General features: G+C 45.5%; 3 protein-coding genes across 8 annotated transcripts; 2 read left to right on the top strand and 1 right to left on the bottom strand.

The window, feature by feature from the left end:
- The first annotated feature begins 3,634 nt into the window (after positions 1 to 3,634).
- Positions 3,635 to 73,249, top strand: ANKFY1 (ankyrin repeat and FYVE domain containing 1). 2 transcript variants are annotated; one of them, XR_011467919.1, is made up of 25 exons: positions 3,635 to 3,713; positions 19,962 to 20,154; positions 24,925 to 25,043; positions 34,811 to 34,946; positions 39,278 to 39,401; positions 40,483 to 40,632; positions 42,113 to 42,278; positions 47,337 to 47,541; positions 48,933 to 49,001; positions 49,210 to 49,409; positions 51,468 to 51,565; positions 54,755 to 54,986; positions 56,221 to 56,319; positions 56,559 to 56,712; positions 57,556 to 57,724; positions 58,569 to 58,687; positions 59,347 to 59,503; positions 60,416 to 60,616; positions 62,571 to 62,747; positions 64,466 to 64,613; positions 65,102 to 65,192; positions 65,496 to 65,620; positions 67,236 to 67,444; positions 68,430 to 68,520; positions 69,047 to 69,094. XR_011467919.1 is itself a non-coding variant. In XM_005906671.3 (25 exons), exons 1-25 carry the CDS (start codon positions 3,704 to 3,706, stop codon positions 69,177 to 69,179), a joined length of 3,513 nt encoding a protein of 1,170 aa, XP_005906733.2. In that variant the 5' UTR covers positions 3,636 to 3,703; the 3' UTR covers positions 69,180 to 73,249. The 2 variants fall into 2 exon arrangements, 1 of the variants encoding a protein (XP_005906733.2); XM_005906671.3 differs by having other exon boundaries at positions 3,636 to 3,713; positions 67,236 to 67,382; positions 69,047 to 73,249.
- A 329-nt stretch (positions 73,250 to 73,578) lies between these two features.
- CYB5D2 (cytochrome b5 domain containing 2) lies at positions 73,579 to 84,039 on the bottom strand. 4 transcript variants are annotated; one of them, XM_070389249.1, is made up of 5 exons: positions 83,745 to 84,039; positions 82,314 to 82,476; positions 79,944 to 80,084; positions 78,701 to 78,887; positions 73,579 to 78,198 (listed from the first exon to the last, which is right to left on the bottom strand). In XM_070389249.1, the coding sequence occupies exons 3-5, from the start codon at positions 79,996 to 79,998 to the stop codon at positions 77,985 to 77,987; spliced, it is 456 nt and encodes a 151-aa protein (XP_070245350.1). In that variant the 5' UTR covers positions 79,999 to 80,084; positions 82,314 to 82,476; positions 83,745 to 84,039; the 3' UTR covers positions 73,579 to 77,984. The 4 variants fall into 4 exon arrangements, with proteins under 4 accessions (XP_070245350.1, XP_014337281.1, XP_070245349.1 ...); XM_014481795.2 differs by lacking the exon at positions 82,314 to 82,476; XM_070389248.1 differs by lacking the exons at positions 82,314 to 82,476; positions 83,745 to 84,039 and adding an exon at positions 81,637 to 82,295.
- Positions 84,040 to 84,175: 136 nt separating this feature from the next.
- ZZEF1 (zinc finger ZZ-type and EF-hand domain containing 1) lies at positions 84,176 to 178,908 on the top strand. 2 transcript variants are annotated; one of them, XM_070389246.1, is made up of 55 exons: positions 84,176 to 84,652; positions 92,688 to 92,832; positions 96,298 to 96,492; positions 98,041 to 98,212; positions 99,683 to 99,882; positions 101,285 to 101,495; positions 105,300 to 105,416; positions 106,378 to 106,556; positions 108,555 to 108,653; positions 109,859 to 109,950; positions 110,326 to 110,474; positions 114,528 to 114,639; positions 116,130 to 116,345; positions 117,965 to 118,065; positions 118,601 to 118,770; positions 119,579 to 119,712; positions 123,073 to 123,140; positions 124,079 to 124,193; positions 126,654 to 126,813; positions 127,862 to 127,983; positions 128,090 to 128,212; positions 129,104 to 129,270; positions 129,355 to 129,436; positions 130,242 to 130,443; positions 132,088 to 132,236; positions 133,910 to 134,150; positions 136,990 to 137,069; positions 139,815 to 139,908; positions 140,892 to 141,360; positions 141,991 to 142,155; positions 142,603 to 142,722; positions 143,423 to 143,584; positions 145,424 to 145,553; positions 147,224 to 147,362; positions 149,236 to 149,401; positions 150,005 to 150,267; positions 151,373 to 151,542; positions 153,517 to 153,667; positions 155,075 to 155,214; positions 155,572 to 155,849; positions 156,649 to 156,823; positions 157,338 to 157,470; positions 159,453 to 159,652; positions 161,151 to 161,270; positions 162,973 to 163,164; positions 164,190 to 164,290; positions 165,552 to 165,687; positions 165,805 to 166,164; positions 167,046 to 167,189; positions 168,988 to 169,156; positions 169,319 to 169,417; positions 169,837 to 170,002; positions 173,865 to 174,018; positions 174,543 to 174,614; positions 176,355 to 178,908. In XM_070389246.1, exons 1-55 carry the CDS (start codon positions 84,299 to 84,301, stop codon positions 176,433 to 176,435), a joined length of 8,904 nt encoding a protein of 2,967 aa, XP_070245347.1. In that variant the 5' UTR covers positions 84,176 to 84,298; the 3' UTR covers positions 176,436 to 178,908. The 2 variants fall into 2 exon arrangements, with proteins under 2 accessions (XP_070245347.1, XP_070245346.1); XM_070389245.1 differs by having other exon boundaries at positions 123,070 to 123,140.
- Positions 178,909 to 201,897: the final 22,989 nt, after the last annotated feature.

The raw sequence follows: 201,897 nt of genomic DNA, 5'->3' as shown, positions 1-201,897 counted from the left end.
GCATTATTGGGGATTTTGTCTGTAGCCTAAACTGGCTGTACCATGAAGATAAGCTAAAAGGTAAAGAACCCAGACTCAGATGTGAGTGAACTAGAAGAGACCCAGAGGTCTCAGTCACCACCTTCCCTTCTCTAAACAGATGGGCGAACCTGACCCTGATACCTGCCCAGAATCAGTAAGTTAGTGGCAAATGAGGCAAGACCTGTGTACTTTTTTCCCCTTAATTTTTCCAAATTAAAATTTTTTTCTGAAGGATTGCAAACTCCAACAGGATTCAGGATTTGAATATTCAGCTTTTTACCCTGCATCCTTAAATATAGTTTGTATGGGTTTGGAGGTGTTGAAAGTTTGTCTCTCTTGATAGAAGTTGCCAGTGGTTTAAAGGCCTCTTCAGAAAAGAACAAGGAGCCAGATCTCTTAATCACAAGAAGAAAATCGTCCTTGAGGGAAGTTTGGGGAAAACGGTGGCTCATTTTTCAGTTTTAATTTTTCTGAAAAATATATTTGAAATAAAACTGTTATAGAAAGGTCTAGATGATGTTCCTAAACTTTAAATGTCAGTTTTAAGCATAATGATCTATTCAAGGTATATAGCAAGAGTTTTATTTGGATGCCATTTCCAATGCAGATGAACCGGTTCTTGACTATGCCTACTGTGTGCAAGTTTGAGGAAGGACTTGTTGATTTTCCATCTCTCTCTAGAGTTGGTAACACGTCACCAAATTAAAAAATTTAATTTTCTGGAGGACTGCAAACCTCAACAGGATTCAATTCTCACAGCTAAGTATTTCCAGGATAAGGAATTTTTGGTTGCTCAGTTTCAGATGGTGTAACCTGGCTGCCAAGGTAGGACAAGGCTTCTCGTTCCACTGAGTCTGCACACCCCACTGGGCTGCACTGAAACGATTAAGAAGGAGTTTGAAACCTATTCACATAAGTGAAATAAACTGAAGGTGAAGGGAAGGGCTTTCACAAAAGGCAGCCAGACACAGCTTGGACACAGGAGCTGCACAGGTCACAGACAGGTACTTGGTTTTCCCTTACCAGCAGTCTCCATTAGGAACAACTATAATAGTACTGTGTATGTAAGGAACTGTAGTAGCATGGTAACCTCTCCTTATTCCTAATGAGCACCAGAAGTCAAGTTCCTGTTCACTGAGCCTCCACTTTGTGGCAGGCTTGTGCTAGATATTCTTTTTGTAAAGGATCTAGTCAAATCCTTAGAAGGGTCCACAGGTATAAACAGGTTCAGAGTAATTTATCAAGACTGGAGCAAGTAAGTTTCATGGCCGGGATTCAGTTTCACGAACTCCCTTACTGGGTGCTTTATGTCTTAGCTCAGGAACAATTTTTCCAAGGTCAAACAGAGTTAATGTGTTGAGGCTAGTACTTGAACCCAATCCATGGGACTACCAGCCTCGTGATTGCCTCCCTCCCGTTCTACCATGAAATGACGCTGCCTCCCTAGAAAGAGTCTGTTCCCCTGTGCTCTTAAGGCAGGCAGCATTTAACTATTCCTGCACTTCATGCTCCCTGTCGGAGACAACTCCACACAGTGTTCTCTATATCAGACAACAAGATGTGAATTAGGTCCAAAATGAACCCTGTCTATATTTTAGATCACATCTAATGTAGCTCCATCCAAGCCTGTAGGGTGTAATTCGCTGAGTACTCCAGATGTTTAGTTTCACAGGTTGTTTTTATGCCAGTAAGTCTACTCAAAAGACAAGGGCCCAGACAGGGCTGTATTAATATTACAGACATCACTAAGAGTGCTTTCACTTCTGTTAGAGGGTTTCTTGAAGTTAGGCTGTGATAAGGTAGTAAAGCCCTCGAGTTGGTTAAATCCCTTAAGAAGAGTTCTTGTTTGACTGTGGGCATCTAGTCCAAGCAAAATTTGTTTACTCCTACATGTGTACTACTCTAAAGCAGAGGATCCCTGGTTTTCATCAGATTCTAAAAGGAGGTCACGATCCCCCTAGTCAAACTCCCTCTTGAAATCGATGGAGAATCTGATGAAACAGCCTACACCTTGCAGAGATTTGCCCATGATCAACACTACAAATCAGCAGCAAAGCCAAGTCTGAACCCAGTTCTCCTGACTCCTGGTATAGCTCACAGCAACAGCTCATCAAATATTTTGAGCACCTGCTGTATGCCAGACACTAGGCTAGTGCTGGTGAAGGGGCAAAAATAAATCGTATGATACAAACCCAGCCATCAGCTATGGCATTACTTCCTGACCACTTTTAGGTTATGACCTAGAATATATTTGTACGGCACTCATAGGATAACGGAGAAGGCAATGGCACCCGACTCCAGTACTCCTGCCTGGAAAATCCCATGGATGGAGGAGCCTGGTGGGCTGCAGTTCATGGGGTCGCTGAGGGTCAGACACGACTGAGCGACTTCACTTTCATGCACTGGAGAAGGAAATGGTAACCCACTCCAGTGTTCTTGCTTGGAGAATCCCAGGGACGGGGGAGCCTGGTGGGCTGCCGTCTATGGGGTCGCACAGAGTTGGACACGACTGAAGTGTCTTAGCAGCATAGGATAACAGATGGGGCTGCCTCTGCCTGGCTACCCTAATGGCCCCAAGGGCTCACCATTCTTGACATGGAAGCACTGAGCTATGGCACCTCTGTTGGGTCTGGCAAGTATTGCCCTGCCCTCCTTAGTCTAAGCGCTGCTTGCTCAATACAGCTCTACAAACCTCCCTGTCCATTCCTCCTCCCACATCTTCAGTCTCTTGTCACATCTTCAGTCTCTTGTCACAACGAGGACACCATTTCCCTGAGCACACCACTATTCTTACACATTTCAATACCCTCTCCCCTTTCATTGCCTTGGTATCTATCCCTCATCCAGAATTCCTCCCCCTTCCTCAAAAATTTAACCCCATGACTATTGTTTGCAAATTCCTTCTCCATTCCATCTCACACCCAGTAATGCTTAACCTAAGCAGCACCTAAAATTTATCTTCAAATCCTCCCCCTTTCCCCCTTATTCTCTGTTTCTGCAGACAGGTGTCTTGAGTTCTGAAAGGCCTGAAACCAGGCCTTCCAACTTCTTTTTCTTCACTCTTTTTTGGTTCTCTTGCCTAAGAATTTCAACCATAAAATTGATGGCATCAAGCAATCTCCTTATCTCTTCCCTCTTTCACATGTATCCGCAAGCACATTCTTGTATCCTGATGTCTTGGTAGAAAACAGTGACTTGCCTGAAATCTACAGTGCATCACTTCCCCTAAATTCCTGCAGGGCATCCTGCCTCCCCAAGGACCTTGAACTTCATTAGCCTTTCCGTCTCCTTTGGCTCTTTTCTCTCAGCCTCTCACATCTTTACAAACCTAAAACCAAAGAAAACCCCTTTCTCGACCCTCTCACTGCCATATTTTCCCAAAGGAACAGCAGTGCTCGCTGCGCTCATCCTTTTCAGTCCCCTCCCTAGGGCGTGGAATATGATAGAGCCTAGTCAGGATGTGATAGTCCAGAGCCTCGAAACCACTAGGAGCAGAGAGCCAGAATTTAAGTTCCTCGGGTATCCAACTACCCCCTCTACTTTCATTCACTGTTCTTACCTCGTCTCGACTCCTCCCTCTGTCTGGCCTCCATGACTCTCGCGAGACTTGAGGGCCTCCGTTATGCGCCGCTCCAGTTGAGCGGTGCACATCTCGCGAGGCTGAGGCAGGGCCGGGCCCGACATGGCGGAAGGTAGGATTTTTGTGGAGCCGCGCGGGAAGGCGCGGAGCTTTGGGGGCGCTGCTGGCTGGGCCAAGCAGCCCTGAGCGGGAACGACCGGGCATGGTCGCATGGGGCACAGCGGGTCTCGCGAGCCTTCCTGTCCAGCCTCTGCCGGGCGCCTGGGGCGGGGGTCTCGAGCGCTATTCCTATGGCAACGCCCCTCCCGGCGTCTCCGACCCCAGGGGACCGCTGCGGGGTCCAGAGCCGGTCACTAGGTCGCGTGCCGGGACTGAGTGCAGCTGCTGGGATCCCCAGGGCCGCCGGGGAGGCTCCTTTGATTACCAGCGGCGCTGGGACGGCTGGGGAAGTAACACTTCTCCTTAAGAAATCGAAACTGCTGTCCTGGCAGGTCCCACATCCGGAAGGGGTATATCCCTTGCCTGCGGAAGAGACTGGGACTCTTCCCGGGGTGAGGGTCGGGGTGAGCCAGGGCTGTCACTGGCCGACGCGCCAGACGGGCGGGCGCTGTAGGCTCTGGGCTTCCCAGCAGCTCCAAGAGATTCGGGTCGGCTGGGGTTCTTTCCCCAGGTTTAGAGATGTGGACAGGAGGAGGAGGTTTGCTAGTTAGAGTAGTTGGCCAAGGTCACACTGCTCCTAAAAGATGTGCTAAACCAGACCTCGGCTCCTTTGCCTCTCAGTCCTATCCTTACTGTTTGCTGCTTTCTGGCGCTTTCTTTATGACACTGCAGGTAAAGGCAGTTTGGCTTCTCCCATTCTGTCTGCCTTAACGTAGCAGTATTAGAATCCTTCATTGTCAAAGCCTTGTACAGGTTGGGGGAAAGAAGACCCAGAGATGGGAGTTACCTGCCAGGGACCCTAAAGTGATGCTGTCGGACCTGGCTAGTGTGCTTCTCGTGTTCACCCCATTATTGGAGGAAAACACTGCTTCTTCGACTAAATGATTGCGTTTGGATGCAATAGGCTGGTGCTCCCGCCTCGCCTATTGATTTTGAGCTAAGCTTTGTTTGAACCCATCTTTACTTGAATTTTCTCTTTGGGCAGCACCTGACAGTTTGCAGCTTTTCTCATTTGATTAGACTTGGCAACAGCCTTGTGAAGGAGGTCTGACATGGGTGTCATTTGCACTTTATAGATAAAGGAATTGAGGCCAGAGTTCTAGAGATACCCAGGACCAGTACCCACTGTTGGTCTGCTCTTTCTGCCAAGCTATACCCGCTGTGGGGGAAACATCAGATAAATATTGTATGAAAACAGAGGAGGATTAAGAGGAATAGAAAGAAAGCTAAGGTATCCCCTGAAGCTAGTTTTTTGCATAAATCAGAGTGTTGTTTAATATTGTTTTAACACAGCGGGCAGCCAGCACAATGGAGCTTGTTGCCCAGAGCAGTGAATTGGAGTGGAAAGGTTCAGGAAGGCTTTAGGTGGGGTGACATTGTCCAGCACCTTTACATCAGTTAGAGAAGTTGAATGTTTTGGGAGTACATTACTGAGATTGAAGTTGTAGAGAGCAGCTGGGTTTTCATTCAGCAGTTTTCCTGAGCACCTGCTGTGTCTGCCAGTCTGATTCCAGCTTGAGGAGCTCCTACTAGCAGAATATGCTGATCCATAATCCTGCAGGTGCCTTGAGATTTGTATTAGGGTAACCTTGAGAGACATCCAGCTCCTGGAGAACACACCTTAAACAAAGCATCCTTTCAGGGTTAAATTGGCAAGGGAGTACAGATAGGTAAGCATAGTCAGGAGGTTCTGACTTGACAGTTTTTATTGTCTTTTCTGTGTTCCAGTTTCCTCCTCTGTGTTCTGATTTAAGCTTTTTGGAAACAATGTCGCAAATTTTGGGAAGATTCTGAGTGGATCATTCTAATCCAGTTACCTCATTAAACTGAGGGTGCTTGTTATGTTCAGGAAGGAAAGATTAGCTGGACAGTGTTTTGCAGGGGTGTTAACTTGTTTAATGCTGCTTGTACTTCAATCAGAATTTATCCAGCTGGCTATGCTTGTTTAGAAACACTCATTTACATATAAGCAAATAGCAAAAAATCCGTGTCATGTAACAACTGGATGCTCTGTAAGCACACTCTGTGGGAACCTCCCTGATAATGGTTTTCCTTTGGTGATGCAAGTGTGTGAGCCTGTGGGAAATGGCACTTAGCAATAGTAAACACAACCTGCCTAGACTGACTTATACAGTAACTTCCTAGTGGGACTTGTGTGGAAACCAAGCTTCTTTCCTTCCATCCATCCATGGATATTGCTTTGACTGTATATATTTAAGTAAAGTCCTAAAATTAATTTCAATTTCCACTCTACTTCCCTGAAGCTATCCTGCTAATTGAAGTGTCCTTCATCACTTGGAAAAGTCCCTCCAACTTGGTCTTCCTGCTTTTACTTTTTCTCCCTCATTTTGCTTCCCCACAACCTATTTATACTGTTTCCAGGGTTCCCTTTAAAACATAAATCAGATGTCTGTCTCATTCTTTGCAGTACACCTACCTTCTCCATGCCCTCCCCACTTCTGTGGCTCTCAGCGATCTTATTCCAAAGCCTTCCAGTGACCTTCAGGTCCCAACAGAGTCTGACTGCTGGTTAACACTGTTACCTTATTTCTTTATTCACGAAGATTTTGCCACACTAATGTCCTCGCTAATCTTCGTACATTCCCAGCATGCTTCAACTGCAGTATCTTTGTCCTGCAGTTCCCTTGGCCACAAACAGTCTTCCTCAGTTTCTCCATATAGCCAGTCGACTTGTATTCACTCAGGTGTCTGTTCAGTTCTCACCTCTTTAGAGATAGTCCCTAGATTTTGTCTGTCTTTTAATTCCCTTGCTGGAATATGACCCCCCACAAGGGCAGAGACTTTTTCTATTTTGTTCACTGCTGTACTTCCCAACTTAGAATCATGCCTGTGGTTGAAGGAATGAATAAATTATTGAGTGTCATTTACCAGACATCAAGAAGAGTTACTGGGAATTCCCTGGTGGTCTGGTGGTTAGGACTGCTCACTTTCATTGCTGAGGGTCAGGGTTCAGTCCCTCGTTGAGGAACTGAGATCCTACAAGCTGTGTGCCTTGGCCAAAATGAATAAATACATAAAATCTAAAAAATGAAAAGTTGTCTGGATACATCCTTAGTCTCTTGTCCGGTAAGCTGCCTGGTCCAGGTATTAATGTGCTCTGAATAATATCAGGCTGCTGGGAGCTGCCTAACCTACTTTTCATCCAGCCCAGTTTAGTCTTAGCAGTCGTGCAGTATTTAAGAGCTCAATCTCTGCAGGTGGACATGGGTTTGAATCCTAGTTTTACCAAGCTGTGATCATAGGCAAGCCAATGAATTGCTCTCAGTCTCAGTTTCCTCAGCTTTGAAAGGGGGATCATCTCTATCTCAAAAGAAATAGTGTCTCAAGAACCCTTTTATCACAGTGCCAGACATTTTGACCTGCCACACAGTCTCTCTCTTGTTAAATCTTAGTAGGCCTGGGACTTACAGTATTTATTGAACTCCACCTGGTAAGTAAGACACTGTAGGGTGGAGGATGGGATGAGCTTGGAGTTGGGGTGGAGGGAGAGGTACAAAAGAAGAGCCAGACCTAGAGCCTTTTCATAGGGAATGCAGCAGTCCGGGAAAGGAGGTGAAGAGCATGTGTGTTAGAAATTGCATTGTAGGTTAGAGAGTGAAAAATACGATACTCAGGCTAGGAAGAGATGTTTTAGAAAAGTGGTGTGGGGAGTGTTTGGGGTGTTGGGAAGCCTGTACTGCAGGAGATAAACTGGGCTTCTCTGGGCTGGGCTTTGGAAAATAGGCCTCTTTTGGACATGAGTTGGGAAGAGGTCACAATTCTCAGTGGAAGGAATAGCAGGATCTGAGGTTGGAAAAGTATGTGACAGGCCAGATTATGAAGGGATTGGTTAAATAAGCATTTAGATTTTACTTTGTGGGCCATGGGGTAGGGCTACTAAAAGGTATCAGCCAAGATAGTGACATGACTAGAATTGTCTGAGGCAAGTGAAAAAGGCTATAATGTAGAGGATGGATTTGGGAGGGAGGGAGGTCGGAACAGAGACTGTAGTAACTGATGACGAGTCCTTTGGTAAGGGTCACTGGGCTTGGTGAGGACTGATATGAGAGACATTCACTATAGAGGGTGTAAAACAGGGCTGGTGAAACCTGTTTGCATGTTGACAAGAGGGTTAATATCAAAGATGACTCAAGGGTTCTTGTCTGGGTGACTCAGATAATGGCTGGGGTGTTGACAGGAAGAGAAGGAACAGATTTGAGAACAAATGTCTTTACCTCAGTTGTGGACAGATTTCACCATGCCCAGTATACCTTTAGAGGATTATGGCTTAGCAAGCAGTTGGAAGTATTTCCAGTCAGACTGGTGTTTGTGTGAAAATTAGCTAGTGAGCTAGTATTTGTTGAGTATTTCCTATGCAGCCAGCTCTACCTCTGATCAGTGCTACAGAGTGAGGTTTTGAAAAATGTGTAAGTCACACCACTGACTTGTAGACAAGTCTTATCAGTTGAATCACAATCAGGAAAAAAGTATTTTATGGAAAATTCCATGGACAGAGGACCCTGGTGGTCTACAGTCCATGGAGTTGCAAAGAATCAGACATGACTGAACACACAACACACACACACAGGCAACTATGCTGGGGGTGGCAAAGTGAGCAACACAGTCTCAGCCTTAGTGGAAGTGCAGCCAAGAGGGGAAGGCAGAGTTTCTCATGTTGTACCTTATAGTTTACTGAGTTTTCTCCTTTGCATCGATGATGAGTCGTACCACTGTCCAGCTGAATGCTGAAGGTCAGTAACCTAGTGGTCATCCCTGTTGTTCAGTCGCTCAGTCGTGTCCAACTCTTTGCAACTCCACGGACTGCAGCATGGCAGACTTTCTAGTCCCTCACCAACTCCCGGAGCTTGCTCAAACTCAAGTTGGTGATGCCATCCAACCATCTCATTCTCTGTCATCCCCTTCTCCTGCCCTCAGTCTTTCCGAGCATCAGGGTCTTTTCCAGTGAGTCAGTTCTTTGCATCAGGTGGCCAAAGTGTTACAGCTTCAGCTTCAGCATAAGTCCTTCCAGTGAATAATCAGTGTTGATTTCCTTTAGGATTGACTGGTTTGATCTTCCAGTCCAAGGGACTCTCAAGTCTTCTCCAACACCACAGTTCCAAAGCATCAATTCTTCAGCGCTCAGACTTCCTTATGGTCCAGCTCTCACATCCATACATGACTACTGGAAAAATCATTGCTTTGAAAGTAATGTCTCTACTTTTGACTTCGCCCAGCTCTGTGCATGTGTGTGTGTGTAGTAAGTTGCTTCAGTTGTATCTGACTCTTTGTGACACTATGGACCATAGCCTGCCAGGCTCCTCTGTCCATGGGATTCTCCAGGCAAGAATACTGGCGTGGGTTGCCGTGCCCTCCTCCAGGGGAATCTTCCCAACCCAGGGATCTAACCCACGTCTCTTTTCATCTCCTGCATTGACAGGCGGGTTCTTTACCACTCATACCACCTGGGAAGTCCCTCTAACTGTGTAGTCAGCACCAAATCCTGTGGGTCTTACAAAGCTCTCACATATGTTTTTTCCTTTCTGCCGTCATTCTGGTAGTTTGGGCTAGTGGTTCTCAACCTGGAGAACCCTGCATATTAGAATCACCTGGGAAGCTTCTAAAAACTCAAGATTTATGCATCAGTCAGCTTCAGTGAAAATCAGTATATCCCACAAAAAATTTTTTTTCAATCTGAATCAGTATAGAATAGAAGAGGATTTTACTAAATCATTTTTTAAAACAAATATAACTACGTGCATGTATATAATATTACACATATACATAAATAAACTTAGGTCATCTTTCCTAACTAAGAAGTCTTCAGTAGTAGGTGTTATTTGTAAATGAAGTAAAAGGATTTTTTTAAATCAACTTTTGTTAAATAATGGCTTTTCGACTTTGTTAAAGCATTTGAGTTGTAACAGGATTGCTAGCCTTTTTAAAGGGTGAAAAGTCAAAATATGAAATATCTTTTAGCACCACTCTTTTTATTATGTCCAAACTTCTTGTCTGTGTATGTGTGTGTGAACTGGGAGGGTACAGACTGGCAGAGGTATCTTGCTATTCCTTTGTACTCTCCTCCAGATGCTATTGCTGTCTAGCCCTTCCTCTTTTCTTTTTTCTTTTTTTTTTGCACGTGCCTTGTGGCTTACGGGCTCTCACTTCCCTGACCAGAGACTGAACCCCAGTACGGTAGTGAAAGGCTGGAATCCTAACCACTAGGCCACTAGGGAACTCCCTCCCTTCCTCTTTTCATTAGGGTATTTTGTGAACTTGAATTTCAACAGTAAATACATCCACTTATTTCTTTTTTGTTAAACATTTTTCCTAGAATTAAGCACTGTAGTTAGCGCTAGTAATCCTAGTGAAAGAAAAATTACATCTGTAATATGACATGTTTAGGCAAGTAGTGGTAGTAGTAATTCATTACCTGCGAGGATTTTATGTTTTCTGATGCCAGCAAGGAAGATAGTTTTCTCTGGGAATATGATATGTGCTTTAATGAAATATTGTTATGTAGAAGACTGAAACAAAATTATTTTTGTAGTTCTCAAAATGAGATGTTACCAGTTTTACAGTCATTTTTCTTTCATCTAATGGACATAGTTAAAGCATAGGGAGAAAGTCATTTAGTAATTACAGAATTATACAAAGAACACTAATTCAGGGTGAAAATTGGGGGCTGGAAAGAACTATAGACCTGTGGAGAGAAGGGAAATATCAGGGTTTTGTTCATCTAAAAGGATTTAATGAATACACTGTGGGTTAGAATTGGAGTAGGCAGGGAGTAGAAATCACATTTAAGGTAGGGAGTGGGAAGAGCATTTAATTTCTAAGTCAGTGAATTAATAATTAATAACTTTTTGTTTGATGTCCTGACGTTGAGACTGAAAATAGGTAGCATGGTACAGTGGGATGAGCATGAGCTTTGGCTTGAGATCTTAGATCATGATGTAGAACATTTTTATAATCTTAAAATAATTTCCTCGAACTCCCTTGCATTCATTCAGTCCCATTCCCCTGACCCCTGGCAACCACTGATGTGCTTTAACTATGAAGCCTGAAATATTTACTACCTGGCCCTTCACTGAAAAAGTTTGCCAACTCCCGACCTCGAAGGAAGAGTCTTTTAAGAAGCTTTGTTGGGTCCTTTTCTGTCCTGTGACTTGGTGATTAAATTATATATATATATATTGCAATTGATGTTGGTTTCTTTTTTTAGGGTATTCCTAGTGAATATAGATTTTCTTTTTGTCCCAGGCATCTTTGGTTAGGTGAGGAGTGATGAATTACCAGAGAACGCATCAAAATATCTGACCTCCAACTGCATTGGTGAAGAGTAAATGGGTATTATTTGGGAAAAAAACATGATGAAATTGTGATGCAAGTACTGATATTCTTCACTGATACTTAGTATAGCTCTTCTGGTGAAACTGTAGGTTTATCTATTATTTAAATTTCTAGGCTTATTTTTCAAAGGGAAAGTTGGAGAAAGAGAAAAAAGAAGCCACAGCTGAAAATTAGTCACTTGATAAAGAAGTGGTAGTAAACCTTTAAACTAGACACTGTTGTGAATAGTTTAATATATCTTAATTACTCCTCGACAGCACTCTCAGATACTATTATTATTCCTACTTTCTACCTGTGAAAACCAAAGCGCAGAAAGAAATGACTTGCCAAGGTCACACTGCTAGTAAATGTGGGCCTGGGTTCCAGTCCAGGCGAGTGAGGGTCCAGAGCACACTGTCTTAAGGGCAATATCATGTTGCCTTTCTTAGAACAATAGCGCACATGTACTGACCTCTTACTGCAGGGCAGGTGTGCTTCTAAGGTCCTTGTTTATGTTTACATACTTAACCTAGGTGGAGAAGGAGGCATTTGCCTGAGGAATGACCACTAGAAAGTGCTGGGGCTGGGATCTGACTCCAGAGCCTGCGCGCCCTCACCACTGCACTGAGCTGTAGGTTCTGCATTATTACTCAGAATGGTAATTGTATACTTCCTCCTGTAAGAACTTTACAGCTTGCTGGTACTTCAAGGACACGTTTGCTTGCTGTTTGCAAGCAGACGCGTTGCCCACAGAATACTGTCTCAGCCATGGCTGCTTTCTTTGTTATATCAGGAGACGGTGTGGCAGTTGCAGTGCCACTGGTTGGTGTGCTTGTGATCAGGGTTTTCTCCTGCAAAAGATGCAAGACGGGGAGCAGCTGTGATTTCATGAATGAGAGTCTGTATCCTAACACCCTCCTTTTATCTCACCTCTTCTCTGATCATAACCTTCGTAGTTTATGTCTCGGACTTCCCTGGTGGCTCAAACGGTAAAGTGTCTGCCTACAATGCGGGAGACCCGGGTTCAATCCCTGGGTCAGGAAGATCCCCTGGACAAGGAAATGGAAACCCACTCCAGTATTCTTGCCTGGAGAATCCCATGGTCAGAGGAGCCTGGTGGGCTGCAGTCCATGGGGTCACAGAATCAGACATGACTGAGCGACTTACACACACACACACACACACACATTGTTGTTAGGGAACTGTTGACTGAAACAAGTGTTAGGGTCAAGGCTGCAGGTGGAAATTTGTGTCAGTAATTCTGAGAGCTACTAGGGATATTGCTGTAGATTTTGGATTTACCTGTTTGTAACTGACCAACCTAGATAGCATATTCAAAAGCAGAGACCTTTGCCAACAAAGGTCCGTCTAGTCAAGGCTATGGTTTTTCCTGTGGTCATGTATGGATGTGAGAGTTGGACTGTGAAGAAGGCTGAGCGCCGAAGAATTGATGCTTTTGAACTGTGGTGTTGGAGAAGACTCTTGAGAGTCCCCTGGACTGCAAGGAGATCCAGCCAGTCCATCCTAAAGGAGATCAGTCCTGGGTGTTCTTTGGAAGGACTGATGCTAAAGCTGAAACTCCAGTACTTTGGCCACCTGATGCGAAGAGTTGACTCACTGGAAAAGACTCTAATGCTGGGAGGGATTGGGGGCAGGAGGAGAAGGGCATGACAGAGGATGAGATGGCTGGATGGCATCACCGAATCAATGGGTGAACTCCGGGAGTTGGTGATCGACAGGGAGGCCTGGCGTGCTGCGATTCATGGGGTCTCAAAGAGTCGGACACAACTGAGCAACTGAACTGAACTGGTATCCAAAGGAATTTACAAAGATTCCTTGAGAACATTTTTGAAATAGAACTTTTATGATCTTTAAGGGTTGGAGGAGTGCGTAACTTTCTACTCTCTGAGGCAAATGTCCTCATAGTTCCCCGCACATGAATCAGTATCCAGATTCTTTGTGACTGTTAGTTTCATTCTTGTCCCTCCTGTTTGTGAGTTCCTGTAGATACTACTTCTGTATTTTATATAGATTCCACATTTGGCACTGCTGCTGCTGCTAAGTCGCTTCAGCCATGTCCGACTCTGTGCGACCCCATAGACGGCAGCCCACCAGGCTCCCCGTCCCTGGGATTCTCCAGGCAAGAACACTGGAGTGGGTTGCCATTTTCTCCTCTAATGCATGAAAGTGAAAAGTGAAAGTGAAGTCGCTCAGTTGTGTCTGACTCTTAGCGACCCAGTGGACTGCAGCCTACCGGGCTCTTCTGTCCCTGGGATTCTCCAGGCAAGAACACTGGAGTGGGTTGCCATTTTCTCCTCTAATGCATGAAAGTGAAAAGTGAAAGTGAAGTCGCTCAGTTGTGTCCGACTCTTAGCGACCCAGTGGACTGCAGCCTACCGGGCTCTTCTGTCCATAGGATTTTCCAGGCAAGCGTACTGGAGTGGGGTGCCATTGCCTTCTCTGTTGGCACTACTTTGGTGCTGTATTATTTGAAAAATGTACAAATTAAACTGCCCTTTTAAAAAAATTCTAAGGGGCAACTGCTGATCTTCCATAAGAATGATAGTTTAAGTGAAATGAAAATGCAGAACATTTATGGATGCTATAGTGTTGGTGGATTTTGGGACTCTTGAGCAAAAGTTTGGCTAGAATAAGGTGTAATTGAAACCAAGGTTAATGGGTTCAGTGTGCTTCAGGGAAGAAAAATCTGCAATCCATAGCCACAGGCAACCCCTGTGAAAACTTAGCAGCTGTCTCTTGGGCAAGTAAGATGTGACTATAGCCACCTGTTTGAACTAGCAAGATAAGGTGTCCTCTTGTTATCCATTAAATTGACTTAGGCAGAGGCAGGAGACTTGCAGGCTTCTTGCCGGTGACTTTTATGGAGGGCAAGGGTAGGTTTTGCTTTCTAATGATTTGTTTTTCTCCTGGAGCCTACTGTTGTGCCTAGCCCACAAACCTGCTGACTGATACTAATTTAAAAGGAAAATCTGACGAAGAAGGTAAATCACTGAAGCCTTTCCCTTATATTTTCTGGACCTAGTAAGCTGCAAACACTGACAGGCTTTATTTAAATTTTTTGGAGTGAAACGCCACTTGTCTGAGATGTCTTTCCTTGCGCTGCCTTAAGGCCAGGTGGGCTTGCCCTGTGCTGTATTTATATGCCTTGTCAGAGTGCTTTCAGGTTTTCAGCTTGTCTTTTAATTGCCTGTCTTCTCCATTACCCAGCAACTTTGTGAAAAACGTGTGCCAAGATGGTTTTCTTTACTTTCACACTGGCACTTTATAAATTTTCAATGAACTGCTAGGTTATACAGTTGCTGTCTTAAGAGTTGCAAATCTCTGGATAAGCTAATGAATGAACAGAAAAAAAATTGCAGTACTGTTGATCTTCTGTCTAAACAGTAGTATTCCCAGAGCAGTCTAACTGTGTGTGACCTGGGGGCTGAGCTTTTTCTCCAGGCCAGTCATCCCCACACCTGATGTCATCTAAAAGCACATACATTTCCTGTGATCCTGCTCCAGATCTGCTGAATTTGGGTGCTGTCTCTTTAGTTCAGATTGCCTAAGTGATTCTTACGCAGCCAGTCTTGGGAGTAATGTCCTCAAGAGCAGTCTGAGGCCGGAAGTGGGTAGGAGTCATGGGCCTGTCCCCTTTGTGCTCCTCAGCTTATAGTCTGGGAATTGAGCCAGAAGTGATCTTTAGGTTCCTTCCTTTCCTAAAGTTTTGTGATGTGTAAAAACCCTTACACTTGGGTATTAGAAAATTATTTACTTTCCCTCATTCTTATAATTGTTTTCCATAATCTTTAAAATTTGTATAAAATAATATATTTGCTTTCTAAGTGCACATCGATTTAATACTCAAATAATATTACAAGACTTAAAAAATAAAGTTTTGCCACCCCTCAGAACCCACTTCCCAGACTACTTTCCCCTCTTCTCTGTTGACCTCTAAGTGATAATACTGCCATTTCTATATGGATCAATGGTAGACATTGACTGACTTTTTCCTCTGATAGGTTAAGAGTTGCCTCTTGGAGAGCATTTTTTTTTTTTTTTTTTTTTAAGATACAGCCTAACTAACTTGCACTTCTTCCAAATTAATAATAATGAAGGGTTTTTTTTTTTTTTTTGGCCTTGTTGTATGGCTTGCAGGATCTTGGTTCCCTGACCAGGGATTGAACCCAAGCCATGGCAGTGAAAGTACCGAGTCCTAACCACAGGACCACAAGGGAATTCCCTAATGACGATTTTTAAAAGCATGTTAGGCTTTACTCTTTGGTTTGGGAATTGTCAGTGCAGACTTGTTATATGAGGTGATGAAGCATTTAAAGCCTTGATAGCTCGTTCATTATTTAGCACTGTTTTTCCATTTCTGTTTTTCCTTTTGTTCATCACCTTATCTTTCTGATAATGTCCTATTGATTTGCTGTGATTTTAATTGATCAGTCTTAATTCCTCGGTCAATAAAAATTTGAAACTCATTGTTTTTCATGACTCAAAAAAATGTGTAAATAGTTACAATAGTTTAAATTATTTAACCAATAATTATGTAATTGTGGAAAGCATAAAAGGGGTGTGGAGGAAATGCTGACAATTTTGCATGCATGTGCCAGTTATAGTAATTTTAATTTTCACAGCAGCACCAAGTAGAAGATCCCCCTTCTTATTTTACATATAAAGAAACTGAAGCTCAGAGAGGTAAACTGCCCATGGTACCCAAAACTAGTTACTAAACGGGCTCATATTCCCATCACTTGAAACTCCAGAAGCTACTACAAGTGTATATATCAGTTTTTTTAAAACTTAATTGATGCATAAGATACATGCAAAGAACGGCAAAACATGAGCCCAATGAATTACCAAAATAAAACTTTTATAATTTATATAAAATTATTTATAATTTGAATGTGCATATTTAAAATGTAACCACCACTGAGTTAACAACAAAAAAATAATCTTACCACCCAGAGGGCACCCCTCCTGTGCCCTCCCAGTTACCACTCTCCTGCCATTCCTCCCAAGACAAGCATTATCATGACTCCATAGATTCATTTTGCTCTGAGTGACAGCAACTTTTGGACAAAATTTGATGTCACTCCTAAATTTATATGTCCTTTTACATTTTCTGTTAACCACATCTAGAAAATCAGTGCCAGTTTTTCTTTAAAGAGGCCACCAACTTCATATCTTTCTCTGTAGGAAAAATAAGTATACATTTTGTAAAATCACATGAACTTACTGCTTTGTGCATCTCCATTTCAGGTAAATAATTGCAATTTCTTGGCTCTTTAGTCCTAGTAACTATAAATAACTCTTCAAAACCAGTGACCTGTAAATTTGTCACACCAGAATAGAAGTGTAGATATGAGTCCTACCAAAGGAATTTTGTAGTTATAAATGCTAAGATTTGAAAAATATTACAGTAGAATCATTGTAAATACTATTTTCTTTTAGCCAGTGGGTTTTTTTTTTTTAAGCAATATTTGGCATAAAAATTAGTAGGCTAAATAAATTGCAGTATTTTGAAAAAAATTATAGAAATTCTCATCTGATACATAACTCATAAGCACAGTGATCAGCAGCTATAAGCAAATTTTCATCTTGTAGGTGCCTTCTACTTTGTTAGCCCAGGAATGCTGATTTACACCTGAGATAATATCTAGTTTATATTTAATGTAGATCTTCTACATAAGGAGAAAAAAGTTCCCTCTTGTATGTATGAAGATAAGACTATTAGTATTTAAGTATTTAAACAAGTTTCTCTCTAAATACTTTTTCATAACTATGAAAGCAGCTGCTGCTGCTGCTCTTGGTTCAGTCGTGTCCGACTCTGTGCGACCCCATAGACAGCAGCCCACTAGGTTCCCCCGTCCCTGGGATTCTCCAGGCAAGAACACGAGTGGGTTGCCATTTCCTTCTCCAATGCATGAAAGTGAAAAGTGAAAGTGAAGTCGCTCAGTCGTGTCCGGCTGTTCGCAACCCCATGGACTGCAGCCTACCAGGCTCCTCCGTCCATGGGATTTTCCAGGCAAGCGTACTGGAGTGGGGTGCCATTGCCTTCTCTGAACTATGAAAGCAGAACACGTTTGTTATAGAATACCTGAAATGTGCAAGAAAGTGCAAAGAAGAAAACAAATCTGATATTTTGTGGTATTTGTCGTTCTGTTCCTCATATATTTGAATGTTTATAATAAAATTGAAATTATAAAATATATTTAGCTTCACAGCCTCATTTTTTGTTACTATAATTTGAATGTGCGTATTTAGTATTACATATTTCTTTGAAAACAGTAATAGTTGCATAATAACTTCACTCTCATGTACCACTTATTCCTGTTTTTTGAATGGAAACATCTCTTTTTGAACTGGCATAGGGTTGGAGCCATACGAGTGAGTGGGAGACATCCAAGATGACTCCCACATCTCTTCTGCAGGTAACTGGGAGAGATGGTGTGTCATTTATTAATACAGGGACCATACGAAAAGCAATTTGCTTGAAGCTAAGAAGAGAGATCTGCATAGAGAGAAGGGTCTACGGATCACTGGCGCTAGATTTTGGTTTTAACCACAGACCAAGGATCTGATATAGCTGCCTTGGAAGATGGCACAGTTGAGAAGGCCAGGGGTAGACCTCCTGGGGAATATCAGTGGTGGAGGGTTTGGAGGGATGTGCAGAGAAGCATGTGGAAGTGACAGAGCACCAGAATTGGAGAGAAGGTGGCATGGTGGTGGCTGAAAGAAGAAAAAAGCAGGATGGACAGCAGTGTCCTGTGCTGAGAGGAGTACCACTGGCAAGTGTCTTAGATTTGGCAATTAGAAGGTCATCATTGAGAGGGGCTTCAAGGGGGTAGTGGGGACAGAGGGAGGGAATGGCAGGGTGATAGTGTGTGAGGAAATGTGTGTGGTAGCTAGAGATGGAAGGGCAGAGGTGGTCAGATGTGTGAAAGGAGAGTTTTATTTTACTGTTGATAGAGACCTAGGCCGGTGTTTGTGCTGATGAGAGGGTTCCAGCTGAAAGAGATTGAAGTTGCTGGAGCTGGGGCGGTTGATGATAAAGCAAAGGACCTGGGGAGAGTGAAGGGTTTGGAGCAGAGGTGGAGTGCGTAAGCTTGCGTAGGAGGGAGCTGCAGTCTCTGAGAAGGCAGGGGGTAGACGGGAGTAGCTTTTGGTACAGTGGGGATTGTTGGCAGTTGCTCAGTTTTCTCAAGACGTTGTCAGAGAAGGTAGGAGATGGCCCTGAGGGCTGTGTCCAGATTTGGGGTTTCTGTGGTGGGGAGTAGAGGAGTGAATGTTCTGTGGCCCAGAGGATGACCACAGCAGCACTGTAGTTCCATGGATGTGATATTCATGATTGCCTGAATCCCCACCAAGACTGCAGGTAAGAGAGAAGTTTCTGGACTTTGCTTCCTCAGAGAAGCCTTCCCTAATGTCCTAAGTTAAATTTCTCTGGTGCACTGGGATGACCCAGAGGGATGGTATGAGGAGGGAGGAGGGAGGAGGGTTCAGGATGGGGAACATATGTATACCTGTGGCAGATTCATTTCGATATTTGGCAAAACTAATACAATATTGTAAAGTTTAAAAATAAAATTAAAAAAAAAAGAAGAATGTATGTTTGTGAAAATAGGTTTTGAATGGGATTGGCAAAGACCAACAACAGGAAACTCACTTCTGAACACACACACACACACAAAAATTTCTTTATTATAGGTTCTCAAAGCTCTGTTCTTTCTAGTACTGATCTGAGTTGTAGCTTTTCATTTAGTTGTTGCAGTTGTTATAATTATAAACGTTTACTTCCCCAGTAACTAAAAGCTCGGAGGAAAGACATGTCTGATTTTGCTTAAGTACTGTACTATCAGGCCCCTCACAGATACTTGGTAAATTTTGAATGAGTCAAAAACAGTGGTTTTCAACCTTTAGAATCTGCCCCAGCACACCTGTGGGATATGACCTGCTTCCATCTGGTTATTGACTTCCCTGAGCCTTCCCGAGGGAGGGCAGGTATCAGGTAGTGTGGGATAGTGGCGGATAGGCACTGAATGCCTGGGCTGTTGTCCTAGCCCCACACGTCTCGCCAGCTTCGTGCCCTTGGACAAATTCTTAGCCTCTCTGTACCCCAGTGCCCTCCTCTGTAAAGTGGCTAGTCATAATAGTACCTGCCCCATGGGGTCCCTGTGAGATTCACAGAAAACTTGTAAAACAGCATGTGACATGTAGAATTTACTAATTCCTATTAGCGGTTTGAAAACTGATCTTCAGGGAAATGGAGAAGAAATCCCTGCAACGTGACGGCACCCTGAACAACACCATTCTTGGTCTTGTAGGAGTATCAGTAAGAAATAGTAGAAACATCATGTGACTACGGTTGACCCTTGAACAATATCAGTGGCTAGGAACTCTGCCTTACCTTCCGGCAGAGTGGAAAATCCGCGTGTAACTTAGAGCCCTCCGTGACCTTGATTCTTCCAGATCTTTGGAGTCAACCAACTGCAGATGGTGTTGCAGCCGTCCCCAACCTTTTTGGCACCAGGGACCAGTTTCAAGGAAAACAGCTTCTCCATGGACTGAGGGGTGGAGGAGGGTTTCCAGATGATTCAAGAGCATTACATTTATTGTGCACTTTATTCCTATTATTATTACATCAGCTCCACCTCAGATGGAGTTGCTTGGGGGCCCCTGCTGTATAGTATTTACTACTGGAAAATATCCGTGTGTAAGTAAACCCAGGCAGTTCAAACCCGTGTTGTTCAAGCATCAGCTGTGGTCGTTTTGGTAATCCCATCCTAGCTGTGGGATGAGGGATGAGTGATTGCTGTCTGTTTACACCTAGCGTGGTAAACTTGATTCTTTGTCTCCCTTGCAGAGGAGGTGGCCAAGTTGGAGAAGCACTTGATGCTTCTCCGACAAGAGTATGTCAAGCTGCAGAAGAAATTGGCAGAGACAGAGAAGAGATGCACTCTTTTAGCTGCACAAGCAAAGAAAGAAAGCAGCAGTGAGTCCTTCATCAGCCGCCTGCTGACGATCGTGGCCGACCTCTACGAGCAGGAGCAGTATAGGTGAGCTTCTGGCACGGGGCCAGTTTGGAGAAGCAGACCCTTTGGCTTTCTCTCTTGCTTTCTGCTGGTCTTCAGCACAGAGTATGGGTGTCCTGGTGATTGCATCCCTGGTACAGATTAGGAATTAGCTTGCAAGTTCAGGGATTCAGGGGAGGAATTCATTTTCTCTTGGGCTGGTCAAATAAGTCATCTTGGAGCTACTGGTTGGTGTAGCATGATGGTTGAGGGTGGACTTTGGGGTCACACAGTTCAGCTGGCCACTTACTGGCTATGTGACCTGGAACTGTATGATGTGCCTCAGGCTCCTCATCTGTAAAATGGGGATAATACTATTTACCTCAGGGTTATTGAGATTAGATGTTTGGATGGCATCACTGACCTCAAAGAACATGAGTAAACTCCAGGAGTTGCTGATGGTCAGGGAGGCCTGGTATGCTGCAGTCCGTCGGGTCACACAGTCAGACACGACTGAGCTTCTGAACTGAGCTAGAGTTATTGTGTGGATTAAATTAATAAATACTGTTTGAGCACTTAGAAAAACACTGTCTGGCATATAGTAAGTGCTCAGTTTTTAAGCTACTGTTTTGAGTGAGTTTTATGGTAAATGTTAAAGGCTGAGTACGATTTAGTAAAGACAGTAATGTCACTAGTAGAGGGACTGGCTGAGAACAGACTCACAGATGGGAATGTGTGGAGGATTTAGAGGAGGGGGCCCACTGTAGGGTACATACCCATGCAGAGGAGCACTGGAGTGGTGGGAAGGGTAGGGTGGGTTGCATTGGGATGCCAAGGTGAGGAAATTGGACTTGATCCTTTAGGAAGTGTGAAATAGGGTTTTCAAATTTACAGGAATGACATAAAGTGGTGTTTCAGGCAGATTAGCCTGGTAACATCATGTAGGCGAAATTATAAAGAGAACAAGAGCAGAATCAGGCCAGAAGTGATGAAGGACTGAACTGGGATGATGGCTGCAGTTGTGGAAAAGAAACATGGACATGAATGTGCCTAGCAGGATTTGCCTACTAGAGAGGCAAGATTGGAATAGATGATTTAGTAAAATTGGGAAATAAGACATTTAAAATCGATCAAAATCCAGAACTGCCATCTACCATCTTAATCATTTCTAAAAGAAAAGAAAAATTGAATACCGAGAAATGGGAATTACACACTCTGAGTAAAGGACCCTTTCTTTAAATCTAATGGATGCAGCTACTTGTAAAATATAGGTCACTCTCTCTCTCTCTCTTTTTTTCCTTCTCCTCTTTTTCCCATGGATAAGTGAAAACTTTGTTCTCACTGGCTCCAGGACGCCGACACAGCTCTCTCACTGTCCAGGACTCTTTCCCGTTAGAATTCCCACCGTTTACTTTCCTATTACGTAACAGTTGACTGCATTCTTACACTGTAGTCTTTCTAGGAGACAGTGGGAATGAGACTGGGCAGTTTCCTCTTCTGGCAACTTTTTACCTGGTCAGCTGTGGTGTGGTCCCAGGGTTCTGGTGGGTCTCTCTTCCGCTTCTAAAACCTGTCCTTTTATCAAAAGGCCAAATACCTTTGTTATCTACAACCAGTGATCAGATGGGGAATGGAGACTTTGAAGAGGACTGAGCTTTTGCATGGAATAACTGAAAGTAGAATATAAATTTCTAAAGCAGATTCTCTTTTACCAAGATAAGGGATAAAAAAAAAACCTTTTGTCCCATGAACGTGTGTTTTGTTGAAGAGTTTAAATAGTGTTTTTATGTACATTTTAGTAGAGTAATTGGAGAGTTAGTGTTAAATTTTTAAATTGAGCAATGTGGAAGAAATTGGTGCACTTCTTAGCTAAAGTTCAGGGGAAGGCTTTTGTCCCATAAGATACTTAAAAATGATGGTTGAAAGTGTTAGTTGCTTTGTAGTTGTTTACAACCAAACATAATTTTTCCTGTCTGAGTGCTTAAGACACTCTAGCAAGAAGCTCTTTCTTTATGCTTCCTCTTCAGTGACAACATCCTTGTATCCATATTTTAAAAGGAAATGCCTTTAAATGACTAGAATGAAAAACTTTAAAAAATTGCTAGCCTCCCAGTTGTTTATGTATAGTCTTCAAAGACTTGACCTGTCCCAAGTTTCCATTTTTGAATTATATTTTTAAAAATTATCACTATTAGAGATTATTAGTGAAATTCTTATATTTATTTCTCTTTGGGATTGTTTAGTGTCTGACTTTTGTGACCCCCATGGACTGTAGCTCACCAGTCTCCTCTCTGACCATGGGATTTCCCAGGCAGCAGTACTGGAGTGGGTTGCCATTTCCTTCTCCATCTCTTTGGGATCAGTTCAGTTCAGTCGCACAGTCATGTCCGACTCTTTGCGACCCCATGAATCGCAGCACGCCAGGCCTCCCTGTCCATCACCAACTCCTGGAGTTGACTCAGACTCACGTCCATCAAGTCAGTGATGCCATCTAGCCATCTCATCCTCTGTCATCCCCTTCTCCTCCTGCCCCCAATTCCTCCCAGCATCAGAGTCTTTTCCAATGAGTCAACTCTTCGCGTGAGGTGGCCAAAGTACTGGAGTTTCAGCTTTAACATCATTCCTTCCAAAGAAATCCCAGGGCTGATCTTCAGAATGGACTGGTTGGATCTCCTTGCAGTCCAAGGGACTCTCAAGAGTCTTCTCCAACACCACAGTTCAAAAGCATCAATTCTTCGGCGCTCAGCTTTCTTCACAGTCCAATTCTCACATCCATACATGGCTACTGGAAAAACCATGGCCTTGACTAGACGGACCTTTGTTAGCAAAGTAATGTCTCTGCTTTTCAATATGCTATCTAGGTTGGTCATATATTTTCTTCCAAGGAGTAAGCGTCTTTTAATTTCATGGCTGCAGTCACCATCTGCAGTGATTTTGGAGCCCCCCAAAATAAAGTCTGACACTGTTTCCACTGTTTCCCCATCTATTTCCCATGAAGTGATGGGGCCAGATGCCATGATCTTCATTTTCTGAATGTTGAGCTTTAAGCCAACTTTTTCACTCTCCTTTTTCACTTTCATCAAGAGGCTTTTTAGTTCCTCTTCACTTTTTGCTATAAGGGTGGTGTCATCTGCATATCTGAGGTTATTGATATTTTTCCCAGCAATCTTGATTCCAGCTTGTGCTTCTTCCAGCACAGCGTTTCTCGTGATGTACTCTGCATATAAGTTAAATAAGCAGGGTGACAATATACAGCCTTGACGTACTCCTTCTCCTATTTGGAACCAGTCTGTTGTTCCGTGTCCAGTTCTAACTGTTGCTTCCTGACCTGCATACAGGTTTCCCATATTAGACTATAAAAGAAAAAACTTTGACTTGACATTCATGAATAATAGTAGGAATTTTATAGAAACATTCATTTTTATAATTTTGTGGCTAAACTCAAGATGCGTAGTAGAAATAGTAAGCAGTGACTGTTCATTTATGTTCTTAGAATGTAATACTTTGTAAATACATTCAGAGTTTAAAAGTTATTCGTGCTTTGTTTTCATTATATTTTTTTAACTTTATCACAGGATATGATATGAGACAGTTTTATGTTCTGCTTTAAATAGAATGTCAGTTCTGTTCTTTGTGAATAATGTTCTGTGTTAACAGTATTAATAAATACCCTGTTCTTTTAATCTAAGATAATTCGTTGCAGCTTGGTTAGTTCTTTAATAGAACTGGAATTGTTGATATGCTCACATAATGTATGTTCTAGAGATTGCTTTTGTGGGGCGAAATGTGTCTGCATCAAGCATCGTATTGAAACCGTATTCTTGTTTGTCTCCTTTTAAGTGCATGAGTTAATTCGTGTAAAATTTTTTTTCTTCTTCCTTTTCTTGTACATAATAGTTTTTAAGTATTTAGTTTCTAAAGGCTTTCCGACCTAACAAGTTATTTTCAAGGGAAATATGCAAGTAAAAAGCCCCACAAATACAAGCAAGGAGATGACAATGGGTGACTGTGGGTTGCTGCCAGTTAGCCATATGGCACATGCTTCTGCCAGCCTAGTGGGTCATCCTTAGGTGTTTGTTAACTGCCCAGATGCTCTCCTACCTTGACATCTGACATTTCAGAGTTAAGTATGAATAACTATTTGGAAAGCTCTTTTCATATAATGGTATGTCATATATATGGAAACATGTTTGAAGAAAAGATACCTCACCCCTTTTCTTTATAAATGGTTGAGTTAAAAAATGGCCAATAGTAGGTCTGAGTGTTTCTGATGAGAACAGGAGTCCAGATATTGGGTTTCATATTTCATATTCTTGATTGTTTTATCAAAGTAATTTATTTATAGTTCTTGGATTAACCTTGCTTAAGCATTAATACGGTGTGGAGCATCATAGCATGGTAGGCTGAGAGCTCTTATCACAGTCTTTAGTCTTTCAGTCTATTTCTCCCTGATGATTTATCTTGATTTTTGCTACATAAAACCTCTTCTACTCTTTATATGAATATTAGTCATCCTTTGTAACTTGTAGGCTGCACCATCATGGGGGTGACGTTAGGGAATGTCTTTGAAAGCAGAGCATCCCATGTGAACTAAAAGCTAGAAGTTAGAAATAGGAAACATGTCTAGCAATGCATTATAAATATGACCCATCAGTGCTAGCATAGAGATATACTTTTGCTGTGATTTTTTTTTTTTCTTTCACAGATGTATGTTGGTCAGTCAGTACTCACATACTGATTGGCTGTGAATTCCAGCTATACCTAGTTATAATGATATTTTTTCTTTTTATACCTGTGGGTATTTTTCTTCCTCAGTGACTTGAAGATAAAGGTTGGGAGCAGGCACATCAATGCCCACAAGTTTGTCCTGGCGGCCCGCAGTGACAGCTGGAGTCTGGCCAGTTTGTCTTCCACCGAGGAGCTGGACCTGTCAGGTGAGCCTCTGACCGGCCGGGGACTCAAAACTCCCGGCACACGAGCACTTGGCAGAAGTTGTGATGTGTCACTTTGAAGTATTTGTGGCTTAGTGGAAGTAGAATGCTTCTCTTACGAATTGCTGGTGACCATAAACTAGTTAAATAGTGAGTCATTAGGTAGTACTTTGTGGACACTTCTGTTAAATATCTGGCTAAAAAATCATAAATATTTGAGGAACTACAGTATTCTTACTATAATTTATAAAATAAGAATATCTCTCCACATAACTTTTCATATAGTAGTATGTTATAAATATGAGAGCATATGTAGAAAAAAAATTTGTTTCCACTAAGAGAAAGTCCTGCTGCTGTTCAGCTGGTTAAAATTTAACTCTAGCTGCCAAAATACTTTTCCTGGTCTGTAAGAACTGAATTCAGAAGTAACAGTTACTGCAAAAAATAAGAATATTCATTCTTTAAAATCAAAGGATGACCAGCTGTCTTCAGAATTTAAGTGCTTTAACTGTTTAATGTTACTGTTTCTGTGGCACTTATATTTTGTAGAATTTGGGTAAATACGGTGGTTAAGTAAACTTAAAAACATCATTTTCAAAAGTTCACTTCAAAATTGCATTTTCACTTAGTATTTGCCTAACTGCTGTTACAAAAGAGCAAATTTAAAGTTTAATTCTGCTGTTAATAATCAAGAGAATTACAAGTCTCCTGTAAATGTGTTATGCTGCTGCTGCTGCTAAGTCACTTCAGTCATGTCCGACTCTGTGTGACCCCATAGGCGGCAGCCCACCAGGCACCCCCGTCCCTGGGATTCTCCAGGCAAGAACACTGGAGTGGGTTGCCATTTCCTTCTCCGATGCATGAAAGTGAAAAGTGAAAGTGAAGTCGCTCATTCATGTCTGACTCTTCGAGACCCCATGGACTGCAGCCTACCAGGCTCCTCTGTCTATGGGATTTTCCAGGCAAGAGTACTGGAGTGGGGTGCCATTGCCTTCTCTGAAATGTGTTATACTTTCATATTTTTAAAAAAATCAAAAGACTGATACCATATGGTAAGGAGCATACCCACGCATTAAGATATGAGTTACTTGCAGAAGTGATTGGCTGTATGAAAAGTCTGCTGAATTACGTCTTTGTTCAAAAAATTCGTCGCCGTGGTTTGATCCCTGCTGTAAGGTTTGCTTTGAGAAATGAGCAGCTGCAGAGTCAGAATTTTTGGTGGCTTTGGTAAATCAGGCACCTACTAAGATATCTGTGGTAGAACTTATGGCATCTTTACTTTCCTTTATAAAGTTTATCTTTGAAGGGTTCCAAGGCTTCCCTGATAGCTCAGTTGGTAAAGAATACACCTGCAGTGCAGGAGACCCTGGTTTGATTCCCAGGTCAGGAAGATCCCCTGGAGAAGGGATAGGCTACCCACTCCAGTATTCTTGGGCTTCCCTTGTGGCTCAGCTGGTAAAGAATCAGCCTGCAATGCAGGAGATTTGGGTTTGATCCCTGAGTTGGAAAGATCCCCTGGAGAAGGGAAAGGCTACCCACTCCAGTGTTCTGGCCTGGAGAATTCCATGGACTGTATAACCTATGGGGTCACAAAGAGTTGGGCATGGCTGAGTGCCTTCCACTTCACTTGAAGGGCTCCAAGGAGATGGTGGCGCCTGTGGACCTGTTCAGGTTTGTGTGTCTTGCCCAGAGTCCTGCTGAGTTGCCTGGATGGGCATAGGTGTGATTGCCTAAATTTGGGCTCACAGCAGCTGAAACTACCAAAAAAGCCTGTGTGTTACACGACACCTGGAAGCACTGCTGCCCATGGCTGCCCGCAGCTGAGGGAGGTTGGAAACAGGCTCTTGTAAACAAGTGTATAAATAGGGTAAAAGCTGTGTTTTAAATGTTGAACCGTCTCCCCACTTGTGGGGAAATCATCTTATGGATCTACTGGTGTTCTGTTTCTTCAAAATTATTCCATTAATATCACAAATGCTCAGTGGCAGGCACTTTGCAAGGTACTAGGGATATAGCAGTGAATAAAGTTAAATTCCTGTTTGTATGGTACTTACATTCTTAGATTGACATCCTAAGACTCACATTTTCGTTTGAAATTCTTTTGTAATTGGTATTTCTTAAAATTCAAAATAAGCACAACTTAATTTTTTAAATTGATTAATTTGTTTACCTTATTGTACCAGGTCTTAGTTACGGCCTACAGGATCTATAGTTGTATGTAGCATGTGGGATCTGGTTCCCTGACCGGGATCCAAACCATACCCCTTGCATTGGGAGCACAGAGTCTTAGCCACTGGACTACCAAGGAAGTCCCAGCACAACTTTAATTCTGTTAATTGTTTTAAGAATTTTAGCCCATGTTGAGAAATATAAAATAGGCATTATATACCAAGTATTTAAAAGGTATTTGGGAAAAAAAAAATAATAATAAAAGGTATTTGGACACAATGAAAATTTTCTTAAATCATACCTTGTTCAAAAAAGTAAAATGTGTGCTTGATCTGACCCAGTAACAAAGTCACAGTCACTTCTGTAAGATTCTTGCCAGAAATGCATGACCTCAATCTAATTGTGAGAAACCATCAGGTTAACCCAAGTTGAGGAACATTCCACAGAATTACTGGCAAGGTCATGAAAGATAAGACTTAGAAATTGTTTCATTTTGGAGGAGATTTAGGAGATATGATAATAAATAATAAAATTCAAGGTGGAACCCTCAATTGGATTCTGGACCATAAAAGGACATTATTGGGATAATTGGCAAAGTTTGTAAAGGTCTGTAATTGGTTAATAGTATTGTATCAGTCCTAACCACTTGGTTGTAATCATTGTGCCCTGGTTATGCAAGGTGCTGATATTAGGGGAGGATATTAGTGGAAGGTACATGGGAACTCTACACCTGTTCTATAAGTCTCACATTGTTTCAAAATGTAAAGCTTTAAAATGTATGAATTAGCGTTGTATTTCTTGATTATTTTATATATAAAGATACATTTATAAAATTATTGACTGATCAGCTGGGAAGAGAAAGGATATAAACGTTAGCGCGACATGGTACAGCAAATCTTGATGCACGATATTTACTTCTTTGGGAAGTAAAGCAGTCTGCTTCCGGCTCGGTGGTTTGTTTATAGCCTCTCTCTGTCACTTCAGCAGTAGCAGCTGACACTGAGCAGTTCCAGTGCCATAGAATAGCTGCTGTGAAGCTAAAGTTTCTTGCATGCCTCCTCCAGCAGAGATCTTATGGTTCCCTGGCATGAGTGTTTATGGTGAGTCATTCAGCTTTCCTGGAATGTGTTCTGGGTCCTGTCAAGCCGTTCCGAAACCAGAAAGCATCATCCTTCCTTTTCAGTCCAGTCAGGAAAACTGCACACTGAACACGGACCTGGGAGGTCGCCCTGTGTTGTGAAAGGAGCGTAGGGTCCCAGACTCTGTGCTCAGGCACACCCAGGTGCTCAAGCAAACTCACAGGACAGTGGTAGTTCACGTTTTCAAGAGAAATTCAGCAATATCTGTTAGATCGTGTGAGAACTCCTGGTTCTAGCTTGTTTGGTTTCAGTATTTTGTTGATATCCGTGGTAGTTTAAGATGTGTCCATGAATTATCTGATATTCCTCCCTTCCCGGGTGGATCCTGATTCCCCTCCTCTTAGGTACAGGCCGACTGAGCTTGTAAATAATAACGTGTTACTTCAGAGACTTCTTCCTTGCCCTGCCTTGTGGATTGCGCACTTTGGGACAGGTTAGCTGATGTGTCATGAGGACACTCAGATGGCCTTGTGGCCTCCTGCTAACAGCTGAGATCTGCCCCCGACCCTGAGATTATCTTAGAGCTTCAAGTGATCTGTTTTATCTGTGGTCATGTCCCCTTACTCCATCCTAACATGGCTTTTGTGTTTTTCCCTCTAATCTCTGGTTATGCTAAGATCCTGCTTTCTGTTCGAGTATACCACAACTGGAATTGCTGGGTCACATAGAATTTCTATTTTTGAGAAGCTGTTTTCCATAGGGTCTGCACCATTTTGCATGTTCCCCAGCAGTGCACTAGGGTTCCAGTTTCACCACATACTCACTCGTACTGGTTGTTTACTGTGGTTTGGTTTGTTTTGCTAGAGGTTTGAGGTGCTCTAATGTTGAATCTATAAAGATTTAGGTCTGTCACCATATTCAGAAAGCTGTTGACCATCATTTCTTAAATCCTTCTCTTCATTGGTCTCTTCTTTCCTTCCGAGACCCCAGTCACACACATACTGGACCCTTTGTTCTGATCCAGCAGGTCTGTTTGGGTGTGTCTGAGGCTTTTTTGTTTCTGTTTTTCCTCCTGACCTTTTTTTTTTTGGTCTCTTCTTCAGATAGGATAAATTCTATTAATCTATCTTCAAGTTTACTGACTTTTTGCACTTGAGCCTGCTCTTGAGCCCACTGAGTAAGTTTTTATTCCATATATTGTATTTTTCATTTCTATAATTTGTGTTTGTTCTTTGTTACAGTTTATATGCTGAGCATTTTTGTCTTTTAATTTCAGGTGTGTTTTCCTTTACCTTCTGGAGCATAGTTATATTCAATGTTTTCGGTTCTTTGATAAGTTCAATATCTGGGTCATCTTGAAGTTAGCATATTTTGGTTGTCCTTTCCCTTGAAAAATGGTCATATTTTCCAGATTTTTTCCGTAACAGATGATTTTAGATTGTGTCCTGGACATTGCCATTATGCTGAGTCGACTCTGGTCCTGTGTGCCATTCTCTGGAAAATGCTGAATCCCTTTAGGTGCAAATCACAGGTTCTGTTTCACCTTCTGTGGATAGTGGTTCAAATATCACTTCAGTTTTTTGGGTTTTTTTTTATGGCAGTTTTATTTATTTTTGGCTGTCCTGGGTCTTCGTTGCTGTGTGGGCTTTTCTCTAGCTGTGGTGAAAGGGGGCCAGTCTCTAGTCTTCTAGTCTCTAGAAGCCACTTCTCGTTGCAGAGCTCGGGCTCTAGGGCACACGGCCTCAGCAGTTTCAGCACATGGGCTCAGGAGTTGTGGCTCCCAGGCTCCAGAGCACAGGCTCAATAGTTGTGACACACAGGCTCAGTTGCTCCATGGTATGTGGGACCTTCTGGGACCAGGGATCGAACCTGTGTCTCCTGCATTGGCAGGCAGATTCTTTACCACTGAGCCACCAGGGAAGCCCCCTCACTTCGATTTTTAAAGCTGGGCTAGGACTGTTCCATCCATCAACGGTTCAGAGGCAAGGCTGAGGCCTGTGTGGCTTCGTACACAGAATTAGGAAATGTCCTTCTCTCTTTTCTCTGGAATTCTCCCCTTACCCTTCACTGCTGTTTAGGCCTCATCTTCTGGTTCATCTGGCCAGAAAGATGGTGTTCTTATTGGAATTTTAGGCATCCTTATGGTCAGGACAGCAGTGTTCCTCCTGGACAGATCTGCCCTCAGGGCAAAGCCATAAAGAGGAAAAAAATACTCGAGAATCTGATACAGTGCAATTGCTTCTTCAAGGGGTGCCTCCCAGAGCAATTCAGGTGCTTTTGTTGACTCTCGGAATCCTCTAGTAGTTGCTTTTGGCCCTCTGTTGACAGTTTTTAGTTGTAATCAGTTAAAATAGTTTGGGTTGTCACACTCCCATAACAGAACTAGACCCTCTGTTGTTTTTTGACACTGGGATTATTTAGAAGTACGATATGGGGTTTATTTTTATTTCTAAGAAGTTATATTTAAGGGTACATCCTTAAACCAACCGAAGAGGATGTTTTCACTGATGAAAGACGCAATCTGTGGGGATGGTCTAGTGGTTAGGCCTTGGTGCTTTCGCTGCTGGGGCCCTAGTTGGCGAACAAAGACCCCACAAGTCCTGAGGCACAGAACAACAACAAAAAGTATAGTCTCTAATGATTTTGAAATTTTACGAGTGAAAAACTTATGTAAGGTAGATAAAAAATAGTTGGAAACTAGAGGACAAACCAGAGTCATAGTAGGAGATTCAGAACACCTTTCTCAGGTTTGCTTTGTTTTACTATATTTATTTGCTATGTTGGCTCTTAGTTGTATGATGAAAAACGTGGCAATGGGCTTAGTTGCTCCTTGGCATATGGGGTCTTTGTTCCCCAACCAGGGATCGAACCTGTGTCCCCTACTTTGGCATGCGGATTCCTATCCAGTGTGCCACCAGAGAAGTCCTCTTTCTGAGTTTTCACAGATTGCGGATTTAAGTAACAAAGTTAATTTTCTCAGTATGCTTCATTTAATGGTTGGTTAATTGTAAAAGGATGAGTTTATTCCCATTCTTTCCAAATGTTTTGCAAAACCATTTATTTAAAGTCAGTCAAACACACAAACAAAAAAACTAGGTCACATAGAAAATTCCAAGTTATCCAAAGCATGACTACACGCATCTTGGACCACAGTGAAGTTGAAAGGTTGGGTGTGACTTTTCATCCTCACAGTCATGGATTTTTACCAGCTTGTGTCCTGGGCCTGGTGAAGGGGTGATGGCTTCTAGCAGCAGATACCACAGGCAGGATGAATGCCAGCTGGTTTCACTTCTCAGAGTCTACTCCTTTTAAAAGTAGTTTCTGGTTTATTGGGTCATCTGACTTTTATGGCCACTTGCTTAATAGATTGGGGGCAGGTAGACTGCCATCATTTGCCAGAAGATACACAGAAGCACAGATGGGCACAATAAAGGACAGGAAAGGTATGGACCTAACAGAAGCAGAAGATATTAAGAAGAGTTGGCAAGAATACACAGAAGAACTATACAACAGATATCCTCATGACCCAGATAACCACGATGGTGTGATCACTCACCTAGAGCCAGACATCCTGGAATGCAAAGTCAAGTGGGCCTGAGGAAGCATCACTACGAACAAAGCTAGTGGAGGTGATGTAATTCCAGTTGAGCTATTTCAAATCCTAAAAGATAATGCTGTGAAAGTGCTGCAGTCAATATGCCAGCAAATTTGGAAAACTCAGCAGTGGCCACAAGACTGGAAAAAAGGTCAGTTTTCATTCCAATCCCAAAGAAAGGCAACACCAAAGAATGTTCAAACTACTGCACAATTGCACTCTTCTTACACACTAGCAAAGTAATGCTCAAAATTCTCCAAGCCAGGCTTCAATAGTACGTGAACCGTGAACTTCCAGATGTTCAAGCTGGATTCAGAAGAGGCAGAGGAACCAGAGATCAAATTGCCAACATCCATTGGATCATGGAAAAAGCAAGAGAGTTCCAGAAAAACATTTACTTCTGCTTTATTGACTATGCTAAAGCCTTTGACTGTGTGGATCACAACAAACTGTGGAAAATTCTTCAAGAGATGGGAGCACCAGACCACCTGACCTGCCTCCTGAGAAATCTGTATGCAGGTCAGGAAGCAACAGTTAGAACTGGACATGAAACAACAGACTGGTTCTAATCGGGAAAGGGGTACGTCAAGGCTGCATATTGTCACCCTGCTTATTTAACTTATATGCAGAATACATCATACAAAATGCTGGGCTGGATGAAGTACAAGCTGAAATCAAGATTGCTGGGAGGAATATCAGTCACCTCAGATATGCAGATGACACCACCCTTATGGCAGAAAGTGAAGAAAAACTAAAGAGCCTCTTGATGAAATTGAAAGAGGAGAGTGAAAAAGTTGGCTTAAAACTCAACATTCAGAAAACTAGGATCATGGCATCCAGTCCCATCATTTCATGGCAAAGAGATGTGGAAACAATGAAAACAGGGACAGGCTTTATTTGGGGGCTCCAAAATCAATGCAGTTGATGACTGCAGCCATGAAATTAAAAGACGGTTGCTCCTTGGAAGGAAAGCTATGATCAACCTAGACAGCATATTAAAAATCAGAGACATTACTTTGCCAACAAAGGTCCATCTAGTCAAGGCTATGGTTTTTCCAATAGTCATGTATGGCTGTGAGAGTTGGACTATGAAGAAAGCTGAGCACCGAAGAACTGATGCTTTGGAACTGTGGTATTGGAGAAGACTCTTGAGAGTCCCTTGGACTGCAAGGAGATCCAACCAGTCCATCCTAAAGGAAATCAGTCCTGAATATTCATTGGAAGGACTGATGTTGATGCTGAAACTGCAATACTTTGGCCACCTAATGCGAAGAACTGACTCATTGGAAAAGACTCTGATGCTGGGAAAGATTGAAGGCGGGAGGAAAAGGGGATGACAGAGGATGAGATGGTTGGATGGCATCACTGACTCAATGGACACGAATTTGCGTAAGCTCTGGGAATTGGTGATGGACAGGGAGGCCTGGCGTGCTGCAGTCTCTGGGGTCACAGAGTCAGACACGACTGAGTGACTGAACTGACTGACACAGAAGCACCTAACCTCCTCCTGATGCATTGTTCTCTGCCCACTGCTTAGTATGAGACTCAGAGTGGATCACTTCTCAGTTTATTGTTTGGAGATTAAGGGATGAATCACGGCAGGAGTGGGAAAGTTTGGTAATCACTTGAATCTTATTTGAAGATTTTTATTCAAATCTTTATTTGAAATTTTGAGGGTTATAGGGCATCTCTGCTGATGTCATTTTTTAGAAACTGTTTTTAAAAACTGTTCAGATTTGGGTTTATTCATCATACGAGTTCGTTGGTTTGGACAATTTGGGTAGGGTTATTAAAGGAAACCAAGTGAAATTTTAAAATAAAATTAAAGAAACCACCACAGAGAAGATGTTTGACAGTGGTGGTGTTGTGATGCCCTCATTGTTAGGAATAAGTTATCTTCCCAACATAAGGCTGAATGAACCGAGTTGTGGTATATGGACAGACCTCGGAGAGATTTTGGGTTCAATTCCAGTCCACAGCTGTAAAGAGCAAAACTCGTAATAGTGTGACATGTGAATTTTTTGTTTTCCCAGTACATATGAATGTTATGTTTACACTATATTGCAGCCTATTAAGTGTGTATTTTGTAACACAGGGTTGCTCAGTTCAGTTCAGTTCAGTTGCTCAGTCGTGTCCGACTCTGCGATCCCATGAATCGCAGCACGCCAGGCCTCCCTGTCCATCACCAACTCCCGGAGTTGACTCAGACTCACGTCCGTCGAGTCAGTGATGCCATCCAGCCATCTCATCCTCTGTCGTCCCCTTCTCCTCCTGCCCCCAATCCCTCCCAGCATCAGAGTCTTTTCCAGTGAGTCAACTCTTTGCATGAGGTGGCCAAAGTACTGGAGTTTCAGCTTCAGCATCATTCCTTCCAAAGAAATCCCAGGGCTGATCTCCTCCAGAATGGACTGGTTGGATCTCCTTGCAGTCCAAGGGACTCTCAAGAGCCTTCTCCAACACCACAGTTCAAAAGCATCAATTCTTCGTCGCTCAGCCTTCTTCACAATCCAACTCTCACATCCATATAGGGTTGCTATAACCCTTCAATTTGTGGAGAAAAAACACAATACCTGTAAAGTGCAGTGAAGTGAAAGGTTTGCCTGGACAGATGTGGTACAGAGGCCCAGAAAAAGAATGTAAACTCTTTGTCATATATTTAAAATATTTTCCTCCAGCTTATTTGACTTACATCTTTAATAGGTTCATTTCCCCCATGTACTGCCCCTTGCAAAACTTTTAACACTTTTCTGGAATCAGATGGTACCCAGAATGCTTAATTACCCTTTTTAATGGCTGTGTGGTATTTCTTTGAGCTGGGTCTACCACAGTTTTCTCTGTAGCCTTAGCTTTTAGGGGTCCTCGGGAGGGCCTGACTATGTCATCTGTGTTTTGTCTTCAAAGTTTTTATGCTTTCTTTCTTTAACCAGATGCTAACCCTGAGGTGACAATGACAATGCTTCGCTGGATCTATACGGATGAGTTGGAGTTCAAAGAAGACGATGTGTTCCTGACTGAGCTGATGAAACTAGCTAATCGGTTTCAGCTACAGCTCCTTAGGGAGAGGCAAGTCACAGCAGATACAGTCAAGCACCTCAGATGGTGGTGGCTGAGCTTTAATTATGCCAAGCTCTGGGAAAACAGCTGCTTCTGCTAATGTAAATAACTTTTGCAAGGTGTTCTTTTAAAGGCAATAGTCGGGAGAGAATTTTGTCTCCCTTGCTTTTTGTTGTCTTGTAAGCTAAATTTTGCTGACGCTTTTGGGTCTTCTCTCTTCTTTCACTGATTTACTACCTGTGATTACATAGATGTGTGAACTGATGAAGCGAATGTGAAATAATATAATCCAGTGTTCAACCCCTCAACTTTCCCTCCTATATCATTTCCTTTCACTTCTACTTTCTGCCTGCTTGGAAGTTCTTCTGACCTTGGAAGAAGGTCATATTCTCTTGTTAGAAACACATTAATGACTAAATTAGTACATGAGAATCTGTCTCAGTAAATTTCATAGTGTTTCTGAGATCTCACTTCATTCGTTACTGCTTTTTAGGTTCCAAGGAGACAGCTTGCTGTGTTTTTTATATTGCACTTTCTCTGTTGCTCTCCTAACTTGGTCTTTATAAACTACAGAACACAGCGAGAACAGTGTTCACCAGGTGATAGCAGACAAAATGCTCTTATATTTTGTTGGTGATTTAGCCCTTGGAAGTCAGCTTGTTAGAAGGAGTGCTTTTTACATCACTTAGTGGTCTCTTGTTTCTGTGTGTGGAGGAATGGCGTTTCTCCTAGGAGGGTGGAGGGATAGCATTCCCTCTGTTGTGTTGCCCTCAGCATCAAGAGGGCTTCCCAGGTGGTTCAGTGGTAAAGAATCCACCTGCCAATCAGGAGACTCAGGTTTGATCCTTGGGTCTAGAAGATCCCCTGGAGAAGGAAATAGCAACCCACTCCAGTATTCTTGCCTGGGAAATCCCATGGACAGAGAAACTGGCGGGCTACAGTCCATGGGGTCGCAAAGAGTCAGACATGACGTAGCAACTAAATAGCCACAGCAGCAGAGTCAAGAGAGACCTGGCTACCTAGAGCCGCTTGTTCTGTTTTCATTGAGGCTGGCTGTTTCCCCTGAGATAGCCCACTGTGCCCCACATGAGTCAGTACACAGGATACTCCTAATTATCTGTGATTGATGTGGGCTTGAGGGCATATTAATACCTAAATCCAATAACCTAAAAACCAAACCAGGTCTAGGATTTGTAGATACGTATAGTCTTAGGTTAGCCAGGATAGCTTTACTGTAAAGGTCTTTCTTTGGGTGAGTTTTTGAATCATCTCAGAGTGAAATCAGAGCATGATTTTAATTAGATTGAATGTGATTGATATCTGCACTGCTCCCCCCGGCCCCGCCCCGATTTCCTGAGCTTTCTCAGATTGATTTTCTTGCTTATAAATTGAATCGCTTTGATAAAAGTGCCCTGCAGTTCAGAGTAGTTTAGATAGCTGTAATCTGTGTAATGGATTCTTTAATTAAAGTGTTTATTGTTTATTAACTGATTAGGCTTCATAACTATCAACATTACCAGATGCTCAGTGTTTTATTATTGGATGTGGGTTTATCTGTCAAGGCTTTGTTAAGAGACCCAGCCATGGAGTCAAATGTCGGCTTTTGAACGAGCACAGAGTGCCCACTGCTGTTGGCAGAAGGAATTACACATTTGAAATAGTAAGTGAAAGGGCTCTGACACATGGATGTGTGCAGTTAAATGTGAAGCAGGTGTTGCTGGTGTTTATATCATGTAGGGATCTTGGTTTGGGAATGCGGTCACCAGGTTGATGAAAAGGGAAAAGGAAGTTTTGGGTGTAAGCATTATCAGGAAAATACTCTTAAAAAAGAGATAATTAATAGTGTATGCTAACAACTGACAGTTTAAATAATTTTTTTTTTCTCCTGATTATTAGCTACATGTTCAGTGTGTGGTATTTAGGAAGTATAGAATTATACAAATAACAAAAGTAAATCATCTGTGATTTAACTACCGTTAACCTTTTATTGTTTATCCTTTCAGCAATTTTTCTGCCTTATATTCAGAGGCACAGATGACACAAAACTGGACAGGAGTTTGTGGGCCGCTTACTCATACACTCGACTTTAAGAATGAGGTGCACTGTGTTGTGCATCTGTATTTTTTTATACTCTAAAATGAAAACCATGTATTAACAGCAACAAAAATCCCTTTAGAGAAAAGTCAGTGTGCCTTGCTGCTTTTCAAAGAGAAGATGTGAACTGAGAATCTGAATTTTTAAATATGATTACATCTTCTTCAGTTGTTTAAGTCATGCCAGTGACTATTTATAGGCTATCCACATTGTGAATGGCACTCTGGGGATCCCAGAGTTTAGTGAAAATGAAGTGTTGCCAGTTGTAACAAAACATCTGTCCTCATGAAGCATCGAGTGTCTTGGTGCAGCGTCTCTTGGTGGTAGTAAGGAAGAGAATGGCATTTTCACACTCAGCATTTGTCTGTAAAAATGCTTTGTGAGGTGCTCTGCATATGAGTCAGTACTCCCTGAGATCATACCATGTTTTAGGACATTAGGATATTTGTCAGTGTAAAAGTGGTAGAAGTTTCACGTATCCGAAAAGAGGACATTTCTCCTGGAATGCTCTGATTTCACAGCCAGGATCAGAATGACTGCATCAGCCATTGCAGCCAGCATGCTAGAGTTTGGGGAGACTAGTGTGCAGACAGCAGAGGCCCCGAGAAGTAGAGCATCCTTGCTCATTATTGTAGTGACTTACTTAGATATGGTGCCAATTTGATTTAAAAGTGCCCTGGGGAGGTGCTTTACACCAAGCTATGTTGCTTAAAAACAGAGTACATAAGCACAGGTCTTGGAATTGAATGAGTGTGTGCATTTACTGCTAGGTGGAGAAATGGCTGCAAGGTTATTCTTGCTCCTGGCTGAAGTCTCATTTGTGAGGTTTAGAAAATTGTTCCTCCTCCTTCTCAGGTCTTTCTCGTGACTTTCCTCCTTTCTTCCCCCATCTTCCCCTGTCCTCTTGATATTCAAACCTCACCTGTTAAAGTTGGGAGTTATTTGTTAGCCAGTTATTCTTATTTATAGTAGGACTGAATCTCTTTTATATTAGTTATTAAATTATGCATCTTCCTTGAGGAAGACCTCAACTAGTAAGCGAGCATACCTCAGACTGTGCAAATTGTACATGGTTTTCCTTTATCTTGAAAAACACTCATAGATCCTCTGAACCTCTGAAAGAGAGCATTATCCTTATTTCACAGAGGAGAGGGGGGCACAGGAAGCCCGTGTAGTTGGGCCCCTCAAATGCAGTGGACCTCAGCTTTGGTCTTTCTTACTTACCTGATGATTCACTTTGTGTCCATCACTACCTTCCCTTGTGAAGAGAACTTGGTTTTGTGGGCACTGTGAGACAGAGGCAGCAGTGGGGTGTCGGGGTATTCCCTGAGACCACATGAGGCCTCTTGACTTGTAGGGAGATGTGCAGGCAAGGGAGGTGGGAGGACGACTATGTCACCGCCTCCTTCCTCCCAGGCCCGGTGCTGTGGAGGCTCACCAAGGTTTTTGGGAATCCTAGGGTAGTGGAAACTTGGGGCTTCCCTGTTCTGCATCTTGTAGTCTAGGATGTGTGCCTGCTTTGTGGTACTAGAGACCTATGTGCAGCCGTGTCTTCCCTGACCTAGTTGGGGCTCTCTTATTAATGATTCTCAGAATCTTGTTATTATTGTTACTGTTACCAGGCTCTGTGGGACACCATTGTCGCCAATTCTTCTCTATCTTGGTGTTCTGTAGTTTGTCTCTTAACTCAGTTGTTTCTGTACATGATAGATTTTTAAAGTGGGCTTTCTAAAGTCAGCTTTATTGAGTTATGATTCACATACCATATAGATCACCATATGGGAAGACTTTTAAGGAGGTTTTCATTTTGAGGCATGGAGCCTCATATTTGAAGCTATTTCTAAGCCACACTTGTGGCATGATAGAGTTGTGCTAGTGGGAACTGCAAGTGTGTCCCATACAATTAAATACTGAAGGACTGAATTTGATGCATTTCATGTTTGACATTCCTCGCCTGTGTGTATGATCAGTGAGTTTCATGTGGTTACTTTGAAGGCAGTTGGGGTGCTATGCTTAACATGTTTATTTAAAGATTATTTGGATTCTGACCAGAATGAGCAATACAGTAATGAAATTCTGGTACTTAGAGTAATTCAGCTACAGTTTATTCATAGCTGCATTGCTTAAACCTTACACTTTGTTGTTATTGGACATGGCCAGCCAGTACACGGATTGTTGCTTTGGTTTGTTCATTTATGAATGTGTTGATTCTAACAATCCTGTTGATCACTGATACTCTCTCGTAGATGTGAGAAGGGTGTGATGTCTCTGGTGAACGTCAGGAACTGTATTCGCTTCTATCAGACTGCAGAGGAGCTGAATGCCAGCACATTGATGAACTACTGTGCAGAAATTATTGCAAGTCACTGGGTGAGTGTGAGGCTGAGGAGTGTGGGGAAAAAGCGCCTTTGCTGGAAGTCAGGAGACCAGGGCGTGGGACCTGGTTCCACAGCAAGTTACCTCTCTGGCCCCTTGTTGCCTTTTATAACAAAACTGTAGGCTAAGTAGTTGCGTTAGATGATCTGTGAGATTCTTTTTGGCTCTAAAAGCCTCCTAGTTCTGATTTCGGAGTCGAGGGGCAGAAGTTAGCCCAGGCCAAGAAGCAGGCTTGGAACGAAGGGACACACGCCTCCCTCGTCCTCCATCTGCAGGAGCCGTGGCCGAGCCTCACAAGCAGGTGCTGCTGTGGGGCCAGCAGGCCTGTGTGCTCAGCAGCGCCCCATCTGGGCTTTCTCTGCCTTCTCGGTGTCTGGAGGGCATTGTTAAATTAGATCTGCTCCCTTAGGTAGCTTTCATCATAAAGAAGAGGTTTTGCAGTTCTTGGTTGTCTGTTTTGCATCTTTTAAGAAAATCATGGCTAGTGCTGTTTTATAACCTAGTTTCTGCAAATTGTTTGGTATTCAGAAACACTATGAGAAAAAGTGTTTTAACTGGATTTTGAAGAATTGAAACAGGAACCTTTCTGCTAAAATAGGTAGAGATTTAGAGATCTGCAACAGTAGAAACTGATAATTGTGGAAGTTCTGATTAATTCTGTTACCGTCTTTGTGGGGCTGAGGGGGGAGGATCTGCTCTCACGTAGAGGGCTCCCTGTGGCTGTGTCCTGTGGGGTGTCAGTGTCACTCATGCTGCTGTGGTGAAGAGTCCACGCCTGGGAGTGGGGGTGGGGATGGGGAATGGGGTGGGCTCTTGGCTCCAGATCCCCGCTCAGCTGTTCACTCTCTGTGTGAACCTGGGCAAGTTAATCAGCCTCTTTTTGCTTTACTTTCATCATCTGGGAATGGGGTACCTAATAAGAGTACCTACCTCAGGGTTTTTGTGAGAATTCAATGAGTTGGGAAATGTTAAAGTAGGGCCAGACACTTTCCAAGTGCTTCCTAAGAAATGTACGTAGTCATTATTGTTGATATGTTGAATCTGTTCTGCTTTTCACTGTCTTTTTAATCCACAGGATGACTTACGGAAAGAGGACTTCAGCAGCATGAGTGCTCAGTTATTATATAAAATGATCAAGTCCAAGACCGAGTACCCATTACATAAAGCTATCAAAGTAGAGAGAGAAGACGTGGTCTTTCTTTATCTAATTGAAATGGACTCACAGGTACTCTGCCTTTTCCCCAAACTGCACTGTACCTGTTCTTCTCTATAATGCTTCTCACTTCCTCTGAGCCATTCCTGGTCTTTTATGCACATGTTTCTACCAGTGGTTTGTTCGAAGCCACCTGAGCTTTTCCCCTCATACTTCTTAACATTCTTCCACCCTCTGTCCATCACCCACTTCCAAAGATACTTCCACATTTTTAGGTTGTCATTTCAGCAGTACTTAACTTTCAGGTACTGATACCTGTTTTAGTTTCTCTTTTGCCGCTGTTAGAAATTACCACAAAAATAAATAAACACACACACACAAAAATTACCACCAACTGGAATTTCCCTGGTGGCCAAGTGACTTAAGATTCTGCTCCCAATGGGGCTTGGGTTCGATCTCTGGTCAGGGAATTAGATCCCACATGCCAAACTAAGAGTCTGCATGCCACAACTGAAGATCCTGTGTACCACAACTAAGACACAGAGCAGCCAAATGAATAAATAAATATTTTTGGAAAATTTACTGCAAACCCAGTGGCTTAGAGCAATGCAAATTTATTATCTTGTGGTTTTATAGGTTGGAAGTCCGTTTGTTAGCAGGCTGTGTTCCTTTCTGGTGGCTCTAGGGAAGCGTGCTTGCTTGGGTTGTTGGCAGAACTCAGTTTCTGGTAACTGTAGAACCAGCATGCACATTTTCTTCCTGGCTGCAAGCTGAGTCAGGGCCATTCTCAGCTTCCAGCGGCCAGCACGTTCCTTCACCCAGGGCCCCTTTCCTCCCTCTTGAAAGCCAACATGTCGGATCTGGTCTTTCTCATGTCACATCTGTCTGATCTACTCTTCTGCTTCCCTCTTTCGCTTTTAAGGACTCACGTGAGTAGATAGATTGGGCCCTCCTTGCAGGTCTGGGGTCCTCTCCCCATTACAGGGTTGTTAACCTTAATCATATGCAGAGAGCCTTTCATTATGTGAGGTGACATAGTCACGGGTTCTAGGGATTAGGACATGGACATATTTGGAAACGGTCCTTCTGCTTACTGCACTGCCTCAGGGGAAATGGAGCTGCTCTAAACAGGTGTCTGTCGTGTGTTTTATCCTGGGTATCCAGAATCAGGGGAGACCTTAAACTGCCAGGAGGAATGAGGTAGTTAAGCCGCAGTCTTTCATGAAGATGCGAGCTGGGCCCCATCAGGCTGTCTGACCCTCCATCCTGGCACTTGTGTTCCTGCAGCATCATCTGCATGTCCCTCTTGTGTCATCTTCCATGGTGTTTGCACCTGCTCTGTGATCCCTGCTAGTCCTGGGCTCCCGGAAAGGCATGTGCCCTGAGGAGGCCCAAGAGAAGTTTGTGAATTCAGTTGAATTTGGAGAGTAAGCTGTAGTAAGTTATAGGACTAAAATCTGATATTGTATGAGATGATACTGATGAATCAAGGCCCGAGATTCAGTTGTCTTCTCTACTGACTGTGTGCTGATGTAGGAATTTCTCTATGCAGCTCCCCGGGAAACTGAATGAGTTGGATCATAACGGAGACCTTGCATTAGATCTAGCCCTTTCCCGACGTCTGGAGAGTATCGCCACCACGCTGGTTAATCACAAAGCTGACGTGGACATGGTGGACAAGAACGGCTGGAGCTTGTTGCATAAAGGAATCCAAAGAGGTAGGAAGAAGTGTATTTTATGTTTTTCTCTGCGGGCAGTTTTACTTTTAGCCAAGTAAGTTTCAAAGACTCTCTGACCCTGTTCCATAGACTCTCAAAGCCTTCTCGAGTCTGTACTTGGCAGGCAGCAAACAGAATTTGTGATCAGTGGGTCACAGGAGAGACTGAAGAGCTGTTGTCTCATGCCTTGTTGGTTAGGCTCTTCAGAGTGTCATTAGGACCCCTAGAAGAAGATTAGAGAGATGGTACTTACAGAAAAAAAGCATCTTTTACTTGTAAGCAGTCAATGTGTTACTTGCTCGTCCAATATACTACTTTCTTCAGAAATTGTGCCAGGAAGACTTTACCGGTATCAGTTACTGCAGAGAAGGAAAGTTCCAGGAACACGAATATTAAAACCTATTCTGGGATTCAGAATATTCACTTCTACAAACTGGATTTCTCATCTAGCATGGCAAAGTGATAACATTTCATTTTGTTCTAGGAAAGTTATTTGAAATTATAGATCTTTTTGAGTACATTGTCATTAATAGTGGGAAGTTATGTAAGTGGCAGAATTACAATCAAAGCATTTTCATCTTACTGAATTAAAGGGGGAAAAGTACCAGTCTTTCCCATGGCCTTAATTCTTAAGTCCCAAATGGATCTGCCTGACTCTATTTTGCAGTAGTCTTTTTCTTTTTTTTGGCCCTGCTACACAGCATGTGGAATCTTGGTTCCCCAACCAGGGATCAAACTCACAGCCCTTGCATTGGCAGCACAGAGTCTTACCACTGGACTGCCCGGGAAGCCCCTGCCGGAGTCATTTTTTTGGACAGAAAGTAAGAAGCCATATAGGGGTAGAGTTCCAATATGGCCTGAAAGCTGTCAGATGACTCAGAGCCTTCATTTTATAGAGGGATGGATGACTTGATTCAAGTACTTGGCCATGGCCACATTTTGTTTACATGTGGACATCAAAATCAGGACACACTGGTTTCGCCACATCTTAATAATGTGTATTTAACCTTCCAGTTGTGCATTACTATTGTGTTATTATCTCTGCTGAGCTTTTGCTGTTCACAAGTTGCTCCTAGCTGGTGGGGGTGTTGTTATTTCAAATATGGTCCTGTTGCAGCTGTGGCTTTGCCCTTTTTGGGCAAGTTTTAATATAAATCTCCCTCTGAGTCATGTGTTAGAGTGTTAAGCCTGCTGGCTGATGAAGAGGAAAATTTTGTTCATCATTGAGAAGGAAATCCTTAGAGTATGTGAGTGTCAAGAGCAGATGCCTTTTTCCCAAGCATCCCGCTGCACTGCACAGAGCCGCTGGGTGCTTAACACTGAGTGTGTGTGCAGTGGGAAAAGTTTCCACTGCATCGGGAACTATTCTTTCCCATACTGTTCAGTGTCTGAGATGTTTATTTTGGAAACAGATACACTTGTTACTAAAAAAACAATCTCAGATCATGTATCAGAATTTCCTCTTAGGGACTTAAATTCTTATGTGTGATGAAAAAACATCTTTGATGAGTTATTAAATATTTTGATGATTGCTTGGTTACAAGAATTGCCAAGAATTGGTGATGCATTTTTGATGCTTATTTTCAGATGATTCAGTCTTCCTCTGACTTTATGAGTTGCTTGCAAGCATGGGGGTTGCAGTGTGGGCATAATAAGCTTGATTGTTGCTCAGTTGGCAGAGTGTGGCATGGTGTGGAGGACAGAGTGCTGGCGTTGGAGCCTGAGGTACCACAGTTTGAATCCTGGCTTGTCCACTTACTCTGTGGTCTTAGACAAATCACATAAGTGTTCCTGAGTCTCCTTTCCTCACCTGTAGTGAGAATTATTTCGCTTTACTGGTTGTTGGGAGACTGTGAAACAGTAACACATTCAACCCAGTGACTGCCATGTGGTAGGCTCTTCCCTTGCCCTGTGTGAAATGCCATCACCAACTTCATTTACTGTAAGGATCTTTTTTCACTTTTCTTCTTCAGCTTGAGCTGTCAGTCTGTTGACCTGCCCACATGACTGAATTGAGTAATATACTTAAAATTTGACTGTTAACCTTACTTTAAGTTTATTATCATATAAGTGAAGCTCTTTAATACATGAGATTTTGGTCTGGTTGTGGGCACACATTAGAATCTCTCACCAGAAGACTCAGTGATCATCCTAATAACCAAGTGTACTGATCAGTTTATATCAAGAATGTGTCTGTAAAAGAGGGAGATTGTTATAAAAAAGAAAAAAGAATGAGTCTGTGAGTGAGCCTAGAGGATGTTCATGTGACCAGAGAGATGCTATCTCCTTTGATAAACTGGATCTGGTTTTTGACAGCAGAAAAACTTTTAGATGGGGGATGCCTATACCAGACTTTCAACCTATAAAACTGCCAGATAATAAGTTTGTATTGCTTTAAGCCACTGGATTTAATTTAATGAAATTTAATTATTTAATGAAAGTTAGTGCCTGGTCCCTGAATGAAACTTCAGTTAGAGAGCTTCATTGAAAGAAAAATTGCGTGTGGATTTTTTTAAAAACATTAACCGCATTGTTAGGAATATTTTTATATGGACAAGTCATTATAGTAATGCCTCATTTCCTTCCTTGGCAGTGTTGAGGAGTGAAGTGATGAAGTAACCAGAACTGTTAAGCACCAAGCAATTTTTTTCTTAACGATTTTCTGAAAGAAACTGTTCTAAAATGTATTAGAAGTTTTCTTACTGTCAGAAAACTTTATAAATGGTGCTTTGGGCATTTTCTGTTCCCTCCCTTTGTTCTGCTTTTTTGATGTCAGTTGTCTGTTTCCTCTAGGTTTTATATCCATGGGCTGACTTTCTGTTAATGCAAAACAGTGTCAATTTTCAGTTTCCAATAACTCCTAAATAATTCTTTGTGTGGGGTGCATATATTGTATGTATGTATATATGGATAAGGGCTTCACTGGTGGCTCAGAGGATAGAGCATCTGCCAGCAATGTGGGAGACCCAGGTTCGATCCCTGGGTCAGGAAGATCCCCTGGAGCAGGAAATGGCAACCCACTCCAGTACTCTTGCCTGGAAAATCCCATGAATGGAGAAGTCTGGTAGGCTATAGTTCATGGGGTCCCAAAGAGCCGGACACAACTGAGCAACTTCATTTTCATATATGTATAAACTTTTTAAAAAAATTTTGGCTCCTATTCATAGAATAAATCTAATGTAAAAACTATGTTTCTTTTTAAAAGGGCTTAAGATATATAAAAAAATTTATCATGCCATCCACCTGAATCCGGTCATTGATGCTGTACCCTTTTCTGTATGCAGTCTTGCCCCAGTTTGTCCTCTGTGTGTATAGTGTATTGTAAGTGGTATTTTAAGTGTTTCATTGACACACCTTACTTTAGCTTTACTGTCTGTTAACTATTTAGTTTGGAATATATGCCAAGCTTAAAGGTAAACCATATTTCACCTCTCCTCCAGTACATTATATATCAGGGTTGTCATTTTAAGGCTCTGTGTCCTCATAATTCTAAATTTTCTTTCCACTTTCAGAATGTAGGTAGCTTTTTCTAAGATACTTGATTCTATTGCTGATGTATTGTTTCTATATATTCTCTTCTAGACTGAATCTTTGTGGGATTTGTCCATATTACAGATGAGAACCCCAAAACATCTATGTGCATATGGACAGCAAAGGGCGACCAGCCTAGTCCCCAGATATACATGTTACCTGTTGCTTTCAGAGCTTTCAGAGCTCTACCGACATCTTTTTGTAAAGAAATCTAAGCTTTGGTCCTTTGCACACAATTCTGGTAAAGATTATATTTTCCCCTGCCCTCCCCAAGAAAAGAATCAGGCACAAATGAAAATATTTCAGAACGGGCTGGTTAGAGAACTCTTCAGTTACCCAAGATCATAACTGATTGGAATTGGAGCCATTCAGTTAAAGTGGAACCTTATAGCCTCAACTTGTTAATCCATTTTCCTCCCAAACATTTCCCTGATGTCTGTTACATATAAGACAGTGGATGGATACAAAAATAAATCAGGGTTTGCCTGGTGGCTTCGTGGTAAAGAATCCACCTGCCAGTGTAGGAGACACAGGTTTGATCCCTCATCTGGAAAGATCCTGTGTGCTGCAGAGCGGCTAAACCCACACATCACAACTATTGAGCCTGAGCTCTAGAGCCTGGGAGCCGCAGCTGCTCAGCCCATGTGCTGCACCTGCTGAAGCCTGCATGCCCTGGAGCCAATGCTTTACAACAAGAGAAGCCACTGCAATGAGAAACCCAAGCGTTGCTCACCACAACTAGAGAAAAGCCCACACAGTAATGAAGACCCAGCATAGCCAAAAAAAGTTTTTTAAAAACTATAAAAAAAGAAAGGAAATCAGACCCGGTCCTACCAGAATACATGGGGCCTGTGGTAGCCTAGCCGCCCTCACTGCCAGAGCTTACACACTCCAGCAGCAAGGTAGTCCCTTGGAAGAAGGAATAGAGTGGGTGAGAAATTCCAGTTGATTTTGAAATTCCATGTTTAAGAAGACTAGATAAAACTCATATTATTCAGATGCAAATGAGCACAGGAATCCAGATAACAGACTTGAGAGCTTGGCCACTCCTGAAATCCTAACCCCCTTCTCAATGTTCAGAGCACAAAAGTGTGGCTGAAGAAGATGAAATGATATTGCAAGATAGAAAACTTCTCATAAATGCCTTTATGAGAGCCATTGCAAGTATAACAGGTTAAAGGCAAGCAGGTACTGCTTAGGGACAGACTGTGATCAGAAATGAGGGAGGGAGGTAAATTGTGTTGGGGAGGAATCTTTGGAACTCTTTATGAGAGTTGATGACCAGAAGAATTTGAAGGATAGAAGCCTGGTATACTTAAGATTGTAATGTGATACTGTAGCGAGGGGTTGGGACGGATGATAGCAGGCAGTCAGTGGCTGAATTTGAGTATGTTAAGTCCACGATCTCAATGATGAGATGTTCTCTGTCTACACTTACTGACCAGTACCTTTGAGGAAGCACTGGTCAGAATAGCTCAGCCCGACTGTTGTCATCTGTGACCATTTCTTCTCTTGTTTACTTTCAAGGAGATCTCTTTGCTGCCACTTTCCTCATTAAGAATGGGGCCTTGGTCAATGCTGCCACATTGGGTGCCCAGGAGACACCATTGCACCTCGTTGCATCGTACAATTCAAAGAAACATTCGGCAGCTGTGATGTCTGAGATGGCACAGCTCACAGAGGCCCTCCTGCAGGCTGGCGCGAACCCCAACATGCAGGACAGCAAGGGCAGGTAAGCCGGGGTGCAGGTCGGCCGCCCTGAGGACGGTTCCCAGAGTGTTATTTTCTGGTGGCACGTTACTGGCAGATGGGGACCTCATGGTTTTTAGTCCAGCATTTCTCAGTCTGAATCCTGTTGAAGTCACAGACACTGATTTGTTTTGCAAATGAGAGACGACTAAGGCCGGAGGCACACGGGGAAGCCGTTTCCCTTTTGGGTAACTGCGGTCCTTGGGTTTTTAAGCAGTTTTTGGCATCTCCAGAGTGGTCATCCAGTCCGTCTCCTCCAGGGAACTTTCTTCCCTCATGTTTTTCAGAGCTAATCGGATACCTTGAAGAAGAGTACACTATCACAGAGCAGTCTGTTTCGTTTCTGTGGGGCCTAATCTTGTTAACCCCAGTTCCACCTTCATGGACATGCTGCCTCTTTCGACATCTCTACGTGCATAGTTTGCTGTCTGCCACAGCACGTCCCTTTCCGCGCTGACAGTTGTGTCCTGTTCCTTTTGTCCCTTCCCAGAAATACTCGACTGAGGATTCCTTAAACTTTGGAATCTGAGAAAGGGTTGCTTGTCTTTGGAACAGTAGTGCGGGAGGCATTGAAGGGGAGTTAAGCCACCTGAAGCACCAACAATAGAGCACCCAATTTTTTTCCTAGCAGCTCAGTATTTTATACCTTCAAAAAACCCTCTAAAAAAATAACCGTGAGGTGGCTGGAATAGGAAAATAGATTTGTGTGATGGCTAAGGTACTTATATAAGATGGCTGTCCATGGACTCAATGTAATGTCATAATTATCTCATTTCTCAAGATTTTTTTTCTCCTTCTGATGATTGTCCTTAATTTTTTTCCTTCCAGCTGCAATAAACTGTGATTTCTGTAGCTCTGAGATAGATGCCAGCCCGGGAGTCCCTGTGCTCTGTGGTGGCGTCGTCTTCAGGGCACATGAGGGCTAAATAAAAGCAGTGACAAGTGATAACCTGCCATTTTAGTCAGTTCCTGCCTGGTGCCACTCAGAATGTGTTTGAGTCTAACAGAGAAGTGTGGGAAGAAAAAAAATGTCAAAGTTGTGGAGGATAGGTAGGTGAAAGTAGGCGTACCTATGGCAGAAACTGCTGTTTGAAAAACACGAGTATTTACACGTTCATTGAGTCAGCGTTTTTTTTTTATATCTTTTCCTTTCATTGATTCTTGTATTTTTGGCTACTGAATAAATTGTAACATATAATCAAATCCATTTTCATCCTTTGATCCTTGGTCATGGCTTTGGAAAATTGTTTGCCAGGGTAGAAAAAGACTGTGGCAGAAATGTGGAATTTCCTGTGGATTCTAATCACCTCCTGCTGTGAGTGGTCCTGAACTGGGCATATCCAGAATTGACACCTCTTCTTTTTCATCCCATAGGACTCCCTTACACTTGTCCATCATGGCCAGGAATGAATACGTGTTCAATCAGCTGCTGCAGTGTAAACAGTACGTAGGGAGCCCTGGAGCAATGAAAGGAGCTGTTGGGAGGGTGGGATTGTGAGTAAAAGATAATGCTCATAAAATGTCTTTTAGCACTATCAATTTTAAGAAGTAAAAGTAAGATTAAAAAAATGTCCTTCAGAATGAGACTGTTGACAGTACAAAGCATCTGAAGACAGTTGTACTCGGTGTTCACATTGCTTCCTCATTTCAGGTTAGATTTAGAGCTGAAAGACCACGAGGGCAGCACAGCTCTGTGGCTTGCCGTGCAGTACATCACTGTGTCTTCCGACCAGTCCGTAAACCCCTTCGAAGACCTCCCTGTGGTGAACGGGACTTCATTTGATGAAAACAGCTTTGCAGCCAGGCTCATTCAGCGCGGCAGCAACACCAATGCACCTGATACAGTAACAGGTAAAGCACAGAAGACCCCTAAGAGCTGATGCGCAATTCTGAGACTCCATGAAATACTTGTCAGTGTTTTTACCAAAACTTCAGAAACTGAGAGGAATGCTGTTATGAAAAGTATTTTGTATTTAATTTTAACCGTAGTAAAAAGTCTGATCTTGGGCTTCAAAAAATTTAGCCAGACCCTAAGTTAAGTCTGTTAAGCTGGAACACTTCTGTTTGTTTAATGCAGTGAGATTCAGTCTTTCTGGACTCAGAACTCTCTTTTTTACCCTTTTAAAAATCATATCCCAAAGGGCTTTTGTTTAAGTGGATATCTTTGGTATTTACCATATTAGAAATTTAAACTGAGAAATTTTTTAAAAATGTATTAATTAGTAATAATAACAAACCATTTTATGTTAATGTATAACATTTTTTATGAAAAATAACTTTCAAAACAAAATTTAGTTGGAAGAGTGACCTGGTTTCTAATATCTGCAACTATATTCAGTCTTCTGAGATACGTTGTTTGGTTAAAAAAATACGCCATCACACGCTTAGTAGTGGGAAAAGAGAGGCATATTTTAAGAGCCTTTTCAGATAATTGTGGATGTATTTGTTTGATACTGTAGCAAACAGAATTTATCAAAGGATACTTTTTTTAAAGTTAGTTGCAGTATGGAATCTGAAGCTATATCAATGAACTTTTTGTACTGTTATATTAAAATCCATGGTCTGTATGTGCTTCGAATGGATCTTTTCTCTGTACATGATTTTGTAACATCATGCTTTAGCAGTTTGGAAAATCTTGTTTGACTGGGTTATGCAGATCTTCAAAATGATCATTTATTTAGAATCACATTTCTTAAAGAGGCTCACTTTAAGAAAATGTCTACCAGATACTCATTTTTTAATAACCATAGCTTATTAGTTGTCATTCTTTCAAGTAAAAATGGTGTTCCATGAAAAAAAAAATTGTTCAGTTTGCAGTTAAAACAGTGGCTTTCCTTTGTGACAGCTGTTGTTTCATACTTCATGCAGACTTCTTATTTGTCACACAGACTTTTATTTAATTCATTTATTTTTGGCCACACTGTGCTGCAGGCAAGATTGTTAACATTTCTTGCGGTTCTGTCAACTTTACATACTTTGAGTTTTAATAGAAGTTCAGGAATATTATTTTTTCCTTGTTGCGGTTTTCACATACATGTAATAACATAGCACTATTTTGTCTCGTTGCTTTACCTTGTTTTTAGTACTGGTATTTAATTTGGGCTTTTCAAATAACATAGCTGTAGAACATGAGACTTCGTCTTTATCCAAAAAGGGCATAAATTTTAATAGGAAGAGACAGTAGTGTTCTAGGACTAAAACCACTTTGAGAGGAAAGGAAGAAAAAAAAACTGATTTTTTTCCTAAGATTTTTATTTAGAAAGCAGTGCTACCTAAAACATTTCTAGGCCAAGAATAAACATATTTAAGGCTATAGGAGTAAAACGAGTGTTTAAGGAGCATTTTCTGATAGAACTTCAGCTCACAGTGTCTTGAGAATGGTTATCTACCCCAGAGGTTCTCAGAGATGACGTCCCAGCCCTCACTGCCCAAGCAACACTTGGCAACACCTGTTGGCAGTTTGATTGTCACAGTAAGGTTGAGAGGGCTCCTGGTGTCTCTTGGGCAGAAGCCAGGGATACTTCTAAATATCACACCGTGTATAAGACAGCTCCTCACAGCAAAGAATTAGCTGGCCCAAGAAGTCAGTAGCCCTGCTGCTGAGAGATGTTCTTACCAACCCCAGTAGGGAGATGTAACTTCCCTCTGGTCCTGGGTGGAGGCTAGCGGCAAATCCAGGAAGGAGTGCCTGTCTTCTGACTTCCAGACCAAGTGTTTGCTCCCCACCCAGGCTCATCTTGGTTTGTCCACACACAGAGAAGGCCTGTGTGGACTTAAGTGGTACCCACTTCTGGTGTGGGCTTGTCAGCTGTGAAAGGTGGTGGGGAAGGCAGGGTGTGTTGCGATGTGAACTTGACCTAATTTTTAATTTATGCAAATGAAAGAATGAATATGCCCATTTTCTCCTAGGAAATTGCTTACTACAGCGGGCAGCTGAAGCAGGAAATGAGGCAGCAGCTCTTTTCCTGGCAACCAATGGTGCCCACGTCAACCACAGGAACAAGTGGGTAAGCATGACAGGGCAGCCAGACAGAGCGGCTTTGCTCTGAGAAGAAATGGTAGTGGCCTACGGGTAGGAAAAAACAGATTAGAGTCTCTTCAGTGTTTGTTTAAAAAAAACAGAATACGTGGACATTGTTAAAAAACCAGCGTGTATCCAATGCTTTTATCCTCAAATATTGGTTGGTTGATTCATTCACAACCACTTCTTAAGCATTTGTGATGTCAGGTCCTAAACAGTACACTGTGGACTTCACAGCTACTATAGATTAGCAGACATGGACACAGACCTATCACGTTAGCATCTTAGTTTTTTATAACATTTTGCATTTGCTAAGGTTTTCAGGTTTTCCTTAGCAAATGCAAAGTGGATGGATGCGAGTTGGTGATATACGGGAAACCTGGTGTGCTGCAGTCCGTGGGGTCGCAAAGAGTTGGACACAACTGAGCGACTGAACTGAAGGTTTTCCTGTGTGCATGTTTATTTAGTCTGCGTCTGATGCCAAGGCAGATGTCGCAGTGTTAAAGGGTGGTGGATTGAGTCAGACGTTTCTGGCTTTACCAGATTTCCCACTTCCCTTTCTGCTGTACATGGTCTCAGGCAAATTGCTTGACCTTTCTGAGCTTCAGTTCTCATCTGTAAAGTGAGCTTAGTATTGATTTCAGAAAGTAAAATTAAAGATCATACTTTAATATATGATAAAAAGAAAGAAATTTATTTCTTTAATATAAGATAAAAAGAAATAAATTTAAGTGTTTATTAGTGTAGCATCTGGGATTTTAGAAACAACATGATAGTTATTTTTACTTTATAATTTTCAGACAGGGAGGATGTGCTCATCTTTAAGATCATGTTCATTTTATAACTGCTTTGTGCCAGGAGTCTTAAGGTTATTATCCCTTTCAGTTCTCACAGTGGATCTAGAAGCAGCATGTATTGAAGGGACATTAACACCATCTGTAAATCCCTCATTTCAGAGTCAAGAGCCTTGACACTCTGGGAGGTTAAGTGGCTTAACCATAAGTTACGTACTTTGTCAGTAATGGAGTCAGTATTTTGATGCAGGCCCTAGGACATGCAGTTGCACCTCTTTCAACAGTGCTGGGCAGGGCAGTAAACAGTAAGCTTAGTGTAGAAGACAATCCAATGTGTCATGGAAGCACAGGGGAGAGGGCAGAGCTGTTTTTTTTCTCACCATTAAATACCTACTGATCTATCCGCTCCTAAACCCACGGCTGGCCTGCTCTCCATCTAGAATGATGGCATGGCCTATAGGCACCAGTGACTGGTTTCTTGGATTTGTTCCTGCCATCATGTATCTCTGCCTCTGTCTGTCTCTGCTGTATCATCCCTTCTGCCCCCTGTTCATTTCTAATAGCTACAGACATGCTCTGCTGCTTCTCAAACTTGAAAAACATCCTCTCACAGGCCTACAATGTCTCCCAGCTGTACCTTCTCACCTTTGGCTGGCAGAGTGGAGATCCAGGCTGGAGCCAGGAGGGAATCATCTGGATAAGCAATGGCTTATCCCAACCTCTCATACTGGATTTGGACCCAACAGGATGGGTTTCAGGGGAAACTGCAGTGTGATGGTCCATGGGACCTCTGTGGCTCTCAGGGGCAAGGGTTGGAGAGTTGTTGGACCTGAGAAGAGAAGGAGGGAACTGACCAGGGGAGGAATTGTTGTGGAAAGGGCGAATTCCATTTTGTGATTGTAGAACTCCTTTTTAAACATTCAGGTGGGAGTATTCTGTAAGCAGTGGGAAAATTGGGTGTACACACAGGGGCTGGGGAGCTGGGTTTGAGAGTCTCCTACTTGTAGATCGTGGTAGAAGCCACGGGGGTAGCTAAGCGAACCCAGGGAGGCTGTGTGGGGGAGAAGGGCTGGAGCAGAAGACTGCCCCGGGGAGGAGGCTCTATGGGGAGAGGGGAAGGAGCCAAATCCTTGTCACCCAGTGAGATCACAGTGGCAGGACCTACAGGAAATCCAGGACCCAGAAAATCAAGAGGCAGAAATAAAAGTCATTAGGTAGAAATGAGGAAATTATAAAACCCAGCTCAGAGAGTTCAAAGTGGTTCCCTTTGGGAAGCAACTTCCCTGGTGGTTCAGACGGTAAAGCATCTGCCTGCAGTGCGGGAGACCCAGGTTCGATCCCTGGGTCAGAAAGATCCCTGGAGAAGGAAATAGCAACCCACTCCAGTATCCTTGCCTGGAGAATCCCATGGATGGAGGAGCCTGGTAGGCTACAGTCCATGGGGGTCGCAAAGAGTCGGACACGACTGAGCTACTTCACTTTTTTTTTCCCTTTGGGAAAAGAAAATTTTCTTTTTAAGGAAAAAGAAGGTGGGTTCTTGTTATTTTTCACAGCAAACCTTGTAAGTAAAGTTCTTGGACTCGACTTGTTCAATAAGTATGTGTGGCTTCAGTAGGAGCTGGTGCAGAGCAGGGTACTGATGGTCGTTCCCATTTATGTGGGTGAAAAGTCGCACGTGTGTCTCCATGTGTACGTGTGTATGTATTCACACATGCATACGCGTGTGTATGTCTCCCTGTGGCTGTTCTGTCACTTGATAGAAACACGAAACTGGCCATGATGCTTCCTTCAGGGGAGGATAACTGGGTGGTGGGGGCTAGGTGTGAGGGGAAGCTTCTTCTCACTGTATTCTCTTGTACCTTTTGAATATTGAATCAGGTACCTATAATGCCAATTTACAATGTTTCTAATTTTTAAAAGTGGGAGAAGAGGGTCTTTTCTTCATCAGAGTTCCAGATGAAGTTGATAGGAACTGGTCAGAGAAGCAGGGCTTAGTGTGGTGGTCAACAGACAGCACGACTTTAGTGATGCTTGAGGGTCATCTGTGATAGTTCTTTAATAACAATCATGTATTATTTTTATAATTAGCAAAATAATTATAAAAGCAAAGTGAAGGGTGGAAATGCAGAAGATGAGGATCCAGGGCGTTTGGAGGATGCTGGGAGGACATTGGAGGAATCTGGGATGATGGCACAGTGTGGGGGAGGGAAAGGAGACCTGAGGAGCACGTGGGACAGAGGTCATGGAACTGGTGACAGGATGAGCCCAGGGCTGCATCTGGCGCTGGGGACCTGTGTCACAGCGCATAGGCTGGCTTCATCCCTTTGCAAAGGGGCTCCCAGTCTGAAGCGCTCTGACCAGGGCCACTTGTTTCCATTCAGGGAGAAACCCCGCTGCACACAGCCTGTCGGCATGGCCTGGCCAACCTCACTGCAGAGCTGCTGCAGCAGGGGGCCAACCCAAACTTGCAGACGGAGGAGGCCCTGCCGTCCCCAAAGGAGGCCATGTCCCTGCCCAGCTCAGCAGACAGCAGCGTCTACCTGCAGACGCCCCTGCACATGGCAATTGCCTATAATCATCCAGATGTGGTGTCTGTCATCCTGGAGCAAAAAGGTAGGAATTTGGGGGTCCTAGTCCCCAAAAGATGGGGGTTACTACCCATCACTGTGACCTCTGAACTGTGTCATTAACTACAATGACACAGTTGATGTTTCTCCTATTGGTGAGTTTTCTTACCCAAAAAATCCTTTGAGGTCCAACCAGATAAGTGTATAGTCTGGTTCTGGCTACAGTTTTTTCCTGTGTACATTTGTAGGACGGGGCCTGCCCACTTCACCTGTGAGGTTAAGGTGTTAAAACCTTGTACTTCCCCTCTCTTATTTTGGGGGTTTTTTCCCAGGACATACTTCAGGGGCAGGTCGAGCAGAGCTTTGCCTCGTTGTGAGCACTGTCTCTGAGAACTGTTACCACCGGTCTTCCACGAGTCGGTCAGCCCTCTCGTCCACCTCTGAGCCTCCCTGGCAAGTGAACCTTGAGAGAGGAGCCAGAAAGGAGGGGGCCAAGGAAGCCCCTGCCATGTGGGAGGCTGATTTCCCTCAGAATGTCATTTTCCAGTTTTTCCTCCTTCCTGCCCTGAAATTTGTTTTATTCTTGCCTGCATCCTTGTTGTGAACAGCCTGTTTTCCTTTTGTGAACATCCAGGGGTGGCTCAGTGGTAAAGAAACCACCTGTCAGTGCAGGAGACGAGGGTTCAATCCCTGGGTCGAAAATATCCCCTCGAGAAGGAAATGGTAGCCTGTTCCAGTATTCTTGCCTGAGAAATCCCATGGACAGAGGAGCCCGCTGGGGTACAGTCTATGGGGTCACAAAAGAGTCGGACACAGCTTAGCGACTAAACAGCAGCAGCAGCATCCTTGTTAAGGCCAGCATCCTTTAGCACTGTGCTTGTGGGAGGAAGTGGGGTGTTAGGTAGGCTTTGCCTTCTTCTTTGCCCACACAGGAGGTGTAAGATGGTAGGGCTTAAGTGTTTAAAAAAAACGTTTCCAGTTCATTGTTTGATCCCTTTTTGGTAATCAAGAAATTAATGTGTGTTTCCATAGCGGAGCCTGTTTTCCTTTTGTGAACATCCAGTGTTTTAACCTTTACAGCCATTCCTTTTCCTCATAAGCTTTGCTCCAAACTATCAAACGTCTCGGCTTCCACTTCCCACAACAAGGTCTGTCAGTTCTCTTTGTATGGAAGTGATCAGTCAGTCAGTTTGGAACTGAGCTTGCATTCTCTTGAGTACTTTCAGTGTGATCCATGGGATGATGAAATCAGGTGTTTTTTTTCCTTTTAAAAAACGTAGCTAACGCTCTTCATGCCACCAACAACTTGCAAATTATTCCGGACTTCAGTCTCAAGGATTCTCGAGACCAGACTGTGCTGGGCCTGGCATTGTGGACTGGTAAGGCAGTGTCAGCGGCTGCAGACAGGCATGCGCCAGAGGGTGGGTGTGCGAGGGAGGGCGGCGGAAGGGTTGGAGCTAATCGTTTGTGTAGACTAGCCTTTCTGTTTGGATTAAGCCTATAGTAATGTGGAAAACTGCTGGCCTTGCGAAGTCGGGAGGGCGTGTTTGTTGTAGTAAGAGGCTGAGAAAGTGGGAGAAGCTGAGCCAGCGTTAATCGGGGCTTGTCTCTTTTGCAGGCATGCACACGATCGCAGCACAGCTGCTGGGCTCCGGGGCTTGCATCAATGACACCATGTCGGATGGACAGACCTTGCTGCACATGGCCATGCAGAGGCAGGACAGCAAGAGCGCCCTCTTCCTTCTGGAGCACCAGGCGGACATAAATGTCAGGTGGGCTGGAGCAGCGTCCACCACTGCACCAGGTCACGTTTGATTGACGTGGTTCAAACGCATGGCCTCATTTGTAGGGAAGAGTTTTGTTCCTTGTTAAATAAAGGAAGAGAAACAGTAATTCTCAGAAAGTGCAGGTACAGTGTTGAGAAGGGGAACTCAAAGGGGGAATTGTGTACTTCGGTCTTACTTGAACCTTTTGAGACCAGGGCACAGTATGGCACAAAGCTTACCAAAGTGGACAATCCAGAAATCAATTGTTCAAGTAGGGATTTCACTTCATAATGAAGAACATTCCAACAAATGAGCTATCAAAAGGCTCGAGGAGGAATTTCCTAGAAGTCCAGTGGTTAGGACTCCACACTTCCACTGAGGGGCCCTGGATTCAGTCCCTGGTCAGGGAACTAAGATCTGTAGTGCGACAAAAAACAAAAACAAAAACAGGAGGGAAGGCTTACAGGGCAAAAATACACAGTTAAACTTTTTTATTATTTTTGTTTTTAAACGAATTTATCTTCAGTGTCAGCTGACCTACAATGACTGAGTGGATGAACGTGTTTTGTCAAGTGGGTGGTCAGGGTGGCATTTTATCCAGAGGCTGTGGAAGCAGCCATAAGTGTGCTGAGCAGTTGGGTGCAACAGGGTAGCATGGCGATACTCGTTTTTTAAATGTCAGGAGGGACAGATGCTATTGACAGGTTGAATTTCTCTGGAAGAGTATTGGTGGGTATAAGTGAAGCGTGTTTGGGGTACAGTGGACTCTGGCCTCCGGGACGCTCAGAAGGGCACCCTGTCATTTGATCCCAGCTCCACACGTTTGTTTTGGTGTCCGTGTCCCAGCAGGACTCAGGATGGGGAGACAGCCCTTCAGCTGGCTATCAGGAATCAGCTTCCCCTCGTCGTGGATGCCATTTGCACGCGAGGAGCTGACATGTCTGTGCCGGATGAGCAGGGGAACCCCCCGCTGTGGCTTGCACTGGCAAATAACCTGGAAGACATCGCATCCACTCTGGTGAGACAAGCTCAGCCTCCGCTGCACATGCATGTGGGAGTGATTTGTGTCAGAGTTGGATTTGGCACCTCCACTGTGATCATAACGAGCAGGAGATCTGCCAAGTAGGAAATTGGGTCAGGAATGAGCATTTTTAAAGTCGTGTTCAGGAAACTTGGGGTTCAACATAGTCACGGCCCACATCTTTTCTCAGGCTGTCTTTATCAAGAAAACTACCAAGAAGTAGGAGAGCTAAGGCCCCTCCTCCGGGGTCTTCTCCTGAGGTGGCTTAGCTGGCTGTGGGCTGCCCTGACTGTTACCACAGTGATAAGTTCTCAAACCTCAGGAGTGTCCCCCTTATTCAGAAGACAGAGCCCCAAAGCGGATGTAACCTCAAAAGCTCATTCAGTTTTCTGAAGGGCTTGAAATGCGGTTTTTAAGACATTTTGCACCAGAGGGTTTTAGCCAGTTGTTCTTGAGATTACCAGTTCTTAGCAGAGTATATGTTACTGGGGGCTATAAGTAAGAGTGTGTGTGTGTGTATGTGTGTATGTGTGTGTGCAGGCACTAGTCTGTGTTTTCTGTCCCTTCTAGGACACAGCTTTAGAAGGTGCTGATCATACACATCCTTCTTTTATTTCTCAAATCCTTCCTACAGAACCTAGTACACAAGCTTGCACCAAAGCAGATTTTAATCAGTGTTTGTAAAACGCGTGAATGGTACAGATTAAAATAATTACCGGTTAACTATCAGCTGGATCTTACCTGAAAAATGTACGTAATGGTAGCTTAGGGCTGAGAGATGGTAATAAGCATGTTCAGCTTTGCCGAGCAGCGTTTGAGAGTGACCTGTGCTTCCCTGTAGGTCAGGCATGGTTGTGACGCCACGTGCTGGGGCCCAGGGCCGAGCGGCTGCCTGCAGACGCTGCTGCACAGAGCCATCGATGAGAACAACGAGCCCATCACCTGCTTTCTCATTCGCAGGTCTGAGAGGCCTGGGTATCCCTTCAGATCCTGTTTGGACTATTGCAAGCTGGCTCTCTCCTCTCTTATTCCAACTATAGTCTTGACATGTCTGTAGCTGGCTTGACCTTCATATTGAAGACTAGAGAGGGTCACTGTTCTGTCAGGTCAGGGCAGCCAGGGACTTGACTGTCTGATGAGGAAAGAGGTTCGTGTGCCGAGATCAGAGAGTCTAAAAACTAAGCCAGTTTCCTGCTTTGGGACCCATATTGGCCCCTGTCATCAGATCTGACCTGTTCACACAGTGAGACCAAGAGGCTGGTGTGGAGAAGACCAAATGGCCTCTGCCAGACTCCATCCCAATGCTGGAGCCATGACAGCCTCCATGGCCTCAGAGTGCAGGAGGTGTGGGAGAGTGCAGAGTGAAGTTGTGCAGGACAGCGTTCAAGCCATGATTCTTAATCTTTAAATGCACATGAATCCCCTGGGAAGCTTTTAAGAGTTCTGATACCCAAGTTGCCTCCAGGACCAGTTGCTGAAGAATCTATGGGAGCAGGACACAGCAATACTTGAGACCAAGGACTACAGTCCTTGGCGGCGGCAGGCTTTCTGTGGGGTTGGATGAGGCTGCTGCTCCACGCCTGTCAGCATGCTTTCCTCTCACTTCCCCTTCTTTTCAGTGGCTGCGATGTGAATAGTCCCAGACAGCCTGGTGCTAATGGGGAAGGAGAGGAAGAGGCCAGAGATGGGCAGACCCCTCTGCATTTGGCAGCCTCCTGGGGGCTGGAAGAGACAGTCCAGTGTCTTTTGGAGTTTGGTGCCAATGTAAATGCACAGGTATAGAGGGTCTCTCTTTTCTGGGTAGAGGGATGGTCACCCCAGAATCAGGGGAATCTACTCTAACGTCTGGACACCTTGCAGTCTCCGGTCCTGGACCCCTGCTTTACCATGAATGGGCCAAAGGGACAGACACAGGAACTGACTGTCTCCTGGGTCGTACAGATGTCTTGTTGGTATTTAGTTTCTCGGTGGTGTCTGACTCTTTGTAAGCCCGTGGACTGTAGCCTACCAGGCTCTTCTGGCCATGGAATTTTCCAGTCAAGAATACTGGAGTGGGTGGCCATTTCCTTCTCCAGGGGATCTTCCCGACCCAGGGAATCCAGGGATTGAATCTGCGTCTCCTGCACTACAGGCAGATTCTTTACCACTGAGCCACCAGGAAGCCCCCACAGCCTGTCTCATAATTGTAATTATTCCAGGTCAAAACTTTTTTCCTCTGTGTCTTTGTCCTTTCTACAAAGTGAAGAAGGTTTGTTCAATCAACTTATCCTGTCCCCTTTAGCTACAGATGGCCACTGAGAATTTGTTCTAGTCCCAAGCTGAGTACTGTATTTAAGAAAATGTTCAATAGCTCAATGGGACATCCCTGAGTCACATTCCTTGATGCTTTTCAGCATTCTAGCCTGTGTGTGCTGCTTCACTCATCTAGCAGATGAGTAGTGGTTTAACTTAAAGGTGAGGTTGACTGCGCTTCTCTAAACCAAATGTGTTTGTGTCCCTGGGCTACTGGAGCATGGCGGTAGAGTGGCTGTCAGTCATCCTGTGTTTGGCCTCTTGAAAAGATGATTTCGGATTCAGAGTGGCAGTGTTAATTCTCAGAACTGAATTTGATTTAAACTTTTTCTGTGTCATATTTTTCCTGGATTTTATCTTCACCTCGATGTTGAAATCTGTGCCTGGTCCCCAAAGGATGCAGAAGGAAGAACGCCTGTCCACGTGGCCATCAGCAACCAACACAGTGTCATCATTCAGCTGCTGATTTCTCACCCCGACATCCACCTGAATGTGCGAGACCGGCAGGGCCTGACCCCCTTTGCCTGTGCCATGACCTACAAGAACAACAAGGCGGCCGAGGCCATCCTGAAGCGAGAGTCCGGGGCTGCCGAGCAGGTGAGCGGGCGACACCCGGCCAAACACAAGTCACGGACTAAACAGGCCTCTTCTGTATCAAGGTGTTTCTTCAGTCTTGGCCGTTCGGGTGCCTGCTCACTGCTTGGTGGAATGTGCCTGCTCTGCCCTGCACGTCGGCCACCCAGTGGAGCCACGTGTACAAGGACGGGGCCCGGTGACAGGAATCCTCATCTTGCAGAACTGAGGGCACCCTTTGTGTTTTCTTGGTGTTTTACTTGCCCTAGCAATGAATATCTTAAAAAGGCTTAAATTGACCTCGAGGAGCTTTTGGGTTTTAGAGGAGCTGCCACCATTCAGCTTAGCAGTCTCGGTTGTCCTCGTTCTAGACGATAAGCTGTGGACCTGCAGCAGCAGACTGGGCCAGGAGACTGTGGCAACCGGTCTGAGGTGGGAGCTGACGTGGGTTTGTCAGGTCAGTCCTCAGATACGTGCCTCTCCATCCAGCTCTTACAGTACTGCTGAGGTCTCTGAGTAGCCGTTTATGAAGGTGAAATGGAAATTTGGGACCTGAACAAAAGTCCTAACATGGATGAAGACTTTGGCTTTGTATTTGAGGCTTCCGTGCATCCCTTTTCTTCAGCATTTGCCTCGGTGTGACTGATTGTGTAGGTGTTAACCTCACCCTTGCTCACATGGGGTAGAATGTTCTTAAATGGAGACAGTCCTTTCACCTTTTCCTCCTCATGTAGTGTGAAACCAGTGCAGACACATGCTGGGTGTGTGTGTGTGTCGGGGGGTGGCTGGGTGGACGTGCGTGTGCTGTGAAGGATGCTGGGTGTATGTGTATGTTGAGGGGTGGCTGGGTGGACGTGCGTGTGCTGTGAAGGATGCTGGGTGTATGTGTGTGTCGAGGGGTGGATGTGTGTGATGTGAAGGATGCTGGGTGTATGTGTGTGTCGGGGGGTGGCTGGGTGGACGTGTATGTGCTGTGAAGGATGCTGGGTGTATGTGTGTGTCGAGGGGTAGATGTGTGTGATGTGAAGGATGTTGGGTGTATGTGTGTGTCGAGGGGTGGATGGGTGGACATCTGTGTGATGTGAAGGATGCTGGGTATTTGTGTGTGTTGGGGGGTGGATGGGTGGGTGTGGGTGTGATGTGAAGGACGCTGGGTGGATGTGTGTGTGTGATGTGAAGGATGCTGGGTGGATGTGTGTGTGATGTGAAGGATGCTGGGTGTATGTGTGTGTTGGGGGGCGGATGGGTGGGTGTGTGTGTGATGTGAAGGATGCTGGGTGTGTGTGTGTGTCGGGGGCGGATGGGTGGGTGTGTGTGTGATGTGAAGGAATGTGCTGTGTGTAGCATGTCTCCCCTCCTTCTTCCCGAGCCCTCACACTGACATGACAGCCCTGGTATTTGGCGTGCCCTCTGTGGTTGGATTTGAATGACCCGCTGTCTGCTGTACATCAGTGGAACAAAGTCTGTGACATACTGTTGGTGGCCTTCCCCAACATGAATTATTATCCTGTAGCTCACTGAAAGAGGAGACTTTGGTGGAAATTTCTGAAGGCTCTTTTGGCTGCTCACAGGTCAGACTGGCGTTGCGGCTGCGGTGTTCGAGTGCTGGGTGTTTGTTTTCGCCAAAGCAGGAGACACCCACGGCCAGCATCGCCTGTGCCTTTCCCTGTGCAGCCCAGTGTTTTGCCAGCCTCCTCTCCCTGTCCTTCAGGTTATCTCTTGCTTGGCCTTCCAGGTCTGCTCCTGCTGCAGGAGGATGCCAGGGCAGCTGGCTTAGCTCCCTTTTTCTGACCACATGGATGTGGCCATGCACACACGGTCCTCTGGACAAATACGCAGAGCGGGTCTGTAATTTGGGGGTTGGGGTGGGGAGGACTGCAGTGCGGCCTCTCCGGTGGTCAGTGCAGCTCACAGGTGCTCAGGAGGCATTTTTGTGGGGGACACCCACTAACATTTTGGTTCCCACTTGTTGCCTTAGGTGGATAACAAGGGCCGGAATTTTCTGCACGTGGCAGTTCAGAACTCTGATATTGAAAGCGTCCTGTTTCTGATCAGCGTCCAGGCGAACGTCAATTCCAGAGTCCAGGATGCTTCCAAGTTGACCCCTTTGCACCTTGCTGTCCAGGCAGGCTCTGAGATTATTGTCCGCAACTTGGTGAGTGTCCCTGAAACATTACTGCTGTAAGCTGTGGACAAAGCATGTTATAGGGTGTGTGGAGACTCTATTGTCACAGGTGTTTTGCCAGGAATTGGGAAAGGCCAGTGGGAATTTAGGGAGCAGCCAGGACACTCGGGAGAGCAAGTGTGTCTTGGCATGTCCTGCACGCCCAGTGGGCAGATGCTGAGGTGAGGTCATGAGGGAAGGCAGGTTGTGGGTGGCAGAGGCAGGCGGGGGCATCAGGAGACGAGATTGTGTCTGTCCACCTGCTCCGTGCCAGGCTCTTAGCTGGCGCTTTCCAGGGAGTGCTCTCTTTCTTTTTGTCACTAGTCTTTATTACTTAACATTTTGAGGCAGAATTCACAAACAACATTAGCGTCAGGTATACAACACATTGGACTTTCCTGGTGACTCAGATGGTAAAGAACCTGCCTGCAATGTTGGAGACCCGGGTTCAGTCCCTGGGTTGGGAAGATCTGCTGGAGGAGGAAATGGCAACCCACTCCAGTATTCTTCCCCGGAAAATCCAATGGACAGAGGAGCCTGGTGGGCTCCACTCCATGGGGTCACAAGGAGTTGGACATGACTGAGCAACTAAACACAACATACTGTGTTTCGTTGTATATTTTGTGCAACATATTGATTTGATAGTTGTATATTTTGCAAAATAATCACCACGAATCTACTTAACATCTTTCACCATTCATAGTTACAAAAATGTTTTTCTTGTGATGAGGATCGGTTTTTTTTAAAGATGTATTTATGTATTTTATTTTTTGGCTGTGCTGGGTCTTCCTTGCTGCATGTGGGCTTTTCTCTAGTTGTGGTTGATCAGGGGCTACTCTTCGTTGTGGTGCACGGGCTTCTCATAAGCAGAGGCTTCTCTTGTGGCGGAGCACAGACTCTAGGCACACAGGCTTTAGTAGTTGTGGCTCTTGGACTTAGTTGCTTTGTGGCATGCAGGATTTTTCCAGACCAGGGATCAAACCAGTGGCCTCTGCATTGAAAGGCAGATTCTTAACTACTGGACCACCTAGGAAGCCCGAGAATTTTTAAATCTACTCTCTTAGCAACTTTCAAATATATGCTATGGTATTTATCCACTATGTAGTCTTTTCTGTTAGTAGCTGTTTTTGAAACTTTGTTAGAAAGTGGATGATAAATGAATATATATTATTTAAAGGGCCTTCTTGCTTTGATTCTGCACTTCTCTGTGTTGCTTTCTTTCTTAAAAAAAAAAAATACAAAAATAGTATATTTTTATTGTGGAGAAACTTAAAACACATAAGGACAGAAAGTGGTTAGTATCTCCCTTTCACTCCCAGCTCTGCGTTGAGTTTGGTATACGTGCTTTTAAACACCTTCAGCGTGTATGCGTGTGTGTGTGTGTGTACGTACACATTTCTCTATCTCTCCTTGGACATCTTGTGTCCACTGTGTGTGAGGACGGTGCAGATCACTGCAGTCCTGTGTAGTTTTATTATATCCCATAGTCTTAGTATATTTGGGTCCTAAGGAGTGGCTTTTTGGACATTTTGGTAATTGCCACTTTCCCCTTGGGACAGATTTTGTGGTCCTGAGGCTCCCCAGGAGTTAGCTCCCCGCTTAGCCAGGAAGGCAAACCCTGGCGGGCAGGAGATTGGCAGGCTTGCCCCCTTATGCCAGACCTTGGTTGGTGGTGGTAGAGCGGCTGCTCATGTAATCAACGTCATCAGCTTCTTGCAGGTGCCAAAGTGAATGAATTAACCAAGCACCGCCAGACCGCCCTCCACCTTGCTGCCCAGCAGGACCTTCCCACCATCTGCTCAGTCCTCTTGGAGAATGGAGTGGACTTTGCTGCTGTGGATGAGAATGGAAATAACGGTAATTCCCAGGCGTTCCCTGTGTGCGGTGCCAAGGGCCTCAAGCATTCCCTTCCTTCTGGGGTGGCAGGGCAGCACGCACCATTGGGTCTGTTCCCCGTCCCGGAGATTGGCTCTTACAGGGGCCGGGCTGTGACAGGAAATGCTCTGAGCTGGGCATGCAGCCTGCTCCTTGATGGAGACCTGGGCAGCCTCCTGATGTGAATGGTGACCCTAGAAACCCAAATGGCTTCTTGTGAAACTGTTAAATCTCACCTTTGGATAACTGCAGAGGCACAAAGCAAATCTTAGGAGGTTGCATTTAGAATTATTCTTGGGGGCAGTGAAGACTGGAAAGGAGGGCTCTGTGAGCGAATGGTGGCGGCTCTGTGAGCGGATTGTGGCTGCTCTGACTGGGTCCCATTCAGTGGGAGATTTGTGAGGCCGAGAAGAGTTGAGATGCTCTGTGTGTGCGTCTGGGCTCGTGCTGTAAGAGGATTTCCTCCCCAGCTCTTCATCTTGCTGTCATGCATGGCCGACTCAACAACATCCGGGTCCTCCTGACAGAGTGCACCGTGGATGCTGAAGCGTTTAATCTACGGTGAGTATGTGTGGTTCAGAGCAGAGGCCAGGACTCCACGTCCCCTGGTGCACCCCTCCGAGCTGGTGGTCACAGGCATCTTACATGAGCCCCAGGTGCACAATGCAGAACTGATCACTAGGGCACTTGACCAGCCTTTAGTGCCCTGGAACTTTTCTTTTTGAAAATACGTTTTAGGTAAACTTATATGACCGTTGTGTCCTTTAGATTTATCCAGCATCACAGAGTTCAGACAGTCCCATTTCTTTTACTCATGATGGCCATGGCAGATACACACCTAACTTTTCCAGTTTGTCTTCTCAGAGGCCAGTCACCACTGCACATTTTGGGACAGTATGGCAAGGAGAATGCTGCAGCCATCTTTGATCTCTTCTTAGAGTGCATGCCCGAGTATCCTCTGGATAAACCGGATGCAGAAGGAAACACAGGTACGTGGTGAGGCTCTTGTTGGTCCTGTCTCACCGGTGTTCCTTGCTTCCTGGAAAATCAGGAGCCCAGGCACACGTGTCATTACTGAAGGACACTCAGCCCCGTGCACTTCGGCTGGGCTCTGCGAGTGGCATCACAGATCCCTGAGGCGGAAGTTGGCAGTGTCTGACTTTAGGTACAAGCACATCTAAAGCGTATCTAGTGCTCCAAAGCCATACCCATGTCCAGACAGGCTGTCCTGCCTGTTTCTGTTGGCCTCATCTACCTTGTATCTAGTCAACTAGGTCCCTTCCCAAGCTTTCAGGTCCCGAGAGAGAGAGGAAATACAGTTGCCTCACAGGTGCTTCAGAAGGAGGAAATGGGTCATAGTACATATTCACAGAGAAGGCATGTTTTCTACAGATAAGGGCTGATGTTTGATTGAGGGGGTTAATAAACAGGCCTCTCTCATGGTAGTACTCTCACCACCCACAATCACTGTGTTAACTTGTGTAGCTTTCATAGTGCTTTTGATGTACTTTTGCATTCATTTTCTTCCTCACAATAACCATATAAGGTAAGCAGTACGTGCAGTGCGTTCCCACTTTTCAAGTAAGGAAACAAAGATGAAACCCAGGTCTGTCTCTTCCCAGCCCAGGGCTGTCTGAACTGTTCACTGCTGCTGTACCCCCGTTCATGCCAGACAGAGCCTCTGTGGCCTTTTACAGCAGTGCTGTCACCGTGAGGTAGCCCAAACGTCTGCATGGAACCAAATGTTTGGTCGTTCCTTCTTGACCTTGGGAAGAATTCTTGGCCTTGATTCATGGACATGTTTTTAAGCCAGCAGTGGCAAGCCTAAGCTTCAGGGGGGTCAGCTCTGGGAGTGAGCTGCTAGCCCAGCACCTGCTCCAGTGAGCAGCGTGGTCCAGGGGCCGGCAAGCAGGCAGGTGCTTCACGCCCAGGCTTCTGAATTACACAGACCTGGTTTCAGATACCCAGCTCCATCATATCTCTATGCCTGCTTCCTCCTTTGAAATAATAACCTAATTTTTGTGAATCATTTGCAGAATTAAAGAATTTAAAGTATCTGTGAAATGTAAGTAAAAACGAGCTGCTGGTAGCTGTAGTTGTAGGGAGGACCAGGAGGGTGGGCTGGCCAGAGCCTGGGTGTCCACTCCTGGCACAGGAGAGAGGCTCCATGGGGTTGAGTAACTTTCTGGAGCAGGCTGACCACACTGGTTTATGATTTTCTCCATGTGTGCACACCTCACCAGTCTTTAGAATTTGTTGCATTGTGTGGAGAGTGTTCTGTGCAGGAGGAAGGCAGCTGAGACGGTGGTGCATATTTCCCGCGGCATCTGCTCCCTCCTCAGTTCTCTTGTGGCCAAAGCTTTGAATGGGCAAGAGTGTGTCTCTGGAGCCCCTGGCTCATGACTGGTCCTTGGCTGCAAGATATTACAGATCCTCTGCAGAGCTCTTACCAGAGCCGCAGGGCCCTCTGTGTGTCATGGGGACTTTGCTAACGAATGTCCTGCCAGGGCTGTGTCCTGCCCTTGGCCATCCTCTGCTGGCCCTTTGGCAGGGCCAGGCTGGGCCCGGGTGGGCAGTAGCCCTGCATGTGGTTTTGTTTTCCAGTGCTGCTCTTGGCATACATGAAAGGGAACGCCAACCTGTGCCGTGCCATCGTCCGCTCGGGGGCCCGCCTGGGGGTGAACAACAACCAAGGGGTCAACATCTTCAACTACCAGGTCGCTACCAAGCAGCTGCTCTTTAGACTGTTAGGTGAGTGGCCTGCGTTCAGCTGCATCAGGTCGCTACCAAGCAGCTGCTCTTTAGACTGTTAGGTGAGTGGCCTGCGTTCAGCTGCATCAGTGCAGGCACCTGGCAGTGTCTTTTACCCAGACGTACTGGTGGTCTTGAAATCTCAGGATGACTTGCTGTACAATCTGAGATGGTAGTTTTCGAGGCACCACGTGGTTTAGGATTTTGTCTGTGAATGCCGCAAAGCGCCTTTGAGCAGGGTTGGGGAGTGTCCTTGTTAGCAGTCTCTTTACAGCGTGTCCTGCTTTGGGGCCCCGTCAGATTCCTGCTTTCCCAGATCCTATGGGAAACCCATTGGCTCCAGGCAGGTCTCCCCAGCGCTCCTGGCTATGTGTCTGCACACCCTTCATCCTTCAGCTGATGCCAAATCTTTCCATCCTTCAGAATGGCCTTTGATTTAGTCCCACTGACTTTTCCTCCCCTGTGTGACCCAGTTAGAACAGGCAGACCTCAGTCAGTTTCCAGCCACTACAGTAAAGTGAATATTGTGATGAAGTAAGTCAACACGAAGCTTTGTGGTTTGCCAGTGCATGTAAAAGTTATATTTACATAATACTGTAGTCTGTTGCATAAGTAGTGGCACTGTCTAAAAAACAATGTATTTATGTATACTTTATTGCTAAAAAATGCCAAAACAGTTAAAATAGTAACATCAAAGATCACTGATCACAGATTACCATAACAAATATAATAATAATGAAAAAATTTGAAATATTGTGAGAATTACCAAAGTGTAACACAGACCCATGAAGTAAGAAAATGCTGTTGGGAAAATGGCACCAATAGATGTGCTCCATGCAGGGTCACTACAGATCTTCGACTTGTGAAAAAGATTACGGTATCTGCAAAGCACAGTGAAAGGAGGCATGCTCTGTTGCCCTCTTGTCCCTCACATCCCTCTGCCATGTGTTCCTTTGTTTCCTGGTCCAGTTTCCTTCTCCCCCTGCTCCCTGGTTTGGCCGGACACAGTCAGTATCTGACAGGAACTGGTCTTGTGCTGTGTTACAGATATGCTGTCCAAGGAGCCTCCGTGGTGCGATGGCTCCAACTGCTACGAGTGCACTGCCAAGTTCGGAGTCACAACGCGCAAACATCACTGGTAAGACCCGCCCCCAGTCACCCACCAGAGGAGTAAGAAGGCTTCTGCGGATTGCTTCTGCCTTTCCCCACTAGAAACCATGAACCTGCCAGGGCCTGGGACTCTCCTGGGAAAAACCTGACCACGGGACCCTGCCCACGTCTAGAGACATAGGGAGGCCAGCAGACACTCAGACGGGTGGCTTTCCTGTGGAATGCTGGGGTCCAGTGTCCTAGGCAGCCTGTCAGGCCTCGCGTCATCTTCCCCAAGTGTGAGAGTTCCCTAGCTCTTGCTGAGCCTGTCTCGAGCCTTAAAGCAAGAGGCTTTTTCCGGATCACTTAACTTAATTACTGGCCAGAATTTTGTTACCATGGACTGTCAGTTATACAGGCCTCGGTGTGAGTGAGCCGGCAAGGGGCAGAGCTGACTGCAGAGTACCAGGACGGGCTCGCGTGTCTGCTGCAGGGGCTGCTGTGACAGTGCTCACGTGCCCAGCCGCAGTCTACTCTCAAGAAACCCCTCACACCTCTTTTCTTTGCCTCCACAGTCGTCACTGCGGACGTCTTCTTTGCCATAAATGCTCGACCAAGGAGATTCCTATTATAAAGTTTGACCTGAACAAGCCTGTGCGAGTTTGCAACATTTGCTTTGATGTCCTGACTTTGGGGGGAGTCTCTTAGTGAGCCCCCAGGAAGGTCCAGGCCACATCCTCAGTCGCTCCCCAGCAGCTGCTCTGCTCACCAGCCTGACCCCACCCAGAGCAGGAGCTGGCCGTCGTCTTCCCGCGGCAAGAGACTGGAACAGTTGTGGACCAGGGGGGTAGATCCCATTTCAGATGATGCTGTATGATTGTCAGTGTGTCAGACCATGATCGAGGTCGCTAGGTGTCTCACCAGTCGGACCAGGCCTTTTAGCCTAAGTGGTAAATACGATAGGAATTAGACCCCATTCTGCTAGCAATGTACAAGGACACTTGAAACCCATGTTCTCTTCCAGTAGCTTAGTGTCCATCTCAGAGCATTCATGACGTCTCCTGCCTGGGCGGACTTCCCAGTCTGAGCCTGACCGTAGGAAGCCGGTGTCTGGCTGCCCAGCGAGAGCTGGCTCTCCTTTGGGGTGAATGGCTGTGGACTTCTCTGCACAGTGTTTCCGTAAAGGTAAATAGGATCCTCTTGGCCTGAAGTCTCTCACTCTTTTTTTTGTTTTTTGGAAAAGCTAAGCTGTATTTTTAGTGAACTACCCCTTTAAAAAAGGTGAAATCTTTCTAAACAGGGTTCAAAGATGAGAGCTGAAAAATTGTGGCCTTAACAACTGAAAGCTTTACCGGTATTCATACTACTGAGGTGTCCAACTGCACTCTGGCAGCTTGACACCTCCTAGCAGCCGTCTTGTTCTCTCCTCTTGCCATGTCCTGTCTGTGGAGTCCTCAGTTACCTGCCGCTAGGCAGTGGTAGAGAAAATGCACTTTTCTTGTGCTGCACTTTTTATATAGCTGCATTACTGGTGATTCCAATCTAAAAATCCATATTCAAAAATACCCTCACATATCTGTGCATCAGTGATTCTACCAGTCAGCTTTGACTGGATCTCAGCTCACACTAAGTCTTAAACGGAAAACTCCCTCGGAGTGTCCTTTGGAGCAAGAGAGTCACACGGGGCCAAGTGAGGAGAGGGAATCTGCAGCCTCAGACCAGCAGGTCCCATCTCCTTGACATGAGTGTTTCTTGCTAAAAACCTTCCCAGTTACTCTGTGAGCACCCCAGAGAGGGTGCCTGGGTCCCAGCTCTGCATAGGTTCTTGATCTGCCCTGTGAGAGCCACCAGCCAAAGGCCCTGGCCAAACATGTGTGACCCCGTTTTGGAAGGCTCATGTGCTGATAAAGCCCCCGGAACCTGTCAGGCCTTAGTCGCTGCTAGTACATATATATTAACCCTGAGGTGTTAAACTTCTTTTCTCTTATGAAGGTTTGGCCAGTTTTTTAAAAATGCACATTTAGAGAGAAACTTATACCACTGCTTTGAAAAAAAAAAAAAACACTCTGAGATGAACAATATGTGTTGTACAGCTATACTCAGAGATTAACAATCTCAATCATATATACTGTTTTTTTCAGACATTTAGTAACCACTACATTTTTTTTTTTTGCATTAATGAAGTGTGCATATATGTGTAAAAGGGACTAAATATTTTTTTGCAGCAGTCTGTTTTTTTTGTTTGAATAGTGGGTATGTCCTCCATGTCACTGTAGAATTTATACATCCTGTTGCCTAAATATGTGTGTAAAATGAGCTGATAAACCAGAGTGCTACTTTTTTTAATATTTCTGTGATTTATAAGATATATATGCTTTCTATGTTAATATGAGCTTGTGCAGTGTTTCAAAGAAAAAAATTAATTACAAGAGTTCCCTATCCCCCAAAGTCTCTGACCTATTTCATACTGAATTTTTCTAGAAAAACAACTGGTCTTGGCAAACACCTGACCATGTGGAGCATGTGTTCAGTTTCCATTTTCTGTTGCTTGAACAGGGCCTGAGTAAGTAGGCCTTAGTCGGGTGGTTTGATTCTGTCACTGGAAAGTAAGGCAATTATGCTTCAGTTATGAATCGAGGTGTTCGGTACTTTTATCCTGTTCTTTCACCGTCCGTGGTGGAGAGAGGAGGATGGAAATTCAGTGAGGGATGAGGCTGGTTGTCCTGCCCCTGTCATAATATACCAATCTTAGTAACAATCCTGCCTCTAACTGCACTCTAAAAAAAATCTTATAATCATGTCTGAAGTTGTCAAGCTTGTTTACCTTCACAGAGTCTAGGGACAGTGATGGTACTTAGCCTCCACGGGTTGGGGGGAACGTTCTGTGAGCTCTGTTCAGAGTGCATTCTTGTAGATCTAGAAGAAGCACCTTTCCATAGTCTTAGGCTCTCCCTGGCTCTCCCGATGGGCTGGAAGGCCACACTCTCAGTTCCTCGCGTGGTGGCTGCTCTGGGGGGACTCAACATGCTCTTGGTCCTCTTTGTGTTCTCCAAGCCATCGAACATGACTCTAGAACAAACTGCCTGGCTGTTCTTGTCACAATTTAATCCATAGCTTAAAGCTCAGTTTTATTCATTCAGAAAGTTGCCAGTTGTGGGTGAGTAGAGCAGGAAGACTAAACTTGATTGAAATATAATTTGCTTCATCAGTCAACATTGTTAACTCTAAGTTAGCTTTTTAACTGCCGCTTGCTCATCAGATCTGAGAGACAGTGTATTCTTACATCATTTTTTTTTTTAAAGATGAAGGTACAAACTGTGTCTATGTTTAAACAGAGTGGCTAAAACTAACTTGCTATTATCCTCGAATACAGGAAACTTCCCACAAACTTAAGTGCCTGCGTTTAGGACTTCTTAATTTCCAGTTCTTTTTAGTGGTGTCTCACTGAATGACATGTTAGAATGTGTGTTCTGTCTGGAGTTTGTTGCCAGTGTGTTGTCAACCCCAGTTACCGATTCAGTTGAGGCCGGATTAGATTGCCCAGTTCACCTGCCTCTCTCTCTCCAGGAGTGGGGGTCCACATGACCGCTGGCCCTCTACCTCAGAGCCCTGAGTTGTTTGTGACCACCCTTGTCAGCATCCTCACCACTCCCCCCGAATGGGCTCCTCGCGTGGAGCTCAACGTGCTGGTGGGTTCACTGCCACTCCTGGTTCATGTCTCCCACCTGTCGTATTACACGGGTTGTGCTCATCTTATCCATAAGCAGGAAGTGGACGAAAAGCCTTGGGACAGGGGAGAGCCTTGATCTCCATCTCGGTTTTATTTTTAATCTGGAGGAGAAAACCCGATTGAGCTATGTAATGATTAGATCTGAAAGGCAAACTCACTCTGCATGTGACAGCAGCATGAGCAAGTAGGTGGGATGCTTCCGTGACAGCCCCGCCTGGAGCTCGCAGGTTGAAGCTATGAGGGAGCTCGTGAGACAAGCCTGTTTCTGGGACCTGGGCTTGCTCCCCTCAGGACCAGCCCCAGGAGAAGTGGGCACGGAACTGGCAAGCCCAGCCCCTTCGAATCTGAGCACCAAAGCTCCCCACGCCCAGCCAGGGAGAGGAAGAAGCCAAGGGCAAACAATTTCCTAAAGGGGTTTGGAAGCCACGTTCTCATTTTGTGGAAGTAATTCAGTGAAGAGCTGACTTATTTGACTAAAACACTTACTAAATTTCCAGAAGTTATCATAGATGCCTTAAGGACTTTCTTTGAAAGATCATTCATTATACAGTTACTTTTTTGTGTGGCATAAACAATATACTAACTTCTTAAAACAGACAGTGTTGGTGTTCTGTAGCTAGGGAGTCTTGAGTTGGCAGCCTGCTCAACTTAATGACTTAACATTGTTTTTTGGGCAGATGCGTGGAGTTGGCTGTTACCACGACATACATCCCTGTGTGCTCTACCAAGGGGGAGGCCTGGGCAGAAACCGCAGGCACATGTTTAGGTTGGTCACTTTGGCTTCCAAGCCATTCCAGGTGGTGGTCAGTGTGGGGCGAGGGCATCAGGAGGACCATGGCGCTTATCAGCATTGTTTCTTTGGAGTTCGTGTAATGGAATGTATTTTTCAAATATTGATATTTGCATTTTCTGTAACAAGTCCTTATAAATAAAATGAGGTAAAATTGTGCATTTAAAGTGGAAACCTTAATAACATTTGTAGTTCCTTTTAACGCAAAAAGTACCAATAAGAATTAAAAACAAATACACAAATTTTTTTTAAACTTCTGACATGTGAATACATTTCTTTAACAACTACCCTCCAGGAAAGTTTGAATTTCCAACACTTTTTTCAGAAACACATTGTTGATAGCAGTGAAAAAATAGCTGTTGTGGGCATAACCACCAGCTGCCTGGATGTACTGTGCTCTTGGCCCAGCTTCAGCTCACGGTGACACCTGTGACCACAGCTGCTCCGGCTCAGCCCCCTGACCCCACTGCAGCTCTTGCACAGACCCTGGAAATTCCCTGACTCCATTATTTAGGAGCGACTCACGAAGATCCATGGTGAGGTTTCTGCTGGCTGTGGTCTGAAGAAAGGACTGTTACTGTGGGTTTCAGAGAAAACTAAGGCAAGAATCGGGGTTTGCAAGTTAAAGTCTAGTGATCCATTCCCCGCCCCCACCATGCAGTCGCACAAATCCAGTAGCTCACGTGGCCCTCACGCTTCTTGAGCTAGTGTTTTCCTTTCCTTTACCCGTCCTCCATTTTGCTCATCCCTTGTTCAGGCCAGATGTAGTGACTGATAAATCTTTTCTGGTGGCTTTTCTCATAATTAATAGGCACTGTTAGGGGCTTTCGTGAAACAACCCCAAGTAATCCTAATAGCCATCCTTGAGGAGAATTGGTCATATTATGTCAGTAAATACTGAGTGAGTACAAAACAGGCAAGTCGCATGGTTTCTGTCCTCAATTTTCATGTCTGTAAAATAGAAGTGACCGTGGTTCTTCCTGGCTCACAGGGTTGCCCTGGGGAAGGTGATCCGTGATGAGTGCTGCGCCCTCCCTCCTGGGCAGGTACACAAATCGGTGTGCACGGTGAGTGATGCGCCCTCCCTCCTGGGCAGGCACACGAATCGTGGTGTGCACGGCGAGTGATGCGCCCTCCCTCCTGGGCAGGTACACGGATCATGGTGTGCACAGTGAGTGCTGTGCCCTCCCTCCTGGGCAGGTACACGGATCATGGTGTGCACGGTGAGTGCTGCGCCCTTCCTCCTGGGCAGGTACACGAATTGTGTGCACGGTGAGTGCTGCGCCCTCCCTGCTGGGCAGGTACAGGAATCGGTGTGCACGGTGAGTGCTGCACCCTCCCTCCTGGGCAGGTACACGAATCGTGGTGTGCACGGTGAGTGATGCGCCCTCCGTCCTGGGCAGGTACACGAATCGTGGTGTGCACATCGAGGTCCTCCTGGGTGCAGGCCGGGGGAGTCATGTCTGCTGCCTGTTTGAAGGAGTCGGGGGGCCCAGGTAGTAGAAGTGCTTTTGAGGGTGGAAATCAGATTAGTCCATACATGGCTGGGACGGCTCTCGTTTTGTTCCTTTTCTCAGTTTGTTTTTGGAAAGATATAAACAACTCTGGACCTGGCCCCCAGGCTGTCCCCACGTTCCTCCCCCAGGAGCGGCCTCTGGCTGCTCTAGCCAGGATTTCACTCCCCCACACTGTGAGCTCCCAGCCTGAACCCCAGGGGACACAGGTGCTTGGTAAATACTGAATAACTCAGGAGAGCAGTGCCAATGACACTAGTCCTCCATTAACCTGGGGCTGAGTCACCAGGATGCCTCAGGCACTGTGCTCAAGGGGTGTGTGGAACTTGGAACAAGGTCCTCACTCAAGTTCACCTCCTATTGTTTGTCCTGTTCAGGAGGGCAGACACACACCAAACGGTGGACACAGGACCATGGCACTGAATCAAGACAAGAACCTTGAGTTCCAGGCTCAGCTTCATTGCTGTGTGCCTTTATTAAGTGCTTCAGGCCGTGCTTGCCTCACCTGCCAGAGTGAGTAGCACACTTCCTGTGTGCTAGGTACAGTAGCCGTGGGCCTACACAGCCGAGTAATGTTCAGTCCCCATCTCAAAAGACGGTCTGCGGTCCAGCGCGAGAGGCTGGCAGGAAGTTCATAGTTACAGGGCACTGTGACAGTCGTTACTTTAGAAGTGAACGCAGAATTATTTTCCTAGAGGAAAGCGCATCTAAATCCACTGTTGGGTTGACCGTTAGCGAGGCCTCTCAGTTGACTGAGTTACCACAAAACAAGAGCTAGACAAACTGAGCACAAGAGGTGTCATTCCGGGCAGAAGGGACAGCTTGGGTGAAGGCGCTGCACGCATAAAGCAGCAAGGTGAAGGCTGGAGGGCTCAGCACGCGGGAGGTGGTGGGAGAGAGAATGGAGGCTGAGAGGAGACGGACCACAGGAGGGCCTCCTGTGCTGCTGAAGGGTTAGCACATCTCTACAGATGCCGGAGCCATGGAAGAGGTTTAGTTGGAGAATAATGCCCTGATCAGCAGGAGAGGACTTAGCAGGAGGGGGCTGCGGGGTTGTAGCTGGAGGGAGTCCAGTTACAGCGCGTGAGAAAGGCAGGCCTCAGCAAGAGGAATGCTGGGAACAGGTAAGGGGGTGGGACTGCCAGGACCTGGAGGCTGGTTGGGAGGAGTCCTTGGTGTGACAGGGCTGCTTTAAGATGGCCATGGTGGGACCAGCCAAGGGAATCAGAAGAATCTCGAGGAAGAAGATGAAGATTGGATGCCAGGACTGTGGAGTCTGCGGTGCCTGCAGAAATAACCAGAAGGCTGCCCGAACTAGATGACAGCTGAAGGAGAGAAGCTGGAGGGAAGGGTGTGTGGAGGACAGGAGGCTGAGAAGGAATGCTGGAGGGAGATAAGGGAAATGAGGAAAAAGCCAAGGGGCGCTTGCATGAAGGCCCTCAAATGTGACAGGCCCAGGTAGGTAATCATTGAATGTGGAATGGCTTTGCCAGCACAGAGTTGAGCCTGCTGCTGAGCAGAGGAGGGCAGAAGCCAGGCGACTGTGTTACACAGCAAATGGGGGCTGAGCAGCAGAGACAGTGAGCATGTGCAGCGTTTTCAAGCTTTGTTGGGATGGGCGGTGGGAACGGTGGCCCTCGAGAGGAAGGGGATATATGTATGCATATGGATGATTCACTTCGTCGTCAGCAGAAACTAACATCATAAAGCAATTTTACTCCTAAAATTAATATAAAATCTTTGCTGGGACAGGAGGTAGGTAGATAGGTATTTGAGAGGAAATCTGGCAGGAATCTGGCGTGAGGGGAGGGAAGTGCGCTGTTGAATGCAGACTTGAGGGAGGGAGGCAGGAAGAGGTGAGAGGCCCCAAAGGGCAGGTGAGGAAGATCCTGGGGGCAAAGGGAGCTCAGAGCAGGGCCCAGGGGTCAAGAGCAGCTGCGGCCATAGGGCAGCAAGCCATTCTGATTAAGGGGAGGCGGCCTGTTTTCTTGGCAGGGGACCTGGAGAGCTATTAAGTGAGATGAATGATAAAGGAGAGGAGACAGAGAAAGGAAGGATAGAGAATGTTTAGGTCAACAGCTGAGGGGATTGGGAGGTGCTGAGGTGAAGGTGCAGATGAGGAGACTGTGGACCTGGATTCATGCCAGGTTCGTTTCCTTATCTGTAAAGTAGGAACACTCCTTGCCCCGGCTGCTTAACTTGAATCCAGGAGGTAATGCATGAACTGGGCCCAGTGTGGGAGATTGCAGATGACCCTGGACACTCCACCCACTGTCCAGGCTGTTGGTACTGGCTTTTGCAGCCTTTCCCAGGCTTGGATGCTGTGCTTCCCACTGTCGGTTAGGGCTGTGAAACCACCTTTGGCTCAAAATGCAGACTTCTCCCTTTGAAAGCACACCATCCCAAATGGCAACCCACTCCAGCATTCTTGCCTGGAAAATCCCATGGACAAGGGAGTTTGATGAGCTACAGCCATGAGGCTCAGAGAGTCAGTCACGACTGAGCACATGTACATATAGATGTACGTCCCTAATTTGAAGTGTTCAAGAAAGAAATTATATCCTTGCTTTAGACAGTTGCTTTGCGGCTTCCCTGGTGGTCCAGCAGTTAAGAATCCACGTTTCAATGCAGGGAACACGAATTTGATCCCTGGACAGAGAACTAAGATCCCACATGCCCTGGAGAACTGAGCCCGTGCACCACAACTAGAGTGCCCACACGCTGCAACAAAGACCCAGTGCAGCCAATGTTTTAAAAAAATTAACACAAAGGACTACATAAATTGTTGCTCTGTTCAGAGAGATCTGGATTTGCTGCATCTACACAAGCAAAAGCTTTTCCATTTCCAGAATCAGCCTGTCCTGGTTCACCTCTATACGGGTCCAGCTCAGATTAACTCAGTGTGGCTTTTGGTTGTCAATGCAAGTTTGCCTTTGGGCACAGGTCTTACATCTAAGAATGGTTGTAAAAGGGCTCACAATAGCACGTGGGGAACAGGAACAGGGCTGTGTTAGCACTGTTCATTCATCTGGCCTTTCTGGATGTGTCTGCTTGTTTCTGGATGGTGAAGGAGTGTCAGAGCCCCTGATCCCTGACCAGGGTGGGCACTACAAGCAGGGCCAGGCCAGCGGCTGATCCGGCACCCCAGCAGTCCCTGGGAAAGAAGCTGTTGGAGCGGAGTCCTTTTGTGTGTTGGTCCAGTGAGTTTCGAGTTGGTCATATTTGTGCCCATTAATGTCTGCCAACTCCAGAGGAGGAGGAGACCCGAGGAACAGTGCCAACAACAGACTGACCAGTACCAGGCAGGCCACGTGCTGGCCTAAGTCACCAGACAGTGAGCCCGCGGGGAGGGGCATGAGTCCCGTCTGCAGAGTGTGGCCCAGTCCTTCCAGACCCTCTTGTTCACGTAGGAGCCATCCTCCAGCTTGTTAGGGCTCTCGGCAGGGTTCCCTGGGGGTTACGGACACACAGGGTGCAGCTTAGAGGGGGACAGAGCATGTGATGGCGAGGGGTGGGCAGCCTGGGTACTCCCCCAAGTTGGGGTGGTCCAGGTCCCCACGATTTCTGTGCGTAGGGTTTTCCGGCGACTGGTCACTCGGAGGGCCAGTTGTTCTCACACACACACAATGGGGCTTGACACCTGGCTTAAACAGCTTCCTGGGAACGCCGATCCAGTCTCTGCTCACACCTCCACTAAGGAAAGAAGGAAAGAGGGCTTCTTAGAAGCACTAACTCCTGAGTGTCTCTGGAGAGGGGAGGGAGGAGGCAGTGAGCCAGGCCTTGTGCAAAGTGGACACCATCCCACTTCCCATCTTGGTGTTTTCCCAAGGTGACGGTCTGCAGTGTTCACCTGAACTCTCATGCTCTCCCCACCCCCCGACCCTGGCTTCCTCCAGCTTCCCTCCCGAGGGCAGCGTCCTCCTTTCTCTGCGCTCCCCCTGGCCCCAGCCATCTGCCTTCCCAGGAGGCAGCCCCACTTTCCTGCTTGGTTGACAACCCCAGTGAAAGGCTCCCCCGCCCTCACTGGCCTGGGAGCATCTCAGAAGCCCTGTCTGGCTTAAGAATCCCAGGGCACATGGGTCTTGACCAAGTTCTCCTGGGTTACTCTCAACTTATGGCCTCAGGGAACAACTCAGATGACCTAGAAGCTGGATCTGGGGGAGAGGTGGGAGGAACAGATGGGAAGCCCATTTACCTCTGTTGGGAACACCAGAACCGGCTACCTCTGATGAAGCTCCACTCAGCGTTGCACGGTGGGAACCTCTGCTTCTCTATCAGCTCCTGTCTGTCTGCTTCCAAGCCTTTGGTCATCATGGCTTCTGCCTGGGTCAGTTCTGGGGTGGGGAGCCCATCCTCTCCGTAAAACCTTCCTATCACCCTTCCTGTGGCGGCAGGAAAGCTGACGTCAGCACAGTGGTGGGAGGGGGCGGGACAGAGGCTTCTCCTGCAGAAGCCCCAGGAGAGCTTGAGTCCCCAGGAGAGCTCTGCCCCTGGGGCTCTATGGTGGCTGGCTGGCTGCTGGTGTATCAGGAGCTGGCTGGAAGGACTCGTGGCGCCTTCTGCCCTGACGTCTCTCAGTGTCTTACACCACTCCGGATAGAAGCCTCCCTGTTCTGGGTGTAGAGACCTCCAGGACAGAAAACATAAAATCTTCCCCCATTCCAGACATCAGTTCCCTGGGAGTGGAACCACCTGTCACTCATTTTTCAATGTTTCACAGTACTTGAGGTGAGCAGGTGTTCCATAAATGCTTGATGAATGAATTGCTTATTGAGTAACAGTTTTGTGGCTAAGTTCTTCCCCACATTGAATTATTTTGTCTTATGTAACATAAATAAGTCATCCATCGAGCATTCACTCAGTATCAGGAGCTTTGCTGGCACTTTACCAGTGTTTTGTAATCCTCATACACGGCTATGAGAGAGAAATCAGTGCCCCATGGTCCTGCGAGACGGACTGGGAGATGAAGTAGCTGGGGAGTCTCTGAAGCTAGTAAGTAGGTCTGACCCCGAGCTCATGCTCTCCCCTGTCCATCATTCTTTTCTGGCTCAGTCCTTCAGTAGACACACTGCATGGACTGGTTTTAGTTTAAAATCCTGTCAGAATTTGTAAGGTCTAAGCAATGGCAGCAAGAGCAGCTTCAGGAGGCCAGAGCCAAGAAGGTACCAGTTCTTAGGTGCAGGGACTTTTACCTCCAAGTCCTAAAGTACAGGTGGCCTTTACTAGCAGCCCCTGTCATATGGCAAGAGAAGCAGCAGAAAGCCCTTCTAGAAGGTTTACCCGGAGACTTCCCTGGTGGTCTGGTGGCTAAGACTCTGAGCGCCCAATGCAGGGGGCATGGGTATGATCCCTGGTCAGGGAACTAAGATCTCACATGCAGTGTGGCAAATTCAAGACAACTAAATGAAATCTATGGAAATGACCTGCAGAATACCTACCAATGAATTTGTAGTTCTTCTCATAGAATGAAAGCCAGTTTTGGAGTGTCAGCATCTCAGAAAATGACAGGTCGGATACATCATCTACAAGGCCTGCTTCAGAGTAGTCCCCGGTCACAAACGCTCTGGATGCATCTCGGCCTGCGGGAGAGAGGTTTCCAGTAGATTCGCTTGTAAATCACCAACACTATACCAACTCAAGAACCTATTTTCTGAGAAATATCTCCTGAAAACCCTCACTGCCCAGCCCTAAGCAAAGCTAATCCCTCCTCCTTGGTGACAGATGGTCCTGGATCCTGGACACATATTCTCGCACGTACCCCATTCTTTCATTGACTTTCAGCAACATCTCACACGGCGGAGTCCCTTGGCTTCCGTGACACTACACTCCTGGTTTTCCTCCTACCCCTCTAGCTCGTTTTCTGCCAGTCTCGGGGATCGATTCTTGTTCACCTCTTCTGCTCCATCCACACCCTCCCCTTGATGATCTCACCCACTCTTGTGGTTTCAAGTAGCACCTCGATACCAAAGGTGCCAAACTTGTATCTTGAGCGCAGACCTGTATATCCAGCTGTCTGCTCAACACTCCTTAGAGGACTTTCAGACATCTCAAGTTCAAAACGTCCACATGGCATCCCCAGTCCCTGGACACCTGCCTCCAATCTAATACTCTCTATCTCAGTTAATAACTAGTTGCTCAATCCAGAAGTGCAGTCCTTGACACCTCCTTCATCCCTCACATCCAGTTAGTTCCCAAGTCCTATTGTCTTCCTAAATAGTTCTTGTATCAGACCACCTGGCTCCATCTACCACTAAGCAAGCTCAGGCTGCCGGCATCTCTCATCGAAGCTATTAGAGGAAACCCCAGAAGGTCTCCCTGTGTTTATTTCTGTCCTCCACTAATCTATTTTCTGTATAACACTTAGACTGATATTTTAAACAAATTGATCATCATTCTCTGATCCCTGGTCTTGAAAGATGCCACATGCCACAGAGCAACTAAGCCCATGCACTACAACTACTGAGCCTAAGCTCTAGAGCCCAAGAGCTACAACTCCTGAAGCCCACGTGCCCTAGAGCCTGTGGCCTGCAACGAGAAGCCTCCTCAATGAGAAGCCCCCTCAATGAGAAGCCCGTGCACCACCATGAAGGGTTGTCCCTGCTTGCCACAACTAGAGAAAGCCTGCATGCGGCAATGAAGACCCAGCACAACCAAAAAATATAAATTAAGTTAAACATGAATTACCATATGACTCAGCAATTCCCCTCCTAGGTATACACACACGAGAACTGAAAACACACGTCCACAACAAAACTGTTCGTAACAGCATTATTCATAATAAGCAAAAGGTGGAAAGAACCTAAATATCCAGGAAATAATCAACAGATCAGCAAAATCTACGCAACAGAATATTATTTGGCCATAAAAAGGGATAGAGTACTGATACTCGCCAACATATCATGAATGAACCTTGAAAACATTATGCCAAGTGAATGGAGCCGGACACAAAAGGTGACAACTATGACTCATGAACATGAAATGCCAGAAGAGGCAAATCCTTTGCGACAGCAAGTAGATACTGATTGCCAGGGGCCAGGTAGTCAGAGGGGATGGAGAATGACTCCTAACAAAAATGGGGTTTCTTTGGGGAGGTGATAAAATGCCCTGGCCTAAGACAGTGGTGATACTTACCCAGCTCCCCATGTTGTGTGTGCTTAGTTGCTCAGTCCTGTCCGACTTTTTGTGACTCCATGGACTGTAGCCCACCAGGCTTCTCTGTCCATGGGATTCTCCAGGCAAGAATACTAGAGTGGGTTGCCATGCCCTCCTCCAGGGAATCTTCCCAACCGAGGGATCGAACCCAGGTCTCCCACATTGCAGGCAGATTCTTTACTGTCTGAACCACCAGGAAAGCCCAAGAATACTGGAGTTGGTAGCCTATCCCTTCTCCAGGGATCTTGCTGACCCAGGACTCGAACTGGGGTCTCCTGCATTGCAGGTCGATTCTTTACCAGCTCAGCTACCAGGAAAGCCCAACTTCCCATGTTAAAAACCACTAAATTCTACTGTCTAAAAGGGTGGATTTTATACCATCTGAATATCTTCATAAAAATACTAAGCGAATGAATAAGTGAATGTATCTGCTTCCCTACTCGAGTGTGTAGGGGGCTGGGGACAAGGCGAGCTACATGGCAGTGGCTAATAAATGGATGGTAAGTAACATGGGACACAAATGAACTCACTCTACAGGAGAGCACACCACAAAAGAAAGATCACCCCAGAAAGGGGGAGGCTTTTGCTCACACATGCATACAGCCACGACAGCTGCATCAGGGAGTGGCAGGAGAGTGCATCCAAAGTGTCCTCACCTGGCAGGTAAATAAAACACTTGATTTCAGTTGCATCTCTGCTTCTCACTCACTGTGCAGCCCTGGGTAAGTCCTTTCCCTCTCTTGGACTGTTTGAGGACCTGTCAGCATCATCAACTGCACGTAATTCCTTCTGTCAGTGCTTCTACTTTTCAAGTTCTCCCTAGAGACAGGGACGTGCCTTGTATTTAAGTGCCAGAGGCAGCTTCCCAACTCCCCAGATATAATGACAAATGGACAATGCTTATTTAATATCAGCTTAGTCAGTGGCTTTAGGCTTGCTCCTCATTTGCTTTTACTTTTAATCTGGGAGGTGGTCATTCCTCTGGGCTGGTAAAGCAACATCTCTAAAAGGGGTGGTCCTAGTCAGGACTTAGTTGTGAGGGCTTTAGGCAAATTACATCCTCCAATCCTCCCCAGCTGTAAAAAAGGGTTAGAATAAGCCTCATTTGACAAATGTTCTTTGTGGCCTGACATATGCCCAACTTTGTTCTAAGTACTGAAGGACTATAAAGATGGCCAGACTCCTTCCCTGTGCTCTAGCCTGATGAACTTTATTATTTATCTGGCTGCACCAGATCTTACTTGCAGCAGGTGGGATTGTAAACCTTCCTTGCAGGTAGCATTCAAACTTTCAGTTTCCTGACCAGGGATCCAACCTGGCTCCCACAAAAGTCCCCTGATAAACTTCTTTAAGGAAGACAGATAAAAGCGTTTGTACTAGGAGCAAACCAAATGTACTATTTTTCGGGAAACCTGGGATGGGGGAAAGGAAGTCACTTCTTACTGGGACACACTGAAGAAAGATTGGAATCAGCTGGGGAACCCTGAGGGCAGTGACTCATCTCTGTGCCCTGAGAGCCACAAAGCAGGTCTTGGAAGCTTCTGCAGGCCGGTAAAGAGGAACTGACAGGAGACAAGTGATGTGTTTCTCCAACCTAGTCAGGAGGAGCGGTGGGGAAAGACAGGGAGAATAGAGGCCGTGACAGTTGTCCATAGTCAAAACACACCAGATGGATGATGCAGCTGAGCCCGGCCCCCACGCTGGTCTGACGAAATGTGGGGAGGAAATGAACACACGAATAAATGAATACGTGCATGAATGAAGCGCAGGCGGCTACCCGCCCGCGTCGTAGCAGGAAAAAGCGTGAACCGCCCTGCTAATACCTGCGAAGCCGCTATAGTGGGCCCCGGGCTCGTAGTGCCTCCGGCCAGAGGACACATCGTAGACGCGGCCGAGCAAGGCCAAATAGAGGCCCGGGTCCCCTGGGCGGCCGCGATAGCGGGCCAGCTCCTCGGGTATGAAAAGGCGAAAGTCGGCGCGGGGACTCCACCAGCCCATCAGCCATGCGGCCATCGCCGCCGCCACGGCCACGGCCGGGCCCAGCCAGAGCCCACGCCCGCCGAGCCCCGGCATTTACGCAGCCGTACCCCTCTTGGCTCCTCCGAAGTTGACACCTCTCGGTCCACAGCTAAGATGGCGGAGAACCGGCCGCGACGTCACCAGCGCGACGCGCGCTTTCCCGGGTCCGCATGTCACTAAGGGGACAGTGGGGCACTGGAAGGGAAAGTCTTTGGCGAAAAGTTCACTCCTTGGCTCCAACCTTCCTCGTACTTTTCTAGCATAGCTAGCGACTGTTGAGAGATACTAAGGAAGTGACTGGCGAGAGGATATTCTGGCCTGCAGGTTGTCCGCCCCCAACAAAGATGGTAGCAAAGGAGGCTGCGGGTTACGTAGACGTAATGACAGCAGCGCCCTCTTGAAAATCAGGCTGTCCCCGGCTTGCTGTCTTACGACAGCTGGTGGTGTCCGCTTAACGGCGCCTTTACGACAGAAGTCCTCGCTTGTCGGCGAGGAAGCCGGAAGCCGCAGCCGCCGCCGTCGTCCCTTCCCGGTCCCCGCCCGCCGGGTGCCGTCGGAGGTTGACAGGTCGTGGCGGGAGGCGGCGGCGGCAGCAGAGCCGGGCGCCCGAGACGGAGACCTCATGGGGAACGCTCCGAGTCACAGCAGTGAAGACGAGGCGGCAGCCGCCGGGGGCGAGGGCTGGGGCCCGCACCAGGACTGGGCCGCGGACTCGGGCACGACCCCCGGCCAGGGCCCCGCGGCCCCGGCGCTGCCGCCCGCCGCGGCGCTGCTGGAGCCGGCCCGGCTGCGAGAGGCGGCGGCTGCTCTGCGGCCCACGCCGCCCTGCGAGTCTCTGGTGTCCAGGCACCACGGCGCACTTTTGCGCTGGCTGGAAGAGCGCCTGGGCCGCGGCGAAGAGTCCGTCACCCTGGAGCAGTTCGGGGAGCTGCTGGAGGCTCGTGGCGCCGGCTTCTCGGGCGAGCGGTTCGAGGAGGTCAGGACTGACTAGCGATTGTGGGGCGGGGGCAGGGCGGTCGGCACTAAGGGCATGAAGAGGTAGGCAGTGGCTTTAGAGAGGCTGGGCAGGAACCCGTAGGGTTGGCAGCTTCTGAGAATAGGAGCTTGAGTATGCCGGGACCCACAGTGGGAGCTTCCAGTCTGTTCACTCGGGGAGCCAGCTGTCGATCTCTCTAACCTTTACTAGAGCTGTGGAAAGCTTCGGCTGGGCCGTTCTGGATATCAGTGCTGGATAAGTCTTTGCATGTTGCTGTAGCACAGACCTTTGTGCTGTTGCCTGATGCTGCATCAACTGCCTTCCAGGATGGCCTAAGGGGATTGTAGTACAGGGATCAAGGGAGTGGCCATGACAATCTTTCGGTTTTATTGGCCAGTGGGTTTTTGCAGAGGCACCTTTTGAGTCCAGTGTGGGGTCCTAACGAATGTGGGAGGAGAATAACATATATTGGAAAAATTCACATTCTGAAAGCCATTCCCACCTCGCAGAAACTAGCTTTTCCAAAACCTGCATTGGTTTTTATATCTTTGAAGGATCATATTTTAGTCTCATTTAAACCTCCCTGGAACCTACAACTAATGGGCAAAAACCAGGTTTCCTGTGACTACTTGTGATTATATAGTTTGGGGCATAATCACCAATATCATCTTTGTTAAGTGATTAACAGCAAATTGATACGGCAACAAAGTATTTTCCTTGCAAGGGATCTTATGGACAGGGAGGCCTGGCGTGCTGCGATTCATGGGGTCGCAAAGAGTCGGACAGACTGAGCGACTGATCTGATCTGATCTGTACCAGACACTTCATTTTAGAATTAAGAAGGGAACTGATCCAGCATCACCCTGTGAGTCATTAATGAAACTGAGACTGTCACTCACATTTCTTGGTTTTTGTTTGTCTTATGTCACACTACAAGCTTCTTAAGGCCCTCTTTCATTAAGTCCACAATGTTATAACAAAAAGGTACTTAATTTGTGAAAATGGGTAAACCATGTAGTATATTCAGTGTCAATGAAGAATGAGTACATAAACAGACAAGGTATTTTAATGCCATTAGAGACTGGTTTACACTTTAAAACCAGAGGCTTTTCAAATATTTTAAAAATGTTTTCCTCTACATGTCAAGAGTTCAGACAATGTAGTTTGTGTGTGTCTTATATTTTCCTTTTAAGAATACCTGTAAGGCATCCGGCTTTTGAAAATGTCAGTCATGTTACTTAGTGAAAGGTCTCCTTTTTTTTCAACCTCCAGGAATTTGGTTTGGTTTTTTTTTTTTTTTTGGCTGCATTGTTTGTGGGATCTTAGATCCCTGACCAGGGATCAGACCCTGCGTCCTTCCCAGTGAAAGTACAGAGTCCTAACCACTGGACCACCAGGGAATTCCCAGTACTTTCCACTCTAGTCCTAGACGTATAGTGAGAAAGTGAAGCAGTCAGAAAGAGCTATGCAGATATCTTGAAGGATCCAAAGACAATGGAGGAAAAGTGTTTACAATTGTGAGAGTGTCTGATAGGAATAGAGCTTCAAGAGTCCTGTAATGTAAGGCCAAGAAGTTCTTGAGGTATGGTCCAGAATTCACACAAGGGCTATGACTTTATTCTTTCACTGAGCAAATGCTTGTTGGGCATATACTGAGTGCCAAGGACTTGAATGACAGTGGACAAAGCAAGATGCTTACTCTTAAAGAGTATCTACTGCTTACAACTTGGCTGGTGGTCCAGTGGCTAAGACCTCACCTTCCAGTGCAGGGGAGTATGGTTCAATCCCTGATCAGGGGACTCAGATCCTACATGACCCTGGGGCCAAAAGGCCAAAACATAAGACAGAAGCTGGCTCAGTGGTAGAGAATCTGCCTGCCAATGCAGGACATTCTGGTTGGATCCCTGGGTTGGGAATATCTCCTGGAGAACGGAATGGCCACCCGCTCCAGTATTCTTGCTTGGGGTTGCAAAGAGAAAGACTGGACTTAGTAATTGAGAAGGCATGCAAGATAGAAGTAATATTCTAACAAATTCAATGAAGACTTTTAAAAATGGTCTACATTATTTAAAAAAGAGTATTTAATACTGAAAGAGATGCACATTAACCCAGCAATTTATAGGTGTGGTGAGTTATTCAAGGGAAAGCATAATGAAAAAATAGCAGGAGTATTTGACCTCATCCAGGGTGTCACGACTGAGCGACTTCACTTTCATTTTCATGCATTGGAGAAGGAAATGGCAACCCACTCCAGTGTTCTTGCCTGGAGAATCCCAGGGACGGGGGAGCCTGGTGGGCTGCCGTCTCTGGGGTCACATAGAGTTGGACACGACTGAAGTGACTTAGCAGCAGCAGCAGGGTGTCAGAGAAAATGTACCTGAGAAAGTAACTTTCCAGCTCAGATTTGAAGACTGAAAGAAGACTGAAAGCAGGAGCAGAAGGTGTGAGCCCTGTTTCAGACAGAGGGTGTCACGTGCACAAGCCCCAAGTCCATAGAATAGAGAATCGGGGAGACTGGTATGATGTCTTTGGGCTACAAACTGCTTTAAGGGACAGAAAATCCAGTGCATCAGTGCTTTAAACAATAAAGAAGCTTTTAATGTAAAAGTCCAAGTAGGCAGTCCAGGATTGATCCATGCAAGTTTCGCAGTTGCCAGGGACTGGTTCTGTCCATCAGGTGCTGTCATCTTCCACAGTCACCTTCCACCTAGTGACCCACAAGACTCCTTTGCTGCTGCTTTCCACAATCAGCTGGAAAGGGAAGGAGAGGGCCACGAACACCTTTGACCAAACCCAGTCACATGGCCACACTTAGCTGCAAGGGAGGTTGGGAAAGATCCCTTATTCCATGGCCATATATTCAGCTAAAAATCAGTAGTTAAATTACTGAGAAAGAGGAGAACAGATATTGGGTTACAGTTTCGCCATCTTTGACTCACATGGCTAGATCACAGCAGAAGGAGAACAAGGCTAGAAAGCAGGCAGTGACCAAATTTTAGAGCAGGTTCTCGTCGGGGTATAGTATTCACTAGTGTAATGATGAGAAGCTCCATGTTGTATGTGTTGCTTCTTTCGGCTCCTGCTGCCATCCATGTCTGTCTAGCTGTCTTGCCTTCACATCCCTTGCTTGCTTGAGGTGTTGTCCTAAAGAAATTCTTGAAGTTATACCGGGGACCAAAGTCTGAAACATTATCATTTTATAGTTACAACACACCTCTTCTCTTGATGGGTGTAGTCCATGGAAAGAGAGTCTTTGATTTGCTCACAAGGAGCAGGATTTAATTGACTCCTATGTAGAAGAGGAATTGGAGTTAACATTAAATTCTTATTTGACTCAGAGATTAGATATTGTGCTCCTACTATGATATACTTCCAGTAGGTCATGTATATGCTCTAGAGCAGGAAAAAAGTGCTGAGCACAGGATGATAGCAGATGGCTTGAAGTTGGGGATTTAGGATGAACAGGTCTTATTTGATTAATTTGCCATATTAGCTTTGGTGCCTACTTGGTGAAATCTGTAGAGTTGTAAAGTCTGAAGGAAGGACTTTTTTTATTCATTTATTTCTTGTCTTAGCACAGTCCCTGCTCAGAGCCAGTGTTCTATTTGACAGTCCTCATTCTCCAGCTTTATATTTTATATTCAATCCATTACCTTTTAATAGGAAGATAATCCTTTTCTTTCTTTTTTTCCGACTGTACCATATGGCTTGTGGAATTTTAGTTCCCCAACCAGGGATCGAACCTGGGTCCTCGGCAGTGAGAGCTCAGATTCTCACTGGACTGCCAGAAAATTCCCAAAAACATACTTACTGACATTGAGGAAGCAGTTAAATATAGTTTTAGTGAAAACTTAAAAAGATTCTTAGTCACTGCTGGAGTTTAGAGGAAATTTGGAGAAAAATACCATCTTGGCATTATCATGTCATAGTATTGATTAACTTAGAATGGCTCTGAGCCCAAGAACTATGCAAAAGAGTCATGCAGATGTAATTCTGTGCCCTTTCAAGACAGAGTATGAGAGCCGCGTGTGTGTACCATGAAGATGAAGCGGGCTTACCCTCAGCTGAGAGCCTGTAAGGGTTCCTCACTGCCAAAGGAATCAGGTGCATACTCCTCGGAATGAGGTGGAGACTGCAGGCTGGCCTGTCTCCCTGTCTGGCCTCTCCTACTTCTGTCCCCCGTGGGACGCTTGCCTCGTCTGGTGTGTGGACCTTTCTTCTGTGCGTTCTCCAAGATTCCCCTCCTTGGCCCCATCTCCTGGTCAGGACAGTCGGGACCAAGCCTGTCCTGTGGCGTGATTCACATGGCTTCTGTATCATCGTATCTTCACTCCTTCCCTTGAGGCTCTTATTTCCTGTTCTGGACAGGTCTTTTGACACTGGAGCACACTGTGTGGTCTTGCTCTGCATGAGGCTCCGAGGCCCGCCACCTGCCTGCACTCCTCCAGCACACAGGAAGCCTTCAGTGAGCGCTGGCCATTGGTAGTGGTGAGGTAGTGCCGAGAGGACGATCCTGGGGGAATTGGAGGTTGTTCTGGCTCTGTATGCTTTGCTGTGAGGGACATGATGGTATTGGCTTCTTGTGGAGAGCTTCATGATCCCCGAGAACTGTGGAGGAAAGGTCACTGCTCTGTTTTGCCTTTCCCTGATTTCCAGACTGCTACTTCGTTGTGTACTGTCTTGCTTTAGGAACTGGAGTGGCTCCCCATTTTTCTGAGGGCCATTTCCCCCACATGCCTCTACCACTCCTGGGCTTCTGGCCTCCAGAGTGTCTGTTAGCTCAGGTCACAGTGATTGACAGTGTGGGGTCCCACATCGTACCAGAATTCCCATCCAAGCTCCATCATTTACCAGTCCTAACCATGTGACTTTGAACAAAATCCCTTACCTCTCTTTCCCTGTCTAGTTAAAGTCATGGTACCAGCTTTAGGATTGTGGAATTTAGTATTAGCTCTTGTACTTGTTATGCTATTACTTCTATTGTTGTAATGATCACACCCATCACATTGCTGCTGCTGGTTTGTGGATCTGTCTTCTATGTGGTGGGGATTTTGGAGAGCCAGGATTCCACCCTGACGTCCCAGTATGCACAGAGCCAAGCCCAGGTCAGGCATAAGTGGCTCCCTGTCAGCTGGTGTTAAGTAGGTGCTAAGTAAATTGGCTCCTGGGAGACAAACTAGATGCTAAGTGGTAGATTTCAAAACCTCTGCATTTTTTTTAAGGACAATTTCCCAAGTATTAGGAAATTGCATATTTGTTCAGTGAAGCTGTTAGCAGCACTGTTCTGATTGTTTTTTTTTTTTTTTTTCTCACCCAAACTGTCTTTATTTTTCGTTTGTTTGAAAATTCTTTTTTGATCATATCCATTAACTATTGACGGATCAACAGAGTCTGTTAAAAATAGAAAAATGTTGCTTATTCATACAGCCTTGCTCATATAGAATTTTTACCAACCCTAAACGGCAAGAGTTGTGTGGGAAGTTGGGAACAGACAGCACTTGAGATGCAGGTGGCACCTGAAGTGCAGAAGTTCTGGTGGGAGTAGGGCTTGAGTGCTGCCTGCGATTTAGGGTGAGTCTCAGCTTTAAGGCTGATGTTGAGTAAGCCTGTGCTCAAGGTGCCGAGAGCAAGGGTTAGAAGCTGGAGGAAAGGGATGGATAAGAGAGAGATTTTGAGCACTTGGTCTCGGACAGCAAGGAACCCCAGGGGTTATCTGGTCAAAGGAAGGAGAATGGAGTTGTGGCGAAGAACACGAGCTCTGGAGCCTTGGAGTCAAATACTAGCTGTGTGACTTGGGGCAAGTTTTCTGACCTCTCTGTAAAATGTACAACTTTAAAATGAGGCTAATAGTAATCTTGCTGTTACGTGGAATAAATGGTTTGTGCACTGCTTAAAATTTAGTGAGTGCTCAAATACTAATTCAGAGCTTCCCAAACCATCTGTCATTCCACATTGAATGGGTTACCGTTGTGCTAATCCTCTCAGACTTTGAATCATACAGTATTTCTGTTTCCTTACTGTGCTACAGTGTGAAGGAGCTGGGATGTAGCTGTTATTGGTGCTGTGTATTCACGTCCTGGGGCCTCAGGGCAGACAGAGGCTGTGCTTCTGCTCTACCTTCCTCCACACCCATTGGCTCTACTCTTCATATTAGGGTGTGCTTCAAATGTTTTAATGTTTATAATTTCCCTTTTGTCACTATAAAAGCGACTTAAGTAGATTGGCATGTTACCACTATTAGTATCTTGATATGTACTCTTTCAGATTATTATTGTTGTTCACTTGCTCAGTTGTATCTGATTCTTTGCAACTCCATGGACTGCAGCGTACCAGGCTCCCCTGTCCTTCACCATCTGCCAGAGTTTGCTCAAATTCATGTCCATTGAATCGGTAATGCTGTCTGACAATCTCATCCTCTGTTATCAGCTTCTCCTTTTGCCTTCAATCTTTCCCAGCATCAAAGTCTTTTCCAGTAAGTCGGCTCTTCGCATCAGGTGGCCAAAGTATTGGAGCTGCAGCTTCAGTATCAGTCCTTCCAGCGAATATTCAGAGTTGATTTCCTTTAGGATTGACTGGTTTGATCTCCTTGCAGTCCAAGGGACTCTCTGCTGATAAATCTATGTATGTTTGGTACCAATGTGGAAAGTGCATATTTGCTTTTTGTTTAAACTAACATGAGGTCATTTTCTGATACTCTTCTGTAACTTGTTTTTTAGTGGTCTTAGTGGTCTTCACTGTCCTGTTAACATCTGTGTCATTAACACCCAGTCCATATTCCAGTTTATCCAATTGTCCCAGAAATCCGTCTGCCTCCCAGCTTCCAAAATTTTGTTGCTGTTGCAATATCTCCTGTTTGCTTTGTCCTTATACTTAAAAAAAAATTCCCTCTATAATATTGTCTTAGTGGAATTTCAGGAGGGAGCAGAGGTAAATGCATTTGTTTAGTGTGACGTCTTTGAACACTCTTGATGGCTCCTTGTCTAGCTTTTGCTAACTGAAGCTTTGAGGAATGAGCTGGGCATTCCTTCCGGAGCCTCCTAATCCATCTTTACACCCCACCAACAACAGATGCATCCGTCTTTATGATGAACTTTTCCCTCTAGCTTCCATCTGATGACCTTAATTATAACTGCTCCTTCCCGTAATAGCCCATCAGATGTTTGAAATGGAGACTATTACTCCCAGTCATCTTTTCTCCTCACTGGAGATTCCAGGCTTTTCTCACAGGGCAATTGCTAGTCTCGTCTTCATCACAGTCTGTTTCTTCTGATTTCTTCTCTCGTATTTACTTTAGGTGTGTGACTTCTAAAGTAAACTCAGCTTTCCTGATTGGGTCTAATCAGGAAAGGATGAAGGACTTCCCTGGCAGTCTAATGGTTAAGACTCTCAATGCAGCGGGCACAGGTTCGATCCCTCACCTGGGAACTAAGATCCCACATGCTGCACAGAACAGCCCAAAAAAAAAAAAAGAAGCTGAGGCTTATGAAGGCAAGGGAGTGTGTTTTTGAAGTCACATGGCCAGTTAGTGACAGAGCAGGATTCAAGCCAAATCCCATGCTGTACCCTGTTCCCCGACATGAACAGGGTAAAATTAGATTATAGTTAAAGGTTAGGGTAAACAGGGCTGTAAAGTAGATAAACCAAGTTAGCTCTCGGGTCCAAAGAGAGTTTAAAATAAAAAGCCCTACTAAACCTGAGATGCTACCCTAAGCCAATGCTTTGTTTTTGGCACTTTGTAACCAGTTGAACATTTTTTCGGTGATTGCTTTCTTCTGAAATTATTTTGGGACAGGGGGCTTACTCTCTTGAAAGAGACGAGATGATGATAATGTTGGATGTTGTGCCTACAGGTAGCAATACTTGTCCACACATGTTCTGCAGAACACCATGAGTTACTATCCCGAACTTATTTGTTCTTTGAATGATATATATGAACTCTTCCCACAACAATAACAAAAATCACTGGTCTTAAAAAGTTTCAGTTATTCAGAATTTGGAACCCATATCTGATTTTCTTGCATCTCTTGTCTTGTAGGCCTTTGCCCAGTTTGATGCTGAGGGTGATGGTACGGTTGATGCTGAGAACATGTTGGAGGCCCTCAAGAATTCCAGTGGAGCTAACCTTCAGGGAGAGCTGAGCCACATCATCAGACAGCTGCAAGCGTGCTCTCTTGTTCCAGGTGAGGCCCTCATCTGAGGGCTGAATGCTGAAGAATGCTCTCTTAGAGCCCAAATGAGCTTTGCTGTAATATGGGTTGTAATTAGACAAGCTTGTGGGCACCATGAAATAGTCATGATTTTCTGATAGCCTTCATTAAGCTCATGATCTGAATGTGTGTTGAGTATAATCATTTCTTGTGTTCCCCACACAGCGGTGGCTGAGCAGTTCTCCCATCTTTATGAACCTTTGTCATGAGGCCACCTTCCTTACTGGATCTCTCTGTTTCACTCTCTCAAGAAGCCTTCCCTGGCCCCGGTTGTAGGCTTTCTTAGCATTGTGTATTTGTTTTGTTTTTTTTCCCCCAACATATCACTGTTCTAGTTAATTAATTATTACTCACTTGTTTGTAAATATCTGTCTTCACTTTTATCCTATGAGCTCCATGAGGGCAGGGAACCTTCTCTTTTACTTTTGGTGAGTCCTTACATTTAGTAGTTTGGCACTTGGTAGGCACCCAGCTTTTTTAATTTTTAGAAAGCCATTGCTCTGAAATTTGTGAGAATAAAAATAGCTTAAAATGAAACAGTACCTCTACATTGTCTCTATGAAAAAACTTTGTCTATATTTTTTGATGGTTTTATTTAGGGAGCTCAGAAACAGAATCAAAATAAAGTTACCTTTTCTTGTTTTTTTTTTCTATTGAGAAAGCAATTGAGTTTGAAAGGAAAAAATTAAACTTGGCATATCATCCTTTTGGTTTAGTTCATTTTATCCAGGAGCTTTTCTGCTTTGTGCACTTGGAGTCATAATATTTAGCACAGAGGATCTTGGGCAGCAGGGAGGCAAATAGACTCGTTGGATCCATAAATGTAACTCTGATTGACCTCTCTGGCTTCCTACTGAGGATGTATTGAGCTAGGGAAGGAGGGTTTCTGTATATTAATGAAAAATGCTTACTTCTGCTCTTCTTCAGATTGTCTTGAATTATGTAATTTTTATAGAGCATTATAGATAGCCTGAACATGTTAATTTTTCTACTGTTCTCATGGCAGTAAAAATTACACTTTAAATTATGCATAGCTAACTTTTAGCATTTTGTATTATCCCCACCTCTGTATTACCAGCATATGGGTAGCATCAGGGGCTTTATTTGAACACCTTAGAGAGATGTTTTGGGAGGAGAGGACAGGAGTGGCGACCAGGGGATCCCCAGCACTTAGTGAGTTGTTGCTCTGAGTGATCCTGAGGAGCAGTGGGGATTAGTCTAGAAAAACTCGGGGCCCAGATCCCTAATCGGGGGTCCAGACCTTCTCTAGCAGTGTTGTGACTTGGGACTTTCTACTGAAATATTTTATCTGTTATTTTAACTTAAAAGAGTTTTTCTTTTTTAAAAAATAATAATCCTAAGCTGAAACTTGGTGAGCTGAGCTCACCTCACTGGTGGAATCCCACTTTCCTGGTCCCTCTGTCTAACCTAGACTGATACTCCTTTCATATCTCTTTGTATGAGTGCTGAATGGTTAAAAGAGACAGCCCATTTACCAGATTCATTGCTTATTTCACCATGTGATAAAAGTTTTCCCATTACAAGCATCAGTCTGTTCGGAGCAGATCGGTGAAGTACCAGCAGCGTCATCACATGAAGTCTGGGTATTACCCTGAGTGTCCGTTAAGAATAACTGTAAGAGGAGATATGAGGGATGGCATGAACTTCTGGGCTTGGGAGATCAAACCAGGGGCTCCTGGTTTTGTGTAGAGGCAGAATCAGATGGGCCACTTCTAGGGCACAGTTTCTCCTCAGTCTTTTGGTTAGCTTCAAAAATTAAAGCAGTTTCCTTCTGCTCTAATATAATCTTTTTGTTTCACACTTAAAAGCAGTTTCTCCTGTGGACTTCTGGAATCTTGCTCTAGGTGCTGCTCACTTGGGTGTGCTCAGCTTGTGACAGTTCATCCAGTAATACAATGATAATATATGTACTTTTGTTTTAATTAGAAAGTAAAAGAGAAACAAACAAACAAAGAAAACCCTCCCCAGATCTGTAAGCATGTCTGAGCTCTAGGAAAAGCTGCCGTGTTTATTCTCTCTTCACTTAACTGTCTGAGTCATGTGCACCTCAGTTGAAAGCATGTTATTGTAGCTGAACCTACAATAACAAGAGCAGGATTCCGGAAGTCCGCAGGAGAAACTGCTTTTAAGTGTGAAACAAAAAGATTTTATTAGGGCAGAAGGAAACTGCTTTAATTTTTGAAGCTAAACATGAGACTGAGGAGAAATTGTGCCCTAGAAGTGGCCCATCTCATCCTGCCTCTTCCCTTGTGGCTCAGCTGGTAAAGAATCCGCCTGCAGTGTGGGAGACTGGATTCGATCCCTGGGTTGGGAAGATCCCCTGAAGAAGGGATAGGCTACCCACTCCAGTATTCTTGGGCTTCCCTTGTGGCCTAGCTGGTAAAGAATCCACCTGTAACGTGGGAGACCTGGGTTCGATCCCTGGGTTGGGAAGATTCCCTGGAGAAGGGAAAGGCTACCCACTCCAGTATTCTGGTCTGGAGAATGCCATGGACTATATATATAGTCCATGGGGTTGTAAAGAGTTGGACACAACTGAGCGACTTTCACTTCACTTCAGATATGACCTGTTTTGTGTTTTTGAAAGGTTGCTGAGGTTAACATCAGACAAAATGCAGCCAGGGGAGCCACTTAGGATATCTGGGTGGGTGTATGAATGGAGGTGTTGAAGCCAGAGTCTGGACAGTGACCAGAGGGAGGGACAGATGGAGGAGACTCCAGAGGCGCCCCGCCCGGAGAGAGAAGACTGGAGTGGTGGAGGAAGCACTTGGAAGCGGCGCAGGGCCTCTCTGCAGTCCCTCCCCTGGGTGTTGTCTCAGCGTGTACCCGAGCCTCGTTCCTCGGCTATAAGAGGAGGGTACCAGAGCCTTCGGTGCCTTCTCCTCCCCACCCTCCCCCCACCACTTACCATGGGGGCTGACTGCAATGATGTCTGTGGAAGGACCTTGAAAACTATAAAATGCACTCAAGAATTGTGGTCAGGTTAATGGTTGTGTTTTCATTATCGTTATTTTCGTAGCTTAGTATAAAAGCAGTTACGCCATTACACTCTAACGTGATAAACATTATTCCTAGCCTATATTCAATATGCAAAACTTCTTCAAAAATGTCGTTAGTATTTAAATTTATAAATTAAACATAAAAATTGGGAGCTTGGATTGAAAGAAATTATCATTATTCTAAGTCTTCTAAAATGTCTGTGAAACTACAGTGAAATTAATTTTGAAATTGAGATCACCACTGGTTCATTTCTTAAAAACATCTTTAGATTTTTAAATGATTAAAGCTGAAACTACCAGAGAGGATTCTTAATGGCTGCTTTTGATTCAGATAATTCTGCTAGGCCACCAGGCAGGGAATGTGGAACCTATTGTGGTAGGTTCCCAAAAACATAAAAAATGGACTTTTTCTGCTTAGGTTTCATAGACATATTTTCAGAGTCCAAGGAGGGCCTGGATGTCCATGCGGCGATGATCCTGCGCTTCCTGCATCGCAACCGGCTCTCCAGCACCGTCATCCCCTACCCCATGTTGGACCACTGCAATAACATGAGCACCATGAGGGCCTCTGTTCTGAGGGAGTCTCTGGATCAGCTGGTACAAAAAGAAAAGGGTATGTGTGCGGGGGTGGGGCTGTTCTTGAGGATGTCTGGTGATCATTTCTTCCAAGTGAGTGTTTATTGACAGGATGAGCCAGCCCTCCTCCCTGCTTTTATTTCTGAAATTATAGTGACCAGTTTGTAGCAGAAGAATGTGAACTGTTCTCCCTTTCCGCTTTCCCTTTCCTTCCCCTCCCCCTCGCCTTATTCTTAACCCAACTGCTTTCTCATCACCCAGGTCTCCGCTCAGATGTGGCAGGCCTCTCCTCATTACTCTCGACCTATGCGCCCACTGCCACCACTTCCCCGCTTTGGTCACAGTCCCCTTTGCAGGTTTAAAAGCCTAAATGGCACTTATTACCTGAAGTTGTAGCATTATTATTTACTTGCATTTTTGTCTATCTTATTCGCTTCATTATCCTTGGGACCCAGAACTATGCTTGCCACACAGTGGGTACTCAGTGAATAGTTGTTGAATAAACGAGGGAAGCCACTACAGACTCACTGGGGACCACAGCAAAAGTTGATAATACGAATTGGCAGGTCCGTGGAGCCCCACAGTCCAGAAGTAGACCCCGTTGCATGTGGGACAGGTACCAGATGTAGTTAGTTAGCGTTACGAGTCAGGGCAGGAAGTGAATGAGCCTACAGATTGGGTTAAGGAACTGGTTAGACATTTGGAGAAAAAAATAAAACTAGATTCTTAACCCACTTAATCAAATAAATTTCAGATGGATTAAAAAGTTCAACCAAAAAGAAAGCTGTAGGAAAGAGTGCTAGAAGGAAGGAGTTCCACTTTATAAAAGCCCTCACATGGGAAAACCTCTCTTAAGTAGAACATGAAACTACAAAAGAAAAGATTAGTAAGTTAGACTGTATGTGAATTTAAAGTTCTGTACAGCAAAAACATATCATAAGCAGAGTCAAAAGGCAGATAGCATTTTACGGAACAAAGGTGTATTTTGTAACATTGTGAGTGTTTTTTTGTTTTAACTGACCTTGGGCAGTTTTTTAATTGCCTTAGTTTCCTCATCTCTAAAATGAATTAATACATAGAAAATGTGTAGAAAAAAGGCCTGGTTCACAGTAAACAGGCGACTGAACTGAACTGAACTGAAATATTACTTATTATGTGTGTGTATATATATAATTACATAATATATACAAAATGGATAAATTGATAAGACTTGTGACCCAGTAACAAGTAGATGAGGATAGGACAAAGCCATACTCAGAAACACAAGCGGCTTACAAACAAGTGGCTTGAAAAGTCTCACTCATAATTAAAGAAATGTAACTTAAAACTATAAGTCACCATTTTCATCTCTTAGTTAGTTTTGCAAATATATCAGTGATTTATGCTGTACTACCACCAACCCATGGAGCAGTCCTTGGCCAATTTCTTCTTTATACATGTTGTCCAATTTAGAAGGAGATTTTACAGAGCATTTATTTTTCTAGGGCCAAAGTGCCAGGAATATTTCTGTTAGATATTTTAAATGACCTTTTTAAAAAATGCTTTGTGAAAAAGATGTCATGATAAAATCTGGTTTTTCTCACAGAGAGCCCTGGAGATCTAACTAGAAGCCCAGAGATGGACAAACTCAAGTCTGTCGCGAAATGCTATGCTTATATAGAAACATCCTCCAACCCTGCAGACATTGACAAGATGACAAATGGAGAAACCTCATCCTACTGGCAGTCAGATGGCAGTGCCCGCTCACACTGGATTCGGTGGGTGCCATAATACCAGATTCTTGGGTGAAGGCCCAAGGAAATTACCTGCTTTCTTTCTCTTACCCTGTCTGCTGCTGCTGCTGCTGCGTCGCTTCAGTCATGTCCAACTCTGTGCAACCCCATAGACGGCAGCCCACCGGGCTCCCCCATCCCTGGGATTTTCCAGGCAAGAGTACTGGAATGGGGTGCCATTGCCTTCTCCCTTACCCTGTCAGTGTGTTAAAAAAAAAATCATTTTTAAAAAATTTAGACTATTTTTTAACTTCACTGCCTAGTTTTTTTCTTCTTGTGATTATCTGTGATGATGCTGTAAGAATCAAGTTAAAAGAATCATGTGAAATTATATACCCATGTTCGTATATTCATAAATACGGATAATTTCTTTACTGGTATTTTAAGGGAGAAAATTAACATTTGACTAGTATTTATGATACTGACTTCAGATCTTTTTCACTAGTTTTTCAGGAAGGTTAGTGTCACAAGGAACAAGGGATACTTTTCTTATATCTGATGTGATTTTAAGATCATTTCTGCACATTTAATTTATGCAACTAAGTTGGCCAGTTTGGTAGAGAAAGAGGGAATGTGTGGTCAAGAATCCTGAAGTGAAACTGATGACAGTCAACCGTGATGTTTCTATATGTTCTGAAGCTGCTGTCTAAAATATCATCTGTCCCATCAGAAAATGGCCTGATTTCAGTTGGTGGAAATAGAAGTAATTACTGTTTTCTCATAAAGGATAAATAAGCTCTTTAGCCATCTATACATGAGCAAATCTCAGTTCTTTGGATACAGTTAGAACTTGCTTCATACTGGGTAAAGGCATTTTATTAGAATGTTCATTTTATACTTTCCTGCCTGTACTGGTATCTTGAAATAGAGGGTGTCCCTTGTGGCTCAATGGTAAGGAATCTGCCTGCCAATGCAGGAGACATGGGTTCGATGCCTGATCTGGGAAGATCCCACATGCCTCAGAGTAACTGAGCCTGTGCGCCACAACTATTGAGCCTGTGCTCTAGAGCCTGGGAGCCAAGACTCCTGAGCCCACATGACACAAGTCTTGAAGCCTGCACCCCTAAAGCCTGAGCTCCACAGCAAGAGAAGCCACCACAGTGAGAAGTCCATGCACACCGCTACTAGAGAGTAGTCCCACTTGCCACGACTAGAGAAAAGCCCTAGCAGCATCAAAGACCCAGCACAGCCAAAAATAAATACATACATACATAAAGTATAAGCATTAAAAAAAAGACTAGAAGATTGATCTTGAACTGAAAGGGATTTTAGAAACTTGGGAAGGTCATAAGAACTTTGAAACTAGTAGCCGGCTTTTTAAGTTAGTTGCTTTTAGGGGAGTTAGTCTTTGCGTATATAGCACCTACAGGATCTTGGAGGTGCGACTTGTGGGCCCTGCCAGTTCTCAGCCTGTATAAACATTTGTCGTTTCTGCTCTCTCTTTGTGTTTTCCAGTCTAAAAATGAAGCCAGACGTCGTACTCAGGCACTTGTCCATTGCTGTGGCGGCCACTGACCAGAGCTACATGCCGCAGCAGGTGACCGTAGCAGTGGGGCGGACGGCCAGCGATCTTCAGGAAGTCCGCGACGTGCACATTCCCAGCAATGTCACTGGCTATGTGACACTGCTGGAAAATGCCAACATCAGTCAGCTCTGTGAGTCAACCAAGAGGCATCTTGCCCTTCTAACTAAGAGGACTGGAGGGGAGGAAGAAAGGTCCTGTTTTTTGGCAGGAAGATCTCTGAAGTAGAAAGCCTGTTTGTTTTTCTTGGAGATCTGATTTGCATCTCATTGTGCACATCAAAGTGGTTGTTACTTCACCTATTCGGTGTTTTGAAAAGTTATAGAAAAGCAGTAAAATCTTTTTAAGTTAAAAAATTTTTTTTCTTATTAGAAAATTAGAAATATTGACACAAACAAAAAATTATTCAAAGTCCCACTCCTCGGGGATTGTAATTGTGAATTCATTGGTATGGATCCTTCCAGTCCTTTTCTTATTTTGTGTATGTATATAAATACACACACAGACATATATATATATATTTTTAAGAATACTTAAAAATAGGTTTGCATGTATATATGTATATCTTTATGTATCTTTTTACAAAAGTGGTGATATTTCATTCATGCTCTTTTGTAACTTTTTAACGTGTTGTCTCACCATACATTCATGCGCACCTTTACTTAGTGTTGTTAAGACTGTGCCTTAATTTTAAGAAGCTTTTTCTTCTTAAATTTCAGTTGTTTCCATTTTTATACTATTATAACCTTGCTTCACACATAGCATTTTGGAAATAATCACAATTCTGTGATTTCTTTCCAGGCTTATTTCATTCAGGGAGCCGGAATGCTTCATGTTTTGTCTCATTTCTCCTAATGCTTTCCTGGGCCAAAAGAAGTATTCTTACTTTGCTCAGAGGAACTGAGGCCTAGGGAGGTAGAGTCTTTGTGTCTCACCCCTAGGCACAGAAGTAGTTAAGCTTGTGGAGTAGCAGCTTCCTGTCTTACACTGTGGTGGTCTTTACTCTGAGTTGTGTCCTTTTTAACTTCTCACCTCCTCCTCTCCAACCCAAATAAGAAATTCTGACAGCTCTTAAAAGTGAGTCATGCCTATGTCATCTATTTGGACTTGATTATTAAAAAGAAATCCTCACAACGGCTATGAGCCAGCTGCTGTTTTATAACTAAATCTAAATTTTGGAACTCTAGGAAAAATTATAGACATTTCTCACCATGTGTTTAATCAGGATTTTAAAAATACAGTTTGTGTTGATTTTCAACAGTCATAAATTCCTATGAAGCATTGTGATGTAAAGATTTAAGCCACCCTTAATTTTGCACGTGATACTTTTGGCTCCTTAGATTGGTCACTGCTCTTTTGACAAATTGATTGTATACTTGCTCCATTGCACACACCATTTATTTCTGGCATCAAAATATATCTTTAGCATTTTCTTTTCGAAATGTGAATTACTGTTTTGCTTTTAGTTGGAAGCCTAGCATTTGCTGAACTGAAGAAGTTAATCCAATACTGAATTTGTTGTTTGCACTTGACAGATGTCCAGATTAACATAAAGCGTTGTCTTAGTGATGGATGTGACACTAGAATTCACGGTCTGAGGGCTGTTGGCTTTCAGAGAGTCAAGAAGTCTGGGGTCTCAGTCTCAGATGCTTCTGCAATATGGTATTGGTCTCTACTGACATCTCTGGTGACGGCTTCCATGGAGACAAATCCTGCCTTTGTCCAGACAGTGCTGCGCAACACTCAGTAAGTCACTGTGCTTTCCAGGCCTGTCACGGCGTGCTCTCTCTCCAGCCCTGTAGGACAAGTCACTGAGCACCCTCCGACCCTCGAGACTCACTCAGCAGCCGGCCCTCAGGTGCCCTGTTGTTTCCTGTTTGTGCCTTCAGCTTCGGTCCTGGGGGAGGGTGGGGCTGGGCCACATATGCCATTCCTATCCCTTACCCCCTGGGGAACAGCTGCTTGCATTTACATAGTAATTTATATGGGATAAAACACCTTCAGATGCTGTATATTTTTTACCCACTTACATCATAATATGTATGTGTAAAAAGTATCCCTATTGTCCAGTCAAGTGTACGGTGACCTTTCCTGGGATACATGACCAAGCAGTGATGGATCAGCTGGAGGTCTTTGGACCTCGGCCCTAGGTTGAAGGCTCTTTTCACAAAAGAGTCAGATCTTTCCAAGGACATTAAACTAGTCTATTTTTAAATGTAAAGCACCTTTGGAAATTTTCTTTTAAAAAAAACTGTTAAGGTGGACTTGCCTGGCCATCCAGTGGTGAAGACTTGGCGCTTGCACTTCAGACGGTTCAAGTTCGTATTTTGTGAGGAGGTACTTGGAGACTCTAAATATCGAATTGCTCATTAGGCTTCACTTGACGTGACTCATGATTCCTATTTACTCCTGCGGTTGTTATCAATCACAGCTTGCTTCTCAGGTTGGCCCAGATTTGGCTGATAGGAACTCGGACATGTGTCCTTTTGACATGTCCTCATCTTGGAACTCTTCCTCACAACAAAATATTCCGGGCTTACCTTGAATGCTCCTGCCATAGTCCTAGGATTAGCCTTTTTTCTCAAGAGTTGTGGTCACTTTTAGTGGAGAGTTGTGTTTAGGAACTGAACAAACTAAACCCATTGCTGTCGGAGTGTTGCTTCTCTCAGTGGACATAGCTGGGAAGTATATGTCTGTAAATGAGTAATAGACACGTGTGTATACATAGACACATCGCCTCCTGTATCTATTTCTCTGTCTGTAACACTGAAAACTCTTTTGAGTTTACATTGATACTTCTAAGCCAGGGCTACCATGTTCATTCTGATTGTCTCTCTTTCTGTGTTTGTAGCTCCCTGCTATGACTGTGAGAAACTTGGCTCCCATCAACCCTAATATGTTCACTTATTTAAAGAGTCCCACTCTGTATAACCAGCCTCCCAGCTCCCCAGCCCTTGCCTGAACTCCCTCCTCACCTTCTCAGGGCTGACATTCCATACCAGGCTGTCTCTTTGCTCAGTACCCTGCTCCAGTACCTCACTGGGCCACCATGCACCCCACCCAGGCACACACGAGTGCCTGCCTTGCACAACCCTACTCTGTGGACTGAATTTTCAGGAAGGAGAAGAGGATGAGTTTCCTACCTTGTTTTTGTGCAGTTATGCCAAGTTGTCGAAGATCGGATATATTTAAAGTTTATATGCCTGATATTGTCTTCACAACAGGTTAGGTGGATTCTCGCTGGATGCCTTCTTTATCTACAAACAGTATGTAGAATGCCGTTCTCAAGCCTAAAATTTAAAAAACATATATTTCTGAGTTAAACAACTCGAGAAAATCAGAGATACCAAAGGAACATTTTATGCAAAGATGGGCTCCATAAAGGACAGAAATGGTATGGACCTAACAGAAGCAGAAGATATTAAGAAGAGATGGCAAGAATACACAGAAGAACTGTACAAAAAAGATCTTCACGACCCAGATAATCATGATGGTGTGATCACTCACCTAGAGCCAGACATCCTGGAATGTGAATTCAAGTGGGCCTTGGAAAGCATCACTACGAACAAAGCTAGTGGAGATGATGGAATTCCAGTTGAGCTATTCCAAATCCTGAAAGATGATGCTGTGAAAGCGCTGCACTCAATATGCCAGCAAATTTGGAAAACTCAGCAGTGGCCACAGGACTGGAAAAGGTCAGTTTTCATTCCAATCCCAAAGAAAGGCAATGCCAAAGAATGCTCAAACTACTGCACAATTGCACTCATCTCACACACTAGTAAAGTAATGCTCAAAATTCTCCAAGCCCGGCTTCAGCAATATGTGAACTGTGAACTTCCTGATGTTCAAGCTGGTTTTAGAAAAGGAAAAGGAACCAGAGATCAAATTGCCAACATCCACTGGATCATGGAAAAAGCAAGAGAGTTCCAGAAAAACATCTATTTCTGCTTTATTGACTATGCCAAAGCCTTTGACTGTGTGTATCACAATAAACTGCGGAAAATTCTGAAAGAGATGGGAATACCAGACCACCTGATCTGCCTCTTGAGAAATTTGTATGCAGGTCAGGAAGAAACAGTTAGAACTGGACATGGAACAACAGACTGGTTCCAAATAGGAAAAGGAGTACGTCAAGGCTGCATATTGTCACCCTGTTTATTTAACTTATATGCAGAGTACATGTCTTGGAGTAGGAAATGGCAACCCACTCCAGTGTTCTTGCCTGGAGAATCCCAGGGACGGGGGAGCCTGGTGGGCTGCTGTCTCTGGGGTCGCACAGAGTCGGACACGACTGAAGCGACTTAGCAGCAGCAGCAGCAGAGTACATCATGAGAAACGCTGGACTGGAAGAAACACAAGCTGGAATCAAGATTGCCGGGAGAAATATCAATAACCTCAGATATGCAGATGACACCACCCTTATGGCAGAAAGTGAAGAGGAACTCAAAAGCCTCTTGATGAAGGTGAAAGTGGAGAGTGAAAAAGTTGGCTTAAAGCTCAACATTCAGAAAACGAAGATCATGGCATCTGGTCCCATCACTTCATGGGAAATAGATGGGGAAACAGTGGAAACAGTGTCAGACTTTATTTTTCTGGGCTCCAAAATCACTGCAGGTGGTGACTGCAGCCATGAAATTAAAAGACGCTTACTCCTTGGAAGGAAAGTTATGACCAACCTAGATAGCATATTCAAAGGCAGAGACATTATTTTGCCAACAAAGGTTCGTCTAGTCAAGGCTGTGGTTTTTCCTGTGGTCATGTATGTACGTGAGAGTTGGACTGTGAGGACGGCTGAGTGCCGAAGAATTGATGCTTTTGAACTGTGGTGTTGGAGAAGATTCTTGAGAGTCCCTTGGACTGTAAGGAGATCCAACCAGTCCATCCTAAAGGAGATCAGTCCTGGGTGTTCACTGGAAGGACTGATGCTAAAGCTGAAACTCCAGTACTTTGGCCACCTCATGTGAAGAGTTGACTCATTGGAAAAGACTCTGATGCTGGGAGGGATTGGGGGCAAGAGTAGAAGGGGACAACAGGGGATGAGATGGCTGGATGGCATCACTGATTCGATGGACGTGAGTCTGAGTGAACTCCGGGAGTTGGTGATGGACAGGGAGGTCTGGAGGTCTGGCGTGCTGTGATTCATGGGGTCACAAAGAGTTGGACACGACTGAGCGACTGATCTGATCTGAAACAACTCGACTTCCAAAGTTTCAAGTGAAGTGACCAACTGAATACCAGAGTCGTGTGTATTCTTAAAGAAAACTCTTAAAGAAACTCTTTAAGAGATTCTTAAATTCTTTAACTCTTCAAGAAATTCTTAAAGGAACTCTTAAAAAAAAAAGAAAAGAAATCCCATTAAATGGTCTAGCACTGGGACCCCTGTAGGAAAAAGACTGATTTATGTACCAGGTTCTCTGTAGGAACACTGTTTCTTAGTAAGGGTTTAATCCAAACAAGCTTCCAACAGTGTATTTTTATTTGATTTGAAATTATATTAATACATTTATCGTTGGCCTGGGTTTGTTCTGATTGTGCACCTTACACTCCTAGGAAGGCGCTGCAGCACATGCCTCCGCTGTCCCTCTCACCAGGATCTACAGATTTCTCCACTTTCCTGTCTCCCAACGTTCTGGAAGAGGTGGACAGCTTCCTCATAAGGATTACTAGGTAAGAACTCAAGGTCGATAAGTGGGGTAGGGGGAGATGGGGGGCCGGTATTGGCAGATAGAGGGCATATGTGCTTGTCACATCTTTTTTTTTTTTTTAATTTTTCCAGTGTTTCATTTTTTAGTGACTGAAGAGAAAGTGAAATAACGGTGCTCTCCATTAACTAGTAATGTCCCCCGACCTTAGGAATTGGGGGTGGGGGTGGAGTAGTCCTCAGATTCAGCCAGGGCAGAGGTGGCACAGTCCAGAACTCAAAGCCTCTCCATTCGTGGCACAGTCCAGAACTCAAAGCCTCTCCATTCGTGGCACAGTCCAGAACTCAAAGCCTCTCCGTTCCTTCACATCCCCAGCCCAGCACCTGCTTGCCTCCATGGGCAGGTCTAACAAGCCTGGTTGTCCATAGACCTGGGAAAGGACACCCTGATAGCTGATAGAGGAGTCAGTTAGTGTGGGGACACTCAGCTCTGTCACAGTGAGCCCTGAGGACGTTACTGTATTAGAGTACAAACTAGGCCCTGAGACATCTAGACAGTTTTGAAAGTTTCAGGGTAATGTGTTTAAGAAACTAGATAAGAGTGACATGGAGTAGATCTAAAATACGTGACTGGTGCTTGAAGGAAAAAGCCCTTAGCTGTCTGAGCAAGCCAGGTCATTACTCAAGGCTTCTTGATAGCAGGTGCTTATTTATTTTTGGTTTATAAAGTTGGACTTCTTGAAATTGATAGCATTATTTTATACTTACAGATTAAGGTTACAAAGGTGAGGGTTTTATTTCCTATTCCTCCAGACCGATTTAGTTTTTCTTTAGGATATCTTAAGGATTTTGAAAAAGTGTTTCTGGTAAATGGATGAAGCGTATGGCAGGTTGATTTTGCTTTTGGTGATCAGTTACGCAAAGTTTGAACTACCTGAATTTTCTCACATTTTAAGAAGTGAAATGCTTTCTGCTCTTTGTTTGTAGCTGCCGTTCTACACCAGAGGTGGAGCTGACTCTTCTGGCCTTTGCACTAGCGAGAGGAAGTGTTGCCAAAGTGCTGAGCTCTCTGTGTACTGTCACTGATCACCTGGACACACACTATGATGCCTCATCCCTCATCTCATCCATGGCGTCGGTCAGGCAGAACCTGCTCCTTAAATACGGTAAGTGACCTTGGCAAGGTGCACAAAGATGCATGATACCATCACCAACGGGGGACCTTCTGGCATCTTCTTATCTTGTTGAGTAGTAGTTTGTGGGCCGGGGCATTGTACTTATACTGTGGTTTCTGGAGGAACATGTCTTCTTTGACTAAGGTTGATAGGAAGGAGGGAGATGCTGGTTCATTTATGGATGCATTAGCAGAAAAGAAACTTGAGTATCCACTGCACTGTACTCCCAGGGTTTACTGACCTAATGACTGAGGCTTGGTGGCCATTTGAATGCCAGACCTGGCGCAAAGACCCTTGTCTTGGAATGCATCCTCGTGGTAGCTGATAGCTGGTTGGAATGACATATATGGGCAGACATACATGCCAGCCACCACTTTCCCTCCTGGGCCCAATGGCAACGCATCTTAGCACGTTTCCACTGATCCAGGTTGGAGCTTCTTAATCCTTCTCAACACAGGAGTCTGTAGAGCTACTCTCAGATGACTGCACTTGACACGTGCCGTCCTAGCCTCTAGGGCTGAAGCTTCTGTCCACAGAGTACTGCGTTGGACCCCATCCCGTCAGAGCACTGTGGTCATTCCTTGTGGTGTTTGCTGTTGTTCAGCTGCTTAGCTGTGCCCGACTCTGCGACCCCACACACTGTAGCCTGCCAGGCTCCTCTGTCTGTGGGAGTTCCCAGGCAAGAATACTGGAGTGTGTTCCCATTTCCTTCTCCAGAGATGATATTTGTACCTTTGCCTTAATATTTCCTAATAGTTTACTTTTAATTGTTTAAGTCATCAATAGATATCATGTAAATCCAGTTACCCCCTCCCCAGTTTTGGGAAGATCATTTCTTTGGAGAGGTTGGGATCCATGGCCAGATGGGAGGGATCTATCTGGAAAATATTCTCCAGAAAAGTTTTAGATTCAGTTTAGCTGTTATTTGGGCAGAGAGCCTAAACGGGGGAGGAATGCCTAGGGGGGCTGTTCATTATTGATAATGTTCTAGTTCCAGTTTGGTTTATAGGTTAATAGGGTTATAGAGTTTTCATTACATTACTAAAACAAAAGAAAATGTTTTTAGATCATGATAGTAAAAGTTGATCTATATAATTTTGAAAACTTCCAAAATTTGCCTAGAGATAATTTTAAGAAACAAAACGCCAAACCCCGAGACATTATTTATGTATGTTTTATTTTATTGATATATTTTAAATTTATTTTTAGTTGGAGGGTAATTGCTTTACATTGTTGTGTGGCTTTCTGCCATACGACAACATGAATCAGTCATAAGTAAGCATACATCCCCTCCCTCTTCAGCCTCCCCACTCCGCCACCCCACCCCACGCCTACCACCCCGCCCCCAGGTCATTACAGGCAGCCGGCTGGGCCCCTGTGCTGAGCAGCAGCTTCCCACTGGCCGTCTGTCTCACACACGGCAGTGTGCATCTGTCAGTGCTACTCTCCCAGTTTGTCCCACCCTCTCCTTCCCCCGCTGTGGCCGCAAGTCTGTTCTCTGTGTCTGAGTCTGTATTTCTGCCCTGCAGATAGGTTCATCAGTATTATTTTTCTAGATCCTATAAATATGCATTAATATATGATATTTGTTTTTTCATTATTTATATATTTAAATGCAGTTACAATAAACTTAATTATTGACTCCCAAACAGTGTCTTAGGAATTCCTTTCTCCTCCTGCTCAATACACAACTATATTAAGTCTGTGTTATTAATCTGTGTCTTACGATATGCTTTGTTTCTGACTGGTTGTTATTCTAGAGTGATTCTTTTGGATTGACTTATTCTTTGTTTCTTTCAGGAGAGCAGAAAAGGGTGGTATCCCCTTTTATCTGATACTACTTCCTATGTTAGCTTTTAAATGGGTCAGTTTTTAGTTAGCAATCTGGGTGGCCACAGGCTCTCTGTTTCCACTGATGAGCATTCTAGTTTTCATTTTTTCATAGCGCTAGCTTCAGGCTCTCTCGCTTTCTCTCTTTTCTTTGATCAGGGAAACCTCTCCAATTGACTCTTCAGGCCTGTGATGTCAAGGGAAAAGAAGAGAAGTCAGGGCCTGAAAACCTGCTTGCTGAGCCGTGGACGAGGGACGGTGAGTAGTGGACCTGCGGGGTTTTAGTGAGTGGAAATGGCCACTAGAGGCCCTGTGGAACCACACTGTGGTCTTTGAAACTTTCAGGACGTGCAGTCTTCACTGCCCGTGTGCTTCAGTTGGCATCAATGGTTCCTGAACTGTTTGTGTGATTTCTTTACTACAGTGTTGCCATCTGCTAGGTGTCACTCACCTGTAACAACTTAAAAGTACTTGAATGTTCACATTATACAGTAAGGAGGGGACCACTAGGATGTTATACAGGCAGGTCAAAGGAGAACTCATTAATACATGGAGACCAATAAGAATGCTAACATGAATCTACAGATAGCTGCAAAATTGGTCAGTCTTCATAAGGAATAATCAGCTGTGTTCCTATAGACACAATTTTTATTTCTGTGGACAAGAATCATTTGCATTACTGTCATATTGTACAATTTATAGAATTATCAAGTAGCTTAGATACAATGAAAGGTGGCGAGAACTCAAAAGAGTGGGTTAAATAAACACTTTGGGGGGGCTTCCCAGGTGGCTCAGTGGTAAAGGATCTGCCTGCCAATGCAGGAGACGAGGGTTCAATCTCTGGGTCGGGAAGATCCCCTGGAGGAGGACATGGCAATCCATTCCAGTATTCTTGCCAGGAGAATCCCATGCACAGAGGAGCCTGGTGGGCTATAGTCCATGGGATCGTAGAGAGTCAGACATGACTGAGGACACATGCAAACACACACATTCTTTTCTTGCCCATTTTGAAGACTCACAATCTTTCCTGACAGTATTTGAGAAACTAATTCCTCTCTCAGCCTTTAAGTGTGCTTGCCTCTAACAGCCCAGCCAAACATCAGTCGTGGTTTTAGGAATGGTTCAGAAAGATGATTAACTGTCTAGTCTTTTGTCTCTTTGAATTAAAGTCACAATCTTTATCAACTTTTTATTTCTTTATTGTTGCCTCAGAGCAGGGTTGCCTGTATAGTTGAAAAGATTATGCTCTGACGAAGTTATACCTGGCCTATTATCTGTTATCTGGTGGTTGATCAGCGGGGTTGCATCTGCCTAGAGAGGAATTCTTTTTCTAATTTTTATGAGAGGACCAGATGGGCTAGATGCCTCTGCCTCAAAGGATATGCCTTGGTTTTGTTGGTCTTAGTTCTTAGGGTTATTACAGATGTATCAGTCATCCTAATGTTAATTTTTATTTTTTGTAGGTTTTCTTACAGAGACTGGAAAAACCAGAGCAAGTACTATTTTTTCTACAGGAACTGAATCTGCCTTCCAAGTTACTCAGATCAGAATTATGGTAATTCTTCTGCTGCCTTCTTTCAGAAATGTTACTACTAGTTTTAAAAATAGGGTTGCATTGCAGAAGTCCATGTCACTGGCTTTTCATTGATTTTAGTGATTTTTCTGTGTCAGGCCTGTAGCAGACACAGGGGCAAAAAGATGAATATATTTTAAGTCTGTGAATGGTGTGACTATAAGGATCAAAAACGGTGAGGAATCCTTTCTTGGGAAGCAACTTTCTTACTTTTCCAGGATTTCATGTATTTGAGATCTCTCTCTGTTGGTTTCATTTTTGCTTTAAGCTCTTTGAATCTGACCACATTACTTGGGAACAGAATGGCCACACAATTCCGGCCCCTTCAATGTTCTTTACTTAGGCCTCTGTTTCCAGGTTCGACGTGGTGGCATCGGTGCCCAGTGTGGCTTGGTGTTTGCGTACAATTCATCTTCTGATAAATTTCATGCGGAAGAACACTTCAAAAGATTCGAAAAATATGACAAATGGAAGCTTCAGGAGTTCAGGCAGTTTGTAAAAAGCAGGTAAGGAACAGAATAAAAATCTTTCTAGTTAATAAGATAATATACATTCTCTTACTGGTGACATATGTTTTCTTTATAGAAAAAAAGTTGCTACTAACCCATCTTTAGTAGCCAGGAACATTCATTGCTTTCTGGCAGCATGTGTGAAGACATATATTTTAATTTGTTCGTAGACTTTTACTCGGTCCCTTTCGTGACCAGGTATATAGATCTTCACAATGGCTGGGTAATGATATACATGTGAATTGTGGGCAGCCTGAGGTCTTTAGTCTTATCTAGCCCCTGGGAAATGTACCCCAGCCCCAACTTCCTTCCTCCTGTTTTTGTGCTTTTATTGAAAATAATTATGAAGTACCTATGATGTGCTCGGCCTGCTGCTAGGCACCAAAGACGCCTTGCACTAATGAGCAAGTTGGCACAGTCTCTGCTCTACAGAGCCTGCTCAGAAGACAGATGGTAAAGCCTACAGAGTCACTGTGCTGTCCAGGCAAGGTAGGTAGGAGGGATCAGGTGTTCTAGGAGCACAGGGCAGAGCGCCTGACCTGGTCAGGGAAGGCTCCCTGGAGGAGGTGTTGAATATGGGGAGTTAAAGTTAAGTAACCCCTTGGAGCAGTGGAAGAAGAACGTCCCGAGCAAAGAATAGATGGAGTTGAGAACTCAGAGGTGGAGTCTGGCCTGCTCAAGGCACTGGCGAGCCACACCTTGTTGAGGTGTGCGGTGAGGCAGAGAGTGGGGCAAGGTGAAGCTGGAGCGAGGAAAGGGTCAGGTCATTAAAGGCCCTTTGTCTCTGTTTCAGAGTTGAGACTTTATCCTGAAAGCAGTGGGGGCAGGGGAAGGGAGTCAGACGGGATTGTGCTATCCAGAAGTTTCAGGAAGAACAAGATCGCATGTGTGGTTTGGGCGTACTACTCTGGAGCCTGCTGTGTGAGGCAGGGCTGGAGGAGAGTGAACAGGGGGCAGGGTGCAGTGGGTGAAGCTGCTGCTGTCGCCGTGGAGGCCAGAGTATGGGTGACGTCACCCAGAGCTGCGACAGGAGCAGGGGAGAGATGTGGACCGACTGCAGACATGCTAGAAGGCAGAACCACCAGGACTTCGTGTGTGTATGTTAGTCTCTCAGTTGTGTCCGACTCTTTGTGACCCCATGGACTGTAGCCCATCAGAGAAACAGCAGGACCTGGTGAGTGACTAAATGAAGAGCCGGAGAGGGGAGAAAGCGTAGGCATCAGTGAGTCCTGGGTTTTGCCTTGGCAGGGGGGACATTGGTAGTGCCTTTTTCTGAGATAGAACATACTTCAGGGAGTACAGGTTTGTGAGAAGATGATGAGCTCAGTTTTGGCCCTGTTGGCTTTGAGGCTGTAGGACACCTCTGAGATGTCCCACAGCTAGTTGGATAAGCAGGTCAGGAGCCTGGAAGAGACTTTGTCTTGAGGGCACAGAGAGCAGAAACATTTCAGCGACGGTTTAAAATGAATTCGAAGAGATCATTCTGGAGGAGCATGTATGCTGGGAAGAGCACAGAGAGGCCAACCTGCTGAGAGGCACCAGTTTTTCAGGGGCAACGGAGAAAGGGAGGCTGGTAAAAGTGGCCAGAGAAGCAGCAGGAAAGCCAATGGAAAGTCATGGTTAGAGAGGCAGGGAGTGGGCAGCCCTGTCAGATGTCACCCAGGAATTAGTAAGATAAGTCTAGATGCAGTAAGCTAAGTCTGTTGGACTTAGCTGCAGAGGGCATCGGTGACCTCCTGGGCAGTGTTACCTCCCTTAGCACTAGTAGCAAACTCACAGGGCTGAGCCTGAGATTCGCTCTTTTTGCTCCTGTATTTCATAGGTAACGGGGTGCTGGAGATTTTCCTATCACCCAGTACTGTACTTGCCTGGAGAATTCCAGGGACAGAGGAACCTGGTAGGCTAAAGTCCATGGGGTTGTAAAGAGTCAGACACGACTGAGTGACTAACACACAGTACTCTACTCCTGGGCTTTCATGGACTTACGAACCACTGATAATTGTGTCAAATGTGGATTCTGATTCGATGGTTCTGCATGGGGCCTGAGACCTTCATTTCTAACAAGCTCCCAAGTGACTCTGGTGCTCCCTGACCATGGATCACACATGAAGTAGCAAGGTTCTAGACAAACTTCCTCTCTCCTCTGGGCTTCCTATGGTGGCATCTCTGACAAATGCTTATTCAGCCTCTCTGGAATGTCCTTAGTGATGGAGCACTCACTGCATCTCAGTGATGAGGACTCGTTTGAAATCTTGTAGCTGTAATCTCAGCTCAGTAGTCCTAATTCCAGCCCTCTAAATGAAACATCTCTCTCCCATCATGCATACATGCTTTTTAAAAATGCTTTTCTTTTAAAATAATGATCAGAGATTACAGTTTTTAAGTAGCTGTGTCCCACTCCTGGCACATATTAATATAGGTCTTTTTCCCTAAACCTGCTGTTAAATAAGATCTTCCACATCTTATATAGGATGATTTTTTTTTTTAACCTAAATACAGGTTTATTCACTAGTCCCTTGCTGATTTTAGCTCCTGGTTCCAGCCTGAGCTACTCTGAAATCCTCATTTACTTGGCCTACATATTATCGGTCCCTCTCCAGTTTGGAGATCAAAATGTTGACAAGACATGCATCTGTCTTTTTGCCCTTTTTATTTCCCTGCCCTCTTATCAGATGTCAGTCAGTATGCTCTGGGACCAGCTTTGGGCTTGCTATACATACTTAAGGGCTATACGTATTCAGCTCTGTTTTTTCCACCCTGCCTATGAATTGATATAGTAAGCAAGGTTGCTTCTACCCCTCTTTGACACCCTGCCAGCTCTTTCTTTATATCTCAGAGATCTCCTTGATGACTCCCAGAGTGAATTAAAAAGTCCTCAAACACTCAATACTGATAAGAGTCATTGACACAATTTTGGGCTTAGATGGAATACCACTGGTTTGAGGCTTAACTATGTCATGAATGTTTCATGCTTAGAATGACTTATGGTCAGAAGAGAATGTTTTTTCTCTCTCTGTTATAGAACTTATTCTGGGTCCTTTGTTTTCTTCCTTCTTGTTGTTATAAACCCCTGTGTTTGTTTATCTTAATCCATACAGAATTATGCATGTGTTGGCTAGCCTGTTAGCTATAGCACAGACTAAAGTTTTAGGAATGTTACTTGAAAAGACTGCCATTTTCTCCTTCTCAGATATTTTATTCCTAAAAAGGAAGTACCATTCATGTATCCAGTTTTTAAAAAGAAATGGCACACAGTTGTGCTTCTTCAGCTTTTGGGTTGAAATGCTTTCCTGTAAGGAGTTCTTAAGGAATAAGAAAAAATCCTGAGGCCTGTGAAGGCTGAGCTCCAGGATCCAAAAGCTCCCCAGCTTTTACCCTTCAGCTGTTGCAAGTATGAACCTCAAGCCAGTCGTGGATATTTTAGCCAGTCCTGGGGAAAGAAAATGAACCTGCCTCTCCTTTGACTCTTTCCAAAAACACATACCAGCTGTTGCGTTGGACTTTATTCCTGAGTAGCTCATCTTAGATACCTTGACTGCAGGTCTCATTCTTCAAATAATCCAGTTATCCAGAGAAGCAAACTTTCTCCTGAATTCTCAGGTCATATTTGGGGCTAATAATAGTTCCCATCGTTCAGATGAGGAGGCTGAGGAGTGGGGAGGAAGTTACCACCACCTCCCTTGTATACTTAGGCACCAAGTAGCGCGCCCCAGCCTGTTGTTAACAGACAGGCCATCTAAACAAGTTAAATGCCATGTAAAGTGAAAGTGGAGTGAAAGTCGCTCAGTCATGTCCGACTCTTTGTGACCCCATGGACTGTACAATCCATGGAATTCTCCAGGCCAGAATACTGGAGTGTGTAGCCTTTCCCTTCTCCAGGGGATCTTCCCAACCCAGGGATCAAACCCAGGTCTCCCGCACTGCAGGCAGATTCTTTACCAGCTGAGCCACAAGGGAAGCCCAAATGCCATATAAGTGGTGCCTTATTCGTTAGACTCTTGAGAAGTTGAGAAACAGGAGAATGTTTTATGAGTACCTTTGTGTTTACAGGATCGGTTGCTCGTCTGATATCCTTGGTGAAGATGATCCCATTGGCTGGTTTGAGCTGGAAGAAGAGTGGGATGAAGCAGATGTCAAGTTGCAGCAGTGCAGAGTTGCCAAAGTAAACATCAGTGAATTGTGGCCTTCACGTACCTCCCCACTCCTCCCCTCCTTTTGTCTGTTTTTTTTTTTTCCTTTAGATATTTCTTCATTTGGCTGGGCCAGGTCTTAGTTGCAGCATGCAGGATCTTTGAGTTGTGGCATGTAGGATCTAGTTCCCTGACTAGGGATTGAACCTGCACCCCCTGCATTGGGAGCACAGAGTCTTAGCCACTGGATCACCAGGAAGTCCCATCCCCTCTTTTTGTCTTATAAGTGTTTATTGAGTGGTCATTGTGTGCCAGACTTATGCCAGCACAGGTACCCTGGAGGTGAATCAGACATGATCGTGACCCTCAAGGGCTTCAGAGTCTAGTGGGAGACACAGACATATGAGACACTGTGATTGGGCTGATAAAGAGACATACAGGGTGTTGTAGCCCAGAGGAAAATATTTACCCAGTCTGGAATTCACCAGGGAAGGCTTCCCAATAAAGTTGGTGTGATGCCAAGTGTTGAAAGTTGATTAAGCTGCCTTCTTTAGCCAGGCTGAGAGGTATGGAGAAGGGCATCTCAGGCTGAGAGAACAGTTAAGTCCACAGGCATAAGTGTAAGAGAGATGTCTTCCTGTAGCTGTGAAAGAAACAGTGATTATCTGACTACTTAATTGTAACCTCCATTGTAAATCTTAGTAAGAAGCTCAAATAAAAGAAATAACTATCTTTAGGATTTATATATAGTAGCTGCTCAGTGAATATTTATGCAACTGAGTAGTGGATTCTGAAAGATCCTCAACAAAGGAACTTTCACTACAATAAGCAGAGAGTGTGCATAGAAGTTGGGCTTTGAAAATGACTTTAGCTTTGCAAAGACAAGGCTGTGTCCTAGGCTCCCAGAACATAGGTTACATGTAATTGGAGGGTTTTGAGATGATCTGTTAGGGCAGTCATTGACTGTTTTCAATATATAGCTGTTTTCTGTTTCAAAATGACTGTGCTGGGACTTCTCTGATGGTCCAGTGGTTAAGACTTCGCCTTCCAATGCAGGGTTTGTGGGTTCAGTCCCTGGTTGGGGAGCTAAGATGCCACGATGCCTCTTGGCTAAGAAAAAAACAAAAACAGAAGCAGTATTATAACAGTTCAATAAAGACTTTAAAAATGGCCCACATTTAAAAAAGAGAAAACTTCAAACAAGAAACCAAAATGACTGTGCCACAGAGCAGGCATCTTTCCCTTATTTATCCTGTCTTATCCTGTTTTTGCCTTGAAGAGGAAGTAATGCCATTTCTCATATTGTGATCTTTCCCAGAACCTGACTCCAGCATTTGTATTGTCTCTTTCCTGTTTGCTGTAGATTCTAGACTTATACTTTGTGTCTCCAGGGCTAGGCGTCGTGGGACCTCATTAATCATGAAAGTCACAGGGAGACCTGCCCAGAATGACCTTCACCTCCCTTTCATCAGTACCTGGAGCTTCTGAGTCCTTCTCATCACGTCTCTCTTGTTCTTTCCAGTATTTGATGGTGAAGTTCCTCTGCACCCGCCAGGAGTCGGCAGAGCGCTTGGGAGTACAAGGCTTGAGCATCAGTGGGTACCTCCGGCCTGCGAGAGCAGAAGCCGAACAGAGCATCATCTGTGCTCACTGCAGAAAGGGCACGGAGGAGAGTGTCTGCGGGGCCACACTGCTCCTCAAGACCCTTCAGTTCATCCAGCAGCTCGCCCACGACCTGGTAGCGTTTACTCAGTTGTTAAACCTCATTCCTTTGGGAAAAGTAAATGATGTGTTTGGGGGAAGGAACACCATCCCGTGAAACCTGGCCCTGCTGAGGCCATCAGTTTGAATGAGGATGGCAGGCGTCATTGCTGTGATGATGTTGGGAATTCAAGGGAGTGCGGTATGGGGCATTGATGGTGTCAGTAAGTGGAAGACGAAGTGGCCTGTGATCACCCTGAGGTTTCCTGGAATAGACCTGCACAGAGATCTTAAAGATGCCCAGCTGTGGTTGCCAGGGATCACTGGGGAGCCAAAGCACATTTATGGGATTTATGTCTTCTATAAGTCCTACAAGTACTCCTGAAGTGTAGCTGAGTTCTGTCTCTTTATTTGAACTCCCGAAATAATAACAGGATTTTTTTAAAGTTGAAATATAGTTGACTTATAGTATTAGCTTTAGGTGTACAACATAGTAATTCAATATTTTTATAGATTACACTCCATGCAAAGTTATTACAAAACATTGGTTATATTCCCTGATACACATTATACTCTTATAACTTAAAATTGATGTTATCCTGATAGTTTGTACCTCTTAATCCCCTTCACCTGTTTTGCCCTTCCTCACACTCCTCTTCTTGCTGGTAACTAGTTTCGTTCTATGTATCTGGGAATCTGTTATTATATTTGTTTGTTTCATTTTTAGAGTCCACATATAAATGAAAGCTTACAGTATTTGTCTTTTTCTGTCTGACTTACTTCACTAGAGTAATACACTCCAGGTGTTGTTACAAATGGCAAAATTTCATTCTATTTATGGCTGATTAATATTCCATTGTGTGTGTATATGTATGTCAGATCTTCTTGATATGTTCATCTGTTGACGGACAATTAGGTTGGTTCCACGTCTTGGCTATTGTCAGTAATGCTGCTGTGAATGTTGTGTTTTCGATACCAACTTTTACAGTCACTAATAAAAGCACAGTGACAGCCCACTCAAAGATGTTTGCAGTTGTCACCATAGAGAATGTGGCTTGTGTCTCAGGAATCTGATAGAGCCCTCTCGTGTGTGGGATGCAAGTGTCTACTCTTCACCTTCATTCTGCTTCATGGCACATTCAGAGACTGATAACTCAGTTGGTATGTGCATTGTTTGGTCTTTGGAGCTCTCCTGTCACAGCAGAAAGCAGCAGATGAGAGAGAGGTGCTTAGATGTAGCAAGAGCGTTTACAGCAGGATTGATCTTTCAGCCTGCGTTCAGGGAAGGATCAAAACAAGCTGCAATACGATCCTGGACAGTAGTCATCACCAGGTAAAGGTTCCCTCATGTCCTAGGTGTCGTATCTGTGAAGTCAGGGAGCTTTCACAGGCGTGTGTGTGTGTATGTTACATGTATATATACACTCACATGCATGTGTACACACACACACACACACACACACACATATTTTATAAAGTTTCACACCCCAAAGTAGTTGTCCACAGATTGTCACTTAGAGGTCACATCAGTTAATGTTGGGATTTTCATACGAGGAGCTACCTTACCCCTTAATAATGAGAAGTAAATGAGCCATTACGATATTTCTCCAAATGCATTTTTCTGTTTTATTTTTTCTGGTTTTTATTATTTTTTAGGTACAGCAGAAGGAAAGTGGCTTAAAATACAAGTCTTTTCTGGACTTTGCGGGTCTTGACTTGCAGATCTTCTGGAATTTTTACAGTAAATTAAAGCAAAAGTAAGTTGGAATCTATTACAAGATGATAGTCATGTGGAGCTACCCTAGTGGCTCAGATAATAAAGATGATAGTCCTATAAACACAACTGAAAACTCTGAGTTTTGCTATTCTAAATGAACAGTTGGGTTTTTTTTTTTTACCCCCCAGGATTTTTTACTTCCTACTAGTTTATCTTGTTCTGATTTGAGAAATTTTGTTATTGTTGAAAATAATATCTTACATTTCTGTAAAATACTTTATTTGGGCAGTGTTTTTGCAAGCATTTTGCCCTTTATATTACCTTGTAATGAGAGCCAGATCAAGTATTATAGTGTCTACATGTTTACTGCTGATGAAACAGAGTCAGAAATGCATTTCTTTGCCGCAGAGTAGGCAGTCAGACAAGGTCTGTTTCTTCAGACTCCATACCTCGTGCACTGTTCTTTTCTACTGAGCCTGATGCCTAGTGGGGAGAGTCCTTCGTAGATAGCTGTGGGACTGTGAGGGAAAAACAGCTGGCCCTTTTGCTCTCTGATGGTCTTTGTCTTTCTGTAGCCCCAGGGAAGAGTGCATCTGTGCCCAAACTCTGCTTCTGCAGCTCCTCCAGAGCTGCTTCTCGGTGCTGCAAGGAGATGCTCCCGCCGCCGCTGAGGACGCCAAGGCTCCAAGCCCGCGCCCTAGGCCAGTGGAGGCTGCCAAGGAGCTCTACGCGCACCTGTGCAGTGGTAGGATTGGGGTTCCTCTTCACTGTGACCCTGTTCTGGTGGCCTGCAGGGCCTCTCGCTGTAGAAAACCAGGGGTTCTTTGACCATGCAAACCCAGTAAAAGGTTTATGTCTTTGGAAAATGAGTTTCCTCAATCTTCTTTGAATCATTGTTTGGAGTTCAGAATTTAGTCCTCCTCAATGCCTTCCTCCTGGTTTCTGACATATAGTTGTGTTATACTGAAAGTAATTATTATCATACTCTCCAGTCTTTTTGCCTTTTCATACTGTTCATGGGGTTCTCCAGGCAAGAATACTGGAGTTGTTTCCATTTCCTTCTCCAGTGGAGAATGAGATGGTTAGATAGTGTCATGGACTCAATGGACATGAATTTGAGCAAATTCCAAGAGATAGTGGAGGACAGAGGAGTCTGCAAGCTACAGTCTATGGGGTTGCAAAGAGTCGGACATAGTGCCTGAATAACAACAACATTCAGTCTTTACTTCAGCTAAGACACAGGGATAATAAGGCTGATAGATTGAAGGGGGGACATGGTAATGCTGATTGAGAATAAGACGTGATTATCTGAAGTTATTTTTAAGGCTTTGCAAGTTGTGTCTCAAAAGAACAGAGAAATAATGAAAGAAAAGCTGGAACATAGGGTCTTTATTTTTGTTAAATGTAAACAACAAAAAAATAATTTCTTTACACTGCCTAGTTTGTGCAGAGGTATTTCTTTTTTCTGGTAGTGAGTTTATGGGCTAAAGCAAATATATATATTGTAAGTGAATAAATGGGCTATATTAAAGCTGATTGTTCATTTTTATCAGTGGTGGATAGGTTGGATGGAGACTCTGTGCCCATGGAAATACTAAAACAAGAAGTCAGGAATACCCTTCTCAATGGGGCTGCCATCTTCTTTCCTGATCGACTGACCCGGCGGAATCATCTCTTCACCATGATGGTAATTATTTATGTTAAAAGTGGAGATTCCACTCTTGACCTATCTTGGCATGAAACTTAGTAGTTTTCGTTTTCTCTGATAGCCTCTCGGTTTCCGTTTCCCACAGGTGTATTTAATACTTGCTGTATGCAGAGTTTTGTTGGGACACAGGTATCTAAGGACATAGCACCATACTCAAGATGGGGATGGCAGATAATCCCAACCTCCATTTCAGAACCTGTTGTATCACAAGGGGAGGGTTTAGTCTCCTTCATCTTTATGACATGCCTACAACCAAATGCTCTTTTTAACAGTTTAACTTTTTATTATGGGAAAATCTAAATATAGAACTAGACTAAATAATACATATCAGTCCCTCCAACCCCTCAAATGTACTCATCACCTAGATTCAGTAATTACAAACTCACGCTAAACTTGTTTCACCCATTACATACCTCACATACTCCTCCCCCCACACCATTATTATATCAGAGTAAATCCTGGACTTATTCGTTAATATTTCAGTTTATATCTATAAAGAAAATACAATTAAGTTTAATCCTCAGCTGCATCCTCTCACCCAAAATCATGATTGAGTTGGAGTTATCCTAGGAATGAAAGGATGGTTTAACATTAGAAAATCAGTCAATGAAATCAGAGAGGAAAAAAATCATATTGACAACTACAGAAGATACTTTAATAAGATTTAATTCGGATGATGACTAAAACAACAAAACCTGTACAAACTCCCCTAATCTGGTGGAGGGCATGTATCTAAAACCTACAGAAATCAATGTACTGGTCTTTGGATCACTGACTCATCCCTCTCAGAATGAGCTATAAGCCAAGGGTGCTTACTGTCACTGCTTCTCTTGATATAGTATTAGGAGGCCTAGCCACTGCTGTAGGACAAGGAAAAGAAATTTAAAAAATAACAGAAAGAATAAAACATACAATCATTATTAGTCTGTTTAGACAAGCAACTAAATAGAATTACTGAGAAGAGTTGATGAAGCAAACGAGATGCAGCATTTTAAAAAGGCATTTCTATATGTAACCGCTACTTAGCACATGCAATAGAAGTGCCCTGTCAGATGCATAAAGCCCTACAGAAACAAAAAAGGGAGTAAAAGAAGCATACAGTGTCGTCCCTGTTGCCACATGGCTGCAGTCCAGCTGGGGACACTGCTGCAAGGAAGAACTGACCCCAGGTTGCAATAGGCATTTTAGAGGGCAGTTCTGTTAAGTGGTTGAGGAAGGTCAGAGAGGAGAGAGGATCTTTGGTTGGTTTCAGCTGTCTATAAAACGTGCATATCAGCTTGAGGGATCAGGCTTTATTTTTTTTTCCCTTCCAGTTTTATTGAGATATAATTGACATACAGCATTGTATAAGTTTAAGATATACATTCATCATGAAATAATTATCACAATAAGTTGAATCAACATCTATCATCTCATATAGATATAAGATCAAGGAAATAGAAAAAAGTTTTTCTCCTTGTGATGAGAACTCCTAGGATTTACTCTTTTGTCCACTTTCATATGTAACACACAACAGTGTTGATCACATTTGTCATATTGTACTCTACACCCCCAGTACTTATCTATGTTATAACTGAAAGTTCATACCATTTGACTGCTTTCATCCAGTTCTCCCCATCCCTGCCTCCAGCCTCTTTTTCTGAGTCTCTTTGTTTTTTGAAGTATAATCAGCCTACAACACTACGTTATTTCCTGTTATACAACATAGTGATTCAGTATCTCTATACATTTCAAAATGACCACCATGCTGTCTGTGACTTGTCACCATATGAGAATATTATTTAGTTATTGACTGTATTCCCACACTGCTTTTCATACCTGTGACTAATTTGCAGCTGGAAGTCTGTAGTCTTAATCTCTATTATCTATTTCTTTCCTCCTTCCACCCCTCTCAGCTCTGGGAACCACTGGTTTGCTTTTTGTATCTATAACTTTGTTTCTGTTTCATTATGTTTGTTCATTTGTTTTTTGGTTTTTTTTTAGATTCCACATATAAGTGAAATCGTACAATATTTGTCTTTCTCTGTATGACTCGTTTCACTTAGCATAATACCCTCTAGGTTCATCCATGTTGTCACAAATGCAAGGTTTTATGGCTAATATTCATACATACATATATGTATGTTGTATGTATGTATATGTATGTATATTTCACATCTTCTTTATCTGATCATTGATGGGCACTTAGGTTGCTTACATATCTCAGCTTTTGTGAATAATGCTGCAATGAATATTGGGGTGCATATATCTTTTCTCATTAGCGTTTTTGTTTTCTCTGGATAAATACTGAGGAGTGGAATTACTGGATTATGTGGTAGTTCTGTTTTTAATTTTATGAGAACTTTCAAAAGCTGTTACTGTTTTCCATAATGGCTGCACCAGTTATATTCCTACCAATAATGCATGAGGGTTCCCTTTGAATCAGTTTTCACTTTGTGAGAATAACGGCTGACAGCATCAGCTGACATGACCCATTGGATTGCGGGCGAGTCTCTGTCCTACTTGTTTGCTGGAAGCATTTACCAGGCAGCTGAGCAATTTTTTTTTTTTTTTACTAGCCTGATTCCCACACAGAAAAATAGAAAGAGGATATGGGACCTTTTGAATGACATTGTTGTCTGTTAGTAGAGCAGCTCATTAACTTTTCCTTTGTCCATCTATCTTAAGGGCTGCATTTTTTCCCTATTCTCATGCAGATGAATTAAACTGCTATCCTTTGTGACCATATCTTCTCTCTCCCACCCTCTAATGCCAGGCAGGGCCTTGGGTCTTAAATTCTCTGGAAATCCACCCCCACCCCTCCCGTGCCTTGGTAGCAGTAAATGTTCAATACATTTATTGAATTAAGAAGAGAAAAAAAAACCCTGCAAAGTAACCCATAGCCTCATCAGGGGGTGTGATTTCTGCAACTGTCACATTGGCTATTTGGACTTATACAGAGAAAGCTTAGATCCTGTTTTTAAAAAAAATAAGAAGCTCATAAAAAATGCTCTCTGTCTCTGCCCCCTCTTCTCAGGATGGCATGCCCAGTGATGAAAGTATACATCTTTTGGAAGTCACCTTCCTAAACATTTGCATAAGGCTTTCCTACAGGAAAGCTTCAGCATGTCAGCTTCAGCAGTGAACAAAAGTAAGCCTGCCTGCCCTCTTTTATTTAGGCAGGGAGTTCTGCTCCCTCTTAGCGCTAGGCCAGGTCTCAGTCCGGCCCATTAGGTGGTCTGCCGACCCCAGTGTTCATCATGTTTGGAACAGTGGGCCATGGTATTTTGTTCTGCTCAAGTGCTCTGGAACATCCATGGAGTAGCTTTCCTGAATGTGCAGTTTCTTGTTTTCTAGAAGAATGTCACCGAGCAGGAACACAAGCAGTCCATGCAGCTCACTTTCCGCTCACTCTGCACGTATTTTAGGTAAGTTTCTAATTCTTCTCTTGTCCGATACTGCAGATCTTCACAAGGTTGTTTTCCTGAGCTCTCCCTTCCTTTCAGGTGCTTTTGGAGTAACCATGTACTTCCCTCAGTCAGCCAGGTTTCTAGAGTGAGGTATCACTGGCCTTCGCCGTGACTAAAATAGTGGTAGAACGATAGTCTTGTCAAGAGCTGGCTCCAGCCCCAGTCACTGTAAGACGATTTAGAGTGGAGCTCACTGGGAGTCTCCTTGAACACTTCAGTTTCTACGTAATTTTTGAAGACAAAAATAGAAACCGCAAGAGTTTGGGCTAAAAACCCAACTACGTGAAAGCCCAACTGCAGGGGCACGGAGCGGTAGTTCAGCAAACAATGTGCTGGGAGCGGTGACGTGGAGACTGCCACCTGCTCTGACTACCAGAGAAGCTTATGGGCCTGTAGGTTGCATTATTGGAGGTGTAAAGTCTTGAAGGAGGGAGGGGATTAAAGCCTGAGCAGTCTGCAGGTAGACTGTGCCTTGTATGGACACCAGGCTTAGAGAAGTCTATAAGATGTCTTCAGAATCAAGTATCAAGAATGATGAAAGGACCTGAGGCTCATGTGAAGAGCCTTTGAAGATGCAGGGAATATTTAGCCTGGATTGTCAAATTAGCAGTCATGAAATTAGGTGTATTTCCTGTTGGTAGCCAAGGTGATTTATTCATCATGTTTATTCCCTGGCATCTTTTCTAAGGACTCGAAGATTTATGGGCCTGTGCTTACATAAGGACTTATGGATGGACAGTGGCACAGACCCCACTGGAACCCTGACCTTTTCTGACTCAAACCCCTCACATGCCATAGAACTGACACTGAAAACTTGCTGGGTTCTCTTTTGAGGTAGAAAGCATGAAAATCCCCTTCCTGACACGAGGTGTCATGACTGCTTTGTGTCCTTCCAGTGATAAGGATCCTGGCGGCCTTCTGCTGTTACCTGAGAAAGGCGACCTGGCTGACATGGACATCAGCGAAGTGCTAGCGGTCATGAACACCCTGCTGTCTGTTGCCGCTCGAGAGGTAACCAGTGCCGCTCCATTTCCTTGGCTTCTTTAGGAGACAGGGAGGAGCAGTCATGGCTCCTTCCGCTTTAGCCCTCGTTTTTGGTGTGACTGTAACTCCATGCCTTTGAGCACAGAGCTTCCCTGCCTGCCTTTGCTCCACGTCAAGTAAGGGGACGTTTTGCCCCGAACAAGTGAGGGGACGCTTCCCTGCCTCGTGGTAGTCGGCCAGCAGTAAATACCCGAACGTGCCCATGAAGACTGCCTTTGAAGAAGAGGAATGGGTACTTACCGATGCCCTGGTGTCAGTCAGTGAACCCAGCACTGAGTCATGTATTTGTGCTGTGAATTCTGTGGGAAATCACTTACAACTGTTTTTAAAATTTATGATTACTTTGCAAATCTTCAGGCTGATCAAATCTGAAAGGATGATCTCTTTTCTGTGCTAATGATTTTTAAAATACTTTTTTCCTTTTTTTTCAACATGAAGGGGGAAAGCTTGAGAAAGGCTTTTTGGAGGAGGTGGTACTGGAGCTCCTCATGAGCCCACTAGTAGCGTCTGACCAGGCAGAGAGGGAGGGGTGTTCTTGCTAGAACAGCATGTGTAACCGGTGACAAGATGGGGAGGAGCCGGAATTTGAAGAGGAGAGTAATAACAGTTAGACTTTGAGCATGTTGGGTTTCTGGTCTGGCAGGACTTCATGTGACAAAGTCTGGTTGAACACTTAAGCTGAGTCAGTGCTGGGAATGGAGATTTGCCATCATTAACCAACCAGTGCTGGTTGAAGCCGTGAATGTCGGTGTCCTCTCATCACCTGTAGGCATCTGCGTAGATAGGGTGGCCGGGAGAGTAAGAAGGCCTGGCAGGAAGAAATTCAGGAGGGATAGAAGCAGAGCGAGGAGGGAGTTTGAGAAGGACCGTAGTCGGCAGAGCCCTCAGGACTTAGATCAAAGGGGGAGGCTTTCTCTGGGCAGTGACCAACGCCTTTGAAGAATGGTATCAGAGAGTGGTGGGGCCCGAAAAGGTAGAATGACAGAGAGGGGAAAGGCAAGGGCAGCAGGTGTGAGCAACCCTTTCAAATGGAATACATGTACCAAAAAAATGTATGTTGATGGGCAATTTAAAGAAATGGCTATTTTAAGAACCAGAATGTTCCCAGTATTTTTGAAGTCCGTTCTTACCCGCTGTGCTCTTCCATGGCTCCCCTTCCTTCTTCCTCACCAGAGGGAACCACCATTTTGAAGTTTATAGTCATCACACCCTTGTTTTCGTTTCCAGTTATGCCTACATAGCAGGCCTGTTCCACCTGGTTTGGGCTTTAATGGAATCATATGGTGTGCAGTCTTCTGGGACGAGTTTTTCTTCACTCAGCGTTTTTGAGAGTCATCCATGTTGATGTGTGTGCTACGGTTCGCCCTCCTCCCCCACCCTTCACTGGTTCACAATATTCCTCTTACGCATCTGCTACAATTTATTTATCCACTTTATTTTGGAGGGATAGTTGGGTTGTTTCCAGTTTGGGGCATTTACATGGAAATTTTATGCTTTGTAGATATAAGAATTTATCTCTAGAGGTTAGGTGATTCTCCAGAGAAACTGGAGAATTAAGATGGTGGTTAGAGAGCCATAGGGGGATAAAGAATTGTTTTGTAAAATGGGTGTTTTGTTTTAGTTTGCAGTGGTGTATAGCCGATTGACAGTGTTGTAATAGTTTCACGTGTGCTAAGTCACTGTAGTCGTGTCCGACTCTTTGTGACCATACGGACTGTAGCCCACCAGGCTCCTCTGTCCATGGGATTTTCCAGGCAACAATACTGGAGTGGGTTGCCATTTTCTCCTCCAGGGGATCTTCCTGACCCAGAGATCAAACCCATGTCTCATATGTGTCCTGCATTGGCAGGCGGGTTCTTTACCACTAGCACCACCTGGGAATAGTTTCACACGAACAGCAAAAGGACTCAGCCACACATATGCATGTGTCCATTCTCCCCTAGACTCCCCTCTCATCCAGGCTGCCACATAACATGAGCAGAGTTCCATGTGCTATATATAGTAGGTCCTTGTTGGTTATTTGTTTTAAATATAGCAATGTGTCCATGACCATCTAAAATGCCAGAGACTTGATTGAAGGCTCAGAGGAAGGAGCCAGAGAAAAAAGGAATTTTTGAAGATGAGAGAGAGGAGGAGAGACAGACAGAGAAACAGAGAGAGAGAGAAGGGGAGATAACTAGGGTGCAGGGCTCCTAAGGGGCAGCAGGGGATGGCCCACAGAGTCGAAACCATCTGTAAAGGTTCTGAAAAACCAGAGAACAAGAGAGGAGTTTTCATACTACCATCTTTCTCAGTCACTTTGGGGTTGTAACTATTCCCCACTTGCCTAAATCTCTTCACTTCTGACAGCTGCTCTCTTAGAGAACGCCCTGGCTGTGTTCTGCAAGTGACCTTGTAAACGCTCTCCATTTGTCTCCTCTTGTGCAGTGTGAGCTGTTGATGGTTGATGGAGCTCAAAGGGAGGTGGGCTCTGTGCTCTCCTCCCTGTTCTGGTCTGTCCAAGGGAGCCTGCTCTCCTGGTGCTACCTGCAGCTGAAGAGCACTGACTCTGGAGCCAAGGATCTTGCCGCCGACCTCACTGACAGATGTAAGTGTCAGTACAGAATCCATGAAAACAGACAGGTGTTTGGGTTTGGCTCTGTGTGTGTGCTGTCATCTTAGTACTTCATGCATATTGTAGAGTGTATATGGTTTTCGTTTCGTTGTTACAAATCAGATCTGTCTTCGGGTTGTTGTTTTTTTTCCTTAAAATAGAATTCTGTAGCATGTCTTTTTGCTCTGAGTTTCCTTTCTGAATGTGGTAGTGTCCCCAAATGTGTTTATTGAAGGGCTGAGTCATTTCACAGCCTAAACATTGCCTCTGCAGTCACACAGACTCTGAGATGAGTGCTGTACCATCCTCTTCCGTACAGTCTGTCTTCCCTCTTTCAATCAAATTATCCAAAAAAGGAAGTCTCCAACTTTCAAAATCTAAGGTATATGTGAGCACTTCTGTGATCCTTGCTGATACTGAAAATTTTCAGATTCATGTCCCATAAATCCCCAGAAAATCATAGGAAACCCAACAAGTTCTGGGAATTTATGGAAAAATCAGTTCCATCAAACCTGATCTCAGAGCTGTGTCAAAAACCAACAGCTGGCTTGGTCAGCCGTGTACTTTCATTTATAAAAATCACACCTCCACCCCACTGAAAAGTAGCAAAGACAAAAAAAAAATCCCTCACTTTTAAGAGTAAACTTCTACTGAGGTTCGCAGTGGTTTTCCCTCCCAGAGGAAAACACTTGTAGGACACTTGATGGCCTCATGGACTTCCCTGGTGGCTCGGCTGGTAAAGAATCCGCTTGCAATGCAGGAGACCTGGGTTTGATCCCTGGGTTGGGAAGATCCCCTGGAGTAGGAAAAGGCTACCCACTCCAGTATTCTGGCCTAGAGAATTCCGTGGACTATAGGCCATGGGATTGCAAAGAGTCAGACACGACTGAGTGACTTTCACTTTCACTGATGATCTCATGGTCTTTCTGATGAAGTTCCTCCACAGCTCCTGTGACCCTCTCCAGCTTTGTCCTTGATGGTGACCAAGCAAGTGATGTTTCTACCATAGAAACTATTAACTCTTCTCCTTATGTTTTGGCAGATGTGGGGCAGTTTCTGGCACACGTGAGAGTGATTTTGGAATCCCTTTTGTCACAGTATAGCGGGAAAACCATAGTAGAAAAATTATGTAACTCGGTGTTTTCGATGGCAGCTCGCCAGCTGGTAAGACAGAGCGGCAACTGTTTGTAAGAGGCGGGAGGGGCTTGGTCATCTGCATCCCTGGCTGACTCTGAGGCGGACGCTGAGTGCTTCATTCATCTTCCTTCAGGTCATCTTTCTGCTGGACTTCTGCACATTGGACATTTCACACTGCACACTCTTGAGAGAGTTCAGTGCCCTGACAGAGCTGCTGAAGGAGCTCTGCAGTGACCCCGAGGGAGGAGTGAACAAGGTACCTCGAGCTGGCGTTTGAACGTGCCTTATAGCCCCTCTCAGGGGCACCATGCCCATGTGTTATGAGACATACCACTCAGTACAGGTCTACACAAATAAGTTGCCTCTAGAAGAGCTCCCTCTGTCTTACCAGTATTTTTTCAGTGTTTATCAACTTTATCAGTGTTGGTTTTGCCAACAAGGATAATTGCCAGTCTGGGTTGATTTGGCATGGTCAACATTAGACAAGAGACACTGAGGAAGCTGTACATAGATTATTTTCATCATTGTGTAGCACATGATGTTATATAAAAACCATATAAATGATTAACCAGATTGAAATCCAGAAGGGAAAATCTGTTGTTGAAAGGCAAATTAGAGGGTTTGTTATTTAAAAGCATTTTCTCCCTTACTCAATCTGACAGGACTCAAAGCTTTTTCAGTGTCTTCTTTGGATCTCACAACTCTGGGGAATTCAAAGGACATATATTTAAAAGCCCATTTTAAAGAAAAAAAAGCAAAGACTGAAAAAAGGAGGGAGAAGACAGGATAGGCTCGGGTTTGCCAACGTCCCAAATAGGGGTGTCAAGTCTTTAAACCACTGGAAATTCACACTAGTACTGGTTTCTAAGAAATAGTTCTCACAGATAGTCATAATTAAAAAAATAAAAGCTAATCGGAGTTACTATAGTGCAATAGAAACCCCACGTGTACTCTGCTGAATAAACGCATAGTGTATCTTGGTCGATGCGTATACATGAGAACGTCAGGTGTAGCCTTAGCCCGTGTGGTGATTTGTGTGGGGGTGTCAAAGGCTGCCATCGGGGGCGCTGATGCAGGACACAGCTTCCTGTGTGTGGATGGATGTAGAGTGACAAAAGCCCTCCTCTCGACTCGTTTGTCTGCTTAGCTGGATGTCGAGACTTGGCAGCAGGAGCGCCCTGTGGTGTTACACACGTGGACCAAGGAGTCTGCCCACAACTATGAAAATAACTGCCACGAAGTGTCTGTCTTTGTCAGCCCAGGGGCAACCTATTTCGAGGTGGAATTTGATGAGAGATGTGAAACTGAAAAAAGGTACAGCTCATCTGTTCTTTTCTCCCCAAGCAATAATGGATCAAAAATGAGAGAAGGAAAGTGATAGAGGTTGTGCTTTCACAGGTATGATTATCTGGAATTTACCGACGCCAGAGGTGGGAAAACACGCTATGACACAAAAGTTGGCACTGACAAGTGGCCCAAGGTGAGTGGTGTTTCCAGAGACTCATAGGAGGCCTGTTTCCGCAACAGTTCTCCTTTTATCAGCCTCGGGATAATAGAGATAATGGTCTTTGAAGGGAAGTACTTATATTACACTTTTGTGAAAGGAAGTGTTGATACCAGAGTTCAGCACCTGTTTTGTGATTAATGTTTTGGGGGTACAGCCATGGCAATTTGTTTATGTTTCGTCTGTAGCTGCGTTGGCATGGCGGGGCGTGGTTGAGTCACCACACAGAGACTTTATGACCCAGAAAGTCTAATAACTTGCTCTCTGGTTCTTCATAGGAACGATTTGCTGCCCCTGGTGTATATCACATAGTCCAGAGTACATGGCGGATTGTTATCCTTAGTAAGAAGGGCCGATCGGTCCAGGAAGGCCCCAGCCATGGTGGTGAAAGCTAGGATTCTCTCATAGTTAGGGCCACGTGGTCTCTGGGGCTGGGAAGTTAAGTGTTGCTTCACTGTCAGCGGTCTTGGTTGGCAGCAGAGGAGCAGGCAGGATGGTCTCTGGCTGAGTAGGTGGTGGGCAGATGGGCATCTGAGATTTAGGAAACCGACCAGCAGTTTTCAACTTTGCTTCTTCATAAGGTGCAGTGGTGAATTTTCTGTTTCCTTACTCCGTTGTTCATTTCTCCTTTAGTACTTTGGGAGGGGGTGATAAGACATAATGGTGAGAATATAGGCCAGTTTTAAATTTAGACTTTTTTGAGTCAAGAAGAACACGCTTCTTACTGAAATGCTGCCTTCTCTAATTGGTTTGACCACATGACTTCTTTGTTTGTCTCTAGAAAGTGACCTTTAAGGCTGGTCCCCGGCTGCAGTTTCTCTTCCACTCTGACAGCAGCAACAATGAGTGGGGCTACAAATTCACCGTCACCGCCTACGGCCTACCTGATGTCGCTGTGTCTTGGGGGCTGGATTTACAGCTCCTGGTGTCCCGGCTGATGGGACGCCTTGCTTCCCAGTGCATGGCACTCAAGTCCGTGCACCGTAAGTCCTTGAACTGTCCCTTCCCTCCTTGCTACAGCCACACTGAAGAGCAAAGTGGTACCCCCGTCCTGTAAGTTGTCTCCAGGCAGAGCAAAGGGACTGATAAAGTTCCCTTTCAGTTTCCTTGCTGCTGCTGCTTCTGCTAAGTTGCTTCAGTCGTGACCGACTCTGTGCGACCCATAGACAGCAGCCTACCAGGCTCCGCTGTCCCTGGGATTCTCCAGGCAAGAACACTGGAGTGGGTTGCCATTTCCTTCTCCAATGCATGAAAGTGAAAAGTGAAAGTGAAGTCGCTCAGTTGTGTGCAGCCTAACCAGGCTCCTCCGTCCATGGGATTTTCCAGGCAAGAGTACTGGAGTGGGGTGCCATTGCCTTCTCCATCAGTTTCCTTGAGAGCCAGCCAAAGTAAAATGTCCCCTTGACACCAGTTTAATCAAGTTGCTTGACTCGGACTCTGGGGCACATCACCAGGGCCACAGTGGTTTCCCTGTCTATGGAGGACGAGTCAGGGAGGGGGCTGGTTTTGGCAGCACTGTCCTCATTTTTTTTGTTAAGTTTTGATACCCTCCAACAAGAAGGGAGAAATTCAGAATAAGTTAATTGTATTCTGTGATTATGTGACTATTTATGTGAATATATGTGAACATGGATTTTACCTTAAAGTGACTCTTCAACTTATGTGTTAAATTCATCCAAGAATGAATGAAACAAATAGAATGAAGCTTTCTAGTGTAATCTTTTTCCTGTATTATTTCTTGAGTTTTTCTCCTTTTTAAAGTAAAACATCATGGAAAAAATCGCATAATGGAAAAAGGCTAAGGGGAAAAGCCATTTTTAATCCTAATACCCAGGCATAGCTATTATTAACATTTTAATCTATTTCTACCTAGTCTTTTTTTCTTTGTTTATTGATAAACACATATATGGTGGGTATTTTTCTATTACTATTATTCTTTTTACAAGCTTGAAAGTGAAAGTGAAGTTGCTCAGTCATGTCGGACTCTTTGTGACCCCTTGGACTATGCAGTCCATGGAATTCTCCAGGCCAGAATACTAGAGCAGGGAGCCTTTACCTTCTCCCGGGGACCTTCTGAACCCGGGTCTCTTGCATTGCAGACAGAATCTTTACCAGCTGAGCCACAGGGGAAACCCAAGAATAGTGGCGTGGGTAGCCTATCCCTTCTCCAGTGGATCTTCCCAACCTAGGAATCGAACTGGGATCTCCTGCATTGCAGGCGGATTCTTTACCAACTGAGTTACCAGGGAAGCCCTTTTACAAGTTTAAGTTTACAAATTATGAGCATGGCATTTCTAAGTGGTCTCCTGTTATACCCAAGAGATGGTTCACATTCTGTTTTCGGTTTGCTTCATGGCTTAGTTATTTCAGAGGGATCTCGCCTGAACCTGGCATACAGAATGGCAGCATTTGGGGACTGCCTGATGGTTGCAGCTCACCAGGGTGTGTGTTTATGAAGGGTCACAGTTAGGTTCTGCCAAGTGTGGGGAATTCCCTGCAAGTCCTAGTGGCCAGGTTTTTTTTTTTTTTTTTTTTTTTTTTTTAAGCCTTTCCTTCATCAGTTCAAAGATTCTCAGTATATTAAGGGAAAAATAGAACTCTCATAAGCCTCCTTCTTCTCTTTGCAGAGTTAGGCAGTAACATGGCAGTACCTCAGGCAAAAATGGCATTAGTCCTAAACTCCCCCTTGTGGAAACCTGTCTTCAGGCACCAAATACATCCAGAGTTGGGATTAGAAGCAAGCTGGCCCACTCACCCACCCCAGGATAATAAGGAGGTATTTACTTTTCGCTTATCTGTGTATTTGGAATGAGAAATGTTTACTGATGTTTGTTACTTTAAATTATAAACATTTGTGTATGTATCTTATCACCCCCCACGAAGCTATTAGCTCCTCGAGGGCAGAAACTAGGGTCCTCACAGGGGCCAGTGTAACGGGTGTTCAAAAGTATCAACTGACAGACTCTGCAGTGGTAATATAGTAGGTGCTCAGTAAATCTCTCTTGATGGCCTTGTTTAAATGAGTTGAGTTTATTTCCTGTGCCTGCTGAGTCACACTTAAGAACAGATGGTGTATGCTATGCTTATTTGTTCTCCACGGGACAGTAGCACATTATTTAGGCTTATAATATTATAAACTAAACAAGCTTTTCCACTATGTCTTTTTCATCTCTGTCCCCCTCTCTCAGTTCTACTACTTTTCTCCCTTCTTCCCACTTTCCCCCACCCCAGTTCTTCAGTAATTAGTGGCTGGATCCAGGGACTCTTCTTAACTTCTCTGCTCCTTCAGACCCTTTCTTCTTGTATTCCATGGCAGTCCACTGTCTTCTCTTACATGTCTCCACTCCCCCTGCCTCCTTTATTGACCTCTCTTCTTCCTTCTTCTATAAAAAGTGGGCTTCATTCAGGCTTTCTCTGCTTTCCTGCAACCCACAAAGATGTTATCTTGTCTCCTCTCTTCTGTCGTCACATCTGTGTGGAAAAAACCTAAACAATCTGTTTCCAGCCCTGGTTCTTCTCCCAGGCTCCAGTCACATATGCCTATCTTCCTGTTAGGTTATTTCCATTTCAGTGTTCTGACTCCCTTTAACTCAGACGTGTAAAACCAGGATGTCTCCCTGGACTGTTTGCTCCTGTTACTGTCATTATTGTTCTCCCAGGCATAAGCCACTGCGACCTAGCATCACCTTTATCCTCACCTTCTTCTCCCCTTTCCTTCCAGTCAACTGCAAGCCCTGTGGATTCTTCCTTGATATCTCTCTCCGTTTCCTCTGTCTCCATCTTTATCCAGGCCCTCATCTTGCACTTGCATTGTTACGTTGGTACCTACCAAGTTTGTTTGTTTTTTTTTAAATCACTGCATTATCTTGTCATTCCACTGCCAAGCACCATTAATGGCTCCCCGTTGCCCACAGGGTGAAGTCTAAACTCCTCAGTGTGACAGTCAAGGCTCTCTACAGTCTCCTTTCACCTTACCTATCTGACTCTAGTTCCCACCACTCCCCAGCTGAGACTTCAGGCCAGGTCAGTCTCCCCACTGGCTCTTAACTTCTGCTAACGGTTGTGTTCCTCAGGGCCAAACCTGCCCAGTCTTCAGGGTCCAGACCAAAGCCCATCCCCTCCAGAAGGCTTTTCTTAATTACTTTAACCTGCCAGGAGCTCTCTCCTGTGAATTCTCAGCATTGATGTCCCTTCTAGGCATTTGGCACTCGATAATCTCTATGCTTTATGATAGTGGTAGTTTAAATGCTTTTAATGTTTTATGTATGTTTACCTTTTTTTTTTTAATAACCTGTGTGTCTGTCTGATCTCCCCCAGATAGACTGAAACTTCCTGAGAGTATGCACTGTGTTTTATACTTCTGCTTTGGCCTAGTAGTTGTTCAGTAAACTGAATTTTTTTAATGAATATGTTAAACATGATGGTTTTTCTTGTTTTTGTTGTTCCCAGGTTAAGAACATCCCTGATGATCACTGCCATCAATTTCTTCTTGATTTTGCACAGTCAGATCCTGCCCAGAACTTCTGTGGGCCATATTCAGAACTTTTCAAAGGATTCATACAGGCATGTAGAAAACAGGCCCCAAAGACAGATATAGTTGCTGGTTCCACTATTGATCAAGCTGTGAACGCCACCTTTGCTGCTCTGGTGTATCGCACTCCAGACTTATATGAGAAGCTGCAAAAATATGGTAACTTATACTACAGGGAATATTTTTGATCTGAAGGCCAATTGCTAAGTTTTAAGAAAGCTTTTCTTAAGTGAAAGTTTTAAAATACTTTGGAGCATAAACATCCTTCTACAACTATAGACTTCATCTTGTCACTCCTACTGTGCCAATCAAGAGATTCGTGACCAATTTATAGTCAGCAGATTGCAATATATAGCAAGTAGCCTTGGGTTTCCTCATCAACAGGTAATTTATCTTTATCCGGAATTCTCATGGAAGACTGCTGAGAAGTTTAATGGAAAGAAAACTTAACTTGGGTTGTAGTTCCAGCTCACAAACTAGAAGTTGTGCAGCTTCAGATTAATCAGATAACCTTTCTGCACCTGAGTATCCTTATCTGTAAAGTTTAGAGTTGATAAGCTCTAACATGTGAAGAAATTCCAATCAAAACCAAAGATGTTTTGATAATTGAATGTGTACTAACCAAGGAAGAAAATGCAGGTATTAACTCTTATCTTTAGACTTGCAGCTTCTTGGTAGCATATTCCCTGCTCAGCTTCCTTTGTCAGTAGCATGCTCCTTGCCATTTCTTTCCCTCACGCCCCTAGGGATACCCTCTCTGTGTATTTACAGTAAGTACAGACTAGAGCCTTAACAGGAACCACAAAGAGGGAGAGTCTCTCCCTACTCATAATCTTTCAGGGGAAAAACATTTCAAACCCAGTGTAAAGACAGGGTATGACTGTCCCAAGCACGTTGGCAGGATGTCTGTTCCTTCCATGGTGCCAGTGAAATTAGCAGAAAACAAATGCTTCCTTCCTTAGAGTAAGTAGTTAATTGATTATTGTTCTAATTAGTATTATTACTAAGGATATTATTAGCATTGCTACATTTATTGCTTAGTTCTTTGTGTCTCACATTGCAGAGTTTATTTCCGGAGGTCTAAAACATCTCAATTACTTGCTCAAACCTTAATATTTCCTTTAAGAAGCTGTTCAAATAAATAAAATTACACTGAAGCATGAGTGACTTAAGGAAACAGCTGTCACACGGAAGAGTGTTATCTTTGTTATGGGATGGGGGTGAACTGACGTCATCATGGTTTTGGGAAAAAAAAAATTCAGTATATGTTTTCATAGTCAAATTGTAGTAAGAGAACTTGACAATCTTTGTTACCTGTGCAAGCTGTCAGTGGAAGGATAAAAGCCTTGTGAGTAAAAAGCTGAGATACAGAAGGTTTCCGGCTGGGGGAGAGGTCCCCCAGCTCTTTTTCCAATCATGTTCGTATCTGCTGTTGAGATACACAAATCAAGTATGGGAACAAGAACTATTTCACTGTGTACAAGTTGTTTCTAGAATACCTACCACAGTTGCTTTGAAGGAGGCACAATTGGTCCCAGTCCTTTCTGTCCCTGCCTCTGAGGGACTATCTGTGGATGCTTCAAGACTGATCTACTTTGAGAGTGGTCCTTGTCTGCTAACTTATCTTTGTCTAAAAACTTGTCACCCTTTTGGGTTAGAAATGTATGGGAATTTTTCAACTAGACTAAGCTGTTTGAGGGCAGGGGCCATGTTTGTTTTTCTCAGCATCGCATTCCCAGTACCTGAAGTAGAGCCTGGCACATTCTAGGTATTCAGAAAATTCATTGCATCAACTTTGGGTCAACAGAGTGTCACCCTGTTCTCGTATAGAATCCTTTGCTGTTTGTTTGTTTTAATATTTATTTATATTTGGCTGCGCCAGGTCTTAGTTGCAGCATGCAGGATCTTCAGTTGCAACGTGCGGATCTTAGTTGCAGCGTGTGGAATCTAGTTCCCCAACCAGGGCTCAAACCTGGGCTGCCTGCACTGGGAACGTGGAGTCCTAGCCACTGGACCACCAGGGAAGTCCCTCCTTTGCTTTCAAGATGAAAAGAAGGGACAGGCTTCATAGGATTCATTACCAAAAAAAAAAAACTTAAAAATTTTTTTCTAATTATAAAAATAATACCTATTTATGTAGAAACTTACAAAGTACAGAAAAGCTTAAAGTAATTATCGACTGTAATTTCACCACTTCAAGAACATTTTTCTATGGTCATTTTTCTATGTATCTACCTGGCTTTTTAGTTATATGTATATATACGTATATGTACATACCATGTTTTTACTATGTTTTATTTTTGAAATTATTTATTTTATTCTATTTGTCTGCACTGGGTCTTCATTGCTTCATGCAGGCTTTCTCTAGTTGTGGCCGTTAGGGACTGCTCTTAGTTGTGGTGCAAGGGTTTCTCGTTGCCGCGGCTTTTCTTTTTGTGGAGCCACAGGTTCTAGGGCTCATGGTCTTCAGTAGTTGCAGCACATGGGCTCAGTAGTTGTGGCTTACAGGCTCTGGAGCATGGGCTCAGGCTTAGTTGCTCCACACCATGTGGAGCCTTCCCAGATCAGGGATCAAACCCATGTCCCCTGATTTGCAGACAGATTCTTATCCACTGCACCACCAGGGAAGTCCCGTATACTCTTTTTAAATAATATAATTTTGTATATACTGTTTCATAACCAACCTTTTTCACTTAATATATACCCTGAATTTTCATCATGTTAATAATTTTTATTTTGCTTTTACTATTTTTTATATTTTACCTTAATAGTACATCCATTTCAGATGCTGTTCATTTGAAAAACAGTTTGAAGTAACATAGGAACCCATTACAGGTGTTTGTAGTTTACTGATGGTTTTCCCCCAGTCCTCTCTTACTACAGACAATGTGCAAGTGTCAGGGGAAGAGGTTTCCTGTGCAGAGATTGGGAAGTGACTTTGGGCTTAATGTTGCAGTAGTGAATTGTGTTAACTGAGTGTAACCTCTCCTTTCCCCAGTAAACAGCGGGGGCAAGACAGCCTTGAGTGAGGAGTTTGCACAGGTGTATTCCTTGGCTGATGGGATTCGAATATGGATGGTAAGATGTTCTTTTGCGATTTTTATATATTTTGAGTTTTTCTACCATATCTTTGAATTAAGGTAAGTAGCTCTCTTCTCAAGAATATAACTTTAGGAATGTTTTTAAGAACTAAAGTTCAGTGATGCACATGGATAAAGGATAAAAAATAATTTAGGACCCTTGAAATCATAATTTGGTGAAGTTAGATTGTCAGAGTACACAGGAGTCAGTTGAGACCCCCTTACTTGCCTTCTTCTGTACCCCAAAGGCTGCTTGGTGGAACCTAACCTGGTAGACTAGGAGAAGAAGCATTGCGGTAGATTCTGGGCAACTGATGATGGTTTTCGGCAGAGAGGAGGCCTTTCTCAAAGGAGAGGGCCTTCTGCATTTTGGAGAAGTGATTCTGCGGCATTCTTTGTGACAGCAGTGAACTTGGGAGAGCGAGACGCCCATTCGTAGGGATATTGTATTACCATATCGTCCCATACTACGGTGAGAGTAGACGGAGTAGAGCTGCCGTTATCAGCATGGACGGCGCTCACAAGTGTGACGATGAGCAAAACATAGCAAGCTGTAGAAGGCGTAGGTATGGTATTCCTCAAATAAAACTTAAACATTAGCCAGATCTCTCTGTCATGTACATAAATACGCAGTAAAATTACACAAGTGCATGGAAATGATAAGTAAAGGAGAATTCTTTTTATTTCTTAGGTGTGGAGATGAGTAGGTAGTATTATTTATATATATTTACAACCATCTTAATTAAATATTGTATAGTAATTGAGAAAGCAATCTTAAAATCAATGCTGCTGCTGCTGCTAAGTCGCTTCAGTCGTGTCCAACTCTGTGCGACCCCATAGACAGCAGACCACCAGGCTTCCCCATCCCTGGGATTCTCCAGGCAGGACATTGGAGTGGGTTGCCATTTCCTTCTCCAATGCATGAAAGTGAAAAGTGAAAGTGAAGTCGCTCAGTTGTGTCCGACTCTAGCGACCCCATGGACTGTAGCCTTCCAGGCTCCTCCGTCCATGGGTTTTTCTAGGCAAAAGTACTGGAGTCGGGTGCCATTGACTTCTCTATTAAAATGAGTAGAGGATGGATAATAAGATTGAAAGCAAGAGGGGACTTCCCTGGTGGTCCAGCGGGTTAGACTCTGTGCTTCCATTGCAAGGGGCATGGGTTCTTTCCCTGGTTGGGGGACTAGGGTCCCACATGCTGTGAGGCCAAGAAATAAAAAAAGAAAAGAAGAAGCTTGAATGCAGGAGACTAGTTGTGATAATTAAATGAAGATGGCTTCTGCTACTTGGGAGGTAAGATAATTAGACTGTGTGATTGACAGGTATGGTGAAAAGGCAGATAGAATTTAGGACTGTTCTCGTGTTCCTGGTGGGGGTGACTTGGTGAGTGGGGAAAGTATTAACCAGAGTAGGAAGAATGGTCTTGGATCTGGGAGTGGGGAGCTAAGTTCAGTTTGGGACATGTTAAGTATGAGGACACCTAGGTTATCTAAGATATCTAGCTGGAGAATTTAATACATATAAAAGAATATACATCTCAAGGCAGAGGTAAGAATGACTTCAAATCATTGGTAATAGTTTAAAAAAAAAATAGTTGCATTTTTCTAGGAACAGACAGCCTTGGACAAAGTCCCTGATGATGAGAACATAGTTGGTGCTCAGTGTTGACTAGATAGATAGGTGGAGACCCGGATGAACAGGATCTCTCAAAAGAAATTTAAAGATATCATCGTCAGAATGGTGGGCAGAGAATCAGTGTACTGACAGTGTATTGACAGAGAAACCAAGGCAGTTGTTCAGTCGTGTCCAACTCTTTTTGCGATCCCATGGACTGCAGCCTGCTAGGCTTCCCTGTCCTTAACTCTCTCACGGATTTTGCTCAAACTCATGTCCGTTGAGTCAGTGATATCATCCAACCATCTCGTCCTCTGTCTCCCCCTTCTCCCGCAGTAAAAGAAAGTGTGTCTGAAAAGTCAACTCCCACAGACAGCTAAAGTGAAAAGGGTTTGGCAGTTGGGACAAAGCATATTGTAGACTGCGCTCCTGGTTCAGCACAGGACAGACTGCCAATGACTGGACAAGATGCCAGCCTTCTCTCTTAAGACCCTGGCCTCCATACATCGTTGGTCTTCTGCCTGGGCTGTCAGCACCGTGGCACACACTGTGACCATTGCCTGTGCCGGTACTAGAAGCACCGTTCTCTGCCCAGCAGTCTTAGCCTCACTTAGAGGCAGCCTCACCTTCAGAGCAGGATAGAGATCAAGTTTTAGTTCAACCTCTGCTGCAAACTGGATTGTGATTTTTGGCCACACCACACAGCTTGTGGGATCTTAGTTCCCCAACCAGGGATCGAACCCATGCCACTTACAGTGGAAACACAGTGTCCTAAAGGCTAGTGCTAACCAAGACCACACTTCTTTATTAGTAGGTCAGCTTTAGGTAAGGGCCCCTCCATCTCCAGCGTTCTAGAATTTTTTTTTAAAGAATAGGATCGTGGTTACAAATCCCTCCCATATTAGACATAGTTGAAAAGGAGGTAGTTTTACAGATAGACCTTTAAGCAGCTTCAAATTCTGGATTATTTCTAGGACAAATGAAAGCAGTTGGGTCCTGTGTCCTCACCATAGGGCTATAAAGTTCTCTGGGATCTCAACACTGTGTGCTTTTGAAGTGTTAATAGTTTGCTGTGGCTGCTCTTCCTGCCCTGTCTGGACAACGTAACAATGTGGCTCAAACCCTCCCCCAGTTAGAGATGAAGCAGAAGTCCCTGATGAACCTGGGGAGTGAGGCAGAAGAACAGCGCGGTCCAGAGGCTGCTGAGGCAAACCCCGAGAGCCTGGGTGAGTGCCGGCTCCAGCTGTCATCTATCTCTGGGCCTTCCGTTCCCATTTCGTAGGAAACCAGCGACCCATCTTCTGGGTTAGTTTAGTTGAAGCTGTGTTTACCTAGAGAAGGTAACACAGGCACTAAAGGTCTTTTCCAAGAACGTGTCACAAATAGGGAAGTGCCAGTTGTTAATTGTTCATTGTGTTTGTGCATTAGTCGCTCAGTTGTGTCCAACTCTTTGAGACCCCATGGACTGTAGCCCACCAGACTCTTCTGTCCATGGAATTCTCCAGGTGAGAATACTGGAGTGGGTCGCAATTCTCTTCTCCAGGGGGTCTTCCCAACCCAGGGATCGAACTGGGGGCTCCTTCATTGCAGGCAGATTCCTTACCATCTGAGCCACCAGGGAAGCCCAGTTGTTCATTAGTATGATCCACATGGAGCCTTTTTTAAAAATACCTCTCTTAGGAGGCACCAAGTGCTTTTTGAGCTACAGCTCATTATATTTTTCAAAAAGTGTGTGTTTCTTGGTAATGTTATTACTTAAAACTCTCTTTAGTGAAATACACTGAAGATTTTGCAGAGGAAATAATGTGATGCTTGGGATCTGCGTGGAAATAACTCAGGGGGTTGTGGCGGGTCGGGGGGTGGGGTGGGGGTGGTGGTATTGGGAAAGACTGTCCTTGGATTGATAGCTGTTAAATCTGGGTGAGGGGTACGTGGAGGACTCCTTATACTATTCTGTCTATATTATATTAATATGTGTGAAAATGTGCACAATAAAACTTAAAGTGTGCTGATAGTGTTAGATTTTTCTGTGTATAATGAGAGAAAATATGATTCTCTTCTCTCGCTAGATGTGTACATCCCTGAATTGAAGGTATTTCCTGTCCTAAATTGTAGACTTTAAGTAGATTATTTTCAGTTCCAAAGTAGGCAACAAGTTTCATTTGGACTTTTTTTTTTCATTCTCCTTCTTGCTTTTTTTTGCGTTCAGCGAAAGAGTGTTATCAGAAGAGTCTTCTACTATTGAAATTTTTGCCCACGGGTGGAGGTTCAAAAGAAAGCTGTGACAGGTCGGTGGCCGTGGATGACACAGATCACCTGCAGCCACTGGACAAGCGCCAGAGGACAAGCTCTGTGGTGGAAGAGCATTTCCAAGCCTCCGCATCGCCCACCGAAGCAGCACCCCCTACTGCGGGAGACCGGAGCCCCGGCCCGGATGTGCAGCCCACGCTGCCCCCCAGCAGTGGCGCTCCTGCCTTGGAAGTGTCCTCCGTCCCAGCAGAGGAGCCCTCGTCACCTTCCACTCCCACCCGGCGGCCTCCCTTCACCCGGGGGCGACTCCGGCTGCTCTCCTTCCGCTCGATGGAGGAGGCCAGACCGGCGCCCACGGTGAAAGAGAAGTACCCTGTGCTGAAGGACCTCATGGACTTCATTAAAGATCAGTCACTCTCCCACGAGAGGTGAGCACCTTCTCTTTTCACCTGCAGGTATCCAGTCTCATCAAAGACTCGAAGTTCATGTTATTCATAAAAATGAGCAAATACTACTTGGAGGACAGACCAAGATTTGTCTTAGAATCTTCAAGAAAAAAGCTTTTTTTTTTTAAAAAAAAAAAAGAGGTATTTTTTTCACTTGAGATTTGTACATTATGGTATATGTAAATTATATCTCAGTAAGGTACTATTTGGATTAAAGAAAAGAAACATTTGGTAGCTGCCAAAATAAATCTGTCTTATTTTAACCCTGGGAAAAATTTTGGATTTGATGTTTTCTGACAACATTACTTGTCAGTGAGCCTACACATCTGGAAGTGTTGCATGTTTTAATTTTCTGTCTGAAGTTAGTCCTGTTTACCACAGAGGCAAAGTTCCTTTTTAACTAATTAATTGTTTAACGTGAGTCACTGGGCTTCCAAACAGTGAGGTGATTTGTAATGTTGCTGAATAATAACTAAAAGTAGCAAACAAGATCCCTCACAATAGTATTTCCTTTTTACTGATATGGCCTCAGAACTCTGGGCAGGGGTCTGTTTTCTTTCTGCCCCAGCTTGCGAGTTTTCTGGGTGTTCCTGACTTGAGTTCTGTCTCCAGTGTTGTAAAGGTTCTCTCCTTGAGGAAGGCCCAAGCCTGGAGCATCCTCGAGGTGCTGAGGATCATCCAGTGTTGCACTGAGTCCCTCGGGCAGCCTCACTGCTTCCACCCGCCTTACATCCTTTTCCTGCTGGAACTCCTCACCTGCCAGAAAGAGTTTACCAAGTAAGTCCGAAGTGCGAGGGACTGAACCCATGTCTCCTGCTTTGGCAGGCAGGTTCTTTACCACTGAGTCACCTGGAAAGCCCTGAACTGCTTCTTTCACACCCAAGTAAATATGTCAGGAAAATGGAGATAAGAGGAGAGGATTAAATCTGTAAAGAACACTTCACATAGTACCAGGGACTCTGGTAGTGGTGGGAAGGGTGGTTTTTATATTAATAAGGAAAGATTAATAATAGTCATCTCCATACTCCTTGTGGGTGTCCTTCTTGACACAAGCAGATGAGTCATTGCTGTTTTGTCTGCTTACTTTCTGCAGTTGTTACATTTACTTTAGTTTCTCCACCACTTTGTTAGCTTGCTGCTTCTTCACTCTTTTCACGTAAGGAATAATGATTATTAAATAAATGTTTTGGCCACTAAGTGACTGGTCATGTCTTCTGTTTCTAGTTATTTTGGACACCTGGAAGGCTGTGGTGCAGATCTACACAAAGAAATTCGAGACACTTACTATCAGTTTGTTCTGTTTTTGGTCAAAGCAGTCAAAGGATTCAATAGCAAAAATGACAGGTATGAGAGAGTTTAATGTGATTTCTAGAGAAAAATAATTGCCGGTTTTTCTGACTTTTAAAGAAATGCATGTCTAATGTTAAAAATACAGAAAAGCACAAAGCGTAAAATAAAAATAACCCCTAATCTTGCTATCTAGAGCTAGTTGCTACTGTTAACTTATCAGTATATTTTCTCCTAGCCTTTTTTCTCTATGGTATATGCAGTTTTTTAAAGCAGATGGGTCTTGGTTCATCTAAGAATCTGTAACCCGTTATCTCAGTTTTAAAAACTTGAAAGCCATTCCCCAGTCTCCTCCATAGTAAGTGGTGTAGACATAAACCTTAAATCAAATGGTTCTTCTCTGTACCTGAGCGGCATGACCCGGGCTCGTTGTGGCTGGCCCTGATCTTGCCGTTGATCAGAGCTGAGCAGTGTTACTCAGTCCTTTCCTGTAAAATTTCTCCTGTGGTAGTCCTGGCAGGGTGGAAACCTTGCTACTTGATGCTTTCAGAACTCTTTTGCTTACGATGTTCTTTGAAGAGGGTTTGTATGGAGTCTGGGAAATTTGAAAAGATATCGTAAGGAACCCAAACCAGCAGTGTGGGGTTGCCTTCCGCTTTCCGCTGACAGACATACCCCGTCTCTGACTCCCACTGTTTCTGTCATCCCCGTGGGTGATGGGCAGCTTTGATAACTTTCACCTTCATGGCCTCTTCAGGTCCTTGCTGCCTGCCCTGTCCTGCATCCAGACGGCCCTGCTGCACCTTTTGGACATGGGCTGGGAACCCAGTGATCTCACCTTCTTTGTTGACATTCAGTTACCAGATCTCCTCATGAAAATGTCACAGGAAAACATAAGTGCCCATGACAGTGTGATCAGGTAAGGATACAATCTCCAGTCTGCAGTTTCTTCAGGAACTTGTGAAGTTCAGGGGTCGTAGCAATAGCACAGGGCTTTAGAGCTCAGGCCTGGAGCCAGGCTCTCTGGGGGGTATCCCGGCATTGCCACGTCCTCACTGGATGACCTCGGACAACTTTTTAAACTCCTTTTACCTCAGTTTCCTCATCTTTAGAACTGGAGGTGATGACAGCATGTCCCTTAGAGGATGGCTGTGAAGAGTGACTGTGTTCTCCTCAGCGTTCAGCGTGGCGTCTGGGGCACGGTGGTGTGTATGAGTTGGTAGCAGTGGTGCTGTGAACTCAGCATGAGGATCCTCCTTGTTTGTGGAGATCCTCATAGAGCTTGTTGAATTGAAGAATCCTTTGCTATAGTTTTTTTGTTCTGTGTGTGTGATTTCCAGCCACTATAACCTCTTGTACATTGTAAGAACTTAAGGTATAAGGGGAAAAAATAGTAACAAAGGTTTTTTTTTTCCTTTCCACTTATTATTTTATATTATTATTATTTTTTAAAATATTTATTTGACTGTATCGGGTCTTAGTTGCAGCACACGGGATCTCCTTTGAAGCAGGCAGGATCTGTTGTTGTGGCACACGGGCTTCTCTGGTTTCAGCTTGTGGGCTTAGTTGCCCTGTGGGTTGTGGGATCTTAGTTTTGCAACCAGGGATCGATCCTGCATCCCCTGCTTTGCCAGGTGAATTCTTAACCACTGGACCACCACGGAAGTTCCTCCTTTCCACATCTAATGAACGTCTTTCCACCTCACTCAAGTCCACTTACACACTAATCACACATGTCTGTAGAAAGAGGAGAAAGGGGAAAGAAGAGCAAGAGGAGAGAGAGTTAGGAGGAAATGAACGATCTGAGTCAACACCTGTTTTCCCTCTCTCAGAAGAGATATATTCCCCCTCTCAGAAGTAGGAAAAAGGAGACAGAATATAAATGATCTCCTCATTTACCAAACCTCAGCCATTGCCTTGCTGTCAGAGGGCGCGCTTGGCAAAGGGAGGGGACCCGCAATAAGAGGAAGGGGTGGGTGGTCAGCTTTAAGCTATCAGTCTGCTCCTTGTTTCAAGCTTCACCTGCCGCTCCATGAGCCAGTCCTTGAGAGCAGGGACTGCACCTTCCCCACCAGTTCCCACAGCCCCTGGCCCAAAGCTCAGTGTGAGTAGCCCCAGAATCAGTTAGTTGGAACATGTCAACGAACGGATGTGTCTGTGTCAGTTGGTAGATGCTTTGCATTTGCTGTTGAGCAAATACTTTTGTATTTAAAATTCCAGTTGCTGAAACAAGCTATTGACTGAAATTATGGAAATCTGTACTTTTGCATCCAAGAGGAATCCCTGAGATTATTTGTTAAACATGAGGAAACTGAGGACCAGGGCCGAGTGCCGAGTCCAGGTCTTATAGCAGCCCGCGAGAGAGCCGAGGCCCTGGGGTCTCCCGACTCCCTTCTCATGCTGCTGCCACTCGGGTGTGCTGAGCATGTTCAGTTGAGACCAGTTTTTTGGTGCCTGGCACATCATAGGTTCACCACAAATGGTTGTTGAGTGGGCTTTTGCCATGCAGGTACAACCTTTCAAGCTCCAGTTCCTCACCTATTGTAGTAGGCTCTGGAAGGGCCCCCCCCCTTTTTTATTGGTATGTATCTATCAAACATTTGGCAAACCCTGGGGCTTTGAAAACCAGATTGCCCTCTTGCCTTCAGAAGTCTCTAAGAGCCTCGGGTACTAGACCAGTAGGACAGAGTCTGCTAACCTGCACTTGCCTTGATTATTGGCAGAGGCATGCTTTTCTCTGTTTATGTCCTTTTTTCAGCCAATGGAGTGAAGAAGATGAGCTTGCTGATGCCAAGCAGAATTCAGAATGGATGGATGAGTGTCAGGATGGCATGTTTGAGGCCTGGTATGAAAAAATAGCCCAGGAAGATCCAGAGAAGCAGAGGAAAGTAAGATCTCTCAACGAGGGTAATCTGAAGTGATTTGCTAGGAGTTTGGAGATGAAAGTCTGCATCGGGGCGTGCCAGCAGGCTCTCTCCTGAGAGGGCTCCAGGGGGCAGTCAGTACCCTAGTGAGTGGCTGTCACTGACCCTGGTCTTTTAACCCGAAGTTCCTAAATCCTGGCTTGACCACACTCAGGCAGTGGCTCCCTCCCTTAGAACTAGATTCACAGGAAATTGGCTCATGAGGCTGAAGTAAAATAATTAGGTGCCAGTTTATTAATTTACAGTGAGAAACAGAATTACTGAAGGCCCTGGACTCTGGTGTCCTTGGTACATACTTTTCCTGTAGGCAAGCAGCACAGGAAGGCACGTTTCAGTCAGAAGGCCCCCTGGTGAGCTTGGAAGCCGCATATGTGCGCAGAATCAGCTGCCTGATTCCCACACATCATCAGGCTCAGCCAGCCTGCCACATCCGTCTCCACACTGGGGTGTTATCTGTCGCTACCACACTGCGTCAGGTGTCTGCTGCCTCAGATGCATGCATTTTTTAGCTTGTGTGCCTACTATGTGCCAGTTACCTAGCTCATGTAGCTTCTCTGTGGTTCTTGGATCGAGCACACCAACTTGGCCTTTGTGATTTTTCTCTCTTGTATGTTAATACCTTATTGGGAGCCATTCTTTAATCCTAAGGTGGCTTGGCATATTTGCTGTGTTCTACTGCTACATGCTGACTCAGTGATTTATGTCCCTTATTTCCAAGCCATAAAGGTAAACCGTCCTGTAGGGACCTTGCAATAAAACTGTTTGCTCATGACACAGGGCCCTTAGTCTTTCCCCAGAAAATTTTTCTCCTAAAGTGCCAGCAAACAATGCTCCTCTTGCAGTATTTCCTGTATCTGAACCCGACTCTGTCCAGCCAAGTACCCAAGCCAGAAATCTGGATGTTGTTCTTGACCCTTCGCTTTCACTGGCCCCCATGACCAGTCAGCCCCGAAGGTTCCTCACCTGTGCCTCCTAATACCGCTCAGATCTGCCCCCCTTTCTCGGTCTCACTTTCTGCCCAGTCCGGCCCTTATCAGCAGTCAGGGGTTTGCTCTAACAGCCTCTGTCAGGGTCAGTCTCCGTGGCTCCAGTCTTGCCCACTCTGATCCATTCTCACTCAGTGACCAGAGGAGCTTTCAGAACGCTCAGATCTAATCATGCTACTCTTCCATCCCAGCCTCTTGCAGTTTAACCTTTCTAACTGTATCCGGTTAGCCCTGCTCCATAGTGTGCTCTACATTCGGAATTATTTCCAGGTGCACAAGCCCCTGGCTTGATTCTTTTGTGGTCTCCCATAGAACTTCCTATTGCTTTTATCCCGCATGCGCATCACCTTCATCCCCACCCAGCTGATGCCTGTTTGCCCCTCAGGTCTCACCTGAGTAGTTAATTCTTTTTGAGAAACCTCCACATGCTCTCTAAGCCTCCTGAATTTGGCTGTCCGTACATCATACTGTATGCTGTCATCTGTTTGAGGGAATTCCCAGCTCGACACTGAGCTCCTTAGTCTCCCAATCCTAGCACCTAGTACAATGCCTGGAGTGTTTTAAGTAGCTGTTGAAGGATGGATTGATAAATGAATAGTGGCCACATTAAAAGTCTGTTGGTTGATTATGTTTTATTTCACCTTATAGATGCACATGTTTATTGCTCGCTATTGTGACCTGTTAAATGTGGACATCTCCTGTGATGGGTGTGATGAGATCGCCCCCTGGCATCGCTACCGTTGTCTGCAGTGCAGCGACATGGATCTCTGCAAGACTTGCTTCCTAGGTAAAGTTCACGGCGTGAGTGTGCCGTCCCCACAAGGAAGAAGCATTTCTCTCTCCTGTGATCTTGTTTTTTAACCTCCCACTGTACAGTGACAGCACTGCCCAGCAGTGTTCTCTGTCTTGTTGGCAAATACGACCTCACTTCCCCAGCTGAGTGACAAACTCCAGAGCTCTGTCACCTGACAAGCTTCCACCTTCCACCTCACTGGATGTAGACACTTGATAAACTCTCAGCACCAGTGAATGTCCATCAGTTGAGTTTTCAGGAAATGATTTTTCCCTCTGAATCAGGCTGTTTACAAGAAGTAAAATACACACAAGCAAACTTCAGAAATTCTTGAATCCTCTCAACTCACAGGTGCTGAGGCAGAGCAGGTTGACAATAGTAAGCTGCTAAGTGCTGTTAGTGTGCATATCGCCTGGCTTTATAAAATACAGCCGCTGTCCCAGAAGCATTTACACCTGCGGCAGGAGACGGGACCTGCTCATGCAAGGTGTATTCCAGGATAGAAGTGTCTCTTCTGAGTTACAGATGAGCAGTGCACATTATTCTGGGAGAGTTCAGAAGGAGGGAAGACTGCTGTTGAAGGAAAGCTGGTGGAGGAGGTGGGATGTGAAAGTTAAAGTCACTCAGTCATGTCCGACTCTTTGCAGCCCCATGGACTATACAGTCGATGGAATTCTCCAGGCCAGAATACTGGAGTGGGTAGCCTTTTCCTTCTCCAGGGGATCTTCCCAACCCAGGGATCGAACCCAGGTCTCCAACTTTGCAGGCGGATTCTTTACCAGCTGAGCTACAAGGAAGCCCAAGAATACTGGAGTGGGTAGCCTATCACTTCTCCAGTGAATCTTTCCAATCCAAGAATCGAACCAAGGTCTCCTGTATTGCAGGCGAATTCTTTATCAACTGGGCTATGAGGGAAGCCCCTAGGGATGTGAATTGGGCTTTAAAGAAAGTTAACAATGGAGAGTGTGTCATCCTAAGACTGAGCGAGTCCAGGGCCAGAGGAGTGAGCTTCTGCAGTGTGTTTCGACAGACTTACCAGTGTCCACAGCTAAGTGATGGATTGAGACAAGGTGGGCCCAGGTTATGGGATCCAGAGATGCCAGTCTCAGGAATTTGAATGAGTCTACAAACAAAAGGGGAAGTTTTGCCAGCAGGGTATTAACATGACCAGAGCTATGCTAGAGGAAGCTGGTTCTGTCCATGTAAGAGCTTCCTTTAGGAAACCACAGTAGTGACAAGTGGATTTGTGCCTGGACTAGGTTTCTGGCCGTGGGAACAGAAGTGGGTCAGAGGTGAGGAACATTCAGCAGAGTGTGTGATGGGGCTTAGAGACCCACTGGACTCAAAGTGAGAAGGAGACCAGAGCTGTCAGTCTCTTTCGTGATTCACATTCTTTCTCACTCAGTGGGTCTGGGGTTATGGAGTCTTTTTATGATTCAGGAATGAAAAAGTAAAAGCAAGTACCTGATAACTTCTCATTGCTTTTTAACAAGAATACATCAATAGATGCTTAGATATGTCTGGGGAGGGTTTGTGGAAGATGGCTTACAAATTGGCATGAGGACTTGTGCTACCAAATGGAGGTCATAATGGGAATTGGTGATCTATTTGATCAGGCTCTGCATTGCACTGAAAAAGGGAAGTCAATCCATGGTACCACTGCTAAGAAGTTTCTGTGCCAAGAGTATCATTCGTATGCTGAGAACCACTGGGCAGAATGCACGGTCTCTGAAAGATGCCTGTGGTCCCTGACATCCTGAGCGATCTGTTGGGGGCAACTCTGCTTCTGGGTTTGGTTTGGGTTTGGAAACCAGCCCTTCTCAGAGCCCTTTGCCCAGTCCACCTCACGCTGCTGTTCTTCCCCCAGGTGGGGTGAAGCCTGAGGGCCATGGAGATGACCACGAAATGGTCAACATGGAGTTCACGTGTGACCACTGCCAGGGTTTGATCATAGGCCGGAGGATGCACTGCAATGTATGCGATGACTTTGACCTGTGCTATGGATGCTACGCAGCCAAGAAATATTCCTATGGGTATGTCTCACGTGACCTCCAGCCCAGCAAACTTTTTTTCATGTACTTGTTTGCTTTTTTTAAAAAAAATCTTACATTATAAAAAATTTCAAACATACCCACAAATAAAAAGAGTAGTACAATGAATCTTCACGTCCCCTTTACCCAGACTCAACAATTAGGAAGATTTTGCTATGTGTGCTTCGATTCTTTTTTTTTTTTTTCTTCTGCTTTGTTAAAGTATTTTAAAGCAAATTCCAGACCTTCCGTCGTTTCCTTCCTACATACTTCGTATCCATCTCAAAAAATTATGGGCATTTCCTCACATTACCAAAAAGCTATAAGCTTCACCCTGTGAAGCTTCACAAAAAGGAAGTCTTACTTCACTTGGTTTCCATGGACAGTCTTCTGGGGGGTGTGAAATCCTGAAGTGGATGGTGCAGTGTTTGTGTTCGTTCATTTTTCTGAAGAGAGGGCCAGTACGTATATCTTTAAATTTTCAGTAACAGCCTTAGAGGTAACTGACGCCCACCTGTGACTGTGCATGTGGTCCCCTGAGGTCCCATTCTCCTTTTCGAACACTCACAGGGGCCTTCAGGCCTTAAAAACGTCTTGCCTTTGCAGCCACTTGCCTACCCACAGTATCACTGCCCATCCAATGGTGACTATCCGGATCAGCGACCGGCAGAGGCTCATCCAGCCCTACATCCACAACTACTCCTGGCTGCTCTTCGCCGCCCTGGCTCTCTATAGTGCCCACCTGGCCAGCGCCGAGGACGTGGACGGCGAAAAGCTGGACCCACAGGTCCGCAGCAGCGCCGCCACCCTGCGGAGCCGGTGCCTGCAGCTCGTCGGGGACTGTCTGATGAAGGCTCACCAGGGAAAAGGTAGGTGTTCCTCAGGCTCGGAAACCAAACCAGCCCTAAACTGCTCACGAAGGAACAGCCGCAGCAGAAGTGAAACGCAGTGCTCAGTGTGGAGGCGTCAAAATCCAGTGTTCCACAAGAGATGCTCACTATGGATGGAACTTTATTTATTTATTAAAAAAAATTTTTTTTAATTGTTACTGTTTTTTTTAATCTTTTGGCATGGCCCACAGCATGTGGGATCTAGTTCCCTGACCAGGGATTGAGCCTGCACCCCCTTCGTTGGCAACTCAGAGTCTTAACCACTGGACCACCAAGGAGGTCCCCCCGGAACTTAATTTTAAATCTCCATATGCATTTGAGAGAAACATTGGCATTAAAGGAGCATTTAGTTTCTCTAAAATATTTTGTGAAGGTGGGAAAAAAATGAATAATTAAAACTCTTAATGTCTGGGGATAAATTATTTGAATACACCAGACTTTGCCAAAGGAATTCAGCCTTTTTTTAAAAAAACCAAAAACACCTGGAGTGCAGAACCACTTCCACACAACTGTGTTCTAAGTGAGAGCTATTTATAATGAAATTAGTTTGACTAATAAAATATCTAGATGACTTGACTTTACTGAGGGGTGCCAAGGAGAAGAATAATGTAAATGTTAAATTCCTGAAACAAATTTAAATTCCTTCCAGAATAACAGACCAACTCCTCATTCTAGTAAACATGAGGGAGTCAGACTTGGATGAAGTGGCAGTGGGAGACACTGGTGCTTCGGATCCGTCTTGTTAACTGTTTGCCAGAGAGAGAGAACTTAAAAATCTAGTTGTGTGGGGCTCTATAAAATTTTCATGTTTATGATTTCTAAACAGGCAGTCCTCTTGTATCTTTTGTCCTCTGTTAATAAAGCACAGGTGTCCCCCGCTATCGAAACTTCTAGTGTCTGAAGTCAGAAGCTGAGTAGATGCGTGGGATGGGGGTGGGGGGATTGGACTGAGTACTCTGGTTCAGCCTGTGGAAAAGCTCAGCTATCTCTTTGCATATGGTAGTAAAGTGATTTATGCATTTGCAGGGAATAACCCTCTTATAAAACTTTTAACCATCCTCTTTTTTGCTTTTCCCACGTTTAGGTCTTAAAGCTCTAGCTCTGCTTGGTGTATTGCCAGATGGTGGCTCTCCTCCAGAAAACCAGGCCCTGCCAGTCACTGCACCCACCCAGACGTCAGAGGAGCAGCCAGAGAAGAAAGCTGTGCAGGCTGCCGCGGAGCCAGCCCCCACAGGCCCTGCGGGGCCCCGCAGTGTACGTAAGAGTCCTTTCTTGGGCGCAGTCACAGGTAATCCCAGAGCTGTCGTGTGAGGGAGCGGAGCAGCGACGTGAAGGGTCCAGGTTTGTGACCCAGTTTGCCAGGGTGTGGTCCCTGTTCTGTCTGACTTTGGGCACGTCACCACATCTCTTCAGTTTTCTCGTCAGTAAAATGAAGGGAGAATAATAATAGCTAATCCTTAGGGTTGTTGTGAGGATTTACATGCATCACACACACTGAATTAATGTCTAAGGTCCTCAAGGGAGTTTCTGGTGGTCCAGTGGTTAAGAATCCACCTGCCAATGCAGGGGACACGGATTCAATCCCTGGCTGCGGAACTAGAATCCCACATGCCATGGGACAACTGAGCCTGTGCACCACAACTAGAGAGAAGCCCTCACGCCACAACTGTAGAATCCATGCGCTCTGGAGCCCCGGTGCCACAACTCGAGAGAAGCCCGCATGCTAAAACAAAGACCCCGAGTACCGCGGCTGAGACCCAGCGCAGCCAAAAATAAATAAATACATAAAGTGCTTAAAGCAGTGTTCATGGTAAGTTCTATTGGTGTTAACTACTCCTGTTCCCTGCCTCCTGTGGTTTTTATAAGGATTGAGTAAGATTACCCACCTGAAGAGGTTGGTTCCTTCCTGGCCCATGGTGAACACTGTATACGTGAAACTATTTTTATATTCAGTCAACAAATAGGTGATACTAAGTGCTTAGTACTTACCAAGTAGTTTACATAGGTAGTTTATAAGACTTTACCTGTGCTTGTTGAAGTAGAAGAAAAGCCTTCCTGGATCCAGATGGAACCCGTGACAGTGACACTGAAGATCGTTTTGTGCAAGAACAGGCGGAGCATCCGTGATGCTGCCTTCAGAGCCTGAGTTGGTGCTCTCAGCGCCTCGGCTTTGCCTCAGGAGCTGCTGCTGTTTCTGTCCCCTGTCTCTGTCATGAAGGATCCCCGTTGGTGCTTATCGTTCCCTGGGATCCTGTCGTCTTTTAGAGGAGGACAAAAGCAGAGATGGCAAAAGCTTGAAAGTTCCATTAGCTTCATTCAGCCAGAGAGCCAGCACAAGGACAGGCGATGTGATAACCTTCAAGCCTGTTTTGACCGCAGAACCCTTCTCCAGGCAGCACTGTTCCCGTCTGGATTGTGGTGGGACAGGGAAAACATTATCAGCAGAGGCAGGGTGAATCAGCAATCTTCTCTTCGCCTTTGAGCCTGAGAGTAATCATATCTTCTTTTGAGCCCCCAGCAGCTTATAATGTGCTACCAATCAGCACAGCACTCCTTATGTATCTACTTGTTCACTTATTTTTATCAAAATGGACTTGAATTTTTTTATTTAGTGGATTAAAAGCTTAGTCTTTATTATTGATTTTGATGCTCAGGTTGTCCCATGTTTGGCCAGTGGAAGCTCCTTCCAGCTGGCTTTTGTGTCCTTGGCTATGTCTTGATTATTCTTTGATCACTTCTTTAATTTTTGATACAGAAAGAGGTTTCAGGCTTATCTTAGGCTTTCCCTGCCTAGGGACTGGACTCAACCTTTTTCTAAGGAACCCCCAGGGCATTCTTTTGATTCCTGAGGTATCCATACCTTTTGGGTCCTCTTACCAGTAGCTGTGTGCATGCAGCGTACCCTGCCCTGGCTCGCTCTCTTAGTCTTCTTTGTGGCAAATTGCGGTTTCTGCATCTCCTGCCTTGGAAGGCAGAGTCTTTTTTTTTGGCTCTGCTGCATGGGAGTGGAATCCTGCTTCTCTGACCAAGGATCAAACCCACGCCTCCTGCCCTGGGAATGTGGGAGTGTGGAGTCTTAACCACTGCACTGCCAGGGAAGCCCCTGGAAGGCAGATTCTTAACCACTGGACTACCAGGGAAGTCCTTGGCTGGTGATTTTTTAAATTGTCTGAATGTAAAAAAATTTCTTTCACATAAAAGTTTACTCACTCTCCAATTTGTTTTTAGGGGAAGAGAGATGGTCCTAAGGAAGTCAGACCTTTAGATTGCAAGCAGAGAAGTAAGGCCAGTGAAGGTGTATCATTAAGGAAGGATCCTTCCTGCCAACCTCAAATTTCAGACTCACCTGCAGATGCCTGCACACCTACAGGACTTCCAGGTAAAAACTCTTTGACAATTACCTTGATCTCTCTCATTTTAAAATGCACACATACCCATCTCTGAATTATTTCTTGCACACAATTTATAACTGGTTAGCACCCGGGGGTGCGTGGTTTCTCAGTTCTGCCTCAGATAGTACTGATACTACTTTGAAAGTCATCCTTCCTTCATCTTGTTTATCTAATTTCCTATCTTGTTTATTCCCTGATTTACTGAGTGCCTTCTGTGTGCCAAGCACTGTGCTAGACTCTGGGGATGAAGCAGGGACCAGGTCAGACAAATGGACACATAGCTCCTGCCCTCATGAGGCCTGTGGCCTGGGAGGGTTTAAGACAGGGGTGCGTGCAACTGTAATTTGAGGTGGGATGTGCTTCTGTCCAGAAGAGAGGCCTGAGTGGGTGGTAGCAGTGATGGGGATCCGGCTTGAACAGGTTGTACCCACGTAAGGCCCTTGTAAAGAAGGCCTGCAGGTGGCCTCAGAAGTGCCGGGGTCTCTTGGGGGGAGGGGCACTCAGGGCAGAAAGGACAAAAGGAGCAAAGCCCCAGAGAGGAAACCCCCAAAGGAATCCAGGGAGAGGTCTGTGGGGCAGGTGTGTGGGGAGGAAGAGGAGGGAGTGGGAGCCCTGAAATGGGGACGTGGAGGGGTGCTTCACCCTGCAATGGAGGCCCTGGGCTGCCTGCTCGGAACGGCGGCAAGGTCAGAGCTGTACTGCAGGACGATTGAAGAGCCAGGAGATGGAGGTGCTGTGGACCGAGGAGACTGGCAGCAAACATCAGCCTCCTCCTTAGGGCAGCTTGGGGAGGCAGCCTCCTTCCCTGGTGCCCATTCTGTGACCGAGGCAGGGCTGAGCACCCAGAGTCCTGCCCTGTCCCAGAAGGGGCTGATGCTCATCTCTGCAGATCATGATTCTAAGTTCAGGAAGCGGTCTGATACTCCATGTCAATCCAGATCATCAAAACTCACTCTTGTCTGATCCCATCTGAGGATCAGCATCCTAGTCACGTACAGTTGCTTTAGCCATCAGGGATTTATTGAGTTGCTGCTATGCTCCAGAAACATTTCTAGGTGTTTGTGATACATTACTGGGGAGGGGGGGAATCTAGAAGGGAAGTCAAACAATAACCAACAAGTAAAAAAAGGATATGGTGTGTTAAAAGGTAATTAGATGCCATGAGCACAAAAGAGCAGGGAATGGAGAGGGCAGAGGGGTTCGGGGAGATGGGAGGTCAGGCTCAACATTAAAACAGGGTGATCGGAACAGGCTTCCTTGAGTAAGACGTGTTCAGTAATAGGTTTTTAAAGTCTCGATGCTGTAGTGGCACGGGGCAGTACAGTGATCTACCTGCGTCTTCATACATGCATGGAACCTGGCAAAATCTGATAGCTTGCTATTTTACAACTCAGATGCTGAAAATTCAGAAGCGTCCTCTCAGAAGCCCATTGAGGAAAAGGCAGTTATTCCAAGCCCTGAGCAAGTGTTTGCGGAGTGTTCCCAGAAGAGGATTTTGGGATTACTAGCAGCCATGTTACCTCCCTTAAACTCGGTAAGAGACAAAATGGCATTTAAAAAAGAGAGAGAGAAAATAAATAAAAAGAGAGAAAGAGTGCATGAGAGGGTAGTGTTATGCATAGAAAAAATTTTTGGAAAGCCATATACTGAAATGTTAATTGCAATCATCTGTATATCCCTGGGGTAAGAATATGAATTGAAAGTAAGATTGTAAGATGATGCCTGAGAATGTTTATTTTACAGTCAATTGTACCTAAGCCATTTGTGAAAGACACTGCATAATTCCCCTGGCACCAGGCCAGTGGTAAATAATACATGAAGACAATGGAGTGTTTAGTTGGTGTGGTTACCTAGATGTCTTATTGAACAAATTTTTCTCCTCTCTTAACAGGATCCCACAGTCCCCCTGATAGACCTGGAGCATGTGCTCCCGCTCATGTTCCAGGTCGTCATCTCAAACGCAGGCCACCTGAATGAAACCTACCACCTCACCCTGGGTCTCCTCGGCCAGTTAATCATCCGCCTTTTACCAGCGGAGGTAGATGCTGCTGTGACCAAGGTCCTCTCAGCCAAACACAACTTGTTTGCAGCTGGGGACAGTTCAGTCGTGCCAGACGGCTGGAAGACCACCCACCTGCTCTTTAGCCTGGGGGCTGTGTGTCTGGACAGGTAGCCACCCCCACTCTATCCCACCTTGGTGTTCACTTCTTTAGGTCATTGATCTGCTGTTGATTAATTTCAGTGTGCTTCAGTGCTATTTTTGCCCCTGTATTGTCTAGGGCTCTTTAGTGAGAACAGAATTAGTTTTATTAGCAACATTATCAACTGATATTAATGATGTACTTAAAACCCACATTAGAACAGCTGTTGCCACCTGGGTTCTGTCTGCTGATTCAGCTCTCTAGTGATTTTATATATTCTGATTTGTTTTTTCCTGAGAGTAATAGGTACAGGCTTTGAGGTTGAAGAAAATAGATCTATTTTCATTATAAAAGCAGTGCCTTGCACCTTGTCAGTGTCTGGTGCTATTTCATTCCCCCTACCCATCCCTGCCCTCACCACTCCTTGCAGATCTCAGTTCCCTGACCAGGGATTGAACCCAGGCCACAATAGTGAAAGCCCAGACTTCTAACCACTAGGCCACGAGGGAACTCCCTGGTGCTTTTTAAAATATATTTCCTTCCAAGCTGCTTTTCTGTGCATGAATATGAGTGTGCATAAGTGCACATGTGTGTGTGACCATTTATAGAGATTTTTAAAACCTTAACTATAGACTGAGTATTTAAGTAACAAATCTTGATTATTTTCCTCCCACTTATCATTTTTGAAAAGCATCATTGTGGTAGTTTTCAAACTAATCAGTGGCTGGCTCATTGGCGTGTTTATGGGTTTGCCTTGAAGTGTGGTGAGCTGGTGCGTTGCGTTTGGAGCCTGTGCACCACCGCCTGATGGCGCTCTTGCCTTCCAGCCGCGTGGGTTTGGACTGGGCGTGTTCTATGGCCGAGATCCTGCGGTCGCTCAACAGCGCCCCTCTGTGGCGAGACGTCGTTGCCACCTTCACAGACCACTGCATCAAGCAGCTGCCTTTCCAGCTGAAGCACACCAACATCTTCACACTGCTGGTGCTGGTCGGCTTCCCCCAGGTACACCTGTCTGAAGGCCTGGTATCCTCTTCCTGTCTTCATCAGGCATATCAAAGTCCCTATAGCATATATCCTTGGGAGTCTTTTTTTCCCTTTCATAATTTGCTTTTACGGTGCTGGTATATTCTCAAGATTTGGGGATGGTTTGTTCAACGTACATTTTTAACAGTTTAGCCATTTGACTCATTTTATTAGCCAGTAGTTGGCTTTGAATAATAGGTAACTAACCTCCTATTAATAAGTTACAGAGAACTTCAAAGTATGATTGTTCTTCACTTTGGCCTTCAGCTTGATCTCATTTGTAATTTTCAACTAGTTGGAACAATGAAGACTGTGAAAACACGGCTTCATTCAGCAAGCACTTAAACCAGTTCTGTGCCAGGCCTGTGCCAACCCTCGACTTACAGATGGGAAGAATCCTGACCCTGACTGCCTGTTGAAGTCAGCAGCACAAGCAAAAGAGACTGTGTTCTATGCACTTCTGAGTTTCCCTTTCTTTCTCTGTCGTGTTTAGGTCCTCTGTGTGGGGACCCGCTGTGTGTATATGGATAATGCCAATGAACCACATAATGTGATCATCTTGAAGCACTTTACTGAAAAGAACAGGGCTGTGATCGTCGATGTCAAAACCCGGAAGAGGAAAACAGGTCCCAAGCATAATTATTTTATCTAAGAATCAGAGCAAATTTTCTGTATATGCTAAAATCAGTTAAAATATCTTTGTTCTTGCCCCTGCACATGGATTTAAAAAAAAAACAAATTATAGCTCTCTGAATTTCTTTTTCCTGGAGGAGGGCGTGACAGCCCACTCCAGTATTCTTACCTGGAGAAACCCTTGGACAGGAGCCTCGTGGGCTACAGTCCATGTAGGGTTGCAAAGAGTTGGACACAACTGAAGTGACATGTAACTTCTTTTTCCTCATCTGTGAAATGATGTGGTTGAATTGGGATTGCTTTGAAGACTCTTTCTATGTTGTTATTTTATATATATGACCCTTTGTTTTGGGATTGGCCAGATGTTTAGGTTCTGAACATCTACTTTTTCCATCTGCCAGTATCATTTGTTTTCTAGTGGGTAATTTAAACATATGGTGGCTACAGGAATGTAGAGTAACTTCATCAATAGGACAGTGAGAGAATATCATAAGTGCCCTTTTGATTTAATTTGCCAAATCCCAAATGATCTGGAGTCTTATTATTATGTGCCCTCTTCTGCTCTTGAAATAATCTGCTTTATCATTTAGCTTCAGTATTAGGCACTGTCTATGCTGTTTTTGTATACAGTTTGATGTAAATGTCAAGGTTTATTTTATTTTTTTACATGTGAATCTCAGTGTTCTAGGACTGTTTGTTGAACAGACTTCTTTCTCCATTGAATCATCTTGGTAACTTTGTGAAAATTAATTGACCCATATATCTTGGTGTTTATTTATGGATTTTATTATGTTCCATTAATCTATATATTGTATATTTGTCCTTACTTAAATGCCATATTGTCTTGTTGTTGTTAAGTCTGATTCTTTTGTGACCCCCTTGGACTGTAGCCTACCAGGCTCCTTCTGTCCATAGGATTTTCCAGGCAAGAATACTAGAGTAGGTTGCCATTTCCTTCTCCAGGAGATCTTCTGACCCAGGGATCGAATCTGAGTCTCCTGCATTGGCAGGCGGGTTCTTTACCACTGAACCCCCAGGAGAGAAAGCCCTTGAGTGTTAGAGATTTCTCCTGAGTATTGGGAGAGAAATCAGGTCCTCCAGCTTTGTTATTCTTCTTTAGAATTGTTTTGGCTAGTCTAGTTCCTTTGTCTTTTTGTTTAAATTTTGGAATCATCTTATCAGTTTCTATCAAAGAACCTGCTAGGGTTTTGATTGACATAACATTGAATCTGTAGATTCATTTGGGGAGAAATGATGTCTAAACAATACTGAGTCCTTTGATTCAGGAGCATGGTATATCTCTCCATTCACTTATGAAACAAATTTAGGTCTTATAAAATGTACATCTTTAGTTTCTCTGAACCTAGCATGGGATATAAGCTGCCTTCCCTCATTCCTGATTTTAGTAATTTGTGTCTTTTCTTTTTCATTGCATAGACTGCTTAGCCAGAGATTTATCAATTTATTTGATATTTTCCAAGAACTGGCTTTTGGTTTCTTTGATGTTTCTCTGTTATTTCTGATTGCTGTTCCATTCATTTCTATCTTTCCATTATTAATTAATTTATTTCTGCTTTGAGTTTAATTTGCTCTTTTTTTATTTTTCTGGTTTCTTAAGGTGGAAGTCTAAATCAGTGATTTGACTTCATCTTTGAAAGACAATTTTGCTGGGTAGAAAATTGTAGGCTGAGAGTTTTTCCTTAGCATATTTTAAAGATCTTGATCCATTTTCTTCTGGCTTTCATAGTTTCTGCTGTGAAGTCAGCCATCATTCTCTGTTACTCTTCAAAATGTGTCTCTTGGGGAATTCCCTGGCGATCCAGTGGTTGGGACTTGGGGCCGTCCCTGCCATGGACTTGGGTTCAATCCCTGGTCAGAGAACTAGGATCCTATAAACGGTATAGCCAAAACGTTAATAAACAAAATGTGTCTCTTTTCTCTGGCTACATCTAAAATTTTTCTCTTGATCCTTCAGTGAAGGACTATCAACTGGTCCAGAAAGGAGGAGGACAGGAAGGCAGTGACTCCCAGGCCCAGCTAAGCCAGTACTCTCAGCACTTTGCCTTTATTGCCAGTCACCTTCTGCAAACCAGCATGGACAGCCATTGTCCCGAGGCAGTGGAAGCAACTTGGGTCCTGTCCCTGGCCCTCAAAGGATTATATAAAACACTAAAGGTAATGTTGAGTTTCTTCCATTTGCTAATCAGTCTGGCTGTGATCTAACACCTGCAGGGTATTAACTAGAAGGAAGTATCATCTGATTTCAATGAAGAGTTAATCATAGGATCTTGATTATTTTTAGAAATGACTGGGGCCTTGAACAAGGATATCATTAAGGAAGAAACAGAATTTTCCCAGTAGTTGGTTCTCTGTAATTTTTCAGTCCTGCCTCATGGAACCAGGTACTACTACCTTACGGGCACATAACCTTGGAAGATGAGAAGAAAAACTGACAACAGTTTCTCACTTCCCTCTGAACCGCAGCTCCCTCTGGTTCATCATAGGGAGAAAAAGGGGACTGACATCTTATGGGATCTTTAAGCAGTTTGGCATTTGGGGTGAGAGAAGGCAGAAAAGTTGAAGAGCTGAGCAGTAACTGACATGGAGATGGGAAGCCTTGACTTGTGGGGAACATGATTCTTCTACTACTTGAGGGGCATCGGGAGCGAGGGAGGGATCACTTTAAGGATGACCTTCCCAACAGAACTAGCCAAAGAAGAAGGATTTCCTCTGGAAGGCTTACGAGTTCCATGAGTCGGACAGCACTGGCAAGGAGGACATGAAAGGACTCCAACACCACAGGGAGGCTGGTCTAGGTGGCATTTCAGCTCTGGCCCAGCCCTGAGAATTTATAGTTTCATGCTTGAGACCACACGTCTGCTGTTTGTTGACTTCATGGCATTTATCACAATCTGTTGTATTAGTGGTTTTGCATTATAGTAGGTTTGGGAAAATAAACTCCCTGAGGGCAGAGACCATTTATGCCTTTGGATCCTTGATTCCGTAAATATTTGTTGAGCACCAGGTGCCAGATGGAACTGATTACGTAGTGTTGAACTAGAAGGAAGGTCCCTGCTGTCATGGAGCTTTCAGCCCTAACTGTGAGGGAGACACCAAGGAGCCTGCAAGGAAAACCACAGGAGTCAGAAAGAGGCTTCCTGAAGAGGTGAAATCTGAGGTGGTAGATAAGAGTCTGGGCAGAGTATTGCATGCTGGGAGAGAGCAAACTCCAGGCGCAGGAGCAGGCCTGGTTGTCAGGGAGCAGAAGGAACACCTCAGGGCTTTGGGACAGTGCTAAGGAGAGGAGACACAGACGCAGGCAGGGAGCCTGCAGGGGCCTTGTCAGCCATGAACAGGGACTCAGACTTCAGTCTGTAGGACAGTGGGAAGCTTTGGGGAGGTAGAGAGCAGGACCTTAGCATAGGACTCAGCACGTACAATGTACGAGGCTTCAGAGATACTTGTCAAGTGAATAAATTAGAGAGTGGACAGACTTAGGTTATGACTCAGGTTCAGAGTTTCATCTTTCCTGCTGACTCTGGAATCTTCACCAGAAGGTAGGCTTGGGCCAAGAGCTAAGACTGGGCTCTGATAGGGGCCTGCTTCTCCCTGAGTGACCCTTGACTTTCTTCACTCTGAGGCAATTGCAAATCATTCTTTTTCTGTTTGGCAGGTTCATGGTTTTGAAGAGACGCATGCTACCTTCCTGCAGACAGATTTGCTGAAGCTGCTGGTGAAAAAGTGCAGCAAAGGGACTGGCTTCAGTAAAACGTGGCTCCTCCGGGACCTGGAAGTAAGGGACGAGGGTGACTCCTGCTACCGCTTCCTGCTGCAGATTTACAGGCCTGGGAGTTAGAACAGCCAGCCAGCCACAGCTGGGACTGCCCCGTGCACTCTCATCCGGTGCAGATGTTAAAACACTGTCTTACATTTGTCTTCCCTTTTGGAAATAGAGATTATGACACCTGTCCTCCCCTGTCAGGGAAAGTGAATTTGATGTTTGTCCAAAGAATATTGGAAGAGAAGTAATTTGTAGAAACACACGGGTGACCATTATATCATGGTAATAAATCTGCCCTTGAATTATTATTTCCCCTTAAAGTTGCTTTGAGCTAAAATCAGTTTCTAAATTTGTCCTCCACTTATGTTTATTTTATGTAGGATTTCAGTTGATAATATTCATTTTATTGCTTTTCCCCATAAGCCTTAGATTTTTCTTAGTGGAATTACTGTGGTTCCCTGGGGTATTTCTGTGCCAAGTCCCAGCTTCAGGGTAGGGAAGGCTGCTGCTGTATGGGAGGTGCTTGGCTGACCATTCTCAGTCACACAGAGGCCTGAAGTCTAAGAAACAGCTCTCAGTTGTCACAAGAGGATTTGATTAGGTTTTAGGAAAATATGCTGAAACATATTCAGGGATAACGTGGTGAGCATTTGCGCTCTTACTGTTTAGGAAATAGAGCAAAATAGAAAAAATTCTAAATTAAAATAGAAAAAATTGGTAATTAAAATTTTTTGCATTCAAAAATTTACATTTTTTTATGTGTAGAGAATTTGAAAAGTAGAAAAGAAAGAAAAACTCCAAATTTCACCCTCCCAGGCACATCTGCTATTAGTATTTCATGTATTTCCCTTTTCTGATTTTTTTCCTTCTGTGTCTGTATTGCATACATAGATTTGGATTGTATAGTGGAGCCCATTACTGAAATAAATTGAAGTCATGTGATGGCCATTTTTCTAAGTTGTTGGGTAGTTTTCATAACCACCATTTCTAACGGCTGCATATGATCCATAAAGTTGGATTTCAGTTTTTGCCATTAATAAATGCTTCATTGACTATATCATGAGTATAACTTTTTACACATTTTACATTATTCCTAAAAGATGAGTTTCGGAATCAAAGGTTATGAACATTTGTATAGGTCTTTACATTTCACCAAAATGCATTCTAAAAGGATGATACCAACTCACGCTGTCAGCGGCAAAGTTAATAAACACAAAGGTCCCTTACAGTGTTAGTTAGCATGTCTTTGGTTACAAGTACAATTGAACATGCTTCCATATCCACTAATGAATACATTTTTTTAAATTACTTTTTTTGGATGTGGTGGGTCTTTGTGGCTGTGCTGGGGCTTTCTCTAGCTGTGGTGAGAGGGGGGCTACTCTTTGTTGGGTGCGCAGGCTTCTCATTTCATTGGCTTCTCTCTTTGCGGAGCACGCGCTGTAGGTGCACGGGCTCTGTAGTTGTGGTGCACAGGCTTAGTTGCTGTGCAGCATGTGGGATCTCCCCGGACCAGGAATTGAGCCTTTGTCCTCTGCATTGGCAGGCAGATTCCTATCCACTGTACCAGCAGGAAGTCCTAATTTTACACTCTTTCTGTAAATTCTCATGTCTTTTAAAGAGTCAAGTCAAATATTTTCTACCCTTTGAGGGTTAAAGGTCTTCTCACACACTAAACACTCAGGTTCCTGCCCTGCCTGATTTTTGTTCTGTCTAGATTTTGTCCATCATGCTGTACTCCTCAAAAAAGGAGATCAACACTTTGGCTGAGCATGGAGAGCTGGAGCTGGATGAGCGAGGGGACCAGGAGGAGGAGGTGGAGCGGTCAGTCAGCAGCCCTGGTGACCAAGAGCAGAAAAAGCTAGACCCTCTCGAGAGCCTGGATGAGCCCACCAGGATATGTTTCTTGGTATGCTTCTAGGTCATGGTGTGGCGTGAAGAAGGGACTCAGGAATGGATTCTGTTTGACTTGGACTGAGTTTTAGCCTCCACATGGAAATGCTTCAGGCTGATGTCCTGTGAATGCACTTCTGGGAAACTCAGTCTATATTGTACGGAACTGACCTACAAGGAGGGAAAAGCCCTTTCAACAGTAGTTCTTGATGTTTGGGAGTTGTGGACCCAAAAACTTTAGATCGTTTCTCCCATAAACTACGTGTGCAAACACTTACATGTAAAGTTTGACGTGTAATGTCAGGCCCACCCACAAGCCCCCAGTGACAATCTGTCCTCATAATTTCTCAAGTACATCCTTACTTTCCCTGGATAATCCACTCTTCCTCAAAATGATGTGAAAATGGGCAGAGGCTTGGACTTCAAAGGCTCTAACTATGTGAAGAGTAAACAGAGACTATGGGGCGGATGTAAGAAAAGCAAATACAGCTTTTCAAAAACATCAAAAGAAAGTCTACTACTTAGATTTATGTGCCAGTTGTCATACTTGAGGGCAAGGCAGCTACTGCAGGAAAGCTAGCAATGAATAAATACCATTTGGTGAGTAATTATTGACTACTAGCATTACATTTTGTTGGTATAATTTTTTTTCTAATTATCATCTTTATTTGCTTTTTGGTTCTTCCTTTTTTAAAATAACATGCTGTACCCCCTCATCTATATAATCTTTAACAAATGCAATGCACAATCACAGATAACTATGGCACAAATAAAAGTAAACTACCAAAAACACGGACTTCAGAACTAGGAGATTTTCCTTTGAATTTGTAATAGTAATACAGATTTTATAATCCATATTTTGGAGCTTATAATCTTATATGCATGAAGTGTGATGTTCTTAAATTAAGTGATGTGTTCTTAGATTATAACTTGTAGTAACTGTAGAAAATAATTGTTTTATCACTTTTGAGTTCAGGTTATCAGTAATGTGTTAAAGCACTTCAAATTTTCTCTCTTCTGCTTCTTCCTCCTGGCCTCTAGATGGCTCATGACGCCCTCAATGCCCCTCTGCACATCCTCCGGGCCATATATGAACTGCAGATGAAGAGGACCGACTCTTTCTTCCTGGAGGTTCAGAAGAGGTAAGGACGCAGCCAAAGTATAAGGAGCAAGGGAACAAGTGAGGGTGGGACTCTGTCTACCTCCTGCTGACAAGATCTGAGAGGCCAGGAGCAGCTGGAGAACTGGTTTTCGGGTCTTCATAAAGTGCCACGTGGCATAGCTCGTCTTTGAGTTGTGTATTCCTTTAGGAAGAACTTCATATTTGCAGTCTGCCTCTTAGAGTAAACTAGTTATGAATGCAGAGATTAACATAGACACCAAGGTTTCTCTCCTGTATCAATCCAGAGAGCAAGCAGTGTAGAACAGGAACTTCTGGTACATTCTGGTCAAAGTATTCTTTGGTTTTTTTTTTTCCCACTTGTATACATTATTTTCTTGTTTTTTTCTCAAGGGTGTATTAATGAAAGGTATCTTATAACAATATACCCTTCATCTTGGCCAGGAAGTTCAGAGCTAGTTCTTGAGCCTAGCTCTTAAATTTATGGAGAATTTTATGTTTCTGCATCTGATCTCCTCTTCCATTCCCCACATCCTGGTTTTGACTTCTTATTCTAATTTAGTTCCAATTCCAATTTAATTTTCTTTTGTTATTTCGTGTTTCTACACTCCCATATGTATTTCTTATCTACAACCTCAAATCCTTTGTGAAATGAAGCAGGATTACCTCAGTTAGGGCTCAGGAATTTGTTGTCCTGCCCCGCCACAGTCCAGAGGTAGACAGCAGCCCAGGGTGGGTGGGTCGTTTGCTTCCCAAGTGAGCCTGTGTCCCCATGGCTGCCGTCCTCCTCTGTGGCATCAGGGCAAGCTCTCCCACACCCGCTCTTAGTTCCAGCCCAGAGGAAAGGGGGAAGGCGGGGAATGGAGCACCTCCTTAACCCAGCTGCTTGAGGGCAGGCCCCAAACGTGGCACACATCACCTCCCTGGCCTCCCGTTGGCATGACCCCAGTTACATTGCTGTATCCAGTTGCTGGGAGGACTGGGACCCACGTCTCCACCCGGGTGATTGTGTATCTTGCTAAAACTTCAGGGAACTTTGTTTCTAAATGAAAGGGAGAATGGATCCTAAAGGACGGTTTCCATCTCCATCGCAGGCGTCTGGGCATGCCTGCTCGGGTAGGTTAGCACTGTGAGTCTGGTGTTGGAAGTGTAGACCGTACTACCTAATTCCTTAGTACCAGGAAAATAACTCTGATCAGCATTTCTGCAAGTTTCACTGAAGGTTAAACTCTCACCTCTCTGGAACACAGATGCCCAGCTTTGTGCTCCTTCCTTCTCTTCAGGTTTGATGGGGACGAGCTCACCACGGACGAAAGGATCCGGACCCTGGCTCAGCGGTGGCAGCCCAGCCGGAGTCTGAGACTCGATGAGCAGAGTGCCAAGGCCGTAGATACAGACATGATCATCCTGCCCTGCCTGGTACGTGGGCCCCCCCACCGACCCCTACCCCCGGGAAGGAGGGTGTCTACTTGCCCCCGCCACACACCCCAGTGGTGAGATGACCAGGCCTCGGTGACTTGGTCTCTGGGCTTGCAGTCCAGGCCTGTCCGCTGCGAGCAAGCCACCGTCGAGTCGAACCCTGTGACCCAGAAGCTGATCTCCAGCACCGAAAGCGAGCTGCAGCAGAGCTACGCCAAGCAGCGGCGCAGCAAGAGCGCCGCCCTGCTGCACAAGGAGCTCAACTGCAAGAGCAAGAGGGCCGTCCGGGAATACCTCTTCCGTGTGAACGAGGCCACGGCCGTCCTGTACGCCCGCCATGTGCTGGCGTCCTTGCTTGCCGAGTGGCCTGGGCACGTGCCGGTGAGCGAGGACATCCTGGAGCTGAGTGGCCCAGCCCACATGACCTACATTCTGGACATGTTCATGCAGCTGGAGGACAGGCACCAGTGGGAGAAGGTAACCAGGCAGCTGGGCTGGGCACTAACCCCACTCCCTGCTCCTCTCTGCCCCCCGCCCCAAGCCCCCTGTGGGGGTTTGAACAGCCTTCCTCTAGGGAGTGCCTTCCTGGAGTGAAGCCATCTGTGTGGCTGTTCAGCCCCTTGATAGGTATGACCCCGACAAAAGCCGACTCGGGTCACAGCTGAAGTCTCCCAAGTCTTGGCCTGGAGCCAAGCTCACAGCCCAGGCAGACTGGATGCTCAGAGAGTATTTGAAATAACAATCTCACGAATCCCGCCCTTGCAGTCTTCCTTTTTTGTTTTCAGACTTCGAAGGCCAGCTCTCCTTGCTGGCCTGTCTCTTCTCATGCCCCTGGGGTCTCACACAGCATGAAGTCCAGGGGACAGGGTTAGTTACGACCGTGACAGCCTTTTCCCATAATACAGGAAACCTTCCAGGAAGGTTTATGTCTCTGTTTTAAACCATCGTTTCTAGTGTATCTGCTCCGGGTCAGACACTCTGCCAGCACCTGTGTTACATCATGACCCAGGGAGAATTTTATTGGTGAAGAAATCAAACCCAGGAGGCTTGCCCAGGCTCCGAGCTTCTGGGCGACAGACATGGGATCTTACAGAGTCTATGCATTCTCTTCAGTCCAGTGCTGTAATTTATATTTCAAGTTTTCAGGTGGTGACCATCTTTTGTTTGTAAAATCAAATCTCCAGCTGAGCCTTTCAAAGTGGTGCTGGCTTAGCAGACTTTCACAGGGCTGGAAGCATCTCTTCTACCTCCTGCTGTCTAGAATTGGGGGGACCCACAGGGCAGAGCTCAGGAGCCCTAGGCACGGTCTCCAGCTGAACTCCATCATCTTGCTATGTTCTCTGCCTGTTTCCCATCAGATCCTGCAGAAGGTGCTTCAAGGCTGCCGGGAGAGCATGCTGGGAACCATGGCCCTGGCTGCCTGCCAGTTCATGGAGGAACCAGGAATGGAGGTGCAAGTGCGGGAGTCGAAACACCCATATAATAACAACACCAACTTCGAGGTATGAGCCAGGGTCAGCCAGCCTCACCCAGTGCCAGGGCATGAGACTGGCAGGACCCACAAGGGTTGCCGAGTGGCACGAATCTCATCACCTCCCACTGTGGTTCTTTCCCCTAACCCAACAGACGTGGCCTAGAAAGGGCTCCCTTAGTCTCAGCAGCCGTCTGCCTCCCTGAAGCCAATCCCAGGATTCTGTACAAACAAGTCCTCTCTTCTCCTGACCTTGTTGTGAAAACTAGGGGCCCCCCACGCTGGAGGAGAGATTACTTGTCCTGCAGTGAGCTCCTTGGACTGAGACCTCCGTGTCTCTGGCAGAGACTTTGAGTGTGGGTCTGGATTCCATCCTCACTCTATCCTTCTCCTGATGACCCAGCCACACCTGGGGGACTCCCTCCCCTTTGTTTAATTACCCAGAACTGAAAGACCTCAGCTGTTCTATCCTTAACTCTGTACCTGGAGAGGGAGAGGTAGGGCTTTGGATGAGGCAGAAGCGGGGTGGCCTTAGTGGTCCTCATCGGCTTGGTGCTGCTTGTGTCTCATCAGCTCCTTTCAAAATATGGGAGCTGTCGTTCTGAGTAGTTGGGTGACAGAGAGACTCATCTAGAATGTGCTTGTTGACAGCTGAGAGTTTGTTTTACAGAATGTAAACCTCCTCACTCTCTACCTTCTTAGCCTCTTCTCCCCCAGTTCTGGACTCTGTCCCCACTCTTCACCCCTGCACTGTCCTGCCCTGTAAACACACCTACTGAGCCACTGCACTCTACCTCAGAGGGATCGCCTTACCTTTTCCGCCGCCCCGACCCCTCCCCTTCTCTGGGTCCCTCTGGCTGTTCCTGTCTCCTCCCCAAGTGCTGGCCTGCCCCAGCCCTGGCCTTGCCACACCCTAGCTGGCAGTGATCCTTGATAATTGCTAAGTCACTTCAGTCGTGTCTGACTCTGTGCGACCCCAGAGACAGCAGCCCACCAGGCTCCCCCATCCCTGGGATTCTCCAGGCAAGAACATTGGAGTGGGTTGCCATTTCCTTCTCCAAAGCATGAAAGTGAAAAGTGAAAGTGAAGTCGCTCAGTCGTGCCCGACTCTTAGCGACCCCATGGACTGCAGCCTTCCAGGCTCCTCCGTCCATGGGATTTTCCAAGCAACAGTACTGGAGTGGGGTGCCATTGCCTTCTCCGTGCAGTGATCCTGGTACAGCACAAACCTAAACCTGGCTTTCTCCTGCTTACTGCCTTCCCGGGGCGCCCCCTGCTGTCCAGACAAGTCTCGGTGCTTCATTTTAGCACACACGGTCTTCCTTTTCCATCTGTCCCTCCCAGCCTCTGCAGGGTCACGTCACCCCCTCTGCATCTCCTTAGCACGTGCGCATGCGAAGCTCACCCGTTACCTCAGACGCCTCAAGCTCACTGCTGTCCCCTGGACACTTCAGGCTTTCCGGTGCTGTCTCCTTTGCCGGAAACGCATCCCCATGTGCTCGTGTCTCGCTGCTGGCTCCATTCCTTCCTCTCTGACAGTCCTCTCCTGTCCTCAGTTGCACAGCAACCGGGGCACCCCTTCCCTGGGACGTTTTCTGCCCTTGCCTCCCCTCCTCTGAGCTGTGCCCCAGGCCGCACAGTGTTTTTCCTGCCGTGTTGGTAGCCCACGTGCATCCTCCCCGCCCAGCCGGGCCCAGAGCTCCTGGAGGCGGAGGCCCTGACTCACTGCTTCTTCAGGCAGAGTTCTGACTGCAGGACATGGCCTGAGGAAGCCCTCAGGAACTGTCCAGTGACCAATGACGACGGCGTGTCCTTGTATCCCCTCCTAGGACAAAGTTCACATTCCTGGTGCCATCTACCTCTCAATCAAATTCGACCCTCAGTGCAACACAGAGGAAGGCTGTGACGAGCTAGCCATGTCCAGCAGCAGTGACTTCCAGCAGGACCGACACAATTTCAGTGGGTCTCAACAGAAGTGGAAAGATTTTGAGCTTCCAGGTAGTAAAGAAATACCAAATAATACAGACTCGTAATGCTAAGTACTGAGAAGGGAGATTGTTGAAGGATTTGGAACTGGGCTTTATCTGTTTAGTGGGAGGTCCTCACGGGCCTTTCCCTGTCTGCAGTGTCCTGACCTGTCTGTGCTTCTTGTGTGCCCAGGAGACACTCTGTATTACCGCTTCACCTCTGACATGAGCAACACTGAGTGGGGCTACAGATTCACCGTGACGGCCGGACACCTGGGGCGATTCCAGACAGGTGTGTGCGCTGGCCCTCCATTCATATGCTCTCCCTACCCAGGGCACCCTGTGGGTGTCGGTGCTGTCAAGTCACTGGTCTTCGCTAAAATCAAAGCGGATACCTTTCTGTGAGGCTTCAAAGAATTTTTCTGACAAGCCCCACGCGCGTCACTTGTGAATGTACTAGAATTGGGAGGTTGTAACTTCTCTATGGCCAGAAAGAGGAGCTACCTGTCAGGACCAGGGGAAAATGCTGGTTCTCTTAGAATTCACCAGGATATTTTGCAAAAAAGGAAGAACTGAAAATGTTCCCATGTTGCTTTCCCATAAGGCATAATTTTAGGCAAAATTGAAGTGATCGTAGTGGTTTCATCCTACTTATTAAAACTTGAGCAGTTTATGTCTTTTTTAAAATATCTGTTTTGTGGGGCTTGCCAGGATTCGAGATCTTGAAGCAGATGCTGTCAGAAGAAAGAGTTGTGCCATACCTCCCGTTGGCCAAAATTTGGGAATGGCTGGTGGGTGTGGCCTGTCGCCAGACTGGTCATCAACGGTTGAAAGCCATCCACCTGCTCCTGAGGATCGTGCGATGCTGTACCCACAGGTTAGCTGCCTTCCGGATTCGATTCCTTGGCTGGGTATCTGTATTGCAAATATCTCCCCCACTTCGGGGCTTGCCATTCTCTCTGTTAGTGGTGTCTTTGATGAAAAGAAGTTTCTGATTTTAGTGTCTTCCAGTTCACCTGTTTCCTTTATGACAGAGCTTTCATTGTCCTGTTTAGGAAATTTTTGCCTCACTTGACCTTGGGGTCATGAAGGTGAAGCTTAATTATTTTTTCTTCTATATTGAGATCAACAATCCACGTGGAATGAATTTTAGTGCATAGAATATGCACTAAAGGATATGCACTGAAGGATAGAATTAAGCTTCTCTTACACACATTTTTTTTCTCTTTTTTTTTTCTTGTATGGATCTCCATTTGACTCTAAAGCCCATCTTTCCCCTCACACACTCCAGTGCCATCTTTGTCACAGAAAGGTGTCCTTGTACACACGGATCCATCCCTGATTGCTTGTGTTCCAGTGGTCTTTTTGGTTATCTTTGTGCCAGTATCACACTGTCTTATATATTATAGTTTTACAGCAAATTTACATATCTGGCAGTATAAAGTCTTCAACCTGGTTCTTCATCTTCAAGATTGTCTTGAAGATGCTACTTGACCCTGCATGTCCATGTAAATTTTCGACTTAGTTTAGTTTTTCCTCCCACCCCCCAGCTTTACTGAAGTGTAATTGACAGATGAAATTGTAGTGTATTAAAAGTGTAGAATATGATGACTTGATATTCTTTATATCAGTACGTTGTGAAAGGATTCCCACAATCAAGGTAACTAACATCCGTCACCTTACAGGTGTACCTTCTTTGTGGTATGTGAGGACACTTCAATTTCACCCTCTGTCTGCAGTGTGCTTCTCAGCAAATTTCTCCTGTGTTATGGTGTTATACTGTTCTCAGCTACAGTCACCAGGTGTATAATAGATCCTCAGACTTCATTCATCTTACAACTAAAAGTGTCTGCCCTTCTACCAGCCTTTCCCCGTTTCCCACATGTCCCAGCCACTGGCAACCACCACTCTAACTCTGTTTCTACAGGTTTGACTGGTTTTGGATTCCACATAAAAGCGATACCATGCGGTATTTGTCTTCCTTTATCTAGCTTACTTCACTTGGCGTAACGCCCTCCAGGTTCATCTATGTTGTTGGAGATAGCAGGATTTCCTTCTTTCTCATAGCTCAATTATATTTCATTGTGTATGTACACACCACATTTTCTTTATCCATTCATCCGTCAGGAGACATTATTTCCAGACATGTGGCTATTAGGAATAATGCTGCAATGAATGTTGGCGTACTGATAATCTCTGACACAGTGATTTCATTTATTTTGGATATACTCAGAGGTGGTATGGCTGGATCATCTGGTAGTCCTTGAGTTTCTTGAGGGACTTCCATACTGTTTTTCAAATTGTACCAATTTACATTCCCGCCACCAGTGTACAAGGGTTCTCCTTTTGCTCTGCCTCCTCGCTGGCTTTTGTTGTCTCTTATCTTTTGGGTGGAAGCAGTCCTAACACAGGTGAGGTGATGCCCACTGTGGTTTTGATTTGCATTTCCCCGATGGTTAGTGATATCGAGCACCTTGTCATGTTCCTCTGGCCATCTGTATGCTTTCTTCGGAAAGACGTCTCTTTAGGTCCTTTGCCTATTTTTTTCTTTTTTCTTTTTTGCTATTGAGTTGAATGAGTTCCTTGTGTATTTTGGATATTAACTGCTTGTCAGATATATGACTTGCAAATACTTTCTCCTGGCGCATAGGATGCCTTTTCACTCTGTTGATTGTTTTTTTTTTTTGGCCAAAAACATATTTTATTTGTTTTTTTTTTTAATTCAAAAGTTTTAAATTTTATTTTTAAACTTTACAGTATTGTATTAGTTTTGCCATATATCGAAATGAATCCGCCACAGGTATACCCGTGCTCCCCATCCTGAACCCTCCTCCCTCCTCCCTCCCCATACCCTCCCTCTGGGTCGTCCCAGTGCACCAGCCCCAAGCATCCAGTATCGTGCATCGAACCTGGACTGGCGACTCGTTTCATACATGATATTATACATGTTTCAATGCCATTCTCCCAAATCTCCCCACCCTCTCCCTCTCCCACAGAGTCCATAAGACTGATCTATACATCAGTGTCTCTTTTGCTGTCTCGTACTGTTGATTGTTTTCCTTGCTGTGAAGAAGCCCTTTTATTTTGATGTAGTCCCACTTGTTTATTTTTGCTTTTGATGTCAAATCCAAAAAAAAAAAATCATTGCCAAAACCAATGTCAAGGAGCTTACAGCCTATGTCTTCTAGGAGTTTTACAGTTTCAGGTCTTAACCTCCAAGGCTTTAATCCATTTTTGAGTTGATTTTTGAGTACAGTGTGATGTGTATGAAGCATGTGTCCCATCTCTCCTGTCATCAGACAGGAGGGCCCTTCCTGGCTGCATTGTGGGTACATTTCTGCAGTGTGCTGGCCATCGCCAGCCCTCCTTCCTGTAAGGACACTCCCTTAGCCCTTGGATCCCAGGGGCCGAGATTGGAGCGGGCAGAGGGGAAAGGCAGCCCCCAGGGGCCAGGTGGCCACAGAATGACGGCCTGAGTTCTGCCGCAGGCATGAGTTTGCAGGCACCTTTTCCTTCCCGCTCCAGTGCTGTCCTGAAAACTCAACTGTGAAGCCGTCTCTTTAAATCAAACCACTTTTTCCCATTGGTTTACTTTATGAAGTCTTATTCCTCTGGGAGAGAGTGATTCGCTCCAGGATCACACTTAAATGTATAATCAGGAGTCTTTTAAAAATCATATATTAAAAAGAAAAGGCAACATTGTAGATTATAAATGTATAAAATCATGTCCAAGAAATCATAATGTGTGTCCTCGGAAGGACTTTGAACTGGAGTTAAAGTACAATCTTCCTCTGAGTAAAAAAAAACAGTGCAGGCTCAAGAGGCATCTGTCTAGTGAGGAGGACTCTGCTTTACATAGAAAGATTTCTGTCCTGAGCAACTTTATAAGCATATTTCTTATTTTATGAGCTTAAGATCATAACAATGGTTGCCATTATCTTTTAAATCAGATATTTTTTTCCTTTCTGATTATTTAAAACTGTGAACATTGTAGAAAATCTAGAAAACTGACAAGGACAGCCACTGATAAGATTTTTGGTGTGTTTATTTATGATTTTTTTAATATGGTCACACAATACTACACGTGCATTTAAAAAATTTTTTGCAATTTTATGTTGCGTACCTTGGTCTTTTCTACTTAACATTTATCTGGAGGTTTTTTTCTGCTGTCATTGAAGTTCTTAACAACCATATTTAAAGATCCATAAAGTTGATTTGTGTGAATGTGCTGGAGTGTCTCCTTGTCCCTGGACTTCTGGTTTGAAGTTGAGATTCTGCCCCTTTTCTTATTTGCCATTGGCAACTATTTGTGGCTGCTTAGGGGGTGGGGGGAGAAGGCAATGGCAACCCACTCCAGTACTCTTGCCTGGAAAATCCCATGGACGGAGGAGCCTGGTGGGCTGCAGTCCATGGGGTCGCTAAGAGTCGGACACGGCTGAGCGACTTCACTCTCACTTTTCACTTTCCTGCATTAGAGAAGGAAATGGCAACCCACTCCAGTGTTCTTGCCTGGAGAATCCCAGGGACGGGGGAGCCTCGTGGGCTGCCGTCTATGGGGTCACACAGAGTCGGACACGACTGAAGTGACTTAGCAGCAGCAGGGGGTGGGGGCGGGTAATTGGGACTGGCTTGGCCTGACTTTACTAGATGTCAGGGTGGCAAGGAGCCTCAGAACTGCAGTTCTGTCTGTCTGACATCGGCGGGCATGACCCCAGGAAACTGCGCCCCTCCTCCCACAGCGACCTCTGTGACCTCACGCTGTTGAAGCCCCTGTGGCAGCTCTTTACCCAGATGGAGTACAGCCTGTTTGAGGACGTGACCCAGGCCGGCATCCTCCTGCCCCTGCATCGCGCGCTCACCGAGCTCTTCTTTGTCACCGAGAACCGTGCCCAGGTGAGGGTCTGTGCTTCTGCCCCTCCGCTGGGAGCCCTAGGGTATCACTGGGGTCCTGGCAGAACTACGCAGGGAAATGGGACTGCAGGGAGATGGGCGCCTGCGGTTCCCCTCTCCCCCACCCCAGGGAGCCGGGTCCGCCCTGAGATTGTTTGCTCAGGCCTGATGCCAAAGAGGGAAACAGCCCTTGACAGCAATGAGTTTGGGAAAACAAACCAACGGGCTGTTTTCTTCCTCCTTTTCTTTCCCGTCTCAGCACAATAGACTCATTGACCAGGAGAGCTGAAAGGGCCTTTCAGAGCTCTCTGGCCTATCCCCTGGGTTTATAGTGAGTAGGCTGCAGATGAGTCCGGACACGTGGCTCCCCCATCCCACTCCTTCTGAGGCGCCCAAGGAAGGTGGGCGGTGAGGTGCCCGGCAGAGCGAGCAGCCATGTCCCACTGAGGCTCCTGTGGTCCTGGGTCGTGGGTGGGCGTCATCCCCGGGAGGTGGCCTCTGATCGCTGCACCCTGCTCTCTCTGCAGGAGCTCGGCCTGCTGCAGGACTACCTGCTGGCCTTAACCACTGATGACCACCTTCTCCGCTGCGCCGCGCAGGTACCGCCTCCTCCCCGCCTGCCCCCCCCTCCCCCCGCGCCCCGGTGCAGGCTCCACCCCGGGTTTACACGGAGCTCTGTTCCCAGTCAGCCACTTCCTGCTGGTGTCACAGACAGCAGCCGAGCCCCATTTATCAGTGTCGTTCACGGTAAACCGTAGGGTCAGGAGACACTAGCAAGAATTTGTGTCTTTGAAACCAAAACAACCAGTGCCTTAAATTTATAGTTTGGCTAATCCCTAAAGTTTCCATAGAGTTAGATTTCAGGTATTTTTGGATATAACTTTCTTCCCTAGTAGGAGAACTCCTCTGACAGCTGTTGGGCCTCAGGGCCCCTTTCCACTTTTGAATTACTGAGGATCCCCAAAAGCTTGTGTTTATGTGCATTATAGAGATTGATATATACTGTTAGAAAGTATATTTTAAATTTAGACATTTAAGTTAGAAGTTGAAATATTAAACACTTATTTGTCGATTTATTTTTAAAAATAATCATCTCATTATATTTAGCATCACAGTTGTGAAAACCGACTGTATTTTTCAAGACAAAACCGTGTGGAGAAGGGCAGCGCTGGCTTCCGTTTCTGCAGCTCCCTTCACTGTCTGCCTTCATGGGAGACAGCGGCTTCGCGGAGCTGCTTCTGCTTCCGGTGGCTGTGCTGCCACACAGTAACCCGCGGAGCGCACCGCCGTGCGTGCGCGAGAGTATGAAAGGGAGAAAAGCAGAGTAGTGTCATGGTTTTATTGCGAGAAGGGTTTTCACCGTGCAGAGCCTCTGGAAGGGTCTCGGGAGCTCCCAGGCCCCAGACTCCATGGTGAGACCCTGGCTCAGAGTCCTTGGATATGGACTGCGTCCACAGTGGACAGATGGGGACGCTGAGGCTCCAGGAGGGGAGAGGTGTGCCCGGGGTCTCACTCGAGGAGGTCTCCATCCAGCTGGGACTCTCGGCCAGAGCCCTGCACTCTCTTCCTGGCAGGTTTTCTCAAACCGTAGGTTCGTCCTCCTTCACGAAAGGGTCAGTGTGCGGCTTAGAAAAGTGGGCACCCCCAGTCCACTACAGAGGGGTCTGTGTGAATTGTCAGCTGCCTGCCGGCGCTGCCACTGCAGCTCGAGGAGTCACAGCACACGGTGCAGTCCTGACATCTGACGGTCGTGGCGCCGAAAGCTTAACATCCTTGGCTCCTCCCCCGCCTCTCCTGGTGTTCGTCTCTAACCCTCACTCTCTCCTCGCTTCCCTCCAGCCAGTCCACCCTGCTGGACCAGTGCTCTGCTCCTTCTCCCGGCCTCCACCCCTTCTTCCCCATCCGCGCCCTCCTCTTCCTGCTGCCTTGGCTTGGAGACGAACCCTGGCCTGGCTCTGGGGCGGCTGCCCTCCCAGCACTGCCTCTGGGGCCCCGCCGCTGGCTGTCTCTCCCTGTCTACACTTCTATGTTACTGTCCCCCTTCCTGGAGCTTTCCCAGCTCCCCCGCCCCCGAGGTGTCCTCTGAGCCCCAGCGCGGCCCCTGCTCCCCTCTCGGGGCAGTGAGCACTCTACCTGCCTGTGGAGTTTCCATGTGTCTTGATCGCTGCTTCTTTCCCTCTAGACTGTGGCCCCCTGGGTGAGAGGTACCACACCTGGCCTGCATCTGCCTCTCCCCTGCACCCCTCCAGGGCTCAGCTGCCAGTCTTGTTCTGTCAGCACTTAATGACCCAGAAGGTGACGAGTTTCCCGACCATGGTAATGACTCTCTCCCTCCACAGGCTCTGCAGAACATTGCTGCTATCAGCCTGGCCATCAACTACCCGAACAAGGCCACCCGCCTCTGGAACGTTGAGTGTTAGCCCTTGGTGTGGTGTGCATGGAACTCGCTAATCTGTCCACGAGGATCTTAGATGCCTGCACTCATTCGGGAAGATTCCCGTGGCATCGGTGCCCGGCTCTCCTTGAGCTCCCCCCTTCCACCCCGACTAGAATGCCAAGCAGCCACGTCTCCGAGAACGTCCTGTGTCACAGCGAGGCACCTGCGCGTCCCATAGCATGTGAGAATAAGCAGAGCGATGCGAAATCATTCAGAAAGCGCCAGCTGCAGGCCTTTGGGAATGTTGTTCAGAGGCTACGGGCCCTGAAGACAAGGCCACCGCCTCTCTGGGAAGGGCTCTGTCTCCATTGAACTGGAACTGCCTGCACTTGCCCTTCAGGGGACGACAGGGTCTGCCCGGACCCTCGTTTCTCAGCAGGACCTTCAGCAGCAGCCTGGCGGGAGCTCTTCTTTCGCTTTTGCTTCTTGAGACCGGGTCGTCTAAACCAAAACCAGTGAGAGCCCGGCCCCCACCCGGTCCCCACCATTCAATACAGGACCTGCTGCCACGCTGGCCTCTGCGTAGCCTCGGCCGTCCCAGAGAACTCCTTGGTGAGAACAAGTGCCCTTGGGAACAGCCAGCAGGCCGCCACGCACGTCCACTGTGCACGGCTCCCAGCTCAGCCGCGTTGTTTTAGTTGTTGTTTTAACACGTATTTCAGTTTCCACCTCATGTTTTTAGAGAGAACCACACTGACTCCCTTGAGAGGGCCTCGGGGGGCACGACCAGGAGATCGGTCATTCAGGGGGACACACTGCTTTGTGTGAAGGAGCAGATCTTGAAGAATACTCTTCAGCGTCTGTACCCAAAGACTCAAAGTGTTATCAGAGGAGATCTTACTTTAGAAGTCAAACAAAAAAACCACACGATTGTATTTCTGCTCCACGGTCGTCGTAATCCATCACGTCCGCCTCTGGGACTTCCCATGGTTATCCGGCTGTCACCTGTCTCTAGCAATAACTACATCAGCTAATGAATGCTGTTTTCCACTTTCCTTTCTGTGGTGGTAGTCTTGCCCTGAAGTGCTGATGATTATCCTCTTTCCAAAGCCATGCTTTGGAGTGTGAGGCTAGGTTGGCAAGTGGCCCGTGGACAAAGCCTCAGTGGGACTCATCACTTGAAGCACCATAGAGCCAGCTGCTTCTTAAGGGTGGGGATCTGGGCCCAAGCATGTTGCCCCTCATACAAGGCCAAACCCACGGAAGGCTCATCATAGCCGGGCGGGATTGAGCAGATCCGCGTGCCACGGCCCTGGAAGCCCCCCCTCTGCAGAGCCCAAGGCTGCGGGTCCTGGAATCCCCTTATTGCTGGAGCACTTCCGCCTTCTGGGTCAGGAAGCTGAGGTGCTGCAACCTTCTGCAGCCCTAGATTGGATTCTCGGCCCAGCCCCAAGCGGCAGGTGGAGCCATTATGGAAGGGAGAATTCACAAGAGGCAGAGACAGAACAGGACCTGAGGCTTGGTGACCGAAAGCCCAAGAAGACCCTGACGCAGGCACAGCCCGGGCCTGGCCCAGTCTCCCGTGGTGTTGGGGTGTGAGTAGATGAGCACTGCTGGCTTGGTAGAAACCCCTTTCTCACCTTTTGCTCTGCTGGCATCCCCAAAGAAGGTCCCAGGCTCCATACCGCCCAGCCCCAGGTGGCTGTCTCCCAGTGACGAGGGAAATCAGAGAGATCACAGTGCTTTGGAGGAGAGGTCCCTGCCATAGCCTCGGGCTCACTGATGCAGAGATGGTGTACTCGCTGCTTACCCTCACCATGCTCCCCCCTAACCTCCCAGACTGGCAGCAGCTGCAGGGGGTCATACCCCTCATGGCAGCAGCCATTGGCTTTGCCCTCCATCCTCCCTCTAGGGAGATAAAAGTGTAAATAAAACGCTGAACTCCTCAGAGCTTCTCTGTGTACACCGCCCCTGCTATTCTGATCTCTCTGTATTCAGTTTGCATAGAATAAGCCTCGGTTTTCCCTTCACCCACAACTGCTGCTCTCCTGCCAGCGCCCTGCCTCCCATCGCCTCTGCTACCAGCCACTGGGTGGCGCTGCTGAGCCAGGCCCACTCCCCTGGTCCACAGCCGGGCCAGCAGTATCCGAAAGTGATTTCCATCCAGACCGACATCCCTCTGATCCTTCCTAGGAGGCGGGACTGCCTGGAGTGAGGTGGGACTGGCAGGAATGAAGGTGTTGTGGAAACATGTGCCTAATCTATAAAGAAATCTGTTCCAAACCATGTATATTGTACAGACAGACGCTGTTCCTTACAGGGAGTGACTTATTTTCATCATCGTTTTTAATTTGTTTTCTTACGGGTTTACGATTTTGAATTTTTCTTATTTGGTTGAAAGAAAGAATTTTGATTATATCAGCTGAGTAAGTTCAGCCTGTAAAAAGGATGTTAAGTTGTGGGTAAAATATGCAAATGAAGAGAAATATATTGTACAAATTCTATATAAAAAGGTACTCTTGTGTGTGGGCTTTCTTATTTTCCCTTTCCTTGCCTCCTTCTGCCTTGCTTATGAAGATGATGCTCGGAGTTTCTACCAAGTCCGTACTGATGGAATTTCTAGAATTCCAAGGCCTTGGGGTAGGAAGGAATCAGAAAGGTTCTTAGCTCCCACCCCCGCTCCAGTAGCTCCTCCTGCCCCTCCCCTGGGTCTGTGCTCTGGGGTCTTATCCTCAGACCCTGCTCCCTGGGCCTGTCACTGTGCACAGCCACTCAGAGGTCTGCATGCACACACACATCCACACTCACCCCAGTCACCTCCTCTCCAGACACACACCCCAACCCCATCCCAGGCTTACTTCACCTCTTAGTAGCTCACAGGGCATGTGTGTTGCCAGCCGAGGGAGGTGGGCAGAGGTGGTCTGATCACAGGGCTGCTACCTTTCCGGGGCCTGGCTTCCTCCTTGCCTGCCTCTGGACCTGCTTCTGACTCAACACCAGGCCAATGTCTGCCCGTCCTGGGGTCTCGAGCTTCTTACTCCTTCAGGTCACTGGTCTGCCACTTACCACTCTGCCGCCTCCTCAGCCACTTTCCTGGTGTTGAGGGCTGTCTCGTGAATTAGAGAAGAGAAACTGGTGGGGGCTGGACTTAACCAACCTTCCAGGCCGATCTGTTTTGGTCTGAAAGCAGCTGACATGTCCCCCGCAAGCCCCCAGCCTGCCTTCTGAGGAATCCAGGGACAGGACCCAAGACCCAACCTCGACCCTCATCATCCCTGAGGCCAGAGAAAACTGGATCTGCGTGAGGCTCAGCAGAACTGGTGCTCCCAAGGTCTTCGCAGCCCCCGAGTCCCCCCTCTAGGGCCTGTTGGTGACACCTTGGACCTCTCACATCCTGCAGTGTTGCCTCAGTCCAGTCGCTCAGTCGTGCCCGACTTTGCGACCCCATGGACTGCAGCACGCCAGGCTTCCCTGTCCATCACCAACTCCCAGAGCTTGCTCAAACTCATGTCCATTGAGCTGATGATGCCATCCAACCATCTCATCCTCTGTCATCCCCTTCTCCTCCTGCCTTCAGTCTTTCCCAGCATCAGGGTCTTTTCCAAGGAGTCAGTTCTTCGTACCAGGTGGCCAAAGTACTGGAGTTTCAGCTTCAGCATCAGCCCTTCCAATGAATATTCAGGCCTGATATTCAGGTGGTATTGTCTGAGCAACATTTATTCATTGAGTCTTTAAAGTTGGCCCCAGGACCCTGTGTTGTGCTCTATCTGTCTGAGCCTCAGCTAGGCTAGAGAGGAGGCTGCAGAGATTAGCTTATGAGCACACAACAGGGCTTCCCGGGGAGCTCAGCTGGTAAAGAGTCTGCCTGCAACGCACAAGACCCCAGTTCAATTCCTGGGTGGGAAGTTCCCCTGGAGAAGGGATAGGCTACCCTCTCCAGTATTCTTGGGCTTCCCTGGTGGCTCAGATGGTAAAGAATCCGCCTGCAATGAGGGAGACCTGGCTGGGTTCAATCCCTGGGTTGGAAAGATTCCCTGGAGGAGGGCGTGGCAACCCACTCCAGCATTCTTGCCTGGAGAATCCCATAGTCAGAGGAGCCTGGCAGGCTACAGTCCAAAGGGGTTGTAAAGAGTCGGACAAGACTCAGTGACAAAGCACCAACAATAGAAGGTCACAGAGGTCAAAAGCAACTTGAACTCAAGCCTTTCAGAACGGAAGAGAAACAGACCAACCAGCTGAGCCTCTTCATTTGAGAAAGAATGAGAAGCTGTGAGAGGTCATCTTGAAATTGCACAGGAAGTAGACCAGCCCAGTTCTCCTAACGCCCAGCCCCCAAGCTGTCCCCATGGCAGGCACTCGCTCATTCATTCAATAAATAAGTTCACGAACCAGTCAGAAGCGTGCTAGGTATCCATGCTTTAAATAAACCACTGGTTAAAAACCCAAGTTCCTGCTTTAAATTCTGTTATTTTTAAGAATTTTAAGTCCCCAGTGTTTTCTTTTCATATACTAGATTCTCCAGACCATGTTTTATTTAAAATGGTAAGTTTCTATTAAAAAATAAATAACCCAGCCTCCAGATTGAGGCCATACGTAAACATGGCCCTGTGCACCCCTTATGGTGATGCCGTGTCTGTCACTCACGACCTTGTCTCACCCACTTCCCTTCCCTGCTAACAGAATCCAATTTTGTTGCAGGTGATGACTGGTGATGCTTTAATCTCAAGAAAGGACCTTCCACTCACTCCTGAGGAGAGTCACGATTGGTTTGAGTCCCTCTCGGTAATCTCATTTCTATTTGCTGAATGTTCACTTTGCCAGCCCCTCTTGCAGCCAGGGTGGCTGTGTGACCCAGTCAGGCTGAAGAGAATTCAGCTGAAGCCTGCAGGGAGAGGAAGGGATTTTGCCCCGGCCTCTACTTATTCCCTTTGTGGAGAGAGGGCACCATGCTTGGCACTCAGGCAGCGCCCTGCTGCCACGAGCAGAAACAAGGGGCAGAAGGAAAAGCCTGACCTCTTAGTTACACTGGGCATGAGCCCTAGAATCACTAGCCTCCAGACGTGTGTATGTGTGAGAGAGAGAATGAGAGAAAATGTTTGTTTTGGAGCTGAAAAATTCTGACCCAAATTTAGGCAACAATTTGGCTCCAATAGTTGGAAAAAATGTCGTTCTGTCTCATCACATACCATATGAACGATATATGGAAAAGCAAATACATAAAAATTCCTGACATAAAATTGGAGAGACCCCGGACAGTGTCCAGTCAAGCCACGGATGGCATTAAGCTGCAAACATTGGCAAGTTATTCTTCTCCTTTCTAGGGATTCTTGGTGCTGAACGGAGCCTTGCTCCTTCTCAGTGAAGTTCTGAACTCAGTTTGGAGGCACTGCCCTGGATTTACTGGGATTTCTTCAGTAACAAGTTAAACCCACTCCAAACTAACTTAATTTTAAAAAGAGAATTTATTGACTTAACAAACCTAAAAAAGTCCAAGAGTTGCACCTGGCTCTGGGCAAAGCTAGATTCCGGGTCAGTCTGTCTCTCCCTACCCCTCCCTCTCCCTCCCCTGTTCTGCTTCCCTCTTGGGCTTTCACGAAGGTGAAGGTTAAGAACCAAGTGATGATTCTCCTCTCCTTCCCAACCTGACCACTGCCCGCCACTGACTGCCCAGTGCTGAGAGCCTGTCACGGTCTCTTCATGGGACTCTTCCCTGTGTTGTTAACTGATGTTTTCTAGCCATAATCTAACTTCATGTTTACAAAGCTACCTGGGAGACCCTGAATTCGCAGGCTGTGGGCCCAGCACAGCATCCATGACACCTGGGCAGGAGATGTGCCGGGAGAACCCCACACAGGTGCTCCAGGGGTTGCACCGGCACACCTGCTCGGCTGCTCAGCTCCCTGGTCAGGCAGCGTGGCCCTCATCCATTAGCGAGTGTAGACATCTCCCACACAGAAGTGAAGAGAAACATCCCCCAACAACCAATCTGAAAACGAAAAGGTTGCCTGGAAAAGAATGAGGACAAGTATATCAAGCAGATGTAAACAGCAAATCAGGGTCACTTAGGGTCAGGCAATGCAACTCAAAAAAAAAAAAAAACTGGACCAAATGTCACTTTATGGATCAATATTTTCTGTGGATAAAACTGTAATTTGTAATTAAAACAGGTTTCTGTACCAAATCCCACCAGAAATTACATAAGGCAAACATGGATAGAAATGTGTGGAGAGCCGAGCAAACTCAGTTGTAATGGGAGGTGGGTGACATATTTCTAATTTACCAGCAAATTATTTGAAAAAATGAGTTGTAAGGAAGCTTTCATGACAAAATTCTCCTTCGCTGAGACAGGCCATGGAGAGAGACCCTCCTGAGAGGGTGGCCAGTTGACCTTCCCAAGCCTGCCTCCTGACCCTGAGAGTCCCCTTCCGGGTGGACCCTGTCATGCTGGCCTGGGGGCCTTGTGCTCCCTTTGCCCGGCAGGCTGGGTGTGGACATGGGCCTTTCCCTTCCTCCCCCTGACAGCCAGGGCCGGGCTGGCCAGCTCATCAAGGCTTGTCAGCTGGACAAGGCAGAACAGGCAGAAGCCAGAGCACAGCCAAGTCTCCACAGGTGACTGATCAGCTCTTGTCACCAGTCAGAGGGGTTCCCCACTGGGAGGAAGTGCCCTTTGGGATTCAGAAGGGACAGGAACTACCTTTCCCCCGTCTAGAAAACCTTGCACCAGGATGGATGGGGGTTTGGAGTTAGCAGATGCAAACTATTATACATAGAATGGATCGGCAGCAAGGTCCTGCTGCATAGCATGGGGAACTGTGTTCATCCTATTCATCGATAAACCATAACGGAAAAATACGAAAAAGAATGTATATATGTGTGTATATGTATGTGTGTGTGCTCAGTCACACATACACATCCGACTCTTTGTGACCCCATGGACGGTAGACCACCAGCCTCCTCTGTCCATAAGATTTTCCAGGCAAGAATACTGGAGTGGGTTGCCCTTTTCTCCTCCAGGGGATCTTCCCAACCCAGGGACTGAACCCAAGTCTCCTGCGTCTCCTATATTGGCAGGCGGATTCTTTATCACTGAGCTACCTGGGCTTATATGTAATTTTTATATATATCTGCCATATAGTAGAAATAAACACAATATTTTAAATCAACTGTACTTCAATACAGTAAGTTTTAAATAAAGCACCTTGCACCAGCCCTGCTCCAAGTCCTCACTGTCTCTCCCAGGTCCAGTTCTTCCCACGCTGATAGACAGTGGTGATGTCCAGTTCCTACAGGGACCCTCCCACCCAACCTCACTACATGGCACTTACAGGCTGGCTAGACCACAGCGCAGTCAGCCACCGTCTCTGCGCCCAGGAGGGCCTTACAGCAGTTAATAGCACAGGTCTGTTCTTCAGTGAGTGCAGATGTGCTCCTGGCTTCCTATGCAGATCGTGCCCATAGAGGAGGCCTTCTTTTCCAGGCCTCATGGATGATTCCTAAAAATGGGTCCTCTTTCAGGCCACTGTATTAGATAGGCCGGACTTTGCATCTCTTCCCCTAGAATCTTTCTGTGTCAGTGGTCTCCTTTTCGCAGGCTGCAGGGTCGTAGTTCCTCTTGCTTCTGGTGTCTGCCCCCTGGTGGATTAATTTGATCCAGGGGCTTGTGTAGACTTCCTGGTGGGAGGGACTGGTGTCTGGTGGATGGTGCTGAACCTTCTGGGCCACGGTTCCAGCACAGATGGCAGATCTGAAAAGCCTGTTTTTTGTTTTTGTTTTTTTTTAATTTTTTGGCCATACCACATGGCCTGTGGTATCCCAGTTCTCCGACCAGTGATCGAACCCATGCCACCTGCATAGTAAAGTTTGATTCCTACTTCACATCAACATAAATTCCAGAGAAAGAAATACAATTGCCAAAAAATACTTGAAAAAATGTGCAGGCTCATTTATAACTGAAATGTAATTCAAAACAATTGTTTTATCCAGGAGGTTCACGAAAACTAGAAAATTCTACCTTATACTGATCTCTCACACATTGCTGGTGGGTGTGCAAACTGATGCAACATTTCTGTAAGATCTAAGCAAATGCTGAATATACTTACCCTTAGCCCAGCACTTTCACACCCAGGAATGTATCCTTAGAACGTGTACACAAATTTCTCTTTCTTTTTTTTCTGGACCAAGTGGGATGCAGGATCTTAGTTCCCAGATCGAGGATCAAACCTGAACCCTTTGCAGTAGAATCACGAGTCTTAACCACTGGACCATCAAGGAAATCCCACAAATGTGTCTCTTAGTTATTCTGTTGAAAGAAATTTGGGAAACTCATAAACATATGAAAATACTCCTAAATAATCAATGGGTCAAAGAAGAAATCAAAATGAAAATTAGAAAATGAATTGAATAAAAATGAAGGTAATAAAATACCAAAAAGCATACTTACAAGAAATTTTGAGCCTATATTTAAAGAAGAATGATTTCAAATCTGTAACCTAACTTCTTCCTTAAGACAATGGTAAAATAAGAGCAAACTAAGCCTAAAGAAAGCAGAATAAAAACTGGAGTGGAAATAAATGAAATAAAGATAGAAAAGCAGAGAGAAAAAAAAATCAAGGAAATCAAACCCTAGGTCTTTGAAAAGATCAACAAAATTGATAAACTTTAGCTGAACTGACCATGAAAATAAAAAAGAACCCTCAAATTACTAGAATCAGAAATGAAAGAAGGAACATTATTACCAACTTTACAGAAAGAAAATGGATTATAAAGGAAGACTGAACAATTGTGTGCCAATCAATTAGATAACTTGGAAGAAACAAATAAATTCCTATAAAGATATAGACTACCTTTAGGAAGAAATAGAAAAAAAAATGTTTTTGGTACTGCTGTGGCTTACAGGATCTTAGTTCCCCAAACAAGGATTGAACTTGGGCCCATGGCAATGAGAGTGCCAGGTCTTAACCCCTGGAGCGCCAGAGTATTTCCAGAAATAGAAAGTCTTTAACAAGACATTGAATTAGTAATCAAAACACTACTTACAAAGAAAAGCCCAGGGCCAGATGGCTTCACTGTGGAATTCTACCAAAATTTAGAGAAGAATTAAAACCAAAGAATTCTTCACAAACTTCCGAAAGTGGAAGAGGAGAGAGTGCTCCCAGCTCACTCTGTGAGGCCAGTATCACCAGCACCAAAACTGTGGCGACAGCACCAGAGAAGAAAACTGTAGGCTCAAAAAAGAAGACTATAGGTTAATACCACTGATGAATACAGATTCAGAAGCCCTCAACAAAATCCTAGCAGACCAAGTCCATATCATATAAAAGAATTATACACTATGAGCAAGTGGAATCCATCACAGGAACACAAGGTTGTTTTAACATCTGAAAACATCTGAAAATCAGCTAATGCTATTCATCGTATCAGGTGTGCGAGTGGTAAAGACCCTGCCTGCCAAGGTGGGAGACATAAGAGATGTGGGTTTGATTCCTCGGTTGGGGAAGATCCCTTGGAGGAGGGCAGGGCAATCCACTCCAGTATTCTTGCCTGGAGAGTCCCATGGACAGAGGAGCCTAGCAGGCTTCAGTCCATGAGGTCACAGGGTCAGACACGACTGAAGGGACTTAGCATAGCACATATCAATAGAATAAAAAATGAAAACCACAGGATCATCAAAAGACACAGAAAAAGTATTTGACAAAATCCAACACTCTTTCTTTTGAACTGTGGTGTTGGAGAAAACTCTTGAGAGTCCGTTGGACTGCAAGGAGATCAAACCAGTCAATCCTAAAGGAAATCAGTCCTGAATATTAATTGGAAGGACTGATGCTAAAGCTGAAATTTCAATACTTTGGCCACCTGATACAAAGAATTGACTCCTTGGAAAAGACCCTAATGCTGGGAAAGATTGAAGGCTGGAGGAGAAGGGGACGACAGAGGTTGAGATGGTTGGATGGCATCACCTGACTCAATGGACATGGGTTTGAGAAAGCTCTGGGAGTTGGTGATAGACAGGGAAGCCTGGCGTGCTGCAGTCCATGGGGTCGCAAAGAGTCAGAAACGACTGAGCGACTGAACTGAACACTCTTTCATTAAAACACTCAACAAAGTAGGAATAGAAGAAATCTTCTAGGGGCATCTATGAAAAACCCACTAACATCATACTTCCTGGTGGAAGACTGGATGGGTTCAACTTGATATCAGGAGGAACACAAGGATGTCGACTCTTACCACTTCTACTCAACACTGGACTGGAGGTTCTAGACAAGGCAATTAAGGCAGGACAAAAAAGGACTGCAGATTGAAAAGGAAGAAGTAAAACTATCTCTATTTGCAGATGACATGATCTTATATATGGAAAATCATGAACAATTCACTAAAAAATTGCTAACACTTATCAAATGACTTCAGGAAGTTTGCAGAATATAAGATCAATATAGATATAAAATTAAATAATACTTACATGAAAGTGAATCAGTTTGGGAGCTATTGCCATCTTAATAGCAATGTCTTCTGATCTATGAATATGCAGTGTTTTAAAGTCTGTTTAGATCTTTAATTTCTTCCAACATTTCATGGTTTTCACATGATAAATTTTTCACTCCTTTTGTTAAATTTACTAAGTATTATATTATTCTTGATTCTGTAGACTTTTTTAATTGGCTTCTTAATTTCATTTTCAGATTTTTTCATGACAAATATATAGTAATATAATTTATTATATACATATAATCATATGTAAATAATCAATTATATTAATTATATATTGAATATGTGACTGATTATATACATTGAATATAATCAATTATATATATATATATTAATCACACACTCAATTTCAAAATTTACTGCAAAGCAACAGAATTTCAAGATAATGGGATACTGGCATAAAAACAGACATATTACTGAATGAAAAAAATGAGTTATAAATAATGTCAACAATCCCATTTATATAAGAAAACTATTTTTTACCCTTAAGGAAAAGTCTCACGACATTAACATTGTGTGAGTAACAGCTAATGCAGATAAGGGTAAAATTAAATATAGAAGCTTGAGGCCTGGTGGGTGGGACTCAGCACCCAGGGTGGCATGGTGACCCAGGTATAAGCGCTGCCCAGGGTCAGGGCTCCATGAGAAACGGGCAGCTCCTGTTTATTCCAAACTCCCAGTGCCTCTCAGGCAACGTGGAAAAACACAATTCCCCAAGCAGGAAACCTGCCGCATATTCCAGCTTGGAGCCCAGAAAGCCAAACCCTGTGACAAATTTAAAAACAAAACTTGAAAAAGCAAGCTCTCACAATAGACAGGGTTTTTTTATGTTTGTTTAAAAAAAAAAAAAAACTCTTTATTTTCCTTTCTTATTAATAAGTGCTACACATTTATTGTAAAAAATTTTTTTCAAAATACAGATAAGCAAAAAGATAAAATTTCCCATAATCTCACCACCAAAGATGACCAATGTTTTTTACCGCAAATGTGAGATTTTCCCTATAGGCAAAAACATTGTTGACACTCTAATTTGTTTCCTCAGAGTCATACGTTGGGAACGTTTTCATGTCGGTAAGTATACATGGATCGATATAATACTATGTAAATCACCTGTTTTTGCTATTTTTTCCTCCTCTTGCAGTTTTTTTTAAGCATTCTTTTAAAAAAACAAAACAAAACACATCATTTATGTATGGCTGTGCTCGATCTCTGCTGCTGTGCGCAGGCTCTCTCTAGCTGTGGAGTCCGGGGGCTACTCTCTGTTGCGGTGCACGGGCTTCTCATCGCGGAGGCTCCTCTTGTGGATCGCGGGCTCTGGGCGCGCAGGCTCAGTAGTGGCTGCACACGGGCCTAGCTGCCCCGAGGCATGTGGGATCTTTCCAGGCCAGGGATCGAACCTGTGTCCCTGCGTTGGCAGGTGGATTCTTTACCTCTGAACCACCAGGGAAGTCCTCGCAGACGTTTTTCTCTCCCTGTGACTCAGCCAGCAGGATGCCTGCTCCTGGCCTGGACCCAGACCTGGCCAGTCAGAGCCTTCTGTTCCCCTGCTGCCATGATTCATCCAGGGCTGGGTATGTGGCCCACATCACTCCAGTGTGCCAGGCTCTGTGCCAGGCCCAGCAGCGGTGGTGACAGGTCCAGTAAGGTCCAGGCTCCCTCCCGGTGTCTGACCATACCTGTGGTATTCCCACCCAGTCTGCCCACTAAGGCTGCCCTCTGCATCCTTCCATCCACAGAGCCCGGCAGATTTTGTGAACTCTCCTACATGAGTCCCTTGTCCGCAGGAGAACAGGAAGTTGAACTCACATTCCCCCTACACGCTTGACATCACGTTCCAAATTTCTTAATGTCTCCCACAGTAGCTAGAATTTTGTGTAAGTTCTGCATTCTCTACTAATATGTCTTAACATTTAAAGAATGTGTTCTCCAAAAAATCTTGGAGTAAAAGTAAGATACTTCCTGCTTCTCCTTTGTCTTTTGGAAACTAGACTCTTATCAGATAGATGATTTGTAGATATTTTCTCCCATTCAATGGGTTGTCCTTTTACTCTAATAGTTTCTTTGATGCATTAAAGTTTTTAGTTTTTAATACTGAAGTATAGTTAATTTACAATGTGTTAGTTTCAGATGCATAACAAAGTAATTCATATATATATATATATATTCTTTTTCAGATTCTTTTCCATTACAGGTTATTACAAGATATTGAATATAGTTCTCTGTGCTATACAGTGAGACTTCCGTGGTGGCTCAGACGGAAAAGCGTCTGTCTACAATGCAGGAGACCTGGGTTTGATCCCTATATATATAGTAGGTCCTTGTTGTTTATCAGTTTTATATATAGTAGTGTGTATCTCAGAGAAGGCAATGGCACCCCACTCCAGTACTCTTGCCTGGAAAATCCCATGGACAGAGGAGCCTGGTAGGCTGCAGTCCATGGGGTTGCTAAGAGTCAGACACGACTGAGCGACTTCACTTTCACTTTTCACTTTCATGCATTGGAGAAGGAAATGGCAACCCACTCCAGTGCTCTTGCCTGGAGAATCCCAGGGACGGCGGAGCCTGGTGGGCTGTCGTCTATGGGGTCACACGGAGTCGGACACGACTGAAGCCACTTAGCAGCAGCAGCAGCAGTGTGTATCTGTTAATCCCAAACTCCTAATTTATCCATCCCCTCTCCTTTCCCCTTTGGTAACTATTAATATAAGTTTGTTTTCTATGTCTGTGAGTCTGTTTCGGTTTTATAAATAAGCTCATTTGTATCATTGTTTTAGATTTCACATATAAGCGATTATATGTGATAAAAGTGATATCACATGTAAGTGATATCATTTCTCTGTCTGACTTCCTTCACTTACTATGATGATCTCTAGGTCCATCCATGGTGCGGCAAATGGCATTGTTTCATTCCTTTTTATGGTTGAGTAGTATTCCACTGTATATATGCGTATGTGGACCACATCTTCTTTATCCATCCATCTGCTGATGGACGCTTAGGCTGTCTCTATATCTTGGCTATTAGAAATAGTGCTTCTGTGAACATTGTGGTATATGTATCTTTTTGAATTAGTTTTCATCTTTTCTGGAAGTGGGGTTGCTGGATCATATAATAATCGTATATTTAGTTCTTTTAAGGACACTCCGTACTATTTTCCACAGTGATTGCACCAACTGACATTCCCACCAGGAGTGTGTAAGTGTTCCCTCTCTCCACACGCTCTCCAGCATTTGTTATTTGTAGATTTTTTTCTTGGCCTTGTCGCACGGCTTGCCTTATCTTAATTTCCCGACCAGGGACTGACCTCAGGCCCTCAGCAGTGACAGCACCAAGTCCTAACCACTGGACGCCCAGGAAATTCCCATTTGTAGACTTTTTGATGATGTCCATTCTGACTTGTATGAGATGATACCTCATTGTAATTTTGATTTTCATTTCTCTAATAATTAGTGAGCATTTTTTTGTGTGTCTGCTGCTCATCTGTATGTCTTTGGAGAAATGTCTATTTAGATCTTCTGCCCATTTTTTTTTTTTTTAATTGGGTTGTTTTGTTGTTGTTTTTGACATTGAGTTGTATGAACTTTTGAATATTTTGGAAATTAGCCTTTGTCGGTCACGTCATTTGCAAATATTTTCTCCCATTCCATAGGCTGTCTTTCTGTTTTGTTTATGGTTTCCTTTGCTGAGTGAAAGCTGATAGGTTTGACTAGGTCCCATTTGCTTACTTGTGCTTTTCTTTCTTTTGCCTGGGAGCCTGACCTGGGACCACAGAAAACATTGCTGTGATTTATGTCAGAGGATATTTTGCCTATGTTCTCTTCTAGTTCTATGGTGTCAAGTCTCGAGGTCTGTAGGCCACTTTGAGTTCCCTCTTGTGCGTGGTGTGAGGGTGTGTTCTAACTTCGTTTTTTCGCATGCCGCTGTCCTGCTTTCCCAGCACCACTTGCTGAAGACACCGTCTTTTCTCCATCACATATCCTTGCCTCCTGTGTAAAAGCTTTTCATTTTGATGAAGTAAAATGTATCTATTTGCCTTTTGTTGCTTGTGCTTTTAGTGTCACATCTAAGAAATCATTATAAATTCCAAGGTTATGAAGATTTACTCCTACATTTGCGTTCGATCCTGGCCTTCGGAAGATCCCCTGGAGTAGGCTATGGCAACCCACTCCGATATACTTGCCTGGAGAATCCCATGGACAGAGGAGCCTGGCGGGCTAAAGTCCACGGAGTCGCAAGAGTCAGACACGACTGAGCACGCACGCACAGCTTCTTTTAGGAATTTATATTTTTAGCTGTTTGATTCATTTTGAGTTAATTTTTGTATATGGTGTGACATAAGGGTCCAGTTTCAGTCTATTGCATGTGAATATCCAGTTGTCCCAGCCACACAGACCCCTGGGCTGGGTGTCTCCCAGGCTCCCTGAGAACCTTGAAGAAAGGGCACAGTCACACCATTTCGGAAAGGACAGGTCTGCTAAATGCCAGACTCAGTTCAGGTCAAGATAGTCTGAGTCTGGGAAGATGAAGACAGACAGACTAGGAGAAATGAATATGATGAGTAAAGACAGGACAAGAAGACAAAGCAGGCAAGGAAATGAGCTGGGGGAGGTGGGTGGGCATTGAAATGTGGGGACCAGGGGCAGGCTGGCTTGGAAGGATGGGGAGCCTAACAATGACCAACAGTCTGGGGTTGGGGTGAGATTGAGGCAGAAGACAGGAGACTTGGAGCCAGGGGTCCTTCACCCACCCAGCCTGGCCAGCCCTGAGGATAAGGACCCTTAGAAGATGCTAGGCTAAGAATGCCTGGCAGACAGTTCTCAGCTCCTGGAAAAAACTGGTCCCACCCTCGCACCTCAAAACAATAGATGTCATCAGGCGGGACCATCATCAGGGTTCAATTCCTGAGCCTACCATAAACAAGTATGCGCCTTGGGGCAAGTCACTTAGCCTCTGTGAGCCCGGATAAACAGTCGAAGGAGGAAAACCTCAGTGGAGATAAAGGGAGTCAAGTCAGGCAAAAAGTGCTCAGATTACACCAGCACAGGCTGCTTGCCAAGTGTCACGTACTGTCTTATGCCAGGAACCCAAGATGTTTAAGAATACTTGTTTTCTGATTATTTCCATATTTAGGTTTTTTACGATTATGGTATATACACTTACGAGCACCAAACCCAGTGACACTTAGGATCTGTGACTTGGCATTTTAACCTGGGGCTGCTCCCGGTTGGGGATGGAAGGCCAAGGGCGAGGGTCAGCCTATTGCTTTGACCTGAGCACGGCCAGGCTGCACTTGGCTGGGAGCCAGCTGCGGCAGGAAGCGTTTGCTGCCAGGAATCCCCGACCCTTCATGCCTGGGGATGCCCGGCACGGGCTGCCCCTCTGGGAGGACCCGAGGCAGACTTCCCACAGGACGGGTGCGGGGGGTGCGGGGGGTGGGCTCATGGGGCCTCACAGAGGCCACCAGGCTCGCACATGACCCGCACTACAGCTTGGGAGTCATCTCAGAGGGTGGGCGACCTGCTGCGGATTTCACACAGGTTTCTGGGGATGGAGCCCCAACCTAACCGGGCTCTCTGCACCCCTCTCAGAAAGCTGAGGTCCAGGCCTGGGGGCCGTGGGAGTCTGAGAGCATCTCCCTAGTGGGGACTCACATCCGCTGTTTGGCTGCGGGCGTGGGCTCTCAGCACCTCCTTGGGGGGAAGCTGGCATTGTGTTCTCAATGGCCGGTTGTGGAAAAATCGCACACACGGAGCAGAGTAAACACAGCGCTGGAGCCGCCGCCATGGAAACCGCCGGGCGGAGGTGGCAGCTGGAGGCCAGAGGAGGGAGGCTGTGGCTTGGCCCAGGCTCACCTTGGAACCAGGAGTCTGCCAGCACAGATCCAGAGGGCCTGAAGGTGGTTCGAGGGGGTCTGACTCAAGGAGTTCCCCAAGGTCACCCGTGAGCCAGGGCAAGCGCAGCACCCAGGCTCTAGCCCTTCTGCTCCCTGCTCTCCCAGCCAGAAAGGCTGGCAGAGGGACAGCAGGAATTTCTTTCTGAGCTATCATGTTGAGGACACTTTGGGGACAGCCCTCATCCTTAGTCTTCTAGACTTTGACCTTGACTGCTGCTCAGAGCAAGGAGTCATCAATACCCAGGTGACACTGAGTGTAGTTCCAAGTACTTCTTTGTACACTTTTATTAAAGCCCTTCGCAACCCCCAGAAAGATGCTACTACCTGGAAGACATTGGCACACAGAATGTGTGAGCCCATGAGAGATAATTAGCACATGGAGGTATTAGCACATGGCCGTATTAGCACATGGCGGTATTAGCACTTGGGAGACAGTCCCACTCGGACGGTATTAGAAACAGATGGATTCCGTGGGATGGGTCAAACTCTTGACACACCACCTGTGCTCCCTTACTAAGGGCCTGCTCAGGGATCCCTTTATTTAAGTGGTTGATGAATCAATTGGAGGCTAGAAGCCGCTCTATTAATTAGGCTTCCTCGTGTGACTTGTAACACATGCCTTTGGAAGTGGCTGGACCCCTGAGCCATCTTGGGACCTCGGGATAAGGTTGGTTTGCTCCTAGGAAGCTATCACTTCCTGTTTCTAAAAATGAGGATCAAACAGCATGTCCCTCAAGAGTCTCTCAGGAGAGAGACTTGTCTGCCGAGGCCACCAGCCCTCCTCAGCCCTCTGTCACCCATGAGGCTTCGTCTCTGGGCTGCTCTGAGCTTACCACTCACTCCATGTCCTTATGCTTCCTCCCTAAGGAGTGTGCAGCCGCTGAGGCTCTGCAGAGCCTGGGGCCGGCCAGGAGCCCCCTCCTCCTCTCTCTGGGACCATCACAGTGGCTCACACAGAGCCAGCCCCTCTAGTGGCCATGGAGGAGATCCCTGACCAGGCATGCTCCCATAGCTATGGTGGCCTTTCCTGTTCCTGCCTGCTCAGCATCTCTTCCTCCAGCTTCAGTATCTCGACTGTCCTTTGGGGACCCCTCTTCTGCCCTTATGTGGACCTTGTTGCCCTTCCCACTCCCCCTCCATCTCCCTGATTCAGAGCATATGACTCCATATAGCCAACTAGAGCATGACAAGGATTGGTTCAGGAATAGAGACAGGACCCATGTCCTGTGGGAGCACAGGATACGAGACTCAAATCAGGGCTTTTGGTGAAACTGTTGGCAGAGAGAATCTCCTTCCTCCAGGGTGGCCACACAAGTGAGATGTTGTGTAGAGCTCCTGGCAGCCGTTTTGCCACCAAGAGGAGAGAACCCCCTTGAAAATGGAGCCACCACAGAGAAAACCCAGAGGCAGAGAGACACAAATTCTCTGACTCATAATTTGAGAACCCTCAATGCAGCCATTTCTGAAGCCATCTCATCCCCTAAACTTTTCAGAGAAACGAGCCAATAAATTTCCCATTTGTGCTTTGGCCCATTTAAATCAGGCTGGTGTCCCTTGACATCGAAAGGGACAGGACTGGTCCACCACGTCCAGTGCAGACTGCTGGACTTGTGGGGAGCTTCCCGATGCCCCTTCCTTTCCTCTGGAAGACCCCAGGCATGTGACTGGCTCCCTGGTGGCCTAAATCACTCACTCTTCACTTAGACTGAGAGGGCTGAGGCGATCCAGAAGGCTGGGCCAGAGGGGTAAGAGGTGAACCAGGAGAGACTCTGCTGAGCGATAGTTGGTGCAGCTGTCGGGGGGCCAGGGCAGGGCAGGTGCCTGGTCCCAAGGCATGAGTAGGTCCAAGGTGCAGCTGGAGAGGTTTCTCCAGGCCACGAAGTGAGTGAGATTCAAAGGGCTGGTGAGGGGCTTCCCTGGAGATCCAGTGGTTAAGAATCCACCTTCCAATGCTGGTTCAATCTCTGGTCAGGAAACGAAGATTCCATATGCCACATGGCACTGCCAAAAATAAATGAATAAATAACCAAAATTTTTTTTTAATTAAAGAAAAACAAAAGACTGGGGAAACCATCCTGTCCAGACCCCATTGTGTCCAGGCCATCAAGGTGACTGGAGCCAGAGGGGCAGGGACTGCCCAGGACCCAGCCTCTGGGCAGGGCTCTGTCCACTCTGGGACCGTAGAGGGGCAACCGAGGCTCCACACGGCCAGCCGGCCCCATCTCCACCCCCACCCCTATTCCTCCTACTGACTCTCTGTGCAAGGTTTCCTTTGAGCACACGTGTCTGCCCCAGACAGTGTAAAACAGCACAGCCTGGAACTGAAGGGGGAGAGCCTTAGAGACCACCCGATCCCTCCTATACATCCACCCGCCCCCCCGCCGCCAGCCACTGTGTAAGCGGGGAACTGGAGTCCAGAGAGGGGCTGGGATCTGCCAGAATTTGCATGGCAGGTGCGGAGTGGAATGAGGATCTCCCGGCTCCCAGGCCAGGTGCATCCATTCACATCCACTCTCTAAGTCTCAGGAGGGAGCAGGCAACGGGGGAAGTGAAGAGGAGGGGCCTGAGGGCAGGCTGGGATCGCTGTCTGATCACATGTCTGCGTTTCTGTCCCTGGGGCCCCGTGGAGGTGTGAACCTGCTGTAGCCAGTGCCCCTAGTTCCCTTGGAGAAGGGAAGGCCTCAAAACAGTCCGGAAGGCTGAAGACAGGCAAGATTTGCCAAAGGTCCCCCAACAAATGGGAAACTGGCTGAGGCCTGAGCCTGATGGCCTGCAGCTGTGTTCAGGGAGCCCCGGCTTCCGCTTCCCCTTCCACCCCCCTCCTTCCCCCACATCTCCTCCTCTCATCTGGTCTCTGATGGGGGCGGGAGGGACCTTGTTTAACCTCTCCTCCCACAGGGTGCACTCTTATAGAGGAAGCCCCAGTGGTGGATTCACGGTCACTGGCAGGCTGCATGCTTTCAGCTTAGGGCAAGGTCACCGCTGCCCCTGTTCAGAGCCACAGCAGAATTTGCTCCTGAGAAGGCCAGGTGTCTTCTCCAGCAGCTGGCAGAAGCTTCTGCAACCACTTACGTGCTGGTCCAAGCCCTGCTGAGTTCTGGAGAAGCCACATACCTGCCCTGCAGCCTGCAGGGGGCTCCCTTCCAGAGGGCTGACTGGTCCTTCTCTCCCAGGAGGGGTGGGCAGTGCAAGTTCCCAGGCAGGGATGCTCTGTGATGACCTAGTTCACCAGAGGCAGCTGAAGCACCTGGTGGTGTCCCAGGCACCTGGAGCGCCCCGCATCCCCAGGGACCCTGTGTCCAGGCTGGTTGGGGGATGACTGGACGTGTGGTTCCTCAGGCTGGGCCCATGGGCTGAGCTGGCTGGCAGGGTCCATGGTGTCACGTCGGCATCTTTCTGGTCAACCCTGGGGCTGCCATCAGGGCATCACAATGAGAATCTCCTGAGATCTGGGCTGAGCCCTGGGTCAGAGGGAAATATCCAGAGCCGATTCAGCCCAGGAAGACAAAGGAGGGCACATGATGCACGCTTACGCATGCACGCGCACACACACACACACACACACACACACAACCTGGCACCGGGGCTGGGAAATGGTTTCAGCATCCTCCTGGGCAGTGGACAGGGGAGTGGTGGGCGGAGAGGGGAGGCAGGGAGAGTTTACACTCTCAGGTTAGAAAGACCAGATCAAAGGGTACAGACCAGGCTGCATGGGGCTAGCTTGCCTTCCAGAAAGACAAGATCATGTTGTTGTTGTTGTTTTTAGTTAATTTATTAATTTTGATTTCGGCAGCACTGGGTCTTTGTGGCTGCTTGTGAGTTTTGTCTAGTTGCAGCGAGCAGGGGCTACTCTCTGTTGCGATGCACAGGCTTCTCATTGCACAGGCTTCTCTTATGGAGCATGGGTTCCAGGGTGCCCAGGCTTCGGTACCTGCAGTGTTCAGGCTTAGTTGCCAGGCAGCACGTGGAATCTTCCCGGACCAGGGATAGAACCCGTGTCCCCTGCATTGGCAAGTGGATTCTTAACCACTTGACCACCAGGGAAGTCCAAGACCCTGTTTTAATGAGCACATCCTAGAGCCTACCAGAGCCCCTGTTTTCTCTGGTCCCTGGTAGGACTGGGCTTTAATCTTCTCATCTAATTTATGTTAGTTTAATAGGCATGTGAATTACCTCAGGCTGCATAATTTACATTTCTTTCACTAGAAGGGAGAGTCTATGCCTTCCCCGTGGCTGCTCCTGGGGGGACGGGTTTGCCCTCCACTGTGGGCACAGGTCCAGCTGGTGCCAGCTCCCAGCATTGCCATCCATGAGTAAGAATGTGTGGTCACTGCCACCAGCATCGCCATCCCACAGGGTTCCTGTTCTGTGGCTGTTCTCTTGACATTTATGGTAGCAAATGTCATCACACAAACGTGTATCGTTTTCATCGGCCCCCAAGAATCTTCTTGCTGACAGCAGGCCCTGTTTCTTCAGGACTCTGACCCCTTTTCCCTCTACATGGCCTTGCTGTTTCTCCTTGGGACACTCCCTGGCCTCTCTGGGCTTCAAGTCTCACCTGTACGAGGAGAGAGGATGTGAGAAGAGGACTCAGAGGCCTTTCCAAGTCAGATGTCCTCGGTTCTACTACTTCGTCATTTTCAGGGTGAGGGACGGAGCCACAGCCTCCTTGCCCGCAGTTCCCCGAGGCTGAGCACTGGGTCTGTTAACCCCTTCTTAGTCTGTGCTCTGAACACCTTCCTCTGCCTGCTGGTGGAGCTGCACTGCAGACAGTGCTTCAGGGCAGGTCCCACACTCAGTGCTGCCGCCTCCCCGATGCCGTGGGTTCTAGCATTATTCCCATTTCTCAGACAGTGACACAGAGAGTAGGTCTGTGCTCTTAACCTCCACACCACACTGCTTCCTGTTAAAAAAAAAAATGCAGCCTCCAAAACCCAATTCAGAATATTTACAATCCAGGAAGCTAAACGCTTGAAAGCCTTGGTGACTGAGACATGGGATTCACCTTGGTTGGGTGCCCCTTGTAATCGCAAGCTCCAGACCTTCACTGTCTTCACTGACACAATGAAAAATGGGGTCAGCTTTTGAGAGGTCAAGTTGTTCACCCCAGAGCCTGAGCTAAGTCCAGGCTAGGACCTGCGTGAGGTCACAGGCAGACTGTGGTAAGGAACAGCCTTGTCTCATGAATTCAGACTGTATTTAATCCCTTAGGTTCTAAATGACCTGTGTTTCTCCCTTTTCCTCCCTTTGTTCTCCCTGGGAAACCTCTAGCAGAGGGTCAGCCCCTCATTTGCTGGCTTCACCTCGTTTGCTGGCGGTTCCATCCAGGTGGGTCCTAGGCTCCTTCAGCAGTTCTGATTCAAATGCACAGATGGCTCAGGTGCATAAGGCCAAAACTGAGGCTGAGTGAAATTACCCTTGAAACCCTCCAGGAAGGGGTGGGGAGCCAGATCCCGGTGCTTGTCGGTGGTTTCAGCCAGCTGGTTTTCCTGCCAGGCATGGGGCAGTCTTGGTTTCTCCAGTGAAGCCCAAATGCAAAGCTATCTTTGCACCCTGAGGTCCTGAGAGATGCTCGGCTGAGAAGATTCACAGATCTCTCCCACTGACCCACTGAGTGGAAAAGCAAGTGGGGTGACCTACACCATTTACCATTTACATAACTCATCTCCCACTTTCTCTGAATAAAGGCTTTTAAAATCACCTCTTAGAACAAGAAATCCGGGTGTGGGCAATCTCAGGCTGTTGTGCAGCTCAGCAATGCCTCCCTACCCCAACCTCCTTTCACATGGCCAGGCTCAAAGTGGGTTTCTCATCCTCAACTGGGATGCCTCATGGCCACAAAATAGCTGCTGCAGCTCCAGGCATCCAAACTCTTCATAGGGAGGAAGCAGGGAAAGCAATGGTTTCATCATCTGCATTTTATTCAGGAAGCCCTCCGCAGGCTTCTGCTTAGACTTCTCTGGCCATAAGTGGGTCATATGGCTGCCCTCAGCAGTCAGGGAACTGAGAAAGCCATTACCTGGCAAAGAGGATTTAAGCTTGCAATTGGCTTAAATCACTCATGATTCATGCACCAGGTTGGGGCAAAATCTGTGCTACCAGGAGTGAAATTATCCAGGGCTTTGTTTGCAAAAAGGGAGCACCTTTGTTGGGTTAGCTAACAATGCCATATATTTTATCAGTTAAACTCACAACAGTCCACTGAAGTGGGTCTTGTTATCATTCACATTTTACAAATGATGAAATTGAGACTCATTTAGTAACTTGACTGGTCATTAGTAGCAGTTTCATCCCAGGTCCATCTCCTGCGAGCGTACTCTTAACTACCACATACGCTTTGGTACCTGCTACTTAAGGATGTACCAGCCAAGCAGTGACCCTCCTAAAGGAAGGGACCACATCTTTCCCATCTTTGTATTTGCAGTGTCTGAAAATTGACAGAAACCCAACTGAATTGATTTAAACACAAAATCATTTGGTTTTGATACTTGCTGGTTTGCAATATGTTTTATAACCAAGAGTGCAAACTTGCCAACACTACATTTTAAAAAAAAATCTCTCTTTTTTTTTTTTATTGTTTTCCACTTGCCTATGCTGGGTTCCTGAAGTCCTGGGAGGCATTCCAATGTAAATATCACCAACGGTGGAAATCCGAGGGAAGGCGAGGAGGATGAAAGACTAATTGAGGCCCCGAAGAGTGTCAGTTCCTCATTAACTGCGGAGCCATGGAAAATTCTTTGTTACCGCCTCTTGGCGTCTTGCCTCCAGGATCTGGGTGGGTATTGCCCTTGGCCAGCTTCCTGGTCAGGTCACAGACAGTTTGATCAGAGCGGGGGACTGTCCTGGGTAACATAGGGTAGAACCAGGCTGGGTCCTTGGAAGTGGACACGAGAAAAAGATGGGCTCTGAGCATCTACAGCCTGGTAGACCTGTGCTGGCCACTGTACATACACCAGCTCGCGTCGCACTCAGAAAGCCTGTGGGATGAGAACTGCAATGTTACCCATTCAACAGCTGCGAAAACTGGGCCTCAGAGAGGTGAAGTCACTTGTCTCAGGTCACGCAGCAAAGCCAAGATTAAAAACTAAAGCCTATGGGCTTCTCAGGTGGGGTTCTTTCCCCAGTCAAGGGTGATTGCCATCGCAGGGACCTTGAAGAGGATGCTGACACCATGTTGGCCCCTTCCCAGAGCTATCACCAGGCTGTGTAACTCAGCGGTCATGAGCAGGGGCTTTGAGTCAGAACCAGGTTAGGAAACTAGCCCTGCACTGCCTAGGGACCCAGCACAAGCAGAATAGCACAGTGGTTAGAAGCCTGGGCTCTGAGACCACATGGCCTGGGTTCAAAGCTCTGCTCTCCTAGGTACCAAGTGTGTGTCCCTTACCTCATTGTGCAGCTCTATGACGCTAGGAGGTAACCTGCTCTAAAGTGTAAGGAAGGGGTAGAAGAAGCTGATGCTAAAGATTAAATAATACACTCAGCCCTGTGGCTGGCTTTGTTACTTTATACCCTCAAGCAGACAGTGCTGTGAGGTGCCCAAGGCAGATCCCACACCCGGGTCCCATCCTTCCCTCCACTCCAGCAGCTGGTTGTGAATGACCCACCCAGGAGGGCCAGGGCTGATTTGAGTATGCAAATAAGGTGGGTGTGACTCCAGGGAATTAAAGGCAAATGGAACCCAACTTGCAAATTGGGCATTTTCCATGGGGTGCGGTTGTTGGAGGTGGGGGCCTGGGCTGGCTCTTCTGTAAGTCATGGCCTCAGGGAGGGAGTCCAGAGAAGTAGAGGACGTGCCAAGGTCACCCACAGGGCCGGCGGTGGGGCAGGGAGCCCCGCCTGTGCGTCTGTCCGGAGTCTGGCCACAGCCCAGGCGTCAGGTGTCTTGGGCAGCGTTCCCGGTCTGCCGCACTGAGGATCTGGGTGTCTTTGCCAACTTCCCTGAACTCTCTGGGCTCCTGGGCCCCACCTGGGGACCTGGAAGGGACCCAGACTGCGGGGGCTGACCTGGCAAGAGGCAGTGCTTGGGCTCTGAGCCAAGGTGACAGGATATCCCCAGGGAGCTGGGCTGGCCGCCACGCAGGGAACACCAGGGTGGAGACCTGGCACCGCCAAGGAGAGGCCCAAGAGAGCACCGAGGAGGGCAGGTCAGGACAGCTGGGCCCCGAGAGGGCAGAGAGCAGCCCGGGGTGACCTGGGGCCTGTGACTATAGGGTAAGGGACCCACAAACTGAGACTTGAATTTTTCCTCTGCCTGCAGCCTGGGAGCCAAGGGCAGCCCTGGGGCTCCTGCCACTTTGTCCTGATTTTGCTCCTGGCTGGGCCACATGAGCAAGTTCCTGTCACAGAGCCTGTGAACTCCAGACACTGTTCTGTCCTACCCCCATTGCACAGAAACCCTGGGTCCAGAGGGGAGGGTGCTTTTTCAGACCACCATGGCCTGGGTTGAGCCTGGAAGGACCCAGCCTTGCTTGAGGACTTGACCAGCCCCACTCGTCCAGCCTCAGGCCTGTGGGTAGCCTCTGGGCAAGACTGAACCAGTAGCCCCTGCTCTCAGCACACAGGAGGCAGGGAGGGTGGTTCTCCAGGTTGAGGGGTTGACCAAGACAAGCCTTGCCCTCAGATACCCCCAGGCCAAAGGCCCTTCTTCATACCAGGGAGCAAGTCCCAGGTCTCAAATTCCTTTCCAAGCTGTGCCTCTGTCTTAGAAGCCTAGTCAGGTGTAACTATTTACAAGGCAAATAGGAGTTTTGTGTTTTATCGTCTTACAACGCACTACCAGCTGATGCTCCACAGGCAGACTGGTCAGGCATGGCCTGGAAACTGGAATGAAGCCTCCTGCCTGCCATGCAGGATTTCATATCTCACAGGTTAAGATGCTGATAGGCACAGCCCAAGACTAGTTGAGACAATATGTGCTTGTCCCAGACATTGTAGCAGAAAAAGTAACACAGAGCTAGGAGGGCACCCAACCTGCTGTGTAACCGCCAGCAAATTTCAGCCTCTCTCTGGGCCTTAAATCCCTTTCCATATAATGGGAGTGCTGACTCTGATGTATCCATAGTGAGAATATCACAGCTCCTGGATGTGATTATACTCACTCAATCTTTCACTTTCCAGTATTTGTGCCCATTT

The sequence above is a fragment of the Bos mutus genome, chromosome 19, assembly GCF_027580195.1.
Source record: "Bos mutus isolate GX-2022 chromosome 19, NWIPB_WYAK_1.1, whole genome shotgun sequence".
In the NCBI taxonomy this organism is placed as follows: Eukaryota; Metazoa; Chordata; class Mammalia; order Artiodactyla; family Bovidae; genus Bos; species Bos mutus.
Note: the sequence above shows the minus strand (reverse complement) of the source record. Positions and strands in the feature narration are given on the sequence as shown.

Bases quoted from the DNA above. Each gene is read 5' to 3' on its own strand.
- ANKFY1 (XM_005906671.3), top strand. The intron at 57,725-58,568 runs GTGAGACAAGCT...GCTTCCCTGTAG, and splicing joins AAGACATCGCATCCACTCTG to GTCAGGCATGGTTGTGACGC. The intron at 67,383-68,429 runs GTGAGTGGCCTG...GCTGTGTTACAG, and splicing joins GCTGCTCTTTAGACTGTTAG to ATATGCTGTCCAAGGAGCCT.
- ZZEF1 (XM_070389245.1), top strand. From the start codon at position 84,299: ATGGGGAACGCTCCGAGTCACAGCAGTGAAGACGAGGCGGCAGCCGCC. The intron at 98,213-99,682 runs GTGGGTGCCATA...TGTGTTTTCCAG, and splicing joins GCCCGCTCACACTGGATTCG to TCTAAAAATGAAGCCAGACG. The intron at 110,475-114,527 runs GTAAGGAACAGA...TTGTGTTTACAG, and splicing joins AGGCAGTTTGTAAAAAGCAG to GATCGGTTGCTCGTCTGATA.
- CYB5D2 (XM_005906672.3), bottom strand. From the start codon at position 83,730: ATGCCGGGGCTCGGCGGGCGTGGGCTCTGGCTGGGCCCGGCCGTGGCC. The intron at 80,085-83,480 runs GTATTAGCAGGG...TCTCTCCCGCAG, and splicing joins CCACTATAGCGGCTTCGCAG to GCCGAGATGCATCCAGAGCG. The intron at 78,199-78,700 runs GTAAATGGGCTT...TTCTTTCCTTAG, and splicing joins TTCTGGTGTTCCCAACAGAG to TGGAGGTGTGAGCAGAGACT.